The sequence below is a fragment of the Nipponia nippon genome, unplaced genomic scaffold (assembly GCF_047370975.1).
Source record: "Nipponia nippon isolate SJK-2023a ecotype South Korea unplaced genomic scaffold, ASM4737097v1 scaffold_1, whole genome shotgun sequence".
NCBI lineage: Eukaryota > Metazoa > Chordata > Aves > Pelecaniformes > Threskiornithidae > Nipponia > Nipponia nippon.
In genome coordinates, this window is record NW_028262290.1 from 167,533,741 (window position 1) to 167,792,675 (window position 258,935).

The following is a 258,935-nucleotide window of genomic DNA, read 5'->3' on the forward strand; positions in this document are numbered from 1 at the left end:
CCGCTCCGGCACAGCCCCGCGCGGGGAGCGCGGCGCCGGCACCAGGCACCCCCTCACCAGGCTCGGGGGGCTCCTTCGCCCCGCGCCCCTCCAGCCTCGGCTTCCCACCGGGTCGGGGCTTGTCCTCAGCACTCTGCAAATTCTACTGTGGCCTTGCCAGGCCAGCGGCCATCTCCTGCGCTTAAATAAACCATTGGCCAATCGTTAGCACAGCAAGGGGAAATGCCGCGTCTCTCCCGTAAGGCGCTATGCAGGCCTCGGTGTGAAACAGCTTCACACACCGAACTATGTATTCTGGATTTGCAACTTGCCTGCTGCCCGACAGCCATGCCTTGCAGAGACGCGGATGGGATTAATACGTGCGGTTACCTCTTAGCTCCAGAGTCAGATTAAAGAGCTGCAGCTATTCTGGGGAAAAGCTCTCGGCCTGATCCCCAGCCAAAGAGGACAGTTACTGTGACGCGGTGACATCTCCTTATTCAGCACCTCCCTCCCCACCAAGCTACTGCCGCTAACTGCCTGCTTTGTAGCAGCAGCCACAGCAGAGGAAAGTCCTGATGGCTCTGGGAAAAGGAGCTGCAAACCCTACAGGGTGGGCGAGGAGGAGAGGGCAGCCTGAGCCTGCCCAGGGCTGTGGCCGCGGGGAGGGGACGAGGTTTCCTGCTCCCGCTCTGGCTCCTGGAAAGCCGAGCGGCGTCTCCCAGCTGTGCCCCGTGCGAGCCGGCTCTCCCGGACGGAGACATCCCCGCAGAAAGGAAGCACCAGTTTTGAACAGCAAGTGTGATTGAGCACCCAAGTGCGCCGAGAAGCCTTAAAGCCCTGATGAGCCCACCGGGGACCCTCTGCCCACGGGGCCAGGACACCCGTTTAAGCTCAGCCCTGGGCCTTAGCCCTCAGCTCTGTTGTGGGGGTGCTGCTCTCCAGCCCTGCGTCCCGGGCGGACCCTGGGGGCCTGCTGCCAGCGGCTTCTCCCCAGCCCTGTCTCCTTTTGCTCTGGCCTGGACCCCTGGCGGGGCCCCGCACCGCCCCATCCCCTCGCCCACCCCCTCCTGCCTGCGGTGCGGGCTGCTGCCCCTCGGGGCTGGAAAAGGGCTCTGCCGTGCCTGCTGCGCGGGGAGCCATGGCTGTCTTCCGCTTCACCCCCAGGCTGCCAGGGGCCTCCCGGCACGCCAGATCTGGCACCTTCCCCGCTGCCAGCCGGGTTCGGAAGAGAGCAGCGAGTGCCCCGCTCCCGTCCCTCCTGGACCGATGCTCTCCGGGAGCTCTGGGGCGGCGGGGACCCCCCCGCTGCCCCACGCAGGCTGCGGCACCGGCTGGTGTCCATGGAGGTCTGGTGTCCATGGAGGGCCCGTGGCCGCGGCCCCACGGCGCAGGGGGCAGGCGGGCTGGCGCCCTCCCCGCTCGGGGAGCAGCCATGTGGCAACCCGGGTCCGGTGCTGGCCAAGCTGACGCTGACCCTTTCCTTCTGCCGGGGCAGCTTCCAGCTGGTTTGGTCCGTGGCCGCCGAGGCGCCGGAGCGGCTGGTCTGGGGGTGGGAGCGGCGGGAGGAGGAGGAGGCATCGCTCTTCTTGGCAGTGGCGACAGTTTGAGGCACTTGCGAACGGCAGCATCAGATGGAAGTGCTGCAGATGGAGAGCGCCTCTGAGCTGAGAAAGTTGGGGTTCTGAGCATGGAATTCACCCTAAAAAATGGTTTCCATTTCCCCGGGGCCGCTGTCCACAGAAGGCGTCCATCCGACCCACCTTGAGTGCATTTTTATTCCAGAAAGCCCTGGGCTTCTCTCCCCCGCGAGCTCTCGCCTTCCTCCCCCACTTCCCCTGTTCTGAAGTCATGCGATGCGGCCTCTCGGTACATTTAAGTTCTCTCATGATTTTTTTTCTTCCTTATCTGTGATAAGTACCAGCTCCATCTGTTTGCCTGCAATTAATGTGGGCTCCTCTCTCCCTGATCTCACTTTGGCTCTGCAGTAAGTTTGGGCTCTGATTGTCCAGTGCCGGCAGCACTGTGGGAACCGGTGCCGTAGCTGCCCTGACTGCACCGCGGCCCGGGGCGGTGGGGGGGTCCCGCTCCGCAGCGGCTGCCGGCGGCGGGGTCCCCTCGACCCCCGCGCAGGCTTGGGCCGGGGGATGCTCCCTCCCCGCGGCCGCCCGTGCCTCGTCCCGGCCCCGCGCCCCGCGGCCTGCCTGGGACCCGCCGGGCGTGGGAGGCGGTGGGGACGCACGGGACCCCCGGCGCTGGGGGATGCTGGAGGCCCGAAGGGGAAGCAGCCGCGGAGCTGCCCCGTGGTGGTGGCGGTTTCCCGCTCGCTTCTGCGGCTCGTGGCACCTTCGAGACGTCGTCTTGTGGTGGCCTGCAGACGCCTGCACAGGGGGCGAGCGGCCAGGGCTGCCGGGCAGGGAGCGTCCCATGGTTGGGACCGTGCAGGTCAGCCCAGCCTCCTCTCCGGAAAATGGCTTCATAAATAACCAAGAAACTTTCTGTGAGTGTGTGGAAAGCAAGGCGGTGCGAGTAGCAGGTAACGTGGGGGCAGTCAATGCCCGTTTTTCAGAAGAATCACAGAATGGTTTGGGTTGGAAGGGACCTTAAAGGCCACCCAGCGCCACCCCCGCCACGGGTGGGGACATCTGCAACCGGATCGGGGTGCTCAGAGCCCCGTCCAGCCCGGCCGTGAGCGCGTCCAGGGATGGGGCATCGACCACCTCTCTGGGCAACCTGGGCCAGTGTCTCACCACCCTCATCGTGAAAAATTTTTTCCTTGTTTTTAGTCTGAATCTCCCCTTCTTTAGTTTAAAACCATTCCCTCTTGTCCTGTCGCAGCAGACCTTGCTAAAAAGACTATCCCCATCTTTCTGGTAGGCTGCAATCAGGTCTCCCCGCAGCCTCCTCCTCTCCAGGCTGAACCCCCCCAGCTCTCAGCCTGTCCTCCCAGCAGAGCTGGGCCACCCTCGGAGCATTTCGGTGGCCTCCCCTGGCCCCGCTCCAACAGCTCCATCTCCTTCCCGTGCTGAGGACCCCCGAGCTGGACGCGGGGCTCCAGGGGGGTCTCCCCAGAGCGGGGCAGAGGGGCAGAATCCCCTCCCTCGCCCCGCTGCCCACGCTGCGGGGGATGCAGCCCAGGAGACGCTTGGCTTGCTGGGCTGCGAGAGCACATCGCCGGCTCGTGGGCAGCTTTTCATCCCCCAGCACCCCCAAGCCCTTCTCGGCAGGGCTGCTCTCCACCCCTCCATCCCCCAGCCTGTGCTGTCTGCAGACTTGCTGAGGGTGCACATCAAACCATCTCTGCTGGCTTCTTGGCCAGGCGAGGGGGTGAAGGAGGCATGAAGGATCCCGTCACTTGCCGGGGGTAAATCCCGACGCTGCCTCAGCAGCCCCCGGCGGGTGCTGGTGCAGGGGCTGTGCCGAGGGTGCAGGGAAGGGCCGGGTGCTGCCTGCAAGGAGGGTGCCGGGCCCAGCCGCCAGCCTGGGTGCGTGCACCGAGGGAGCCGAGCCTGCCGCGTCGGCGCAGAGCCCGGCCGGGTCCTGCTGAGCCTTTCCCGCGTGGCTCGGGTGGGGGCGAGGACACCCGTGCCGGGACGGCGGGGAAGGTGATGCCGCAGAGCAGGGCTGCGAGCACCTGGGATGGCAGTACGCTAGAAGGGTCTGAAATGGAGGCAATTCATAAACGTTTACAGGCAAACGCCTGGTGGAGCTCAGCAGCGGGATGAGCGGGGCCGAGCCAGAGCTGCCTGCAAGGCAGCGATGGGGTGTTGGGGGCTGAACCACTGCGTAAGCAGGAGCCTCGTCGGCGAAGTCCGGCGGCACAACGAAGGCTTCACCGGGAGAGCGGGGGCCCTGCGTGGCAAGGAAGATCTGGAGAGATTGGAGAGCATCCATATGAGATCAGCCGAACTGGGCAGAGGCCACGAGCAACTGGTTCATGAGAAAAGCTCGAAAGCTTGGGCTTGTTTCATCTGGGAAAGGAGACGATTGCAATGACTTTGCATGTACTGAGATATGGAGAAAACTGATGAAAAGAGGGAGGGGATACTTTAGAAAGGAAAAGGAATCATCTGCTGAAGCTCCAGAAAGGGAGCTCTAAGTTTGATAATTTTCTAAGAATAACCGAGCGCCAGAATAGAGCAAAAGTTGTCAGGTCTCCGTCACTGGCGGGTTGCGAACGCAGGCTAAATACTCCCAGGAACCGGTCAGGCAACAGAGCCTGGCCTGCGACAAGGGGATGAAGGGAAACGGCCTTCTGCAGCCCTTCCCAGCACCGCTGTCCAGTTCCTTCTTTTTCATTCTTTTACGAAAAGTAAAGTATTTTACTAGTTTATTTTTAAAAGTAGCGTGTGTCTGCAAATCTGTTTATCTTGGCCAAGGCAGGATAGAGAAGGTGGGAGACAAGCGGGGTGAGTTCAGTGACAGCCACGGGCTGAGCTGTTGATGTTGTGCAACTCCTGCGCGTTTTTATGTGCGCTTTTTAGATCAGCCCCGGGCAAAGCTGCTCGGGGAGCCGTTGGGGGGAAAGCTTGGTTTCACAAAAATGGTGTATTGCAGCCGTAACGCTGGCCCGTGACGCTCTTCTTCTGTTACAGGGCCTGGATAGAGGCCACTCGTCCTGGGTGACGCCCTTGACCTTGTCCCGGGATGCCGCAGAGGGTGGCAAAGCAGGAGGGAGAGGAGGGGTCTGGTGCGCTGAGGAGGGGCAGTGTCCTGGGCAGAGAGGAGCTCCCTGGCCACGGGAAGGTGGCGAAACGTTGGAGTCGCATGGAGTCGGGGCCTGGGTAGCACTGCCAGCGTCCCTTCTTGCGCTGACATGAGACGCTAATTGTTGCTCACCCAAATCTTGCCTTCCAGAAAAGCTCCGTTCGGATTTATGCGCGTTGAGGATGTTCTGATAACAAACCTTCCTAAACCACCACCAAAACCGCGTCTTGCTTCTTATTTGTGTTCGCACCGTTTCCACAGCAGCCAGCAGTCGTTGTTACTCTTCTGAAAGGAGGAACCCTTAGATCTCGGTATTTTCTCCCCTGAATGTGCTTGTCTGCCATAATTGCCACTTCTTGAACCTTTCTGACAAGCTACGCAGGCACAGATTTTTTCAGTCACGAGCTGAAAATCCTTTTCCAGCTCCGCGGTGCAGCTTTTCCCTTCTGTGCAGCCTCTCCCCCTTCAGAGCGTCTCCGCCAGCGCTGGAGGAGTCGTGCTGCTGCAGAGGGAAGATCCACCGTCGGCGCCGGCGCCTCCTCAGCCACCCTCCTTGCAGCCCTCGGCGGCTGCGCTGGCCCCTCTCGGGGCAGTTTTGCACAGTCTCCGGTTACTGCGCGACCCCCGAATCCTTCTGGGATGTCCTCCTTCCTAGAGCAAAGACCTTGTTTCTTCGGCTGGGGGCTACAGTTTTTATTACCAGGGAGATGATTATCTATGACTATTTAAATATATGTTATTTGAGTGGGACCAGCTTGCCAAGCTAGAGGGATCTCTCTGTGTGTCTGCTCTATAGTTGCTGTTTGTCCTTCCACTCCTTTTTTGCGGAGTCTACTAATTTTATCAGCAGTGATTTCATGATCACTCCCAGATCTGGGGAGATTCCGACTGGACACTAGAGGAAAATTTTTCACAGTGAGAACAATCAGCCGTTGGAATAATCTCCCCAGGGAAGCGGTGGATTCCCCAACGTTGGACACTTTTAAGATCCAGCTGGGGAAGGTGCTGGGCCATCTTGTCTAGACCATGCTTTTGCCTAGAAAGGCTGGACCAGATGATCCTTGAGGTCCCTTCCAACCTGGTACTCTGTGATTCTGTGATCCTGTGATCCTACGATGATGTCTTACCAGACAAGATTTAAAAGATGAATGGGAATCAGCTCTCATCTCGTGTGCTAAGGGTAAAAACACGCTCTGCAATAATGGAAACGGAGGAGCAGCAGGCAAGAGCACGGGGATCTGGATACGCCTTGGTAGCGGTGCTGCCCCGGTTGCCGTCACCAGCGCCGGGGCTCCTGCGGGGACCGCTGTGTGTGGGCGTCCCGTGCCAGACGCTGCTCCAGGCCGGGGCGGGTGCCCTCCGCTCAGGAGGGCGACGGGTGCCCCCCACTCCCCTTCACCTCCCGCCCTGGGGGCCGGGTGCTCGGTGGCTGCCTGCCGCGGCGGGGCCGGTGCCCCCTCCCTGCCCTGGGTGGGGGCTGCAGCAGCCTCCCAAGGTGGGGTCGGTCCTGCCCCGTGCTGAGCTCCCGCAGCGGGTCCCTTCTCAGCCTTTGCTGCCCTGACTTGGTTTTGCATCACGAGCGTTGGCCGACGCCAGCTTCTCCCTCAGGGCTGTCGCGCTCGGCGTGAGGTTCGCCCCGTCTCCGCCGCCGCACCGACTCACCCTCTGCCAGTGGTGGAGGAGGCACCGCCACTGCAATCATCTCCTCTGCAGGCACCCACGGCTGGGTGATGAGATGAGTCCACTTCATCCTCCGCTCTGAATCCCTGCCTTCACGTCCTCCCACCTTGCTGTCTGGTGCCTTGGTCTTTGGCTCTGGCCTCAGCCGTCAAGGTCTCTCGGTTCAGCGTTATCTCTACCTGCAGATCTCTGCCATGGGAATGCTGGTTAGACTGGCTCTCCTGCGCTCGCTTCGCAGGCAGGGCAGTGGTCCTGCTCAGGAGTCCAGTGAACGCATCTCGGCACACAGCTCCTATTTGGGCCAGGGCTCACGTTCAGCTGCTGTGTCCTAGGCCGCTTTATTAAAAAAAAGCAGAAGGCACCAACAGAAAGTTGGAAGTTTAACTAGTTTTCTAAGTTGCAGTCACAGCCTCGAAATAGTCAGGGACTGGTGAAGGACAGGTGACGCAGGCCCCCAGCGCACCGGGCACTGCTCTGCGGTGCAGGGACAAGTGTGAATGGTCTCGGGGGGAACAGCATCTTCCCAGTCTGCTGCTTCTGCCGTTGGGGTGCAGGCAAGCACCCGCGGGGCAGCTTTCCCTGCAGGCAGTCCCCCTCGTCGCCCGGCCTGGGACCGGGGTGGGAAGCACAGCCAGCGCGGTGGGAAGCACATCCCCAGCGCCGCCGAGGTCTCGCTCAGTCCTGGCTCCAGCTGCCGCCCCGTGCCGCAGGCGTGATGGCCAAGCGCAGGCACGGCACCAAGGGTAGCCTGGACCCTCACAGGGAAACCCTCTTGTCTAACGGATTGGCGGTCCCCCTGCATGCTGTGACAAAGCTTTCGGCATCCGGGGCCTGTGGCATCGCTGGGGGAAACGCTTCAGCTACGGCAGACGATGGTGTTGGAGTGAAGTTTGGTTCTGCCGTTCAGTGACCCCCCCCCCGCACGCCCAGCGAGAGGCCATGGGGGACAACCCAAATAACACCCCCCGTCCAGCAGCCACAGCCCGGCCCATCTCCACCCACCCAGGGGAGCACAGGGGCGCGACGGCAGGCGGGGACCTGGATCGGGGACCCCCTGTCCGGGCCCCCCCGGGCCGTCCCAGGGAGCCGCAGCCCCCGGCCGGAGGTGACACCCATCAGGAGGGGACACCGGGAGCAGAGCTGGGGATGGAGGGGTCACTGCCGGCGTGCGGGGTACGCTTGCAGGGTGACACATCCCCGTTGGCTGTAGCTCTCATAACATGGGGGGGTTTTATCAATCATAATCATGAGTCACAGCTGCTCACGACAGGTCGCGACAGGCTGGTCCCTGCCAGGGCTCTCCTCCCCGCCGGCCCGGGATGATCCAGCCGCCTTCTGCTGAGCAACGCCGCCTTCTACTTAGCCCGTTCCTTCGAGTGTAAACGCTCTTTTTGCCAGTCCCATCGCTTTCAGGGTTGTTGCGAGATGTTAGAAATAAAAGAGCTTAAACACTAACTACGTGAAAGGTTTCTCGATGTCACGTGAATCCGCTCTGAGCATAAGGACGTGGAAAACGGTGTATAAGTACAAATGAAAATGGCTGTACAGGGGTGACGCTGGCACCTGCCACGTTAGCTGTTTCGGCACACGCCAGCACTCTTCGTGCCGCCCCGGCTGTGCTGGTCTCGGCATGGCTCACGGTCCCGGGGCTGCACCTCCCTGGGCTTGGTGGGACGCTGCTGGGGGCCGGAGAGCTGCCCTGCGCTCACCGTGGCTGGGGTGATGAGCTGCTCGTGGCTCGAGCTGCTCGTGGCTCGAGCTGTTCCTCTCCCATCTCCTGCTGCTGGGGCCGCAGCCACGCGTGGGGTCAGACCGGGGGGCCGCGGGCTGCGCTCCGTGCCGCAGGGGGGTCAGTCGAGCTGCCCCGGGCCGGGCACCGGGATGCGGGCAGCAACGCACGGGGTCCATACGGGGGGAAGGTGGGGAGCCCGTTTCAGCTGCTCGTGTGTCAGGGATCGGGGGGGTGAGCAGAGGGGTTAACAATTCACAGTCACAGCTGTGGAATGCTGCGAGTGGTGGCAGTGAAACTGGCTGATTTCCATGGCCAGGAAGGTAGCGTGGCTGTTCGTGGCCTGCTGGAGAGGGCTCCCCAGATAAAAGTGCAGGATGTAGGCATCCGTGCTAAAGATATCCCTGCTTCCTCTGAGGGTGCCGATAACATAAATTACAAGATCTGGAAGGCGTGCGCTGGTGAGCAGTTGCACAAGACCAGGATGTTGTTGTTGGCTGGATCAGGCCCGAGGACAGGTGGCGGCACTTCCCCGGCACCGCTGTGCCGAGCACCTGTCTCCACGCACGCCGGCACCGCAACGGTGACCGCAGACCGCTGCGGCTGCCCTCGCTGTGCCGGCGGAGCGGAGAGGTCTGCTCTTCCCCGGCTCTGCAGCCGACGCGCCAGGGGTTCCCCATGGCCCCGGGCTGACGGGATGCTGTGAGCGAGGGTCCAGGGCTGCTCTCCTTGCGGCACGTCCCTCCGTGGCCCTCGCCGCCCCCGCTGGCGGTTTGCCCTGTGTTGGATTAACATGTGAAATGGGGGAATCTCCCAGTTTTATTGTCTTCACCTGCTGGCCGGGACACTCAGCCCCTCGCAGCCGGCCCCAGTCCAGCTGAGCTGGGGGCCATGGGCAGTGCCTGCCTGTCCCGCGGGGTCGATCTCCCGTTCGCACTCCTGCAGCGAGTGTGGCCTCACGGGTATTTTCCAGCACCTCAAGACCTCAGGTTCCGTACGTGCCCGCAGGGGCCCTGCCCGTCTCGCGCAGTCAGACCCCACTGGCGGGACCAGCAGGGACACCGCATTCCCACAGGGTACCACGCTGTGCCCGTGCCTGAGCCCCCCTCACTGGTGGCATCAGTGTGACTGAAGGAAGACGACCAAGACCGTTCCCTCAACAGATGACTTCAGCCATGGTTACGGTGTCACTGGGAAATGTTTTCCTCGGTTAGGTTGCAAGTTTGAGCATCGAACCGTACTCAAAGTGCTCAGACAGATGCAGGTGGTGGATTTCTGCCTGCAGGTTTTAGGAAAGCCTGCGGTCCCTCACCCTCAGAAAGTCAGCTGGCACAAAACGTGCTGTAGGGGCGCCTCCGGGTGCTGCCGGGATGGATGTCCACGCAGCCGCCGTGCCAGAGGCGGTGGAGGAGAGGCTGCCTGCCATCCCTGGGTTTCCCTGCTGACAGCCCATGGCTCGGGATGTATTTGGTGTTGGACTGACAAAATGCTTCCTTTGACGAGGAAGTCCAGCGGGTTTGGGGCATCCTGAATTCCCCTTCCAAGAGAAGTTCTGCCTTGCTCAGTTTTCTCCCATTCTCGGTCTCCTCGTTTACCCTGCAGCCAGCACAAGGGACGGGGAAGCGCAACTCCATTTTCCCCGCGTTTCCCCCCAGCTCAGCACTTTTTCTGGGCAGACGTTGAATGGTCTCTGGGCTTTGCTGTCTGCAAGTGCCACAAGCAGGTGGTGCACGTCACGCTCCAGGCTTCCCCACTCCCTCCTTGCGAGCACTTGCCTGCAGAAGAGCCATCAGCATTTCTGAAAGAAGGAGCGATGCAAGGCACAAGGAAGAGAAACCCGAGCTTTGCACCAGTAACTGGGAAGGGGCTGACCCGTTTTAAACTGTGTCTGAATTCCTCTACCTGGAAACCTGGATTTAGCCCGGCAGTGAGGTGTCGGGGGTCGGTGCTCCAGCTCACATCTCCTGACCTGGGAGGCACAAGGCGTAGGACAAGCAGAGCTGGGCCAGGCGTACCTGCCCCCCGCCGGGTCTCCAGCAGCGGGGCAGCCGTGCCTGTGGATGTGCATGAGAAGGTGGCACGTGTGCAGTGACGCTGTCCTACAGCAGGGTCCCCTGCCCAAAGGCCGGTGGCACGGCGGCTTGCCGGGCACCGGGGGGTGCCCCTGCGGCTGGCAGCCCTCTGCGGGGACTTGTCCTTTCACATCCTGAACCCAGGCAAACTCTTCGCATCCCCGCCACCTGAGACAGCGCCCAGCATCCCGACGCTGATGTCTGTGCCCCTCGTGGCGCCAGTGTCGAAGCCTTTGCACTTTGCAGGGGGTAAGGATTAGTGCTGGGCCAGAGCCCTCCTCTGGGGATCTCCAGATTTTGCAAAAAGCCCTTCCAGCCATCACCCATTGCAGGGATCCCCGTTGGATGCTTGGCCGACGAAGCATGCGCCACCCCGGCAGCCACCAAAACTGACCGAGCTTGTCCCTGCCTCGGGGCGTCTGACCTGCGTCTGCCGGCCCCCGGGAACCGACCCTCCAGAGCCGCTGCCCCGCAAAGCGGGGTGACTCTCACCCCGCCGCAGCGATCGCAGCCCTCTGAGTGCTGCGTCCCCACCGCGAGAACGATGGCCCCCTCTTCGTGCCCTGAACCTGGGCATCCCTGAACTCCAGCGCCTTCCCTGAGAGGCCCCCTAACCTTCAAGAGTTTCTCCTTACGAGCTCGTGTTTTCCTTATGCTGATTTTAACTCCGTGGTCAGGAAATCTCACTTACGCATTTTCTCTGACTTGTCTTTTACCCAAAGGGCTTTTCAGCCGGGATGGGGCACTGCTGGTCCTGCTGGCCCGGGCGTGCTCCGGGCAGCACCGATGGCAGGGCTTCCAGTGCCCTGAGGCACAAACTCCTGCCACCTCTGCAGGTTCCCTTTCGGTGGCTTCGGATAAAATCTGTCACCCCGGGACCAGCTGCCCGTGCTGCGTACACCGGAGACGGGGACCGTCCTGAAAGCGTAAGGCAGTTGCTTTGCTCTGCGGGACGTCTGGTGCGATGCAGAAGGCGATCTGCCGAAGGGCTGTGAGGCTTTGAGCTGGAGCAGAGTCCCCCGAGGCCCCGTCAGCCCCCCGACACTGCCTGGGCCCGCAGCATCCAGCCTGGTGGCGGCTCCTCTGCTTCCTTCTGCCGTGGAAGTGCGAGATTTCTTCCTGCCGTTAAATAAAGCAACGACAAAAAGCCAGGTCTCTCTTTTAGCTTGGTTAAAGTCCACTTGTTGGGTATTTTGGATTTACACCTTCTTAAAGAAGGACTTTGGGCTTTCCATCAGGTTGTAAAAAGGTTTCTGAAGCAATCCGCTGTCTTCAGCCTTGGTAGGACCTTGTTCTTCGGTGGAGCCTAAGTTTGGCACTAACAGAGCCGCAGGAGGATCCGGCCCCTGCGGAGGAGCCGCACAGGTGAAGCCGCTGCGTGAGCTCCCCCAAACGCGCGTTGGAGGCTCATTAGAGCTTCGTTAGAGGCAGTTGCTTGGATAATCCCCACTGCAGTATCTGTAACTTGTTTCCTTAGGAACTCAGGACACAAAGCAACGCGTAATGAATGGAGCTAATAGGAAACAGAAATCACGGTAAATGACAATTTCTGATAAGCGGAAAAAGATAAGGGAAGCGAGAGGCATCAGGAAGAAATCGGGGTCAGGTCCCGCCAAGGGCAGCGGGGAGAAGATGTACGAATGCGTTAGGAGCAGAGCTGTCAACGGCAGCGCGCCTGCCCGGCCCCGCGCTGATGCTGGCAGCGACGCTGTGCAGCGGGAGAGGAGTCTGATGTTTCTCCTCGGCGCTGGAAGGTGGCAGGGTGATGGACTCACTCGCCACACAGCGGATGACGTGCCCGCTGACGCCGCAGCTCCCGGGAAGCAGGAGGAGCAGCGCGGGAGCCGCAGGGTAACCGTGCCGATCCACGCCGTTTCTTCTAGAGTGGCTGCCTCGCTGGCAGAGGGCTGCTGCCGGGCACGTTAGCGCCTGCGAGGCTGGCTGCTTCCCCCGGCCCAGGGCAGCCCCCGGCCTGCTCGCGGGGCCGACGATGATGACGAGGTGCCGTGAACGGCTGCAGCTGTTGAGCGGTGGGGAAGAGGGGCAGCTGGATGAAGCACTGTAAATTCCCAGGCCATTTTCTGTGTTATTCATGGTTTGCAGTTTCCAGGAAGAGCCGGGGACGGTTCAGGTGACAGAGCTGTGCCATCGGCATCACCGCTGGCTTGCAGAATATTGCAGCAGGCTGGAAAACAGGGTGGCCAGCGGGAAGGGTGCCTAAGCCAGAGGGAGCGCGCAGGTGCAAGAGCCACCAGCAGCCCGTGTCGGGAGCAGCGCGGCTGGAAGGGGCAGGGAACGGGGCAGGGGCAGGGGATGGGGCAGGGGCAAGGGACGGGGCTGGGGCAGGGGACAGGGCAGGGGCAGGGGCAGGGGCAGGGGACAGGGCAGGGAAAGGGGCTTGGGGGGGGGCAGGGGACGGGGCAGGGGCAGGGGCAGGGGCAGGGGACAGGGCAGGGAAAGGGGCTTGGGCAGGGGCAGGGGCAGGGGCAGGGGACGGGGCAGGGGCAGGGGCAGGGGCAGGGGACAGGGCAGGGGCAGGGGCAGGGGAAGGGGCAGGGTCCTGCTCACTCTTCTCCATTGAGCAACTGTGTGAAGTCCAGCACAAAGGCAGCGCTGGGGGAACGAGGCAGAAGGGGGTCCCAGCAAGTCCCGAGCAGCCCTGGCAGCTCGAGGCTGGGACCCTAAGCCAGGCTTTCCCTCGCGCTTACCGTGGGGCAGCCGGCAGCAGCCTTGGCCACGGCCAGGCTACTTCCCATGGCACAACGGTGCCCCGGGACGGGGAGAGGGCTTTGGTGCCCAGGACCCTTGGTGACTGCATTGGATTAATTCATTTTCCTCTTTTGGTAATTCCGTTTCCAATTTGCAATCAGGACCACCCCATTTTGCTTTGCAGGAACAATTCCATCTGCTTTCCTCTGAGCGCTCACCCGCTGGGAGCGTCCTCTCAAACAACCCCGTCTTCAGTTTTTGAAGCCTGTGCTGAGAAGGGAAGTGCAGATGCAACACGCTTTGCGTTGGTAAGAAAATTGGCTTAGTGGCGTGGGACATTTTGAGTTAAAAGCTTAGCAGTGTACGATGCTAATAAAAACTACTAAATGACTCTAAAAGGCTAACTGATGAATTTAAAACGTGTTCATCAACAGGAACTTTTTTTTTGGCGGAGTGTGGTCCTAGAAAGGTCCCTAAAAGACCTCTGCTGGCGCTGGCGGCATTCAGCGTCTTCCTCAGTGGTCTAAAAGCAGCAAGAAAACACGCGTGTGGAAAACATGGGGGCGACCTACGGTTAAATCAGAGACGGGGGCTCACGGATGAGCAGGGATCCCCCCCAGAGGCGGGGGCGAGGCGGAGGCGGGGGGACGCCGGGGCAGCACAGAAGCGGCGCTGCGGCACTCGGCGGGGGCGAGACCAGCACTGGAAAATGGCATCCAGAGTTTTGCATTTTGGAAAGTTATTAAGACATCTGAGAGGATTCAGAAAAGAAACACGAAAATTATCTGAAGTTTGGAGAAAATGCCTCACTTTGACCTTTCTAAGCCTCACAATCGCACCAGAGCAGAGGCTGGGTGGTGATTTGATTACAGGGCCCAAACGCCTTTCTAGGGAGAGCGGGCGGCTGGGGTGCCCGCACGGGGACGGAGGCGCAACGCTGCTGGCGGACCGCTCTCCGAGATAACTTACGGAACCGCACCAGCAACGGGCGGTGAGGTTCCCCCTCACCTGATGTCTCAGAAGAGCTGGGAAATTAGTTCTACCTGGTATTTTTTCTGGCAACAAGTGCAACATCCACAGCAAGAGGTTCCCAAGAGCAAGAGAAGGAAGAGCAATGTGGGATTACGGACACCATCACTACAGCGAAGGATCCGGGTGGGCAGCAGGGGGGAGCTGACGCATGTGCTAATGAAGTCACTTGCAAAAAGAACAAACGCCAATTTGGGGATATATTCACAGGACACTGAAGAATTTAAAATCAGTTAAAAATGTTTATTAGAATTAGCTTACATCCCTTTCATCCCCTGAGCTCACTAGCTGGCGTACCGACGGTTCTGTCTAACACCAACCCTTACGGCTCTACGGCCAGAGCCCGTGGGGCATCGGCGCCGCGGGGTTCGGGCAGAGCGCGAGGCAGGGAATGGGGAGGGAGCGCCCCTTCCCCTGGGCCAGCTGGGACGGCTGGGAGAAGGCTGACGAGACGTCAGCCCCCCCTTCCCGTGCTTTACTAAAGACACGGCCGAGCGCACCACACGCACCAGAGCAGCACGCTTCTGCAGCTGGGCTGCTCTCTGCCTCCCGATGCCTGCGGGTCTCGGCCAGGCACCTCCAGGGCATTCCTGCCTTAGCCAAACATTGTCTGTACTTTGTCAAAAGAAGTTACTGGTCTCACCACAGAGGTCACGGGGTGAGATTTTACAGCTGGTGAAGCCCAGAACGGGATCCCGCAGTGCCTCCCAGCCCTCGGGTCGGCGCGGCCCGCAGCTCTGTGGAGAAGGGGACGCTGGCGCCGGGTACGGGGCAGCTGTTGTTCGGGTGAAAGTGGCACCTGACCGATGCCGTGCTCAGAGCCCGTGGGTGTTATCATCTACACTTAAATTTAATTGGGGAAATGATGGAGCAAAGCTGGAAGAAAATAAACTTGATGTGACACCGTGTCTTGGGCAGGAGATGTTCTGCTGACCTCGGCGATCCGGCTGTGCCAGAACAGCCCCCATCTCCCCTGTGACGAGCAGAGGGAAACGTTGCCTGAAACCAGCCCATCGCACGATACAGCCCAAAATGAGTCTTCTGATGCCAGTCCTTTCAGGATGGATTTTCAAATCTGTCCCTTTTTCTTGGTCATCCAGGAAATTGTGCTTGGGGTTTGCATTTAAATTCGTATTTTTTAGTCTAATCTTTTCTTTTCAGTGATTGTACTTGACTTTCCTCCGTTCAAGGAAATTAAGCCTTTGGAAGCACTACCTAACCATGTTGTTGGCTGGGATTATCACCTATTTGTCCGGATCGGTCGCAATCCCATTACGATCGCTAATTGCAGGAGAACCACTCACGGATGGTACCAGCACCCGGCCATTTCAGAGCATCAGACCCCAGGGTTCACTCAGGACCCTGGCCTCAAAAGCCAAGTGCAACCCGAGGGGCAGTGCGGGACCGACAGCCCTAACGCGCCTTGGGGCTCTGCATCCGACGGCAGCAGTCCCAGGCTCAGCAGCTCCCCGTAGGCTTGAGGAGGCGCCTGCTTCTTACCTCGAGCCCTTGGTGGCTGCGGGCTGCAGGACCAATGCGGCTGCTTGGGTTCATCTTTTCAGGCTTCATTTCTCACCCAGCTTTGGATAACGTTCACCTTCAGTGCTCTGCTGGTGCATAAAGATAAGGAGAAAAGCAGAAAGCAATGGATTTTTTTCTTCTTTTCCTCTTGTTCCTTCTCCAAGAAAGAAAGGGAAAATATTGAAACGTGTGTGTGTATGTATGTACGTATATTTATTAAAAAAAAGACGAATCCTGCTGCCTGGGCTCCACAGACCTCACAGAAATACGGGAATCTCCCCGTGGACCTCTGGAAATGCCCCAGGCTGCAACAGCTCACGCGTTCCAGGTGTTGACCCAAGGAGAACGCAGCCGCGTGCCCAGGAGCCCTCACGGGGTGCCGGTGCAGAGCCACGCGCGCTTCGGAAACGCCCCGGCCCTGCAGCCTTCTGCCGGCCCTCCCCTCCGAGGAGGCAGGAGACCGAGGAAGGCCCTGGGCCAGGTGCTTTGGGCAGACAAACCATCAAGGTGGTTTTCTCATTCAGAGATGATGAAATAAATGTTCTTAACGGTAGAGGAACTGGGAGATACCCGCAGATGCCAGATTGCTCTTTCTTTTCATACATAGATAGACGGGGAAACTCTCGGCACATGATACCAAAGGAGCTTTCTGAAGAAACGAACCCAAACCGCTTTGGTGGCACCGGGCACGAAGCTGTTTTATACGGTCAATGCACCCAGGGAAACTCTCAGACTGAAGGGCCAGGGGGAGAGGAGAGGGAAAACAGACCCATTGCTCGGGGACAGGCTCGCGGGGGCAGGGGCACCCACCCAGCGCCTCCAGGGGGATTTGGACAGGGGACCCTCGGGCTGCTCGGTGTCGTCTGCAGGCAGCCGGTTCCGTTAGCTGCCGCGAACGAGAACAGAAAGACACAAATAAAAAACCAGTCTTCAAAGAAGGCTGCGGGCATGGCCTGGGCCCTGCAGAGCTGGGTGCGCAACTCGTGCGCCCACGACACCAGCAGAGGCTGTAGCGCAGAACAGATGCGGACGCGGTTACGTCTGACACGTCGGGGAAGAGCCAGCCCGGCTTTCGTACAGCAAGCTTACGACGCACAAATGCCTTAAGAGGTCTTGGGCAGCACCAAGGAAGGTGCAGGTGAGGTTGATCCAGGCGCTGTAACAGGCGTGGATTTTCTAAAAGCTTTCGACAAAACCGTCACAGAAGCTTTTTTCCTACCAGAACCCTTCTCATGGTGCGGGCTGCAGGGCCGGCGCTCTCGAGGAATCCTGGCAGGCCAAAAGAGGGAGACAAAGAGGGCAGGGATGTGCTGCTGCCTCCCGCGCTCCCCCAGCGCCCCGCTGCCTGCACCCCGGAGGGCTCCTGTGCCCGGCGAGGCCTTTCGGGTTAGAAACCCCCAGAGATCTCTCCTCCTCCTCCTCCTCCAGCCCTCCCCACCATCACCGCTGCGGAGGGCGGTGGGTGGGAGCCAGCCCCCAGCACAGCCCAGGCCCGAGCCCCCCGGCATCGGGGCATCGCCGCCCCACGGGGCCTTGGTCCCGGCGGGACCCAGCGCGAAATTCGTTGGGGTCTTGATTCCCTCAGCTCGACGTTTTTTGGTTCTGTCTTCCTCTCCCTAATGATACTCTCTCATTTAGCCTGCCAGGGCTTATGAGCCCGTTTCCTTCGTTTCTCAGCTTTTTGGAAGATGCTCCCTCGTTTCCATCGATCCCCGGCTCAGCTGGCTCTCGCGCTGCCTGCGGGGCGCACGTGCCGGTGGTGCTGGCAGCGCAGCGCCCTGCCGGAGCCTTTCCGTTCTCCGGTTCACCCCTCGCAGGCCGTTTTTAGGGGTGAGCCCAGCCGGGGTGGGCTTTACCGGCCCCTGCCCGACCGGAGCGATGGGGCTGGCAGCACGGGGGCCGCGACCGCGGAGAGCCCGATCGGCGCGACCGCCTGCGGCGGTGCTGGGTGGGCCCCCCAACCGCTCGTGTCCTGCCCGCGGCGGCCCCACGGTCTCCGAGCATCCTCCCGCGACAGATCCCCGCCGTGGAGCCGTCACCGCGCCGGCCTTCGCCGCAGCAGCCCGTACCGGGCGCGTCGAGCGGCAGCGGCAGGGCCCGGTGGGCAGGGGGTGACCGAGAGGGGACCCGCTGCGGCGGGGCGGCGGTTGGCGATCGTCCGGTGACCGCTTGGGACCAGCCGCGCTCCACAGCCTCACTGACGACCCCGGCACGATCAGCCTGACGACGAAGCTGCCCCCGAAACGGCCGGGGGGCAGCGCTGGCAGCGGGCAGGGTCCGGCGGCCGGGCCGGGGGCATCGGCCCGGCGTCCGCGGGGGCCGAGGGGCCGGGGGGGCGCGGGGAGGGGAGGCGGCACGACCGCCCGGGGGCGGCGGGGGCGGCGGGGGCGGCCCTGCGAGCGGGGCCGGGCGCGATGGCGAGGGGGTGGGGGGCCGCGTCCCCCCCGGCCCGACCGGGCCCGCGCCGCGGCGAGGGGCGGGCAGCGTGGGAGCGGGCGGGGGCGGCGGGCCGCTGCGGCGCCCGGGACGCCGGGCCGGGGGCCGGGCGGGGGGCGGACGCGGCGCCCCGCGGGCAGAGCCGGGGCGGGGGCGCGGCCCGGGGCCGTGCGGAGCGGCGCAGCCCCCCCCCCCCCCCCCGCCCCGCCCCGCCCCGCCCCGCCCCGGGGCCGGTCCCGCTCCGGGCCGCCGTGACGCGGGCGCGGGCGGGGCGGGGGCGGCGCGTGACGCGGGGCGCGCGGCCGGCGGCGCGGGGCGGGGGCGGCAGAGCCCGCAGAGCGGCGGAGCCCGCAGAGCGCGGCCATGCAGCGGCTGCCGGCGGCCCCGCGCCGCTGACCGCCGGCCCCGCCGCCGCCGCCATGAACTTCCAGGGCGGGCCCGGGCAGAGCCCGCAGCAGCAGAGCCTGGCGGCGCCGGGCGGGCCGGTGCCGGTGCCGGTGCCCGGCCCCTCGGGCCCGCAGCCCGGCGGGCCGCCGCCGCCCCAGTTCGGGCTCTCCAACTCGGCGGCGATCCGGGCCGAGATCGGGCGCTTCGAGTCGGTGCACCCCAACATCTACGCCATCTACGACCTCATCGAGCGCGTGGAGGACCTGGCGCTGCAGAGCCAGATCCGCGAGCACGTCATCTCCATCGAGGGTAAGGCGGGAGCCGAACCGGGGCGGCCGGGCCGAACCGAACCGAACCGAACCGAACCGAACCGGGCCGGGCGGCGCCGGGCCGCGCCGGGCTCAGCGGGGCCGCGCCGGCCCCGACCGCGCCGAACCGAACCGAACCGAACCGGGCCGGGCCGGGCCGGGCCGGGCCATCGCCGCTGCCCTTTGTCCCCGCCGGCCGCTGCACCTGCTCCCGGTGCCCGCCGGGGGCGGCGGCCTCGCCCGCTGCCTGCCCGCGGGGCCCGGCTGGAGCCCTGCCCGCCCCGCCGCTCCGCGCCGCTCGCCGGGGCCGGCACCGGCCGCGCTGCCCGGCGGGCCCCGCCGCAGCGGCCGGAGGCGGCAGCCCCGGCCCGCGGGGGCGGCCGGAGGCGCGGCGGGGCCGGGCCGCGGCCTGCGCCGGGGCGGGCCGGGGCCCGCGGGGCGCGGCGCCCCCCGCTGCCGGGAGCCGTGCCGGGGGGGCCGGGGCCCCGCTGGGCTCCGGCCCGGGGGCCGCAGGCGCCGGTCGGGAGAGCGGGGGGGGGGGGGGGGGGGGGGCGCCCGCCGCCGCCCCTGCCCCGGGGGTCCCGGCCCGGCGCCGCGGCCTGCAGCGCCGGTGGTCGCGGGCCGCAGCCTGCGCCGGGCGGGAGGACGCTGGCCTTCGTCCTGCCCGCCGGGGCCGTGCAGCCTGGGGCGCCGAGCCCCGGCTGCGGGGGTCCGTCCCTGGGGTGACGGGCAGCCGGACCCGGTGGGGTACGTGATGTGCCGAAGCCTGTTAAAATTAAAAATGCGGAAAACCGCGGTGTCGGCCCGCGGCACTCGCAAGGGAAAGGCTGAGACGGAGCCGAGCGAAGGGGTGGACGCGGGGAAGGGGAGGGTTCGCAGCTCTGTGCTGAGGCTGCTGCTGGGCCGGGAGGCGGCTCGCAGCAGCCCAGCCGAAGCGTCCCCGGCTGGCTTTGGTGACATTAAACCTTCAGATTTCTGCAGCAAGGCTTTGCCCTTCAGCAAGGAAAGCCTCGGGTGCCGTTTGGTCGTGTGAGGAATCCTGATGTGGTTTGGTGGCTCGTTGAGCGTTGCCGTTTCCCCGCCGTGGTTTTTGTTGTCTCCGCTCGATTTCGGCAGCGTGCTCGGGTCTGCTCCCGCTAACTCACGCCAGAAATGTCGCTGCAGGTGGCACCCAGGACCGGTTTTGGAGAGCGGCGGCCCCGCTGTAGCGGGTGCGGGCGGGGAGCGGCGCGGTACCGGCCGCCGCGGCGGTTGACGCTGCGCGGGGGCGGCAGTCTGGGCCGGGCGGCTTCCCTGGAGCCTTCTCGTGATGCCTGCATCCCACTGCAGCCTTCAGGATGGTTTCTTTGGAAAGAAGAAAAGTAAGAGGGACCGTAACAAGAGTCTAAAAGATTGCATGGTCGAGGGAACGTAAATTCAAGGATTTGTTTCATCTGTCTTGCGGTGCAAGGACAAAGGACACTCAGTGGGGTCAGAACGGGGCAAATGTAAAACCAATAAAGGGGAGGGGTTTTTTTCCACCTCTGTGACTGCTCCGTGAGGTCTCGTGCCACAGAAAGCCGTTGAATTAATGGAATTTTATGAGGTGAAGCGGGGAGGGATTTGTAGTGGAGATCAGTGGGAGCGCATGGGGCTGGCACAGGCCACGGCCATGCCCCGGCCCTGCGCCTTGGGGCTCCAGCCGGTCTCCAGCTGGGGAGGTCAGGATGGTCCTGGTGGGGGAAGACGGTCTCCCGTCTGTTCCCGTGGGGTTCCTGCAGCTCTTCCTTGTTTGTGCCTCCGATGCCGGCTGCAGTGGAAGACCCGAGGGACCGGTAACCGTGATGAAGTGGTCTGGTCCTGCTTGTGATTCCTGTGTTGTGGGACAGGGAAGCTACCGACTGAAATCCTGCTGCACGGCACCCGGGCGTTACTGCCGAGACGCTCGCGGGGCCCCCTCCGCAGGCAGAGCGCGGGTGGCCAGCCCCCACGGGCTCCCTGCGTCCCTGCCCCTCGCGCCGCTCCGGCGGCTCCCCTGGGCGTGGGGGGTGTGTGTGTCCCTCCCCAGCCGCTGTCTGTCCTCGCCTGCCGCTGCCCACCTGCGCCATCTGAACATGTGTAAGCTGATGGCAAGCACGTTGGCGTTTAGGTGCGTCTCTTAGCAACTTCCCTTGCCGTGAGCGTTTTCTCCTGCTGCTCAAAGGAAGGTGTGAAAACAAAACGCTTTCGCAGGCAGCTGCAAACGGTCAGGGCTTCCCGAAGCTGGACGGCAGCTGTCTCGTTTAACCCGAAGAAGATGAGGCGTGAAGAGGGACCAGCACAGTAGCAGGCGGCCATGGCGCGGCTTGCTCGGCGTCACGCAGGGCTGCGTGACGGTGCTGGAGGCCAGGTGTCCTCCGGGGCTTTGCCTGCTCCGACCGCAGACCCATCCGGTCTCTTCTGGTCCTTCCCTGCCTCCTCCCTCCTTTCTTTCCAGCTGCGGATTTGGCGGGGCAGGAATCCCACCGATTTCCTTACCTTGGCTGCATTCCCCGCTTACCTGCTAGGCACTGGGTTAAATCGTGGTCCTGGTGAAAAGCGTGCCGTGATTATGCAGTTACATGCAATACGTTACCAAGTGTATGTGAGAGACTGAACTAACGGTGAGGGTAATTAACCACTGGAAGAGTTTTGCTGGAGATGTTATCATTTCTTGAAGTGCCTGGAAGGGAATATCCTTTTACACTGCATGTTTTGGGCTTGATACAGAAGTTGCTGGAAGAGGGGTTTTGTTGTTTGGTTTGTTTATGTTCTTGATCCAAGGGTCAGATTCTGTGACCATAACAACTGCTTCTGGTCCTAAAATCTGTTATGGAAGTTGCCAGTGAAATCCCCAATTCAAGTTCCTAACACTGAGTGCTGGATATTGCAAGACTTGCTCACGTCCTCTTACCAGATTCTTTTTCTGCAGGCAATCCCTTCATTTTTGAAAGGGGAAAAGGCAGGGGCCAGCTCTTCTCTGCGGCGGTAGCGGTGTGCCCGAGCTGTCCACCCTCCGTCCGGAGCCGGGGTTGCCGTTGCTTCGGTGCAGGGTGTCACCTTCAGAGCGGCGTTGGCGGGTGGGAGGGGGAGGCCTTAGCGGAAGGTGTGTTGTACAGAAACCTTGTGGTTTTGTGGCTCGTGCTGCGGGCGGCACTGAGGGAGATAAGGCGGGCGTCGGGTAGGCTGCTGCGGCCGGGAGCCCTGGTAGCCCTGCCGGGTCAGGGGGAAGCAACCTTTTCCCGAGGAGGAACGAGAGGAGTTTGGAGTCAACGACGGGGTGAAAACCGCGTGCGGACGGAGCCGGTCAGCCTCCCCTTGGGCCCAAACGGAGGTGGTGTTCAGAGTGTCGCTGCGGGAGGAGAGGGACATCGGCTTTATTTCGGTGGTCTCCTCCTAGCGGGAGCTTCGCTTAGAGGCTGTGGCAGGAGAGAGGGCTGTTGGGCACCCAGGGCTGGGGAAGGCGGTGGGTTTGGCTGGCCGCCAGCGTCAGCTGAATCACAGGCAGGACCCGGTGGTTTTCAGTAGTTTCTAACTGCCAAATTTGGACAGATTTTCAGGGGGCTAGCAAAAAGCGTTTCCCTCATCCCAGACTTGTTTCTTTGCCAAATTTCAGAGACTGCTGCAAGCTGCTGAGCTCTAGAAGAGATTTTATATATGCATAAATCAAAATGATAGGCAACTTTAGTTCTGAGGTTGGTACAACCCCTGCTTGTAATAAATGTGACCTCTAACTATGTTACTCTGGAACAGACTATAGGCAGAATGATATTAATAGAACTTGTAATTAGAACAGTAATTACAGAGCACTTAATTTCTTTCATAGAAGTGAATTTTCAGAAGTGGCCAAAATGCAGGTTCTAGGCAGGGAGAGCGATGGCGACGGTGCGGGGAGTTCCCGGAGGGACGCGCAGGACGGGGACTGCGAGTTGCGTGGGGCAGCAGGAGCCAGCGCGGATGCACTGAGGCACGGGAGGGAGCGAGCCAGGACGATGGAGGTGGGGAAGGAGGATCACGGCGAGGGGCTGAGAAGATGGTTACCAGAGGTCTTCTGGGTGCGTGAAGTAATGGAGGCCAGGAGGGAGGAGGTAGAAGACAGATGAGGAGAAGCAGGTGAGATCCCTCAACAGAGCTTTTGCCAAATGATAGGATTTTTTCCTGACGTTAGCTGTTGTGTGTGTGTCTTGCAGCCCACCTAAAGGCTCAGCTCTCGGGGAAAAGCTTGGAGAAGGTTGTTGGCCATGGTGAGAGGACTTGGTGGCCAGGTAGCAGGAGGAAGAATCTCTCTGTTTGAACGAGAGTAGTCAGAGTTTTCCCCGGAGTCTGTGTTTTTCCCTTTATCGTCCTTTCACACCCCTCCAACACACTTCTAAACTTGTTTTAGTTCCTTTCTGCATTTTGAGAAGCGAGATTAGTTTGGAAAAGCTTTCCTCTACATTTTTCAGCTGTTGCTTCTCTGGCAGAGGCACAGGATGAAAAAAGCCCTGGAGAATGATCTGCTGATAGCAGACTGGCGGCTAACTGTGGCTCTGCAAAGGGCTTTTGCTGGGTAGGAATTACCTTTGAGTATCGGCTTTGCGTTGCTGCAGGTCCCAGCTGTTTTGCTGGGTTTAAGACCAGAATGGACTGTTGGGTCGCTTGCTATGAACGCTTTCGTCCCAGGATTTTAGCCTTTTCCCAATCGGCTAAATACAAGGCATCTGGTAAAGGCATATCTTTGAGATACTGGTACAGTCTAGGGGCTTGCTACCTTAGGAGTTTTTCTCCATTATTAGCCGTCTCACTGTTAATAATTACCGTAATTTTTTTCAATAGGCATCTTCAACATCCTGGATATTTTTTTTTCGCATTTCTCTCTAAGAGTAAGTAGTCCTTAAAGCCGCTTGTACCAATTAATGAGGTCGCTTTTCTGTCTCTTTTTCTGATGAGTGAAACTGGCTGAACCTTGTCATTTTATTCGGTTCCAGCCTAAGTTCTGCAGCTCTGTTCTGCGTCCTTTTCCAACGTCTTTTGAAACTGGCTCCTGATGCTCTGATTCACAAAGCAAAATCTGAGGCAGGAGTTGCCATTGATGCAGTATCTTCCCGAGGAAGATAAGAACGAAGCTCACTGGAGTCCTCCCAGCGTCCTGCCTCGGTTCTGGGGAGCCCTGTGCTGCCAGGCTGCGTGCAGGGTTTGCTGGCATGTCCTTGCTCAGCTGAATCAGCCTCAAGTAAATTACACCCTTTGGGGAAGGAGAGTGTTCTGCTTAGCTAGCTTTTTCCTGCTAATTCCATGACCTCTGCAGAATTGCCCTGTTTATGTGTGCCTGTAAGATCCTGAAGGCTTGGAAACCACAGGGAATGGTGGCGGGGTGCGGTGGGAGGAGCTGTGCTCCCTCTCCTCCAAGAGCAGCAAAGTTCAGAGCCGTCAGCACATCTCTGCTCCCGGGGCTGGAGCCGGGCATCCCGGCCGCCTGCGTGTCTCTGCCGTGCTGCCCTTCTGCGTGCTGGATCGGGCAGGACTCCTCTGTCGCCGTAGTCTCGAGCTTTGCTGGAAATTAAGTGCAAAAGTGGTTAAAAGAACACAAAAATGAGAGATCGGGCAATCTGTGTTCTGATCACACGCTCTGTTTTGTTTGGATGGGGGTGCTGGGGTCTCTGGGCAAAGACTCCCAGGAGAGACTCCTGAGGGTACTTGGAAGTGCTTCTCGAGCTGCCTAACGTGCTGGCAAGGAAAAGCCCTGGGTCCTCTAACGCAGCGTGTGTCCCTGCCTGGCAGAGGAGTTGGCGGGGCCGACGCTGCTCACCATCTCCCGGAGCCGATGCCTGGCGTGAGTGGCGCAAGCAGAAAGATCAGTGTGGGGAGAGTCCCGAAGCAGGTCCTGGTGCGAGGGGAGACCTTGGCCCTGTGGGAGTGATGGGCAGAGCAGAAACACGGCTGGAGGAGGCCTGGAGCACGTTTGGACAAATACATCCGCTATTTTTATGAAGTTTTATATTGCGGCCCCAGTCATCTGGAGCCACTTTTGCCAGATGCAGTTCTTGCAGAGCTTACAACTCAAGAACAAGGTCTCATGGAAGAGTCAGAAAATCAGAAGAAGAAATTGCTTGATGCAATTGTGTGATCGACAGGAGTTGGGAGAGATGATGAAGCTGGAGCAGGAAGACTGGAGGATGATCTTGATAGCTGAAGACTGAGTAGGATGAAGTTGCAGGTGCCGTGGTGAGGGAAGAGAAGGTTTCTGGCGCTGCGGGGGCAACAACTCTGACGTTGTGGCTAAAGAGGGGAAAAGATGGGAACGTGGAGGTGCGCCGCAGGGAAAGAATGGGATTTGGCTGTGGCCTCAGTGAAGAGGCTTGGAGATTTCTGTGGCTGCGGTTTCACGGTTACCTTCATCCAGCGCAACTGTGGTTGCGGCTAGAAGGGACAATGCGGCTCTTCCCACCTGGCAGCTCCTTGCCTGCCCTCCCTTTTGCCAGCGCTGGTTGCTGCCCGGTGAGCTGGATCAGGGAGCTGCTCTGTTAGAAACCGAGCTTTGCGTTGGGGTTCGGGTGGATCAGTTTTCAGTTGCTCACCGGGCTGACGGTGCGACCGCATGAATGTGAGCGTGGGCACAGGCGAGGAGGTGGCAATGCATAGGCAGGGCTGGGGGGGAAGGCAAAATGGACCCCTATGTCGCCGATTCTAAGCTTGTGTGAGACAGCTTACTAAATATCGTGACCACGATGGCAGGATGTTTAAGGGATTAGCCTGTTAAAGGGATGCTTTCTCCGAGTGTTTTGCCAGGTGTCGGCAGGTCTTCCTGAGCTCAGGATGGTTTCTGTGTGCGGTTCAGTCCTTGTCTCTCCCCTCGGCTTGGTCGGTCTCCCTTGGCCCAACCAACGTCAGCTTGTAGCTCTCACGATTTCTCCCAGCAGGGAGTTTCCCAGCTTGGTTGCACAGTGTCTTTTGCTTGTTTAGGGACGGTTCTGCACCTGACAGGCGCTCCAAGCAGCGACATCCCGCTGACCGGCTGCTGCCTGGGCCTCTGTCGGAGTAGGGACGGCTGTGGCAACCGTCCCCGGGGGCTGCCTCCGCGTTCGGTGCGGGGCAAGGCCTCGGTTTGTGGCTGGAACTGTTGCTTGCGCTTTCCTTCCGTGCTTGGGCTGGAGCGGCTGGGGCTTTGCCTGGTGAGGACCCAGTAGGAGAAATCCGAGTGTGGTTAGTTTCTGGCAGCTGGTCTGTGGATAGGTGATCTTGCCATCCGCTTTCACGAGGTTTCCTAGAGCTCCCGACGGAGCGTGTCCGCTTTCTGTGCAGAGACGTTTGGGTCTTGGGCAGCGCTGGCCTCTCGCCTCCTCTGGAGTTTCACCAAGATGAGCGTTAAAGGCGTTTGTGCATCCAGGCTGGCTGTTCAAAGCTGGTGATGGGACTTTTGGTTAATTTGGGTGGCCAAACTAGATTTAAATTATGTCTGATCTGGACCTTAAACTGTGTCTCCAGATGGGCTGGCTGACGTGAAATGGGTCCCACCTTCTCTCCTCGCCAGCAGCAGACCCTGGGGAAGACGGGGTGTTGCTGGTGCCCCTGGGCGATGGGGTGGCAGCCCTTGAGCTGCAGTCCCAGTCAGACGCTGAGCTGGCGGTTGAACACGAGAGGGGTGTGGGCAATGGCCGTGGGTTCCCGAGACGCTGCCATGGCTGAAGGGCTGGTACAAAAGCCGAACTACTGGAAACTGAGGGGTACAAGAGCTGCCCCAGCAACGTGCCTCTGATCAGAGCTTTTCACCTTGACGAGCGCCTCAGTAATACCGTCGTGCTTCTGTTGCATCCCTCACTGGGCAGGAGGAGTCCTTCTCTCTTTGTGATCCCGCCTTCCTACTTTGGCATCGGATTTTTTGACATCCTCCTCCAGGGCTTTCTGCGAGTCAGAGCCTCCTGCATAGCAGCTGCACGGGGCGAACGAACCACGTCCGCTTTACTTCTGCCTGCAGTGCCCTGCGTGAAAAAGGCAACTGCGGTCTTGTTCCCTTCTGCCTCCTGCGATGCGCTGGGCATCGCTAGCAGCACTGAAGCGGGGGTGTGCCTATTCAGGTGGATTTTCTGAAGTGCTGTAGCGAGACCAAGGAGTCTTCTGAGGCAGGAAGGCTATAAATCAAGATAATTTTAGCCTGCTTCCCTATTGAAAGGAGGTTTGTATGATTAAGACCTGTTTTTCTGTGTCCGCTTGCCTCTCCTGCCCCAGTAATTTTCAGACCTGCTGTCCAGTTTCAACCAAACCTGGCAAACCCCCTGCTGTTTCTGAATTCCTGCAAATCCCAAGAAGACAGATACCCAGACAGAGCAGAGCGACCCAGCTCGTGCCACGTGGAGGGAAAGGGACGTTTGCGTCTGTCCTCAGCGGCTCGCTGCCGTGGGGCTGCATCTCGGCACTGGAACCTCTGGCTTGCGTGAGTCACTCTGGAAGCTCTTGCCCGGGGTTATGTGTGAGATCTTGTTCTTTCCATGTGATCTGCACGGTGATGAAATCCGCTCAGTCATCGAGGGCGCTGTGCCTCGGTTACAGCTAACTGGTTGCCGGCTGCTGCGTCCGAAATCCTGGTCTTGTCGTGCTGATGCTGTGGTCCTGGAGGGTTGGGAGCCACCGGCTTCGGGTTCGTCACCTCATGTCTCAACTTGCTGCAATGGATAACGTGGGCTGTCAGCCCCTGACGCTTGCGCCCTGTAGCGTGTTTGTTGCTCGCTTGCCTCCTGCTGTTGTTTTTTGGACAGCTTTGGATATTTAGCCCAGCAGTGACTCCCGGGCTTAGAGAAAAGGGTTTGACCTTCAGATCAGCCGCTATCGAGTGCATGTCCCTTCCCCCGTCTGCAGATGAATGAAGGGAGGTGAATGGAGCACAAATCCCTGAAGGAAGCAGCGCTGCTGGCCGGTGGGCGGGTGGCCGAGGCTGGTGCTGTCCCCGGCGGGTGATGGGTGCTGCAGGGTTGAAAGCACTATGGCACTTCTGTTTGGGACGGTTAGGTGTGCGTCTGCTGCTTCTGTTACTGTTTTTTCCATTACAGTCACACCTTGGAGCCTTATCTGATGGGGTTCCTCCCGCAGAAGATGCTGTGAAAACACAGGACAGAGAGCCTTGCTGCAGAGCTCTTGCAGTTTATCTGAAAATGAGAGGCAGGTGCCGATGAGCAAGTGGGGAGCGCGCAGAGACAGTGGGACAGCGTGGGCTGCATCGTGGACGTGGACTTAACATGGCAGTCATCTAACCTGTGTTGTTTTTGATGTTTCTGGTGAGTACAGAGGCACAGGAGAGCTTTAAGGAGCAATTTGAGAGAGGATAATAAAACAGATTTCAGGTTGTTTACAGAGAGCTCTTTTCAAACATGAAGTACAAATGGGAGAAAATAGAGAGGTGTTTGCTTGAAATTTAGCAGCTGGGAAGTGGAGATTGCTGTCAGAGTTTGGGAGGGGGAAGAGTCAGCTCTTCGGCAGCAAAGGAAGGATAGTTGTTAACGTATGAGTAGTTTGGGAGGGTGAAGACAAGCAGCTTGCAGTTGACGTGACAGAAGAGGAGGACCCGGAGGGGGATTCAAAGGGAGGGTTGGCCTGCTTAAGAAAGAGAGGTTAGGAAAGTAATTTTAGCAGCAGCATTCTGACTGAATACAGATGAGGCACGATTTCATGCGTTACAGACAGTTTGGGGGGGAAGGGTGCAGTAGTGATTGATGCAGAGTGGAAGCCTGTGGTCTTTGGTGGTGTGGCCAGGGGATGAAGGCTGTATTTCAGGGACTGTAACTTGTGTGGCTCTGTAGGGGTTTAGGGACAACCAGGATATGGAGAGGAGCGTTAGGTCCGTGAACTCTGTTCCCTGTCTGAATTGCGTCCTTAACTCACAGACAGGATCTAAGTGATGTCCCCAGGCATCGAGCAGCAAGGGCTTGGGGGAAGAGGGGACAAGGCTGGGATTAGTAACAGCTGTCTTTAATCATGCTGAGCTTGGGCTTGTGGGTACACACTTGAAATGCTGGAGGGGAAAATAAGCTGAGACTTCATTTTGGACAGGAGACGGTCCAGGAATAGAAAGGCAGAACTATGAATCATCAACATAGAGCTGAGAGATGGTATTAAATTAAAACATAAGGCTAGCTAGGAGCAGCATGAAGGGAGAAAAGAAGGTGCTATGGGCAGAGCCATGAGAGACACCTGAAAAACATAGCAAAAGGGAAGGTGGGGGGTGAGGACGATCTTCTTGAGGCTGGTGAAAGAAGCAGTAGAGAACTAGCAGGAGAACCAAGAAAATAAAAGAATTGCTGGGACCAACGAGGACAGTGTCATGGCCAGTTACTCCTGAAGGAGTAGCTGGCAGGGTCCAGAAGAGCCCAGAATCTGCATGTGAGGCAGGAACAACCTTGTGCAATCCCCCGGTGAGATGGGAAGGGGCAATGGGAGATCACGTACCCACCTTCCTGCCTAGGGAATGTCTGTCCTTCCTGAGAAATGTTTGTCTAGCCAGCTTCTAAGAGCCTGTCAGTGACAGTACATCTGAAGCCTTCCCAGGAGACTGGAGAGAGATGGATTTGATGGGAGGACTATCAGACGGGTAAGGAATTGGCTGGATGACCGCATCCAAAGAGTTACAGTCAATGGCTCAATGTCCAAATGGAAGCCAGTAACGAGTGGTCCGTCCAGCTGTGGTGTCCACAGTGCAAGGCAGGCATGGAGCTGTTGGAGCGGGGCCAGAGGAGGCCACGAAAATGAACCGGGGGCTGGAACAGCTCTGCTGTGAGGACAGGCTGAGAGCTGGGGGGGTTCAGCCTGGAGAGGAGGAGGCTGTGGGGACACCTCATTGCGGCCTTGCCGTGCTTAAAGGGGGCCGATAAGAAAGATGGGGACAGACTTTTTACCAGGGCCTGTAGCGACAGGACAAGGGGCAACAGTTTTAAACTGAGAGAGGATAGGTTTAGATTGGACATAAGGAAGAAATGTTGTACGATGAGGGTGGTGAGCCACTGGAACGGGTTGCCCAGAGAAGCTGTGGATGCCCCATCCCTGGAAGTGTTCAAGGCCAGGTTGGATGGGGCTGTGAGCAACCTGATCCAGTGAAAGATGTCCCTGCCCACGCAGGGGGGTTGGACTGGATGATCTTCGAAGGTCCCTTCCAACCCAGACCATTCTAGGATTCTGTGAAATATCTTCCAATGTTTAACTGTCCTTTTCCTTAGAAAGTTTAACCTGAATCTTTTTTGCTCACGATTTCAGCCACTTACCGAGAACAAAGGGAACAGATTGTTCCCTTCCTTTTTGCAGCAGCCTCTTTCCATACCCGAAAACGGTAGCAGAATCCTCTTCTTTCGGCTTGATAACTTCAGGTCTTTGTCTGTGACATTTTCTGGTCCTCTGTTGGTGCTCCTCTGGACTCTCTCTCCTTGGTCACGTCCCCCTTGAAAAGTGGTACCCAGGGCTGGATGCAGCACTCGGCCAGTGCTGGAAAAAGCACAAAGTGGGGCTTCTTCTGCAGGCTTGTCCTGTTCATATGATTAAACACGGTGGTTGCCTTTCCTCAGAAATACGGTATTGCTGCCTTCTGTTGGTCTGTGATCCCCTTTGACCCCCGGATCCTTTTCTGAAGAGTTGCTAGCTCTCTGTCCTGTTCTTGGGCAAATGATTAATGCTACGTTAGTGCAGACCCTCGCAACTGTCCCTTTGGAATTTAATCCTTTTTAGACAATTTCTCCAATTTGATAAAGCCATTTAGGATTCTAATCCTTGCAGTCACTCTTAGTTTCATGCCACCTGCAGTTGTAATAAGCATACCTTTCTTCCATCATCTGGTTGGTTAATAATAATATTGAAGAGAGCTAAACCTAGGAGAGACCTTGCCCAATCCAAGTTGATACTGATTTCAATTTGTATGTATTCTCAGAATAGTTATCAAATCGGTATTGTTCTGAGCCTACAGTAGGTTTATCCTTCCTTAAATGAATTTTGAAAATACCATGTGAAACAGTCAGAAACATTACGTAATGCATGATGCTTAGCATCTGCTTCTCTGCTGCGCTGAAGGTCTGTCACCCCATTGCAGAAGGAACTGCCGTTGGTGAGACACCGTTTGTTCCTAATAAGTCCGTATGTACTAATGCTTGCCGCCTTGTCTTCCAGGGACTTACAGGTTGTCGCTTTTTAAAATATTTTGAATCAGAGTGACCTGTGAGTTCCTAGCGTCTCTATTTGTTCGTTTCTAGAGGTGGGCGCTACTCTTGCCTTTTTCAGCGCAGTTGCCTTCCATCAGCCGAGCGCTCTCAGGGCTTGAGCTCTTCTGAGGTCGCTCCAGACAATTAAGCATTCCAGGGTCAAGTTAATCAAAATCTGACATTGCATTTTTTTACGGAAATCTTAAGTGTGTTCTTTGGCCGCTACTTTTTGTGCTAGACACCTCTTTGCTGTTTATAGTGAAGACTCATGCAAAAAGGCATAAAACATTGTCCTCGGTGTCACTTCTCAATTGCTTTTTCTGTCCACTACCAGACCAATTTTTTTCATGTTACGTTGATTACTAATGTACATGAGAATTGCTTCTTGTCTTTGCTGTTGGTTGCTAGTCACCTCTTACTCTTTGCGTAGCTGCTTTGAGTTCAGCCTGTGGTGCTGATGCCACTCGTTTGTATTTATCCTTATTAATCTGACCTGATTTCCACTTTCCACATGCATGCCTTCCTGTGCCCGAGACCAATAAGGAGCTCATGTGAGCTAGCCAAGTTCGTCTCCTACCACATTTGTTATTCCTTTGCACTGGGATAATTTCTGTTTGTGCCATTAGCACCACTGCTTTGAGGGCCTGCCAGCTCTCTGTAATCTCTCCTTTCCTTTTTTTCCGTTGTGGATTCGCCTCCAATAAGATCTTGCCTGTGGAGTTTAGTAACGCCTGCCTTGGTGGAGTCTCTTGTCTGTAGTTTGCTGTCCTTACTCTGATACATCATAAGAAGTTGTGGACAGTCTTTTTTCTGCCCTGCCTCCTCCTGATAGCTTTCTTCAGCGCATTTGGTGAAGGATGCATTGGTAGACTGTAAGACGTGGAAATTAAGTTGGAGACAGTCTAAGATAAAATTGGAGGACAAAATGGCACGTGGCCTGGTGCAAATAAAAAATGGGTGTGGGAGAAGCTGCCCAACCCCTTCTTGGGAGCCCAGGCTTGAAAGTGGGTTGTTGGAGAGAGGAGCGCACAACGCAATGAGACGTTCGGTGAGCTCGTGATGGAAGGGCACGAGGAAATTGTGATGGTGAGAGGCGATGGTGAGAGGGGTGAGGCTAAAGTGTATTCCTCTTGCGAGGAGAAAATGCTTAAAAGTATGATGCACTCAGTCAACTGGGTTTTGTGGGTTTTGCTTTTTAAACACTGAATTTGCTACTGGAGTGTCTGTTCAATTATTTTGCCGTGTATTGTGAACTAATAAAACTCATGTTATTACCCCACTAGTTAGCTTAATAAATTGTTTAGCTGAAGCATTTCCTGGACAACTGTGTAGGTCAGACTGAAAAACATCAAGAGGTGGAGAACAGCAGAACCGTCCCTGTTGGGAGAGACCTTGGGAGGTCTCTAGTGCGACGTCCCACTCGATGCGAGGTCAGCATTGCCATCCGAGCGGGTTGCAAAGGGCTTTGTCCAGCTGAAAAGGTCTTGGAAACCTCCAGGGATGCGAGTTCCACACCCTCCCTGGGCAGCACGTTGCAGTGGTGCCCCATCCACCGTTCCCTTCGGTTGGTTGTTCCCGTTGTTAATTGCTCTAGCTACTAATAGTTAGCATTTAATTCCTAATTTGCATTCATCTAGTTTCAAGTTCCATTTTTTCTTTTACTTCTTTCTTCAGATGGGACTAAATAAAACTTTGTACCTGAACATTATTCTCTGAAAAGTTTAGTTTTACTTTATAATCAATTATATCTTGATGCTCTTTTTGGACAGTTAATAGCATAACGCTCGTTAAATGTCTCTTTGTGAGTTCATTTATTGTGGCCTTCAAAGAATTTTTATGGGCCTTCGTTACCCAGTGTTCTTAAAATAAAAAAAATCAGACTATAGGCAGCATGCTGTTATTTGACTCAGCCACAGTTCCATTTACTGTAAATCCGTCTCCTTTTTCTATTGACTGTTCTTTTTAAGTATCTGAGGATCGTTTAGCTCTTTTGCTTTAGCATTGCATTGAGACTAATGATGAACTGCTCATCTGCTCGGACCTTTGAACCTTTCCCAGGATCTGAGCCCCCATCCTACGGGGACGGCTGGTAACCCTTGGTCAAAACACCTTGCACTGGGCAGTACAAAAAGGGGCTTTAGCTGAACGGGCCCAGCTTGCAAAGTGATTCAGAGCACTCAGTCATGCCCCAGGGCTAGATTCTCCAAGTTACAGCATCAACCAAATGTTTTTCAACTGTGATCTTACTTTTACTTGCATTATTGCATCGCATAGATGCCAGGTACCAGGTCTGGTACCGATTCGTTCATACCATCAGAGAAGTGGTGGTTGGATCTCTGGAGATCTCCGGTCCAGCCTACTCAAAGTCAGACTCACCAACACTAGATCGGGTTGGCTGTGGCTTTCTTTGGCTGAGTCTTGAAAACTCTTCAGAATGGAAATTATACCATGTCTCTGGAGGTGCTACTTCCTTAGTGGGTAATTTTTTTCTAATACTCGGTCTCTGTGCTCAGAGCCATGACACGTGGCTCTTGTCCCTTGTTGCGCTGTCTGCTGTTGCTGGGAAGGGTTCAACTCCGTCTTTCACGCAGCTGAAGGCCACTATTCGATTGCCCCTTTGCCTCCTCTTTGCCAGACAGAGGAAGCCCTTCTCCTCAGTGTCACCGTGTAGATCAAGCTCCTCACTGCTTGGTAGCCGTCTGTTGGACCCTCACCAGTTTTTCATCATCCCTCTTGAACCGGGGAGCCCCAAACTGGTGCAGCCTCACCAGTGTTGAGTAGAGAGACATGATAGACTCCCTCAATCTGCTGACCGTGCTTCTCCTGACATGACCCACAATGCAGTCTGCCTTCCTCGCTGTGAGCACGTGCTGTTGGCTCGTACTCAACCTGGCATGTGCCTTGACCCCAGGGTCTTCTCTGGCAGGCTGCTGTCAGCCAGCAGCTTCCCAGCCGGCACCACCGCACGGGAGTCCTGCCCCAAACACAGACATCTGCATGTCTCCGTACTGAGCTTCATGGGGTTTCCCATCACCCGGTCCAAGTTCATCATGGTACTTGTGCATTAGAGCTCTGTTGTTCAGCATATCCACTGCCCCCCTCCTGCGTTAGCGTTGTTTGCGGATTGCCGGGGGTGCACTCTGTCATTACATGGGTGGTCGATGAAGGTATGGCATGGTATCGGCCCAGTATTGACCCACGGGCTGCTCTGCTCGTTACTGGCTGACAGCTGGTTATTGAGCCATCGATTGCTGCCCTCAGCCTGGTGGTGCAGACAGTTTCTGCCCCTCCTTACTCTGGTTGTCCAGCCCACGGTTCCCCAGCCCAGCCATTTCGCGAGGCAGTTGGGTTGACCGTGGATGATCTGCCATGGTAAATCCATACCAACAGTTCCTGGCTACCCACTCGTTCCTCACGTGTTTGGAAATGGCCTCCAAAAGGACGTGCTCCGTGGCCCTTGCCAGGGCTGGGGTGGAGCTGGCTGTCCTGGCGTTTCTGGCATTTGCCACCTTGCGTGGCTCGGAGACGGGCACAGCAAGAGCATCTTCCCAGTTGTGTGGAGCTTCCTCTCGTCGCTAGGATGGCTCCAAAGAGTCGCTAGATATCCTCTTACCCGTTGGCGTGAAGTGTCTCTGGCTGTTTTCCGAGACTAGTCATTTATCCAGTTCTTACTGCATTTATCATTAATGACTTTGCAAAGTGTTAGTCTATAATAGGAATATTGTATGGTAGTAGGTCACAGCTCCGTGAAAATATAGACAGAATTGTCTTTATCAGCAACACTTTAAACACCTGGAAGAGTGAAATCAGATCTATAACTTCTGTTTTAAAACAAATGGGTTCCATTTCATCCTTCCCCTTACTTTGTAGGGGATTGATGTCAAGCCAGATAGCTGAGGGTTACCTGGGGCAGTCTGTGGGTTCTTTTCTGGATACTGAGGTACCTTCACTCTGGTTTGGTCATTCCTGAGCATCTCCATTATTTCAAAATTTATTAAAAATCAGCATAAGCAGGAAAGTGATCCTTTCTGTGAACTTGCTCTTTCTAAGACCATGACGTTCAGGTTGTTTTAATTTAAAATTATATTATTTTAAAGACTTTTAAAAAAATTTTTTTTTTGCTAATGGTTTTGAAATTATGCCTTTGTCTTTGTGTTTACTCTCTATGGGTATTTCACTCTGCTCCTTTAATGACATCGGTGTGAGGACTGACGGGCCACTTCTGCTCTCTGGTATCTGCTGCAGTGATACTTTGCGGAGCGGAGCCGCAGGAGCTGTGTGGAGGTACGCTATTGTGCAAAGCTGCTTCCTGTTGTACTTAGCATTGTTGAAAACCTTTTTTTCCTGAAGTCTTCAGCTTCCTACACCAATTTTTGATACTTCCTGTGTTCAATCTTATGGACATCTGTTTCCTCCTCTTTTTTCTCATTTCTTACCCTTTTTTGGGTATTTTGGATGTTACTAGCCTCTAAGCTAACTCAGGTCTTTTAGCCAAATTGTCGTCTTTATTTTTTAATAGAATATTGGCTTTTTGGCTATCTGATAAATTATCATGAAAATGTAAAAAACCTAAACAACAACAAAAACCCAAACAAGTAAAAGACTAAATAAAGCCACGCAGCCCTTCAGACCCAGAATGCCAAACCCCCTTCTCTCAGTGTAAAGTTTTCCCACGAGTACTTTCATTCTCCAAGATGACCAGAAAGCAGCAGGCGCTTGCTTGCTGCAGGAGGTGCCCACGCTGCTGCCGAGCTGTGGCCGGTGGAGGTGGCCGCGGTGCGAGCAGGGACCCCCGAGCACCCGCGGGTTCCCGGCTCGGTGAAGGCGTCTCTCCACGAAGAGCGCTGCGCTCAGGCGCTGCCCGGCCTCGCGCTGGAAGGCAGCCGCGGTTGGAGCACCGATGTCAGGTGTGTTGCCCAGACAGAGGTGCCTCTAGAGCGGAGGAGCAGCTCCCGCCTGTCTTGGTCGGTGGGGTGGTCTGGAAGAGACCCCGGCCGGGCTCTGGCTTTGGCAGCCCGTGCGAAGGTCCAGCAGGCTCAGAGTTTGCAGCTGTGAACTGTGCTGGAGCTGAAACTGCGGGCTGTGGGCTCCGGTTCTGCCGGCCCCTCAGTCCTGGGCAGCGCCCAGCAGTCTCTAGAGGGCCAGTTGCATCTGCTGCTGCATTCTGTCCTCTGGGTTAAAGGAGAAGAAGCTGCGCTTGTGCCCACAGCCCTGGTCCCACCACCGGTGACGGGGTGTAGGAAGGGGTCGTCTCCATCCCCCTTCCTCCTTCACGCGGTTTGGCTGGGGCCATGTCAGTGAGTGAAGCCCCTACCGCTGCACCCTGCTTTCCTTCCGAGTGGTGGGTCGTGCTGCTCCTCTCCCCGTTGCCTCGGGCTGTCTGTGTGCCTGGGGTCATCCCACTGCCGGCGGTGCCGGGTCTGCCGGGCTCCTTGGCAGTGCTGACCCCAGCCCCGCGTCCCCTCCTCTCCTTGAGCTAATTCTGCCGGTCCCAAACCGCAGCGGCGGGTGCCGGATTTAGGTGGCACACTAAAATAAATGCACAGTTAATGAGATTTTGGGTTACTTTATTGCTGAAGTGGATGGTGTGCAGTTTCCTCCAGCTGAAGAGGGCGGCAGCGGTCAGAGGCACTGGGCAGGAGAGGTCCCCTCGGTCCCCCTGCCCCGAGGGGCACGGCCCCGTGCCCCGGCGCTGCCAGCCGCCCCGGGCTGGGGAGGGTGCGTGGACAGGCTGCGCTCCTGGCACAGCCTGGCTGTCGGGCTGCCCTGTGCCCTGGGCAGGGGGTGTTGGAGGCCGAGGAGCGGGTGGGCGGCGGGCAGGCCTGTGGGGCACGGGGTGGGAGCGGCGCTGGGAGCCAGCGGCGGGGCGGCTGAGGTGGGTCAGGCCGAGGGCTCGTCCCACCCACGGCTTCGTTCCTGGAGGTGGGGGCAGCCGATGGGCACTGCAGCAGGGACACTGGCGCCTGTCTGGGAACAGGCACCGTGCCCCTGGCCAGTGGTCCCTGAAGCACCGCTGGTGGCCGGGAGACCTCCTGCCCACGTCAGTGGCGGGTGGGCGCTCTGCCCGGCGCCGGGGCCCTTGGGGAACCGCTGGCAGCAGAATGGCACAGTGCAGCGCGGCGGGGAGCAAACCTGCACCTGGAGCTGCTGCGGCAGCGTCTGCCGGCCAGCCGGCATCCATCCCTCCATCCGCCCCGCAGCGCTGTGTCCGAGGGTGAGTCAGCCCGTCTCTGCGCCGAGTGACTCAGCCGGCAGACTCCCACGTGCTGCGCTGCCTGCGCCTGACTCACTGCCGCTGCCAGGCAGAGGCACCCGCCGCCCGCTCCCCTCTGCCAACCGAGAGGGTGTCAGCCCTGGCCGGCAAGACGAGGGGGGGAGAGGGGGCTGGAGAAGGGGACGGGCAGGCTGCAGGCAGGAGAGCAAAGTGGCAGGAGAGGCAAGGACCGAGCGAGGAGCCGTAGGTGACTGGCTTGGCTGCTGAAGCCTTGGGGTGGGGAGGAGCCAGCGTACACACCGGGGGGAGCCCCAGGAGTAGATATGATCTTGCCGAGTGTCCTGACAGCATGCCTCCTCCACATCAGCGCCCTAGTCCCGCGCGGGGTGGCTTTATGGAGAAGCAGGCTGGGCCTCCCATACGACATGATGAGCACGGGTGACTGCAGGATTCAGGATGTTCAAGGGGTGTGGGGAGCAGCAGGCAGGGACTAGAGGTCAGAGAGGCTCTTCCCTGCCTGTACTTGTCCTTACAGGTAGCCTGGGGCTGGCAGGCGTGTGTAACTGTACCCCGGGGGATCTCTCCAGAGGCTGAAGGGGGGTCTGGCCTAAAGCACTCCCAGCTCTCATGGTAGATCAGCTGTAGATGTAGCTTTCAGCCACGCTTGTGTGTCTTGATACGGAGCTTTGCCAGCACGAGGGTGGAGATGGCTCCACGTGAGCTCTCGCTGGAGCAGGGGGGCCTTGCTGTGTCCCACAGACTCTGCTGTACAAGATGACTTCCCTCCATCTTCTCCAGTTCTGAGCGCTCTCTCTCGGAGCAGGGTTAGGATTTCTGTGGATGAGAAGTTGCTCTCCTAGAGGCAGGGGCCTTGCTGCCCTGACCCGGCAGGAAGGGCTTACGGAGTGTGGTTATAATCATGGCAGGAATTTGGCTCATGGCCAGGTTTCCAGTGCCTTCCAGGCATGGACAAGGCAGCAGATAGCATGTGCTATGGCAAATTTCCTCACCATTAGCATCTGTTACCCACCGTCTGTCTGTCTGTCTTTGTGGCAGCATGTAGTCAGAGCTGGACTGAGCAATTTTGGTCCTCGGACTAGGGCGTAATGGCCAAGAGGAGAGAGGCTCATGGTGCAAGACTCCCTGGGCCCGTTAGGTAATGCTCATGCTGACCACAGCCATGCTAAGGCATCAGAGCGCCAAGAGGGGACTTTTGTGCGGTGATGCCTTGAAGTGGACCCGTGGCTGGGCAGAGGACAGACGGGCAGCTCTTCTCCTCTCTCATGGGAGATGCCTGTCTGCTACCCGAGCGCTTCCAGGGTGCAGGTAGCTCCCCTGACCTAGCTCAACAGCCTTAATGATGCTACCAGTGTCATCGCTTACGCTGTGTTTTGCAAACCCAAAATACTTGTTTCAAAAGACTTGTGGTGCTGCTTGGGTCCTTCTCAGCTTTGTTTTCAAGAAAAGGCTTGTGGCTGCAAGATGGAGTGACAACAGTAGGGTTGGACAGGGTAACCCTCTGCTAGCGATAGTAATTAGCACCTTGGCTCCGCACCGCTCTTTCTTCGGGTTGACCATAACAATTGTAGTGCACTGCTGTGTCAGGTGAAGGAGGAGGCCTTGGCCTCTTCTTGTGCCGGCTGATACTCGTGTTCGTGCCTGAAGCCATCCAGTAACTCGCTGAATGACTCACAAGTACAGAAAGCCTTTTCCTACTGCTGAAGCATCAGGGAAGCCTTGGTCAGCAGGATTGCTGTACGTCGTCCAAAATCAGTTGCCGATACACAAGCAAGCACTGGATTCAACCGCCATCAGTCAGGAACTTCCATCTCCTAATGCACTGATGCAGGGTAAGCTCTCTGGAAGCCTAACTGACCGTAAGTGAAGCAAGAGTAAATACCGATGGGACTGTCCTGCCCTTCGTGGAGCTGCCTGAGCGTGGCCAGATGCAGCAGCAGGGCTGGAGAGCGGTGCGGCCACGCTGCCGCTGCGCAGCCTTCGGCAGGGCTACAGCGGGGCAGTGGTGCGGGGAAGCGCTGTCTCCTCTCCTGGCGCTGGAGATGGGAGTGCTGACAGATTTAACAGCTAAATACCCGATGTTGGTAATTGTCTTTAAACTGAAGTCTCTAATTCTGCTGTTTCCATGGAAATAGAGCAATCTTGTGATTAAGACGTAAGGCTGGGGTGGCAGGCACTCCAGTCCTTTGGAGCTGCAGGCCCTTGCTTCATTCCGACGATTGCTGCTCCGAGGTACGGTGTGTCGGTCTGCCTGGACTGCGAGGGGAGACGCAGACCTGTCCTTACGCAGAAATATGGATACCTGCTTTCAGAAAGGTGGTCCAGAAAACCTGCCTAGTCCCTAGGGTCCTGACAGAAACATAAATTCATAGAATGGTTTGCACTGGAAGGGACCTTTCAAGGCCATCCAGTCCAACCCCCCTGCAATGAGCAGGGATATCTTTAACTGGACCAGGTTGCTCAGAGCCCCGTCCGACCTCACCTTGAATGTTTCCAGGGATGGGGCATCTCCCACCCCTCTGGGCAACCTGGGCCAGTGTTCTTCACTTCAGGTGCCTCAAGGGATGGCATTGCTCACGCCGTGTCGGTTGAGCAGGCTGTCATCGAAGGGAGCTGGGGGATCCAGAAGTTGGGGGAGTCATCTAGCTCAGCGTTAGGTGGCTGTGATGGAGGTGACACCACTTGAGTCAGTTCCCTCAGGCTCCTCTGTAGTCAATCTCCGGCTGAAGTAGGAGTGCAAAGTAGGTTGGATGACTTGTGCACTAAAAGTGCTTATTTTTCTCCGTTGACTGTAGGAGAGCTGAGGGTGACTAGGTCAGATGTACATATCCAAAACACAGATGGCTTTGAGTTCAGTTTGAAAAGAGGAGGAGGAAAAGATGTGATGGGACCCACTTTTTTTATGATAGCCTCCTGAGCAGGGTGTTAGTGGAGACGGGGCACTCTGGGGCTGGCGGGGTTCAGCAGAGCATCCCCCTGCAGAGCTGCCCCATGGAAACCAGCATCTCCAAAGCAGATCCATTCTCAGGTGGCTTGGAGAGCTGGCACCTTCAGCCCACCTCTTCCCGGTCCTCCGGCTGCCTTGCCTTGCCAAGTGCTCTGGCCTTGGCATTTCTCCTGTTTCCCTGTCTAAGGTAATGCTTTGGGCTGACCTGGAGTGAAATCTCGCAGCCACCGTGGTCTCCTGTGGGTGGAGGTGGATTCAGTCCCATGAAATACGAATCACAGAAAGTCTGCTGGTCTGTTTGCTTTCGTGAGAGAGCTTTACTGCTCTTGCAGACTGTGATTATGGCTTGCAGATCAAGCCACAGCATCTTGCTGACTTTGGAAAACCATGTCGTGGTGGAAGGTCAGAAGGGAAGAAGAGGGGTCGGTTCCTTCCCGGGACTTGCTCCTTTGTCTTTTGGGCACCGAGACGTCACGCAAGTGTAAGAAGGGCAACGTCTGTGTAAACCCTCCGGTGTAAACTCTCAGTTCCTTAATGAGTTTGTATGGGTTTCTGCCTCTACTGGCTTTCCTGTGAGCCACAGCAGTTTTAAAGCTGGCACGATATTTTATGCATCATATAATGTAAGAAAGTTATTAACCAAGTACCTCAGCTCATCCCAGGCATTACCTACAATGCTAGATCATTTATAGTCCAGTAGAAGATGCATTTAGTTTGGCCGCATTTAGGTGGTGCAACATCCCAATCGTTGCCTTGGTTTGGGAGAAAGCCTCTGTGGGCCCCTGCTACGCGGGCATCGGGCGCGAGTTGGAACTTGTCTCACGCACGTGGAAGGGAGGGCCAACGTCTTTGTGGCTTTGACAAGACCATCACCGGGTACTATATGTAATTTTGATGTCTGTATTTTTTTAATTGTTTAAAAAAATGTGAATAATTACAAAAAGAGCCATAAAATCATTTAAAGCCTGGGGAAAATGTCTGATAGTATAGTACGGGGCTTGAAAGGTCAATTTAGAAGCTGAGGACAGAATGTGATCTGCCGGGCAGAGCCCAAAGCTGCACGGATTCGGCTTCAGAGTACTCATTTTTGTCAACCAGTATCCAACCACTGGAATAACTTTCCTAGAGACGCAGTAAATACTTGCAAGGCCTCAAATCGAAGCCTGGTGTTTCTTTGCAGATAAAAGTCTGCGCTAGCTCAGATACAAGAGATGATTTTGATGGTGAATTTATTGAGTGGGTTTTTCTAACCTGTGCTGTGCAGCAAGTGCAACTAAATGGCACAGGGATGATCTCTGCTGTCTTTGTTATCAGTGACAAAATATACAGGATTCAATAGGAGTCCTCAATCTCGGCTGAAAAGGCTGACTGCATATGTAATACAACTGATTGCATTCAAATAAACTTAAGCAACAGTGATAAAATTATAACTCAAGCACTCCAAAATTAAGAAGCGCTAAAATCAAAAGTGCCTTTGTATTTCTGCGTGTTTTTAAATTCTTTTTTTTAGGCTGTCAGCAAGGAAGCCATCTAGCAGATGAAGACAGAAGCTGTTCTGCTGCAGCCTGTATCTCGGTGTAGCCCAGCCTGAAGCTCAGGTGGCTGTGCATCTTCAGCTTGAGCTGTTGACGTGTGGAAGCCGAAGGCTGAGTTGCCTCCCTGGCGTGTCTGCTCATTCGGTGTTAGTTTGGATTAAGAGCAAGGGGTCTCTTTCGCATGCGCCAGCATAAACCGAGGAGCGTGACTCTGACGAGCTGGTTCCCCCCGCCAGGTTTGGATGCACATCTACAGACAGCAAAAGTCATCTCCTTGAACGAAGGATGACCCCGAGCCAGCCTCTGAGCTACGGAGGTCTGTTAGCTCGTCAGATAACTCAGTCAAAGCTGGAAAAATGTACAACTTTGGCAAAGCTACCTTAGTTTTCCCTAACCTCATTTTTGGAAATGTCTAAATTGCTTTTGCTGAAACTTTTCTAAAAATACCAGCCTAATGCAGAGAGCAAGCATGGAAAATTTCAGCTTGAATAGTTAGTTTGGCAAAGTTTTGGGGCCCCGATTCTCGGCTGCTGCAGTGACTATTTGACAACCTAAACCACAGACGCTGCCAGCAGCTCTGCCTGCAGACGCAGAGGCCCCCAGGGGAGGCGCGAGGCGAGTCTGCTCTTCATGCCGTCGCGAAAGCGGCTCCGTGGCTCTTCAGCCCATCGCCCTGGCCTCTGCTGCTGCCCGGCCTGTGCCCAGGGGCCGGGACGCACAAACCGGGCTGCGGGACGTTCGTTCTCCCAGCGTCGAACCATTTGTCGGTCACGGATTTCCCAAGCCCAAAGCAGTGTCTCCGTGTTTCCGTAGCCCTGCACGGAGCTTTTGTCCTTGAATTTGCCTGATCATCTTCGAAGTGCGTGTTAGCTCGGCATCCACCGCGTCCCTTGACAAGGCATCGTACAGCTTAGCAGTGTTTTATATGAAGAGATCTCCTTCTGTTTTGAACCTGCCTCCTGATTAATTGGATTTGACGTCCCCTAGTTTGTGTTTTGGAAGAAACAGTGAACAAATTGTTCCCTGGTGGCCTTCTTTCTTTTCCTGACATGGAAGACTTCATTCCCCCTCTGCCGTCTTCCTTTTCAGGCTCCTTGTACAGAAGCTGTTCCGTCCTTTTGATCATCTCCTGCCCGTCTCAGTACCTTTTCTAGTTCCCTTCTATCTGGTTTTGTGATCTGGGTCGGAGGCGCCGGGGAGGGCGAGGAACGGCGCTCGAGCGGTGCGCAGCCTTCAGCCGCAGGCGCGCCGTGGATCGGGGCGAGGGTGTTGTGATGTTCCCTGCTTTGTGCTTCATCCTTTTCCTAGAAATTGCTGGTACTCTGCTTGCTCTTTCACTGCTGCTGAGCAGCGAGCTGATGTTTTCATAGAGTTATTTAGAATAACCTCAAGATTTCATTTGAGCGGTAACAAGAAGTTGGAGCTCATTATTGTAGATGTAAAATGAGAATTACTTTTCTCTGAGCATGCCACTTTACACTGATCATCTACTATTCTGTCACCCAGTTACTCAGGATTTTAAGGTCCTTTCACAATGCTTTGTCTTTGTTTCTGCTATCCTGACTAATGCTTTGGAGCTGATCTGACTTTTTGTTGTTGTTCTTTTTGTGCTTGCCTGCAAACACTGCGCTTGTTCCAGCACTTTCCTCCTCCTGAAGCTCTGGTGCTGCCACAGCCTGAGCTGCAGCAGAATGAGGATGTGCTGCCTGCCGGGAGACTCGCTCTGTCCGTCCGGCTGAGCAAAGGTTTCTCTGTGAACCAGTCTTTTGTCTGAGCCTGATCTAATTTATTCCTTTTCTGAAGTTCCTTTCAACCAGCTGGCCGTTCCTCTCAGCATCCGAGGCCCGGGCAGGTTTCCTGTTTGCTGCCCTTCCGGCAGCGCGCCGTGCCGTGCCGTGGGACCCGCAGCTGGCTCCCGCTGCGGGCTGGACCCCAACCCTGGGAGATGCCGCCGCCGCTGCGGTTCCTTTCCAGCCGCTTTTATGTTTCCTCTGCAAGAGCTGCGCAGCTGCCTCCTTTAGTGCAGATTTCTCCCAAGGAGGGAAGCCGTGGTCCTGGGGAGCATGCCGTGGTCTGCGGCACCACCATTCCCCGACGCCAGCGGCACAGCAAGGTTTCGGTGGCAGAGGCAAGGGGAGAGCTGAGCAGTGCTGGCACGCGGCTCCCTGCAGCAAATCTCTCCTGCTTTAAGGACTTCCCAGCCTGCACCAGAGCCTGCGGTGCAGCTCACTGGCTCAGGGAGGATTTGTGGTTTGGCCAGGGAGACCATGGATGTCAAAGATGTTTAAAGATGGAGTGAATGTTGCAGTTGTGTGTGTTTGCTCTGACGACTTCAGTACAGGGGAAAGGGGGTTACGAGCATGGGGATCCAGACCTGCCTTCCTAAGTGCTTCAGTACCTGGAGCTCCCGAATTTTGCAGAAAGCTCTGCAGGCAGCAGAGAGCCGGTGTGCACACTCAGACATCGCCCGGAGCACTGGAAAGCTGGAAAGTAGCTACGGGCAGGTGCAGATGGTGGAGGGGACTCAGCTCTTGAAGCACAGCTCACTGTGGCCCTTGGGCAGCCCAGCAATATTTAGTGCGATGCCAGTCCTTCCTAGATGCTTACGTTAGTCTGACTGCACACTCAAAGAAGGGTCAGGGCTCGGTCCGCCTCGAGGGCCCCAGTAGGTGATGGGGGGCTGCTTTCAGCTCCCCCAGAGACCAGCTCTTCTCCGGGCTGAGCAAGCCCCATTCCCTTGGCCTCTCCACCGGGGCGAGCGTCCCAGCCCTGGGCATCCTCGGTCCCTCCACGAGACCTCCCCGCGCGCTGTCCAGAAGTGTTTTGTTCGGGGGGTGGTGGTTGCACTCGCTCCCTGGTAGCGCTCTCCCTCCAGCCTCGATGGCTCAGTGCTGTTCATTCCCACCTTGTCCCCAGCACAGCACGAAACAAACCGCGTCAAAAGAGGTATAAGGAGATCAGGTGGAGGTGTGAACTGCCATTGCATCTGCTTGGTGCTCCTGCCAGACAATATTCCGGGGCTCTGATCGTACCGCGATTTTAGATGTGAGCAGTGTCGCACAGTGAGTGCCAAGGTTATCAGGTCTGGTGTCGTGGCGTTACCAGTGGTACCAGTCTGGTGCCAGCCTTGGGCATCCCTGGGGAGGTTCCCAGCAGGGTTTCCTGCTACGCCTCCACCAAAGCGAATCTCTCGGGAACCATCCCAGCCCCTTCCTCGGTACCGGATCATCCGCGGATGGGGAGAGGAGGGCAGGACGTTCCCCTTCCCCCGACAGCCCTCCCTAACTCCCGGACTCTTTCTTGCAGCAGGGTTCAGCAGTGGTGTGATGCTCTTTCTGGTGGCGGTGTTTGTGTGCCACTCACCCGTTACTATTTGTTTTAGAAGGGTTGATGCCACAAAGCCAAAAAAAAAAAAAAAAAAAAAAGAGCCGGAGTATTTAGGAGAAAGAACATAAATAGAAAATGCAAGCAATAATTATGCATTTCTAAAGAATGTCGTGTTTGTGCCCAAAACGCCCAAGCCCCACAATTAATGAAGAAGGCTGCACTACTTCAAAATTCAGCCTGGCATACAAGAGAGGTGGCACATCTGAACAATAAGGCTGTCATATAATTAATCGTTAACAGAGAAAAGGCTGATATTGCTGAACATAAGCCAAGACTGAAAGTGAGCAAACTGAAGGAATAAGACAGAAGTAGCAGCTTCGTTAGTGGCAATAAGGAATTATGAGGTTTATCAGGAACAGGGACTTTTTTTAGCTGCGGCGTTGGTCCGTGGCTGGGTAAAATGAATGGGTTGTCGGTAGCCGTGCGGTAGAAGCATTTCCATCCCGTGCCTGGGGAGATGCAATGCTTTCCCTCGAATGGTTGCGCAGTGTTGAGCAGCAGTTACCAAAATCAGGTATTTTAAGATTCCCAGCGTTGGGTAGCTTGCAGCCGGGAGCCGTGGGGGAGCTGGCTGCGGAGCTGACTGATCCCTGGCCCCGTGGTGGCCCCCGAACGAGAGGGTGACTGGGACTGGAGCGGGCTGATGCTGTGCCAGCCTTTAACAGGATAAATGGGATGACTCAGGTTGTTTGTGACACAGTTAGCCTGATATCGATCCCTGGGAAAGCAGCGGAGTGGCTGACATAATCTGAATTAATGAAGAATTAAAGGAGGGGAAACGAGTGCCAAGTAACATAGTTTGATGGGATCTGTTTTCTGTAACGCTGATGATGACTCCTGAGTGGAGTGATTCGGTACAGGTGTTAATGATTAAATAATGTGTTCAGACTTCTTTATGATGTTTGGTTTAGGATAGAGTGGCCTTCTGGTGAAGAAACGAGAAGAGTCTATGGTCAACATGAAACGTGAAAAACGGATTAAGGATTAGAACCCCAATATATAGCTGTAAATTAAAATTGTATTGGAGCAGCTAGGTTTGTGGTGGGTTTTGTGGGATCTGTTCTTCACCTTGTAGCATTTAGCATTTGTATCAGTTACTGGAAAAAAAATAATCAAGAATCGTGACTGAATGAATAAAGATCCTGTGAGGTGACAAAACCGGGAGGAATCCAAGCAGCGAGGCGGGCGAGCCTCTGATGGAGGAGAGTGAGGGACTGGGCCCGGAGAGCCGGGGACTGGGAAGACTGGAGGGACTATACCCTTTTATCAGTGGAAAATGAGTTTCCAGTGCAGTGCTGAGGAGAGAAGGGGTAGTGTGGATTCTGTGTGCGTGTGTGGTTATCCGTAGGGAACGTGGTGGGAGAGAAGGAGGTTTGGCACCGGGATGGTCCCTGCTGTGTCTATACCAGAAGAAAAGCATTGGGAAATCAGGGAGGGTTCAGCAGGACTCGTGAACTGATGGAGGGACTGCGGGGCGTACCCAGAGAAGGGGACTTGAGTAGCCCTGCTGTATCACAGAGACTGGTGAGAGGTTGTTTGATCAGACTTACAAATATCTGTAGGGCAGCAGGATTTTGATAATGGTCCCTTCGTTTTGCAGACAAAAGGGTGATTAGAGGCTGAAGCTGAAAGACGCCATATGTAAATAAGGCACGTTTTGAAGAGGTGACAGCAGTAATTCAGGGGCAAGGTGGGCACCCGAAGGTCATCTCTTCTCGCCAGTCCCCGGAGCGGGGCAGTGGGAGGTGAACGGGCAGAGGGTGTCCCGTGTGCCGCTTGTGGCAGGGTGTTTCGGGTGGCCAGGCACCAGCAGCACAGGGTGCGTGGATGAAGAGGGATCTCAAATGGGATTTTCTAAATAAGCCAGCAGGATTTGGCTGGGGTGGCTGGGAGGCCCTGTGGTCTCGGGGCAGGCACTGGTCTGGAGAAGGGGATTTGGGCACAGGGGTCTCTCGGAAGGCGTGTGTATTAGTGGGAGCTTGAGAGGCTGGCTCTGGAGAGAGCGTAAAGGAATGCTCCTTTCAGTGTCGTTTGCAGGATGGCGGTCCGTGACGAAGCCACCATTCCCGCTCCTTTGCCGAGCCGTGGGGCGACGCTCCCCCATGCTCAGCCTGGCCGAGGGAGCGGGAGCTGTTGGCAGCCGGAGCCGCTCGCCTGGCGCGGCTGGAAGGAGGTGCCAGGGAGCATCTGGCGCCGCTGGGCTGTGTGAGGGGCTGCACGGGGTGGCAGAGCTGGCCAGGGCAGAGGCTTGTGGGGGTTCAACCTTTCCTGAACAGCCTTGTGCCGCTGCGGGGGCAGCGGCTGCCTGCTGCGGGCCCCAGCTCCAGGTTGCCAGGGCGCTCGGAGGGAGATAATGCCGATCCCTCTCTGCCGCTGCCCCTTGGCTGGGCTGCAGGCAGGGTCTTCGCTGTGCCCGAGCAGCAGTTACATTGCAGCTACAGGACAGGGTTTGCACAGCCCGGCACTGCTGGGAAGGTTGGAGGGGAGATGCCCTCCTCCCTTGCAGGCGGGTGCCCTCTCTGCCCGCCCTTGCTGGTGGAGCACCACGGTTCTGGGCTGAGGAGAAGCAACCCTTCAACTTTGGTGTGAAGGACGGATGGATGGATGGACGGACAGACGCCCTTCTGTCCTGTACCGGCAGGCAGCCCGTCAGTCACCAGCTGCTCTGCAGCGAATGAGGGAAACCTCCTCACGCGCGTCTGTGTGCTAGGGGACAGACTGGTGATGGGTGTTCTTATAAAGGTCTTCTCGCTGGCCCCAAGTATGGTTCGGCAAGGTTGGTTATCCCTGCGCCCCCCGGCTTCCCCGGCAGCTCAGCTCTGAAGACGCCTGCCTTGTCCTCCCAGCTGAAGAGCAGCCGGTTTCGGGGCGGTGAGAGGCGCCCAAAGCTGTCACCTCCTGCCCCGACCGCACGGGAAGTTCATATCGGTGCCGGTGTGGTTGAAGTCTTCCTCTGCACGCCTCTGCGGTCAGGCTCCGCTGGGACTTCGCGTCGGCGGGGAGATGCTGAGAGCAGCGAGGGTCAGCGTGGCAGAGGGGGTGGGACGGGGCAGGGCGACGCGGAGGCTGCTCCCTCCCAGGGGACTGGCGGGTGGGATGCAGCAGAAGCTCCCTCTTGGGAGGATGAGCCATCCGCAGGCTGAGGCGTCTGTGGTTGCAGCAGGAGCCTCTGGGGGACTGTGAGAACGCAGGTGGGAGGCCAGCACCTTCTGCTGTGTGTGGCTTCGGTTTGTTTTTTATTTTTATTTTTTTCCTCCGTCGCCTGTGGTTGATGGTTTGGTCTTTGTGCAGAGGCCTCGGGGAGAAACCTGAAATGCCTGTGTTTGACAGAGCTCTTCTTGCCTGGGTGCCGGTGTGTGGAACAGCGTGCATGGACGGAGGCAGGCTGCTCGATGGGTCTGCCTTCCCGCGGCGTCCTGCCCGCCGAGCATGCAGCCCGGTCCCCGGCGCTGCGGAGCCTCCCCTGCCCCGGGAGCGCAGGCTGCGATGCCCCGCGTCGGGCGGGAGCGGTGCTGCTGCAGAGCAGGGGTGCAGGCAGTGCAGTAAAGGCGCTCGGGTGGAATCCGTCCAGGACAGCCTCGCGTGCTGGGGCCGGTGTGTGTGCGGGGGAATAAAGAAGACCACGCTAGCCTGTGGGCTCTGGCTCTTTTTTCTGGGTCGCAATCCTCATCTGATGACTAGCACACAGATCTGCAGCTCAGCTGGTAGCAGCTGTACCACGGTACCACGGTTTTGTAGTTCGAGCTCTCCAGATTATGTGAAATGGGTTGGTACCATTAGATAAAACTTTATTTTTTTACATAAAAAGAAGAGTCATATGAAATGGCTCACAAGAAAACTGCACTAAAACCAAAATAAGCATTATTTTGGTTCCGAAAGCCAACCTTGTGAAAATTTACATTTGCCTTTGCATCCTAATTTGAGCTCTTTTGCATATGAGTTTTGATGCAACCTTTAATTACGTGCTTGTATATTGTCCACAAAGCATTGCCTTACTCAGGATGAAAATGCGCACACGCAGGCCTGAGGTAACGTCGTGTGGGCCGCGGCAGGGCTGGCGCCGCTGGCTCTCGAGTGCTTCCCCTTGAGTCTAAATTGTCTTCCGATGCACTTGCTTAGACTGTACCAGAAATGAGCTGGTGTGAAGGGAGCTCGCCTCTGTGGACTGGAGGGCCCTCGGTACCCCCTTTTGGTCCTTCAGGAGGAGTTTCTTCAGGGCGTCCCTCTTCACCACTCTTAACTCCTGGGATGTGGGGCTCGACCACCCAAATAAGCCCCTTCTCCCCCTCCGGAGGGCTGCTTGCGGTAGCCCCTCGTTCGTCCACTGGCGACGGCACCCGGATCCCAAGCACTCTGTCAGCGTAAGGATACAGAGCTCCTCTCTTGCTGCTGCCTTACAGCCTGCAGGTGATTAAGGATTATCGTGAACTCAGAACAAAACCGTGGATGGCCCCGCTCAGCCCATCTGGGACAGCGTCTGCAGGGTCCCCTCCTGCCGGCCCCGCGGCTCTGGCCAGCCCCACGGCGGTTATTGGCAGCTCGGTGCTGTGCCGTGCCAGGGTGGGAAGGGGCTCTGGGGCTGGTGGGGAGGGCTGCGCCCCTTTCCTTGCCTCACGGCTGTCTGCTTTTGGGCTGTTAGATCATCCTTTTCATTTGGGTGACACAGCAGCCCCTTAGGACAAGGGTGGGTTTGCAGACTGGCTGGCGAACAGGCAGGTGAGCGTTGAGTACTATTCCTTGTGTCCCAGCTCTCTTCTTGGTCTCTGGCGATTTCCACCCTCGCCAGCCCCATCGGTGGGTGGGGGTCCCAGCAGCTGGTGGCACCGCTCTGTGTGGGTAAGTCGGGTTCCTCGTGGGGCTGGTCCCAGCTGGGGCAGCGATGCCCGGCCCTGCTGAGCCCACCTCTCCCCCTGCCCATCATGGTGGGCACTGGCAGGGGCCCTGCAGGAGACCCTTCCTGCTGAGACATGGGGCAGCTTCTCTCTCCCTCTCTCTGACAGCAGGGCTGGTTTTCAGGACCCCGCGGGAGGGTCGGCAGCCGGGGCAGGGTCAAGGGAGCCCTGTCTGTTACGGGGGGCTTGCCCCGGCGCCTGATGGCTGCTGACGGTGCGCGGGGTCTCGCAGCCCTTGGTCTGCAGCGCTGCAGGGTGTCACAGGGTGAGCACATCTGCTCAGAGCTGGTCTCCGAGGCATTCATGTTTGCAGCTCTCCCAGCCATTGTGGGAGCTTCTTGGCTGTCAGTTCGGGGCAGAGAAGAGAGCAAAGCGCCGGGCTGGGAGGCTGCTCGTCCTCCTGAGCCGCTTGCTGTCCATTACAGACCTGCGCCGTGCCGCTCCTCAGCAGCCTCTGCCCCGCTGGCGTGTCCCGTCTGTCCCCGCTGAGGCCCCAGGGAAGCGCAGGGAGGCCCCAGCAGCGTCCTGGCGCTCGGTGGTCTCTGAAGCATGGCTTATAGCTTTGGGGTGAGACTCATGCTGGATGCTTTCTTGCTTTGGGCTTGCTGGTGGTGGTTTTGCTGTATTTGTTTAGTTGGCTGTGGAGAGAGCTGCTTTAGGGCTGGAAACCATTGAGCAGTGAGGAAAATGCATGAAAGGCTGGGCTAGTTGCCCTTGCAGAAGAAGGCTTAATTAACAAGCTAGAATTTGGCCAGAAAGCAGGGTTATTCTTCTCATTCTTAGAGCAATGGCACAGGATCTAGAACAGTTTGAGTCGTTACTGGTCATTCCCCAGCAGTTGATCTGCAAAATAATTGTTAGCTCTTGAGTGCTGTCAGTGTCCGTTCACAAACTGACAGTATAAACATTTTAATTAAAAACAGTGATTGTGATTACAGTAAAAGTGGGATTAAAAAATAAAGTATAGTTAAATAAGTGTTTAGTCCCGTGTTTATCACCTCGTCTCACTGCCAGCCACCGAACAGCAGCAGGGTGCCGGGTCACCGCTGGCATCCTTTGGAAAGCCGCCGTGGTCTCGCTGTTACAAGGCTCGTAGGGCGCTGCTTTTGGGGTCCGGGGCTCGCTGGGCTCCACTGGCACAGGGCACCCGGCCCGCGTCCGTGGGAGAGCCCAGCTGCCGCGGAGCCGGGGCTTCCCCGGTCCTTCCCCAGGGGGTCGCGGGATTTCGGCAGCCCGGCCTCACTCAGGTGCAGGGGAGGACCCTGCCCAGAAACCACCGCTCGGCTTCTGGATTTCAGGTCTCCCTGACTTTCCCATCCTGGGTGACAGATGAGTGCGACGCTGGGAGATGCTTGTGGGTGGAGCGGTCTCAGGGTGGCTGGGACCCCCGTCTGCTGGAGGGGGCCCTGGGCCACGTGGGTGCAGGTGGTCCCCCCGCCAGGCGCCAGCAGGACAGCAGTGCGGGAGCTCCTCGGCCGGCCAGAGGGATCCCCAGGGCCAGAGGGATCCGAGGAGCTCGTTATCTGGAAGCTGCTGGGCCTGAGGCTCCCAGGCTTACGGACAAAGTGTGCTTAGAGCTCCAGGTTAATAAATTGCAGTGGGAATTTTGGCTTATTTGGTATTGTTTTCCCTTGAAGTTGTGCTGCACTGTTCGCTCTGAAGTCATAGCCTGGGTTGGTTTACGCCGTGGGATTTCTTGGAGCAATAGACTTACACGGGAGTACATCTACAGTGGCACGTCCATCAGAACGGCAAGTGCGGCCCTACGCTACCTAGGGAGAATACGTGACATGAAAACAGCGGTGTCCCTGTATAAGGCATGGCTGAGATTTCCTCCAGGAGGCTTTGTCCGATGCCTGTTGCAGGGAAGACGTCTTTGATGGAAACGGGAGCAGAAATGGGTTACGAGGGTGGTCAGAGGAACCAAGGGTCTGTCTGAGGAAGGTTGTGCTGATGCAGACCAAAGTGCCGTTTAGTCCAGTGTCCTCTTAGAAGATGGCTGAAAGCAAATGCCTCGGGAATCGGACGAAACCAAGAGGAACGTGCAGTCATCTTTCCCTGGTTGACCCAGCATCCAGCGGTGCGTGGCTGAGGGACTCCTGTGCCGGTGGTAGTGTCTTCACATTTAATGGTGCTGGTTAGATTTTCTTCTGTGATCTCATTTAATTGCTTTTGAACTGGGTGAACTTTGGGTATCCACAGTCTCCTGCGGCAAGGAGCCTGCAGCCTGACAGCACGGCATGGCAAGAAGCGCCTCCCTTTGTTTTGAAACTCGCCAGGTTAATTTGCCTTTCCCCAGCTCTGCTGTTGGAAGGTGCTGTTTGTTACTTACCTGTGCAGAGCTCTGGAGGCCAGGTCATCGACTGGGAGCCTCACCCTCCTCGGCTGCCTCCTCCCTAGGCTGACAGATCCTTCTCTGTTCATTTCATGAAAGCTCTTTGTGTCCCTTCGGAGTCGGGGACCAAAACACGGCATTCAGGGTGAGGGTAAAGCATGGATTTTATACAGTGCCGTAACGATGCTCTCTTGTCTCGTTCCCTGTTCTTCCTCCTCCGTGCTGTTTCACATGTCTGACCATGGCCAGGCTGCCTGTCGCAGCCGAGGGCTCCGTGCCTGGGCAGCAATAGCCAGCCCAGCACCCACGTTGTGCTTGTGAAGCCAGGGTCCTCATCTTGATGGACGTGGCTGTCCTTGAATCCCAGCACCTCTCCGTGGCCCGGCTGCTCACCCTGGGAGGCTGGGCGGCTCTGTCCCGCCGGCGCCCAGGACTGATGCCCTCGGCAGCGTAGTGCTTCCTGCTAAAGCTGTCGCCCCACCGCTCGCCCCCCACCCCGACCAGGCCTGGGTGTCTGGGGGAGCACAGCTCCCAGCACCAGCTTCTTGGCGCTGCTTTGGTGACCATCACAGAATCACAGAATCGTTTAGGCTGGAAAAGACCTTTAAGATCATCAAGTCCAACCGTTAACCCAGCACTGCCAAGGCCACCACTAAACCATGTCCCCAAGCACCACATCTCCCTGGCTTTTGAACACCTCCAGGGATGGGGACTCAGCCCCTGCCCTGGGCAGCCTGGGCCAGGGCCCGACTGCCCTTCCCGTGAAGGAATTTTCCTGATACCCAACCTAACCCTGCCCTGGCGCAGCTTGAGGCCGTTCCCTCTCGTCCCATCGCTTGTTCCTGGGGAGAAGAGACCGACCCCCCCGGCTCCAGCCTCCTTTCAGGCGGTTGCAGAGAGCGATGAGGGCTCCCCTCAGCCTCCTCCTCTCCAGGCTGAGCCCCCCCAGCTCCCCCAGCCGCTCCTCCCCAGCCTTGGGCTCCAGCCCCTGCCCCAGCCTCGCTGCCCTGCTCTGGCCACGCTCCAGCCCCTCCATGGCCGCCTTGGGGTGAGGGGCCCAGCGCTGAGCACAGCACTCGAGGGGCGGCCTCCCCAGTGCCCAGCACAGGGGGACGATCCCTGCCCTGCTCCTGCTGGCCACACTGTTCCTGATACAAGCCAGGATGCTGTTGGCCCTCTTGGCCACCTGGGCACCCTGCTGGCTCATGTTCAGCGGCTGTCGACCACCCCCCCCAGGCCCTTTCCCACCGGGCAGCTCCCAGCCGCTCCTCCCCACGCCTGCAGCGGTGCCTGGGGTTGCTGTGCCCCCAGTGCAGGACCCGGCCCTGAGCCTTGCTGACCCTCACCCCGTGGCCTGGGCCCATGGCTCCAGCCTGGCCAGGGCCCTCTGCAGAGCCTCCCTGCCCTCCGGCAGATCGACGCTCCCCCCCAGCTTGGTGTCACCTGCAAACTTATTGAGGGTGCACTCGATCCCCCCATCCAGATCATTGATAAAGATATTAAACAGAACTGAACACTGAGACAGTGGCCTTCTGGTGGCCCCTTTCCCCTTTTAACCAGCTGTTTATCCACCCAAGGGCTCCCCTTCTCCTTCCAGAGAAACTTGAGAGCGCTCGGTGGAGGGACCTGGTCAGGCTGTTGCTGGATGTCCACAGTGCAGCTGGACCAGCTGCATCTCCCCAGTTCAGACCGTTTTGTTCACCTTTCAAAAGGAGGTGACATCTTTCTGCGAGGTGTGACTGCCGCCGGCAAAACCCGTACTGATTCTTTTCCAGAATGTTGCATCTATCTACATTTCTGCTTGCTCTGTTCATCGTTTTCACCGATTTTCCCGTTACGGATGTTAGCTGGCTGCTCCAGGGTTCCCGGGATTCCCCCAACCTGCTGCACACCACCAGTGTTGCATTTGCCACCCCCCTCGTCCTGGCCACGGAGGCAGTTTCGGGTCACAGCCTGCACGCTGCAGTGAAGAGTCCAGCTGTTTTCTCGCATACAAGCAACCGGAGGTGCTGGGAGTTCGGTGTTGGCAGGCCCATGCCCTGAAAGCGCTTGGTCTATTTAATCTGCAGATGAAAACTTGACAGTTGTTTCACTAATATTCGCCTTTCTCACATTAACTATTTTTTCCCCTTTTCACTGTATGAAATGTTTTGTGGAAGTTCATTTTCTGTAAATGCCTTATATAGTTTTCTGTCAGCTGAGGCTGATGACTGCGTGGCTTGGTGGCTGTTTGGGTAGCCACCTAAAGTTAAGTTGGGTAATGGGCAATCAGGTAATGAAAATAAAAGTGAACTTGACCGTTAGCATGGACGGATCGTCAAAGGGAGCTGCCCTGTGCCCCTGCAAGCGAGCCACGCGTCCGCGGGGAGGGTGGTGGGAGGAGACGCTGTCCTGCCTGCAGAGACCTGTGCAGGGATTCCCTCTCCCGGCTCCCGGTGTCAGAGCCGGGGACCCTTGTACCTCGGCGGCAGCAGGAGCAGGAGGAGACAGCTAGCCCTCATCCAGCCTGGAGCAGGGGCTCTGGCTCGGCCCCTGCTGCAGGATGCCGCTGCGCTGCGGGCTGGAGGCTGGCCCTGGCGTGCTCCGAGGTCCTTGTTGCACCCCCTGATGATGGGAACGGGTTTATGAAATGCGTGTTCTCACCAATACCATTTTGTTGTAAATGTTAGGTTCATTTGCTAGATGACATCTACGTTTTTTAACATCCTACGAGTTATTTCCTTTTCTAAAACAATTGCTGATGAGAGTTTAAGCTAAAACGTGGGGTCTGTGGCCTGTTTCGCAGGGAGGAAGCTGGTTTGGCTTTTCTAGAGAATTTTGTTGCTGGCTAGAGTGCTGTAATTACCCTGCACCGGGTGGGATGCGCAAGAGTTTACTAATGCTGCTCTCACCACTGACTCTCCTGTTGTTTGTGGGAAAACAACCTCTGCCGTGGTGTGCTGATGCTGTTAGTCACCGAGCTGTTCCTTGGGAGGATGACGAGGTAGAAGCACTGGGTAAAATGGCATTTGAAGGCATTTGTTGGGGCGCTTAGTTCCATGTGAACATCTTACGTTGTCATGTGTGGCTTTTTAGCTTGTTTTTTGAAATTACTTCCTTTACCTCCTCTCTTGTTCTTGAGCCGGTGCCTGGAGGGAACAGGGAAGAAGGACGGGACCTTTTCATGGCTCCTTACAGTGTAATTGTTTTGCATGTTCCCCAGGGAGATCTGATCTCAGATAGCTTTGGGAAGCTCCGTTGGGAGCATCCCGCTTGGGGTTCTGGGCTCCTCTCCTTGTCGTAGAGCTGAATGCCTTTCCAGTCCTACCTTCTGCTGGTGTCTGCTGTTCCCATAATTCCTGTGCCTTTCGTTGGTGGTGTCTGAGCGATGCCGCGTGCAACAGCACGAGAAGGACCTGAGGATGGGTGGTCTGTCTGGTCAGTGCAGACCTGGCTTGGGGGACCCAGGCTCCGTCCTCTGCCAGGGCGGGGGCTGTTCATATGGGTGTAGCAATGTCCCCTATCCGCTGGGCGTACGAACGTGACAACGGCGCAGTCACGTGTAAAAGACAGCTCAGCTGGAAGGAGAAGTGGGGCAGAGAGGCCGTACTTGTGCACTGCTGCACAACGCTGCGCTGCATCGTGGCCGTGTGGCCTTCCAGCCTCAGCCCCTGTCCGTCCTGGGTGGGACGAGCACTGCCAGCCTCACAGGCACAGGGCAGGGGTGGCAGGGCGTTTCGAGGGCAGTGACAGGGTCCGCACAGACATCTCCTTCAGCATCAGTGTTCAGCACAGCTGGTTTCCCCCAGTTGTGGTGCAGGACCGTTTCATTTTTGAGCTTCTCTGGACCCGAGAAGGGTTTTGTTTCCTCCCCGCCGCACGCAGCGCTTTGCTTGGGTGTGCTGCTGGTGCAGCCCGGCCGGCGAGGCCAGGGAGCACTGCCCCGAGCCGGACGCCTGATGGGGAAGCAGCAAGAGGGGCTGCTCCCCCCTGCAGCTGCCTGCTTAGGAGACTTCTTGGCTTCGATCCTGGGCAAGCTCCCTAGCCTTTCTGTGAGGGCTGGCCTTGGGCTGGGAAGGTCTGGAGGTCTCCTCTGCCCTCCTGATCCACCGAGGAGCTGGCTCCGCGGCCGTCGTTGGTAGGCTGCTGCAGGATCTCTGCCTTTCTGTCGAGGCAGGGGGGAGTTATTCAGCCTCTTCCATCTCCTGGCCAGGAGGCTGTTCTCCTCCTGACCTCCAGATCTATTTACCTGTCCTCTGAGTCTTATCTCTGCACTGTCCATCTCTTAGTTTCACCCCTTTGGTATTTTTCTATTTATTGCTCCTTTCCTCCTCTGCTTTTGGAATAAGCTAGAGGATTTTCACTGTTGTAAATGATGGTTATGGGATTTTAAAGCCAGGGCAAGGGCTGGGCTTGGGGACCTGAAGAGGTCTCCTTTAGGCCTCTTCCCAAATTTTCACATGGGCTTTTGTCTTTGGATTTCAAAATATTGAGGAGATTTCACAATGTCTAGCCTAATCACGCCGAGTCTGCTCATACCTGCAGCCACGGCTCGAGCATCTCCTGCGCGTAAATACAGGCCGGGAACAGCCTGGTGCCTACGCTGGCATTACAGCGAGTCTGCCCCGTGGCTTGGAGCAGAGGTACCAGGCTAAGGGCAGCTAGGCAGAGACCGAGATTTAGTCAGGACACTGGTATTAACATCCCTGCTTGCAGAAGCGCCCGGGGGCTGGTTTAATGAGCAGAAGCGATCGCTGCCTTGATCTCATATTACGCCCAGGAGATAACATCTCAAAGCATTATGTTCCAGGGCTTCCCTGTGGCACTGGGGTCTGGACCGGCTTAGGAAGCGCTGCCTCTGCATCTGTCCTGCAGCATGTCGGTGCAGGGTCTGCAGCGTGGCTGCCCTCGCCGGAGGGCTGGCGGGGACTTGGGCTCAGCTCCTTGTCGTCCTGGGCAAGAGGTGCCCGCGCCCTGCGCGCGTGGCGCTGATGGGGTGGTGCGGGGCGGTTTGGGTGACATGGGCATGACCTCACAGCGTGTAGGAAGGGGGTGGTTTGCTTCAGCGCTGTGAATCCCAGGGGGGAGAAAGCGGTAATTTCCTCGTCAGCGGTGGCGAGGTTTGCAGGCAGGACCCGAGCTGGGGTGCGCAGAGCGTGTGGGAGGAGGGAGCCAGCTGATGCTGAAGTCAGGCTCTTGTGTGCCTTTTCTGTTTACTTCCTGGCTTTTGTTAACTGTTTGCTGGCAGGGCCTGTTCCTCTTTTCTCCATGGAAACTGCAGGTAACAGCCTGCTCTGAGGGATCTCTCACTTCAAGAGGACGTGGAAAGTCAGGCCTGCAGGAGCCAAACCCACGGCTCCGGGGCTGCGAAGGGGGCGAGGGCAGGGGAAGGGGCACGGGCAGGGCACAGGGCTCCCCTTGGCAGGCAGGGCAGCGAGGGGCTCTGCCGGAGCTCAGACCTGGAGCAGTGCCTCATTTCTCCAGTCCGAGACCCTGGGGATTTGCAGGGGGCTGCTGGGCTGGTGGATGTTTTGTCGGTGGAGAGGGTGGGGATGTCGTCTATTGTGAATGGGTTGGTTGGGGTGACCAGAAAGGGTTATCACGGCAGAGCTGGTGCGATTTGCAGTCTCTGGCTGCGCTGGATGCTCAAGCCCAGAGCCTGGCTGTGGCTGAACTCAGCTGTGAACAGCGTCCCTCCGCTCGGGGCTGGGGGAAACAGCTCCGTCTCCTTTGCTCTCCTCCCGGTGGGGCGGAGGACGGCTCTGTCCCTGCCCCGTGGGTCCAGCAGGCATGGCCTTGCCCTGCTGCCGCCTCCCCAAGTGACGGCTGTGCGCGCTGCCTGCGGCTGACGTGCTGGCAGCCGGGCTGGGCGCTGCGTGCGGCAGCGTGGGCTGTGACGTGGGGCTGCGGGGGCTGCGGTGCTGCGCACCCCATGGCCGGGCAGCGGAGGCTGCGCCCCCGGACGCTCCCTGTTTGGGCAGAGCCTCATCAGTATTCCTGGTGCGCGGCCGAGCCGGCTGGAGCTGGTCTGCAGAGCCTGGCAGCTCCGGCGCAGTCCTGGCACGGCGCTCGGGGTCCTGCAGCCGCGCGCAGGCTCGGCTGCCGCTCTGGCCTCGCACCATTCGTGTGGGTTGGGCTGGAGAGCGTGTGCCGGGGGTCCTGCGCATTCCTCAGCCTGGCCCAAGTGTGGTGGTGTCACCGCGCCCTGTCCTGTCTCTGTCCCCTGGCAGCGCTGCCTGGTCAGTGGTACTGAGCCTGGTCTCCTGCCCACAGTCCCACCGCCGGCACGGTCTGCGTGGGGCTGCCGGCCTCAGGCACTCTGCAGCCCCGCTGGCACGTAGGTCCCGGGGCTGGCTGAGGTCTCTTCTCTCCTGTCCACCTGGTCTGCTGCTGGCATCTGCCTGCTGCCAGGGCGCTGAAAACTTATGGCTCTGTCCGTGCTGGGAACCTCATCCCTCCACCCCCAGCTGCCGAGGCGTTCTTAGACGCCGCAGTGCCGGTCCCTCGTCCACGCTGGACGTGCGGCTCGCTGCAGTGGGTCTCCCAGAGTTGGGCCCCTCTGCAGAGCGACAGCACCTTCAAACCCAGGTGGGACGGTGAATGCAGCCGTCCCGTCCTCCAGGCTGAATGCCCCCTTGCAGCCAACCCTTTGCATCGGCAGGCAGCTGGAGCAGGAATACCAGCGCCGGTTAGGTCTGGCGGAGCGGAGCATTTGACCAGTCACGGTTCAGACTTTTCTGTTTCAGGGTTCCACCCTGAACTTCACACTGGGGACCAGCCAGCAGTGGAAAGTTCCCTGACTTTCCGCCTGTCTTCCGTGCAGCTGTTGTTGAGCCTCTCATGGCTTTTTGTTAATTTAAGCCAGATGTTCATTGCCATGATATTTGTAACATGAGCGTGACTCATAGAAGTACTAGTAAGAGACTAACTTGCTTCTGTCCCCAGGCACCTGCACTGGGTCAGGATTACAAAAGCACGACGTCCCTGGTACATCCCAGCTCTCGGAGCTCATCTGCTTCGGAGACTCACGTGGCACGGGGGGCTCCAGCAGCAGCCCCTTCCCGCCGGGCGGGTGAATTCGGACGTGTAACCTCTCATTTGCATTAGATACACACACAGCACCAGTCAAACCCAGTATGGTCATGGAGTAAACCACCTACGAAGAGACAGTGGAAGGTGTGTGGGGCATATTTCAGTGGTGGCTGTCTCTAAACACGGGTGGCTTCTGGTTCCCTGCTCTCCTTCTCAGAACAGTTCCTCCATCAGTCGCCGTTTCAGCTGTGGTAGCTGAAGAGGCAGCCAGAGTCCACGCGCTGTCGAGATCTGGTGGGGTTTGAGCCCTTCCTTGCGCTCAAGAGCCCTGCAGCCCTCTGCCACCAGAAGCTGTAGCTGAGGCTCTGTTTTATTCTATTTTATTTTAGATGTCTTTTGTTCTTTCTGTTGTAGGAGTAATGCCAAGGGGATCATATCAATGTATATAGCGTGTGGAAACCTTTGCCTCTTAACAGGCTAATTAGGTAAAAATACCGTTATGTTGTTACTGTAGGCAGACCGGTGTCTTCTCGGGATGCAGCAACATGGCTGGCGTATGTCTGTTTCTTCTCGGGGCTGCTGGAGGCCTCAGCTGGATATTGTGCCCAGGTTCTGGCAATGCATTTAAACACAGGTGGTGGAAAAACGGCAGAGAATTGAAGGGAATGCATTAAAAGCACTAATAGCTTTAAAAATACGATCCTCGGTGGGACAGTGAAGGAGACGTTGTCAGTTGAGGGGAGCGCTCTGTGTTTCTCGGTACGTTTAAGGTTGTAGGGAAGAATGCAGTCTGTTATCTCTCACAGCCGATAACGGTATGGCAGAAGTAATTGGCTTTACGTGCAGGCAAGGGGATTTGGACAAGATGGTGGGAGGAGGAAGAATGGGAGCAGCGAGGACGGTGCCGTACTGCAGCGGGCTTAGGGAGGTCGGTAGGATGGGTCAGACGGACGCCTGTCGGGGTGATCCACGCGTGCCTGGTCCCGCCTCGGCAGGGGAGTGCGTGGTACAGCATCTTCTGGAGTCCTTTCCAGCAGATACTTCTGTGATTCAGGGATACCTTAAATCCTAGAACTTGCCAGAATATTTTAAAAAGATGAGATTCACATAGAAGGTGTACCATCTGGCATCGTTACGGTAGAAGTTAAGCCCAGGATTTTGGGAAGGGATGAATATAGGTGGCCCCGCTTCATTACAGCAACAACTTCCAGTCCCTGGGCGCGAGGAGCAGTGCAAAGCGCAGTTGGGAAGGAGCTCGCGAGGTTACCGGTCTGGTTCCCTGCCCAAAGGCTGGTTACCTGTGTCTGAATTGCTCCTGACAGGCGTCTGTGCAATCGGTTCCGACATCTCCGGTGACGGAGACGCCACGGCCCCCGCAGCCAGCCTTGTCTGGCGTTCAGCGCTCTTGGGAAGATGTTCCCTCGTAATTGCTTTCTGCAGAATTCCTCGCTCCTCACTGCAGTGCGGCGGCTCCGGGGAGACAGGACACCAGATGATGTGGATGAGGGTCGGATCCAGTCTGGCGGCTCGCGTGTTCCTGTGACCTTGGCACAGATGGCAGAGCTGTAGCTTTGGCGGATTGTCAGGCGCCTTCTGCTCGGTTTCAGACATCGGTGCCCGTTGGCTTGGGAGGGAGGGGAGCTGGATGCGCCCTATCTTCTGCCCCGGCAGCGCTCCCATGGTGTGCTGATCCTCGCTGTAGGTAGCTGCTCCGTGTGTTCAGCACGGCGTGGCTGGGAGGGTGTACTGCTGAATTAGATTTTACTGTCTGAAAGGTGCAAAAAAGTTGAGGGAAGAGAAGGACCTGCAGCAAAGGGAGGAGGCTGCTGGGCGATGGCCCTGCTTGTGCAGCGTGGTGATGGTGGTCTGTGTCACTCACGGGCTGAGGGGGAGGCGGATGGTGGAGCCTGGGGGCTTAGGAAAGGATGGAGAAGGAAGAGGAAGGGGCTTGGCTGAGGTGGTGTCTGTGCCGTGGGGAGGGGAGAGGCTGAACCTGGTGGTGCCTCACGGCGAGGTGGGATTTAGCTGCGTCCTGGGGCTGCGGGCAGTGACCGGGGCTGGGTGCATCCGTGGAGAACGGGAGAGGAGATGGGGTGTTCAAGAAAACCATGCTGTGAAGGAGGATGAGGGACTGAAGAGAGGGCCGAGTCCGAAAAGCCGGTGGGATTTTAGAAGAGTCAAGTCAGCGGAGTCAAAGGACTCCCTGGATAAGGGGGGGGAAAGGAGGTGCTGATACCAAGATGTTCCCTGGAGGGGCTCTGAGAGGCAGGAGAGGACCTGGGCTGGTTTAGCAGACAGAGCTTTCGGAAAGGTGAAAATAATTTTAAGGGGCTGTCAAGCATCTTTTTTTTTTTTTCTCCTTTCCTTCCCCCAGAGGGAGAGCAGATCATGCTTGCACTGAGCAGGAGGAAAGCCAGGGAGAGGGCAATTCATTAGGAAAAAGAGAGGAGGGGGGTCCTTGGGGCGATGCTGGGGACAGGGACTGCGCTGCAGGCAGCAAAGGTGAGGGGTGCTAGGGAGGAGGTGGGGGAGGTGCTGCACTGGGGCACTCCGGGAGGACCGGCGTGGGAGGAGGGCCGGAGCCTCACGATGATGCGTTTGATCAAGGAAAAACACTTTTCTCTGGAACAAGACAGGAGCGGAGGCCTGGCTGAGGTGGTGATGCTCGTCCTGCTGCCCTGGGCCCCTCGCCGCAGTCAGCTGTGGGTCAGAAGGGCTCCTGGATGTTGGTGCTGAGGCCGTTCAAGAGCTTCTGAGCACAGCGCTGCGCTTTAACGTCGTCGTCCGTGGTGCAGAAGGAGCCCCGTGGCCGCTGCTGAGGGTGCTGGCTGGCGAGCCACCGGTTTGGGAAGGGGGAGCGGGCAGCGAGAGGGCGGTGAGGCGGTGGCTGGATCCCGGGGCAGCGGGGCCGTGGCGGGAGGGACGATGTGGCGGGGCCAGGGGTCTGGGCGACGGGAGCGGAGGGCACCGGCGGGGCGCAGAGCGGCGTGCGCTCCCGCGGAGTGGGGTCGGCTGGGCTCGGTGGCCTCGGAGGCCCTCTCTTAACGAGTCTGTGATGCCGTGATTCCTGCGCCTCCCGCGCAGCCTGGGCTGGGGGATGCGCGGTGCGACCGCGGCCTGGGAAGCGCAGCTCGGCGGCGAGCGGAGGCCGGGCGGGGAGAGCCGCCGGGGCGGTGGGGCAGCCGCGGGGGGGCCGGGGGCGGCTGCCGGGCCCGGGGCGGGGGGGTGTGTGTGTCCCCCGGTGCCGGCCCCGCCGGGGCCCCCGGTGCTCCCGGTGCCGCGCGAGGCCGCCCGGCGGCGGCGCTGCGCTCCCTGGCGGGCACCGCCGGCCCCGCGCCGCGACCGGGGGGCCCCGGCCCGACCCCGACCCCGACCCCGACCCCGACCCCGACCCCAGCCCCGAGCGGGCGGTGCGGGCGGCCCGGGCCGGCCCTGCGCGGCGCTCGGTGCTGCCCTGGCGGGGCCCGGGCCGGGCCGGGCGGCGAGCGCCGCGGCGTGGCGGGTGCGGGCCGGGCGGGCAGCACCGCCGCTCCCCGGGTGCAGTTGCCGCTGCGGGCGCCCAGGGCGGCGGGGCGGTGGCAGGGCCCTGCCCCGGGGCCGCAGCCGAACGCCGCGGGGGAGGCGTGAGCGCGGCCCCTGCCCGCGGCCGCTGCGCGGGGCCCGGGGCCCGGGGCGGGCGGCGGCCGAGGGAGGGCGGCGGCCGGGCGGGCGCGGCCCCGGCCCCGGCCCCGGCCCCGGCCCCGGCCCCGGCCCCGGCCCCGGCCCCGTTCCGGGGCGGGCCCAGCCCCGCGCTGGCGGCGCGCCGGAGCGCGGCCCGGGCATGCCGGCGCGGCGTGGGAGCCGGCAGGCAGCGGGCGGCGTGCGGGGTCCCGCTGCGCCGCCTCCCCGGGGCCGGCCGCCCGCGCCGGCAGCGGCCCAGAGCGGCGGGCAGCCCGGGGCCATGGGGCAGCCCCGCAGCTGACGATGGCGGAGGGCTGGCGCTGGAGCGAGGCGGGCCGGGGCCCCCCGCGGCCGAGCCCCCGCCGCGCCGTCAGCGTCTGCGAGTCGCTGGACCTGCAGGGCGTCCCCGCCGTCCAGGCCGCCCTCAAGGCCGCCCAGCAGCAGAGGCGGCGGCCCAAGAGCTTCTGCGCGGCGGGGAACGGGCTGGCGGCCGGGGCCCTGCTGCCCCCGCCGCCCCCGGCCCGGGCCCGCGGCAGCCTGCTGGACTTCTTCAGGCTGCGCTCGCCCCGCAAGCAGGGGCCGGCGGGCGAGGGCGAGGACGGCGCGGCGTCTCTGCTGGCCGGGGCCGACGGGGCGCAGCGCCCGCGCCCCAGCAGCCTGACTTTCCTGCCCTCGGCCCGGCAGCCGCACCCCGCCGAGAGCCCCGGCTTCCTCCGGGGGGGCTCCCTGTGGGGCAGCCGCCGCTGGAACCTCTTCGGGGGCAGCGGCCGGAGCAGCCCTGGCCCCAGGAAGAACTTCAGCTCCCTGCGCAAAAGCTTCAGCTTCCGCCTGCGCCGGGGCCACGAGCTGCGGCGCTCGGAGTCCGGGGGGCTCCTGCGCCCCACGCGTCTCCGCACCAAGAGCGAGGGGGACGCCAGCTCCCTGCACACCTGCCCCAGCAAGCGGGACCTGCTCTACCCGGAGCTGGCCAGGGTCGGGGGCAGGCTGCACACCGACCCCGGGCAGGCGGGGGGACTCTGGAGACTCCTCACGAGCCGCTTCCGAAGGCGAGAGCGTGGCAGCGCCAGCAGCACGTGCCCCAAGGACCCCCATGGTGGTGCTGAGCCCGTCCTCCTGGGCAGCGGTCCGCTGCGAGCACTGGGTAAGTGAGCGCAGAAGCGGTGCTGGCCTGGCGAGAGCCCCCCCGCGCCCCTGGGGTCTGCGGGGACGGGCAGCCATGTCTGTCCCAGCCGAGGTCCTGGGCTGGGCACAGGCACCCGATTGCGTCCCGGTGCTCTGCAGGGTTTGCGCTCAGGAAGGCTCGGCCGTAGCGAGGTAGGGTGAGCGTTCATGGGGCTGTTTCACACTCCAGCGCCCGGTGGCCATGGGCACTGCCATTGTCGTCGGTGCTGAAGGAGCCGCAGCATGGCTAGCTGGGAGGAGATGCTGGGGTCCGGCTTCCCTTTCCGGCCAGGCACCTGGGAGCCGAGCGCGTGTGTCCCACGTCCTTCTTGGCCCGGTGGTGTCCCAGCAAGGCTAGGGAGAGCTGAGCCTCGTGCAGCGGTGTCGGGGGAGCAGAGGGAACTGAAACTCCATGGGAGGGGGAGAAGGGTCTTGTTAGTGGGCTCTCAAGCAAGTGCTGAACTATTTGGGAGATTGCCGGAGCAGCACGAGGGGGCTGGGGAGCAAAGAAACGCGCTTGCACCTCCCTCTCGTAAGCAGCTACCTGGTGCCAGGCTCTGTCTGGGCGATGCTCTGCCGGGGTCTTCCCTGGGGCCGTGCGTTGAGGAGCCTGGTGGTGCTCACCGAGCGCAGGGCAGCCTGCGGAGAGCGGCGGTGGCATCCCGAGTGACGTGGAAGAGGGACTGTCTGGGGAGGGGGGACAGGACCCCCGTGGGGACTGGGCACGTGATGGGGACTGGCAACTGAAGCAGCCATTAGGTGCTGGACTAGCTGGTGTTTGGCCTCGCTGCCGTGGGCTGTTCTCCCGTGCTGGGGCTGCCCAGGCGCCTGGGGGCCCTGGCCGCGCGGTGTGCCCGGCCCGGCCCTGCAGAAGCGAACGTGCGGGTGAGCCCTGCCGCCTGGCAGGGGCTGGGAGGCGAGAACAGCATCCACAGGCTTTTTAAGGCATTGAACGCACAGAGCTGGGGCCTGGGCTGGGCCAGGACTGCTGCTTTCTGGCGCCTGCAAGCCTCTCCGTGTTTCCATCGCTCTGCTCCGGAGTCCAGGCATTGTGGAGGCAGTTCCCCGGCTTGGCTCACGTGCCAGAGGGACGGATTGGGGCTGGCGGGCTCCCCGAGGAATCCGAACACTCCTAAGGCAGCGGCTGCCCAGAGGAGCTTTGTGCCCAGGACGCTTTCCAGGAGGACTGGCCCCCAGGGACCAGCGCAGGAGCAGCACTGCTGGCAGCCTGAACTTTGCTGCCGCGCAGGTGCCGTGCAGGGAGCTCAAGGGTCTTGTTCCTGCCAGTCCCCCTTGTCCCTGGGGCTCGCCGTGTTCCAGGGGAAGGTCCTGGAGGCTGCGGGTGGGCGGCGCAGGCTGCCTTTGCGCACTGCGAGGCAAAGGGACGGGATACTGCTGCTGTGCTCCTCTGCGGTGCGCTCCCCCGGGGGTCCGTGCTGCTGGCAGGGGTGCCCGGGGCTGGGTGCTGGCTGAGTGGCAGGAGGTTCCCAGGCGAGGGGAGGCTGCGCTCATGGCTGGGGAATGTGGGTGTATCCGGGCAGGGAGGGCCGGGCCCTGCCTGTGCAGCGGGGGGCCTGTTCCTGCTTGCCAGCGGCTTCCAGCAGGAGCTGCGCCAGCAGCAGCCAGCCTGGTGGCCTCGTTCCCAGGGGAGCAGCTGAGGTTGAGCTTGTGTGTTGGTGTCCTCGCCCCTCACCTGGCTGCTCTGCTGGGACAGGTAGGGGCTCCCTTGGGTCCATCTGCTGGAGAGCCGTCTGAGGCTTCGCTGAGGAGCAGCGGAGAGGGCTTGGAGCCCTCTCTAGCAGTGACCAGCCCGCTAATGGGAGACCGCTGCTTGTCAGGGTGGTTAGCATTTGCCACCATGGCTTGTACTGGAGGCACAAGCTCGGGGATGACCTTTCCGGACTGCCTCTGGGACTGTGGCTCGTTGCGGCAGAGCAAGCCCTGCTTGCTGGAGCTGCAAAGTTCACACTTCGGTTTGGTCTTTGCTTAGAACACCATTTTTGCCATTGTCTGCTGGGTACCCAGTACGGGCAGCGCAGGCTCCTGCACCCAGCTGAGCTATGTCCTCCTGGGGTCAATGAGACGTGAAGAAGCAGCAGTGAAGTCTGCAGACCAAAGCTGCTGTTGCTTGTCCCGTCTTGCGTCCTGTCTCCTGATCGTCTCTCCACTCGGCGTGCTGGGCTGTGGGCTCTGGCTCGCTCCAGTGGGAGCTGTGGGCCTCTAAGCCAGGACACCGTAGATGGGAGGTGCACAGCCTTAATACTACTCCAACACGGACTTGCTGGATGTGGCAGCTCAGGAGATCTCTGCCCTGTTCCTATTTCAGATTTGCAGGCCGACAGTGTTTCTAACACCCTCTCAACATTTCAAAAACTTTGATGCTTTATGCTAGTGCTGCCCACCTTAGCCCTAGGAAAGGTGCTGATACCGTCCCAACACGCCCTCCCGAGGGGGTGCAGCTGCAGTTGTGGTTATCAGCTCCTTGGAAAAGCTGGATATAGGAGTCCAGGCAGAGATCCAAGCCAACACTGCTACCCTGTTCCTAGTACCCGGAGTATTTTGTTTGTAGCAAGCTGAGGTACCCATCCAGCGCTGCGCTCTGCTGCGTAGACGTACCCAAGGGCCGAAACGCCCGGCTCACCAGAGAGCCAGACCGGTCTCAGTGCTGCTGCCCCAGCCCTGCCGAGACCTCCTTTGGACTGCGTGGGTAGCATTCGCTCCCTGCTGATGGAGGGGTTCAGCCTGGACCAAGCACAGGGAGGGGTGCTCGGGGGAATGCAGAGTTTCTTACCCGAAAAAGACTTAAAGAGCTGATGTTTGTGCAGCAGGGTGAAGGCTGACGGGGGTACGATTTTCCGTTAATGCACCCAGGGAGGGCAAGAGCCCTTGGAGCTAGAGAGCAAAGTCAGCACGGAGTCTGCCCAGCTTGGACTGCCCACAAATAAGCGTGGCCAGCAGTTCAGAGGAGCGTTTCTGGGTATCGAGGTATCGGCTAGCGCCGTTCTGAAGAAGCCCTCTGATAGGCACAGGCCTGGAAAAATTGGACTGGTTTGGGACTGGAGTTTTCCCTCTGCAGGGAGGGATCACACGATAGGTGCTGCATCTCCGACAGCAGGATCTGGACTCCACAGCTCAGGAAGCGTTTCTCGCAATCATGTTCCCCTCTCCCAGAAAGATGCCCTGCTTTTTAAGGTGCTTTAAGGTAACTCCCTTTTACTCTCCTGTTTGGTGTTTGGCCACACAGAGGACTAACATGTAGGGCACATGTGAGAGGAGACTACTGGGAGAAGAGGGGGGTGTTTTTACATTAATGAGGTGAAGTTTGCATAGTGAATTGAGTAGATAATGATGATATGTATCATCTCCTGTTGGTGCCTGCCTGAGCTTAGCTGGGAGCGTTGGTGAGGAGCAGAGGTGGCACGATGGCTTTAGAGACCATGCCTCGGATGCCGAATCCAGTCTGGTGTCCAGACTTCAGAAAAACTTAAGAAGTCTGGAAGGTATGAAGGAAGGAGTCGTTGGGACAGGGATCTGAAAGGCCCAAGTCTCAGGATGAGATCGGAGGAGTTGTGTGCAGTAGGTGTGGAGGTGTTCTGATTACAGTCTGCAGGCATCCGTAGGAAGAGGGAACTTCAAAAACCAGCGCCTTTTTAATCTTAACCTGCCTTTGCTTGTGGGGTTAAACAGCTAGAGCTGAGGTCAGACAAATCTGGAACGGGTTTTTACCGGCGAGGTGGGTCCCCACAGAGCACTTGTGCTGGGGAAGCGGTGGGTTACCTGTCTCTCCGCGCCACTAGCTCTGCTGGCTTGTCCCTTTCAGCAGACCCTTTCTAGCTGTCAGAGCAGAGAGAATTGGGTACGGTTCTTTGGTCTGCGTGTATTCGGACGTGGACTGGGAAGTACGAGGTGCTGAGAGGCCTAAAACGTATGGCTCTTCTGAAGTCCGTGCGCTGCACAGCATGCGTAGTGCGACGGCACCAGATGCTGCCGCGTGCGGTGTAGCTGAGGAGCAAGGGTAGCAGTTCGTAATCACGCCCTTTTTTCCCAGAGATACGCAAGACCTTTCACTGCTGCAAAGTAAAGCTCTGGTGAGCCAGCCCTTGCCAAGATCCTGTCCTACACAGGGTATCTGCGTTGGGTAAGCTTTCTGACGGGAACGCTAGCCTTGCCCGTGTTGGTCCTTGACCTGGAGAAATCTCTCTTCTTGCAGCCTTGCCAGGGTTGAGTCTTTATCAAGCCTGGCCTGGAAGAGGTGGCTCTGCCCAGGCACGTCGCACTCTGCTGCCCTTTCATCTGCGTGTGCGGGCAGATGGGTACTTTGGAACATGGTTTGTGTGGGCACTGCTCTGTTTGCTCAGCCTCTGACCCGGTTTCAAGGCTGGTTTTAGTGTCCTGGGTTTCAGTGTCCAAGTTAGTTCCACAGCGGCTTGGATAATGAGTTGGTTAATTATTAGTTGCTGTGTGTGGAGACCAAATGCATCTGGCAGTAGCGCTTCTGAAGCACAAGGTAGATGAACCTGCTGCACTTCATCCTATGAAAGGAGCAGCCTGGGTGAGGAGTCAGTTTTGCCCGGCCGGCCCCTTCCTCCTCCCAGCTCATGCAGGCAGCAGCGGGGGGATGCAGGCAGCAGCGGGGGGATGCAGGCAGCAGCAGGGGGATGCAGGCAGCAGCAGGCCCGTAGGACGCTGGGCCGCGCTAGGGCTCTTGGTGTGCAAGTGGTGCTGCGAGTCCACTGTTTCTGCTTTTGAGGTCAGATGCGCCCAGGGAAGGTATTCAACCGCAGCGCTGGCAGTCTGGTCTCCTCTGCATTATTAAATAACAAAGAGCAGAAGGAGGAAGAGTGAGTGGGTGTGTTTTAATGTGAAAGACCAAGTGATACAGCTAGTCCAGCAGTGAAGCTAATCAAGTAAATCGCTGCTCCCCAGTGCCTACATGAACCCTAGTGATGAGGGAGATGGCAGTTCATTAAGGCGTGACCCCAGCTGGAGGCAATCTCTGCTAAACCAGCTCCTACCAAGGCTCTGGCACTGCGTGGAAGGTGCTAACGCTGACCTGCCTGCCGGGATTTCGCTTAGTGCCTTAGATCAGGTCAGGTCACCGGTGCTTCCACGTGGTTGCTCTTTCTCCCTGGGAGAAGACGGGGATCTCCTGCCTCTCCCAGTGGGGAGCGGTGCCCGAGCGGCTGGCGTCACCCCCTGCGCCTCCCGCGGCTCGGCACAGCCGGCTGGGCGGCGGAAGGACCGCGGATGGGGAGGGTCTGGCAGCCCCAGAGGGGAACGGTGTTGTCAGAGGGGGGACTCCCACACCCACATCAGCCTCCTGCAGCTATGGACTTGGATCTTCCTTACGCTGATTTGGGTGTGTAGCAGCCGCACAGGTACAGTGTGTGGTATCATACTAATAGAATTTGTACTGACGAAGTGCAGGAAATCTCCATGTGCTGCATTTTAGTAGCAAACGATCAACACTTGGGATGGCCGAAGCTGACATCAGCGAGCTGTGTCAGCGTTTTTCGGCAGCCAGGTACTTGGCCTATGGCTGTTTTGGGTGGTTGAGAAACTGCTCTTGAGGTGCCTTTCTGACAGCTCCGTGGGTGTCATCCGCGCCCGCCCGCACACGGCTGCTGCGCTCGCTTCTGCAGCAGAAGCGGTAGAGGAGGAAAGCAAGTGCAAGAAAATGGGGGGGGGCCTCTGTGCTGGGGAATGATCTGAAAACCATCCTCTTGCGTGATGAGGGAAGGGCGATCGGCGTGCCCTGGGAGCCAGGGCCGAGGGCCAGTTACAGTGACGGATTTGAAAGGCTCAGCTGTGGCATGGACCCCAGCCTGATGTGCGAACGTGGGTTGTGCTCCATCCTCAGGCCTTCCTGGATTAGCTGGTGGTCTTGAGTACCTTGCCTAGGTGGTAGGTGGGAATGGTGTAAGTCAAGGCTTCATGTTTGGCAATGGCGATTCTTCGGGTGCTGCAGGAACTGCCACATCTTCTGGACCCTGCTCTTTGGGGCCCTTGGGGCAGGAGGGGATGCATGCTGAAGGCATTTGTTTTTCCTCCATTTGGCAGCCAGAGCCAAGCTTCTCCCCATGGTCTGCAGGGAGTGCTACAAGTGTATGCGTGGGAATGCTGCTTTATTAACGGAGTAATGTGGGGAAGCTGATACAAACGCCTCCTGGTTTTGAGGAGTTCCAGCTTTCAGGCACCGTTAAAGAAAGCCCCCAGACTCTCTGCAAGAAGCCCGTACGAAGCCAGAACTGAAGACTGGCCGGTTGGTGCCAGCAGTCAGGCGTGCAGGGGAGCTTGGTCCGAGTGCTCTTCCTGAGTAGCCACCTTCTTCTGCGCAAGGCTGACTCGCTGTGGAGCGAGCTGGGTGTTTTGGGAAGTGGCGTTGGAGGGTGTGCTGCAGGACACCGTGACGCTCCTCCTGCGCTCTTGCAGGAGCTGGGAAGCTTCCCAGGCGTGCCGCAAGGTGCAGGCAGAGGACACGTGCCTACCTCGGTGCGCGGGCAGGCGCGGCCTCCTCGCCTCGCTTCTCTGCTTTGCCCAGGCGCTGCCTTGCTTCATCCCTGATCTGTGCAGTAGAAAACCCCTCAGGCAGCTCCATCCCCTCGGCTAATGGGGAAGAACAGAGGGCGAGTGGGTCGGTGCGAGGAGTGGTGCTCCGTCCGGGCAGTTGGAAGTCAGGGTGGGATGTCTTCCTGAGCAAGAGGCGCTTTTTTTTCACGTAGGAGTTCATTAGCGGAAGGGTTTGTGTGTACGGGTATGGCCTGGGATGGCAGGTGGACACGAGGGTCTTCTGATCCTGACACCTGTGACCTTGGCTCTGGAGGGGACCACCGAGGGAGCTGGTCCCTCCAAGATCTGTGTCTCAGTAACTTCTCCAGGTGCTTATGAAGGAATCCCGTGGCTGTCTTCAGTTCAAGGCCACTTCCACCTTAGTCGCTCTTCCTTTGGTCACATAGTCTGTAAGCACTTGCTTTTACCCTCCTGGGTACTGGAATAAGAGTGGGTTCATCCATACCTCTGTGAGCACTTACGCTGGGGGTACCTCAGCCCCAAAACGCTGCAGGTAGAGTGCCTTATCGTTACGGTGGGCTCTCCTGCAGCGAAGCGGCTGGGCGGTCTGGCAGGGTCAGTTGCTGGAGCCACGTGGGACCTCCTGGTACAGCTAAACAGGAGGTACTGGAGGAGGACAGCAGAGAGGGTACTGGAGGAGGACAGCAGAGAGGGTGGAAGGTGCACAACATCTTCTGCATGAGGAGCGACCCAACAGCTGGGACTCCGCAGTGTGGGAAAGAGGGGTTGCAGTGAAAGCTGGGGCGGTGCTGGTCAGGCTGGCTGGGGATGTTAGCTCACCGCCTCTGCTCAGCTGGGGCTCCGGGCTGGCGGCATCCAATGAAGTCAAGCCTAAAACAGAAGAAAGAGGGTTTTCAAGGAACGGATATTTATACTGCTGAAAATCCTTGCTGAAGAACGATGCGGAAGTGTAATTTCATACGGTTTTAAAAGGAGACAGAACAATTACTCAAAGGAGAGTTTTTTTGAGGTTTACTAAGTAGACAAACCACAGGAGATCCCTGAGCTGAAGGAGTCAGCAGCCGCAAACACCTGTGGGGTCAGTATCCTGTACTCTCACCATGTTCCTAACTCTTCCTGAGGTCCCACGTGCAAACTGGTGCTGGGGGTGGCGTACTGGGCTGGGCAGACCCTGGGTCCGGATCCAGGTGGCCGTTCTTGGGTAACGATGTTGGGCAGCCTCCTGTCTCTCTGTCCTGCCCTCAGCAGAAGCTGCTGCTGGGGTGAAGCAGCCCCCACAGCCCCTGGGGAGGGGAAGCAGCCCCTCGGCAGGGGCAGGAGAACACCCTGCTCCCGGTGGTGGCGGAGCAGAGACCTGGTGCCGAGCAGCCTCTCTGTCCAGCTGCAGTCACGAGTGGGTTTCCCAGCAGCAGCGGTGCGAGCTGCAGGTGACTGCCCACCTCGGGGTGCCAGGCAGTGCCCGCCGCGAGCCCTGTCCTGCGCTCGGGCGAGCCCTGCTCCCTGCCCCGGAGGAGGGACAGCCCCGTAGCCCTCCTGCAACCCAGGAGCAGCTGCTGTCTGGGGGCGGTGAGCTGGACCGGACAGGAAGGGCCTCACTCCGTTTAGCCCAGCGTTGAAGCCAGACTGCAGCATGCGAGCTCCTGGGTGATGGCTGCTGCAAGCCGGGGCACAGCACGGCTTGCAGAGGTCTGTGCGGGTGAGTCAGCAGGTGCCGGCCGCGTCCTCCCTGCTGCTGCGCGGGGCAGGCATGAGCGGTGACAGCGAGAGCGTCGCTGCCGGTGTTTCCATCCCACTCCTTCGCGCCAGCGGGGCTGTCACTTGGGCACGGGGATTTGCGGCGGCAGGAGCTGCGGCTGCACCATGCAGAGAGGTGCCAGCGCCCTGGCGTGCGCTGCTGAGCAGAGATGGCGCGGGTGCAGCCGGTGTGCTGGCCTGCTCCAGGACCTGCGGGCTGACGATGCCGTGGCTGGGACGTGCCGGGCCGATCGCCAGGGCCGGCCGGTGGCCTGGGCTAGAGTTCAGACTTGGCACACGTTGGGAGCTGGTTGACAAACAGAGGTGCACAGGTTGTACGTCGCTGTTTTGGGTTAAGCATGCTAATGATAGTTAATAATTTACTGTGTTGTATGGCTGAATGTTTTTAAATTGGCATTGTGTCGCAGTTATTTATTTATGTTAAGATTTATTCGGAGGCCTTCACAGCAAGTCAAAAATCAAACTGTTGCTAACGAACTCCTGAACCTTGGTTAAAAAACAAAGATCTGTTAGAATAATTAGCAAAGGAGGCAACTAGCAAAAATCTGGACGGTTTCTCTAGCCTGAGCATCCAAGAACAGAAAAAGAGCCGAGAATAGCCTGCCCTCTCCAGGCCTCTCTCTCCCTCTTTCCTTTCTTAAGGCCAGGTCGGTGAGTGCGTTTGACTTGTGCTCCACTCAGAACCCCTCGAAAAATGTGCTTGGTTTTCGCCAGTTTTTCGTAGCTCAAGAACAGGGTGTATATATAGTGAAACAGTGCCAGTATGCTACCTTCTCTAATCTGGAGGGAGGGAATGCCGGTAAAGGAGAGCGTAGCAATGGTGCTTTAACCACCGCAGTTAACCGACAAAGGGACTAAGCAGAGCAAAAGTTACAGGTGGAGGTGACAGCTTTTTTTAGGCCAAGTAATGCAGTCAGATTTACAGGTGTGCTGGTACCTTTTTGAAAGGGCTCAAGAACTTATAATTTTCCTCCTAACTTATTAGTTGTTTTAATAAAGATTTTACCTCTGCCTAAAAAAATGGAAGAAGAGGTGAAAGACAGAGACCTTGACGAAACGATTCCTCTTAAGAACGTTCATGATGGTTATAAATAATCTTGTGTTACTGCTTGCGTTTTATTTGTCTGTAGCTTCTGAAAAAGAAGTGTTAATAAATTAATATATGAATGGTAAACTCTAGGTATGAGCACCATATTCTTGCCTTTTTTTGACGTGATGGAAAAACGCACTGTGGCCTACGGGTGCTGGTGGCTGCACAAGTGCCATGATAAAGGCACAGCGGCGGGTCATCTTTTTTCCCCTCGTGCACGCCGAGCAGCGGTGGACCAGTGCGCGGGCTGCAGGCACGAAGGGCAGGGCCCCCTGCAAGCCCCCCGGCCGCGAGCAGCGGAGCAGACTCCTCCCCACGCAGCTTTGGGCTGCGCGTCTCCCACCGGTTCCCCGGGTGAGGTAGGGGGAGAGGAGGCAAGGCACTAGTCCGGAGGTAGAGGGTTGCAGCCGTTGTGTGTCCAAGCTCCCCTTGGGAGTTACGAGGGCAGGAACATAAACTGGAGGGAAGATAGTCATTGACTGGCTTGTGGCAGGGCTGAAGAGCCTGGCATTGCCCTCTGATCCTGCCTGGGTCTGGCAGCATCTCCTGCGGTGCCCCGGTTTCAGCCTGCGGTGCTCGGCACAGCCCAGGATGAAACACCTACTCGGCAGAGACCTGCGGCCGCCAGCTTGCCCAGCCGGTTTGGGCAGTGCCGTGCAGACGCCGAGAGCTGGGACTTGCACCGCGAGTGCGGTGGTGGTGGGGTCGGGGCTGCCGGGAGCAGGGCAGGCAGGGAGCCCCCGCCGGGGCGGGGAAGGGCAGCTCGCAGCTCCTGCGCCGGCAGCCGCTGCGGGGACGGGGCAGCGGGGCAGGTCTAGAGCCATCCTCCCCTTTGGCCTGGTGTCCTGCTGCGGCCTCGGGCGACGTCTGAGCAATGGCAGCGCCCAGGCTGTCATGTTTAATCGCTGCCCACAGTTGGGTCTCGTGGATTCGCCTCTTCCCTTTTTGAACTCATCTGAGATTTCCATTTCTGCAGTAGTCTGTGGCAGCGAATTTGGCAGGTTTATTACAGGTTCTTGAAGAAGCAATGCTCCCACAGGTTTCCGGTCTCCAGAAATCCTTTATTATTTTTACGCTATTAACATACAGCAAGTGCTGCTCTTTCGTTTCGGCCCCCCGCCCCTGGGTGGAGGACGTGCTTGCCTGTACTTTGCCTTGTCCAAGGCAAATGAAGGGCTCCAGTTTTGCTAGGAGTGGCTGCTGGCTACTTCTGATGTTCAAGGTGTTCTCCAGGCTCTTGCTCCTCCTCCGGTGAGTCTGGTTTTATTTGGGAAGTCTGTTGTTTGACCAGCTCCTGGAGATTGTTTGGATGTAAATGAAGCATTTGTGATTTCTGTGGCAGGAGAGAGGGTGTTTCCTGCGCCACTCAAAGCCCTGCCTGATTGTTATACCCTTCTTAAGCCTATTACAATGTTCTGCAAATTACATAACATACACGTAATTAATTGTGTTTGCTTTCAATCTCGAACATAGATTACAGCGTGCCTTCAGCTCTTTATCTGCAGTGCATACGACACTGGTATTGTAGCCCGAGTGAGTGCTCAGGGCACTGCTTTCGCCGTTACGCGCCCTCGGTTCTGGGGTCCTTCGCAGCATGTGCCCCCCGAAAAGGCGTCTAGTCTCTGGTGCTTCCCTCGTCCTGTATTCCTCGAGGAAAGGGAAGCTGTAGGACTTTCTGTGCTCTCGCAGGGCAGGAGGGAGGGTCCCCAGCCTGTGGTGCGTGCGCTCTGCGCTGCCTTCTGGCCCTCAGCTCGGCCGCTCCTTCCCGTCCGAAGCTCCGGCTGCAGAGCCTCCCGGGCACGGGCAGCGTCAGGACCTCACGCAGCTTCGTGTCTCTAGGTGAGGTGGCCTGGAGGGAGCAGCGAGAGCGTGGCAGGATCCTTGTTAGGATCTCGAGGGAGGCCGCAGTGACCTGATGATTTCTCCTCTCTGTTCTGCAGATTCATTTGTGAACAGCCAGGAATGGACCCTGAGTCGCTCGGTGCCTGAGCTGAAGGTGGTGAGTATTTGCGGCTCGTGCCTCAGATGCCCCTGGTTCTCTGATGAGTCTCCAAATCCCCAAGAAAAAGAGGTGTTTTAATGTGGAAATCTATAGGGGCTTCAGCCTCGCAGAGGGGAGAGAGGAGCTGGGGCTGCTGCCATGCTGGGGGAGGGCAAGATCTTGGTGGCTCACGCTTGTAAGGGAGAGGGTGTGGGTCTGGGAGAGCACTCAGATGTGGGGGTCGAAAGGCGATATTTGAGAACGTCACCCTTCCTGCTGGCCATAGCAGAGTCGTAATTCCCGACCGGGTACTGCTGCACAGGCCAGACCTTCTGGCATAGCAGAAGCAGGGGCAGATCCTGAGCGGTGGTAGAGGCATGCATCCACGGTCGTCACCCTCAGAGCAGTGGTCCAAGCGTGGGAGTTAGTTACCCGCATGGGAGGTGTCACCTCTCCGTTTGAGCCTCGTTGACTTCAGCTCTGCGGTGGTGCTTCCCTGGCCTCTGCTGTCCACCTCCCAGACACGACTGCTCCGTGGTGTCCCTGCTGTGGAGGGATGCTGGTGGGATGAAACTGTCACCTCTGGTGCTTTGTTCTGCCAAACAGAGGGGATGAAGCTCCTCCGGTTTGTCAGCGCGGGGCAGGTTTCCCAGGGCACGCCGTTACCAGGCTTCATCACCTACGTGTGGGATACGGTCTCTGCTGGGGGGCTGCCTCTGCCCCTAACACAGCCCCTTTCATGCGGGACAGGGTCGCGAGGGAGGGGGCCTGGTCTCGGGACCTCTGAGGCAGGAGATGTCTCCCATGGCCTGCCATCGCTGATGGCTGCGCGCCGGCTTGCCAGGGTCATCTGTGAGCCGGCACAGGTCGGCAGTGCAGGAGGACACCGACGGTGTTCTACTCCAGCTGGCTGGCAAGCACGAGAGGCAGAAACTGTGCCTGGGGCAAGGGACGAAGTGGGACCTCCTTGCCGGTGGCTCTGAGCTCGTGGGCTGCTTCAGGCGTTCACCGAAAGGCACCCTCGGCAGCCGTGCTGGGAGCACTGGAGTAGTGCTGGAAGGGACGTCGGGGCGGGCAGGACGCCGCAGGCGCTCCCGAGTGTCGGCTGGCTGTTCTTGGGGACCTCGGCAATCTGTTCCACCACTCTGCTCTTCTCGCGCTCTCCGTGGCAGCCCTTAACTCCCTTTGAAGACTGTTGGCATGTCTCCCTTCAGCCCTTTCAAGATTAATTTTTTTCGATCTTAATCCAAGAAACAAGAAGCCTTTTTGCAAAACATACCAGCACCATGCTGCCACATTTTTCTTATCTGCAGTTAAGTAAAAATTAAAACAAACTTTGAATATTCATTTGTTAGTTTGGCTTGTAAAATGTGTGTCTGTTCAAAAATATTCTTGCAGCCATTCTGTGTATTGCCTTCTGACATTTTAACATTCTGCAGGCTGCAAAACAGTGCTGCAAGCTAAACAAACCTAAAGCTTTTAGCTCTTCCTCAATTAACACCATCTTTTTCCCGTGTTTTCCATGACCTCTGAGGACCTCTGTGGCTCCGGGGTTTCATCTGGCCGATGCAGCTCTTCTAAAGCCTGGAGGCCTTTCAGGGTCCTGGTTCAGCCCCGGCCTTGCGGGGCTGAAGCCCCTTCTGTCGTGTCTGGGGTTAGGCTGCGGCAGCCGGCTGCGGCGGGGGACCCTGTGCTTGGGCGGGCAGACCTTGGGCACCCTCACCTCGGGCGGTGGGGTGGTCGTCCGGGATTCCTTCTTTCCGCAGCTGCAAAGGGAAGGATGTCACGTAGCAGCAGAGCTGCTCCTGCCTGGGTCTGGGATGGCGGTCAGCCAGTGGGGACGAGGAAAGCCAGGCAGGTCCTGAGCTTTCGGGCGAGCGTCTGAGGGGTCTGTTTGGCACCGCGCTGCTCCAGCCCTGGCTGCCCCGTGGATGCGCCAGCGCTATGGTGCCTCTCTTCCTCGGCTCCCGTCTCGCCCATCCCAGTAGTGCGGCCGTCCCCGTCCCTCGCAGCACCCAGCTCTTCTCCCCAGGTCTCTGCAGACAGATTGGTCTTGGAGCGAGCGTCCCGAGTTACCACCAGGTTACGGTGGTACGGAAGGGGTCCCCGCATGGCACCTATCGCGGGGTCCGTACAGGAATCACTAAATGGCTGACACTTGGCAAGAAACGTTCCCAGGCTTTGCTCCCTTCCAGTTTTCAAGCAACTCTCCCCTCGGCTCCCGCCTCAGCCTCACTGGCCCTGTCCTCAGAGGCGCGCTCGACGCAGGGAGGTGCTCCGGGTGGAGCAAGGTCTTGCCTGCGCAGCTGACCCGAGGCTCGTCGCGGATCTCAGCAGTGCTGCAGGAGCGGCTCCCGCGGCGGAGCCACCCCGTCCTCGGTCCTGCCCGTGTGATGCTTCACTGAGTGCACCACGTGCCCCTGTGAAAAATGTGTCTGAAACCAAAAGACGCTGTAGTGCAGGGCAAACGCGGGGTCTTTTGATAAATGGCATGGCACGCTGTTCTGATGGGAGAGGCTTGCAATAAGCACCCGCGCTGTCTCTGATCTGCCAGTCCTTATCCCCAGGGGAGGCCTACACTGAGCCTATGAACCAAGATTCATAATTCTGTGAGTATGGGAAACCATGGACTCATTGGGGGCTTCTGTTTCATGGCACATAAAGCATTGACCACAGCCCACATCCCTCCCGCGGGAATGAACTGTTTCCTTTACCTCTCCTGCAGGAGGTGAGGATCTTGCTGCTTTCTTCCCTGCTTGGGTTCCCATTTGCACCACAAGTGGTCAGTGTGCTTTCTCTAACGTTTTTAATAGCGTGATGTATTTAAGTTATGCTCAGCAGTTTTTCCCACCTCAGTTTTATCCTGAAGCTTCCTCCATCTGCTGCAGGCTGAGAGGAGTCTGTGTCTGAGAGAAGGCAGCGATTCCTGCCAACCTTGCCTTCCCTCTGGGAAAGGCACAAGTGATGCCTGTTGGCGGGGACTCGTCCCCCCGTCCCGATACTGGGCAATATCAGCCCTTCGCTGACCAGCACAGAGGCAGGCTGCGTTCCCCCCTTCTTCCAAAATGTCTTGATACAGAGGTTTCCATGGTGCTTACACACCACATTTTACTTCAGTTCGCTGCCTCTAAGGGCTTATGTTCCTCAAGACTGTCAGTTCTGTTTGAGCTTGTCTGTAACGCCAGATGAAGATAAGACAAAGCAGAAGTGTATTTCACCAAGATGTAGGTCAGGATTTTGGTTATAAGCAAACAGAGTGTAAATGCAGTCTCCATCCAAGTTTTAGAGAGCTAAATATTGTTGGAGTGTTTAATCTCTGATGGTGCGTGGAGTCCTAGCTGCCAGGCAGCCTCGGGGAGCCGCTCTGTTTTGCAAAGGTCTCCTCGGGGACTGGAGCTCTGCGCAATGGTCTCCGCAGTTTCTTCTCTGCTTCCACCGCTTTATATCTCAGACTGCTCATGCTGCCATCGAAGTGCCATCGGCAGCGGCTGGGAGGGCTCGGCCAGAGGAAGGGGTGTCACCTTTGTTCCTAACACGGGCTACGATGTTCGTGTAGCCCTTATGTCCCTGCAGATCGCTTGGCGCCAGAAGCACGTGTGCGTTACCTGTGAGGTTTGCAGTCTGGTACGTGTTCTCATCTGTCTAAACGCGCTGTGCATTATCTGTAATTACCGTTGCGGGTGACAGACCTGGCAGCGATGCGTTCAGCCCGGGCATGCCCGTGGGAGCGCGTTGATCTTCACTTCCTAGTCCCGGGCTCCTGGCACCCCGGTCCCGCCGCTCACTGGCTCCGTGCGGCGTGGGCACGAGAGGCACCGGCAAACCGGACGGTTCCCTGCGCTCCTGTAGCGCGGTCTGCCGCCGGCTGAGTGCCCGCCGCTGCGGGGCTGGTATGTCTTCGCCTCTCACCAGGAGCGTGCGGGTAGCCCGGGGCAGGACCTGGTGCAGCAGGAGCTTTCGAGCACCTGGCTGAAAGCTGGAGAACCTGCCTGGTGGTGACTCACTCGCCAAGCTCATCCCTGTGCCCGGAAAAGGTCAGCCATAAACTTCTCTTTGGTGGCAGAGGCAGCTTTAATGTTCCCAGCCACTCCTCTCTCCTCACCCCCCACTTCTTTTGGTGCTGGTGGGGCTGTACTGCAGACCTGCTCCGGCAACTGGGCAGCTTTGGAAATAGCATTGCCAATGAGTGCTGGGCCGGACTGCTTGTCCTTCGTTCCTTTTGCTCCGCAGTCGCACGGACCATGTCAGTGGCGCAGCCAGGGACGTAATGCAGGATGGGTGCAGGTGTGGGGTGCAACGGGGACGGTCCCTGCAGGCAGGCGGCATGGAGTGGCGCGTTGTGCTACTGCAGTTAGGCCGCTTCTGGCAGCACGGTGTGTCTGCCCTGTGCCGCAGCCTGCCACCAGAGCGTCACCACAGGTTGTGTCTGTGAGACCTGCCTGCAGTCCCCAAGTACCGAGATGGGGAGTGGATCTTGGCAAGCAGGGAAGAGCCAGTGGCCAGAGCTTAAATCGCCGTGGCCCACACTTGGACATCATGAGGAAGCGTTACCAGAGCGTGCTGTGGGGCTCTGGAGGCCCTGCCCAGACAGCACAGCTCTTGGTCCCATCCCCTGGCACGGGTGGGCTGCGCTGGGGCTGCCTAGGGCCAGCCGACCCCTTCCCCGGCCCTGGGAGTGCAGGAGTGGGCACAGCGGGTCTCTTGGGGCGACGTGTCCCCTGCTGGGCTGGGTCTGGGCTGACCGTGCGGCGGGTTTTGTTCCTGGCGCTCGGAGGGGCCGGGCTCAGGCGGGGCTGTGGAACGGGGCGAGGGCACGGCGTGCAGCACCCGCTCGGGAAGGAGCTGGTCCTTGCTCAGCTGCGCGGGCTCTTCCCCGAGTCGGCCGGCGGTGCCATGTCCGTGTTTCCAGGAGTCGAGGCTCGCTGGAGCTGGGGAGGAGGGTTCTCCCGTGACAGCAGACAAGTGGAGAGCTCTGACACCGCCAGGCCTTGTGCCAGTTTCCGATACCCAGGTGACACTTGGAGACAAGTGATGGGACTTGGGATTTTGATTTTGTCTGCCGTACAGGTAAGGGTATGTGCTGTTTTTACTAATGCTGTCAGCTTTTCAGTGCTGTGTGCCTGCTTGAAATTTTCATCATAAAGGTACTGTACTTATGGCTGGGATTTGGTGCGCAGAAATACACCCACTGGGTCTGTGCAGCACATCTGCGGAGGCTCTGGTATTTCCAGCAAATGCAGGCACTCTGCACATGCCCAGTGAATCTCGTGGCCTGGTCCAGTAGTGGGTTTAGGAAGGGTGCAAGGTCAGCGGTGCACTACCAGGCGCTTTAGTGTCACTGTGCGTTTGCTGGGAAGCAGCTGTGGACACGCAGGGGGTGTTGGATTTTCCAGAAGCACAGCAGCCCTGCTGGGAGGTCTGCACGGGGATGTCTGTGGTGGCTTCTGTCCGGTAGATGTGCCAGACATCTCAAATGCCAGTGAAACAGCAAGTCCCCACAATCCATGCTAACTAATCTTGGGGACAGAGAAGGAGGATGCCTACAAAAGCATTTGGGTGGATGGTATGCTGGGTAACAACAACAAAAAGTTGATGGGACAAAGTGTAAACCTTCACTAGTGGAGAAACCCGCAGGCTGCGGGTTTTGCGGGGCAGTACAGGCAGGTGCTCCCAATGGCCATGTTGGTGTGTCGGACACCCACCCCGAGGTTGTCTTCGTGTGAGCACTGGGAGCATGATTGAGACACAGGAGGAGGTGTAGGGCGCCCTGAAGCAGGAGTCAGTTACGTATGAGAAGATCCATGGTAAGGTCAGACTGTCCAAAGCCAAAGGTAGGTTAGGTGCTTTTTGGGAAGCTGTGTGGAAAAGGAGTGGGAGCTCACTTTGCCCAGATACGGAGAGCTGAGGCCCTGGCTCGGCTGGGACAGCGTCCTGGGCTCTGCACGATGAACAGCTGGTAGGAGCTTGCCTGCCTTCTTCACCAGCCAGGGTGTCGAGGTGCACAGGCCTGTGTAAGAAGTGAGTTGAGAAGGGCTCTTCTGGCTCCTGGCCGAGAGCGCCTCTCCACAGGCCTGGGGCATCGGGAGGAGGTAGAAGAGCACGGGCGAGTGGCGCCTCTGCACCGCCCTGGCGTTTCTGCTCCAGCTCCATCAGAGCAACGGTGCAGCTGAGGCTAGAGGAGCACGAGATGGGATGCTCAGTAAAGCAAGAGCTCGCTCCGTGAGCTGCGTTGTCCCTGTGGATGTGGGGAATAGCTGTGGGATATAAGCTGACCAGCTGGAACTAGATTTTTTGCAAGGATGGCAGAAGATGCCCCTTTCCCCCAGGACTGCTCTCCCATCAGCAGGCAAGCACACTTGCAAGCCCTTAGGCACTAGAGGTTTTTTAAATCATTGGGAAAATGCTGACATTAGGAAGAACTGGGTTGTCTGGCTGACCCATCCTGGGACAGCTACCTTCATTTTGTAGCAAATTTGTAGGGTAATCTGGACTGACAGACCCCCAGCCTAGTGTGTTTCAACCCAGTTAAAAATCAGCGCTAGGTATCTTTGTTTTTCAGCTCGGTTAAAAATTGGTGCTGGGTGTCTTTCTGTGTAGGCAGCACGCCAGCTCCACCGGGAAACATGCGCTCTGCTACAGCAGCATCACTGCCGCAGCGAGGAGCAAGCGCTATGCCTTGCTGCTGGTATCGGAAGCAGCAGCTGTACCGAACGCGTGGCCAGGCTCTGCTCTTGTTCCCCTCCTGGCAGGTGCTGCCAAGAGCTGTAATGCCCCAGAATTTGGGATGTGTGGGCTGGGAGAAGAGGGTTTTTTTTCTTTCAGAGTTGACTGTGGCTTGGGAGGGCAAGCGTCCCCCCGAGGAGCTGGAGGGCTGTGGGAAGAGCTAACGTGGCACTGACGAGGCTGCGCCTGTTTGGGGGAGGATGAGGGTCCTCACCTCCCTCCGTCTGGGTGGCTGCGCCCCAGTACCTGCTGCTCTCTGCCCAACTGAGACCAGTTAATGCCCCCAGGCTTCTTGCCAAGTACCAGCTGGGTTGTGCCGTCCCCTGTGCCCTCTCATGACTGTCTCTGCCCATCATCAGCACACGCCCGGTTACTGGTGGTCTTGCTTCACAGGGGTGGCCTTGTTTAACGGGAGGTGTGCTGGGCATGCGGGCGGTGGGTGACGCGCGCCTCTGTTTCAGGGCATCGTGGGGAACCTGTCCAGCGGCAAGTCGGCCCTCGTGCACCGCTACCTGACCGGCACCTACGTGCAGGAGGAGTCTCCCGAGGGTAAGGTCTGGTTTCCAGGGTGCCTGGGGGGGTGCTGTGAGTCCTCACTCCTCTCCCTGGCTCTAAAGGGGACCCCCGTCTCTGTGCCCCATCTGCTGCTGCCGCAGGGCTCTGCAGCCGCCCCTGGCCTTTGTTAGGGGTTTCCCTCTGCTTGCTTCCCCCCCTCACTCCACCTGCTCTTTGCTCTCTTCCCAAGGTGGCCGATTTAAGAAGGAGATCGTAGTGGACGGTCAGAGTTACTTGCTGCTAATTCGAGATGAAGGGGGCCCCCCCGAACTCCAGGTAGGAGACCGGTACCTCCTGCGGTCCCTTCCCACCCCGTCCTGCCGGAGGGATTGCAGGGCTCCTGGGGAGGGTCCTACCTGGCTGCCTCTTGGGAGCCCAGTTGTGGGAGAACACGAGGACTGCGAGGCCTGAGGAGGGGCTACCCCTGTGGTGACTGTTGACCCCAGGGCCTCCCTGCGGTGCCGGGGAGCTTCTGCCGCAGGGCCTGAGGCGTGCGCTCGGCTGAGCCCGGCCGCAGCGCCCCACGTACCTGCCGTGTGGCTGCCCTTGCTGGCAGCTCTGGGCACGGGGCTCCGGGACGCTTGTCTGGGCTGTAACAGCAGGTCTGTCTCCCTCAGTTTGCTGCCTGGGTCGATGCTGTGGTGTTTGTCTTCAGCCTGGAGGACGAGATCAGCTTCCAGACAGTCTACAACTACTACCTGCGGCTCTGCAGCTACCGGAACACAGCGGAGGTGCCGATGGTGCTGGTGGGCACGCAGGGTGAGAGCGGGGCAGCCGGGTTTCCGCCCCACATCCTCCCTGCCTCGGTCAGGAGCACTGGTGACGCGTCTGCTCTGGCAAGAGAGCGCGGGGTGCTAGCCCTGCGAGTGCGTCGGGAGATCCCGGTCTGTAAGCTGTACGCAGGACAGTTACTCTTAGGCCCCTGCAGGAGCTGAGTAATTCCTTCTCAGACCGTCTCAGCTTTCCTGCAGAGAGCTGCCTTCCTTCATGGAGCCACTTTCCTCTTCGAAATGCCCAAACCTGCTGGTGTTGCCTGCCTTCCTCGGTTCTGCCTGCAGCAGCTGGGCCCAGGCAGGAGTCAGGGCCCAGGCAGGGTTTTCTGCTGGTGCATTGCCCTTCGTCCTCCGGGACGAGCTGCAGCAGGGAAGGTTTGGGGGGATGGCAGCTTGCTTTCAGCACCCCAAGAAGAGGCCTGAGCTGTGGAGCACGGTCATCCCTGAGGTGCTGCCAGCACACGTGGATGTGGGGAAGAGCAGTAGCAGCCCAGAACTGCCCTCCCCCTCCTCTTCCCCCCCCAGGGCTGGGGACTGGAGCCAGCTGGGACTGGGACGGAGGCCGTAAGGGAACTGTCACGAAACCGCAGCTGAGGCTGCCAGAGGAGCCAGGAGACACAGCGCCTGGAGCCCCAGCTGGGCACCCCGGACGTGTCTGGGCAAGGAGCTGCTGATGGAGAGGGGCTGCCGGGAGAGAGGGCAGCCCTTGACCGGCATTCTGCCTTGCGCGGCGTGCGTCAGAGGCAGCCTGGCCTCCAAAAGGCTTGCTGCAGGTGCCCAGGAGGCAGGGAGGGGCAGCAACGAGGGCATTGCTGCAGGTGTCTGAGCTCCGTCCGCTCTTCCAAAATGAGCGTCTGTCCTGCCTGTATATGGTAAAGCACAGGCAGGAGGGAGCCTGGGGCTGCCGAAGTTGTCTGGATGTAAGGGTGAGAGCAGGGAGCGCGAGCAGGGGACGGAGGATGCGAGGGAAAAAGGTCTTGGCAGGAGCCGGTTCCTGAGCAGTCTGACCCATTCTGGCAAAGAAGAACCTGAGGCTGGGAAGGCAGGCAGTGACAGCGGGAGGGGAGGTGCAGGGGTGTCTGCTCTGGACCCCAGATTAAGCACAGAACAAAGTTATTAAACTTTCGATATTTAAAGATTGTGGAATTAATGTTCGGACTGAGTGATCTTGGTTCGGGACTGGGCTGGGGTTGCAGGCATGTGCTGCAGAGGCTTAGGAGAGGGGAAGAGTGCTATGGCAGAGGGGTCGGTGGTCATTTCTGTCCCAGCCTTAGAGCCAGGTGAGGTCGCAGCCGTGGTACAGTCACACTGAGCAACCCAGTGGAGAGTTCAGGGGCGGCTTCTTTGCAACGCGAGTCTCGGTACTCCTTCGACTCCTCCTGAGAGGCTTCGTTTGCAGCCCTGCTTGTCCCTGGCATGTCTTCAAGGAATTGGATTCCTCTTGGGAAGGCAGTTTTTCCAAAACATGCGAGCACTTAGCAGCCATCTGGGATACAAATTAGGCCTGGTTTTTAGTGTTGTCCACCAAAGCCTCGACTGTGAGTGCATCCTAGCAGGTCTGTCTTTCCCAGTTAACTGAGGATGATTTTTCCCTTCTGATTCTTTAATCTGTAGGGTATGGCGGTGAGACCTAAAATGATCGAGACTGGCAAATCCATTTTACTCTGCAACTGAGGTGGACTTGCCGATGAGTGCACTCGTGCGTTACAGCAGCCGTGACCAGTGACACATTGACAAATGGCAGCGCTAGTAATTTCTGATGCATGTAAACACCGTCCGTCCTCATGTAGATGAGGCTGCGTTGGACCCAAGGTCAGGCTGTTTACAACTTTGCCCCCAGCGCTCTGTCTGCTGTCGCTGAGTGTCCTCTTGTCTCAACAGCTGCACTGTTCACAACACGGTTGTGTGAAGTTGTGGTGGTGTGTCCCGTTCCTAACACGCAGGCTGCCTTGCCTTGCCAGCCACACCTCCCACTGGTTTCTGCCCTCTGTCTTCAGAAACATCGGTGGCTGGATGGTTAGGAGAGTTGAATAAGGTTCATTTAAAAAATGGTTCATTTAAAAAGGTTCATTTAACACATCCATTTTTCTACAAACGTCGGACCGTAATCTAAGGCATTTATAGTACTATGAAGGTGGGTATCTCAGTGTGTGAAGGGAGGGAGGGAGGTCAGGAGTGTGCCCTGGGACCTGTGGATAGATGGGACACAGGCACTTGCTTTCTAACCTCCTCTCCCTTTGGTTTCCAGATGCCATCAGCGCCACGAACCCCCGGGTCATTGATGATTCTCGGGCGCGGAAGCTTTCCAATGATTTGAAGCGCTGCACGTACTACGAGACCTGTGCCACCTATGGACTGAACGTGGAGAGAGTCTTCCAGGATGGTAACTGCAGCTGGCGGAGGGTGTCTGGGCGAGACAGGGCAGCAATGCTGTCCCAGAGAGGGGGCTTGCACCACCTAGACCACCGGCTCTCGGTTAGAACGGCGTGCTGCCGTGAGGCCAAGGGAGTTAGGCACATGTTGGTGTGCAGTGCCGTTGCTCTATGCACGCAGACCGGGTCGAAGGAGCGGGACGTGCTCTGTGTGTGGAAGGATTCCTCTGTGTGTGGCACGCAGGTGAACGGCACGTGGTTGGGCACGAGGGACCGTAGAGCGGGGCTGGGCAGCGCCCTTCTCCTGCCTTTCTTGCAGGGGCTGTCCTCTGGGTAGCCGCTCATTCCAGAGAGCAGAGAGGCTGCAGGGGACGGTTGTGTCCCTGCGGGGGCCGGTGCGGCACAGCAGTCTGTATGTGCCTGCAGAGGACTTGTAAGGCTGCAGAGAGGGTTTTGATGCCATAGGTGGAAGAGGGAACCTACACCACGTCCTAGGAGTTTGCAGTCCGCTTAAACAAACTGGGGCCCTGCTCTATAATGGGACTGCGTATTCCCCTGTGCCCTTTCTCTGCCTTCTCTTCTGGAGTGCTGGGGATCTGTGTGCAATGTGTGAGGCAGGGTCCGTGCAGAGCTGAGTGGCTGGGCAGGACAGAGTTGCTTTTGGAAAGGAGGAGAGCTGTGCTGTTAGTGTTTGCAACAGGCACATGGAAGGAAGTTTGGAAATAATAGTGCAGCAGGACTGCCTGAAGGCAAGAATCCAGCTTGGTTCATTGCAGCACAGCAAGGTAGGCTGAGGGCAGGGCGTAGGACTGAGCCTGTCGTCGGCTTCAGGTGCCTCCTTCATCCTCTGAGCTGGAGCTGGTGATCCTCCTTCCCCTACATAAGTCTGTGACCTTCCAGTAATCTCCTGTTGCGGGGCTGAGGATCATAGTCACCATGCTGCTTTTCTTATGCAGAAGCATGTAGAGATGTTCCCCTCTCCCGCCGCTGAGATGGTCTGAGAAGTCAGCCCAGAGAGCGGCCTTTCAGGCTGTCCCACCTGCCCCGGGCAGGGAACCCCCCGGCATCCAGCAGCCCCTGCACTGGTTTGGTGCTCCTGGGGAAGCTGGGGCGACCCCGTTGGGCAGGTTGCTTGTAAGTCTCCCCTTCTCCCTCCTCATGATTAACGGAGGAATGGTGGGAGGGAACAGCTGGGAATAGCTGAGGATCGTGAATACTGCAGCAGACCTGGAAGGGGAGGATCTGCTAAACCAACTCGGCGGTTTGTAGAGCAAGTCTGGAGGCAGAAAGAGGAGGTGGGCTGTGTGCACAGCTGATCCCGGCTTCTGGAAAGCGTTTGGCACTGCGTGTCACCAAACTTGGTCAGCTTATTCCTTTAAATTGGTTCTGTTGTGCCCCTTCTCTGAAGGACAGTACAGTGAGGGATAGCAGCCGGTGGGTTTGGGGAGGGCACTGCAGGATTAGGTGCTGCTGTTCGTTAGCCTGCTTCTCATCCTGTTTTATCTCAAGATGGAATGAACTGTGCTCTGGGATTATTTTTTCTCTTTGTTGACCCTGGGAGCATAGACAACACAACTTTAAGCAGCGCGATGTGCGAGATGAAAGCTCTCAGGTGAGACCGGGCGACTCAGCTTGTCCTGCGACAGCTTCTAGCGCCAGCGCTGCTTAGCAAGCTTGGTGGCAGACCTTGAGCTGCTGCTTGAGGCTCAGGAGGGAGCGCCTGCAAAGTGCTGTGCTTCATCTTTTGCCTGGGTTTATTCATGGCCTGTCCATGTGGTGGGAAGGAGGCAAGCGAGTGGGTTTGTCCACATGAGGAGCAGTGAGACTGAGGTGCGTGGTAATGGGAGACTGCTCATACAAACCCGATGTCAGTCTGGGCAGATGCTGATGCTGTACGGAACAAGGAGCGTGGGCCGCCCTGCCGGGAGGGCTGAGCCTCTCCCAGGGGAGCACCCAGTCTTGCCTTCGTACAGGGCAGCAGGAGGACCGTTGCTGGAGCGTGGTCAACTCGGGTGTCAGCACTTCAAAAGGACACAGAGAAACTGAGAAGATTAAAAAAAAAAAAAAAAAAGCTACAAAAATTAATCAAAGGCTGGAAAAAATACCTGATAGTGAGACACTAAAAGAGATTATCCATTGAACAAATCAAAAAGAAGAGTGAGAGGTGACTCGGTTACAATATAAGAGTAACTACGTACCTGTCTACATGGGGAGAAGATCACAGATACTAAGACTCCGCAGGCTAGAGAGAGTTAATGCTAGAAGCCAAAGCCAATCAAATTCAAATTTTAAAGAATCCTCGCTTTTTTTATTAATAGCCCTCTTTTCATTAACTGTTGGAAAAATGCATAGGGAAGTGCTGTATTCTACATCTCTTGACTTGCTCCAAATTCTGACCAAGTCCCTCTGTGGAAGAGACTCGCCGTAAGCCCAGATGACTGGTGCAGTGCAGGCTGGGTGAAGTTTAATGGTATACAAAGGTCAGCCTGAAGAATGGAGAGATCCTTCTGGCCTTTGAGTCTGCGTATGCAGGATCTGCCTGCGTTGCCGCGGTTCCCTGTGCCATGCTGTGCTTCCTGCAGCAGGCTGCCTCTGCCTGCCGCGCCGTGCTGCACGCCTGCCGGTGTCGGTGCCCTTGCCGAGTGCGCTGCTCAGAGCTCTGGAGAATCAGTGTGATAATTGGGATTTGCAGATGGAGCAGAGGGACCCACCGTCTCATGGGAGATCTGGAGTAAATCTCAGGTACTCTGCTCTCGCCTGCCTGCTCAGCTGCAGGACCACGCAGACGCTGCTGAGCACAGCTGTGGGGAGGGAAGGAACAGGGCAGGAGGTGCTGGCGAGGAGCTGAGGAGAGCTGAGCCCAGCGCATTGGCCCCAGACGTCACTGGCATCTGAGAACTATTCAGGGACTTCCAGGACCCAGTTTCAGATGAAGGTGACTTGATGGGATGAGGTGTTTTCGGAGTGGGTAAGCAGCTTTTCCTAATGAGCGCTGGTGGGTCCTGATGCGTCTGTTTTGGAATCTGGTGGAGTGCTGGCAGTTGTGGATTGTGTGAGGAGCTTGCCCCACGTGGCGATACAGTTACCAGCCAGACCTCCTCTTTATATGGTTTCTCCAACACAAGTTGCTCAGCCCGGGTCGTGGTAGGCCTGCCCCGTGCAAGCAGGGGAAGATGTCGATTTTCCACAGCAGAAACAGGAGGCCTTCTGTAAGCGGTGGTCTTTGCTTTCACTGCAAAGGTTTGCTTGCTGGTCCATGCTGTGCAGAGTGTGTGCTGTACCTCTGCTCCCAGAGAGCCCTTCCATGCCACTGTCTTGTCTAACAACAAGCAAGCGCTGACCTTTTTGGACAGCAGGTTAATGTGCTGGTCTAGCGTGACGGCTTGAGGGAGCGACCATCCTACCTCTCAGTATTCAGTTGAAGGCAGAGGCTAGCACTCTTCCTTCCCAAGCTGCTGTCTCTGCAAATGCCCCATGGTCTGCACGTGGTGCTGCTGAGCATGGGGGAAGCTCCAAGAAGGAGAACCTCGGATCTCCACATTCACCAGCTGTTCAGAGGTTCTGCAAGAACGGGGTGGCTCCAGCTGTTGTGGTGCCCTCTTTCCTGCTCAGGCAGGGCAGCAGAGCCCCTTCCTCCATGCCTGGAGCAGTTCCTGGGTGTTGGGTCTGAAGCTAAGTTCGTGGTTGTGTTGTGCAGGGATCTAGTCCACGTACGTTACAGCGTGTGCCACTGCAGTTGTGTTGAACCTTTTGGAGCGGTGAAAGCTTTGTCCAGGCAGTCAGGCTTCTGAAGGTCACTGTGAAAAGGATGCATGGCATGCAGAAAGGGGGTAGCTTTCTCCTTGCTGGTTTCTCAAGTGTGGTCTGGCCAAAGTCCCCCTGGAAACGCTGTTCGCTGTGCGGGAACTGCACTTCTCTCATCCTTTCCAAGTCGCTTCCAGCACCAGATGTTGTCACAGTTACTGCTTCTGTGAAAAGACAGGACAGTCTGCTTGTAGCTTCAAATACTGCGAGGAGACGACCCTGGCCCGAGCAGGAAGAGTGACACAGGCTGGGCTGTGTGCTGCAGTGCCCAGCAGGCACCGGCTGCGGTTTCAGAGCCTCCCCAGGGGTGAGCCTGCCCCGGGGGTGGGTCGGTGCGGTCCCCTCACTCGCAGCAGAGCCCCCGCTGAGGTGGGAGGCTGGTACTGAACACACCTCTGACTTCTTGGCTCTGGAGAGGTACTGTTAAAGAGCTTTCTTCTGAAAATTGCCTTCACAGAGCTCCTGTATGCAGAAATCTCCTACAGTTTAGAGGATGCCAGGACAAAAACAAGAAGCCATCAGTGTGGGAGTGCCTCAGCTCTTGGGCTTCATTTTAAGAATATTTCTGTACCAAGCAACGGTTAGCGACCAACATGTTGAGAGCCCCTTGGCAGTGATTACCTCAGTGTTGTTCCTGAAGAGGAAGAGTGACCCAGGCCCAACCCTGGAAGGGCACGGAGGGACAGCAGCCATGCTGCCCGCTGCTGCGGGTGGCTTCTCTAGCTTCACCTCTGCGGCAAGTCCAGGGTGAGCGCTTCTCTCCTCCCACTGGCCATGAGCATCGGAGAGGACAGGCGGCGGTGCGAGGCAGCCTTCTCTGTGGCCCGCCAGAACCTGCTGCTGACGTGCCGGCGGCATTGCTGCTCTCTGTTGGTCCTCCTCGGCTGCAGGGCTGCAGGCTTGGACTTCAGCTTGAAAGCCCAAGGGTGGTTCTGGCTCTCCTGCCTAGAGGGTTGTTTGGGTTTCTGCATCCTGAGTGTGACCGCTCCTTCTGCTCGGGTGTGAGTTCGTTTGTTCCTGGCCCTCGGGGTGATTGACAGCATTGCCATGTCTTCCAGGGCAGTGAGTGACGCTTCTGAGGAACGGTTTGGCAGGAGCATTTCAATGGAGAGGCCAAGAGTTTCTGCACAGGGGAGTGTGCACGGCCCTGTGAATCCATAAGGTGCCACCCCACCCCGAGGTGTTTTCTGTAGGGTCCTTGGTGCGTCACCGGGGACCTTCACATGCACCTCCTCTCTGTCCAGGTACTCCCCCGAGAGCTGACCGTTCCTGGCAGTGTCTGTAGAGGGATTTCTCCGAACGTCTAGGACAGAGTACTGTGGTATGCTTTAAAATACCACGTGATGCTCAAGTGCTAGTACGCACCGGAGTCACCGTACGTGACGTTTGGCAAACAAATGCCAAGCAATGTATCTGGACAGCGGTTCTGTGGCCAGGGCAGGGCTCGTTGGTTATACAGCACAGAGCTGCCCATAGCAACCAAAGCAATTGTGATAGGCAAATGATCCCAGATGCTGGCTTAGAGGGTGACAGAAATCATCCTTGAAAAAGTCTGACTGATGTGGAGGAGTCTGGAAGAAGTGGAGGAACCTCTGCCTGGCAAGCAGAAACATGAAGGCCACCTCAAGATGCCTCAGTTAAGAGTTGGTGAGATTTTATCGTGCCCAGTGTGGTCTTGCTGCCCTCATGATTAATTCCTTTGTTACCACTAATGCGTGAGTGACAAGGCAGAGCCTTTGCCAGGCTCTTTGCCCAGGACAGCGATTGCCGACAAGTTTTTCTGAATCTTTTCTGGCCTCCTCTCGTTTTCCCACTGGTGGTCTTCTCAACCTCCCTGTTTCAGGAGACGATTCTCACCTTGCCTCTTCCTCTGAAATTGGACCTACTTGTATTCTGGATATTGAGAAACCTCCTGCCTTGAATCTGCCTTCTCCAGTGAAGCTCGGGAGGCTGTCCTGAATGGCATAAAGTCCTCTGCCCCGGAAGGCGAAAGGGCTTTCCCTGTGGCCATGCAGGACTTCCCCTCTCCTGCCATGTCCGATCTAGTTTGGACTGTCTGACTTACCAGATACCGTCATGTGAAGTGGCTTTCTGCCTGTCGCGGCGTCCCTGAAAACGCTTCCTAGGTACTGCGTGTCCTGTCCTGGGAATTCTGCTTTGCGCTGATGAACTCGCCCTCTGAGCCCGTGGGGATGTGGCTGGTCCTGTTGGGAAGGCTGTCCGCTGCTGTACGTGGGCGCTGCTCTCCCGAAGGCAGTGCTTCCACGGAGCCGGGGAAGCTGTCTGGTCCGGGGTCTGGCCCGGTAGTTTTCGTTATCACTTTAGCAGCACAAAGAATGACCCCCGCAGGCTTGCGTGGTAGCATAGGTCTTACCTGTCTTATTCTCTGCTGGGTAGTTTCTGAGTTCTGCCTTCCCTGACCGCTCCGCTGATGCGGGTGTTTTGACGTTTTCCACGTCTCCTCCCAGGCTGTCTTCTCCGTGGAGACAGCCGAACACCACGCGGTGCGTCAGCCGGACTGTGTTTTGACCTGCCTAGGTTAAAGCCGCTGTGTACCAGAGCCTGCGGGGTCCTGGGGGGGTTAGCAGAGGACGTGTCCCATCCCTGTAGCATTGCCAGTCCCTCGTATTGCCTTTCCCGGGCAGCCCACACGTGGGGCTCAGGGGTGCAGAGCAGGGGTGCCTGAGCTCGCAATGTGCCTGGCCAGTGTTTGAAGCAGAGATAGTTTATGCAGTGGACAGTGGATGAAGCTGGCCAGAGGAGAGGATGGAGGGGAGGAGAGCAGGAAAAACAGCAGGTTAATGTGGTCTGTTTGGTGGTGTAGGAGGGGTTCCTGCTATTTATGGGACTAATATTTAGCTTGGGAGTCTGGACAGGCTCCTAGCTTTATCAGACGAGCAAGTAGCAGCGGTGGCCCCATAGGCCTTCGTCTGTCTCTGTACAGGACACGGCACTGCAGCTGCGAGGTGGCAGGATTTTGCAGTTGCTGTCGGCATCTGCCTTTTCCAAATAGGTTCAGTCACACCGCATGTATGGTGCGGCGTCTTCTGTCTTCCTGGAAGGAGAATGTGGCAGCTCCTTTATTGCAAGGGTGCGTGCCGGGTTGGACGTGTGGCATTCCCAATGCCTTCAGTCGCGTTCATCTGAAAGGTTCCTCTTTCTGTGGTGGTGGGGGTACCCAGCCAGTGTGCAAGAGAAAACGAGGAATGGTGATGTGCTCTCCTGAACTCCCCAACAGCCCAGCTTGTTCACTGTCGTGCTCTTTGGTCAAGACGTTTATTTCCAGAAAAGGTAGGAGATTGGGAAGGTTGAAATGCAATTTTGGGCTATTGGCATTAGGCAGTGAGGTCACAGGAACTGGGAGAGTTGTTCCTCAGGTTAATTTTTTGAACATCTGGAGACCGTGAGGGCCCAGGCTGATGGAGGTGGCATTGCCCAGGCTGCTCAGTTCGGTAACTGGCTCCTGTAGCTGCTGTGAGGGGGTGACCAAGAAGTGACTCTGGCTGCCGAAGGGATCTTCTGCAGCAGCCCAGGGTTCTGGGTGGCTCCGTGGTGTCCACATCAAGTCACTGCTCTGTGTGAGACCCAAGAGAGCAGGTGGCCTTCGAGGACTCAGCAGGACCAGCGTGGGAAGCCTGCCCTGCTGCCTGCTGGAACAGCCACGGGCAAACGCTGTCCCTTGCAGCTGGGTTGTGTGGCAGCAGCAGGCGATGGGGATTGCGAGGTTGGGTGTTCTGCAGAAATTCTCCTTGTTAATACAGGGTGGCACAGTTTGAGCCCCAGACGCTGGCATCAGTCAGATGAAGGGTTTGGGTGTCACTGAAGCCCTCCAGAAATCCACGGGTGGAGAAAGTTGCTTTCTGGACTCTGACCCTGTCCCTTTCTCCCTTCTTCCAGTGGCTCAGAAGGTGGTGGCTCTACGGAAGAAACAGCAGCTTTCCATCGGTCCCTGCAAGTCCCTGCCCAATTCACCCAGCCATTCGTCTGTCTCTGCGGCCTCCATTCCTTCTGTTCACATCAACCAGGTGGGAAACGGGAACAGGGAAAGCCAGGGACCCCACATGCTTCTCCACACCCCCTCGGGTCACTCACTACTCAGAGCGTTTAGCCTAGCTTTAGACTCGCACTACAGCCCTGGAGCAGCTTTTGGAAAGAGCAGAGTCGTTGTCCCCCTGGAGCTTCTGTCCGTAGCCCAGAACAGCTTGATGCTTGTCCTGAGGTCAAGCCTTGTGTCTAAACCATCAGGTCTGTCTCACAGTCTCCAGAGGTGTGCTTCCACGGACGCTGGCGGCAGAGCCGTGAGCCGTCTGCAGGGAAGCTCCTGGGCAGAGCAGAAGGTCTGCGAAAGGGGCCGCAGCCTGGCTGCGCTGGCCACGCAGGCCAGCCTGGGTGGACTCGGCTGCCCACGGTCCTGCTCCCCCTGGAAGCGGGAAGCTGATGGTCTTCCACGCAGATACAGGTGGGCTTCTTAGGGGATGTATTTGTGGAGGGGCAAATTTGGTGGCGAATTGAAGGAGTAGCACAGAGGAGGAGGAGGTTCTCCTCCCCTCTGCCAGAGGAAGGGCTCTGTGCTGCTGTTCTGGCACAGCGTTAGCTTGCCGGGGACTGCCAAGGTCTCTGTGCCGGCAGGATGGGGAAGCCGGAGGTGTTTGTTCTGTGACTCTGGAGAAGCAGAACTGATGCAGGAGGGGCAGGTCAGAAACCAAAGCAGGCTGCCATGGTGAGTGGCTGGAGGAGGAGATCCTTTGGGCAGCCGCCTGACTGCATTAGGGCTTTGCTGCAGTTTCCAGCACCCACACAAACGCCGAGCTGGCTCTCTGATGAGGCAGGTGAGATACTGGGCTCTGCTGCTCCTCAGGGGCAGTCGAGCCAACAGATTCCTGCTCTGAAGCACCCGGCGTGTGAAATCGCAGGATCTGTAGCAAGGACTTCAGGAAATCTGTCTGGCGTGGTGCTGTCAGGCCGAGGAACGGCAGGTGTAGCCGTTGGGTTTATGGAAGAGGGGAGACGACGCAGCCAGAGGAGCTGCGAACCCGTCAGTTGCCTCAGCAGTGAGCAGTGCTTGAAACGTTTTTTGAGAAAAAGAGTAGCTAAGGACTGAAAGGAGCATGTAAAACTGAAGAAAATGCAAAGCAAGTTTAGCAAAACAAATTCTGCCAGACTGACACTTCTTTCATAAGGGGGTTGACTTTCAACCTTAGGGTGTATCGGAGCCTGGGCGGACTTCTGGTACACCACCACAGGGGAGACTGTTCCTGTACAAGCCTGAGTGCTGTCTGCAGCCACTGGTCGGACCCTTACGTAATTTTTAAATACCCACGTGGAGTTTATACCTGATGGTATAGGCTTCTAAAGCTGGGCTACGAGTAGGTATGTACAGATTTTTGCAGAGACCTGTGCCAGCTGCCTGGTGCTCCATGTCACCCGGGCACGGGCAAGCCCAGATGAAGTCTCTGTGTGCTAGCGAAGAGGCTAAGCCCTGCTGACAGCCAGAGCTCCCTGGTGCAGCTACGTCGTAGCTTTCTGATCGCAGCTGGTTTGTGTCCAGCGGGCCTGGGAAGCAGGCAGAGTGAGCACAGCTGCTTGCAAAACGTACAGAGCCATACCCTGCCCTGCAGAGTGTCTGGATATGGGCGCTTTTTGCAAAGTTTAATAGGAGGCATCCAAGGCGGAAAGCAAAGTCCAGGGAAAATGCAGATCCGAGTGTATCTGGTAATTTGAGGGTTTTATTAGCAGACAAATTGTAAACAGTCAAAGACTGGTTGGGAAGGAGAGGCAGTCTGTACTGAAAGGGGGAGTGGGGTGGAAGATGGCCAAGGGCAGCGTTTCTCAGGGAGGAACCGAACACTTGTTTAATATTTTCTTCCATGTCCGAAGTATGAGAAAAGGGTCCTAACAAACACGTACTAATGGCGCTTGCTGTGCCGGGCAACGTGTTTGTAGTGAAGATAAAACCGTGTTTCTTGTGTGAGGAGTGTGGGATACCTCCTCAGTCTGATTCCGGTTGCTCATGTAAGTATGCAGTGAAACTGGTGTAGGAACAGCCAAAAGCGAGTGGGGGGAAGAGAGACCCTGATGCAAGAGGAGGTTAAGCACTTGGCTTGTTTAGCTTAGGGGAGCGAAGGCTGATGGCCCAACCCTGACCTCTGCCATACACAGCTGTGGAAGGAAGGAACCTTCCAAGAGAAGAAGGTGCCAGGACAAAAGGGGTGGATTTAAGACTGGCTACGGGGAAGCAAAGTTTGGGTGTCGGAAGAGGTTTGTAACTGCATGTCATGAGCTTTGCTAGAGGTTTTTGATCAGAAACCTCCCTACTTTCCTTTCCGTCCTGCAGAGTACCTTCCAGCCCAGTTTGCAGACGACGTCTGCGTGGAGGTGGATGCTGGCTCCTTGGCTCGGAGACAGGGCCTTTACTCTCAGTGCCTTGCTGTGCTTCTGGGGCTTTGCCGGAGGGACCTAGTGGTTCTGGTGGGAAACCGGAGCTGTTAAAGGGAGTAGCACAGCATGCAGCTAACAGGAAACCGCAGCGAACTGTGAGGCCGTTCTACACAGGACATATTTATTGATTGCCTGGGTTGTAGCAGTGTCAGCGGTAATGATAGGCCATGTCCTTCCTCCCTCTGTCCTCCTTCCCCCGTACATTCTCTGTGCCTGTCTAACGCTGTGCTCCTCCTGCGCTCGGCAAACCTGGATGCCACAGTGAGGATCAAAGTTAATTTCTGTTCCCTGGGTCTTCTGTGGCGCAACCAGAAACCCTTTTGGTTCCCAGTGACCTGCTGCAGTAATCTGTGCCATGGTGTTCACACATCCCTTCCATTACAGAAAGCACTTCTCCTAAAAATAGAGCATATAGTAATGGAACTGGTGAGTGATCCTAAAATGCTGTCACGTATTTCCCCGTTCTCGCTTGGGCTCAGGAATGAGGTTCTGGGACTGCTTCCCGCTGTCCTCAGAGGAAATCCAACCGGCTTTGAGAAACACAGGTTCACTGATTCCTGACGTTTCTAACATGGACCTGGGCAGAGCAGCCCACACGCTCTGGTGCATATGGGCTTGCTGCCCCTGCGGGAGGACGCACATCCAGGAGTGAGCACAGTGACCAGGCAGTTATCGCAGCCGGGATGCAAAAGAGCCCGGAATCGCTGCTCGGGGTGCGCTGATGGTGGTGACACACCAAAGGGTATGGTCTCCAGCACGAGCTGGAGCAGCTGTCCCTAACAGAGGAGCCAGCTGGGTGCAGGCAGCTCCAGAGTCCTGCTGGGTGCTGCTCTCCGGGTCTGGGCTGCAGAAGTGCTGGAGCCTCTCGTGGGGCTCGGTGATGGTGGCCTCGCTCCTGGGAGGTGTCCTCTGCTCCTGGCACTGAGATACCCCGTGGGTCAGCTCTGGGAGGAGGCAGACAGACTGTACCCTGTCAGGAAGGATGAACAAGAGAGTGACAAGGTTTTTGCAGAGTAGTGCCGTGTTCTGTCTTTTCCCACCTGAGGGTATGGGGCTCTCGCCAAGGTTTCTTACTTGCCTTTGCAAGTAAGAGAGCAGGAACTGGCACAGGGAAGAGGATCTCAAGAAGGGGTTTGGGAACACAGGATTTAACAATGGAAAGAAGCCAGATAAAGAATACAGTTAGGAGCTTTTGTTTGCCTTGTACCGCAGCTAGGTATTGGTGTACACAGGCAAGACACACATGCTGGGACAGAAGGGTCTCTTTTTCTTCTGAGTACCGCTTGCGGGAACAGCGTCCCGCTGTTTTTTGCATCTTGAGTGCTTGGCCAGGAGGAGCCCCTGGGAGCCCGTACACTGCTCTGTCCTTGCAGGGCCTGGTTTTGGATGTCGAGATGTTGCCTGCAGCTGCTGGCCGTGTGTGGTGGCAGCGTTGCTCTGTCCCTTCCAGGCAGCTGGGCACCTTGGGCAGCATTGCGTTCCCCTTAGCCAGCTGCCTTTCTGAGGGCTGTTAGCAACAGCATTCCCTTCCCCCTGGATCCCTCTTCCCTTCTGCCAGTAGCTACGGTTGAGGCCTGCTTCCCTTCCTATCTTAGTGCCCAGAGAGACAGTGGTGCTGCCTGAGAGGAGAAGGATGTTCTGCTCGGTGCCTGGTCCCCTGGCCCGTGTGGGCAGGGACAGCTCTGTCTTCTGGAGCTGTCAGTGAAGAAGGCACTTGTCTTCTGGAAAGGGGAACAAGTTGGTCCCTGCAAAGGGTTGCTTACGGCAGGCAGGAGCTGGGATCCAGCCCTGTCTCTTGTCCTAGTTCTGGGGACATCTTTTCTGGAAGTAGTTTGATGCTACTAGTTGAGCCAAACTAACCTTTTTGGAAATGGCCATTGCTTGTCTGGTCTCCTGACAATCTGGCCAGTCCATTGCAATTACTGGTAGAGGAGAGACCCCAGAGGACCCTGGTGATTTTGTCACCCACCTGTCTGGAGGACTTTCTGCACCGGGTGTGAGGTGGTGGCTGGTTTCCAAACCTTCCTGATTGTGCCAGGTTCCCAAATTGGCAGGGCTCTGTGGCAGCGGTGCTGTGTGAGGTGTTTTGGTGTCCTTGCACAGTGGATGATCCTCTTTATGAAACTGTTCCTGAACCAGCCAAAGGCCCTGGTTTCATTTCTGTCTTTGGGAGTTTTGAGGTTTTTTGCTTTTACTCTGCAGCAGTGCCTGGTGCCTCAGAGGACACTGCTCCCGTCAAGGCAGAGCAGACGGGAGCTGTAGTAACAGGCCGGCTGTGGTCAGGGTTTTCCACCAGCACTCACGAGTGTGCCAGACACGCTCATCAGGTCTGTGACCCTGAGTACCATGTTCAGCATCTTCCTGGTCCTATGGCGTGGCAGGAGCCAGGGCCAGCCCCCGGGGTCCTGCACGCTCCCTCGGGGACACCAGCTCTGTCCCTTGGGCACTCCCAGCGGCTTGTGCGCTGCAAATCTGCACCCGTTTGAACAGACACTTTGGATCCCCAAGGGCCCTGCAGCCCCCAAGGAAAGCTCTTGCTTGCCTGCTGGTTCCGGCTCTCCTCTCCTGTGTCCTGCCCGCACCCGTCACTGGGCGAGCAGGTTAGATGGGTTTGGGAGCCCTGTTTCTTGGCTTGGCCTTGACTTCCACCCTGCTCCCTTCTGGCAGCTGTCTGTCCCTTGCCTGCAGGGTGTGGGTGGGAGTTTCTCAGGCCAGTGGATGCCTGCAGTACTCGCAGAGTTATTCCACCTGATTTCCTTACTATTGCTACCCCTTTCTCCATCTTTCTTCAGGGACTCAGAGATGCCTTTAGGAGCACCCCAGGCTGTGGGGTGAGTCACCGTTGCCTGTTTGCTGTGGGATGGAAGTTTGTCTTTCTGCCAGGGAACTCGTTCCCAGCAGCTGGCAGGAGGTAACACAGGCACCCCACGCTGAGCTTTGCAGGCTGGTGGAGTGAACTGCGTAGTCCCCCGAGCCTTGGGAGCCGCTGCGCGGCCCCCCCCGCCGCGCTGCCTGGGTGCCCGGCCGTGCCCAGCCCTGCTCAGCTGCCCTCCTCGTGCGGGGCTGCCAGTGTCACAGCTTTGCTCTGATGGCCTTGGTCTGCGGTCCTGCACGGGCTCTGTGGTGACACCAGGAAGTGCATTTACCGAGACTCTACTAAGAAACCAGATGAAAGGACTGGAAACTTAAAGTTTGCAAGTGAAATGAAACACAAACTGCAGCTCACCTCTGCTCGGTAATGAGCTGCCTGTCACAGCGCATTTCAGCAGGGTTCAGTCAGCGCGTGTGTCTCGGCAGCTGAAGCGACGGCTGTTTGCATCTCCTCGTGGAAGCCCTTGTCCCATAGCCCGCTCAGCTCGCGATGCCCTCCATTTCATGGTCTGTACGCTCCTCTGGCTTCTTCCCTGTTCCTGTGCAGACGCTGAGTCAGTGGCTGCTGTTCCTTTGCACTCTTCCGTTCAGAGCCCTTCCCAAATTTCACTCCTTGTTCTGCCTCGCACCTTGTTATGCCCAGAGTTTACTACATCTTAGCTTCAGCTGAGTTCTTGCTCAGGCACCCTATGGCACTATCGATATTCTTTGACGTTCACGATACCCACCCGTCACACACTAACGGGAAGGGTTTGTCCCGCCTGTGTTTTACTAAGTTTTCAGCTTCCACTGCGTTCTTAGATTTCGATAGCGACCACAGGTGGTTGTTCAGGTGGATCAGCAAAATAGCTGCCAGGAGCAAAAATGAGGTATTTGCCCAGACCTGTCATCTTGTCAGGGTTCTCCCACGTCCCTGTGATTTGTTCTGGGTTCCTGGATCCCTGCTGAAGTCTTGGGGCAGCCTGCTTCAGTTGAGCGGTGCGGTGGCTCAGGATTGCCTGTGTAGCCAGAGGCTGCGCTGCTGTCTGCCTTTGGGGGAATTCCTCCTCTGCCCCCAAACTCACGGGATGGTACCAGCCCTCACGCTGGCCTTTGTAGCTTGGTACGAGACATCTCTCAGCCCCAGTACCTTTCCTGAGGTTTGGGTGTCTATGGGACACCGGCAGGCTCAAATGCTTGTGTCCTTTGTCACTCAAGGACAGTAACCTTGACTTGTCTCCAACACTAGGCAAACTTATGGGCTAAGGAAAATTATTCTGGCCAGGCAGAAATTACAAACGAGGTTACAGGGAGTGTGTAAAATATAAACCACAATTAGCAAGATTCCTTCCTAGGCGCTTTAGCGTCCATCACCTAACATCCGTAGGGTTTGTCCCAGCTGCTATGGCAGGAGCTCAAACTCTACAGCCTCTTCTGAACTGAATCGTTCCCTCAGTTGTAGCTTCATAAATGTGCTGACGAGGTTACTGAAATACCCGGAGCTTAGCCTCAGAGTGGTTTCTGGACTCCTGGCAGCCTTGCCTGGCTCACCCTCCTGGGTAGCAGCTTTTCTGTGTTGCAGCATCGGCCATCTCTTCCCTCACACTTTGAATCTTTTTCTTTTTTTGACATGGGTCACACATTATGCATAATTAAATACTGGTTGTACAGGCGTTGTTATGCCTGATCCTAAACTTGAGCTGTCTCAGCAAATTCTTTTCGACTCGGTAGCCCTAGCTTTCTGCATCTGTGCCTTCATCACAGCATTTGCAGAACACTTCTTCATGCAGTGTTGAATCCGCGGTTTGCAGGAGCTGTCTCTGGTAATGGTTCAGAAGGCACTGGCAGGGTGGCACGTTGCTTTGCTTCCCCGTGTCCCTGGTGGTCCCCCCTCCCCTGGGACATGACAGCAGAACTCCCTCGTTCATCCCAGGGTTCATCAGCTGGACAGCCTCTGGAGAAGCTCCCTGGCAACGTTCACTTCTCCAAACAGAGTGCCTGGCCTCTTCTACACGCAGAGAAGTACAAGCAGACCAAGTTCCCCTCATTCCGCATTTCAGGGTGCCAGAAGCTTTCCTGTCTCTGGACAGGCTTGGGACAGTCCAAGTCCCGTACTTGCCGGGAGGCCACCTGCTCACAGCGAGGCTTTCCTGAAAGCCACAGAGCAGCCGCGTGGCCTCCAGCTCCTCGGTTTGAGCCACACGTGCTGCCAGGCTGGCAGCAGGTAGGAGCTCAGCCCGATGAGTCCCATCCGGTGCGAGGCTCCCTTTCCCTGCGGAGCCGTCAGAGAGCTGGGCAAGCTGCAGAGGGTCTGTCACTTGGTGCTGCCCTGTCTCCAGCGTGGGGTTAGGGTCTTCCAGACCCGTCCAGAGGCGGTGGCCTTCAAGGACGTTTTGTCAGGGCAGTGTGCCTCCCCATGGCCTTCACCTCCCTGCTGTGGAAGGGTGTTTTGCTCTGACGTCAGGCAGCAGATACCATGCTGCAGGCAGGCTCCTGTGGCGCTGCTCCGGAGCCCGGTGTAGCCCTGGCAGGTAGGGGCACTGTAACATCCTAGAAGCGGCTGTCCGCTGCCCGAATGCAGCCGTGAAGGAGGTCCATCTCAGGATCCTTCCGGAGCAGGATTTCCCTGCGGCACACGTAGCTGCCCTCAGTGAGAAGGCCCTTGCTCTGCCTCAGAGACGAAGAAGCTGGGCTGATTCTTGGACGGCTCTTTCCTCTCCTAAAAGAAGTTCTCTCTTGTGTGTCTTCTCCCCTCTCTCATCAAGAGATGAGACAGTCCATAGCTTGAGTGAAAGTTGCACCCTTTCTAAGAGACTGGGGTGTGGGTGGCGGTTGCTGCTCTGCCGGCACAGCCCCTTGTCATGCTTCTGACGGTTCTTAACTGCTTGTCTCGGAATAAGGCTCAGATCCCGCCGGGCACGGCGTGTGCACAGGGGTGTTTTCTCACTGAGCACCTCTGCAGATCCTCATCCCGCCCGTGCTTGCACTTTCTGTTCTAAGCAGTAGGTGGGAGTGGAGGAAGTCCCAGGGCTGTCGACGCCACTGCTCCGTGAGCATGTGAACTGGGAGGAGGCAGGCTGCTCCCTGCAAGGGGTGCCGGAGCTCTCCTAGCCTCCTAGGGGCAGCTTCTTCAATGTATTTTTGAAATACTGTTCAAAGATCAGCAGAACTGCCAAAGAGAGCTCGGGCTGCCACGTGCCTTGTCGCAGGAAGACATCCCGGGCTGCAGATGTGAAATGCTTCTGTGCAGGTGTTGCTCCTTGGGACCTCTTGTAAGCTCACGTCCAGGTCGTTGCCCGCAGAGGTTGCGTGAGCAGAATGGGAGTGAGCAGCTACTTGTCTGAAAGGAAGGCATCACCGAGATGGCCGCACAAACTGCATGGTGATCTTCCCCTCTCCCTGAAGGCGAGCGAGTTGTTAGTGAAGACACAGCGCGTTGTCCCACATGTTCCCAGATGTGGGCCACTGCAGCCAAGGCCACGGTGGTCCACAGGCACGAGAGGTGTGTGCCATCCTTGGGGTCTGCTTGGGTAAACCTCAAACCAGTGGTGTTTTACATAGAGCGTGAGCTTGGCTTGTGGCACCCCGTGCTTCAGGACACTGGAAAGGCGAGGGCTTGAGTCACAGGGACCGCCCCCCCCCATATGTTGGTATCGTAGCTGTTGTCGTGAGACAGGGAAGGGACCAAGTGGGACTTGGAGCCAGGCAGGCTCTGGGCTGTCTCGCAGCTTCATGTCCGACGGCCTCTGCGGAGAGGAGGGTTCTCACCAGCAGAGTGTCTAAGGGATAGCTGCGCTGGTCCCCTGTTTTGGAGAGGGAGCACACTGAAGTATCCCCAGCCATGCCCCTCTGAGAAGAGAGCCAGCTGCTGCTGTTCAGGGCTGCGTGGTTCATTGCTGCCTCTGTGCTTTTGCTCCAGACCTTTGTCTGGAAGGGCTTCCCTGGGCCAACAGCCAGCAGTCAGGTGTCTGTCCGTTTGCTGCTCTTCACTGTCCATTTCAGAATTGTAACATTTTACCAGTGGAAAAACTAAAGCAGAAGGAAGGGAAACAGCTTTTCCAAGATCCCCCGCTGGGCGGGAGCAGTGCATGGCGTAGGATGTCTCCCCTGTCCCAGTCCCGTGCTGCGCTTCCTTGCCCCCAGGGCGCGAGGCTGCGTAGGTGGAAGGCGAAGGCGCAGTCGTGCCCCCGGGCAGCTGCCTGTCTCTCTCTGACTGTCCCATCTCGTTCTGCCCTAGGCCACCAATGGTGGAGGAGCGTTCAGTGACTATTCCTCCTCTGTGCCCTCCACACCTAGCATCAGTCAGCGGGAGCTGCGGATTGAGACCATTGCTGCCTCCAACACACCCACCCCCATCCGCAAGCAGTCGAAGCGGCGCTCCAACATATTCACGGTAAGTGACACTGGGGTCAGAGGAGCTTCGGGATGAGTTTCCGAGGGTCAGGCGAGGAGAGGGGAAGGGAGCGGATCAGCAGCAGTCTCGCCCCACAAGCTTTTGTGCACTAGTCTCTAGGTGAACCTTGCTGTGCTGGCCAGGGAGGGGCGGGTGGCAGGGGATGCAGAGCGGGTGCGTGGGGGTCTCCCCGCAGGAGTGTGCGTGTGCAGCGGGGAGGGAGGGAGCCGTCTGCGTGCGTAGGGACCGTGGTGCTGAGAGCTGCTTCTGGTGGGGGTGTGCGTGCATGGGGGAGCGCCTGAGAGCAAGCTATTCCTTGCACACGTAGGAGTGTGCATGGGGTACGCTCGTGTGTGTGTGTGTGTAGTGTGTGCGTGCGTGAGCAGAGCTCCCTGATCTTTACTGGGGAGAGCTGCGCTTTGTGTGCGCACAGCACCAGTGACCTCTGCTGCTCCTCTCCTTGGGGCCCTGTTCCCCGAGCATGGCACGAAGGCCCTGGCGACTGGGCCTCCTGTTTGGTGCCAGCTGTGCTGTGCCAGGTGGTGCTGTGCAGAGCCCAGTGCGTGGCACTGGGCCCCACTCGCTCCAGTACCCAAACCCCGCAGCTGTGTGACTTGAGCAGTGCGCCTGGGAACTGCTGTGGGGCCTGGAGGGAGGGGAGGCATTAGGGAGCCAGCAAAGCCGTGGGCCCCAGGTGGTGCAGGGTACGTTTGCAGCTGTTATCTCTGCTGAATTGCAGCCTGCCTCCGGCACACTCTCACACCACGCACACACCAGTCTGTGCAGCGTGCACACAGTCCTGCCCACACACTGACCCTCACTGTTAGCGCAGCCCACGAGTTTCCCCTTGCCGTTAGTGCACACATACTCCTAGTCCCCGTGTCTAGTGTAGATAGCCTGTGTTCCCATGTAAATGTGCTTCTCTCCCCCTGGTGCCCCTGTAAATGTGCTGGGCTCAGGCCTCTCTCCTCCCCCCCATTTAAATGTGCTTTCCAGCCACCATTGCTCAGTACACCCGTGTCTGCTGTCTGTGGAACTGGCCACCACAAAGTCCTTTTACGTGTTGCACCGTGTTACCCTGTGTGAACAGCCGCCATTGCTCTGGACCCAGACCACATAAATTCACCATGTCCCATGCCCCGTCCCTCACACTGCACTGTTGGCATCCCAGATTCCTCCAGCTCCTTGTGCTGGGAGTGCACCCATCTCCCCCAGCTTCTGACATCCTGGAAGCATCTGCTCTGATGTCCTGAATGCTCCGTGCGCTCCCCACCGTTCGCATCTCATACACCTCCCATATGCACGTGTTCCCAGCCCCCCCCAGCGCACGAGCTCGCCCCCGCTCCCCGTGCTGCCTGGCAGGTAGGCTGTCCCCCGCCAACCTCCTCCCAGCCCACACCGCCCTTTGCAGCGGATCCACCGCTCCTGACGCATCGTTATTTCCTCACTAGCCCTCCCCTCCTCTGTGTGCTCACGCCTCCCTGAAGATACCCTGTAGGTCTCCTGTTGTCGGTGGTCATGCTTACTGTTGCACTTCAGTGCTGATGGATGCTTTTCCTCCCTCCCCGCCGTTTCTCTTGCTCATGCTTGCTGCTGTGCACCAGTGCACGTGGGCGCTCATGCACTGCCACCCATCCTTCTGCTCGCCTGCGCGCCGACGGGTTCTGGACTCGCCGTCAGCTCATGTTCACGCTCTTTCACTCCTCCTGGAGCCCCATGTTCAGCTCACTCGGTGTGGGCACACGCTCATGGGGGGAGGAGGAGGGCAGCTTGCTGTGGGGCTTACGCTTATTTGCTGTGGATGTCATCATCCGTCTAGGGCTCTCACTTGCTCGCTCATTCTGGGCTCAAGCTTGCTCACTCTCGCTGTGGGGCTCACCTGTGCTCATCCAGGCTCGTGCTCACTCGCCGTGGTGCTGGGGCTCACGCTCACCTGCTTGCTCTTGTGCTGGTGCACATACGTGGCTCACATTGAAGTCTTCACCCCATTTGGTCGTGGCAGCAGCAGCAGCAGCTCCCGACACCTCCTCCCACAGTGGGACAGGGCCAGGAAGAGTAGAGAAGGGAAGGGAAGGCTGGTTTTCTGCTGCTAGCTTCTGCCAGGCAGGCAGCGTAGGTGTAGCCAGCAGCCCCCATCCTCGCGGGGTCCCCCAGGTGGGCACGGGCCTCTCCAAGGTCCAGCGCTGGGCAGGACGGTGCCCTGCTCAGCTCCGGGAGCAGCTGCAGCCCCACTCCCGAGCTGCGCCTGGCTCCTTGCGTCCAGTCCTCCTCCTCCTCTCCTCTTCCTCCTCCTCTCCTCCTCCTCCTCCTCCTCCTCCTCCTCTCCTGCTCTCGCTCCCCTCCTGCTCCCCTCCTGCTCCCCACACCGGGTCGCACCCCGCCGCCGCAGAGGCAGGGGTCTGTGTGCCGGAGACCACCAGGTGGAGACAGACTCTGCCCGAGAGGCGCCCACCCCGTGCCCGCTAGCTGGAGCCCAAACCCTGACTGCTGCTGCCGCCGGCGCCTCGCTCCGTGGCCTGTCTGTCTGCCTGTCCGCTGGCGCCCATCGCTGACAGACTCGTGTCCGTGTTCTGAGTATAACTTGCCAAACTCTTTATTCTTTCGATATTTGCAGATATGTGCCACTGTTTCCAACTTTTCATCAACAAAAAGGCCTTTCCAACTCCTTCCAAATTAGAAGATCCAGGTGGTTACACACGGCACCTCTGTACAAATTCTCTCACTTTTCATTGCCTCTCCAGGGCCGGATAAGGGATGGGCACTGGGATTGATCTAAGATTAGAGGCTCGCCCGCCCTCCAGCCAGCATGGGTCCCCCCCTCGGAGACACGCAGGAGCCTTTTAAATCCCCCCAATGTAAAGTCTAGGAAGCGCTGAGACGGCCTGCGCCTGCACTTTAAGCTGGGACATTTCTGGGCCTGCTGGATGCTGTCTAGGCACTTTCCATGCTCGGGGATGCCAGGCGGACGACCCTCATGGGATGGGAAGACCTGCAGACCCGCCGGGACCGGGCGACAGCAGCGAGTGGAGCTGGATGGGCCAAAAGACGCTTTGCTGCTGCCTGCGGGAGCTGCTGTTAGCGCCTGCCGCTAGCACTCAGCTCCTTCCTCCCTACTGCACCTCCTGCAGCCTGCATGGACTCCTGCTCCTCCTCCTCTTCCTCCTCGCAGCAGAGCAGCCATCTATGTCTCTTTAGTTTTCTTCTCTTTCAATCTCTTTGTTTTGTTCTGGGCCCAAAAGCAAGTGAATCGGTGTCCCAGGCGCGTGGGGCTCGTGTCCCTTTCTGATCCAAAGCACATGGGGCGCTCCCGGACTGAGGGGGTGTGTAGGACGCTCCAGAGAGACGCTGCCGCTGCCCTTCTGCCATTGTTGTGATTCTGAATGTATTGATTGTGCTCCATGCCGTGTATGACTTGATATTTTCCTCTGTCCTAAGCACTTTGAATGAGTTCTGCTCAACAGACTGTATATTTCATATTGTATTTATTGGAGTTTGCTCTCACCGCAGCCGCCCTCGGGGGCTGGCAGGTTTTGCTCTCAACTCTCTAGACGTGTGGTAGATATTTATTGTCCATGCTCTTTTGTAAGGGGCTGGTATCTCTGCCCGGTGACCTGTGCTACTTTGTATGGTGCAAGTGTGTTAACAGAATAAATCTGTTGGATTAGTAGAGGTGTGAGTTCCTTCACTGCCTTAGCCTCTCCTGCTTCCATCCATGCTCCACCTGCATCCCATGCCATTTCTGTCTGTCACCATGTCCTGTGTGCCCCCGCGGGAGGGGGGTCAGAGGTAGCCCCGTTCTGCTAGGAGGACAGCTCTGCTTGCAGTTGTGGGGGGAGAGGACAGCTTGCCAGGGGACAGGCGGTGGGGAGGCTGGGTCGAGAGTGTCCCTAGAGGGGACGGGCGAGACACTGGCTGCTCCATGCGCTGGGAGACCTGGCCTGGGGGAGAGTGGTCTGGTCTGGTCTGGTCTGGCAGCCTGCTGGGGACGGTGGGGCCGTGCGTTTCTGTCTCCTGTGCCCCTGTCTCTAACAGACCTGTGTCTCTTCTCTTCCAGTCTCGAAAGGGCGCGGACCCAGAGCGGGAGAAGAAGGTGCCGGAGTGTAAAGCGGACAGTATCGGCAGCGGGCGGGCCATTCCCATGAAGCAGGTTCGATCCTCCTCCCTTCATCCCCATGCCAGAGCAGGCTCCCTGGGGAGATGCCGCAGGGCTTTACGGTGTGGACTGGGGTGCCTTCACTCGGCACGAGGCACGGGAGAGCGCGGAGGAGCCGGGTGTCCCTCGGCCTGGCCAGCCAGGCGCCCTGGGGGCCGCACGCCTGCCCGGACCCGAGGGGCGCTGTGCCGGGGTGCTGGCGTGGACCCTGCGCCGTGTGCGGGTGCTGGGCGCGGAGCGGGGGCTGCTCCGGCCGGCTGGCGGAGCGGTTCCAGCAGAGGGCATCCGCGCCCCGCGCCCGCTCTCCCACCCCCGGCTGCAGCCCCCCGCTGCAGCGTTCCTCTCCGCTCCTGCTCCTGCTCCTACTCCTGCTTCTGCTCCATGCCGGCCCAGCTGCCCTCTGGCAGGACAGGGAGGCTCTCCTCATCCTCGGCGATGGCAAAAAGCAGCGAGCACAGTGCTTGCACTGTTAGCCGTCATGAATCAGAGGGAGGCAGCCACTTGCCCTGGCAGCAGGGTGTTCGGCTCCTGCCTCCTGGCTTCCAGGGAAGCTGGAGCTGCCTGGAACTGACCCTGAGCATTGCCTGCCCCCCTGTCCGTCGGCTGGAAAGCAGCACCGGGTAATGTCTGAGTGAGCCAAATGGTATGGATTGGCTGGATGGTGTTTCTACCAGGATTTCCTTGCACTACTGGCAAGGCTCATCCATACGCTGCTTTGCAGCACCTAGCTGTGCCTCTGCCTTGCACCCTGTGCCCCCTGTTGTGAATCGATGTTTCTTCCCATGGCCCCAGCTGGCCTCTCCCTGCCCCGTCTGGCTGCAGACTGCCAGAGCTGAGCTGCTGTGCACGTGGGGCTGGTTACGTCTCTGCGTCGTAGGAGCGTTGGTCGGTGGGGCGGGAGGGTACAGTCTGCATCCTGACCAGGTACTGTCTGCCTGGTACCATTTCATGCTGAGTATTCACTGGAGAAAGAGATCCCCGGGAAGGACTCAGTGAGGCCAGGCTGACTGAGGAGTGGGGTGGCGGGTCAAAAGAGAGAGACCCTGCTTGCTGCTGGAGCTCCCAAAGCTTCCTTTCCCGTTCCAGTCCACGTAACAATACTGTGACAGGTTTGCGAAGGGCTGTTGTCAGTGCCACTGCCGGGAGCGCAGTGGAGCGGCGCTGGAAGGAGGGCTGTGTTTGGGAGGGCAGCGTGCTGAAGGTCGGCTCTGGGGCCGGAGGGGAGCAGTGGCAGGAGAAGCAATGCTGGGCTCCGGGGCGGGGGCTGTGGGGTCTCGCACGTGGGGGCTCTGCTTCCCGAGTGCCGAAGGTTTGCACAGCCCCAGCAGGACGGGGCTGTGAGCCGCATGCCAGGTCATGCTCCTTCTTCTCTCTCTGTGGCAAAGGACCTTGATCTCCTGATTGGAGCAGGGATCAAGGCTCCTTTAACTGTTTCTTCCACTGCTTCTGCTGCTGGGGTGCTTGCCCCTCTGTCCACACTGCTCCTCTCATTTCCAGGCAGAGCTGGCTGCCTCTGCGCACCCTCTGGTAGGGTCCGTGTGCTGGAGCCGATGGGCGTGCCTGCTCCGGCAGCACCTAGCGCTGACCTGGCGGGCTGTGGGGCGCGCAGTCCAAGCCCTGCCTCCTGCCATGCTGCTGCCTTTTGGCTGCCAGTCAGCACGGTGGGTAGTTGGTGGCGGCGGCAGTGCCTGTGGTTTTGGGTCAGCCCAGCACGGCAGGCGGGGGAAGCAGTGGGCAGTTGTTCTGCAGTGAGGAAGGGGAGGCTGAGAGCAGAGCAGCTGGAGCCTCGAGCTAGACCTGACTCGGCTCCCAAAGCAGTCCCACTGCCGACTGCAGGTCTGGTCGTGGGAGCATTTCCATGGCCTTTGGTTTCGGGACCTTTGGGTTCCTTTTTCCAGGGTTTCCCTTCACTCAGCAGGGCAAGATGCTTTCTTTACCTGCTCCTGCGTCTCTCTGTGTTGCTAACTGGGCCTGGCCCAGTCCGCTGGAGAGTGCAGTGGTTTAGTGTAATTATTGTCGTTCCTTGCTGTAGGCAGAGCAGTGCTGTTGCCGTGTTGAACAGGTGGAGAACTGAGACAGACAAAGGCCTAGGTCTGCAAAACAAAGCTTGCTCATCATTCCTGTGCTTTGCAAGAAGTAGGTGCCAAACTACTTGCCTGGTTCAGGACCTAAGTGAAGTGACCAGTTTGCACAGCAGCAGCTCGCCAGGAGAGCCCGGAGCAGAACGTTACCTTGTGAGATCCGGGTCTGTGCCCAGGCTCAGGACTGGCACCTCCCGTAGCCAAAGCTGCAGGAGGTGATTTCGCAGAGGAGATCCTGGCAGTCTTTTTACAGGAACATGTACTGACACTGGGGGAAGCGGTGTCTCGTTGGAAAGGTAGACACCAGTTTATGCAAATGGCTCTCCCTCCCTGGGCTCTGACTGACTCTGTGACACTGTACTGGAGCTGCTGGGCCTGGGGCAGTGCTCAGGCCACGGAGCACTGCTGCGACCTGTCTCTTGAGATACTGTGGCACTCTGAAATTGCTGCCCTCCCACTGCTTGAATTAAACAGTTGTGCTACAGCATCTTAGGAAGGCACAGAGCTTTGTTCCTAAAGGAGAAAACAGGCCAATATCCACGTGCAGGTTATGGGGGATGCAGTGCAGTAAATCCAGAGTAACATCAGAGTGCTGCAGGTCTGCACCATCCCTGCTGTGGCCCTTCGCCGGGTCATCCCTCCACGAGGAAGGATGGCTTGGTACCACCAGTGTGAAAAGGAGCAAAGCCTCTCAGGAGTTGTAGCTCTGCATCACAAAGATTCGGGATAGGTGATGATTGCTCTGCTCCCCGATATGGACCTGCCCTTCTGGAAGACTGTGGAGATCTCGTTGCTTGCCGTCTCTTTGAAGGGCAGTGAAAGAGCAGGGCCTTTAGCTAGTTTTAGTCTCACACGGTCTGGTGGTCCTGCCCAGGCATAAAAGAGCAAAGCCGCCAGTCGTTTTGAGGGCTGTAGAGTGGCAAACATGCAGGATCTTCTGCCTGGGTGCTTGGCCGGTTTCAGGCTGCTTCGCTTCCCTCAGCATGTGCGCTGCTGGGCTGATGGCAACGAGTGCTGTGTTTGGGGTGCCGTGCCCACTGGTAGATAACCTTGGGAGCAGTTTGATTCTTCTACTTGGAAGAACAAGACTGGTGCATGCTTAAATTACCTAAAGATAGTTGAAGTCAGTGGGTGATGGGAGGCAGCAGTAGGGGTAGTTGCCCTGCAGACTCCTTCTGTGATACCTGTGGCTGCGATCACTGTGGCTGGTGCACGATCTCTTCCTGGCCTCTGCGGGAAGAGCACTAGCACTAGGGACTGCTGGCCACCTGGTCTGGCACGCAGTGCTTTGGGTTTCTGCACGGAGCCAAGTCTGATGGCTGGCAAAGCTGACCATGAAGTGGGAGGCTGGGTTGGGTGTTGGAGAAGGGAGAAGCATTGGGTGGAGGCTTTGCTTGGCTGAGAAGGGACGTACACTGCCACGGAGGTGTGGTGGCTGGCTGTCACTTGTCACCGCCTTGTCCAGCACAACTGAGAACAACGTGCCTGGGTGACCTGCTCTGTCTCCCTTATGCCCCACGCACGCCTAGAGAAGATGGAAATCCCCAATGGGACAGGTGAGACCATGGATGTTGGGGCCCCTCTATGCCGAGGACAGCACCTCCTCTCCCTCCAGGCTGCGGAGGCAGCCACTGCCTCTGCTGGGGCTGCGCTGCACCGTGGGCTCGGGATCCCTTTGCTGCAGTGTCCGCTCGGTGATACGTAGGTTCGGATGGTCTTGCAAGGTCAGAAGAGCTTCTTCATAGCTGGACGCTTGTCTCTGAGAAGTGGGTTAATTAGGCCGGGAGACTAAGCTTCCCCAGCTGTTCGTTACTGGAATGAACTCCTAATTGCACATCTACCAGATTCTTTCTGGGAAGGCTGTACTGAATGCACAGGCAGCCCAGGGGTCCCCAGGTCCCTGGCCCGGCTCGGTTTGGGCCACGCACTCCAGTAGGGCCCAAGGCGGGTGACTCCTCCTCCTTGGGAGCTGGGATCATGCTGGGAGCTTAGATTACATTTAAATTGCCATTTGCATTTTCCAATCAATACGCGACTTTACAATTAAGTTTGGTGTTAAAATTCTTAGCAAAAAGTGAGTGGAAGGGAGATTTGTGGAGTAAACGAGTCCTTTGGGGGCCATCGCTGCTCCCTGCTTCATTACGCTGCATATTGCTGCTGCTGCTTTTACTGTGCACCACCACAATCCAAACACAACACAGAGGCACTTGCGCTGGCCGACAAAATGCCGGGGAAGAAAGGAAAAGTGGGGAGAAGAGGAGGGCTGGGCTCTCTTGCCTTTCGTTTCTGGCAGCTTCTTCCCTTCACGCATGACTTGAATGCTCAGGAAGAAACTTGTGGAAGAGTTATTTCTTCTAAAACTTTCCACGAAAAGCAGAGGGAACGTGAGGTGTGGCGACACGCGGCGGCGCGGGGGCTCTCAGCAGACCCGGGGAGCCCAGCCGGGAGGCACGCTGGGGTGCGCGCGCAGGAGCACGCCGAGGACGTGCATGGAGGGAATGAGTTCAGCTGTGGGGATGCGCCTGCCGCTGGCCCGTTCTGCGTTTCACTTGGCTTTGTCCTCCTTGCCACTTCTCTCCGAGCTGCTGTAGGGGCTTTCCTCCAGGAAAACCAGAGTTCCCTGGATGCTGCTAGGCCAAACCTCTACATTCTGCCATCAAAAAAGAAGTTGGGCTACAGAGTTGTAGCCTTGATGCAGTCAGCACAGCAACACCGTTAAAACCTGGAATCCTCTTGGCTCCTGTCCCCTGCCCCTCCATCCCCAATACAGCAGCGAACAAGTCTAACTGAGCACTATCCCTCGATTCAGCTGTTTCTTGCAAATGTTTGGCCTTAAGGGCCCCTTCCCCTCCCCCCATTTTATTAGATGTTTACTTAGACTGTGTAGTTGCTCCCAGTTTGGACTCTTGTGCCTTCTGGCTTGAAAAAATGGGCTGCCAGTGCTCGATTCTCTGTTTCCAGGTCTGGTTTTGCTTGTGTTTCAATTTGCGAAGTTCCAGATTCGTAGCTGAACTAACTGCAGCTGAACTCTCCTCTGCAGACCATGCATTTCTGGGGCTTGACAGAAGATGCAGCAGCCTGAAAGTGTTGAAGTAGGTGTTTTGTAGCACCGAGGTGTATCAAGTCAAAGACACATCGAGGAGAGGATAGGCAGCCGGAGTTGTTGCTTTGCAGTATGTATTGGCAGGTCAGGCTGTAGAACTGAGCCGGGTTTAAGGCCAGAAGGGATCATTATGCCCAGAAGCCAGAGAATTTCACCCAGTGACTTTGAGCCAAATTTGTAACTTCAGCCTGGTCTGGAGCAGATTCGTTTGAAAGATATCAAACAAATGTTCTCAAATACAGCGAATGCACCATTTATCTAGATTGGCTGGTGTAACTGCCTTTATACATGAGGAGGAATAATCATTTTCACACACCGTGTGGGAAACGCGCGGCCCAGCAGTTTGAGGATTGAGAAGACGATTTTGTGTAGGTCAGAACCAGAGCAGAGCCAGCCGTGTCCTGGCGTTGAGAAAGCACAGGTACCACTCGCTGCGTGCGAGAGGATGGCTTACGAGACCCGAGAAGCAGTCTTGCCTCTGGCACGGTAGGGCCGCAGGTGGGCTGCCGTGTCCTGGGCAGGACACTGCCCTTCGGGCTCTCGGAGAGCCGGAGACTCCCCGGGGCGAGCGGGTTAATGCTCTCAGAGCACGTTCTGCAACGCGGGAGTGACAGATTTGGGACTGCGAGTCCAGAGGAGAGAAGAGTGCACGGAGATGTAATCACAGTCTTCAGGTAACGTTAAGGGCTGCTGCAGAGGGCACGGGGACGCTCTGGGCGGTCACCACGACAGGAGAAGTGCTGCCGTTTCATCGTGGAGGTGCAGGAAACATCGGGGTCTGATCTCTGGCAGGGAGCAGCGCGGTCTCCATCACTGGTGGTCTTTATGAAGAGGCTGGAGTGACGTGGGTACACCTGAGCCTGCCCTGGGGAGGGATGTGACGAGGTGCCTTCCGAACGCTCTTCCAGCTCTGCTTTGCTATGATAATATCACACCTGGAGGTAATACCATCTGCCTTGTCCGACCTGATAGTCCGCTGCTCCTCCGCTGCCCGGTTGAGGTACCTTCCTGACTAAGCTCAGAGAGCTCAGGGACCGCTTGGCGACGGCGCTCTCCGGCCCGGCGAGCCCACCCTGCAGGGTACTCTGGCAGCCTGCTCCCAGGATCCACGCTGTTCTCAGGAGCCCAGTTTGCCAAGTGATCTGAGGCAATTTGTGTCAATGACCAGTCACTGCAGTGATTTACACTGTGCAGTTTCTACGTTACCTTCAACTTTCCTGGTTTTGTGTTTTCTTTGAGCTCATTTGGGGAAGACATTGATTAAATAGTATGCATCAAAAGCAGATCGGCTGGATCTCTGTACAAGCACCTCTGTTGGACATGGATTTGCCATTTATGATTACACTTCTTCTCATTTATGATTACTTTTTGAGACCTTTCACTTGACCAGTTTTTACTCCATACATTAATGACTTTATGGGTTTTGTACAGTTGGTTTTTAATGGTGTGTGCTGCTCAGTTAAAATCCTTACAGAAAAGTAAAAATGCTGTGTCAGCAGTTACGGTTGTCATCAGATACCGTGATCTTACCAAAAGTAGCATCAAACTTCTCTGATGACCTGTTTCCGCGTTGGTCGGCGTTAGTTACACTGCTGTCCTCTCATTCCTTGCTGATCGCTTCTTGCGGTGGCTTTTCCACAGTTTTGCCCAGTGTAAGTGTCTGGCTAAGTGGCCGTAATTACAAGGGTCATTGCTTTTCCCCTTGCAGATCTTGGCAAAGCGTGAGCTCCAAGGCATGTTAAAATCAGCACCTTTTAACCGCTGCTGAGTGAGCTCTTCGGATAATTCTCTCGGAGCTCTTGAAGGCAAGGGATCAGATCCTGCCACCAACACAGCTTAGCTTTTGCCGCTCTGTTTTAACTTTCTCTCCCTTGCACGAGTAGGAGGCGTTTACTTTTCACACTGTTCGCTTCCCAAGTACTGAACATAAGCGGTCTTGGAGCACTTCTGCCTTTTCTGCATCATTTATTGCTGATTTCATGGTCATGTCTGGCAGCGTTGTTACCCCAGCATGGGCCAAACCCTACAACTTTTTGTTGTGTTTTTCCATCATGCAGGCGCAGCAGCCTCAGTCTCTAGGCAGTGGGATGGGGCCGCCAAATATGCCGAGGCTGGCAGGACAGAGACTTTCTGTCCAGGTTTTTGAGGAGGTGCTGGCCTGGGGCCCAGATTTTTGCCACGTTAGGAACAGCCAGTCTGGATGTCTGTCCAGACAGTGCTTTCAGAGGGACTGGCCCCGCCAGTTGGTAGATCCAGTTTTTTCCCAGACTCTGTTATTCATCTGTACTTTTGTCCCCCCGGGCTGTCCTTTCCTCCCTGCCGGCAGCATACTTGATGTTCTCTCCCCGGTCCCTCTTCCCCAGCCCCTACGCCTGGCTTCCTGCCCTGTCTTTCCTCTCCCTCTCCACCTCTGGTCTTACCTGGTGCCTGGTGAATTGTGGCTAGAAGCAGATTTCCTGGGGAGGCAGAACTGGATGGGGGGAGGGTGAGGAGGTCCCCAGCTCTGAGTGTGGGTTCAGATCAATGGAAGTTAGTTCTGGGTTAGTTCTGCGTTGGGCTGCTGGGAGGAGGGAGCTTCAGGGCACGTGAGCACAATCCTTTTCAGGCCCCAGTAGTGTGCTGTGCCTTGAAGACCACAGGATGGGTCTCATGTAAAATCCTGATGTGGAAAGGGGGTGAACCGAGCCCTCAACTGCCCAGGACCTGCTCTGCCTCCTGAAATGCGTCCCTAGCTCCATTCGTTTGACATCTCTAAGGAAGAATTCCAGGCAGGCAAGGGAATATGCATCCCTTGTGAGACCTGTATCTTGGAGCGTTGTTACCCTGATCGGCACCTGCCTGTTCCAAATTGTCCTTGCCTTGACCATCCCTCTGGCTGTGCTTTTGGTGATGGACGAAGGTCTGGGAGCACTGTGGTAACACAGCAAGCAGTGCCGGTTGGTGGTGAGGTTGGCTTCTGCCTTGTGTCGGCACCGTCCTTCAGCACAAGGAAAAGTGCCCAGAGGGAGTGATTTGGGACAGCAGAGTATGTGATAAGTCCCTCAGAGGATCTGGGCACCAGCACTGATGTGTGGAGACCCTCATCTTTGAGACTGGGGCGGGGAGGGGGCTGTCTGTGGAGACATGCTGGGGTTGGTGAGGAACCAGGCCCAGGGAAAATGCTGTTGGGAAGGCCAAGCTGGAAGATGTTTTCTTGAGTCCTCATCTTTGTGTCTCTTCAAAGACTGGTCTCCTACAGGGGGCAATGCTGGAGCTGACCGGGAGGTGCCTGGGCCGAACAAGGTCTGAGACTGTTGACACTTCTCTTTTAGGGCATTCTCCTCAAACGCAGTGGCAAGTCTCTCAACAAGGAGTGGAAGAAGAAGTATGTGACGCTGTGTGACAACGGAGTCCTCACCTACCACCCCAGCCTGCATGTAAGTACTGTGCTGGGTTGGGTAGAGGAGCAGAGTGGGACAGAGCGGTGTCATCCTTCATGCTATGGCTGCTGCTGCAGGTCCTCTTGCAGATACCACAGTCGCAGAGAGCTGTTTGGGAAGAGTTTGGCGGCAGATTAAAGCTCGTCTCTGCCTGCAGCAGGGCCCTGCGTGGGGGCGTCAGCACTGGCCCTCGACAGGGCAGGCGTATTCAGCAGAGCTGGTTTTTATGAGGGTCTGGAGAAAACCTCTTCCTTCTCATGAAGGCTGTCTCTGCAGTGCCAGGCTGGGTGGGAAGAGCTGATAGAAACATGCTCTGCACAGAATGATGCTAAGTAAATGCATCTTTCTTTTCTCCGTTTCCCTTGCTCAGTCCATTAAAGCAGGGGTTGCTGCCTCCCTGCATCTGGGGTGAGGAGCAGGCAGAGAATTCCTTGCAGCCACGGCTGATGGTGCCATTTGGGTGTGGAATAATTTTCCTGGCTGCTAGGTATTGGGTAATGGAGATGAGGTGCCTGTGCAGAGCCTGCCGAGCTGAGCTGTCACTCGATGCATCTCTGATCCTCTTCACTGCTTGGCTCAGGCGCACAGCTGCCTCCCCATCCATCTCTGTCGCCTCCCCACTGTGGGGCTAATGACTTCTTCCCCATTCCCTCTTGAGCACAGTTTGCTGCTGAGACAGTGAGCCACGGACAGACACACCTGTGACACTGAGGCCACAGCACCCTCTGCAGAGAGGACGTGCTGCAGCAGGACAGACGGACAGCGGCTGGGGAGCGCGGGGTAGAGCTTGGGCGGAGGGCGGTTTGGGGGGTGCTGGAGCGCTCGGCAGGGCTGAAGGGAGAAGAGCAAGGTGTTGCAGCTCCTGTGCTTCCTGAATGCTCCCGGGCCCTCCATTTGTCCCCGATCTCCTCAGACACACGGGTGGTGGAGTGCCCTGAGCCTCAGAGCCTTTCCCCTCATTTCTAACCCTGCGTCTCTAACTCACGGGCTCGCAATGCTCCTGAGCCACTGAGCCTTCTAACCCTCCCATCCTTACACGGGAAAGGCAGTCATTGCATTTCCTTTCCTTAATTTGTGGGAGCTTTGAGAACAGATTTTTTTTCTTTTAGTCTTTGATCCCTGTACCATACTGTGGTTCTGCAGTTCCCTGACTTTGTAACCCCACTTTTTGGTCTTTGTAGAACCAAACTGGGAGGGAATGGCTGCTGCTGCTACCTGCTCTGCGTGTGTGCTCACACGCGTGTGTGGGTTTATCACATTTCCGTCGGAGACATCATAGGCCATTATTACAATCAGCTGTAGAGGCAGAGTTATTTCTGGGAAGTTGTTTAACCGCTCTCAGATGCTGCTGGTACACACTAGGTTTCTCTCCTGTTTAAACCACTTCTTCCTCAGGGGGTGATCTAGATTGGTGTCACTTGCTTTCCTTACTGCACTTCTTCACCGTTTCGTTTCATTACTACGTTGCCCCAAGCAAAATCTGGTTCGCTTCCACCTGGTGCTACTGGTGATCCACAGCCCGTTGCTAAGAAAGGTACAGGATGGGCCTCTCCTCCCCTAGGTTTCACTGAAAGCTTTGAACCTTGCACCCAAGATAGGTGGTGTATTGCCCTATGTATTGCCCTATGTGTTTACCTAGAGCAAGGACTAATTATTTGTGGGCCACAAAATGCAGAGCTGCTTGCTGCCCAGCTCTGACTTCTGCAAGGATGGGGGGGTCTGCATGCTCCCTCCGTGGCATGGCCTCCCTGAGAACTGGGGAAGAGAGCCATAACACCTACCATCGTGTTACGTTTTTTACTGCGATGCTGACGTAGGCTTTGGTGAGCAGCGTGCTGTTCTGATCAGCAAAGGCCCCTCTGCCTTGCCTTGCCTTCTCTCCGGATATCTGGTTTGCAGCCTGCTTGGAGGGGACAGATGTGGGAAGGAAGCCTGGAGGAAGAGGTGGTCTAGAAGCCAGTGTCCCATTATAGCCTCTCCTCCCCATCTTCTAGAGTGAATCGGGAGATGCTGCCGTGCTTTTGTCACCAGGTTCGTGTCCTGTGGCATGAAGCAAGTTCCCGTGTCCTTCACAGGATGACACAAGAGACCACGTTAGGGCTGAACAGCCTGGGTCACTAATGAAACCTGCGTTCCTGAGGAAGGGCACGTGCTTCTTTCTCACGGCCATTTGTGGCAGCGGCTCTCAGGGCAGCAGGCACGCGGTGAGGTAGGCTGCGGGCAGGAACAAGTATGCAGGATCCTCGGTCAAGGAGGCACTCGGCATCTTGAAGTTCCCTCCTTGAGCTGTGAAGTCCCAGCTTCTCCCCTGCCTCGCTCAGGGTGAGCCTGTACTGCCACGTGTCTGGGGGATGGCAGAATTCAGGGTGCAGCAGAGGGGTCCCCGAGGGCATGGCTGAGCACTGTGGGAAGAGGCTCTTTCCCAGCCCCTGTCAGGATGTTCAAGCCCCGGAGCATTTTTGTGTTCCCAGTGGCTTTTCCTTGGCATGATTCAGGGCAATTCCTGCCTGGACTTCTCTTCTCTTGCATCTGTTATGTTCTCTCCCTGTCCCTCTTGGGATGGGTGTAGGTACCCCAGGGATCAGCAGCCCTGCCTTTCTTCTTTTTCCTCCAGTAGACATATCTGCTCCAGCTGTGTCTGTGCCCTATCGGATGAAAATTACTGCATGGCTCTGGCTGGGTCATACTTCTGATTTTACCAACCAAAAGCTTCCTGGTGGGGCTATTCATCAGCTTTTGGGTGTCTATCACTGGACCTGTTTCTGGATCTGTATTTTGGCACCTCCAGCCCCAGTTTGAAGTTTCCTCACTGGGAGTTGGGCTTAAACCGTGGGTTTGCAGCCACAGGTTGACAGAGAGCACTCAGGTGAGCTGGGTCCAGCCCTGAGATCAAGTGTTCTGTGACTCCTTGATGGAAGCGTATCAGCTTGGACCTGTGCTTGGGTCCTACGGAGCTGTGCGTTCCTGCCCTCAGGTGCCGCCTCCGCCTCCTCTCTGGAACAGTCAGCAGTGCCGGAGACGTTGCAAGCAGGACGCCTGGAGTTGGGCAGCAGCTCTTGCTGAAGGCAGGAGCGCTTGGGGGTCTGATCCCTGGATTCAGCACAGCTCTCCTCGTTGCATCTGTACTTTTCTTACCTTTCTGTGAGTGTGTTCAGTGACAGGAAAAGAACAAGTTCTGTGAAGAGGCTGGTGGGGTTTCCTATCACTTTCTCAAAGCCTTGGAGAGTAAATGCTTCTGCTCATGAGGAAGGCGTATGTGGTTCAGCCCAGCTTCGCTGGCCAGGCTGTGCTGTGCTGCGCAGAGCTAGAGAGAAAGCATCTCCCATTTTGCAGCCAGTGGAGCCATTCACACAATCACCTTCTGTTAATTCTATCTGCAACATCAATTAAATTGTTTGTAGAAACTAATTGAATGTGGCTTAATCACACATCTTAATAGCTTTCCACGCTTTGAACTCGTTGTTAATTCCAGTAATAAAATGAAATGAGAGAACTGGCTGGGTAATTAGCGAGGAGGCTTGGGAAGAAATTGCTGTTTTATAGCATGTAATAAAAGCAGTGCGCTGGTGACCGCTCTCTCCGGCAGGCAGCCGGCTACCGCAGCAATTGTGCTGAGTTAGGGAAAATCCTCCAGCCCCTCTGAGATTCCCTGCCCAGGGGTGCCACGGGGCTCCCGCCCAACCGGGAACGGCTTGGAGCGACGTTTGGTTGGGCTGGTTATCTAGGAATTGCCCGGGCACCAAAGGGTGCGTGCGTGTCATTTGAGGTCAAGTCACCCAGAAGCTGGAAGCACAGAAGGGTGTGCTGCCGCGCTGCCCCATCGCTTGGGTTTGCTCTGAGGACTGCATGCCTGCACAGGGATCTGTGGAAAAAGAGTTCAAACCAAGGTGTTGAGGTGCTGCTGAAAGTTTGTAACCCTTGCAGGTAGTCACCTGAGACCACAGAGCATTGCCCATACCACCCCCATTCACCCGCTTCTTGGAGCCAAGGAATGGGAGAACGGTTGGTCTTAGACTAATCTCGTTCATGTCTTTATCTTCTTGGATTTGGAAGCAGACAGGAACCAGCTCTGAGTTAAATCTTTTTGGTGACCTCCTTGAGAACTGGAGCAAGCCCAAGCCTCCCTGCAGCAGCCGCAGTCTCACCCTGGGTGGTTGTTGCCTGTCCTCTCCCAGTTGCAGTGCCATCCCCAGCGCAGAGCCAGGGAGGATGCGCCCGTGTCGCGGTTCCTCCCAGAGTCTCTAGTTCAGCTTCCAGTCCCTGCTCCCTTGAGGTCTGCCCAAGAGCAGGGCAGGGTAGTCCCCTCTGTGCATCTCTCTGGAGATCACACTGGTCAGGTCTTCTTGGGGCACGAGCCCAGGAAAGAGCCAGCCGTATCGGAGAGGGTCAGGGGAGAGCTGCAGTGCCCTGTGGAGCAGGGAAGGGCTGGAAGACGTGGAACAGGACACAGCTGTCAGGAGAGGCTAGAGGTCTGCAGCCTTATTTTGACCAAAAGATGAGATGCTATTAGGAGGCAGTGCAGAATGATATTAACAGTCTGCACGTGGAGTTTTTGGTCGTACCATAAATAGTCTCCCAGAAGAAATGGTGGAAGCACCAACTTTTGAATAACGCGAAGCTATGCAGATGAACGTACAAGGGAGTTACCCTGAGTTGTGTTGTTTTGGGCTTAAATTATGCTAGCTGTGACCCAACAGGGAATTTCCAGGTATCCCATTACTTACACCATACTATATTATATTATTAGCTGTTATAGCTGAGTGCTGTGATTAAAAAGACAACGGATGTCAGGGAAGAAGAACTGCCTGCCACCTACGTGCTCTTTTGCTCTATCTAATCTCTGATCCCCAGCCAGGCTTTCACAAATGAGCTTGTCATGGCATCTGACTGCCCGTGGCAACATCCCAACGTTATTCATATCAGAGCTGACTAGCTCTGGGCACTGGAAGTGAGACCTGGCACTTCTCCGCTGCCAGTTCCAATGCACCAGCTAATCATGGGAAGAAGGCAGGTCAGAGTCAAGGCTTTGCATCCGTGTTGGCAGAAGACAGCTGGCTGTGGACCCTCGGGAGGTCGTAGGGTCTTTTACCTCTAACCCGCCTGACTTGAGACTTCAGTATAGTGCAAGAGAAACCAGCGTGTGATGAGCTCCCAGATCACCCCCGAGTTGCTGGCTCACCGTCTGTTAACCAGTTACCATGTGGATGAATGGATCCAGGTTTTAGTTTTGAGTATGTGAATGAGGGGGGAGCTGAGAGCAGTGGGCCAGGGCAGGGCTGATCCTGAACCGTTCTGCCTCTCTGCTGTAGGATTACATGCAGAACGTCCATGGGAAGGAGATCGACCTGCTGAGAACGACAGTGAAGGTACCAGGCAAACGGCTACCCAGGGCAACAACGGCAGCAGCACCCAGCGCTAGCCCCAAAGCCAACGGGCTTGCGAAGGAGAGGAGCAGCACACAGCTGACGGGAGGCACAGGTAAGAGTTGGTGTGGGTGCCGCAGAGCTGGCGGCCAGCCTTCCCTCCGGTGCATCAGCAGTGCCTTGCTTTGCTGAGCCCGAAGCAAAAACGCTGTTCTGGGGTTTCTTGCTTTCACCACTCTTCGCAAGTGCCTTCGGTGGGTGTTGGTGTTTGTGTGGGTCTCAGGTAAGCTCCTGTTGGGATTTTATGCTGGTTAGTGTCCGGGACAGAAGAGAGTACAAGGGCTTAACTCTTGGCGTGAACTCCCTGAGAGGAAACATTGAGTCTGATGCATTGCTGGGGGGGGAAGCTGTTGCTGCCTAAAACAAATCTCAACCAGGGATGTCTCTTGATCCCTGGCAACTTCTTCTGTTTCTTTCCTTTTTTCTGGCCCCTTTTTTCCTCCTCACTTTCCCTCGGAGAAATCGTAACGTGAGGGGCTTGTTTTGTAATTAGTCTTCTGCGTGCACATTCGAGAAGCGCAGCTGCCACAGGGAGCGGCGAGAGGAGGTGAGGCTGGGAGGCTCTCTGGTTTCTCACGGCGTTCGTCCCACGCTGCTTACTGCTGCTCCTGCCGCAGGAAGTCTCTCGCCCTGCCCAGGGCAGCTGTTGAACTTAGGGCTTTCCTGCCCGAGTTTCCCCGGGCGTTGACATGCCGTTACTTTGTCCTCCGGGTTGGTATCCTTGGCCAGGATGGACAGTTTGCACACGCTGTTGGCAGCAGTCTAGTACAGCAGGGTACGGGTACCTCTCCACTCTTCGGCGTAACAAGGGAGTGCTGATAATGCTGCTGAAAACAGAAATCCTTCATAATCTGGTACTGCACGCTGTGCCACCGAGAGTGAACTTGGGTGACCACGTCCTCGTTTCTGTTCAGTCCTGCTCTACAATCCATCTCTGCCTGGTTGCGTCCTGTGGTCAGGGTGTTGTCGGTACTGTGCTTCACCTCTTTCTGGAGCTGAGGACTCATGAGATGGGGTGCAGCTGGAGCGAATGCCAGGGCACGGCTGGGGTCCTCAGCATCACCCACAACATAGGGAATGGGGCATGCTAACATCGCTGTGTTCGCGTGGTGCCGAGTGTGAAGTAATAAGCCCTTCTGAACCCCAACTGCTGTTTCTGTAGAGTCAGAATTGGTCTGCAGACCAGATAAAGTGCCAGTGAGTGATGGCAATTACTGTCTTTTTTGACCAAGGATGTGCAACTCTGCCTGTTTTCTGCCACGGCTCTCCACCGTATGCTCCCATTTCTTCACCGCCACTGCACGCCCTCAGCATGCCCGAATGTGGTAACCATTCCTGCCTCCGTACAGAGGCACTTCTCAGGCATGCATTTCTAGGTTGCTTTGTCTGAGCTCCTACTTCAAGAAGGTTATCGGGGCTGTAGGAAGCATTCAAAGACAAACCACAGAAAAGCTTACGGTGATGTCAAACCAAATGCCCACGTAACCCTGTATTCTGCTTTCAACAGCCAACTCAGTCCTGTTGGGCTCACAAGAGCAGATTGAGGTGTGACTTGATTACTGATTACTGCTGCTTGGAAAACCAGCGCCTCGAAGTCAGCGCTGTGCGAGGCCTTTCAGTCTGGTTGACAAACCTTGAGGAGACGCAGTGCGTGGAGGCTGAAGTTAGAGCAATTTAAACTTGAGACGAGATGTAGTTTCCTAGCAGGGAGGGTAATTAAATGTTGGAATAGTTTATCTGGAGAGCTGGTGGACTTAGCGCTGCTTGAAGCCTTTAAAATGAGATTAGTTATCTTTCTACAAGATATGCTTTAATCCAGCTCATGTGTGAGTCGCTGCGTGCATGTGTGCAGGGGATCAAACTGGATGGATACAGCGGTCTTTTCTCACGTAGAAATCTGTGAATCTGAGGTCCCCTGTTCACTGTCCTCTCTCTGGGCCCCTGAGCAGAACAGTGCTACTGTGCTACCCAGAGCACATGCATCAGCACGGGGCTCAGCATTAAGACAGCAACCTTAATCAGATTTTATGTGTCTTGGCTTTGGGTGGTTGTCTGCATTGGTCAGAAAGGTTTTTTTCTCCTGGTACACAAATGGTAAGATGTTTTCTGAGGAATTTTTTCAACTCACTCTGATGCCTCCAAGACTGATTGCAGCTGACGATGCAGTCGCCACGGTAAGTGCACTGACATGATAAAAATCCTCTGAGGTGACTTGCTCATATCCCTGTGTAATGCCGAGTACTGGATTTGGGGTCGGTAAAGAATCGGCCCTGCGTCAAATTGGCAGGGACTTTGCAGTTTTGCCGCCTTTGGGGCTAGGGATGGGACTGCTACTGGGGTCCACTGGGCATCTCTCATCTAATACATGCTTTGGGCAGCTGGAGAGGGAGCACCTAAAAATCTGCAGTTCTCTGCCAGTGCACAAGTTAATCGTCAGAGGACATGAGCTTTGGAGACCTGAATGATTTGCTGTCTTATACCAGGAGTGTCTGGGTAGAACCAAATGGCCTGTGTTTAGAGTTCGAAGCAGGTGGTCCGTGGTTTCCTTGCGACCTGAGCTCCGCCAGGGTAAGTGAGCGTGCTAATTAATGTCCGCTAGATGCACAGTCCTTACCCAGGGGCAAGAAAAGGAGAAGTGGATAAAGGGAAGGAAAAGAAAAAAAAGATAAAATATCTCACACTGCCCTCTATGTGGATAAAATACACATATGCAGCGCTCTGGTGATGATTCAATAGAACCTCCAAAGTAGGTACAGACAGTACAACTTGGAGCTAAATAGAGTAAGAATCAGGAAGGAGCTTGTAGTTGTGAAGTCCATGGGACTCTGAGCTCAATGGATGATTGTACCCTGGTACTTAAACCATTAAAGAAGGCAACTTTACAGTAGTCAGAGTTGGTTTTATTTTAGGTTGCATGTGTTCCCATTGTAAACCCTGTTTTCAGAGGCACGGAATGTTATCATCAGACTTTGCATCTGCCTTCTGTCCACCTAAGGCTTACTTTTTGTGGAGCATGTATGCAAACGTGGTGTCGTATGTGCCCGGGGAGGTTGTGCAGTCTCCGTCCTCAGAGATAGTCACAAACTGTCCAGACCCGGTCCAGGGCAGCTGGCTCTGGGTGGCCCTGCTTCATGGGGGTTGGACAAGACGACTTCCAGAGGTCCCTTCCAGCCTCAGCCATTCTGTGATTCTGTATTCGTTTTGTCAGTATTAAATTTTTTTCTCCAAGAGCTGTAAATCTTCAGAGATTTGGTGCAAAGATTGCCCAGAAGCAGAAGTTTTGTCCTCAATTAGAAACGTTTTTTTTTTCCTTTGTCCCCTGGAAAATATACTGGGATTTGATCAAAGTTTTGGAAGCTGGTTACTGGAAGCTCTAGAGCACTTAATCTCCTCCTGGGCTGTCAAGAGCTCCTGGCAGAATGGTCTCTGCTTTTCTGTGCTATTTTTTCTTCACTTGCCAACTGTAATCTCCTAACTTTTATTCTTGTATGAAATTTTACTGGTAAAGAGACTATCCAGAGGTAGAATAGTAGTTGAGATCAAGCACAGGGTCTGTTAACAGGCGTAGAGCTAACTAAATGCAATAACCAGCATTGGTACAACCTTTGCAGCTGAGCCCTAAATCAAGACCTTCAACATCAGGAAATCCTAAAGCCCAGGCGACGGGCCCATGTCACCTCTGCCAGCCTGCGCTCCTTGCCTGCTGTGTTGCAGGCAGTGCTGTGCGCAGAGTTAGCCCTGACCAAGCAGACCAGCCTGGGAAGCAAAGCCCCACGCCTGCACCTCCATGGACTCGAGCGGCGTGTTCTTCATCTGTGTCTCGACGCAGGATTTGCTGTTTGTGCGTCGTGCTCGCTGTCTCCCCGGTTATGTCGTGGAAGACCAAGAGGACACCTGGGAAGCGCCAGCCAAGGGTAGCTCGCCTGAGAACATTTTGGATATGCCTTCCAGAAGCATCTGTTGTATGCCCAGATATTTCCGTGGCACTTCCCTGCACCTTCTTGTCCCCTAGGTTTTCTTTGGAGACTTGTTGTCGTCTACCATTGAGCCGCTTGGTCCTCTGACACTATGGCTCAGCCATGCCGGCTGCTGAGCCGCTGGGTGTTCCTGGCACAGTTCTGGCTTACGGCAAAGACTCTTCTGGGCAACACCGTAGGGAGCAGTGCAGGCTGGCACACAGATTGGGCACAGCTTTTGGGGAGAGAGAGTTACCGTGTGTAGGCAAAAGCTTAGTTGTGCCATGGGGTGTCCGGACCGAGGGACGGTTGTTAGTGTGCACGTCTGCAGCGGGACCTCTCCTGGGGCTGGGCAGGTGGCCAGGCCGCTGCTGCAGGCCGACCTTCCCGAGGCGGAGCAGCACCTGGGCTGCTTTGTGCGAGCAGCGCAGCCCCGCGGCTGGCACGGGTGGGGGTCGGACGCACGCCAGGCAAGCCAGGAGAGCAGTCCGCCCCGGTGCGCGCTGCTGTCCCGCTCAGTACCCCACACTGACACAGGTCTTTAACCAAGGGCCCCGATGGCTCGTGTTCCACTATAAAAAGAATCCCTGTAGTGGCACAGATGTGGCCAGGGACAGCGATGAAATCATTTGTCTGTTCGAGCCATCCCTCCGTTGCCTAGGGTGGGAGGGTGTTGCATGTACGTGCTCCATCTTCCGCAGTCGCAATCACAAGACTTCTTTGGGCCAAGCATATTATGTCAGGAAAATGAGTGGCCTTATCCTGGGAGACAGGCGGGGAAGAAGGGGAATGTAACACCGGATTCCTGGAAAGCCGCAAGGGGCTGGGGGGGCAGAGCTCGCCTTCATGAGCTCTCCTCAACAAAACATCTCATCACTTAGGTGAGAATATATTGTGACTGATGGGCATGAAGGCTAAGAATATGTTAAAGGTATAAGTGATACATGGATATAGATACAAAGAGAGTAAATGCTGCTTATGATTTGTAAAGTGTTACTCAATACAAAAACAGGCCAAGAAGTGCTTTGAGTAGCAAAGGCACAGGTGCCTCAATAAGCCATCTGTAGTGCATTGGCATGGAATGGGAGCACAGGCAGGCCTTGGCAGAAAGAGGGGTACACCACAGACAGCATAAGCTTACACGGGGAACCGCACCACGGCAGAGATGAGGCTGGTTGTCGGCTTCCATGTCGGCTTCAGTGTTTGGATCGGTGAGCGCTCCGACGGAGGGGGTGGTCACGTGGACGCTGAACCCCAGCTTTTGGAGCTAGGTAGGGATGCCGACGTGAAGTGGTCTTGCTGATGGACGCTAAGACAGCGTTACGTGTTTTTACTCTTTGTAACAATTTCTTTCTGAACTTGGAGTGAGAAGTCAGATGTTTAAGCATCGCTTAGTGGATCTTTATTTTACAGTTAAGTCTTCCTTCTTGTTGAGGCAAGATGAACTAGGTTGGAAAATTCAGGGTGCATTGCCCTGGTGTTTGTGGCCAGCTGCACCCTGAGACGTGAGGAGGGAACCCCAGAGCAGGCAGCCAGTTCCTGGCACGGTCTAAAGGCCCTTTGTAAAATGGGCATTCTCCGGTGTCCATCTGGGGAGAAATCCTCCTTAGCGGGCACCGGTCAGCACCTTCCAAATGCACCTGAAGCCTAAGGACACCCATGCTTGCAGGTGCTGGTGGGGTTCAGCAGTAGGAGCCCTGCCACGGCCCCGTCCTGCACAGCTCTGCCCCTGCTCCCAGCACAGCCGAGCTCCTCTGTCCCTCCCCTGTGTCTGTGCCACAGCCGGGGCTGTTCTGCGCAGTCCCGGCCCAGCCGTGGTGGGCTGTGGGCTTTCCCGTCCCTGCTGCCGGCAGCACCCCCTGGTCCCCGCCAGCGGGGCAGGGACTCCTGCCCACCCTTGCGGGAGGACGGTGCGGGACGCGGCGGTGCTGCCAGGCCTGTGGTGTCTCCTGGGAAGGATCAACACCATCAGCCATCACCAGGGCTCGGCCCCCCCACCTCAGCACCGGCTACACATCCAAACCACTTGCGCTTCTCCAGTGCCAGCTGGAGCTTTTAGGGACAGTTTTGGCGTCGGTGCGGCCCTGGTGCCGCAGCTGGCTGTCAGGCACCTGTGCCAGCGCTGCAGAGGCTGGAGGGGACCGCAGGGCGCACCGGGCCGCGGGCGCTTGGGAGGGTGCCGCTGTGCGAGGGGCGCGTGGCAGAGACTCGGCCTCCCCCAGGCTGCAGAGTACTCGCCCACGTCCCCATCCCGCCAGCTCCTTCCCTCCTCCTCCCCGGCCTGGGCGGGCCGTCCTGCCCCCACGGCGCTTTGCCCGGGGGGTGCCCTGCCTGGCTGGTGCTGGGTGTCCGGAACGCGGCACCCCCTTGGTCTGCATTACAGTGTGTATGCACGCAGCTCACGCTACAGTTGTCCTGACGGACTCCATCTTGACGTTTTCCAACTTGTAGTATCTTAACTTTGTAATAAAGGTGGGTTTTTTCCCTTTGTAATACATTTCTGTAATACAGCTAAAAGACCCATCCTTTTCTGAAGAGCAGACCTTCTGCTCTTTGTCTCATCAGCAGATTTATGCCCTCGATCTGGTGAAGGACTGGGCCAGCTGAACACCGTTACTCTCTGAGCGAGCCTCCTGTGTCAGGAGGTGGGAGGCACCGTTCCTGGGCACTTGGGGCGTGCTGGGATGTAGGGACAAGGTGCTTGCTCCAACAGCCGGTGGACGTGGCTCCTTTATTCCTGACCTCTCTTCTCCCTGTGCTCTTCTCCTCTGCTCTCTTCTTCCCGCCCCCAGCCATTCCTGCCTGCCTCTCCCACCAGCAGCTCCATCCCCTGCTCACTTTTCCTCCTCGGTGCTGCCGGGCAGCTGGTGATGGGCAGCGTGAGCACAGAAGAGGCGTCCTGGTGCTCTGATTCCCCAGACCTAATACTGCTTCAGCACCAGGTGCCAGGAGAAGCAATTGCTCATGTTGCAACTCAGGCTGCATAGAAATAGTCACATACACTTATCCTGTTCATGTCAGAGACTCCCAGAGACTTAGAAGGATCCATCTGTGCTTCTCCGTTTGTCTAAATTTCCACAGCTAGAAATGAGACCACCAGAAGCACTAGGTTAGTCAGAGCATCCCTGCATCTGGGTTTCAGAGTCAGATGTGTCCTAAAAGGACGGTGGTACTTGCTAAAGGACTTTTTTGAAACACCTAGTAGAAGCTCTCCACAAGCAGTGGGAACCGTGGAGACTCCTACAGTCTCAAAGGAAGAGCACAATTGGGTTCTTGCCTTTGGAGAAAGCTGAGAAAGAGTTCTTGGCAATTACTGCTCAGTCTTGTAAATCACCGGTCAGGTGAGATAGTGCTGGCTGGTGATGGAAACACCTGTGTTATTCTGGGTTTCTGGATTGGAGCAGTACTGGGCCAGATGCTGGGCGCGCCGAGCGTGGGCAGCTTCCGTCGGCCGCACCTGGAGCAGACGGTGCCCAGCAGTGCCCCAGGTGAGCTCTGGGCACGCAGCTTCACGCGGTGATGTGGGCACCTCGCCAGCCAGAGCGTGCGCAGCACCTCGCAGCGTCTCCTGTGCCAGGCAAACCCAAGTGGTGTTTGGGTTGGAGAGGGCAGGAAAGGGATGTGCAGATCTCGCTGCCAGAGCTTAAGTTTGCTGTGTTCTGGGTATAAATTGGCTCTGAGTATGGAGCCTGGCAGCGTGTATTCACTGCACGTGTGGCAGTGCTGGTTCAGGTGTCTCCTTCAGATCCCCGCGGGTCCTCTTCCCACTGCAATATTGCTTCTCTTCCACTCTCCTTCAGGGATCCCCAGATGTATCTTTGCTGTAGTTCAGCAAGCTCACCCTTCCTGCTTCTTTGCCCCATCTGTATCTCATTCAGTGTGTGTTTCTGGCTTGAAGAATGAGGGCAGCTCCTACTCAAAGTGCAGACTGGATGAAAAGGAATTTTTTAGTGGGGAAGGACAGATGGTAGCACAAGAAAAGTATGGAGACAATGTCAATCAGCAGGAGAGACTGGTCTCAGCGCAGCTGCAGCCCTGAATTCTTGCTTTGCAGAGGTTTGTAGGGACCTACTCCAAAGCAGTCAACGCAGGGGAAAAGGGTGTGAAGCATACTGCCTGAAAACGTGGTACGCGATGCCTGCGCACGTACTTACACGCACGCTTAACGTGGGCAGGCACAGAGCACATGAGCCTGTTCCTTGACACTGCATTGCAGCTGAGCAACGTAGAAGGAAGCCAAGCAGCTGAACACTGGAAAACCTGCCTTGAAATGAGAAGTTCAAGTGTAAGGAGAAGTCAGCAGAGATTGCTGAGATTGTTGTGGTTGCAAGCAGCTACATGGAGGCACAGTTTCCGACAGCAGAAGGCTGTCTGATCTCCAGGCAGAAGCAGTGCAGATGCTGTGCCTCAGCCAGAGATGCTGAGCTAACGCAGCAGCCCCAAGTGAGATTTTCTGGCCGGCATTGCGCAGGCAGCCGGCTGGGCGGCTTGGAGATGGGACTAAAGCAAATAAAGCGTGGGGGAGCCAGAGCATGGTGTTAGGGGCGGAGGCTAAAGGAGAAAGCTCTGTCTGTTCCTGCAGTGGCTCAGTGTGGGGCTCTCCCGCTCGCTGAGGACCAGGAGCCTCCCATGGGATTTGCCGCCAAGTGGTGCGGGAGAGCAAAGATTGCACCAGTGTCTGTGGCGCAGAGGAGGCCAAGTGGAATGAGCTGAGTTGGTCTCAGTGCAGGGGTGCGAGCTTAAGCATTGGAGTCTTTTCCGTGGGGAAGGAGTGGGAAGGGGCTGATGCTGCTTGGTCGCCTTCGCCCTGAGGAACAGTCTGCATGGTTTGACGTGTGTCAGGGCAGGCTGCATGCGAGCCCTTCTCCTCCTGCTGCAGCATTGCTTTTCTGTAGCTGAGGGAGAGCATTTTCTTAAGCGTGTCTGTGGTGGTAGAGGCACTGCTTGGGGTGCAGTGTCTTGGCTGATGCTCGTGTTTGCTCTGAAGTGACGAGGGTCCAGCTGTCCCCTGGCTGAGTTATGAGTGCTTGCATTGATTCACAGCTCCACGGGCCGGAGCCAGCCGGCCAGGCTCCTCAGGAACATGCAGGACAGCCCTCGGTGCGCTGCACATGGGTAGCTTGCCTCTCCCCTTGGCTGTTGTGCCAGATGGGGTGATGGAGAGCCTGGGCTGGTCTCAGCCGCTCAGCGAAGCGCCTGGGAGCCCAGCCTGGGCTGGAGATGGTGCTGGGTTTCCAAGCAGCCGCAGGATTTTTGCCAGGTTCATGCTGACGCCTAGCAGCCCGCTTCGTTGTTGCTTCCAGAGCAGATAGCCCGGGAGCATGTTTGCACAAGGCAGGCGGGAGGAGAGCACCTTGCCCTTGCCGGTGCCTGCCTGGCCGCTGGTGCTGGGGGAGCGTGGCGGCAGCGGGTGCCCCCCTCCGCCAGGCCTGGTGCGTGTGCGCTGCCCCCCGATGCTCTGCCTCTGCAGAGTGAGGGATTGGCTCCCCCAGGCCGGGGTTGCTGAGCCTGCTGTGATCATGTCACGTCGGGCTCCGTCGATGTTAACATCTCATTATCTTTGTTACTGTAATTACATTATCCGCTGCTTTATGCAGAATTATTCTCCGAGGACTAATTGATGGATCCATGTTTAATTCATTAATCATTAGCATCAAATTCGACAATTACAGTGCACACTGATTGTGGAATTTCAAATGTAATGAGGGAAGAATTAACAAAGAAAAGGGAAAACCTGTTTCCCTGGCATACCGCTGCTCGCCATGGGGGACAATGACATTGAGGGAAGAAGAGGCAGCAGAGAGCAGGGTGGCGCAGGTCATGGCAGACGGGAGGCTGGTGGGATCATCTTGTGCCTTTCTCCTGGTTGTGGCTGCACAATATATTCTTTCAGGTCAGAGCAGGGTCATTAATCTCCTACAAAAGAATGGGTATTTGGGTACCGAGGAGGAAAAGCTTTAGCTCTCACTTCTGGAACAAAGTTGCCTTCTCCACCCTGCAAATAGTCCATGGGTGCAGGAGCAGCACACCTCCCCCAGCCGTGGCAGGTTTCCGGGGACACCAAGAGCATCCCCAGTGCACACGTGTGCTCGCACACTTCGCAGGGAAAGCCAGCTCGTCAAGGTCTGGTGTCTTCAAAATGAGCTTACTGCCCCCATGATTTGCCCCTAATCCCGTGGCTGGTGTGTTACCTGCACGGTGCATAGGACCTGCTCTTAAAATCTATGGCTCCCTCTCGTCGTTCAGTATTTCCTGCTCTGAGGCAGGAATCCTGTAACGCTGCTCTCTTTATTTTGCTGCCCGTGAACTAGTTAGCAGAAAGCAAGCCAGAGCAGTGTTCCCAGTCCTGCCCCATCAGCCAGTGGATCTGCTCGTCTCAAGGACCAGGGTTGGTGAAAGAGCCCTACACAGCTGTTTCAGTACCAGATGTGGATACACTCCTTCCCTCCCTCTAGACGTGCTACCGCAGGGTCTCCTTGCTTATGGAAACGGGCAGCTTCTGCTTCGTATTTCAGTGGTCCTTGCCACTTCACTGAGTCTGAGGATGCAGACAGGCCTTCCCTGGCACATCGTGGTGAGTCGGTTAAATAGCCGGGGATGCTCGGTTTTGTGTTGTCACCCTTGACTGAGATGTTGGAACTGGCTGCCAGCTTGTGCCCAGTCTGCTTCAGTGCAGAGCAGAACAGTTCGATTTAGGTGGAGGTTTCCAGCTTCGTTTGCCGGGGTACCGCAGCTGCAGTCGGAGCGAGCAGCTCCGCGGACAGACACTTGCCAGACTGGCCCGGGCCGATGCTGCCTGCAGGAGCGAGGTGGGGTGTGCTTCTCTGAGCAGGGCCATGTGCTGCTGACCGCGAGCCTGGTGTTAAACCGCGGCTGGACGTGATTTCAGCTAGCTCGCTTTGCTTTCTGTTGAGTCCCACTGGAAAAGTTCAGCGTCAGTTACTGTTGTTCAGCCAAGGGCCAAGAACTTGGACGTGGGGACACCAAAGCTGAAAGGAAGAGGGTGAAAGTCTGTCTGTGGTGTTTGTCGCTGTGGGACCTTTATCCTTCCCAATAATGTGTTAAAGGGTTGTTTGTAGTCTGAAGATGAAGCAGAGATCAGAGATTTAGTAAAATCTATCTGTAATTAATACTTTGCATCATGAATCATGTATAAAATACTGCAAACTCATATGTATATTATGAATATTATAAATTCACTATAACATTCATACGGTAACATCTTGCGAATGTTTATCTGGCTGCCTGAAGTAGGAGGATGAATCCAAATGTGAGGTTGGAGCCATTGCATTCAATGCTTTGCCTTGAGCAGAAGCGAGAAGTTGTTGGGACTTCCTGGGGAGAGGCGGAGTGCGTCAGGGGCACGAAGGGATGACACGAGGCCGGGCAGTTCCAGCAAACCTTGGTGCCCGGTTCCTGTGGCGGACAGAAGCCTGAAGGACCGAGATGTGCTGGATCAGCTTGAGGTGGTATTTGCTAGGCGTATGCTAGAGTTACTATGAATTTCATGTTTCCAAGCGTTCTAACTCTGTTCTCTCAGCTACTGTTCTTTCTTTCTATAGAAGGAAAACTGAGGCAAAGAGGAGATAAAGCCAAAATCGTCAAAAGCATCCACTAACTATGTGCCCCCAGTTTAGAGCCTAAGAATTGCTTTTTCTTTCCCAAGAAGTTAGCCTTTTTTTAGCCCTTTAAAGTGTAGCTGTGAGCAGTGAGCTCCTGTTTATCAGTCCTCAGAGTCTCCACCTGGGCACTCAGAAAAGGAGGAGCATGTTATTGGTGGCTGGTTTTGATAAGTGTTGGTATAAGTGACTTGAACGGCAGTTCTGGGAATGTTGCAGCAGTGTATGGATTAGATCCCAGGGCCTCAAAGGAAACATTCAGCTCCTTAGCCTTGGGCTGCCCCTGCTTTCCCTGCTGCCTTCTGCGTTGTTCTTTTGCGCACCTTGATTCTGTGAGAAATCTTTCAGAAGTCCCAAAGATAACAGACCACCTCACCATCATCATCATCCCCATCATCCTCAGGTGCGTGCTGTCCCCAGGTCTGCCAGTTCATCTCCGGCCCACTGTCCTTCAGGTGGGCAGGAGATGTGCAAGCACCGGCCTGTGCAGCGACCGCCTTTGTGCCTGGACGAGGTGGCACCACCCTACTGTGCTGAGCTGTTTCCACTGTAGACCAAGGGGATGGGATTTTTCGAGCAGCGGTGGGTGAAGACGTGCAGCTGCACTGTACCCGTTGCCAGGGGTGCAGGGAGCGTGCTGCAGTCCAGTTCCAGCCTGGTCCAGGGAACTGGACATCCTGCAGGGGTTGGAGCATATTTGGTGCAGTGCTGCAGCAGGTGTTCTTGTTTAATTTCATCCAGTTTGTGTGCTCAGGGACTGCTCAGCCACATGAACCAAAGGCGCCGGCCTGGCCTAAGCTAAACGTCGGTGCGGACTGGACTCGGAGGCTGCGCTGCCTGGCCATCGCTGCCTGGCCATCGCTGCCTGGGCTGTGTGACGAGGCAGAGCGCAAACGGCACTGTCCGCTTGATCCAAGCCCTTTCTGCACCCCCAAATCACTCGTGCGCCCATTCTGAGTGCAGGACCTCTCCCAGTGACTCCCGTGGCAGGGTAGTCAGTTGGCTAATGTAGGGTTAACCCCTTGGTTTGGAGGAGTTTACCTGTGGCTGTGGGTTAGTCACCGTTGGCTGTTCCTGCACAACCTCGAAGTGGGAAACTCGATTTTGGGATGAGCGTCCTCTCCCTGCTCAAGGGACTCAGTTACCTGCAACATCTTCGGGGGTTTACAGTATTCCATACTCCATAAAAGTGTTAATTTTCTGTATGTTTCAGATAACCCATGAACTTTGTCCCATCCCCAGCTTTCGATAAAGGCCACACGGTCTCTCTGGACGTGCGAGTAGATACCAGACCCAGGAGCGAGGTGCTCGCCAGCCATGTCTCCGCAGGCTGGCCATCCTACTGCCACCTCACCAGCTGTCAGGCTCCAGGGTTGTGCAGGTCCGTTGCAGTTGGGAGACTCAGGTTGTCTCTTTGCTTTTACCAGGGACTCCTGGGGTGACTGGCAAACTGCTGCCCGTGGTCTCTCAGTTTTCCCATCTGTACAACAGGAATAGCTATGCAGAGCATTCCTGCTTCCCAGAGGGACGTTGCAGCACTGGCACTGTGACGTGCTTCCGTGTCCTCCCCACAGATCCCAGGGACAAAGTACAGCACTGTGTCACGCTTCCTAAACTGCAGAGCAAGGCCACTGTCACAGGGTGTTATTGGGATGTGCCATGTCACAGTGGCAGCAGTATTTATGGTATTGCAACATATTGCATCCTTAGGTTTTATCGCAGTTTTGTCTCCCTTTAGGTGGCCGGCTGACTCGCTCTAGCCTGTAGGTAGGCAGTGGAATGATTTTTCCAGAATGAGTTTGCACTTGTGGGAGGAAGGAAACGCTTTCTACCAGGGATGAAATCAGATACGCTAAGGTGTTTGGGGTTTATCTGGAGTGGCAAAGGTGTATACCAGCACTGCAGGTCTGAATTGGGGCATGCTGTGGCACATCAGCTGAAACTGCTGATCCGTTGGTTGTAAAGTGGCAAGGCACACTGAGCTGCTCCGCTGAGATATCCTGGACTCTGCGTGAATATGCGAAGTTGTTACTGAGTTGGGCAAATTGGATTGTGTTTGCACCGGCCAAGAGAGGAGAGGCGTGGGGGTATCTGTGAGGCAGAGCAGCAAGGAGCAACTCGGATGAAATCCCTTACAAAAACCCACAGTCTGTATACAGTCTATAGCAGCTCCTTGCTACATCTGCCTTCCTCCAGAGCCTGTCCTTATTACATCTGAAGACCATTTTATCTGCGCTTGAGCTATTATGTGAAAATACTGGTGGCCTATTCAGTCATACAGAAAAACTATTACTGTTGTATCATTTTCCAGCTTTACTGGTGACTCTGCAGATGTTTGCAAAGATGCTGCCATTCTCAGAGGTGATGACCCAACTTCCTTGAGCGTATTAAGTAGCTTCATCTACCGCTTCGTTTCCAGAAGGGCCTCATGCTCCCCTTGTCAGAGCATGACTCCCCTCTGGAGCCGATGAGCCAGGAGTCGTGCCTGGGAGCCGCGCTGCCTGCTCCCACCGTTCCTGGGAGCCATAGGAGCTGTCGCCCAGCCATGAAAATGAGGTTTCGGCTCCTGCCATGTGGCCGGGGTTCCGTACAAGCATGGGGAGAAAGGCAGCACCTTCTTGCTTCAGACCCGATCTTCTTCTTGCGGGCTTCCTTTGCCAGACATCTGGCTGCTGTTCTCCATTTTGACCTGCCAGTTGCCCGAGGTTTCTGTCCAGAACTTGTTCTGTCTTTGCCCATCTTTTAGAGAGCTGCGCACCCGTCTCTCTACTTTGTATGTCTGCACCCAGAGCCTTGCTGCTTGGGAGGTGCGAGCACTCAGCTCGCTAGACTCATAGGCTGGGCATCACAGACACGCTGTATTGTGAGTTTTCTCAAAAGGCAGCTTCTCTGGTGTGTGACCAGCTTCTCTTCCAGTTTTCACCCTCATCCACAGCTGCCTTCCAGTATATCCAGCCCTTCTACTTTTTACCCTTGCAACCACAGCAATGGTGTGGCTCACACGTGCTCAGCAGTCACGTTCTCCAAGAGTATGCAGGATAGGCGTGCTGGGGTACAACCTGTACCTGCGACCGCGGGCTTCGCTCAGACTGCAGAGCATCGCTCAGGTGGGCTGCCCTCGCCTGACGAACCCTGTGCCCAGAGGACGTGTGGAACCTTCTCGGGTCTCTGCTCCATGCTGCCCTCCGGGGAGCCCAGCCTCTGCGGCTCCGGCACCCCACGCTGCATCTAGACACAGGGCACGAGCCCCAGTGTCCCCACGAGAGCGACCTGCAGGTGCAGCCCTGGTCTGTGGAGGTGGCCACTAGCGTTGTGAGAGCATCCAGCCACGCTGGGCCCAGCGATGCCGTCGCAGCCCTGGCTTTGCTGTGCATCCCTGGGGTGGGCTGCCCTGCCCCTTGTCCAGACCAGCGAGGATGTGCCCTGGCTGCCATCGCTCAAACCCATCTCCCCCGCACAGAGCTCCTGGTCCTCGGGGTGAGCAGCACCATGAGCCGTGTGGGCAGGGAGAAGCTCGCAGGAGGAATCGGAGCACAGGAGGGAGCTGCCAGTGCCGGCTCCCCTCCCCACCCCGACTCTCTCTGCCCTCCCCGATGGGAAACCAGAGATTGATTTTCTCCAACCCAACAGTATAATCACTAACCCTAATTAGAGATAATTACTGGGACTTGATACACTTATTACTTGCTAGAACACTAAAGGACCTGTGCATTGCAGGGCTGAGCAAGGAAAAAGGCCTCAGAGAAAGTGAGGAGGAGAGGAACAGAGAGGAGAGAAGAACAAGGCAGACAAAACGCTGTGATGATCGGAGCCCTTACCGGGAAGTGCCGAGGAAAGCCAGATGGGCACGCAGCTTCGTCGCACAGGGGCAGCAAGCCAGACCCATCGGCTGCAGTTGTAGTTATAAGCATCCTGCATTTCTGAACATCTGGCTCTGGGTGCCTTGCACAGGGCACCTGGAAAAATGAAGAGGGTATAATTAGTAGCCACCTGTGAAAATCTCAGGATAAATAACTTGCCCCACATTGCCAAGGAAGACTGGGGCGACAGGGTAGCTGGTATTCTCCTGGGGCGGACTGAGGAGCTTTTCCAGAAAACCATGCTTTCGCTTCCCTACAGACCGCGCTTGTGCCGCAAAAGGAGAGGGGCAGGGGAGCAACCTTTTACAGGCAACAAACTCACGCCCTTTCTGCTGCCACCCCGTCTTCCTGCTGGCGCACCCCTTCTTGAGTGCAGGCTGCCACTCCTGGTCTGAGTCCCCCTTCCTGGCCTCGCGGCTGCTCTGCGCTACGGGCACGCGGTTCGGCGGCTGGGGTCTTCATTCTGTTGCTGGACAGTGAGGTGTCCCAGAGGAAGGTGCAAAAGCCCATTGCTAGCAGAGGAGGGATAGAGTCACCCTGTTACAGGCTTGCTCCAAATAGAGTTTTTCATATGACTGAATCTTCTTGTTGTTCAGGACCTGCCCAGAGCCACGGGGAGTATTTTGGCTGTTTGTTCCTGGCAGGAGCAGTGCTTGCTCTGTCCCCTCCTAGGGGACCTCTGCAGAACTTCAAGCCGACCCGCGGTCTCGCCTGGTATTGTGCGCGCTGGGTGGCTGTGTTGCTGTGTGCCAGGCGGCCTCTGTAGACAAAGCGAGCAGGGGTGGATAAAACATGTTGGGAGTGATTAGCTTTAGAAACGGAAGTTATGTAAGAAAATATAATACAATTCTAGCGTAAGCTGAATGGCCTTTTCAGTTGCTAGCGTTCGTGAGCTGTGTGCAAATGCTGGGTTTTCATCATTCGCTGCAATACTTGTCCAGGTCCGTACTTCTGCAGCAAACCCAGTGTCCTGGTTTCAGCTGGGGTAGAGTTAATTAAGAGGGTTAAACCACAACACCCAGAAAGTCCTGGGTCTGCTTCCTTCCTTCCTGCAATTTTGTATTATATATATACACTCGGCTTCCTCCTTCTGACTGTAAGTGCAAATGGCGATTCCTATCGTTGCAACCCGTCGTGAGCGTCTGTCTCCCACCACCGTCTTGGTGATCTCTTTCGGACTTTTCAGCTGCACAGTTTCTTTTCTGGTTTGTATTTTAAACAGTATTACATGTACATTTTCTGCAGCTTACGATTTCAGTTTTTACAGCGACTGTAAGTGACACCTCTGGTCGCGTTAACAGACCAGGAGAGAGATCTGAAACAAGGACCATTTTTCCTTCATCCACTCCCCACCGCTCATTCCCAGCACTTCGGTCGGTGTGTCTCGGAAACAGTTTCTGAAGTATTTCACGATAACATGTTGGAGAGTAAATTACTTTATCATGGTGATACTCACTGGAGGACTTAGCCAAGTGACAACAAAGCTTCCTTACACTTTCTGAATCCTACTGGGTCAAAGAAGCAATGCAGCCCCCATGGAGAATGCCATAGTTACCCTCATCTAAGCAGATGGGGAGAACGAATCACAGAAGTAAAATTTAGTAGTGGCTTAGGCAAAAGTAACCTTGACTTCATTGTGCTGGTGTTCAGGCGGAGTAAAATTCAAGTCAGAAATAGAGAGTATTAAACACACACACGCACAGACACACGCACACAAAAATATCTATATCCAAGCCAATTTCACAAAGCTGAAAGCAATTATGAGCCAGATCATTTGGGAGAAAGAACTTAAACAGGAAAAAAAAAGTGAAGCATAATTAGGAGTTTTTAAAGAACATTTTACTGGATACCAAAAAGTTAAAATGAAAAGGAAGATTGCACTGCTTAAAAATGTATTAATCTGGGTTAAGAGGAGATGTAAACTGTTCATTCTCTCCCAATCCAGATAGCAAAGAATGCACAGGAACAAAAGAAAGTGGAGGGGAGCAAGCTGTATTGTGCTAACGTATTTTGTACATCTGTGTATCTGTATCTGTATGTATATAAAAAGCAGTAAAAATAGCGGCCACATAATAAAATAATCAGTAAGTATTGCGCAGAAGTTGAAAGCTCCAGTAGGTAGATAGTGGTCCTGCACAGCCAGCTGGAGCCATGGGTAGAGGCTCTCTCTGCTATTTAGCCCTTTGCCAGAGCTCTGCAGACTAACATCCGCCGTGAGTGATTAATTATGAGCAGCCCTCAAAGTGACCCTTTTGGCTTTGTGGGCAGCATTCCAGCTCCTGACGTTCCCAGACTTGCTCTAGTTACAGCTGCACAAAGGGTTTGTTCCGCTGTTTTATCTGGGTTCATTGCTCGCGGAGAAGTCGTGCACCTTGTGCCTGCCCAGCTTCCCCAGACCATGCTTAGCACCAGTCAAATTTAGGGAAGAAGATAACTACGTTTAGCAAATTATGCTGTTGATTAAGAACTTAGAAACAAAGTCGCCAATGAGATAAGAAAACGAGCACACCGCAGCTGCTGAGTGCGCCGCCTTTCTCCATAGGGACATCGGTGCCTCGGCTGATGGGACGACCGACACTGCCTGCCACATCTGAGAGCTTCCTAGTTTGCGGACTTCTGCCCAAGTCTGTCATCTCTGCTGCCCTTCTGCTAGAGGGAAACCTCTCTTTCCTCCTCTTTCATAGCTGCTTTACTTGCAAAAAAAAGACAAATCTTTCATCTCGGTTCCTCCTCCAACACAGATCCAGATGTTGAGCTCGAAGCAGCTCCTGTGTCGTCCCCGGTGCTTTTTTCTGTTCTGGTCTCAGTGGTGCAGTGTGGAAATGCAGCAGGGTCTCCTTTACCGCCGCTCGATGTGTCTTGACTTTACACTCCTCTTGTGCCTCGTACTTGGTGAGCTTCTGCTGAAGTGGCTGCCTTGTCCACAGCATCTTGATCCCTGTAACACAGTATTTTTAGCCTGTGAATCATGAGAATAGTCACTGTTCAGACATCTTGCCAAGTTCCTAATCTTCAACTTTTACATGTTCCATGCAGAGTCTACATAACATACAAATAAAAGTGATGGATTTCGTATCTGAAGCTCGTTTCCCAGCTCACCTTCCCCCCTCTTGGCTCGTTTCAGCAGCCTACATTACCATGGGTGTTCAAGGGGATACAGAAAAAGTAACCAGCAGAGGTAGAGACAGTGAAAAGGTTTTTTTCAAGTTTATTAGGTACTAATGAATCCTAAACCCAGCGTTCATTCATTACTGTAAGGAAATAGTAGAATGGTTAATAAAGAAAAAAAAAAGAAGTGTTCCGTGAACACTTCTGTTTGGTGTCTGGGAAGAGGTAAGATGATGTGTCTTATCATAGAATGATGAATTCTTCATATTCCAGCTGTAATTAGGAAGCATATTAAACAGCAGGTAGGAGACTGAGACATGTTTGAATCAGCAAGTCTGAATTATTTAATTCAGGAATTCTAGAAGATGTGGTCAAGGTCTTTGTGAAGTGTTGATGGTGACTGTCAGTTTTGGGATGGAGAGGGCTGAAGGTCATGGATTTCATGTGTCCACAGCACGAGAATGAAGCCAATGGAATGGGAAGGGCTCAGAGAGTAGTTGTAAAAACAATGAAATGCTTGCAAAATGCACCTCGTAGTGAAAGAGTCAAGGAGCTCTATTTGTTTAGTTTATCGGCGAAGGGGTTAAGAGATTATTTCAACACCATCTGTAAATACCTATATAGGAGCAAAAATTTGGTAATAGAGAGCTCTTTATCAGATAAAAATATACCAAGATTCAATGACTGGTAGCTGAAGCAAGACAATTCAGACTAGAAATAAGGTGCAGATTTCAACAGTGAGGGTAATTAACCGCTGGAACTACTTATCAAGAGTTGCTGTGATTTCTCTGTCACTGACAATATTCTAATCAAGATTAGAAGATTTTCTAAAAGATACGTTGTAGTTCAGACAGGAGTAAATTAGTGGAAGACCTATGGTGTAATTTTATACTATGCAGAAAAGATCAGACAATCAGAGGGCTCCTTCTGGCTGCTTCTGACCCCCTGTCCAGGTGTGCCGTCACTTGCTCTCCTGGCAGATTTGCCTCTTCCCCACGCAGCTCTGGCCACCCTTCCGCGGCGGTGAAGCTGGATGGTGAGCAGACAAGGCGTGCTCCAGCAGGCTCCACGAGCTCTGCGTGGGTGCTTGGTTCGGGCAGAGCTCAGGCTGGAGAAGCACTGAGGAGCTGCGGCTGCCTGCGGCTCCCAGGCTGTTGGCGTGCTCTTGGTGCCCGAGGGTTTTGTGGGGCAGACGTCGCTGCAGTACCTGTTCGCAGGCTCCTCCGCTTTGCTGGGAGCCTGCTAACTGTATGTAGGCAGCCACCACCTGAACCAGAGATGAGTCTGGTGTGGTGTGTCAGCTTGACTTTCCTTGGTTTATCTCCTGTGCCCCTGAGTTTTGGTTGGGAGATGGGAGTATAAAATGGTAACCGTGTCATGGTCAGCTCTTCCCGTCCTGCTGCAGGCAGCTTGTGTTGTTGGTCCTCCCAGAGATGTCTGGACTACGCAGAGCTGTTTCTCCTGGCGGTTCGTACCCACCGCAGATTAGCGTTGGTAGGAGCTAGGGTGTTACATAGTCACTCACCACGTGCATATGTCCAAAAATGTGCTCTCCAAATGCAGTGCTAAGAAAGTAGGGAGAATTCCCTGTGTCAGAGCATCTGTGAGGCCCAGTGAAAGGCAATGGTTCCCACTGTGTGCAAGCTGGCAGATCCTGACGGCCTTGCTAAGAAGCAGGGCTGGGAAACCTCAGTCGCCTGTGGTTTGGATCAGTGATTTCACACAGACATTCGCTGTTGGCAGAGCTAGGAAGGACATCTGTTGTCCCAGAACATGGCCCGCCATGCTTGTGGGGCTGTATTGGTGCTCGGCGTTGTTGCCATCTCCCAAGGAGAATTTGGGAGTTGATGTCTTTCAAATGACACGTCTCCATCCTGGTGCTTCTGGTTGATAAGAGCTAGCCTGTGTTTTTTGGCCTCGTTACTGGTAGGGATTGTTCAAGAGGAAGGAACTGAGTGTGTCCAGCAAAACGGCATGGAGTGCTTGGTTCAGAAACCCAACCTGACAGAGAGTCTTCTGGCCCTGGACCTGCGCCGGGGGTAGGGGCAGCTCTGGGAAAGGCAGCCGCAGGGTGCTCCCAGGACGGCTGCATTCCTGCGTACACGGCAGCTGACCGCCCATTGATGGAGAGTGGTGAATTACGTCTTTACCAGCAAGGATTTCACAGGCAGTCAGCTTAACCGGGCTCATTGGCTCTCACCTCCCCTCAAGAACCAGTTGGTTTCTCAGAACTGAGGAGTTTCCCACCAGCTGGAGGTGGGTACCCGTCCAGCCCGCTCCACGCAACACAGGAGCAGCGTCTTGGGGTCCAGAGCAGCCGCGGCTGCCCCCCACGCACGGCTTTTGGGGAGGCTTTGAGACGTGCTCTGGCTGCATACACCAACAGAGTACTTGAGACTCAGTACGCTAAGGTGACTTGCAGTAATTCGAATTTTTATTTGGAATAAATGATGATCAGTTGACAGCAAATACCTTAAAGTTTTGGTTCATGGATAGTGGTAACTGACGACTCTCTGGGACACGGTTTGGCAGATAGTGAATAGCATTAATCTGCAGTGTGCTACTGGCCCACTGCAGTACGAGAGAAAATAGGGTTTCCTTCATGCCAGGGTGTCCTCACTGGGGATCCTGGGCTGACCCCCATCACCATCTCATGCCATATGGCCGGCAGTCTCTGCTGCAACGTAGTGTGGAGGCAGCGTCCCTCTTCCTCTGCTGGAGCAGGGCCTGGCACTTCAGAGAAAAGACCTGTGCTGTCCTTGGCCATAAAACAAGGGGGAATTCCCAAACTGCTGTCCAGCTTGTGCCTCTTTAAAACTCGGCATACCCCTGTTCCCCCAAACAAACCCTGTTTCTTCCACGTTGCAAGGGCCTGGTAGCAGCCACCCATCTGCCCCAGGAGAGCAGTGCCGAGGTAGGGACGGACAGTCAGTGACTCCTCGCAAAAACGTGACTGCAGGCAATCGTCTGTCCCTTCCCTTAGCTCTGCACGGCCTCGAGGAAGTCACGGGGTACAGATGGTCGGGGATCTGTCCCTTCACGTTTCTCGGGGGCAGGAGAACATACAAGCAGTCTTAGCTGAGATGAGGTATCCAGCCAGTGTCCTGTCTTCTCTAAAAACACTTGCCACCACTGCCTCAGCCTGTGCTAGTGGTGGCTTCATACACGGATAAAGAGCGTGTTGGGATAGTCCAGCTGAGAAACGATGGGAGCCTGAAGAAGTGAGGCCAAGCTGTATCCACAGGATGAGGCCCAGTCTCCTGCTCAGGCAAAAATGATGACCCCATCCATGAGTAATTAGGCTGTGCCAGAACATAGCTCCAACGAAGGAACCGAGAGTGAAGCTCACTCCAGACAGCAGCGACTGGTTCAGAAGTCTGCGTCTTCAGTTTTCATGGGAGCTGCAAACTTCTCAAAGTGTTTCCTCTGCTACCAGCTCCCTTTGCTGTGCACAGCTTCTGATCATCACGTCCAACCAAGCCATCCTGACTGCAGTAGTGTAGTTGGTGTGCAGAAGCACAGGCAGAGCAGAATTTAGCTGCCATCTGACCATTCTCCTGTTGGCCACGTTTTAATGTTGAATAAATACAGCAAGAGACAGCTCTTCCTTTGAGTTATCACCAGGCAGGGGTCTGAGGCTGTGAAGACATTTTTGTGTTGCAGTCTGTTGTGTGCATTGGCCAAAGGAGGATGAGCCTTCAGGACCCTGTCCCCTTTCTCGGGTTGAAACGGCAGTATTCCTGGGCTGACGGCATCAAACGCAGCAGAGGGATTAGCCCAGGACCATAATCACTGGTATCTGTCCTTTGTCTGCTGGTGCACAGAGCGTGTCCATCCATTCCGCTGAAGCCGTCTCTGCCATGCCCTGGCCAGACTGCAGACACTCAGCACCCAGGACGTGCATCAAGGAGACATCTGGCTTCACCGGGAGCTTGCTCAGAAGTGGGTGTCGGATGCTGGTGGTAGGAGGTAGAGCTGATGTGTCACAGCTTGGTTTCTTCACTGCTGGTCAGGTTATTGGATGTTCAGACAAGAGAAGGAGGTAGTCCTTTCCTGAATGAAGTTGTCAAGGATGTCGGTATTTCTACTGTACTCCCATTAAAAAAGCATGTGACTTCGCATGTCCATACACTTTGTGTTGCTATTACTGGCAGTCTGCAGTAGCTCAGGTGGCAGGCTGTAGGATGTGGGCAGGTAGGCTAATAGGATTAGTAGGAGTGGAAAGTCACCTTTGTTTTCTGTACCCGTTCCACCTTGAATTAGTTTTTTGCAAGGTAGGTTGTGCATGAGGATCTAGGTGAGGTTTCATACCAGCTTTGTGCAGAAAGTGTGCATGCTTCCCAGTAATGCAAGACATACCTCATCTTGCACACGTGGGATCACATTTGACTTAACCTCATCGTGCACACATGGGATCGCATCGACTTTCCGGCCTTACTGGCGGTGTGGTTTGGCGATGCTGTGACGAGGCAATACTTGGCAGAATTCTGCCTCCTCTGGTGTTCCCAGTTAGGAGCCCCAGCCTAGTGCAGACATTCTTGTCATTGGGGTGAGATCCAAATCCCATGGAAAACAGTAGGTACTTTCCCAGGATTTTCTGAATCAGGCTCATTAATTCCATAGTACATGTCTTTGCATTTTGTGCTAAATAAATTGTGTTGTGGTTTTGTTAGCTCACTTCTCAGAACCATCTAGTCCTGCATGGCATCTTCATCGCCAAAATACTGGCAGTGCTTCGAACTTAATATCACCAGGAAATTTCACCAGAACCCATGTATTATTTTGCCAAATCGCTGTTGAAAATATTAAATTTGTCCAAAGATTCATCCAAAGATCTTTGAGTGACTCCACAAATGATCTCCTTCCCAACTGGTGGTACCTGGTTTTGCTAACTCACCTTCATCCAGTTCTCTGTGCATCCGCACCATAAGGAAGAATTTCCAGTTTGCTTTGATTCAAGTGTTTTACTGCAGTGGCCAGGCTGCCACACTCCACGCCTAGAAAAATGATGTTCTGTTTTTAGGTCATTTTCCATTTACTGCCATGTCACCGTTTAGGCTTTACTTAAAAAGGCATCACAAACCCTTGCCTGCTGGTGAGATCACACTAACATGTCTACATGAATCTCTTTTTTTTGGGTCTTGAGGAAATAGTGATTGGGAGAGCTTTGCTTGAGGGAGTGTAGGCAGGGTCAGGGAGAGTTCAGTTCCTGGAGGCTTTGGCTCAGAGAGGCAGTTAGCATTTTACGTGTAGCCTTTTATTCACCTTTCACTTTGCTTGCCTAATTTAAAGGGAACATATCCAGCAGCTGGCAGTGGTGTCACTTCCAAAGGGCTCTAGCCTTGTTGGGACCACCCTGCAGATCCCTGGGACAAGCTGGAGTTGTGTAGCGGAGAGGTCCGTGAGCCAAGCGCGCGGCTGGGCTGTGAAGACATTTCTCTGCGGCTGGGTGACTCCAGGCAGCTGGTGTAAAGTGCAGAGAGACTGCGGAGGCTGATAGAAGCTGTTCCTGGAAGTCATAGCAGCACTGTTTCATTTCAAAATTAAATTGTCGAATTAGTACCGCTTCTTCATGGCACGCGCTGCTGGCAAGGCAGGTGCCGGATTCACGAGGCTTGTGCCGGGCGCCTGTGCGGGGTCGGATGGTCGCCGTGGGTGTGCCGTGTAGGCTCTGAGCGCGTCGGCGGCTTTCCCAAGCGTGTCTCCTTCTGCACGTGCTTGACGTCCTGCAGGCCCGGTGCAGGTCACACCACGGCTGTGGCCACCTGCCCTGGCAGTGTGGCGTGCTCCCAGGGTGGCCGCCGGCAAGCCAAGCAGGGCTGTGGGGCAGGCTCTCAAGACACCTGGGGTTGCTGCTCTGCGAGTCTGACCGCAGCAGCCCCCCTTTCCTGCTGCCAGCGCTCATTGCAGCTGCTCAGCCTCACTCACCACACGGTGCCACAAAACCGAGGAGGTCCATCACTGGGGGCGGGTTTGGAGGGTGCCTTGGCCACGGCAGAGCGGCATGTCCCTGGCTCTGGTCAGGGCTGGGGCACTTGGGCGTTTGTGGCAGCCCATGCAAGGGGCATGTGCCTGCAGGCTGGGGCTCCCAGTGTGGCTGGGGTGGAGGTGCAAGGGGCAAGTCTGGGCACCCTGCGGCTCTGCAGGACTTTCCCCTCTGCTGGAGGAGCTTCTCCCAGGCATGCTGCACTCCTGCTGTTCGCCTCCCTCTCCTCCATGGCGGTGGTGATAGACACGTGCTGTGTGCGCAGCCTGGCATGGGGCCAGCAGGCACTGCCTGAGCTCCGGGGGCAGCCCGTCCTGTCCCATCCCATCCCGTTCTGTCCTGTCCTGTCCCATCCCGTCCCCTCCCGTCCTGTCCTGTCCCAGCCCGGCAGCGCGGTTCCCAGGACCAAGCTCTTCCCGGTCCTGGGAGAGCAGCGTTGTCCCTGCTCCAGTGGCAGCAGGCTCCCTCCCACGAGGAGGCGAGAGGAGATGGATGCGGCAGTCAGGAGCGGAGCGCCAGCTAATTACCCTTCCGAGTGTGTCTTGTAAATTAAGGGCTAATTAGAGGCAAAGTCAGTGTCATGGTTTTACACGTGTTTCTGTGGCGCTGAACAAGGGGAGGGAGGGGGAGCGTGCGGCAGCCGGGCTGGAGGCAGACGAGCCGGCATCTCTGCCACTCCTGCCCCGCGGGCAGGGGCCCTGGCGGCTCGGGGTTACAGGGCACCGCGGCCCTGTGAGCTCTGCGTGGGCGCTGCCGGGGCAGGCAGGATCTGCAGGCAAGGCTTACGGATAGTCCCTGTGCAGTGCAGCAGAGAAAGGGGATTTTTGCTGCAGAGTGGGTACACAGAAGAGGAGGGTGGGAGGCACCTGCCATGCTGGCAGTGAATGAAAGGTGCTCGTGGATGGCAGGCATACCTGGTGCGCACGCCTTGGATCCACCTTTTGTAGGGCGAGGATTTGGGCTTCTTGAGCTGTCGTTTCAGACACTCTGCAGCCTCAGGCAGTGCTCAGGCACCGGTGACATTCAAATCACATTTCTTAGGCTTTCGTGGAAACAGCAGGGACAGAAATGTAACTTTATGCACAAAATCTGGGGCTCCCCATGGGATTTTACAGGGCTCTGCTCTTTGTGGAGGGTGGCTGAGCACTGGAATAGGTTGCCCAGCAAGGCTGTGCAGTCTCCCTCCGTAGAGATACTCAAAAACCATCCAGACACATTCTGGGGCAGCTGCCTCTGGGTGGCCCTGCTTGAGCGGGGGTTGGACAGGACGACCTCCAGAGGTCCCTTCCAGCCTCAGCCATGCTGGGATTCTGCGAGAGCAAAATGAGGCTGGTTTCACACAGCAAAGACACAGTCAGGTGAGCTGTCCTGGCTGTAGCAGATCCAGCTGGGGACCTGCTCCTGCAAGTGTCCATCTGCTCTCCAGCCTGCTTCTGTGAAAGGATCCCACTTACATACCAGTCCTGTGAAACAACTTGCTCGGTTTCTCTTAGCCCAGCTCCTTGCGTGCCCGCAGGGTGGTCGGCTCTGGTGGGGCTGGGGCAAGCAGATGGGTCAGGCTGTGGATGCACATCTCCTCGGCTGGGCGCACTGCGGCCGGAGGCATTCAATGGGCCCTGCCCTCATCCATGGCCAGAAGGGCTGGTGTGGGAGTCCCAGCTCAGCATCTGTGCCTCCGGGTGTGGAAGGAGGAAAGGTGGCTTCAGAGTAGGGAAAGGGACCCTTTGCTCGCCCTCAAGCTCCCAGAGCACTTGCTCTACGGTGGCTGGAGCTGAATGCCCTAAGGGAAGGCATAGGAAAGTGCTTGTAGTGGGCAGGTGTAGGGTAATCCCTCTAGGGCAGCATCATCCTCCTTAACAGATTGCCTGCAGCCTTGAACAGCAAGATTTTTGCTCCCTGTCAGAGCTCCTCTGTTTACTATTCTGGAAATTTTGGATATTCTTGTAATCCAGAAACACTTGACCCATTTTGAATCTCTGACTGATCTTATCTTCTATGACGGCCTCTAGTCCCAAAACCACTCCTTTCCTGGGGGGGTTCAAGGTCTGGGCTCAGCTCAGGGGGTTGCCAGCTAGTGGGAAGAGGCTTTTCCACGCACGATCCCCACCTTACAGACATCTGTTCCTCCAGTCGTCCCTTTGACATCCTCCATGTGATTTTCCATTCACTCCTCGTGCCTCCAGCATGGCTGTGTTTCCTGCTAGGGACACACAAGGAGTGAAGTGAGGGAGTGAGGATGGGCCCACTGGCTGTGGGGCGGGTTCGTGTTTGCCCAGGTGCCTGAGGCTATAGTGAAGACTGTGAGCAGACCGTGAACTCCAGCTGCAAAATCTGGCTGGAGGGGGAAGCCGTGTGCCAGGATGCCTAGCTATACATCCTGGGGTGCTGCGTTGAAACGCGTCAAGCTGGGTGTCCCTCTGAGAAGCGGTGTGTGCTGGGCAGTGCTCTTTTCTCAGCACCTTTGGGGGTGATGCACTGGCACTGCCTATCCTCACGCAGGACCACCTGGGGGCATGTCGCATCAGGTACAGGACGGCTTTTCCTTCTTTCACCGTGCTTCAGAGCAGCAGTTGGTCTGTGCTAAATTCGTGTCTCTCTTGCAGGTGCTCCCCACTCAACCAGCAGTACCTCCCTGCACTCAGAGCGCTCCATCAGCGGCATCAACCTGGTGGGCTTCAGCTCAAAGCCAGACGGCATGCACCAGCGCTCCTACTCCGTCTCCAGCGCGGACCAGTGGAACGAGGCTGTGGCTATCCCTGGCAGCTGCCCTAACCCCTGTAAGTAGCACTTCCGACCCCGCTCCCCTCAGCTGCAGCAGGTGGGGAGGTTTATTTTGGTGATGGAGCAGCCCTGAGCGCTGTCCTGTGGCTGCGAGCCCAGAGTTTGGTCATAGGTGTCAGACACAGCCTTTGGGGCCTTGTTGGGACTGTCCACCTTCGTGAGGGTGGACTGGCAGTGTCCAAACCGGGGGGAGAAGCTCTCCTGCCAGGCACGGTAAAGCAGTCTCCCTCCAGCCAAGGGATCCCGCTCCACAGCAGGACTGTTCTGACCTCGCTCCTCCGCCTGCCCCACTCTTGGCTCACCGTGCAAGGAGGAACCATTGCTTTCCCCCATCTCTGCTCCTCGTCGGCACCCCCAGCTCCCAGATTTTGGGGCAGTTGAACGAATAGGAGTAATTCCTGTCTCTGGAGCACACACTGAGCGCAGCCCGCCCCCTCCCCCCACGCTCACTCGCTCTCTGTGATGTTTCAGGACAGTTGAGTGAATTAAAATAATTCATACATTTCCCAACGTAGCCACTTTGCCGAATTGGAAAATAAATGCTTTTGTGCTGCATTCATCACTCCTTCGTTCCTGGCTCTGCCGCCGCACTAAAAAAGCAGTTAAATGCACATCAAGAGTGGAGGAGCCATTTCCATGCCTGCTCGCCCCTTGTAGTTCTCATTAGCGCAGCAGCCGCCCCCCCGCTCGGTCCCAGGGGCTTTTGCAGTTTAAAGAGAGCCTCTTTATGATCATTACCGGAGTCCGACTGTGCGGGCGCCATTTGCAGCTGAGGAGGCTCCTCATTTGTAACTGTGAAAAACTATCAATTTCAGCGCGCCTGATGCAGCGGCTCCATCATTGGCCCCATCAGCTCCCTGCTGGAAGCGAATTAATCAGACTGTTACTGCTGATGGGGCAGCGCAGGCGATGGGAGCGGAAGGGCGCAGCTCTGAGCATTAATGTGCCGGCAGCCCCCCCGCCCCTCGCCTCGGACATGGGGTGCAGCAGGGCAGCCTCCGCTCCTCCAGTGCCGGAGGAAACAGGGTGCAAGGGGGGGCCGCCGCTCCGCACACCGCTTTGGACACGGGCACATCTGCTGGGATGCTGCAGGGCCGGTGCCCTGCACCGGGAGAGGGGTGCCCCCACCACAGGCAGCACCTTGCCCAGCCCAAGGGAGCCATGCACGCAGGCAGCAGGAGCCTCCCGTGCTGACTGCCGAGCGTGCCCTTGTGCGCGCAGCAGTGAGGTCTGCGCACGCTCGTGCAGGCAGGCAGGCAGGCAGCACTGTGGTCGGCACACACGTTGCCTTTGCACGGGTGAATTTTGTGTCGCAGCCCTTCTGGACAGCAGCTGTCTGCCTGGATGGCCTCCTGCCCCAGGGACCATCGTGGCAGGTCTCGTCCTCCTCCCAGCAGCCCCGCTACGGAGGCGAGGCGCCTGGCGTGGCTGCGCTGTGCATCTGGCCTGCCCTGGCTCTGGCCTGAGTGTCACGGGACAGCAAGCTGGCCTCTGCTCCCTGTCCACGGGAGGAGCCTGCTGCACTTGCGGCCACCCGAAGCAACCTACCTCTTTCATGCAAAGTAACCTGGAGACTGACACAAACAGGAGCTGAGATGCTGCTGCTTCTCCCCGTGACATGGAGGGGTGAGATGTCGACTCAGTGCTAATTGTGTGTCTCGAGGGCTGATGGCTGCTCCTCTGCTCTGCCCGGGTCCCACTGCACTGTGCTGGACCCCAAGCCCTGTGGGTCAGTCCTGCCTTGCTCTGCCCTGCCCTGCCCTGTGCTAGTGGTCCAGAGACATGTCACTGGGCCAGCTGGGCTGAAGGGTCCGCGGCGTATGAGGGGCAACCAGCCTGGCTGTCCTGGGGCCCTCCTGGAGCAACCTCACAGTCCGTCGCCCAGCTCACAGCTCGTGGCGCCGTCACCGCTGCACTGGCAGGGAAAGCTGTGATTTCTTACCTCCCAGCATCTGTCTCCCATCGCAGAACCACTCGGGGCTGTCGAGAAAGGGCTGGGGCAGGCGGAGCCCCTGGAGCAAACCCCTGGCCCTAGGCGGGTGGCGAGCAGCGCCCTGGGCTCCTGTCCCTGTTGGCTGGAGCAGCCCCGGGCTGTGCACACGCCAGGCTGGCGGCTCTCCGGGCTGTGTACTTGCACGGTGTACAGTGGGTTCTCAGTGTCAGGAGGGAGAGGGCTTTTGGGGAGGCAGGCAGTGCTTCCCCTGTGGCATGGCGTGCCAAGCTGAGCAGCACGTCTGCCCCTCCGCTGCAGGGCTGAGCTAAGCCGAAGCAGGAATGCCTCTCACCCGCGCCTCCACCGCGGCTGTGCCACTGTGTCTGTGCAGCCCAGGTCTGAGTTCTTCACTGTGTTTCCAGCTCTACACAGCGGGGCAGGGTGGGCAATATTTCCCTGCTCAGAGCAGACTTGCAGACACGTGCAGAGGGTGCAGGCTGCCTTCACAGCTCCTAGGGACAGGCTGCCTCCTCCAGCTGTGCCCTGGAGAGCACATGGAAGAGGGGTGGGACAGGCTGTACAGGTCGTGTAAACGTGCTCCAGCACATTTTGTGTTTGTCCTTTATGGGAGGACCTCTGCGGCCGACCCGAGGGGACTCAGGGGCTGCCCATAAGGCCAGCTGGTTTGGAAGGAGGAACCGGGAGGTCCCACGTGTGCCTGCAGAAGGGTTCCCATGGTGAGATGGGGACCTGAAAGTCCTTGGGTGGGTCAGAGGAGCTCACTTCTGCCCTGCTGGGGGAAGAGAGGGAGAGCAAGCAATACCTGATCTTGTAGAGGGAGCGTGTTTCACTTTCTGCCCCCGCCCCATTGCAGTCCCATCCCCATCCCACTGGGGGCCCTGGAAGCCCCCAGCTCTGTGGCTTTAGCTGCTGGGCAGTAAGAAGAGCAGGGCCCTGGACGGTCTCTGCTCCGCAGAGCAGGAGGTGTCAGGCTCACTGCAGCCTGCGGGCACGTTGGTGGGAGCTGCAGAAGGGCACGAACCCTCATGCTGAACCTGGAGGGGGGCAGGATGCGATGCCGGCGGTGCGTGGTTCGGCCCGGGGGGATGTCCTGGTGAGCAGGTGGGCAGCAGGGGTAGGCTGGATGCGCCACGTGCAGCCTCAGATGAGAAAGTTCAGGTCCCCTGCGACAGCCAGGCTGGGAGATGAAGGTGCCTCACACCTGTTCTAAACATAGTCCTGTTGAACGGTATCAGTAATTTATATTTATAAAAATGGAATCTGAATTTATTAGATTTATCTCTCTTAATTGTCAAGGGTGAACTATTTCCCTGTGGATAAATAGCAGTAGAAACACCCTATTAGTGCGTGTCAAATGTTGCAGAAACCAGAGACGGAATTGCTCTGATGCCGCATCTTCTCCCAGCCTTGTGATAGGGGGACAGGCTACACGCTGGACCTCTGCATGGGGCAGCTCCTGGCCGCTGCCTGTAGCCCTCTCCGTCCCACTGCTGGGTGTTTGCCTTGCCCCAGAGAGCCAGTCTGACTGAAGCGGGCTGAAAAGGGAGAGTAGAGGCTAGGCTGGAGCAGGAGAAGGGCTTGCCAAGTCACAGGCGGTCCCCACTGCTGGAGGGTGCTGCCCTTGTTAGACGCTGTGATTGCTTTCTTAATTTCAGGTGCCATGAAACATGGAAATTGGAGTTTGGGACTTGATGGGAGACATTGGGTTGTTGCAAAGCGGACGGCGAGCTGCCCAGGACAGAAGCGGGCTGGGAGCAGAGCTGCCATACGTGCCCGGTGGGTGGGTGGACACTGGAGAGGCAGGAGTGCATTTCGGAGAGGGTTAACAGTGCAGCGAGGGCTCCTGCGCCTCGTTGCCTTCCCCGGAGTCTGCATTTTTATGCTGATTGGAAGCCTGCGCTGTGTGTGCTGCTGAAATTGAATGTCAGGCTTTTGATTTTGTTGCTGGTCTCTAATGAAATTTGACATTTAATGGTGAGTGCAGCGGCAGCGTGTGTGTGTGTGATCGGAGCTTGATTAGCGCGCTCTAATTGACAGTAATTAGGCAGCTCCCTGATTGTTTCTAATTCTGCTATTAATTGTAAGGAACAGTATGATTGAGGATAAATTTGGTGCGTTGCTGCTGGGGATGCAGCTTCTTCAGCTCCGTATCGGAAGCCTATTGAGACCATCATGCCTAGGTTCCTAAGTGTGGCAACCCCAGTCACCTCGTCTGGCAGAGCGGTGCCGCGGGGGATCAATGCTTCTGCAGCGGCAGTGCAGATCCTGGGACCTGGATCTGCACCTGGGGGACCTGAGAGCACCTCCTGGGACTGGCCCTTCCCAAAACGCACACATCGCCCTGTGAGGATGCTGCCGCTAAGCAGTACACACAGGGACATGCGCTGAGGGGTTGGCGTGTCGGGCTGCCCCCAGTGATGCCACTGTGCTTGTCCCGGCCACGTAGATGCCAGCCCTGTCTCTGTGTGATCATCCCAGATGAATCCCAGTGCAGAGCACGTCCAGCCTGACCCTGCCTAAGGAGCCTGAGCTGGAGCGGGTGTCAGAGCTGCCCCGCGCAATGGGGCTGAGGGCGGGTACTGTCCTGTCTCGTGGGGCTGTGCGTTTTGAGCCAGGCAGAGCACCCCAGGGCTGTCTCCAGGATGCTTGGTTGTCTCTACAAAGAGCAGGCTGTCACAGTCTTGCTGTACATTACTTTCTTTATCTTTGTTCCCAGCTAACGGTACTGCCGATTCTCTCAGCTCCAGCCCGAACATTTCCAGTGCTGCCAGCCCGAAGCTGGAGCCGCCTCCATCACCACATGCAAACAGGAAGAAGCATCGCAGGAAAAAGAGCACAGGGACGACTCGCCCTGACGGCCCCAGCACGGCAGCAGAAGGTAGGAAAGGTCTGCTGCCTGGGGGGCAGCTCCGCCGGCTGAGAGCACCAGGCACCCAGGAGTCCTGCCAGGGCTCGCCGGGGACCGGGGGCTTGGAGTGCTCCTCGTTCCAGCCGGCTTGTGCTTAGGCAGAAAGGAGCAACCCACCCCTCTTGCTCTGCTCTTGATTTCTCACCTGCAGTGGAAGCAGGACTGCCATCATGCCCGTGACTGCACATACTATTAGTGGTAATAATAATTACTAACTGTATTAGCAGCGCTGAGAGCACACCACATACTTAAGGCATGCTTAACTATGCTTAAGGTGTGCAGACACTTTCTGCCACAAGAAAGAACCTATTTCTGTTGGCTTGTAAATTTGCCAGACTTTCATCATTTAAAAGACCTATGCTAGCCATCCACCTCAGACTTTTGGAAAAGTTTGCCTACTTCAGGAAACCAGCTGAAGATGTATACATTACTTTGCCTGTGCTAAAAGTACTGATGGTTTTTCTGTTGAGAAGCTTTGGTGTCTCTGTGGTTTCTGAAGAGGGACCCAAAGCTTGGCAGGGAGCCTGCAAGGCATAGGGAGGTGCATTTTGCTGTGAAATGCCGTCCAGATTTGTCCAGGTAGAGATTAGCTTGGCAACCATGTTCTCCACAGCCTGCATCTGTGGTTAGCATCTGCGGGAAAAATGATCCTCAGTCTTTGAGCTTTGTCTTTATCCTAGGTTATCCTGTCCCACAGCACTCAATAAGCTTTTGTAGTAAACCAAATATAGATTATAGATAGTAAACCAAAATAAAGATTTGATTCAGGTGTCTAAAGGCAGGGGGAGAGGAGTTTAGTACAAGTTTGAAACTAATGGCTCCTGTAAAACAAACCAGAAGATGTTAGCCTGTACATTTGTTAGCCTGTACCTCACAAAGCGTGCTGCGGCTGTCCTGGCATCTTGCTCCAAATCACAGGTCAGCCTGGAGACCAGCAGCCCAGGTTTTTCATGGCAGAACGACCCTTCTTAGGTTCTCTCTCTTAGGAACACTGTGGTGATGATCTGCACAGGAGGTTGGTGGTTCTGTTGTTCACCCTTTTCTGTTGTAGTGTTATCTTCATCTGAAAACCACTGAGTTTAGGGAAGACTTCCGCTTTGCGGTGGCTGACTCAGGCATCTTGAGCATCATTTGAGTCTATAATGTAAACTGGGTGTCTCATGGAAAGCAAAAAGTATTATCTGTATTTACATTTTGTTAAACAACTGATGGGTTTCTAGCTACGGGTATATGTTGACTCTTCAGACATGTTACTGCCCTTCCCCGCATCAGCTCTTGGTTTGCAGTTCTCAGTCCAGTGCTTTGGCAAAAAGAGAGACGTATTCTTCATATGTCTGAAAAGGGGGATACCAAAGAGTAGAACGACTTTGCACCTAGATGTGAGACTAAGAAAGCGCGTGCTAAAGTCCTGTGTCCCATCCTGTAAATAACACGCCAAGAGAGTGTGGAAATACTGGAGAGAGTTGTAAAGAAAGTCCCAAAACTGACTTGGGTCTGATGAACGTATTTACGATGTGGCCATTAAGGTGTTCAGCTTACTAGAATGGAGACTGAGAAGCAAAGGACTGATGTTTTCAGTACTTACAGAGAAAGACGTCTGGTCCTGCAAGACTGTTCAACATAGCTGACGGGGGCACGAGAAGGTGCAGAGGCTGGGATCTCAAGTTACACAAAACTAAATACAGTTTCTTACTGGAAAAGGTAATTAAATGTGGGAACACTTCTATGAAGCAGTAATGATGTGGAGTAACCACTGCTCCAAGTCTTAAAATGAAATAAGTTACTTTTCCACAAGATGTGTGTGATCCGGCCCCTGGCAGAATTCCCTGCCCTCTGCATCCAGGTGGGCAGACCGGATGATTGTCATCCTCCTCCTTGGATGCCCAGTCCATGACTCTGAGCCATCCCAGTTTTTTCTGTCGTTTCTTAGGGAGGTTTTTTCAGACACATGCTCACTCTTGCTGTCTTTCCCTGTTCGGCAGTATCCTTGGAAGGCGGAGTGACCGAGGCTGCACATAGTGATGATGTGGTGCCCTGTGATGTGTATGACAGCATCAGAATATTTTCTGATATTCCCTGCCCTGGTCCTTGGCCATGGCGGTGTGCTGGGCAGAGGTCTTGTGCTATCTGCAGTGATATCCAGGCCCTGTCTTGGGTTGATACAGTTAATTTAGAGCCCTGTCAGGTGTTGGAGTAATGTGATTTTTTCCTACAATGTGCATTACTTCGCATTTATCAACATGGAACTCCATTTGCCAGTGAAGTGTCAGTTACCAAACTTCATTTGTCACTGCACAGACCTTGCACGCAGTTGCTCCTCCCGCTGCCAGAAGCCTCTGGCACCAGAACCGGGAGCAGGAAAAATACCTCCCCAGTGATCCGCAGTACTGCCGCTGCTGGGACACGTGGCAGCGGGCTGCTTAGCTGCTCCAGTGCGGCAGCGGGAAGGGAGCAGTGAGGAGACCACCGTGAGGAGTTAGGAGGGCCTGGCAGAGGCAGGAGGGGCACGGCAGAGCGGAGGGGGCATCGGTGATCTGCAGTCACACGAGCAATCCGACCTCTGTGTCTCCAGATTGAATCCAGTCTTTCCAAGTCCCTGTGTCCTTCCTCAGTCGGTAGATGCCTGCAGCATCCACTGGCTCAACACTGTTGTCGGGCAGAGAGGACAAGAGCTGGGCACCCACTGGGTCAGAACATCTTCCACATGGGGTATTGTGCGGTGGGTTTTCTGGCTTTTTGGTTGGCTTTTCAAAAACTTACCTTGTATTTGTGTTTTATGTAATCTACTGCATTAGAAAACTGTCCTGATTGCAAAATTGGGCTTCCAAAGGCCGGGCCAGTTCTGTCATCCTCACGGGTCACCCTGCATCAGCACCTCCTGGGGAGGCCAGGCTGTGCGTGCTGCGGGTCCGGAGGGGCTACGGGCAGCACCCATGCCAGCGGCACCATGCTCCATGTCCGCAGGAGCCGGCCTCTGCTGCTGTGTGGAGGCAACACGCACTTAGAGGTTCACAGCTTGGTCCTGCTGTAGACAGTCCAATGTTTCAGTAGCAAACAGCTGTACACCCTGTTTTGGGGAGAGGGGGGCGTTTCTGTCTGGAAAGGGTCCTTGCACATCCCTGTGCTCAGTACAAACTGCGGAGCTGAATCACACGCTCCTTTTCAGGCAGACGATCCCCTGCCTGCCGTATGTCTGATTGGCACTGGATCTCCCTGCCTGTGGCACCCTCCCTGGGCGACTCGTTTGTCTCTGTCCTGCCCCCAGCACTAGCACTGCTCCCTAGAGCTGATGCGGCTCGGGGTGCTGCGGCGGCTCGTCACCAGGACCGGGCAGCCCAGCGCAGATGCAGAGGAGTGACTCTGGGACTGTCTGCTTCCTAGGCACTCAGGGCGAGCACTAGACTGGAGTCACACCCAGGTCACTGTCCCGCCTGGCAGCCTGCATTAGAGGTGGAAACTGGCAGCAAGCAAATAAGAGATAATGAGCCTCTACGTGAGGTCCCATCCTGATGCCTTAATGGTCAGCGATTGGTTCCAGCTGTGAACCCAGGGCTGAGCATTGCCCCACATCATGGGCATGACTGATGACTTATGTCATGGCTTGGTGTCCATAAGTATGTCTGATTCTTCCTTGAATCTTTTTTAGCTGCTTTTGAACAGTTACAGCAGTTCTTTTCACAGCAGGATAATCTGAGCTTTTTGCTTTCACATAGTCAACGTGGTGGAAGTGTAAAAATCACTGTGCAGACAGCAGGGCTGCCGTGCTCTGTAGTAGAGCTGCCATCCCTCGTGGTGCTCATCCCGCTATGGAGGGTGCACCGTCCTCGGAGGAGTTTGGGGGACAGCCCAGCGGCCGGCTGTGCTCTCCATGAGCTCACGCCGGCGTGGCCGCGCTGGTGTGGAGAGCACTGCTGCTGGGACCCCGCAAGCCTCCTGCCAGGAGACCTCAGCAGCCGCGTCGGGCCAGGCACGGAGTCGGGCTCAGCTCTCCGTTGCAGCGTCTCCCAGGCACGAGCAGCAGCAGGGGAGTGCGGAGGAGCAGGCGGCTTGGGCTGCGGCCAGGCTGCCTTCGGATGCGCCCAGCCCAACGCCTGCGTGTGCAGGGCACGGGTGTCTCAGGTTAGCATCCTGGGAAAGTTGGTGAGGTCTGGGGATAAATTGCCATCAGTTTATCTCATTTAGGAGGTAATCAGAGCCAGGGACGTGCGGAGCAATTGAATCTTAGTTGTTCTGAAGTATCATAAATCAAACGAGCTGTTGCTTTTTTACATGGTCGCATGTTAAAGAGAGCGCAGTGTCAGGTTGCTAGGGAGCATCAGCAAACTATGGCAAGCGTGGTATTGGGCTGCCGGGGATGTCACCAAACCGGAGAGTGTGGCTCAGGCTGTCAGGGAGCACCCACCGGCTGGCAAACGTGGTGTCAGGCTGTCAGGGGGCTTCGCGGCAGCCTGGGGAAGAGCTCGTTACCACGGTGGGGTTGCAGCGTCAGTCTGCAGGGACCATCGGGAAAGTCTGCTCGAGATCAAAGCCCAGCAAAGTGCTGTGGGCAGGAGCACTCCGTCCTGCAGCAGACAAGCCCAGGGACCTCTGTCTGTCTGTGCTTGGGACCTCTGTCTCCTGTTTCGGGCAGCCGGGAGGGCCCCAGGGAGCCACCAGGCATGTCTGATGGCAGGAGCACCTTCGCGACGCTCCCTACGCCAGCATCCCCATGGCTGCCAGAGCTCCGGGGATAATGAACTTCTCATGTGCTTAAAGAGTGATGCAGGGTGCATGGCGAGAAGCTGACAGCCCCTTAATGTGCTTCTCAGTGGCGGCCAAACGACGCGGTTTTGTCTTTGTTTTTTAGTTTTAAAACCCACGGGAAATTGATGGCCAGTAAAGAGTTGTGTTGGGGCGATGTGCGTGATTAATACCAACTGTCAGGGGCTGTCGGAGGCTGATCTTGGCGAGCTGGGAGCGCAGGGCTGAGCTGCGCTTACCAGATTGCAGGGGATTCCAGCTGCTATTGCTCAGCTCCTGCCTGCCCCACGCAGCTTGTGTCACCCGTGCGCTCCCTTCCACCAAGCCTCTTAATTCAGTGCTAACAAGTCACTCCTGCTCATTACAGACCCCGCGAGCGCCCTGCTCCCTCCTGGCGGGAGGAAAGCAGCCTGTGCCTGGGCATCGCCATGCAGTGGCCAATCCCCCGTCTCCATCAGCTCCGCGCCCTCCTTGTTCTGTGGTTCCTGGAGGGACCTTGTACATCTCTGTGTTGCCCCTCTGAGAGACTCCTGTGTGCACATCCATAACCCCGCCAGTGCGTCTTGCAGCAAGCCTCCAAACGCACCACGAAGCCCGTGCTGTCCATGCCCTCCCCCACGCCCACGGCGTGACTCCCCCACCCCCAGTGCGCGCACGCACCCCGCTGGCCCTTCTGCTGCCTCCCAGCCCCACTGCGCTGTGTGCACACACTGCACCCCATATGGACCCCCCCCACATACACAGAAACGACACTCCTGGTCCCTTGCAGTGACCCCCTCTGCACATCCCAGCGTACCCTCCGGTGTCCCTCAGGAGCACCTTCTCTTCCTGACACGCCGGCTCAACTGCCTTTGCTGTCCTTCCCCCCACGTGCATGCACGCGTATGTGCACGCACCCCTTTGGTGCCCCACAGCATGCCCTCTGTTGTACAGTGGAGTGTGCCCATCTCTGCTGGCGTCGCTGCGCCAAGCCCTCCCCACCCCTACCCCTCCCGGCGCAGCATGGCCCCGTGGGCAGGGCAGGCAGCACGGGGGCGGTGGGAACGTGCCAGCTCAGCTTGGTGCGCTCTGGGGTCTGGGGGCACTGGGACAGAAGTCGCTGTGGGGTCTCCATAGCAATGTTCTTGCTGCGGTTCTCCTGGCGGCTTGTCACTGTGGAGGGGGCCTGTCCCTGTTGCACTAATACAGGTTAGGAATATTGGGTTTAATGATCTGCAAAATGAGGAGGCAGCGAGCTGACATTTACGAATGGTGCTGCATCCTTCTCTTCCCAGACGCCTGCTAATTTGTTGATATCCCAAACACCTCATAATGATGTGGTACAGTGGCAGCTTGCAAACAAGCATCCCAAGGCTGGGGGGCCTGCTGGCTGCCCTGCTCCTGGACACTCTGCATGGACTTGGCAGCAAGAGAGCGGAGCTGTGGGCCAGGGACTCCCCACACCAAAGGCAGGACCAGCCCTTGGTTCCTGCTATGCGCCCCACACGCTGGAAGTGTCCCCCCGTCTCCTCCCTGTGTGACCACCCACTCGCCAGGGCATCCGGAGGCACCTCTGCTACGCCATCTCAAAGTGGGAGGAAGGATGGGAGTAGAAGGGCAGTGCGAAGGAAAAGACTGGATGTGACTGGGAGCCGGGGAGAGCAGAGGTGAAAGGGGAGCCTTCTGCTTCAAGAGCAGGGCATGGCTCAGCGTGAGCTCTGCTTCTCGTTTTGCTGATGTTGACTGGGATCCTGCTCCTCCTTCCTGGACCTGCTGGGATGCAGGGGGAGGCATCCCGCACCGTCCTGCATGCAGGGCAGGGGCTGCATCCCTTCTGCTCAGGGAAGGAGCCAGCTGGGGAGCCAGCTGGCATGGAGGGCTCTCCATGCCTGGTGTGCTGGCGTGGAAGTGCTCCCGCCCGTCCCCTGTGCTGAGCTCCCTCCTGTCCAGCCCGACGGGGTGGGAAGTGCTGCCCTGTGTCTCGAGGGCTGGTGTGCGGGAGCTCTATCCAGTGCCTTGTACGGGGAGAGAATTGCAGCTCTGCAATCCCGAGTGCTGGGAGGAGCACAATCCTGCCGCGCTGGGTGAGGAGCATCGCGCCACATCCCCCACTGTGACTACAGGGGCATTGCTCCATCTTCTGTGTCTGCCCTGCAGAGCTGCTTTGTGTCCTGATGCTGAGGGATAGGGGAGTAGCACGCCCCGTATTGCTGCTTGTGCTCTGGGGGTGCTGCCCCAACCCTGGGGGGGGGCACCTTGGGTACGTGTGCGTGATGTGGCCAGCCGGTCCCACTGCAGCTCCCTGGGGAGGCACACTGGCCTGGGGTTTCATCCCGCACGCCAGGGAGAAGCAGGGTGTCCGTGGGGAAGGAGGTGGGAAGTGCCACTCCCTTGACTCCACGTCGAGGTCCCTGCAGTGGGGTCTCTGGGCTGGGCTCTTCTGCATTGCTGCGGTGTGTAGTCTGAGCCTTCGCAGAGCAGGACAGATCCCTGCGCCCAGCCGGGTGCTGAAGCTAAGGTGTTTTTAGCCACCCAGATGTACCACTTCTGCTCAAAGCTGTGCTTCCTCCCATTGAGAGCGGAGAGAAGGGCCTTGGCATGAGCTGTAAGGGCGACACGCCCGGGACGCCACTGCTTCCCTTTCTCCCCGTGCTGCTTCTCTTCCCCAACATCCCCGCTGCTTCCACAGGTGACAGGGACATATCCACCGGTCTGCTGGGCATCGGAGCTCTAGGGCTCCTTTGGGCAGCAGAGCTCTGTCCCACTCTGGCTTCTTGGTGGGGCTCTTCCCTTACCCTCTTCCTTTCACTTTGCGCAGGTTCCTGGCAGGGCGTGCAGGATGCCTCCGTTTCCCCATTTCTTCCCAGTCCTGTGGAGCTCATTTGCTGACCCTGAGGAGATGCTTCCTCCTAAGGCTGGCTTGTTGGCGGCGGGGGCTGCTGGCTTCCCCCCTCTCTAGCACAGGCTGGTGAAGGGTAACTCCATGAGCGCTGATCACCTCGCTGCAGTTGCTACAGAAGTCCTCAAGCCCACTCAGCTGGTGACTCAGTTGCTGGTCGGGTCTGAGAGCTGCATGGCCCTGGCCCGTCCTGGCCACTGTGCGGTGCCCTCCCTAATTTTGCTCTCATTTGGAGCACTCATTGCTGGGCGGCGTTGGAGCTGGGTCATGGGGTTAACGCCCATTAGTAGAGCCGGCTCGCACCGAACTCTGCTCAGCAACTCTTCACGGAGCTCAGTCTTTAAAACATCATCAAAAAATCATCAAGAGAGGGAGAGACAAGCTCATTCATTTCCACTGCCCACTAATTCTAATGGAGCTGGCGTAATGGACTCCCACCAGCATGCCTGCAGGCAGCCGCAGCGCCAGGGAGACAGACTCTGCCTTCTGGCCCTGGGATAGCCCCTCTACCCTGAGGCAGCTGGAAAGGGCTCCCCAGTCCTGTAGGAGCAGCTTCCTCTGGGACCTTAGCCCTGTCGAGTCTGAACAGGCAAGATCTGGGGCTCTTCTGGCCACACTGGCCACTGGGAAGGAGCCTGTGCCCTGTGCATGGTGCAGGGAAAGGCATTCTGCCAACTCTGTGTCAACCGAGGTAGTCCGAATCCTTCTGCCTGTTTCATCTGGCCAGAAATGCCTCTGCCACATCAGAAATCAGTGCCTCTCCCCAGAAAAATCTGAGAAGACCCCATACTTTCCCTAAAGCTATGACTTGAGTCTGATTCAACTTGTACGGGCCCCCCAGGGAGCTCAGGAACTCATCCCAAACCATCCAACAAACTGAGTCTGCGCACCGTTTGAAGCTGTTCTGAGTCCTCGAGTCCCTTCCCAGGTCTGCCAAACCCTACGTGCGTATCCGAGGGTGTGATCCCGCAGCTCCCCGCTTTCCTGCCACAGCCATGCTCAAGCCTCCAAAGAGGTCTGGCCCTGCAGTGCCGTCCTGCGTTGCTGCAAGGAAGGAGAGGTAGTGATTTTGCTTGCAAAAGAAGCCTTAGTGTGGAAGAAAAGCTGTCGTCCTTTGTTAGCTCTTCCCAGGCTCTGCCGAGAGCAACAGGCCCTTTGTTCGGAGTGAAGCTGGAATCCGTGAGGCACAAAGGAGGAAGGGGAATGGAGGTCCTGCAGCTTGCGAAGCCGATGCTGGGGCTTTGGTCTGACTGGGACCGCTGCCAGGGCTGGGACCGGGCAGCTCCAGGGCTCTGGGACGCCCCTGAGCTGTGGTGGTAGGAAAGTCTGTCCGAGTGGGGTTGGAGGCCCAGAACTCTCGCTGTTTGCCCATGGTCGGGTGTGGGCAGGCCAGCAGGGACCCCAGCAGCAGGGAGCCGCCTGCCCCTCCTCCGTGAGCATCCTGAGCAGAGGACTGGGAGACACACGGCACCCCCGCCCCAGTGCAGCGCCTGAGGCAGAGGGGCCGTGCCTCGGAGGAGCAGCAGTGAGCCCCACGTGGGAGCCTTGGGGCGGGCAGGCACGGCAGGGCGGGCGTTTGCTGCCTCATCTCTGCTGGGAAGCGTATTGGCACAGGAGGGCTTGGACTGGGATTTCTGCCTGCGTGTTTGGTGGGGTGGTACTGAGCAAGCGAGAGAAAGGAACAGGGATGATGGAGTCACGTCAGCCTGTGGCAGGAATCCTCATCATGTCCCGGGGACTCTACCGATCTGCTTGCTGCTGTTTCAGTGGCAGCAGAAGCAGCAGGGAGCACTTGAAGTGCATCCAGTACTTCCCAGGTCCAAGCGGCTGGCCTGGGCTCTGCAGCACTGACAGCAGCCACAGGTGGCTCACACCAAGGATGGGAGAGATGTAAGGAGAATCGGGCCCATTCTGATAAATCGGGGTGCCGCAGGAGTGGCTGTGTTGGTCGCTGCTCCAATAGTGGGGCCCGATCTGAGATCTGGGAACTGCAAACGGTCCCTCCAGAGCCTGGGCAGCCACTCGTTCCTTCCTGGCTATCAGTGTGTCACCCTGGGCAGCAATCGCTCCTGCAGCTGTCAGGGGCCTGATCCTTGCTCTCTTGTAGCCTCCTGCAGAGGCAGAAGGACCTGTCTCTAAGAACAGCTGGAGCGCTCAAGTCCCTGGATGCAGATCCCAGTCACAGGTTGGGACAGTGGAAGAGATGGGAGCAGCTGCTGGCTCACGAGTGGGCTGGAGCTGAGCGGGGACTGGGAAGATCCAGCCGAGCGCAGTGGCAGTAGGTTCCTGTATTGCCTGACTGCTGGCTGCCATCAGTGGTTGGGTGCTCCCTGCCCGTGCCCATGGTGTGGCAGCGCTCACAAAGAGGATGGTGCTAGCTAGCCAAGGAGGCAGTGGCTATTAGCCTGGCTGTTGTCTGGTTATTTCTTCTCCCCAGTATTCAGAAGTTACCAGGTGTATATTTTCCAAGATTCTTGTTTTTGAGCTGGCATTTGGTGTCCTTGGAGCCTCCACAGCAAACATCCTTAGGGTAGGAGGCACGTTGCCTGCAGGGAGCTCCCCAGAGCAGGGACTGTGGGGTCTCTTCTGTGGCTGAGAGCTGGAGGAAGGGGCAAAGTGCGGGACAAGCTTGATGTCCCGATTGGGCACGTGCATCACAGCGAGGGGAAGAGTCCAGCAGCGTGACTGACTGCCAGCACCCTGCAGTCTTGTCCTCCTCCTGATGCCCCAGAGTTTCTCATTCCTAGCAGGAGAAAGGCAGTTGCAGACGTCCTTCCCCAGAGGAAGAGTCCCAAGCTGATTCTAGAGTGAAATGAGTGAAACAGCCTCCCCTTCCTATCTGGGAAAGGCAAGCCAGTTGGCACTTCACCTGGAGAGCCCTTCATCCTGGAGTCATTCGATCCTCTCGAGGGTCTGCTGGTGTGGAGACCAAGCCTTGCATTCCTGCACCAGCCCACGTCATCGGCGCTGATAATCTCCAAGCCCCCATGGCTGCTGCTGGGATCTATGCAGGACGCACCACGGAGTGCTCTCAGCAATGGCAAAGGGCAGGCATCTTTCCAACCAGCTGTCACTCACACTTTTAACACCCATGAAATGCAAGATCCTGAGCCTGCTGTGTGCGTAGCATGACACTCTCCACCATGGCACAGTAGCAGGAGTGGCATTTTACCCTCAGGTTCTTCTGGGGTAAGCAGCTGTGCGTGATGGAAAGAGAGAGAAAGTTGGGTGCTGTGCCCGGTGCTTGTCGATGCAGGTGGTGGTGCCTCCGAAGGAAGCAAGAGCCTGGAAAGAGCACTTGCAAGAGAGGAAGGGCTGTGCTCTCCTGCCACCACCAGCAGAGCTGTCTTTCCTCAAGGAGACTTCCCGTGGCTGCACCCATTTTCTGAGAGTGTTTGTGGACACAGCCTTGCTCAGCCGGTGCCAGGCGGCCCAGCAGCAGCTGAGGTTGGCCGTGCCCTTGGTGGGACCTGGCTGGTGGCCTCTGCTGGGCTGCTGTGGGCTGCAGCAGGTTCCTCAGTCATTGCCCTCCTGCTGCTTCCCTCCGCAGTAAGAGACTCCTCTGGCCGCAGCTTTTGGGGGGCAGTCGGGCAGAGGAGAGGGTCTCCTCCAGACCCCCTCCGCTCGCCTCCCCACGTCTGCCGCGGCAGGCACAGACCCTGCCAGGCTGGAGGCCAGCACAGCTCTGCCTTGCTGTGGACCAGGCTGGGCCCCTCGGCCTCCTTGCTGTCTCTGGAGCTGTGCAGTTGACTCCCTGCTTTTAATAGAGAGCTGGGAAGGCACATTATGGAGATGAGGGTGTTATTTGCATAACGCTAATTAGGTAATTACAAATCATTTTGCTATGAGCTGAAGCGTGTGCTGTGACATAACGTTTATTAGTCATTCCATTCAGGCCCCGCTTAGTTAAGTCATTTACTGCACTAACTACTGAAGTTGGCAATAAAAGGTAAATGCTGGTGCTTGGGTGCAAAGCTGAGACAGGGCACCCCATGTAAATCTGAGGCTGTGCGCCCACTCGGCGCAGCCCGTGGCATGGGCTGGCTGGGCAGAGCCCAGCCCCAGCAGCCCAGACCGGGAGGGTCAAAGCAGTAGCCGGAGGGGGAGACCACATTTTAAGCCTTGCTTTTCGGCAGTGTCTTAGTTGGTTTGGGGCCGTTTTCGTAGGCCCGGGGGGCTGAGGTGCTTTCACACATTTTCACTGTCCCCCACCTCTCTGCTGCCGGCTCTGTCACCCAGCACAGAGGTGCCTATGCTCCAACTCCCTCCCTGGAAACCCACCAGGCAGCCTGCATTTGTAGGGATGCTAACGCTTCAGTTTGTACCCGGCGCCTAAATGCCTGGTGGTCTGAGTGACCCTTGGGGCGCACCAGAACTATCTTCCCAGAAGATGGAAAGTCAGGAATCTGTCCCCATCTGTTCCACAGCCAGAGAAGTGCTTTAATATTGAGGCTGTATCTTCTGGGGTTGCTTGCCGGGCGCAGATGCCGGTGCTGTGCAGAGGAGCAGCTGAGGCACCTGAGGAGCAGGTCGCCTGGCCCTGCCCTCTGGGGCACTTTGCCCTGCGCACGTCCCTGCTGCCCTCCCTGCTGCCGTCCACGTGCCTCATGGAAGCAGCTCCGCTTGGCCAGCTTCCAGGGACCCCCGTGGCCACCAGCCTCCAAGGTTTGGGAGCCGGATGCCGCCTGCCCGGCAGGGCACTGACAGGTGCCAGAGCCGAGAATGGCATCACTCTTGCCTCTTCATAGCTCCTGCCCTGGTATCTGTGACTTAGTGCTTCCCTGCGGGAAAACAGCAGCTGTGCCCTGTTGTGTGGGTCCATGGAGCACCCAGGCACTGAGGGCTTCCCGAGCGGGACCCCCACTCTGCTGTGCTCCTCAGCTGGCGATGATGGCCCTTCTCGATGCACAGGACTGTGAAGAACTGCCTTTGAGCCCAGTGCAAGGGCCTTCCTTGCATCTCCCGATTCAGTGGACAGGGCTCTGTCGCTCCAAAGCCACGCATCGGCAGGCACCAAGCGCTCTGTGGGACCCTGGGGGGTGATGGGGCTGTTCGAGGGCACCAGCTCTGCGGAGGAGCTGATCCCACTGCTCCAGAGGTCAGCAGCTTTCTCCGAGGGTGGGACATGCAGGGCATGGAGACCAGGGTGCAAGCAGTTTCCAGGAGTCCGGTGCCGCAGCCTGCTGGGTTTCCTGGCCCGGGATGGCTGGGGAGCGAGGCTGTGGATGTGTGTGTGTGGAAGGAAGGGCAAGCCCACGCTAGTGGAGCTGGCAGGCAGGGAGCTGTGTGAGCAGCAGGAGGGACGGGCTGGCGCAGAGCTCTGGTTCCTCCCTGCAGGCACCCTCTGCCTGCGCTTCCCTGTCCCAGTCTCCTGGGGACCACTGCTGCCAGCGATCCTGCCCGTGCGCGGGCACAGCGGTGGCCCGCAGGGATCTGTCTGTGTGCTCATGCCCTGCGAGGCAGGCAGACCCCCTCCTTCCCTGACCCATGTCATGGCATACCTTTCTTTTCCAGAACCAGATGAGCCATTTGAGTTCATTATCGTGTCCCTGACGGGCCAGACGTGGCTCTTTGAGGCCTCAACGTCAGAGGAGCGAGAGCTTTGGGTCCAGGCCATCGAGAGCCAGATCCTGGCCAGCCTGCAGGGCTGTGAGAGCAGCAAAAATAAGGTAAGCGGCCTCAGCTGAGTTCTGCTTTGTTCCCTTCTCTCTGGCGTCTGCTTTGCTGCATCTGTCCCTGTCCCAGGCTTCCCGCTCTCTCCAGGCTGGATCCCATACTGATCCCTCTGCTCCCAGTCAGGGTTGAATCCTGTCCCTGGGACTGTGCCGCTTCCCACTGCGTCACCTCTCTGAGCTCCCTGTTCTCTCCCCAGCCTGGCTCCGGCTCCACGGAGCTCTCTGCATCCCGCCAGGGCTGGGTCCTGTGCTGCCCACTCCCTCCCTGACAGCTCTGCCTTTTTGCTCCCCCAGCACACACCCGGCTACGAAATCGGTGTTCCCTCCGGACTCTGTTCTGTGAGCCCCCACACTGGACACCCCTCCTGCAGCAGAGCCTGTGGGGTGCCCGCTGGAGTGAGGTGCTGGCGGCTCCCCGATGGGCTCTTGGGGTGGTGATGAGAGGACATGTGGCGGGGCAGTTGGCCTTGACTAAACGGGGTTCCCGTGCATTCTGTTTCAGGCTCGGCTGGGCAGCCAGAGCGATGCTCAGGCCATGCAGGCCGTCCGCACCGCACGTGGGAACAGCTTCTGCGTGGACTGCGATGCACCGAGTAAGACATGCTGCACTGGGAGGTGGGGCCGCTCACCCAGGGAGGGCAGAGGAACTCCACCCCAGCCACCTCCTCTCTTACCCCAAAGAGACCTGCTCTGTGGGGCTGTCTGGTCCTCTCCTGCAGTGGACCTGTTCTTGAGGGATGGGGGGCTGACCCACCTCCACACTGGTCCATGACCACTTACTGACCAGCCTGGGGTCCTTGCCTCTGTGCTGCTGGAGCACTGGGCTTGGCAGGGATCTGGTAGGCAGGTGCCTGAAAATATGGGTCTCCTGGGTCATAGGAGACAGGCTGGTGAGTCCATGCTGGTATTAACTCTTCCCCACTGATCTTGCTGCCCTCAGATCCGGACTGGGCAAGTCTGAACCTGGGCTCCCTCATGTGCATTGAGTGCTCCGGCATCCATCGCAACCTCGGCACGCACCTGTCCCGTGTGCGCTCCTTGGACCTGGATGACTGGCCTAGCGAGCTTCTCATGGTCATGACGGCCATCGGCAATGCCCTGGCCAACGCTGTCTGGGAAGGAGCGGTGGAAGGCTACCCCAAGCCCACTCCTGAGAGCAGTCGGTAAGGGAGATGGGGAACTGCAGAGGTGCTTCTTGGAGAACCACACCAGGAGGCTTGAGGGCACCACAGGAGGTTGGGAGCAGCCAGCCAGGGAGGTGGGCAGGAATCCTTGAGGTACTCCAGTCTCTGGAGTCCTGCCTGCTCTTCAGGCACCGGAGGCCCTCTCCCACTGTCCTGGTGGGCCAGCAGGGCTTCACGGCTGGCCATGGCCATGCAGTGACTGGTGGAGCCATGGCTGGCTGCAAAGCAGAAGGGGTTAACAGAGACGGCTTGGCAGCGTTGTTCAGGTCTCAAGGGTGCGTCCCTTTCAGGCCCTTGTCTGTCCCTATCGGAGCGACTCTCCTGTCACTCATCCCAACAAGAGCCCATTCTGCAGCTTATCAACGGATAAGAGCGGGTCAGGGGGCGGCGGGAGTGAGCATGCTCCACGCGGGGCATTGATGGCCGCCCGCCAGATGCAGATGGATAGAATGGCAGCAGATAGCGGCGGCACAGCACACATCGATCCACCCGGCTCCGCAGCCCCAGGCGGGATGGACGCTGCCGCAGCCTTTGTTTGCACCAGGCGAGACGGCAGCAGTGATAACGTGCCTCCCATGGCACTGGGCTGTCGTGTGCAGCAGCTAACCTTTTCTTGCCGCTGGCCGTGGCCCACACACAAGCACGGGACAGAGACGGTCCCTGCACTGCCACATAATGGGCATGCAGGAGAGTGTGCAGGGGCACTCGCATGGAGGTGCGGGTGTCCCTTTGCACGCTGACAGGTGTGGGGTCTGGGTGTGGGACACTGCTGCTGTACATGCACGGACGTAAGCGCACAATGTACGTAGGGAGCTATAAGGAGGCGCGGTGAGACAAGCGTGTGTCGGATGTGTGTCCAGAGCAGTGTGACAGAGCCCCAGTGACAGCCATGTGTGCGGGGGGGGGCACAGCAGGGGCTACGTGAGGTGTGCCTGTGTGTGACAAACGTGCACTGCTAATGCGGGGTGCATTCAGGGTGGCAGCACTGGTACGCGTGCGCATGGGGTCCAGGCAGGTTGGCTCACCTGTGACAGTGACAGTGTCCCATCCGACAGGGAGGAGAAGGAGCGCTGGATCAGGGCCAAGTATGAGCAGAAGCTCTTCCTGGCTCCGCTGCCCCAATCGGACATCCCACTGGGGCAGCAGCTGCTGCGGGCTGTGGTAGAGGATGACCTGCGCCTGGTGGTGACGCTCCTGGCCCATGGCACCAAGGAGGAAGTGAATGAGACCTACGGGGATGGAGATGGGCGCACAGCACTGCATCTCTCCTGTGCCATGGCCAACGTAGTCTTCACGCAGCTGCTCATCTGGGTAAGGCAGGACCCCACAGCCTCCACCACGGTGCTTTTGACCCTGTCCTGGTGCTTCCCCACTGCAGCACCTCCCCGATCCCAGGTCTTGGGATACCCCTTGTCCATCCTTCTCCCAGGGGTTCCCCCACATACCCGCTCGCGCTACTCTGCCCACCTTCCAGTCTCCCTCTCCCTGCCCGCCCCAGTGCCACAGAGCCCCTCTGCCTCTGCTGGTGCTCTTGCTGCACCAGCCCCGTGCCCACAGGCCTTATGGTGCCTGGGTGCCACTGACCAGCTGCTTTCTCTCCTGCACAGTACGGGGTGGACGTGAAGAGTCGGGATGCTCGGGGCCTGACCCCGCTGGCCTACGCCCGGCGAGCTGGCAGCCAGGAGTGCATCGACATCCTGCTACAGCATGGATGCCCCAGTGACAGTGCTGTCACCACGCTGACCCCCAGCCTGCCCCGCCGCAACACCAACGCCAACAACAACGCCTGCACCATGGTGCCAGCTGAGCTTGGCTCCAGCCCCAGCGCTGTCTAGCTCCTCACGGGCCCTCCGCTCACCACACGACCAACTTGCAGCCCCGCCAGGGGACCAGGGCCACAGGAGCGGGTCTGAGAGCAGCACAGCCGGGCCACCCGCTGTGCTCGTCCTCCACCGGGACCCCTGTTCTGGCCAGGAGGAGGCCAGAGAGCCAGCAGCCTGCTCCTCTGCGCCCGTTCCTGTGGACTCTCCCCATGCAGCTGGGGCGGGGGGCTGTGCAGACCCAGCGCTGTCAGCTTGTGGAGGGGATCCCTCATAGTCACTAGGATGGGGGGCTCCAGTACACCCTGTTCTGATGACTGGTACGGGGGGAGGAGAGGAAGGAAGCTTCTCTGTGCCTGCACAGCCAGTACTGGGGAGGGCGATTGCCGCACCTGCTCTCCCAAGCAGTAGGGCAGTTTGGGCACTTCCCACCTGCCCTCCCTCCCGTGTCGGCCTCGCTATGCTCCCCTGGTGCAGTGGAGAGGTGGGGGGCAGCGGGAGGTGCATGTTTCTCCACTGCACCCCTGTGCTCCTCTCTGCTTCTGTCTGGTGCAGGGAGGGTTCCCCTTACTGGTACCGCTCCCCACGTGCTGATGCAAAGGGAGCTGCTCTCCCTCCAGCCTCCCTGGTGACCTAGAGGGGGAAGAGGATGGTCACCCTGGGATCCCCAGCTCTGTCTGTCTGTCTGTCGAGTCACTGTCCTTCCAGGTTCAAGCCCCAAAGCCATACACAGTGTCTCCATCAGAGCATCCCCGCTGGCTCCCGCTGCTGCCCAGGCGGGGCTGGTCTCCGGCTGAGCAAGAGGAGAGAGGAGATGAGTGTCTCCCTTTGGTTTTGGGCCGAGCCTGCAGCTGAGCGCTGGAACCCCAAGGCTTTGGACGCTGCTGTGGAATGTCTCTGTCACTTGTGTATAAAATGTACATTGGAAATATTTATATGGACACTCTGTATATACTGTTTCTTTGCCATGAGTTGCCCTGTGTGTGTTACCTGCAGCCAAGGAGATAAAGGCCAATAAAGCAACCCACCTCCTGCCAGCCCAGCTTTTCTGTGTGCTGCCTTTTGGGCCTCCAGTGCAGCCTCCGGTTCGCTTGCCCACCCTGCGGGGTCTGGTGGGTTTCCCTCCCAGACTGACAAACGTTCGGCTCTTTTTCCTCCATCTCGTGAGTTGGTAACAACAGTCCTGCACTAAACTGGGCCCCTTGGTGGACGTGGCAGAGTGCTGGGATGGGGAGGGGAGATGTGTCAACCCGGGCGCTGTGGGACACTGCAGGGACACGGCCCCAGAGGGATGCGTGGCTCTGGTGGGATCAGAGACGGGCACAGCAGAGGGGTGCACTGGGCAGGGGACATGCTGGGTCAGAAGTGCTGGGGCCAGCTGGTCCCTGTGCGCAATAGAGTGAGTTTGAAGCCGGGGGAGAAGGCAGAGATGGGCAGGGAATGGTGGGCTGTCCTGGCGAGCAAGGACCCTGGGTGGTTTGCTGCGACAAAAAGATCGCTGCAGAAGATGGGAGGTCATCTGGCCCTAAGGTCTGGACAGCCCCCCGGGCAGTGAAGGGAGCCATGGGTCTCTGCTTTACCATCCCTGGCCCCACATGCTTCCCTCAGCTTTTGGCAGAGCAAGGCCCCAGTGCTGCTGGTTCTCCACTGGCTGCACCCAAGGCCACGCCGCAAGTGATGATTTGGGGCTCCAGCATCCACCCTGGCACTGCACTGGGGCTGGGCACAGGTCTGGGTCCCCAAGCCTGAGTGGTGGTGCTGTAAGAAAGAGAGTCGCCAAGATGCCCCGCTCTCCCCCCAGCACCCCACCTGCCACAGGTGCCCCTCAGCCGTCCCCTTCAGACCCCTGTTGCCTCCTCCCCGTGCCCCTCCCATGGCAGAGGGCTACCACACTGGTGGCTGCAGATGGTGGCCCCAGCCCCTCATCTCCGTGCCAGCTGCGTGTGCCAGTATTGTGGAACCCGTCCCGGTTCTGGTCCTGGTCCCAGCCCTCCCTGCCTGCGCCTGTGTCTGCCCCTCGCTCCCCATCCCCTCTCCTGCACGGTGCACGTCAGCGCCCCTGCACCGGCCCCGGCCCCAGCCCAGTGCTGGGTTTGGTTAATTTCCTGGCGACTGCATTAGCAGGAATGGAAGCCGAGGGACGGCAGCTCCTCTGGGGCCCATTAATCATCCCCCTCAGACAAGCTGCCTTGATTACAAGTGGCAAGAAATTCATTAGGGCTGCGGCTCTGACAACTTTTATCTGCGCGGCTGGATCTGACTCATTAGGCAGCCAAATTAAAGCCATGATGGGCCCTGATGAAATTCACTGCTTGTTTATCTTGTGCGATCTGATACATCTGCCCATACATCATCTCCCGCGCGGGATCCCACCCGGCCCAGCCCAGGTGCCTCCCTTCCCATCCCAGCCCTGCCCTGACCCGCCGGGGCACCCCTGGCCTGCTGCACAGCCTGGGCCCAGCTCCGGAGCCAGCCCTGGGCCAGGGTCTCCAGCCAAACCCCTCACCTGCCCCCGCACTCTGGCTTCGGGGTCCGCCCCGGGGTCGGGGCTGGGAGCCGCGGCCATGCCCATAGGAGCTGCGTGAGGACAGCGCTGGGGCCACGCGGCCCTGAGCAGCCCCTCCTGGGGCACACGGTGCCTGTGGGGCACGCAGCCCCCTCGGGGCACCCACAGACCTGGCCAGGTCCTGCTGGTGGTGGCGCCACTGCCAGCGCACAGCCCTGTAGAGGCAGGCCTAGTGCCCTGCTGTTGCCCACATCTTGCAGAGGGGTGCAGGGGATCCAGGGGCTGCCCCTCCGCTTGCGCCCAGAGGAAGCGAGCGCCAGCAGCTTCCCTGCGTGCTCTGACATGGTCCTGAAGAGCCAAGACAAAAGCCCTTTTCTCCAGCTCATGAGCAGGCAGGCAAGGCCATCCTGGGCTGCTGGCACCTCAGTGGCCCTGGTTTCCTTAAGGGAGGCCACACTGCCACCACATACCAGCGTGCTGCCCCAGTGCAAGGGCCTGTGCTTGCCATGGGCAGCCTCTGGGCTGCGGCACCCTGTTCCTGTCCCAGCAGGAAGGGGTTTGTGCTGAACAAGTGTCCCTGTTAAGAAAACCAGCATGCCCCCATTCGGCAGCGGGGCCAGGCCCGAGCAGCAGCACTCTGGTCCTCCCCAGCCCAGCGTTACCCCACTGTTCTAGCACATCTCAGCGCCAAGGTGGCCCGCATGGCTTCACGTGGTCCCGGGCCCAGACAGGCTGAGGCGGGAGCTGCTGTGTCCACGTTTAGGGGCAGGAGCTGCTGTGTCCGTGTTTAGGCTGGCGCCAGGGAGGGCACAGGCAGACCCTCCACTCTGCTCTGTACGCCGCAGGAGCGTGCCCGTGCCAGGGCAGCAGCACAGTGGGGCTGTCCCTGCGCAATGCAGCCCCCAGCGATGACCACAGCAGCTCCTTGGCAGCACCATAAGGACCCTGCCACAGCTGGCTGGTACCACTGAGCTGAATCAGTGGCTGCAGCAGGGCGTGGGTGCTGCAGGGCAGGAGCAATGGATGCAGGCTCGTGCCATCAGCACATCCAGGGTGTGCAGCCCCAGGCTGGAAACCAGCCACGCCACGATGCTTCCCAGAGAGCCTGGGCACAGCAGACCCCACCAGGACAAGCCCCACGGGGCACAACTCACAAACAAAGCCCCATGGGCCCTCTCGCAGCCCTAGCTGAGCTGGCACAGCCTCCTGGGGGGGTGCGCGGGTGGGCAGCAGCCATGGCAAGGGGCAGTACCACCCAGCCCTGAGGCAGCTGGGGCCACGCACTGGATATGCACAGAGGTTCTTTTACAAGAGATGGCCAGAGCATAGATCATGCTGTTGCTCTGCACTTTGGTGTTTCCAATCAGCCCTGCCTCTTTGAAAGAGGGGGCAGAGGTGCGACACAATGTCCCAGCTCCCTTGGCCTGTGCTTACCAAGACACATCACCAATATGCTCCACTACAGCACCTGCACCCTATGCCCATTCATGTCTCGCTATCTGGCCTGCCTGTGGGTGCAGAAGTGCAGCACGGGTCCTCGCAAAGCCCTCTGGAGGAGGCTTCAGCCTGGCAGCTGAGGACACTGGCATGAGCTGGTAGGCTGTGCAAGGTCCAGCATAGGCAGGTGAGCGGGACCTCCTGCTTGGGAAGGGTTTCAGCAGCCCTGGCATCAAGCACTGCAGTCTCGTGAAGTGCTTCATAACTCGCCCAGCACCTGAGCGAGCAGCAGCAGAGCAGAGTGTGGCTACAGTCTCTCTCTCCTCCCAGCCCCCAGTTCCAGCATGCCCTTGACAACTTCTTTCAAGTCTTGGGTCACTGTCTGTGACAGTGAAGATGCATCCACCAGGAGTTTTCACTCTCCTGCTGAGGCCATCGTGACCGGACTAGCTACTGAATCCCCTCTGCAGCTGCACCCTGAACTCTGTGTGCTGCTGTGGAGCTGGCTGTAGAGGAACTGGCGGTGGTCGGAGGCAGCTCCTGACCCTTCCCAGGTGCCAGGTCGGTGAGAAGGGAGATTGTTGCTCTCCTGCCCATGTGCAGTCAGAGCCAATTTCTCCGCACCGGGCTAGAGGTTCATTGCGTTGCAGGATTCCTGCAGTGATGACACCCATGTTGCAGAGTACAGTTTGCCTAAAAGGGTGTGCTCCCTTGAGCACTGCCCCTCACACAGGGCTGTGCACCCTTGTGTCAGGGTGGGCACGTGCGGTGCCAGCCGTGTCCCCAGGAGGCCAGGAGTATGGTGAGCTGCTCCCTAAAGACAACCCGCAGCAGCACCCATTCCCCCGCAGGGCAGCACCGCGCAGTGCAGCGGTCCTCTGCCCTGCCTCGGTCTGCTCGAACCGGGGCCAGGGGCCCCATCACAGCCCCCGCTGCACACCAGCTTTGGGAAGAAAAGCCCGGTGTGACCTGCTGGAGAACTGCTCTGTGAGCCACCAGCAGATCAGCTAAGCATCCGAGCGAGTCCTGGGGAGGCTGGCTAATGAACACCAGTAGCACCAGCACCATGTTGTGGCCCAGCAGATCTTCATACAAGCCCAGTGTTAGAGAAGGCTATGGACCAGCTCTGTTGCACTGAAAACCTTTTCCTGAGAGGGGACCACTGGGTGAATAAACACCCTGTGGGATGCAACCGCTACTCCTTTCCTAGTTCTTTAAGAACCATTTCCCAGGTAAATGAGTGGGCAGGTCTGGGTAGAGAGAATTCCCTTGTAAATGATGAAACCGTCTTCATGAGGGCAAAATAAGTCTTGTTTGTATGTATCTGTGTATATATGTGTAAACACATATGTATAAATAAATGCATGTCCGTGTATACACGTATCTCTATGTGTCTACAGCTGTATCTACCTTTTTCTCTGCGTGTGTGTGCACACGTGCACAAGTGTGTGCGCTTGGCTATCCACATAAGAGTCCCTCCCCTCCCGCCCAGTTCCTGCTCCAGGACACAAGACAACAAACAGAAGGTGGTACATGGGAAATTCCAAATAGATAAAAGGAAAAAAAATACTGGGAGGGCGGTCAGACACTGGAACAGGGGTCCAAAGAGGTGGAATCGGCATCCTTGGAGATACTTGACATCAGCTGGACAAGTTCCTCAGCATCCTGATCTAATGGGGCCAGCTTTGAGCAGGTGTTGGACCAGAGACCTCCTGAGGGCCCTTCCCATCTGCATGGCGCTGCCATGCCAAGCTCTGTCTTTGCTGCCCAGTTTTTCATTGTCGCTCTCCTCCCACCCACCCCAATCTAAATGATGCAGCACCTATAGCTCCAGCTTGTGGGGCATGCTGCACCCTCTGCCCCAGCAGCTCTCCTGGTTGGGAAGGTGCTGTAGCCACTTTGTGCGGTGCAGGCAGTGCCATTCACTGCATGCACTGCTGTGTTGCAGCGCTTTGCTCGATGCTGTGCAGGAGGCATCAGATTCACTGCAATGCACGAGGTTCGCAGGGCAGCTCTGTTCTGCGCAGCACAATGAGCACTCTGCTATTCTGCAGCTCTCTCCAACACCCCTGGTGACAGCAGTGAGTCTGTCACCTCCATCAGCACCAGGCTGAGCTGCACCTCTGCAGCGCTTGCAGTTAGATCGACACGACTGTTTGCGGGGTTGCATTGTGTACTGGCTCTGGGACTGACCTAACTCAACAACAAAAAAAGCCCCAACCCAAATAACTTCTAAGCAGCTGAAAGCTCCAGTTCTCCAATCCAGGCTACAGGCAGTCGATGAACAAGTGTGCAGCCAGAGTGGGGGTGCTTTGCACAGAGTTCGGGTTGGCAACGGCATGCACAGCGGGGGAGGGGGCGGGTGGTGGGTTAAGAACACAATAAAGTGATGCTGTCACTGGGGCAGGACATATCAAACCACAGTGTCAGCTAGAAATGCCACGTGAGAATAAGGGGGTTCTTGGACCCTAAAATAAAATTCAACTCTTTTCAGTGTCACTGCCCCAAGCCTGGAGCTGTGGATGTACTTGCTTTGCTTGTACTGCTGTGCCATGCTAGGTTGCAGTGGCACAGACCCCTCATGTGGACACATTTATAGTGACAGAGCGCTGCTTACTGCTGCACAAGGACTTTGGGGGGGGCACCCTGCCCCCCCGCGCTCCCCCCAGCCGGCCCAGATGTACGTGCAACAGTTCACGTGCAGGAGCTATTGCAATTACTGCAAATGGCACGTTATCCCCTTCTGCAGCCGTGTAGCGTAGATAAGTTACCATTCGCTATCTCAGACCAGCCCAGACCCAAGGCGAGCGAAGCGGGGAATACCTGAGCTGTGGTTCTCAGGTGCAGGCAGCTCTGCCACTCTATGCTGAAGGGAACGGCCAGCTCCCGAGGGCAGGGCAGCGGGGTCAGCTGCTAGAGGACATTTGCGTCCCCTGATGCAGAGTGAATGCCAGCAAATGTTGCTACCTGAGCAGGCCAAGCCCGTGCTGGGGATGCTGTGAGCGACACCAGGGCAGGCAGTTCCTGAGGATGCTTTCTGCTTTCTAGGTTGTGGTGCAGGGGATAGAGGCAGAAACTGTCCTGCCATGGCTGCAGGAAGCCAGCTGTGCTCTGCTGCCCCAGCAGGTGCTGAGAAATCCAGGTCGTGAAAGGATCCTGCAGACCTGTCTTGGGACCTGCAACAAACATCTCCATGGAAAGAAGCACCCACCTGGGACATCCAGGAGCACAGCTTTGCCCTAACGGTTGCTCTGCTCTGAGCTGTGGCTGTCCCCACGTAGGCCAGCCAGAGCCAGCAGCCAGAGGGCAGGGAGAGCCACCCACCAGCGCGCTGAGGCTACAGGGCTCTGCAGGAGGAGTCGGCTGTGCAGGCTGAGCACGGGGCCCACGCTCCAGATTAAGAGAATGCACCTGCCAAAGAGGGAAGGGCCATGGGGAGGGAGCACTCCCCCGCCAGCCATCCTGGAGCTGGGCAGCCCTTGCTGTGGCATCAGGGAGGGCACCCAGGCAGGTGACGTTGGCTCTGGCTGTCAGGCATGCTGCCCGCTCTTACAAGCTGTGTCTCCCAGGGAAGGGTGCCAATGGCTAACTGGACCCTGTGTGACCCAAACTCCATATCAAACCGAAGAGCAATTGGTGTCCCAGCAGCACCATGTCCCACACCCTTGAAGAGAGCCTTGTCCCTGTCCGGGAGCCTCTGGTGGGATTGCAGTGGGTGTTGCTACCACAGCACCCTTGCCCCATGGGCTGGGCTGGCTGATGTTCGTCAAACCAGCCACAGAGGCTTTCATGGCTGGACACCTCAGTAGCGCTGGAATCACATGGTCCTCTGCACTGTTGACTCAGGACCGTGCATGCAGCTGTGCCCTGTGCAAAACTGGATCTTCCTCAGGTTCCGGGGTTGGGCTCAGCCATCTGAGGTACCACCTGGCTTCAGAAGCAGCATCTCATGCGACAGCTCTCAAGAGCAGACCGTTCCCGTCTGGCTGGCCTAGCTGTGAGACCCCCTGCTCAGGAAGTCTGGAACTCCTCTCCTGCACCAGTGCAGTGAGACCCGGCAGCTGCTCCAGGCTGGGGCAAGGAGACACAGTGTCGGCGCCAGCAGTGCCTGGTCCGCCCTGGCCATGCTCGCTGCTGCGGAGCCTCAGCAACACGGGAAGAAAAGCAGCAGCTGGTACTGGTGAAACAGGCTGAGATTCCCAAGGAAAGGCAAGACCCTTACCTTCTCCTCAGCCCAGCCGCGGGACACGCAGCCCTGGCAGCCAGCATTGCCCCAGGATTCAGTGGCAGCAAGGCACCTGAGCTGCAGGGGGATTTCCCCATCCATTCCCCATGGGCTGGGGTGTGCTCCTCGGGGCTGAGGAAGGAGGAACGGCTTCAAGGCAGGGCTCTTCTAGCAGGCAGCACAGCCCTGAAAAGCCGGAGGGCTTTGCATCGCTGGGCCTCTGATGTGTTGGTGGCATGGGGGGCTGAGCGCGCGTAGAGCTGGCACAGGGCGCTGGGGCAGCCCTGGGAACAGCAGGCAGGCATCCTGCCTGCATCGGGCAGGGTCCAAGGGGGCTGCGGGCACGGACTTCTCCTCACCGCACGGCTAGCAAAGGCCAGGTCCTGGCACGAAGCGCATGGGACGGGCAGGGCTTTGCCACCAGGGAGGGTGGCATCTGCCACCGTGCAGAGCGGATCTCGGGGGAGGGCCGCTCCTGCCCAGGGCCCGGGGCACCGGGGATGCCGCCTGTGCCGGGCAGGGCAGGGGACGCAGCCGTGTCGGGAGCCCGGGGCGCCACGTCCCTCCCGCCCGGGGGAGCGCTGCTGGCCGCGGGCAGGCTGCGGCGGGGGCGCGGGGGCGCGGACGGACGGCCCCGGGCCCAGACTCGGCCCCGGCCCCGGCCCGCGCCCCCCCCGGGCCCGGGGATGCTCCCGGGCGCTTCCCAGCCCCTCCCCTTCTCTACCGCCTCCCGTGTCTCAGCACCGGCACAGGACCGGGTCCGATGGGGCCCGCGGGCCCCGGTACCGGCACCGGCCGAGGGGCGGGCGAGCCCCGGAGCCTCCCGCCGTCCCCGGCCGCACGCCCTCCCCGGCCTCCGCGGCCGCCCCTCGGGGTCGGCGCCGCCGCCCGCCGCCCCTGCCCCTGCCCCTGGCCCTGCCCCAGTCGCTGCCCCTGCCCCTGTCGCTGCCCCTGCCCCTGCCCCTGTCGCTGCCCCTGCCCCTGCCCCTGTCCCTGCCCCTGTCCCTGCCCCTGTCGCTGCCCCTGCCCCTGTCGCTGCCCCTGCCCCTGCCCCTGTCCCTGCCCCTGTCGCTGCCCCTGCCCCTGTCGCTGCCCCTGCCCCTGCCCCTGTCCCTGCCCCTGTCGCTGCCCCTGCCCCTGTCGCTGCCCCTGCCCCTGTCGCTGTCGCTGCCGCTGCCGGGCCGGGGGCCGGGGGCCGGGGGCCGCTGCTGGCCGCGGCCGCCCGTCCCTGCAGCGCGGCCGGGCGGGCAGCACCGCGGAAAAAACGTCGCCTCGCTCCATAGAAAATAATTTATTGAAATCACAGCTATACATGGGCGGGCGCCCGCGGGCAGCGCGGCCCCGGCCCGGCGCGGCTGGCGGACGGGGCCCGCGGGGGCCAGGCGGCCCGCGCTCCCCGCGGCACGGACAGACGGACAGGCTGCCGTATGTACAGAGTTTACACGGAATAAATAAGGGACATGTACAGAGGAGTGCGAGCAGGCGCCCGGGCCGCGCCCCCGCCGCGCCGGGCCCCCCCGCTGCCGGCGGCCCGCCCGCCCCAGGGTCCGAGAGCCCCGACGGCGCTCAGGGCCGGGCGCCCTGCTCGATCTGCTGGTGCTGGCTGCGCACGGCGAAGCGGTTGACGTGCACCGGGATGGGCACCACGATCTTGGGGTTGCGGACGGGCTCGCCCGAGCGGTTGCTCACGTTGCCCGCCTTGATGCGTTTCCACTTGGCGCGGCGGTTCTGGAACCAGATCTTCACCTGCACCTCGCTCAGCTTCAGGGCGTGCGCGATCTGCGAGCGCTCCGTCAGGCTCAGGTACTTCTTGCAGTGGAACTCCTTCTCCAGCTCCAGAAGCTGCTCGCTGGTGAAGGCCGTGCGCCGCCGGCGGCTCTTGCCGGCCCCGGAGCCCGGCGGGGCCTGCTCGGCCGCGGGGCCGCCCTTGCCCTTGCCCTTGGCGCCCAGCGCGGCGGCGGCCGCCCCGTCCAGGAAGGGCTCCTCCTCGCTGTCGCCCGCCGAGCTCTCCTCCTCCCGCTCGCTGCACGGCGTCGCCGCCGACTTCACCTCCAGCTTCTCCTCGTCCGAGCTGTACGCCTTCCCGTCTGCGGGGCACACAGCGTCAGCGCCCGCCGACGCGGCCCGCCGCCCCCCGCCCCGCCGCGCCCCCCCAGCGCCCCCCCAGCGCCCCCCGCGCCCGCGGAGCCCCCGGAACCGCGGCCTCGGCGCCCCGCGGGGCTCCCCCGCTCCCCCCGGCGGCGGCGGGGCTCTCGGCGGGAGGCTGCAGCTCCTCCCGGCGGCCCTGCCACCGCCGCCTCCCCGGGGCCGCCCGCGCTGCCTCCCGCAGGAGAAGCGGCTTCCCCGGCCCCAGCTGCGCACCCGGCCCCGCTGAAGGCAGCGGGCGCCCCGACGGCTGGCAGGGCCGGCTGCTGCTGTCCCAGACCCCAGCGCGGTCTGCTCCGCGCTGCCCGCAGCCTGGCCGGCTCTGTGGGGCAGCACCCACAAACCCGGCGCACCCGCAGACACCCTGGGGTACGAGCCACCGCAGACAGCAGCTGCCACCATCCCCATCCCGCAGCCCGGCCGTAGCAGCCGCACCGCCTTATCCCAGCAGAGCACACTGCAGCCCTTCCAGGGCTTGTCCAGACCTCTGCATCCGGAAAGGAAGTCTGTACCTTGCCCCTCAGCTCAGCCCTCCCTCTGTTGCATCCCACTGCATCAGACGTCGATGCTGTTCTCCCAGGAAGAAGCCAGCCAAGAGGAGCTGAAGGACTGTCCTGGAAACAGCAGCCTGAGCCAGTTCCAGCCCAGCAAACCTCTATACAGGGCTCTACAGGACATGGGGGTCCTACTGCCAGCTCTCCCTCCCTAACCCCAGGATGCACTACAGCAGAGTTGCGCAGCCAGGGAAGACGGTGCTTGGGCAGCTGATGCCCAAGGCTTAGCTCCCCCCACCGGCCTGTGCAGAGGGGCAGGCCAGAGGCTGCCAACATCACTCAACAGGCAGGACATCATCCCAGGCCACCCAGACAGGAGGCAGCACTTGGACCAGTGCAGACACCGCAGTTAGGTTGCCTGCAAGGATACTGATAGGGTATAGGGGTATGAAGCTTCTTGCCAGCTTCTTGTGTCCCGAACTGCTGCCTGAATGATTAAACAGCCATGGAGCAAGGGAGGACGTGGGTGGGAGACAGCGGGGAGGAAAGAGCCCTGGAAGGCACTCACTTCCCTGGTAGAAGGTCTCAAACGAAGGCCTCACAGGAGATCGAGCGAGAAGATGCTCCCAGCCATAGCCAGGGGTCATGGAGGGAGAGGACCCACAGCTATGCACAACCAGATGAAGAAGCTTTTCTGTCATGCTGAGACCAGCAAACTCTCCAAGTCTGACCCACCAGCAGGAATCGCTGCTGGAAGGAGCTGGTCCTGAAGCACTGCACACACTCAATATAATCCTACATGCAGAAGAAGAAGCAACAGCTCTCCAAGCCTCTAAGCAGTGCCCAGGCACTGGCACGTGCACCCTGGGCCACTGGATCTCCGGACAGCTCACCTCACCTCAGTGGGAAAGGCAGAACAGCCCTCAGACGCCTGAAGGGGCAGGGTTGCAAATACACAAGCAGCAACTGCAAGAACCTGCTTGAGCCCAAGAGGCGTTCTTAGGAGGCTGGCTGCTGCGGAGCCCCCACATCCCTTGCCGGTCCTGCAGCAAGTCTGTGGCTTCCTGAGAGTGGGTGGGTGGCTTTGGAGGTCTGGCATCCTCTCTCTGCTCTGCCTGCTTCATACAGTGGGAAAGAAACACCTTCATCTCTATTCTGCTGCAGAAGAATAGACAGTAACCTTTTTCTTCTTGAGGGGCAGGGGGAGAAATCTCCCATATGCCCAGGGGGTATAGTAAAGACGCAGAGAATTTGTGCTTGTGGGGCTGAGGATTAGCAGCAGGTGGCCTGGAGCACTTTGGCTGCCAACGCAGAGTCTCATGCAAGCGCTTTGCTGAAGAAAAGGAGAGCTTTCATGTCTGTGTACCACCTCTGTCCGTTGGAGCACAAGGCCTGACAAGACAAGAGAGCCCTTACAAGGATGTCAGCGTCTTCACCAAGAGTACTCGTAGGTCCGGCCCTGGCTGCCCTTCCTCAGCAATGGAGGACGGCATCCCAGCAGCCCCACTACCAAAGAGCGCTGATCTGGCAGTTTGCTCTTGTAGGCCCAGACTGCGCCCCAGGAGACGAGAAGGCGGCTGAGCTGCCGGCTGCAACACGTCACTTTGTAAAAGAGGTATTATCTCTGGATACACTCTGCTTAACCAGACCCCCCCCACTTTAAATGGTCTCTACCAGACTAACATGTCTCATTTGTGTCTTGTAAAAGGGCTGGGTTTTCAGTAAGGAACTCAGAACTCCGATAGAGTCTAAACCAGAGGTTTTCACCAAGAAAATTGGTGTATCGGTCTGTCAGTCACCTAGTATGTCCCCATCGAGGAAGTAATGGACGCAGGGGAACCCACCGGTTTGGTGGGAGGGTATACAGAGACTTCAGAGGCCTTTGAAGAGAAGTGAAGCTGTTACGAAGCAAAGTATTGTGACTTCAAAAAATCAACAAGAAGGCAGTAGCCGAAGAATAGGATTGACCCATTGCTTTGCTCTTCACAAAGTCCCAGCTGTTCATTGATCTTATTATGGACGTGGTAAGCATGGTGAGGAGAGTTGGGTGTCACGGGTGACGAAGTTATTCAAGCGGGATCAGGGTTCCTGGCTCAAGACTGGGTGTTGTGGCAGCCAGAAGAGCCCTGTGTTGGGAAGCACGCAAGAGCTCTTCATTATCTCCATAGGGAACACCACGAAACCTCACCCTGTCCCTGACTGAATGTGCAGTTACTACATCAACCCAAGAGAGCGTCTCAGACCACTGCCTGGATCTCGGTGGGTACCTCTATGTCTCAGAAACAAACGTGCTCTCAGGAGAGGTGTGGAGAGCTGGGGGTGTTGAGTACCTTTATGCTGGGGGTCATACCCTTTGTTGCAGCTGTAGTAACAAACCAAACTCCAAGCTTTGCTGCTTCTTGCCACCAGTTTCCCTACATGCCTCTCCCCTCTCAAGAAGTGTGACAACAGCTGGAAGCAAGTTTGAAACACAGTAGATGCAGAGAGAGGCCCTAAAATAGAGCATTAACTCCTTTGGCTGATCCAGCAAGCAACCGGATTGTCTCCATAGACACCTGCACGATGGAGATACTAATGGAGCCCAGGGACAGAAATGGTCACTTTAGGGTATAATTCACTTGGTGTCAGCAAAACAGACAAAAGGAGGCATTTCTTCTTCACATGGTTCTGCTAAAAATAAGAGATCTGAGGAACACCTTGCCCCAAGATGGGGCTGATGCCAAGTCTCTCTTTCCTTTCTGGTGGACTCCAGAGGCGACTGGGTAAGGTCACAGAAGAGGAATTGGTCAAAGGTTACTAAATATACAGAAACAACACCTGGCTGAGGAAGCCCCTGAAGTGCAGGTGGTTGGATGCTAGAGAAGTGTCATTTTGGAAGGTATTGCACAGGTTGTGCTCCCTTACTCTTCTCTGGACAATTTCTTTTGGCCAGGGCCACGGACAGGGTGCTAGTGCAGACTGCGTTATAGATGGTTTGTGACGCTTCCTGTTGACATGAATCATTCTCTTCCTTAATTGGGGAAAAAGCCCACAGCAGCCATTCTGACTTTCATCTGAGATGGCTGGCAAAACAAACGCTGTTGTCCGTCTCCAAGGGCCTTGGCTGGTACAGTCAAGAGAAACATTAGGTAAAGGCGAAGGTGGGCACATTCGGCCTGACAAATCCTCTTGGACCTGGGCAGAGCAGCCCCCAGAGTCAGGTCCACATGGGCACATGCTTACGCAGAAGGACAAGCATCCTTCATGGCTCCAGAGCAAGCACAGTGCTAAAAGGCAGCAGCGAATGAACAGCGGTAGCAAGACATATTTCCTTCCATCATATGAGCCAGTCACAACAGGGCAAGTCTCGGAGATACGATTTCTCGATATCAGAAATGGCCACTGTCTGGAACAGTTCATCTGAGTCCCTCAGGAGGAGAGGCCATGTTGGGCTTAGCTATGGAGCAGCCGCGGAGGGAGAACAGGCACAATGCAGTTCGTTTCCCCAGAGACTGGGAAGAGGTGGTCATACAGACAGCTGGCTTTGGCCAGGGCAGTTCTGTCCCCAAGGAGACTTTCACAACAAAAGTGAGATCGCACTGGCCTTTTGAGTCAGCACAGAGACCTGGGAGCACCAAAGCCCCAATAACCCACAAAGGCAGTGGGGAGGCAAAATGCCCTGGTTGCCCTGCCGAGGGACGAGGTTCAAGGGGTACCTGGGTGAGGGAAACAGTCTTCTGAGGGAAGAACAAGGCAGGGCAAGGATAAGACCCGGGTTTACCCAGGAGAGGCTAAAGGGAGGATGGAGAACAAACAGCCAAGCACTGCAAGAAGCAGCAGAGACTTCTCAGCGCGCGCCCATGCCAGGAAGCCTGTGAGACAAAGGTGGATCTCACGGGTGACCAGGGGAGGCAGCTCTCAGGACAGGCCATGCCGGAGAAAGCCAGCAGTTGGTTTGCCTCAGCCTCGCTGCAGAAGGGACACCTCAAGAGCCGGAGCTGGCTGAGAAATACGGAGCAACAAGTCACCGAGGCTGATGCCGGCACGCTCCGGGGAGCGGCCGCAGCTCACAAAGGCGAGGGCTCATGGCCCCGCCACGGCAGCGGGAGCCGCCCCGGCCAGCACCGAGCGGCGTCCTGGGAGCGGAGCCGCCGCCTGCCCGCGCCGTCGGGCAAAGCCGGTGCCGAGCGAAGCCGGTGCCGAGGCCGCGGGCGCAGCAGCGGGGCGGCGGGCCGAGATGAAGGGGAGCGGGGCTCCGGGCGGCGCGGGGAGCGGGGCGGCCGCCTGGGCTCGGGAGGGGCTCGGAGCGCCGGTAGCCGTAGCACGACGCCGCCGGGAGGGCGGCGGAGCCCGGCCCGGGGCGGGCTGCGGGCGAGCGAGGGAGTCCCCAGCCCCGCGGTCCGCCCGGGACGCGGCATCGTGCCGGGGACAAGGCGCAGCCCCTTGCCGCAGCTGCACCGACCGCGCCCGGGACCGGGACCGGGACGGGAGGGGAGGGGAGGGCTGCGCGCAGTCCGGCGGCCGGGGACGGCGCGGTGCCCCGCTGCCCAGCGCCTCGCTCGCCGCGGGCCGGGTGCCAGGACCTCGGAGAGCTCCGCGCCGCCGGGCCGGCCTCGGCTCCGGGGCCCGCGCCGCTCCGGTCCCGCCGGGCGGTCCGTGCCCCGCCGGGGCGGCCGCCCCGACCCGCGGCTCTCGCGGCTCTCCCGCCCCGGGGCCCGGGCGCGGCGAGCGGAGTTTGCCTCCCACCCGCGAAAGTTGCGGGCGCTGCGGAGCCGGGCCGGAACGGAGGGGAACCGGCCCGGTCCTCCCGGCTCGGCCCGACGGGACGGAGCGGGAGCCCAGCCGCGGGCAGGTCCCGCCGCCACGGCCCACAGCGGCCCCGCCGTCCTGCCCGCCGCGCCCCGGTCCCCAGCGCCCCCGGCTCCGCGGCTCCCGTCCTGGCGAGCGCGGGGCCCGCGGTGCCGCCCGCCCGCAGCCGCCGCCGGGGCGGCGGGGAGAGCCGGGACAGGGCCCGGGCGGGCGGCGCTGCCCGCCGCGGGGCCCCTGGGGGCTGCGGGAGTCCCGGGCGAGGCGGGCCGGCGCTCGCCGCAGACGAGTCGCTCTCCGCCGGGCCGGGCTGGCCCGCGCCGCTCTTACCTGCCAGGCCGGGGAAGGGGTCCGGGAAGTGCAGCGGCGGCTCGGGCGGCCCCTTGTCGCGGCCCGGGGGCAGCTCCTCCGCCTCCAGGCCCTCGGCGCCCCGTCGGCAGCCGGCGTCGGGGTTGGCGCGCGGCGGGGGCAGCTCCTGCGGCGGATAGAAGCCGTCGGGGGGCTCGGAGAAGCTGGGCAGGGCCGTGGTCAGCGCCACCATGGAGGGCACGGCCTGGCCCAGGCTGGCGCAGAAGGTGTTGGTGAGGCGGCCGGCGAAGGAGGCCAGCGGCGCCAGCGGCGGCAGCCCCGACTGCAGGGGCGCGTGGGACAGCGCCTGCGGCAGCACCAGCGGCCGGTACGGCATGAACATGGGGTACCCGGTGTAGAGCAGGTGCCCGGAGCGCGGCGGCGGCGTCCCGATGAGCGAGTCGATGGAGAAGGCGGTCCCCTGGCCGCTGGGTCTCTGCATGGCGAGCGGGCGCCGCCGGCTCAGCCGGCACCAACTTTCCGGCGAGCTCGGGCCGCCGCCAACTCGCCGCGCCGCCGCCGCCGCCGCCGCCGCCGGGCCCCGCCGCTGCCGCGGCCCCGGCCCCGGCCCGCGCCCGCCGCCTCCCGTGGGCTCCGGCGCCCGGCGAGAGCTGCCGCCCGCCCGCCCGCTCGCTGGCTCGGCGCGGCGGAGTGGAGGCGCGCTCGGAGCCGCCCGCCCGCCCGCCCCGCCGCGGGGGGGCCGGGCCGGGCCGCGGAGGGGAGGGAGGGGAGGCGGGCGGGGGTGTCGCCCTCTGCTCTCATCCATCTTCCGCACATCACGGTCGAGTTCCTCCTTCAGCGCCCGCTCCGGCGGGGCAAGGCTCCCCCCGGCGCGGCCGGCCCCTGGGAAGGCGCCTCCCCCTCCCGCCTCATCAGCTGTTATTAATGGTGATTGATGATTAGCAATTACGGGGCCAGCACAAGGGCGCTTTTGTGGGGACGGGACGGGGCCGCGCCGCTCGGCACATCCTTCCTCGGGCTGCCCCGGGGCCCGGGCCAGCGGACGGGGCGAGCCGGGCTCGCTCCGCCCCGGCCCGGCCCGGCCCGGCCTCGCCGTCTCCCGGAGCCGGCCGGGGCCGATGCTCCTGACGGCCGAGCCCGGCGGGGAGCGGCGCGGGGCCGCCGGCGCCGGGCGGGCTGGAGCGCCCCGACGGACCGGCCCTCGCCGGGCACCGACCGGGCCCGGCAGCCGGGCGCGGCCCCGCCGCTCCGGGGCCACCGTGCTGTGCCGGAGGGCCGCCCGCCTCCGTCCCGGGCGCGGGGGGCGGCCGCCGCGCAGGGGCCGGCCTGCCCCCTTCCAGGCCCCGCAGCCGGCGCCCCGGAGCCCCGGCGGCGGGCTCGGAGCGAGGTCTCCGTGGGGCGGGCGGGCGGGCGAGGGCGGCGCGGGGCCGGGGGAGGGCGCGGGGCCGCCCGGAGACGCGCTCGGGCCGGAGTGGGAACGGGCGGCTGGAGCCCGAGCGGGGAATGAGGCTTCCCCGGCCCCCCCTTGCTGCCGCCCCGCGGCCCCGGCGCCGAGCATCGCGGGGGGGCTGCCGGTGCCCGGCTCCGTCGGGGCAGGGCCAGGCAGGCGGTGCGGAGCCTCGGCTGGGGGGCGCCGGGGGAGCGCCTGCCCGGGGGGCCGCAGCCTGCCCGGCCCTGTCGGCCACCGGGGCGTCCCACGGCCGGCCGCGGCCCGCGTTGCCGGCCCGCCCGCGCTGCGCTGCGGCTGCACAAAGCCCCTGGGCGCTGCCCCTCCCTCCCGCGCCCCCGCCGTGTCTCAGACGGGAGCCCCGGCTGGCTGCCGAGCGGCCCCTCCGCACATCGCTCGGTCTACAGAGCAAGCGAGACCGGTGCAAGCCGAATGCTCCTCAGCTGCGGCGAGAGCGCCGCAGCTCTGCCTTGCCCTGCTGCGTGTCCTGGCCCCGTGTGGGGAGTCCCCGCGCTAAAATGGAGTGTTTCTCTCGCTTACGTTATGCCCCTGCCTACAGGGAGATGCTCACCGGGCCTGTAATATGCTGAACATCGAGCAAAATAAAGCCCTGCTTCAGAAGAGCATCAGGATTACCACGTAAAGCACTCAGAAGCTGAGAAATGCCGGAGCTGAAGTTGTGTCTAAACTCACTCTGCCTGTGTTTTCAGTGGCACGGCTACACGCCAGACCTCCAGCTCTCACCTAGGGGTAGTCCTCCACTCGGGACCCCTGCGTGTTCCTGCCTGCGCTCACCCTTTGATCAGGGATGCAGTACCTCTGGCTGCTTAGCTACCCAGGCTCCCCGGTGGCATCGATATCTATGTGAATACGCGGATTTCTCCACCACCGCCCTCTCCTACTCTGTCTCCATGGGGCACCGCTTTGCTGCAGCCTTGAATCATGTGTTTTGTGTGGGACGTGACAGTCCAGGCATGGAGCTGGACACTTGAATCCTGTGTGGAACATGTAAATGAGGCCAAATGGGTCCACCAGGCTGACAGTGTGGTACGCAGCCTTCCGCCACCAAACAGACACAACCTGAATCCCCGGGGTCCAGCTGCAACACCAGTACCAAGGGCCTGCACAGAGCCTCCTCTTCCTTCTGTGTCTTTTGTGCCTTTCTCTATGGCACATCCTTGCAGTCTCAAGGAAATATCCCTCCATGGCGAGAGCTGCCCTACCGCCAGCCAGGGAAACAGAGGTGTGGAGAAGTCAATGTTAAAATAATCATCCGGACTCAAATTCTGAATCGTAAAACTGAGGCCCGGCGAGAGGGGTCCCTCTCACCACTTTGATGCAGATACCCCCCACTAACCGATGGCCCTTGGATCACTGAGCAAGAGATGCGTGTGTTTGTAGGGCGTAGGCCATTTGGCCGCTAGCCTAGGGTGAGGGCCCAGATTTCAGGCTGGGAAGGAGGCTGGCAGCAACCAGCATTTGGATGAATCCCACCTTAGGAATCAGTTGTGACATGATAAGGGACACGCTCAAGGTCTGCAGGTCAGCATCCATGTTCCGTCTGTCCTTGGCCCAGCTCTCCTGGCTCATCCACCAAATGTCTCTGTGGGAGAGGAACCTTTGCGTTGGAGTGGAGTCATCTTCACGCACACAGTTTGGGTTCATTCCACTGCTATCAAAGCACATTAGACCATGGAGAAAATGAAAGCATAGCCATCCGTAAGTTACTGGATCTCAAGACCTGTACTCAAAGGGTCCAAAACAAGGCTGTGCAAGCACCTTCCTAACTCCTGGGCAACAGCAATTTGATCAGTTGTTCAATGAAGCTTTTATATGTAACCTTCAACCCACCCCTCACACCCTCGTGTAAGTTAGCAAGATACCTGAGAGCAACAGGACACTGCCATCTTCAGTGACCTTGCTGGGGAAACGGAGGAAGCTGGGGAATGAACTACAGCTCCCATAAGGAAGGATGCCTGCCTGTGCCCAAAGCAGCAGGTCCTTCCTGAAGCCAGTAACATAAGCTCCCATACCGACCTCTGCAAATCAATAGCTTACACCCTGCAAGTCCCTACGTATGTCTCCAAGATTAAGGTTCTGCTTACCTGATCATACACTTGCGTTACCTGCAGCCCCTGTCTCTCTTCAAGCACTGAATCTCAGTGCGATGCCCGGAGCAGCAAGGGCAGGCTGCCCCAACAGGGAAGGGAAGCAAGAGTTGCAGCGAGGCGGGCAGGGCAGCGGCTTGGCTGACAAGGGTGCAGTCCCACAGGACTCAAGGAAGGTGAGCAGAGCAGACCTGGTGACAGTAACCAGGGTCACCAATAGTCCAGTGATTACCCAGAAAGTCCCACTCTCCAAGTGGTGAGGCAGGTCCAAGGCCAAGCCAGAAAGTCAAATCAGTGGGTCGGGATCATTGTCAGCATCAGGGAGGTACAAGATCAGGTGTACGCCCAGCTCAGGTCAGGCAGAGATTAAGGGGGAGAGCCTGAGCTTAAAAGCAGCTCCTCAGCCAAAGAGGGGCAGGCTCTTGCGGAGGCTCCCCAAGGACAGAGAGCTGCATCATCAAAGTTGGCCCTGACCCCGGAGAGCCAAACCCCCAGGAGGAGGGGAATGTACTCAGGGCCCTAACAACTTACTCCACTCTGGTTTATTTTGTCTCATGAGACTTTGCAGTAAAGTAAGGTAGAAATTAATTTGCCAAATTGTAAAGCAAAGATCCAGAGAAGAAAAGGTTGAAGGACTGGGAAAAAAAAAAAAAAGGGTTCCAAGCAAACTAAAGCAAATATTGTACTATTGTACTCTAGTGTGTAGATTGAACAAGACACTGATTGAGAGGAGGTCCCACGTCCACCATCCTTGCCGGGGGAGCCAAACTGGAAGGGTGAGGGTCCCGGTGGCACATGATAACTCTACCACCCCTTAGACCTTCAGGGGCTTTCCCAGTTTCTGTATCCTGTATCTAATCTTCCACAGTTTCTCACTGTCTGGTGGAAATGCAGTTTTCATGGCTTCCACTTGAGGCTCAGACCTCCGCTGTTCAGTACGCTCCCTGGGCGTTTCTGCCTCCCCACACGCCTTCTCTGCGGGGAGCCACTCTATTCCATTTTATCAGGCTCCATCCCCCACTCGCAAGTAGCTGGTATGTTCCCTTAACGTGCCTGAAGATACAGCGACCAACACACCGCGTACATGAGAAATCTTAATTGCATGTGCAATTTGTAAAGCCCCTGGTCTCATTGAGCTCTCAGCTGTTGACAGAGACCTCTCAGGACCTTGCTGGATACGTTAGCAGACACTGAGCTAAAAAAGAGTCTCAGGAGGAGACCTGCTCTCTCCCTTCTGTTTTGGGGTTGCTGGGTCACAGCTCCGTGTTTATCAGCCTCAGCCCTTGGCCCCGAGTCTCACCCGGCTGGGCCCCGAGTACTGAATACAAGTTGAATGTCTGCAAGCAGTGCCCTTAAGCAACTACAGACCAGCCTGTCCCATCTCCTCCAGCATGTCACGGCCCGAGCTGGCCCTCCTTCCTCAGTCTGCCTTTGCTTCCCACCCCTCTTCTTGTCTGTTTTCTGCATTAGAATTGCTGAAGCTTCTTCCTCCTCCTCTTCTCTGTTCCTCGCTGCAGACATGCGAGCCTGGAAAAGTCAGTTTTCCTGCATTTCTGGAGCCAGTAGGCAAGACTGGAAAGTGTCCTGCTCCATAGTTGACACTGGGCACGGTGTCTACGCTGAAGATGATACATGACCTGTCAGGTCAGCCCAGAGGATCCGGCATAACTTCAAACTGCTCAGCATAGGCAGGGGCTTCCTGGGAGAAAACTATCAGCCTCTAAAAATGTCCGTGCTTGGTATGGCTTGGTATCCCCAAAATGGGATCCTCAGAGGCTGGTAATTTAGGAAAAGTTGATCCCGAGCTACTGGGCAGAAGAAGAAACATCCAGGGCAGCTCTCCTTCCTGCACTGTAAGCTGCTGCTCCAAGGGGGGGAGTCTGGAGCGTGTTCCTGGTACACAGGCTGTTGGCTAAGCAGAGGCCAATTAATTTTTGCTGTAGCTGTAACGGGAAAAGTTCAGTCTGAGACAAGCACACAGCATGGCAAACCACAACTGCAACAGTTAAAGTTTAATAACTGACTGGCAAATGAAAGCAGGTCTTTCTAATGGAAACTGCTATGCAACCTTAACTTTATGCCTCCACCTGCTCCACTTACAATCTCTACGCAGAATCTAGCACAACAGGACTAAATCTAGTCACGGCCTCTAGGCATTCCTGCAATATAGCTACTACACATATTAAAAGCAAGGGTAATGTTGCAAAATTATTTACTCAAAGTTGGGAAAGTCTAGAGAATGGGCCGGCTGTGATGTTATGTTAACAGAAGCTAGGCTGATACCAGGCACATACTCTACTATTGCACTATACCCATGAAGTGGTCCAGATGAAACAAACCTGGCTTGAGCCATCAGGCTTTGTAGGCACCCACAGCCTGGCAGGTAACAGCTAATGTGGAGGTCCTGCCCCAGCAGGCAACCTGGATGCAAGGAGCACCCGGGTGGTTCCTGCTGGCCTCTGCAAATGGAGTCTCACAGGCTTTCACCCCACGGTCGAGTTGCCCCACGTGATTCTGTTTTCAGCTTTCTACAGCAAAACCTGCCTGCAGCAGCTGAGGAGACACCCTCTCTTGCCTGGGGAACATATTTTAGAACTAGCCCTGGCAGAGCCGTAGCTGGAGCAATAAGAATCCAGAATCCTCATTAACAGTAGAAAGAGCATTCCCACGTGCAGAGTTTTGCTGCTGACAAGAGCAGAAAAAGGCTGCTTCCAAGGGCCTGTCCCAAGCTGGGGTTTCCAAAATGGGGAAAGACTATAACTTAAAGAGAGGAAAACTCAGAGTGGTCCATCTTAGGATGTAAGGGGAGAACTAGCATTCTAGAGCAACACCACATACCTGTCTTTTTGATAAGCCTTGCACAAAGCCGGCAGTGACAGTGGCCTGTCTTGCGTACCAACCTCCGTGACCTCTGTGGTTCAGCAGAGTGCCTAGAAGCAGCCCCCAAACTGGGTCTTTCTGATCCAAAAACTGTTCGTTTTTCCAGACTGACAAGCGAAGGCTTTCTTCCCAGCCACAAAGGCCTCCCAGCAGGACCTACAGTGGCTCAGCTCCCAGTTGCGCACTGGGCACACACATGGCACAGGAGCACAGCTCCTGCATGGTGTTAGCAAAGGAATACTTTCTGAGAGCTGGTGATTCAAGGCTGTTGAGTTTGCTAAGGGCACACAGGCCAGCTGAGACACCAACCAGCTCTTTCAGCAGCCAAGATGACAGCAGCCGAGGCAGGCACCTCTGCACCATCTCCCCTTACCCTTTAGCCCCAGGCCCCACCCACAGGTGAGGCAGAAACCACAGGCAATGCATGTGTGAAGCACCCTCACCAGCCAGCAGGTCTCTCTAGCAAGAAGCACACCATACTCCAGACCTTGTCCCAGAGCGGAGCACAGCCGTACCTGGGGGAGCTCAACCTTTCCTGGCATCTCTCCTGACTTCTGCACCCAACGCTGCACCCACATCTTGGGCAGACGGATTTCCTGCACAGAGCACTTTAAAATGGTCTTAGAGCACATTAGCAACAGCACTGACACGATGGAGCTGGCTCAGCCCCCTGTGACTCTCAGTTCCCTGGGATCCTTTGCACGCCACCTCGCCTCCCTGGCTGCCTTTCAGCATAAGTTCAGAGTCATCCGCAATGGGCCACAGCCTATCCAGCCCAAAGCAAGCCAGCCACGCTGGCCTTTGCCAGGCATGTCCCTGAGCAGCTCAAACTGAGGCAGGACCCAGGACGAATTTGAGCAGATTCTGTGGGCAGTGTGGCTGTCCGCTACTGGGCTCCCCTAGGACAGGGACAAAGACACAGTGCTGGGAGCTGGGAGCTTCACCACCTAAACCTGATATGAGACATGGCCCCAGCAAATGTCGCTGCTCTCCCAGACCCATTGGCAGGTCCCTGAGACCCCGTGCCCTGCAGGAACAGGCTGCTCAGCAGACACAGAGCCATGAGCATGGGGATGCAGGCAAATTGCTAAGGTAGGGGGATCTGCAGGCAAGCTGCTGGCAGTGATTGTAGTGATTACACATCCCAGGTAATGTGTTGCACTTGTCCTGCTCCAGCCTGCCTGAGGAGCAGCAACGCACAAACAGAGTAAGTACAGAGAGGTCCGCTTGATGGGACCGTCACAGGCACCACTTCAGCTGGAAGCTGGGTTGAGCCCTTCAACCCACTCACAATACAGATGATAGTTCAACCTGGAAGATGGCACTGTTACCTGACTTGTCTGCACCTGGCAAGTGTCTCTCATTTTCATTTCTTTACTCCTGGATAAGGTAGGAGCCTTTCACACATCTCTTTGAGGATTGTTCTGTTTAGGAGAGCTAACACCTCCTTCACTCCTGGGTTTTGATCCTGCTTATTTATTAGCCAAACACTTCAGATAATTCACTGGGTTCCTAAGGCACAGGGCTGGCTTATATTGGCACCGTTATGGTACTGTCTCATTTCCATTCTGGCACCAGGTGTTGCTGAAAGTTCTTGGTTTCTTTTGGCTTGTGTTTGTACAGCAGACCAAGGCTGGGCATTCTTGACAACATTCCCAAAGCGATGTCCACACTTGGGCTACAAAGCTCTCTTCAGTTCCTATCTGGATAAGGTCTCCTAGGAGCATGAACATGTCCACTCCATCTAGCTCCTCACCTGCAGCATGGCTGTTCCCCATGCTGATCAGAGACATTGTTCAGGAAGCGTAACTGGCATCAGACAGAAAGAGAAAGAGCAAGAAAGGGGAGAAGAGAGAGAGAGAAGGACGGAAAGAGAGAAAAAGCCAAAAAAGCGTGAGATCTCCAGAGGGAAACCATCACCAGAAAGTCATCAGCTTCATAAAAGAAAACTACTCAGGCAGTGCAGGGTCCTCAGCAGGCAAGATGGGACCCAGTTTGTAAGATGGCCTACCTGGCAGATTGTCAGCCCCTGGCTGCAAGGAAGGGGCGAGGGGACAGGAGCATCACTGCCAGATGTGCCCTTTGGAGGTTACCAAGGAAGCTTTGCAAGGGAGCAATGCCAGAGGACAGGTACGCCCAAGCACTATGGTTGTGCACGTTGCCTTCAGCCAGCATAGGCGTATCCAGCCCGTGAGCAGATGGCCTCTCCCAGGACCCAGGCCTGATACTTCTGGCATTTTCAGTGCAGAAGCAGCTCTCTCCAAGCGCACTGCTCTGCCCCAGCAGTTATGTGAGCATGGCACTCTGGATGCTTTCATTCAGATGACATCTGTCTTCTGCAGGTCACTATATGAACATGGGTTTCATGACTATCTGACAGAAGCAGAGTCTATAAGAAAAGGTCATGTTCTCAGAGTGCAGGATGCAGGACTCAGAGCAAAATGGGTTATGCAACCCAATCCACAATAGAGGCTGGTACAGGAATAACGCTGATACGCCTGTCTTCAGCTGGCAATAGGGTACTGGCTTATCACAGGATGCAGTGGCCCTAATTTCTACACCACCATCATCCAGTGTGGACTCAGTGTATGAGAACAGTCCTGCTAGTCCTGGGTCCTGCGTTATGAAGAAGAGGGCTCTCTTCACTCAGTCACAGCGTTACAGAATCACAGACTGGTGGAGGCTGGAAGGGACCTCTGGAGGTCATCTTGTCCAACCCCCCTGCTCAAGCAGGGTCATCTACAGCCGGTTGCCCAGGACCACGTCCAGGCAGCTTTTGAATATCTCCAAGGAGGGAGATTCAACAAACTCTCTGGGCAACATGTGCCAGTGCGCAGCCTCCCTCACAGTGAAAACATGTTTCCTGATGTTCAGACGGATTCTTCTGTGTTTTTGTGCCCATTACCTCTGGTCCTGTCACTGGGCACCACTGAAAACAGCCTGGCTCCATCTTCTTTGCGCCCTCCCTTCAGGTATTTATATACGCTGATGAGATCCCCTTGAGCCTTCTCTGCTCCAGGCTGAACAGTCCCAGCTCTCTGTCTTTCCTCATAGGACAGATGCTCAGGTAATTTTTCCATGTTTAGATATCATTATTTTGTCACCACTCAAGTTTTCTCTTCTTTGGAATATACAGCTCCAGGTCCTTGACGCTCTTTTTGATGATCATTTCCTTGTCTTCTTACCATTCTTGATGTCCTCTGCTCCCACTGCAGCCCACCCACTACGCTATGGTCACCGCACCTCCAGAAGAGAAGATCAATGAAGCACTTCTTTACAGACCGGACTCTGATCTGTGCATGCCATTACAGCCATGCCTTTTCTGTGCAGCACGTGGCTGGTCATGGGCAGTACATGGCATGTTTGTTCCTGCACATCTCAGCTTGCACCATCTCTGTCAGGTCAGGCCCTACTAAGGCTTTTGCAGCTGGGCTCCACTGATTCTAGGGGAGAACTTGGTATTTGTCCTGCTGGCCTTAGCTGCAGCTGGGGCCACAACCCCAACCAGCATAGTGTCTTCTGCAGATTAAATGTATCTAATGTCTATTCTTTCATGCAAGTTGTCGTGGTTTAACCCCAGCCAGCGACTAAGCACCACCCAGCCGCTCACTCACGGCCCCCCGGTGGGATGGGGGAGAGAACTGGAAGAGTAAAAGTGAGAAAACTCATGGGTTGAGATAAAGGCAGTTTAATAGGCAAAGCAAAAGCCGCACACACAAGCAAAGCAAAACAAGGAATTCATTCACTGCTTCCCATGGGCAGGCAGGTGTTCAGCCATCCCCAGGAAAGCAGGGCTCCATCATGCGTAACGGTGACGTGGGAAGAGAAACGCCATCGCTCCGAACGTCCCCCCTTCCTCCTTCTTCCCCCAGCTTTATGTGCTGAGCATGACGTCACATGGTGTGGAACATCCCTTTGGTCACTGGGGTCAGCTGTCCCAGCCATGTCCCCTCCCAAATTCTTGTGCACCCCCAGCCTCCGCGCTGGTGGGGTGGGTGAGGAGCAGAAGAGGCCTTGACTCTGTGTGAGCACTGCTCAGCACTAACGAAAACATCCCTGTGTTATCAACACTGTTCCCAGCACAAATCCAGAACATAACCCCATACTAGCTACTATGAAGAAAATTAACTCTATCCCAGCCAAAACCAGCACATAAGTCTTTAATAACTCTAGAAGAAAGCCAGATTCAGGACAGACCTCCAGGTAACACCCTCTATGTACCACTGCAGTTTGACTACTGATAACTAACTCTGAACAGGGTTTTCTGACTAGTCATGCTCTCACCTAATAGTAGTTCACTCTGTATTGTCTTTTCTTAATTTCTTTCTGAGAATCTCATCTGAAAGAGCATGAAATTAAGACATTTAAGACATACAACATCTGCTCCTTCTGTCCCTTTCCCACAGGCCCTTTGGCCTGACACAGAAGGAAGCAGGATTGGTCTGACCAACTTTGCATGTGTCCAGGCACTTACAAATTCATAGAATCATAGAATAGTTTGGGTTGGAAGGGACCCTTCTAGGCCAGTCCCCCCTGCAGTGAGCAGGGACATCTTTCACTAGATCAGGGTGCTCAGAGCCCTGTCCAACCTGACCTTGAATGTGTCCAGGGATGGGGCATCTCCCACCTCTCTGGGCAACCTGGGCCAGTGTCTCACCACCATCATTGTAAAAAATGCCTTCCTTATATCTAGTCTAAATCTACCCTCTTTTAGTTTAAAACCATTACCTCTTGTCCTATCTCTACAGGCCCTGTTTAAAAGTTTGTCCCTGTCTTTTCTATAGGCCCCCTTTAAGTACTGAAAGGCTGCAATAGGGTGTCCCCAGAGCCTTCTCTTCTCCAGGCTGAACAACCCCAACTCTCCCAGCCTTACTTGCTGTAGTATTTTCCAGGAATCGAAGTAAGGCTGGCCAGGCATAGGGCCAAATTTAAGAACTCACAGGCTACTATCAAACATGTGCTTGCCTTTGGCCTAAGCCCATGTGGCCCAGAAGCCCGAGGGACAGCCTTGCAGCGAGGAGTGCAGTGCTTGGAGGTGGGTGGGACGGCGCGGATGTGAGCAGCATTGCTGACATCTGGTGATGAGCCGGAGGAACAGAGCAGGGGCGGACAGGCCCTGGAGAGTGCCTTTGTACAAAAGGGATGAGTTCCTCCAGGTTTCACCTGCAAAGCATGGTACCTCAGGAGCATCAGCATCTGCTGCAGAGTGTCTGGATGGAAACAGAAATGCAGGAAGCATTTGGAGTCGTGCTCCTAATGGTGAAGTACCAGAAGCACTCGGCACTGGGAGAGCTGCTGTAGGGCCATATCAGCCACTGGAGTGAGTCCAGCAGAGTTCTGCATGGGGCTGCTCGAAGAGGGTCTGTGGTGCTGTGTGGGGTTGCAGCTCAGGGCAAATACTGAGGGTCCTACTGCTGTGAGTCAGAGATCTGATCTGAGTTCCTCCTCAGGTGGGATCACTGCTACACCACTTAGACACACCCAAGACTATGGGGTCTGGATGGGATCCACCCACGGGCACTGAGGGAGCTGGCAGAAGTGTTCACTGAGCCACTTTCAATCATTTATCAGCAGTCCTGGTTAACCGGGGAGGTCCCAGTGGACTGGAGGTTAGCAAATGTGACGCCCATCTACAAGAAGGGCTGGAAGGAGGATCCGGGGAACTACAGGCCTGTCAGCCTGACCTCGGTGCTGGGGAAGGTCATGGAGCAGATCACCCTGAGTGCCATCACGCGGCATGTACGGGACAACCAGTCAGCATGGGTTCATGAAAGGCAGGTCCTGCTTGACTGACCTGGTCTCCTTCTATGACAAGGTGACCGCTTAGTGGGTGAGGGAGAGGCTGTGGGTGTTGTCTACCTGAACTTCAGTAAAGCCTTTGACACCGTTTCCCACAGCATTCTCCTGGAGAAGCTGGCTGCTCATGGCTTGGACGGGCGTACGCTTCGCTGGGTAAAAAACTGTCTGGATGGCTGGGCCCAAAGAGTTGTGGTGAATGGAGTTAAATCCAGTTGGCGGTCGGTCACAAGTGGTGTCCCCAGGGCTCAGTAGTGGGGCCAGTTCTGATTAATATCTTTATTAATGGTCTGGACGAGGGGATCGAGTGCACCCTCAGTAAGCCTGCAAATGACACCAAGCTGGGGGGGAGCGTCGATCTGCCGGAGGGCAGGGAGGCTCTGCAGAGGGCCCTGGCCAGGCTGGAGCCATGGGCCCAGGCCACGGGGTGAGGGTCAGCAAGGCTCAGGGCCGGGTCCTGCACTGGGGGCACAGCAACCCCAGGCACCGCTGCAGGCGTGGGGAGGAGCGGCTGGGAGCTGCCCGGCGGGAAAGGGCCTGGGGCTGCTGGTCGACAGCCGCTGAACACGAGCCAGCAGGGTGCCCAGGTGGCCAAGGGGGCCAACGGCATCCTGGCTTGTATCAGGACCAGTGTGGCCAGCAGGAGCAGGGCAGGGATCGTCCCCCTGTGCTGGGCACTGGGGAGGCCGCCCCTCGAATGCTGTGCTCAGCGCTGGGCCCCTCACCCCAAGGCGGCCATGGAGGGGCTGGAGCGTGGCCAGAGCAGGGCAGCGAGGCTGGGGCAGGGGCTGGAGCCCAAGGCTGGGGAGGAGCGGCTGGGGGAGCTGGGGGGGCTCAGCCTGGAGAAGAGGAGGCTGAGGGGAGCCCTCATCGCTCTCTGCAACGGCCTGAAAGGAGGCTGGAGCCGGGGGGGTCGGTCTCTTCTCCCCAGGAACAAGTGATGGGACGAGAGGGAACGGCCTCAAGCTGCGCCAGGGCAGGTTTAAGTTGGATATTAGGAAAAACTTCTTCCCCGAAAGGGCTGTCAGGCCCTGGCCCAGGCTGCCCAGGGAGGTGGTGGAGTCCCCATCCCTGGAGGTATTTAAAAGCCAGGGAGATGTGGTGCTTGGGGACATGGTTTAGTGGTGGCCTTGGCAGCACTGGGTTAATGATGGGACTGAGGGACCTTAAAGGTCTTTCCAACCTAAACAGTTCTATGGTTCTAAGTGTCATGGGGCAGCCCTCTGAGGTCCTCATGTGCTGTCAGACTGGTGAGAGGAGGGAGTTTGCCTTTGTGTGTGTCACATCCAGCTCTGAGGTCCTTTGGCAACCCATAAACACTGCCCGGTCCCACTGGGTGAAACATGCCAGTGCTTCCAAATGCCTGAAGTCTCAAAGCTAAATCTTGTGAGAGAAATTGAATAAGAGCAAATATTTAAATAAAATTATAAACTGGCATCACCCTTTATTTCAGAATGTCTTTTTCAGAAACCAGCGCAGGCAGCAAATTCAGAGCAAGGAAGCTGATAGAGCCAGTACAAACCAGTAGTTAGAAAAAAGCAGGTAACTAAGGGGAAGGCAGAGACACGAACGAAGTATCGGTGAAGTGAGCAGCACCAAGGGAAACACGAAACTGTTTCATTACCCTGGGGCCAAACACAGTCCCAGCGGTGGCAGAGGCCAGTGACGGACCAGTACGGAAGAGTGACAAGCCTCTGGCTCATAGATCTGTAATTAAGCGGTCTGATCTCTTTGGGACTTGGGCTGAGCACCATGCAGGATGAATTCTGGTCTGGGCTAGGGCAGATCTTCTGGTGATTTTTAAAAAAGCCAGAAATGAGAAATCTATATCCACCATGATAAGCTATTCTAAGATGCAATTAACTAGTAGATTAATTACCCTTACTATTAAAAATGTGTCTCATTTCTAATACGTGTTTGCCCAGCTTCAATTTCCAGCCACTGGATCCAGTTTTCCCTCTAAGTGCCAGTCAGAAGAACTGGCAATGCTGAATAAACTCTGCAGCCTGTCCCTCAGAAAGTTCGGTGAGGCGCGGTTGAGGACCAGCAGTGGATGCCAGCGCGGCGACGGAGGGTGTGCTTAGCCTGTGTGCCCACAGTGCTTCGTGGAAGACTGCTGCTAATCCTTCCTGCCCTGTAAATCTGGGACTGAAGGACAGGCGCCTACAGCTGCACGCAGGATTCCAAAGATTGACCGTGGTGTGTCCAGCCACCACCTCTCCGAAATTCCCACTGCCAGGAATCACTGGCAATCCATAACTCACTTATGGCTCTTCTCTGAACCCTCTCCAATTTATCAGTTTTTTGAAACGTTAACCCCAAAGCAGGATGCCCCAGAAGCAGAGAATCCAAAGAATTGCAGTTGCTGGGCACCTGCCCCAGGTTTCTGTGTGTAAACATACGTTCTGCACAATGAAAACCAAGAACTCAATAAATATTTCTGCTCTGTATTTGAAACGACAATAGATAATATTCGTATTTTACAGTGGTAATGAAATACTTTCTATTCCATTAGTAATTAAGGAAGATGCTAAAGAGAAACTGTTTAAGTAACAATTTTTATAATCTGCAGGAGGATAACATGTCCAAGAGTATTTATTTGGCTAATGAGTTCACTGAACCATTGATTTTTTTCTTTATAACAAATCATGGCACGCTGGGGAACTTAAGATAACTGGGTGAAAAAAAAAATCCAATGTCTTACCAGTATTTAAATGTGTTCACACAGATATCCAAGGAACTACAGAGCAGTTAGTTCAACATACATCCCAAGCAATTGCAGACAAGCAGCCAAAGGATGTCCTGGGTGAATCAATAAAAGCTAGAACCCAAATTACTGTCATTCAAATCAATGTCGTTTGAAAGAGGTACTTTCAACTAATTTTATGTAACGTTTGTAAGCCTACAAGTTTGATAGAGCTAACTAGATAGATACGGCACGCTTAGACTCCTGTAAGTCATTTGACTTAGTACTGCGTGACATTCTAATATGAAAAATTAGCTGTATGCTACAGTCAGTGTGATCGGTATTAACAGATTTGAAAGACTTGGGTAACTGAGAAGACATTCTATGTAGTCATTTGACAGATATATTTCTAATTGTATTCTATTCGCATATCAATGCTATATGTTATTAGCAATCAGGGAGAAAATAAAAAACAGTTGCTGGTAAAATTATTGGGGTAGATAAAAATGAATTGTTGGGATGGTAAAAGTAACAGGTGGCACTCGCCCAGGACAACCTAATCTGGATTGCTCGAAACACCGGGTTCATGAAAAAAATGTTTTGTTACGTCTAAGTATAAGGTGCAACATATAGGAAAGAAGAGTGTGAGCTTCATTTTAAAACAGGGACAGCAATCCTGGACAGTAATGAGTCTGAAACACATTTAGAGGCTGCAATATGTGCCATCTGAACACAAAACCTGCTGAATGGGAAGGCATCGCTGCCAAGGCCGTCCTCCTCCTGGACTGCGTAAATAATCAAGTAATGTCAAACATGAATCTAAGGTTCCTGAGGCATTTGTGTAGATTTCACAGCCACGCAGCTAAGAATAACTCTTACACAATCATAGCGCAACCACATTTTAAATGTTGTGTGCAGTTCTTGTCCCTTCATCTCAAAGAGATGCACTAGAATCAGTAAAGGGACAGGGAAAGCCTGTGCTTATGATTCAGGGTTGGGTGACAGCTTCCATACAGGGAATGACACAGCTGAATAGAATTCCAGCCTGAGTACAGAGAGAAATTACAGGGATCTATATAGTTTTGAATAATGTGATGAAGAGGAACAGACCATAGTTGCCCACATATTCTTAGAATACAAGAGTTAAAGGGCATCAAATGAAACAAGAAGGTGACAACGTAAAGACAAATAAAAGGAGGTGATCAACACAATCTGCAATTAAGTTATCCTTGCCACAAGGATATCAGAATGCTCAAACATACATGGGTCCAAAAAGTGACTGGTCAAATTTATGGAAGAAAAAAAAATATCTGTATGACTGCTAAATACAAAGATGCCCTTTTGACTCAAAAGTGCCTGAAATGCAATTTACAGAGCTCAGGGGTGGGGATGGGCTTTTTTCTTCTCCCCAGTAACAAGCGATGGGACGAGAGGGAACGGCCTCAAGCTGCGCCAGGGGAGGTTTAGGTTGGACGTTAGGAAAAACTTCTTCCCCGAAAGGGCTGTCAGGCCCTGGCCCAGGCTGCCCAGGGCAGGGGCTGAGTCCCCATCCCTGGAGGGATTGAAAAGAAGGGTAGATGTGGTGCTCAAGGACATGGTTTAGTGGTGGCCTTGGCAGCGCTGGGTTAACGGTTGGACGCGATGATCTTAAGGGTCTTTTCCAACCTTAATTATTCTATGATTCTATGATTCTATACTTGCTTTGTCCTTGTACCCTTCTATACATACCATTATGGCTTACTAGTCCACCCGTTATGGCATGTCATGCTCTTTACTGAGGAACAGGAAAGGTCAAGTAAGAGTCAAGCAGATATTCGAGGCTGGGAACCCTACAGGATGATACTGATGGAGTTGATCTTTCAGTTAAAAGAAGGGGATACTAGGAATAGGCAATGCTTTGACTGCACAGAGAGGGTCAGGGTAAGACCCGGTGGCTGCAGCTAGGATGGAAACTTCTGTCTAGAAATGGGATGCATTTTTCTTTCCCTGAGCACATCGCTCCCACTTGGACAGCCGCACTGAGAACGTGGCAGTGGACTCACATTACTTCAGCCAGTCACGAGGGTGTCTCTTCCTGACTGCTCTGCCCAAAAACCCAGGTGGATGCTGAAGGAGAAACAACAGCACATGCCCAAGAGACATTCCTGGTGAACCTGGGACACAGTAGCAATCAGCAGCTGCCTGTGCCTGTGGCAGTTGGCAAAAACACATCAGAACCACATACCCCTGTGCTAATAATGTCACATGCTTGCCATCCTCTGTTGAGATCATAGCCCTCACGCTCAGGACAGCTAAATCTCCCTGGCATAACTCCTGTCCCAGCAAATACATTCACTGCTGCATTAGAAATTTCCCCTTTAGAAACCTGAGAAAAAGTAGCACATCTTGTTATATTGCCAAAATGTGCGCTGGGACATCAAACCTTCTTAATTCTGTTCTTGTAAATGTTTTTTTTTAAAAATCAATTGCTAATCAGTTAGCATAACTGAGTTAAACGCAGAGCATTTGTTCTCAGCCTGCACTTAGCTTGAACTTTTCTGATAGTTTCAGTTCTGAAAAAGGGCTTGAGTGCCCAAAAGCTTTTCTGGTGTGGTGGGTTTTTTTGCTGGTTTGGTTTGGTTTTTCCCTCCAGTTAAATCAGTCATTCTGTAAAAGGTACTCCCCTTTTCCTACTAGCCTCGCATTGCTTGAAAATGGTTACTCAGTGGTATTCTTACACACGGTGACATCATGCCTTTTAATTTCAGTGGGAACACAGATGAAATCTAGTCTATGAAGACTTGTGCCCAGGGACGGCTTGCCCCTCTCAGCCACCTGCCTGACCTCAGCCCTCCCGCTTATGCTGGGATCCCCTGCCTGCAAACCTGCTAGCTCTGAAAGGAATGCTGGGATTTCGCCTGCAGCCCCAGCACGGGTCCCTCATTACAGCAGGTGCCTGTCTACGCCAAGACGCCTCTGTCCAAAGAGGAACCGCAGTGCCAGGAGCTGGCCTGCCCATGTATGCAGTGGCCCTGCATGCTCCTGTGTTTGCAGAAACGGACACTGCAGGTTCGCCTCTTTCAGCCTGAGCTGCCCTCACCACCCAAATGCAGAGCAGACTTCAGAACCAACAAACGTAATCAGCGAGACTCGAGGCGCGGCTTTAAGTCTTAGAGCTGCAAGAAACAATTACAAAATAAAGCAAACCATTAAATTCAATCCTTCCCTGTCCTTAAGGTGATATTATCTTAGTGGCTGAGTACACATTACTGAACATACATTATTGCAGATATATGGACAGTGCCAGAAAGAAGAAGGACCAGTAAACGAGCCCCACGTACTGCTCTGCAGACTGCCTTCATACCGAAGATATCCATTCAGGCTAAGCAATTCCAGACTGTGCTGCCACCAAAAGGGACAGACCCTCCTTTTTCAGCTCCTCCTCCCAGTCACAGACATGATCTGGCTAAAAATGAACACTATAAAGTGGTGATTAGAACTGGGGAATAAGACTATGGGACCTGCTCCCATAAACAGATCACCCTGAACAGACCTGCGAGCGCAGCCAGCAGAAGATGGTGACTTCAGGCTGGGCTCCTGCGCTGGTCCAAGGGAAATGCACTGCTGATGCCTGGTAAGAGTGGGGGCCATTATCCAGGTATTTTAAAAGCTTTGACTCTCCTGCTCCCTTCATCCTTGTTCTGCAGATAGTTTTGGTACATCACCTGGAGCCAACACCTCACCTCTCTGCCCATGGATGTTATAAAGCGCATCATTGTTAAACCTTTTTGAGTTGTACCATCTCTACGCTGCTATAGTAGTACTGGCACACACAGGCTGCCACAACTGGTTTCCAACACCTTTTGTAAGCCTGTAACACGTGAACGCATTCCTGTTGTATCCCGTTAGCATTCATGCTGTGATGCATCACTGGTGTGAGTGTATTAGGAACGGCACGCTGAACCTCACATAGTTCTTTCAAGCTTGCTGCTTCAGAGCAGCATGGTCTAGTTGTGTAAGGCGGTGATGATTAGAGGAGCAGAGCTACACCCTGTGTCCTGACAGAGGCAGAAAAAGACAGAAGCATTGGGTCTGCTTAGCCTTCAGATCTGTGTGCTCCAGTGTCCTGGTGCTGATGTGGACGTTAACAGAGGCCTTGAAAGACCAGTGCACCAAGAGGAGCAAAAACTGCGGCGCTGCCCTAGCGTGCCTTCTGCCAGCCAGCAGCACTTCCAGCACTCCTTGAGTCAGAAGCAGGAATGGGGTTACAGCAAATCTTTAAAGGATGGTTAGTGCTTTGATTTGTTTCCAACTGTGTATTTAAATCGCAGAAACGAATGTTACCCTTTACCTTGTCCAGAGCGTGGTGCGGCCCAGGCAGCAGTGTGTGGACCTGTACTGCGCTCTGGTAGATGCTGGCTGGGCTGTCACAGGGGCTGGCTGCTCTGTACCCAGGGGACCTGCATTCTCAGGGCATGCTTGCTCCTCGCCCCACATCAAAGTCCTCATTGCTGGCACAAGCACCACTGTCCTGCCCCAAGCTGCAAAGCCAGGCAACCCCAGACATCCTACCTGCATGGGAAGCGGTTGTCTGGGAGGCCTCAGCCCCACACCTACCACACATTTCCCCCATGTCCTTTGAGAAACAGAGGGATGCATACGCCTGAGAGTGCACATGCCACTATGCACGGCACGTCGCACGGATGAGCAGGACAGTCTTCAAGGCAAGGCAGAAGTTGTACTCTGGTAGGTATAGCGAAAGACTGGGGTTTATTCCAAACACCTTTGGGTAAAAACTGTAAACAACTTGACTGAAGACAGGATCCCAGCAAACGCCTAGGGCACCAGAGCTGCCTGGTTCAGGTTAGAGTTTGTAGATTTGGGATAGGGACACTGGTATCCTACAACCACAACTCTGATCAATGCAGCGTATTTGCTCCTTGTCCCACAAAATGCCCTAATCCCCATCTCGTGCTTTTTTTAGTGAGTCTTGAGATTGTCCTGATTAGTACAGGCAAACAGAATGCTCCAAAATAGGTGCGTGAGGCCGAGCACAAGGCTGGCTGGGGCAGGGACGCAGTGACAGGTTTGGCAGAGGGGGCTGACGTGGCCTGGCAGGAGGTGTGCAAGGGGACGGGGTTAGCTAGGAAGGCACAGACTGCGCCAGCAAGGGTGGAACATCTGCACAGAAAGGCACAGTAGGACTGGAACCGCAGCCCTTAGTAGAGGACGTCCTCAAAGCTGAGCAGCAGGAAACGGTGCAAGGCACTTGGCAGGTGCAGCTGAGACAGGACCAGAAGCAACCGGCCCTCCAGGAAGGTCCTGAGTGTGTAGCGAGCCAGGTGCTGCAAGGAGCGAGGTCTTTGCTCCAGGGAGAAAAGCGACTGGTAGAAATGTGGGTATTTCTACAGAGAGAGAAGAGAGGACCAGAGGCAGATAAAGCTGGAGATGCCACCCTGGGAGCAGAGGTAGAACCAGACACACCTTTACGTTATTCACTATGGTGCATCCTCCCTATCCCCCAACACCACCTCCCCTGTGCCCTGCAAATCTCCACCCAGCCCCAAACCCCCCTCAGCCCCAAGCCTCCCTGGCACCCTGCCATGGTAGCCCGGCTGCATGTTCTCTAGCCAACAGCATTCATTCCCTTACCTGTACAACCTCTACTGGAACGGCTTCCACCCAGTCCTCGGAGACACGCACGTGATCATAGCTGTTCATCAGGGCCTCGATGACTCGCGGGCAGGTATGGCAGTACCGCAGCACCTGCGCCAGGGAGGGAGCAGGTGAACACAGCCTTTGGACAGGGTCCTGCAAGCCCCACCTTCACCTCTAAAAAGCTGCACATGCTCAAAACTAGCGCTGGTGAACCTAGGGAACTCATGTCCTTCCCTCATGCTGCCCCAGGAGATCAAACCCACTGATGGTGGGAAATGCCAGAGCACCATTCCTGCAAAGAGGGTGACTGAGCCAACATCCAACATGCACAGCACAGTTGCATTCAGCACAACCCACAGCCTCTCCTCAGACGCAGGGACTAATGGATATGGCTGGGATGCAGATCTCCTTCATCTGCCTCACTGCTGCAAGTAGCTCACAAGCAACCAACACTCTGCTTTACGCCAGGCACCTTTCCTCACATTTTTCTAGTTAGAGCATGAAGCATTCTGAGGCAAGGACTGACACCCATTTTGTGTGCAGCAAGCCTAAGGCACGCCATGCCTCTGCAGCAGGCTACGCAGTGGTGTCAGGGATGTATTGTGCCTGTTCGGCGTGGGGCTGCAGAGTCATCCTGTATCTGTGCTGTGTGCAACGGGCGTCCTAAGAAGTACGGTGCCCACGTCAGCCGCCACACAGAGCCCCAGGAAGGCATCATACATATTTTGTGCAACACATCTCTGGGGCGTACCATGCCCATGTTTTAACAGCACATGTAGGTGCAAACACCACACTGGTGCTATGTATCTTGCCCCACCGGCGTGGCCTTGGGAGCACACCCCACCCATGCATAGCTGCACAGAGGCAGATCCCCCCCGGCTCTTGGCTCCCACTCCCTATGGCCCAGGCCAGCAGTAGCTGTCAGAGTCTATTCCGGCTGTACGAGTGATTCTCATTATCTGGCGTTAATAGGAGATTAATTAGTGTTAATTGTTGATTTTCCTGTATTTTCCCAAAGGGGAGAGCAATCTGCTGATCTCCGGGCTGGGTAATTATTGCACTGCTCAGGAATTAAGACAGGAAATTAACCCTTTGTTTGCTGGTGTCTTGCAGAGACAGTAGGAGCTGGAGGGTATGCCCCAAAGAGGAAACTCCTCCCCTGAGAGGAGAAGGGCCAACAGTTTCTGGGGCAAGTGATTATGGAGACTGGGTAAGTACTGTCCACACAGTTTAGCAGACAGAAGCAGGCGAGTCCTACAGGAGAACATACCCCAGGAGAAAACTTCAGGGAATTCCTTACCAGGAATCCCAATTCCCCCTCCCCCAGCCCCTGGGAAGAGATAGGCAGGACAGCAAGCAGGCTGGCACAGAACAAGCCCTGCTGTGACAGAAACATCCTTGCTCTCACTGGGGCCCTGATGTTCACAGCCTTCCCTTCCCACCATGCTCGCAGCACAGCTGTGAGCCCCGCACCTTGAGGAGGGAGCCAGGCCAGATGCGGATGGCACCGTAGTTGAGCAGGGCTTGCACCACAAGCTCTGGGTGGTGCTCTAGCTTGTAGGCAGTTGCTTGCAGGATATTGTGCAGTGCCGTGTTGCCGCTGTAGTTCATGACGTTGACGTTTGCACCCCGGGCCAGCAGTAACTCTGCTACTTGAGCATTGGCGTTCTTGCAGGCCAGGTGAAGAGGGTGCTGGCGGTCCCTGTCTGCAGCATTGATGCTAGCACCACTCTCCACCAGCAGCTGGCAGACCCGGTAGTAGCGGTCCATGTCCTGGGGTTGATGGGGCTGAGCACAGGCAGCATTCAGTGGCGTCTGCCCCTCCTCATTCTTTGCCTCCAGCTCTGCCCCAGAGCGCAGAAGCAGCTGGACGTGGTCTACTAGGCCATGCCGTGCTGCTACATGCAGTGCTGTGTCGTCTTCCTCCTCTGTCTGACTGTTCACACTGGCGCCATGCTGCAGCAGCTGCTGGACACACCTATGTGGGCCAAGACGACTCAGTGACAGGCTCTCCTCTCCAGCTCCTATCCTACCTCCAACCCCCCCACCTCCCATGTCTGTACCATCCCAGGGCTTTCACTTTTCCCAAGAGTCCAAAACTCCCTGCTCCTCATGCCCTGGAGTAGTGGTTTTAAGCCAGGCTGACTGCTGAGCACAGATACTGTCATCCTAGTTCTAGCTAACTCTCCACAAGTGGCATCACACCCAGAGTCTGCTCCCACACCCACGGAGGCCTGTCTGCATAGCGCATGCCCTGAGCTTCGCAATGCGGCCCATCGGCTCTGCGCTGCTGGTGGGTAGCAAGACAATGGCACCAAGCTCAGTTGTGTCAGCTGAGGACTGAGCTTGCAGCCATCTGCTGGACTTCAGAGGTGGTCCTGGTCCAGGAACAGGCAGTAAGGCTACCCCATTCAGCAGCTATTGCTGCAACCACCAGCCCACCTGCAGGGGTGAGTAGGGACCCCTTCTACACAGGATGAGGCTCGAGGGGCAGGGAGGCCCCCTATGCCCCCTGGGTAGAACTCACTCGATAGAGTCTGGGCTCTTGCAGAGATGCAGGGGCTTGTAGCCATCCTCAGAGACAGCCTCAGGGTCAGCACCAAAGCCGAGCAGCAGGCGCACGCAGTCTGTCCTGGCTGCCGCACAAGCCTCATGCAGGGCAGTCTTACCCCCTGGTGCAAAGTTGACGGCAGCACCCCGGAGCAGCAGGAGCCGCAGGCAGTCTGTGTAGCCCCGGCTGGCCGTGATGTGCAGCGGCGTGGTGAGCTCCTGCTCGTAGCTCAGAGACCACAGTCCTGCAGGGAAAGAGAGGTCAGGGAGCCACGTCCAGCCACAGTGCACAACAGCACTGGGCCCAGACCTGCCCCTTCCCCCAGGGTACCTGATGTACATCCCCTCTTGAGAGACTCGGGTTTCCCCTCAAAAGACTGCCTCTTCTTGCCAGTCCCTGCTCTGCAAGGTCCCTGCCTTTGGACTGGCCTGCCAAAGATCTGGGGATGAGTCTTAGACTCCACAGCCATGCTGACAGGGAGCTCAAAGGAGCAGGAGCCTTGGGGCAGAGGCTGTTCCCAGAAAGTCTGCTTTTCACCTGCAGCTCAGTCATGCAGCACAGGGTTTCTGTTGACGGGAGTACAGCGGATGAAGGGCCTAGGGGCACAGGCAGGGCTGAAAGCAGCAAGGTGGCTGGAAAGAGCACATGCATGAAGCACCACAGTAAAACAGAGAGGTGCTGGAGCAGGCTGCCATGCACACAGGAGATTCAGACAAATCCTGAGCATGGCGCAGACAAGCAAGCTTCAGCAGCGATGGACATCTAGGGCCTGGGAGAGAGCAAGGGGATGAAACCTGCCAACTGTCAAAGATGCTGACCCAGCTGGAACCATTGCTGAGCTGGTGCGGTCTGCTGGCAAGCAGCCTGCAGCTGTTAAGAGGAAAAGGGCTTGTTAAGTCATGCTTCTTGCTGCCCTTCCAGGCTGGGCTGAAGGACCGTGTCCCAGACTGCGTATGTTCAACACTGCATCCCTCTCACCACTTTCTCACAGAAGCAGCATGCGGTCAACTGTGTTTCCCAGGGCCAGGTTCAGACTGAACCATCTTGAGGACCTAACGCAGGGCTGTGACAATTTCTTGCCCAGCACAACCCACAGAGAGAACCAGCAGTCCAGCACAGGCTGCACACAGACAGAGCCAGGCTCCAGGGCCGGTCACAGAAGGAGCACAACCTGGACCTTGAATCTCCTTTGCGCTGTGGGGGAACCCAGGCCGTTTCCAAGCACCTGCACAAACCCCTGCTAGAAGAGCCGGGTACCGCAGACACACCTCACACTCCCAGACACATGCACGCTCTCCCACAAGCAGCACAGCGCAACCCAACCACATCCCAGGGCTCTCACTCCCACCCCCGTGCCTCTGTAACCCAAGCGGCACCCATAACACACAATCCCAGCAACAGTAATGCCCTGCAGCATAAGCAAAAGGCTCTGAGCCCCTGTTCCGCTGGGCCACGCCGCCTGCCCGCTGCCCCCCTGCGTACTCAGCCGGCGGAAGTTGAAGCGGTAGTTTTTCCACTCTTCCAGGTCACTGGTGTCAAACACAGCATTGGGACTCAGGTTGTTCTGAGGGTTGCTGAGGATCTCGGCCACAGTCCCCTGATCCCCAGTCAGCAGGGCCTGCCAGTAGACCTGGGCAAGGCCATCCACCTTCCGCGTGCAAATGGGCTCCTGACTCTTGTCTCCTCTGCCCGTGATGCTACCCATGATGCAGTACCCAGAACCTCTGCAGAAACCACGGCAGGACCTTCTGCTGCCTCACTGGCCAGGCTTTGAGCCTGTGTGTACAACCCCACCAGTGCCCTGTACTCCGGCTGACGGACTGCCTGTCTGCCCTGGGGTGCTCCGCAGGGAGGACATGTCACATCACTGCTGGCCCAGGCTGGGCACAGCTCAGGTCTCAGCTGTTCTATTCTGGGAAACCTTGTGACCAAATGTTTGGGCCAAGAGGCTGATAAGGACACTCCTCCCAGGCAGCAGGATCTCTGCAGTCACTGGCTGTGAAGGGAAAGCCCCTAGGCAGGGCAGGGTAGCAGAGTAGCCTGAAGGGTAGAAACGGAGACCCGACATCACTAAGAAAGCAGAGAGGGGAGCAGTCTCAGGCCCAGCTGGCCTGCTGTCACCCAGCTGCTGCCCAGACCACAGCAGCACAACCCAGCTGCCTCCATACACCACCAGCACACCTTTGTCCAGCCCTTGGCTCCTTGCACATCTCCAGCACTGCACCTCCGTTTGCTAGTTCCACCCGAGCCCTTGGCACTAAACAGGTTTTTAAAGGAGCCACAGGAAAGTTCTTTTTAATCAAAGCTTAAAGCCAAAGGACAGGTAGAAACAGGCACAAGGATGGGAAACAGTGCATTACAAGTGAAGTAAAAACATGGAAGTTAATTATCCTTTAGACCCCTGCCTACTTTTCCTTGAAATTCAGCCTTGCAGAGAATTCCCGCATGGTTTCAGTAGTCTCTTTCCCATCCTCTGACAGTCCCCTCACTCGGGGTTCCTCACTGCTGGCCTTTCGCTTGAGATGGCATTTTCCCCTGTCCCCACTTAGTTGTATAAACCCACCTTACCCCTACTTTGGTTACAGAACAGTGCACTTTGCTGTGTCAGCATTGTGTGCATTTTGTTCAGACCATGTGTTCTAAAGACCACATCAAACTGCGTGGAAGACTAGCAGTGGCTAGTTTAATTTTGTGTCATGGAACTATTCCGCTCACGCAGCTAAAAACAAGTTAAGTGACCCCAACAGACCACCAAGCAACAATTACCTGGGGGACCAGAGAAAAGTGTAAGATAGGGAACTTTACCCTTCTCAGTAATGAAAATAAACGACCGCATTCTATACTGACAGTCTCCAACATCCTCTGTCTGCAGACTTCACCACCTTGTCTAGCTACAATGTAGTGCATGAAAGGGTAAAAAAAGGGCAGACTTTCTCACCTGATGGGATCCTCTGTTTCCCCAAAGATATAAGCAGGTATCCCATGAGAGCCTGAGGTTCCCAATCACAAAAGCATCGCCAGGGAGGCAAAAGGCTGTGTGAGTTGGTGTCAATAACACCACACAATTTACACTTCCTCTAGGCTTCTTAAAATATCAGTATGGGTGACTTGGGAAAGACCAGGTCACTCGAATCTGCTTTTAAGATTGTCGGCTGGGTAAGTTTTAAGAAACTGTCCCTGCAGGCCAGTGAGATACATAACCATACAAATCCTTAGGTAGCACGAAGATTAGCTTTGGGTTTTGTTCTATACCCTTACTGACAAATTTGGCAGTACATTTTCGGTCTGTGCTTGATGAATTATCTTCTTTGGTTGGGTTTTCACATCTTGAAATTTTGGTGATGAGAGCATCTTCTGTGTGAAGTTGTTTTACATCAGCTGTTCTGTTTTCTTTGGGGCACTAATCTTTACAAGCAGACTGACTTGCTGTCAAGTGTCTGTCAGCCCAGCATAAGACAGGAGTTAAAATGTGCAATTAATATTTTTCTGATAAGTGGTCCCAGTTACACAAAAGGTAATACCTAAGTAGACTGTAACGATTCAAAACCTGGGTTGTACAAATCTTGGAACTCAGTAAATAATATTCACCACCCACAAGCAGCATCACTTGCATCTGCAAGCCCATCCTATCTGTGCCTCTTGCTAGTGTGAATCCCCACAGAACACTCAGTCATGGTCGAGCTTTACCAGTGTGCTCCATAGCTTTGTAATGGGACACTTGAAAAGACCCCACACCGCTGGGAAAGTGGCCTTCATCAAGAGCTCTTCCATTCTGGAACAGGGGGGCTTTTGCCACCAACCTTCTATGGAAAAGAGTGGTGCAATTATGGCCCCTTCACACCTGACGCTCCCCATCTTAAATTCTGGGAGTCTGCCTGCACCGCACTACTAGCAGAGAGCCGCAAGGACGTGCACTGCCAGATTGCTAAGCACGTCTCTCCCTTTAACGTATCGGCTATGCTGCTTACTGAAAGGCTCATAGATGACATGGATGAGAAGGGAAGCAAAAGGGACCAGAGAGCGTGGAAGCATGTGCGGTAGCCACAAGATGTATCTGGGCGAGGTACAGCGAGGTGAACAGATGGGAGGAAACACCAAGGGTGACCTTCTACACCTTCTACCTCCTGTCACTCAGCACAAGCTTGCTTCCACCATCTATGATCTCTCTGGTAGACTAGATTTCCGCTCCCCTTGCCCAATCCATCTCACAGAATGTAACAGCTTGCAGGGTGCAAACCCCACATGTCAAAGAAAGCAAAACAGCAAATGCTTTTGTTCTGGAGCAAAGCCCCCCTCCAGCTGATCACTGGTAGTCCTCCCACATCAAGCCCCCTGCAGCTCCGCAGTGTTTGGAGCAGGCATCGCAATGGCTCTGCTTCACACCTGGATTTCACCACAGCAGCAGGAACAGGTGGGTATGGAGCAATTGTGGCTTGGTCCCCAAGCAGCTGCCGACAAGGCTGAAGCACAGCCATGGCTCTGCCTCAGGATATGGGCTAAGCCCTGCCCGAAGGGCACTGCTAGGACCCCCTGCTGTTCCCAAAGCATGTCACAGCCTCCAGTTTTTAACGAACTGAAGTAACAGACCCAGCTTAAGAGATAAGGCAGGAAAAGCATTCTTATGCCACCTGATGCCTTCTTACCCAAGCACTCTCTCCACCTCACACATATTTCACATCTACCCCAGCAATCTCTAACAGGACTGTCCTGATGTTTTTTCCTTTCCAGCAGCCCTTCCAAGGGCACGATTCTCACCGCTTCCCAGTAGATCTGCCTCTGAGCACCTTCAACAAGCCTGCTACCATTTGTTCTACAGCCCTGGAATCCTCCTTCCTCATCCAAAAGCCTTTCTTCCCAAGTCCTTCTTCCACCACCCTGTTTCCACCACTGGGGATTCCTCTCAACACTTTTCTCAGGTGTCTGTGCTCTTTCTCTGGTCCCCATCCTGGGCACTTCCCATACCCCCACGTCCCAGCCCTGCACACCCACCAAATTTTCTGCTAGTCCAGCGCAGCTCATCCCCCTTGGTCTCAATGATGAGATTGATGGCTGCGCTCTTGGTGAAGTACTTCCGCAGCATCTCCAGGTCCCCAGTGAAGAGCGCATTCTGGACCAGCAGATCCCGGCACTCCAGTGGCTCCAAGCGACTGTTCTGGCATCCCTGGCCAACTGGGTTCAGGCTGTGCTCACTGTGGTGGTACTGGGGCCTTACACGCCGAGAGTACTTCCACTGATCCAGCTGTTCCTCGTCCAGCTGCAGCAAGCGTTGTGTGGCAGAGCTGAAGGGAAAGGCGCAGTCCATCACGAGGAAAAAACAGGACAAGTCTGAACCTTACAGTAAACAAGCTGCTACAGGCAAAGAGCCTCTTATCCAAGGCTATGTCCTTTGCAGGTTGCCCTTGGGTTCCAGCTCCCCAGCATCTGGCTGGATTCAGGCACAGGCCTGACTCATCCAGTATAAATAGTCCTGCTTGGCAGCTCCCCTTCACCACCTCCCCTCCTTCCAAGAGCTTATTTTCAGCTGCTGGATGCAATCACCAGCACAGATTAGGCACAGGAGAGGGGGTAGCAGGCAGCCTTGAAACACTCTCTGTGTACTTGCTTGTTTGCTCTTCAAAGTCCCTGCTCTGCCCTGTGCTCCCACCTGGAAAGAAACGGAGCAAGGCAGGGGCAATCGCAGCGCGGGGTAGCTAGGGAAAGGCCTGCAGCAGAAGCGGTGTCAGAAGTCATAAGGGACTGAGTACAGAGGCCTTCCCCACAGGGACAAAAAAAACCCTCACAAGCCCCCCCCACAGCTCTTGGGAACCCAGCATCTGCCCTAGGGCAGCAAGGCTGGCTGGCTGCCTAGAGATGGCCGAGCAGCACAGAGGAGGGCACGTAGGCAAGCTCTGTGAAAAGCAGCTTGTATGACATGAACCAAGTTCCCTGGCAATAAGGAAGACAGTCTCCCATGCAAACCTCAAGAGGTTCACAGGTGTCTTCAGGCTTCTGAGGGGGGTATCGCCATCCACTCCTCCAGCCACAGTGGGTCACACCTGGAGGGGTGAAAGATGCTGAAGTGCCCTGCCCTGCCCCAGTTATCACAGCTCACTCTGCAGGACATTAGCTAAGATGTTGTGGTAGCTTGACATAGGTTTGGGACCTGTTGAACTTTGTTTACCCTCAAATTACTCTCCTGTAACTAACCTGTTAATTGCTGTGTCCCTGCCAACGTGAGAACCTTCCAGCGGGCAGGCTGTGAGCACCAGCAATGACAACAGGGACTCAGTAGCTGCTGGGGGAATTTCAGCCAGTCTTCTCTACCCAATCCTATAACTGAGAGTGTCTGGGGTTGCTGGAGCGATGCAGCAGAGACCCACAAGAGTGCCCGAGGGCTAATGAGGGCGGCCGTGCACCCAGACCACGTACCTCTACCTGGAACTGCTACGCTGACCCACTGACTCTCTCCTGGACCATGCTGTCCCACTAGACAATGAGGTTTTGTTAGAAGCCATGGCACTGGCCCACCTGACTTATCTCCTGGACCACACCATCCATCCTGCAAAACAGGCAAGTTGTGTCACTTGTTATATATTTTATATATATATATCTCTAGAAGGTTTTTTGGGGTTTGGGTGTTTTATCTTTGATTTTGGGGCTGGTTTTTGGGGGAGGGGGTGTTGTTATTTTTGCTTTTTTCTTTGTTTGGGGGGGAAGTTCTTTGGTTGTTGTTGTTTGGCCTTTTTTTTAAAAAAAAAAAAAAAAAAAAACAAAACAAAAAACCAAAACCTGAGCCCATTTATTCTTTACCCTGTCAACTTGGTTCCAAACTGTGACAGAGTTGTTTCTGGTGGGGACAGACAGGGAGCTAGGCTTTGCTTGTGTTCCTTTCGGTAGCTGTTTCCAGTGTGGAGAAAAGGACTACATAAGAACCGGGAAGCCCAAAAGGGTCCATGAACCAGTCCCAGGTCTGCTGCCTGCCTTCAAGAGCTGCCAGGCACATTCCCCATTGCCACCGCATGGATACTCTATGCCCAGGAGCAGTTTGCAGTGTCTCACCGGTGCAGCACCGGGGTCACCAGCACACTTGTTCTCCAGAAGGATGCAGCGGCCATTTCTCCAGCCCCACTTTGGAATCCACATTCAAGCTTAACAAAGTGAACGGCCAGGCACAGGTATGACAGGAGGGCACATCTAGAGCCGGCTGGCCAGAAGGATCTGCTGGTCCTCAGAAGGGCTCAGGGCCTGCCCCAGCCCCTCAGTTGCTGCAGGATCTGCCGAGGAGTCAGGCAGAAGAGGCACTCGGTGGTTCTTCCCCATGCTCCACTTCCCCGTGCCGTTTGTACAGCAAGACCAGCAAAGGGCTGACAGGTCCAAGAGCTCCCAGGCTGATGTAGGCACTAAGATTGGCAGTAGATGCCTGTCGTGGTTTAACCCCAGCCAGCAACGAAGCACAACACAGCTGCTCACTCACTCCCCCTCCCCGGTGGGATGGGGGAGAGAATCAGAAGAGTAAAAGTGAGAAAACTCATGGGTTGAGATAAGAACAGTTCAATAATTGAAATAAAGTAAAATAATAATAAATAATAATAACAACACACAAAGCAAGCGATGCACAATGCAAATGCTCACCACCCGCTGACCGATGCCCATCCCATCCGTGAGCAGCAGTCCCCGCCTCCCGGCCAACTCCCCCAAGCTTATATACTGGGCATGACGCCACAGGGTATGGCATAGCCCTGCGGCCGGCCCGGGTCGGCTGTCCTGGCTGTGCCCCCTCCCAGCTTCTGGTGCACCGGGCAGACTGGTGTAAGCACAACTTAGCAACAACTAAAACATCAGTGTGTTATCAACATTATTCTCATCCTAAATCCAAACCACAGCACGATACCAGCTACTAGGAAGAAAATTAACTGTATCCCAGCCAAAACCAGGACAATGCCACTACTGTAAGGATTTTCATATAAGCTCTGGCTCTCCCTCCAGACACAGCCACAGTCCAAACGCACCTACAGAGACCTCCCCACCCTCACTCGCATGTGGTGAGCTTCACCACACCACAGAACCCCATCACAAGTATATCTGTACACACATGCTCAGTGGCCTTGTTTTTCTTCTGTACACACCCCCCTCCCAAACCCTCGCCCCCCTCAGTGGTTTGTCCCCCTTCTTCACACTGACAGGGGCCAAAACTGACAAACAGCTGTCCTGTCCCAAGACAGCATGTGCAGAGCTCATCAGAACTATTCATTATTTCTTTTGTTTGGTTGGTTTTTATTTTTATTGTCTTTCCCTTGCGCCTCCTTTCCTTCACTTCTGCTTCTCTTGCACTGCCTGGAGCCACATTTTACCCAGGGCTGTCTTCATTTACCAGTCCTGCAGAGAGAGCAAGTATGCAGGGAGTAAAAAAGGCTGCAAAGGAGGGTCACAGCACGGAAGATAGAAGTGGGCTTGGGGCAGGAGGAAAGGCTGGCCATTTGTCCAAAGCACAAAGGAAATGAGACAATCAGACTGAAACTATCTGGAGAGGAACAGTCAAGCAGGAGAAGGCAGAGGGGACAGGTTGAATTACCTGCAGACTCCGCCAGGCTCCCCTCCCTGCAGATAGGACACACCTTGCTCAGCAGCTGCAGGAGCTCGCACACTTGCACTACGTGCTTCTTGGCCAGCTGCAGGATGCGACACTACCAGCACCAATGCTCACAGCCTGCACTGTGTGGCCTTGGCTGTAGCCTCTGACACCTTGACCAGGGCACTGATGCCCAGCCTGCTGGTAAGAACATCCCACTTGCTTTTGGATCAGTCACCGCCAGGTCTCTGAACAAAGCAGAGCGCGCATGAGAGGACACCATGGCAGGAAGGGTGGAGAGAGAGCACGACAAATAGCCAGTCTCCTCTGGCCAGATAAGGGGCTCAGTGCCACAGCCCCAACTTGGAAACTTGGAGTACAGAGAAGGCTGGATTCTCTTAGAGACGAGGAAAAGGAGAAACTAAGGAGAACTCTCAGTTTCTCTCCAACCTGTCTTTCCACCTCCTGCTGCTCCTGCCACTGGAACCAATGGCATCATGCTTCCCCCAGCCGTGGGCTTGGGCACAGAATCCAAACCTAGGCCTTCACATACGGTACCATTCACGCACCCTACAACCATCCAGGAAAGGCATCCAGGAGGAAGAGGTCTCAGCCATCGCACCCAGAATGCTGGCAGAGGGCAGGCAGTGCTTTCGCACTCAGGCAGGTTCACAGACCTTGGGCTAAGTGGGTGTGCAGTTCTGCCTTTGCACCAGCTACCCTGGAGATTTCCTCCTGTTCCCATGACTAACAACATCAACCACCAAAAACACCCCACCACAAAAAAACCCACACAAACACCAAAAAAACCCCACCAAACAACAAAACAAAACACACACCAAAAAACAAAACCCACAAAACACAACCAACTACACACACACATGTACACACCCCCCCTGCTCCCAGTACAGCCTTTCCTTCGTGTCTGACAGGGCTCTGGCATCTGCCCTGGCCCCACAGCAAAAGAGGTCCTTTGCTTGCTCTGCCCAACAGGTCACAGGAGGGAGGGCAGGACCATCTGTCCCCTCGGCACTCTCATCTGGCAGGAGTCGTCCAGCTACTGGCATGAGGCTTTACCTTCAAATCCAGTTTACTGACCCCACTCGCTGCACACCCCCTAGTCCGAGTGGGGAATAAAAGCAGGCTCCTCCTCAATGGTTTTGCATAATACCTTCATATCAGGGACACGGCCTGTCTGATGCACGGATCAGCAGCGCCCAGGCCTCTGGCCCCAGTGATTTCAGGGCCTTTAGCAAGTCCTTCCTCAGATGCTTTGGATCTGTCTGTGAGGAAGAGGAGGGTCCTCAAAGGTCAGAGTGAAGGGGATCACGTGCAAACCCACGACCCAAGGCTGACCAGAGTGAGGAGGATGCACATCCTTGAAAAAAAAATAAGTGTTGCAATTTTTTTCCCAGTGATCTGTCCACTTCTAAACATCGTTGCTCTTGTTGCAAGAGATTTGTTTTCTCTCTTACTAAATCATCTATTTGTTTTATGATTATGCCTGCCTTGTGTCAGGGGCCAAGATGAACAGAGTGGAATCAGAAAGGTTACAGCACATTTCTTGTATAACAGAGCATGAGAGACATGGAATCTCTAGCCCAACAGTAATGCAGGTGTGTCCGTTTACACATACTCATGTGCATGACAAAGCGTGTCTGCCCCCAAAAGACAGATTTAGGGAGAGTACCTTGTTACTGGCAAAGTCATTGTGTAAGCTACAAGCCTAAAGATGTAGCATGTGGCCCTATCAGGTCAGAGGCTACCCAGGAAACCATGATTTCATGCAGATATTAGCTGGTCATATACACTAACACGAGATATTAAATGGTGCCACCTTCAAAAGGTCCCGATGACACATAGTAAGCTACTGGAGCCCATACTGTTTTCAAGTCTTGAACTATTAGCTCTTAATTTTCTACTTTAAGCATTAATAAACCCTGGTTTTGTTTTACTGTTAAAGCTGCTGGGTATACAGAAGCCACTGTACTGGCTTGAAGCCAAACGCAAAGCACACACCTCTACAATACAGTAGATGAAAGGAAAGAGGGATCCAAAAGAACTTGCACCTTGAGCCTAAGAAGGGGGACCAGCAGCTAGATCCTGCTAGTCTACAAAAGGTTAATGCAATAACTGCGTTAGCCAGCTGCTGCTGTTTTAGGAAAGCCTTTACTGCAGCAAGCGCAGAGAGTCCCTCCTGTAAGCAGAGGCAGCAGAGAGAGACCTCACAGAGCTTCAGACCAGGCTCCAAGGACAGAATAAGTAGAACATGTCTGATCCTCAAGACAACATTGCTGAGCTGAAGCCCTCATTCACAAGTATGGCCGTGAGACGTGGGGACCAGGTTAGAGACCCTCTTGTGGGTAGAGGAGGTTGTCCTTCAAACACTTGTCAGGACTGCTCCTGCACAGCAGCACGTGGGCTGGGGCAGTAGCCACCCTCAGTAATACCTTCTCTGCTGCTCAGGAGCAACTTGCTATGGCAGAAAGTCATTCAGAAGAGCTTTCCAGGCTCACTTACGTCTGACACAGGCAAGCCAGCTTCTCATGGAAGAGGCCCTGACAAGGGGTTGTGAATTGCGTTATTAGAAATTGTGGGTTTCTAACCCAGCTGGAAGGGAAGTTTGACTATACAAGCTGACAGCCCACCTATCTCTCTCACCTCCTTCTCCCCAGGTTTCTTATAATTTTCTTCATTCCCAACCCGGATTACTGACAGCTACAGCAACTTTGCTAGCTGCAGTGTCCGAAGCAGGTGAGAGAGGCCTTAACCAGAGCTAGAGTACAGGAGTCTGAGTGGGGAACACCAGCAGAGACTTAGCCCAAAGAGGCAATCTCAGGTGAGCCAGCCCTAGCTCCACCCACAGCCTTGCTCAATTACGAGTTCACTAGCTATGCATTCCTACCCATGGGGCCTGGAACACTGGGCTCTTTTCCTGACCTTACTGCCGCCTTTGCCTTGTGTGGCTTCTCATCTTCTTGGTCCGTTGCCACATTCAGTATCTGTGGCTTCTCTCTCAACGGCTCATCATGAACCTGGAGAAAAGACGACCTCAACATAGCACCTAGCAGAGGTGAACCAGGAGTCTTATGGCCCACTTGTCTTCAGGTCTAACCAGGAACACCATCCCTAGAGGCCACAGCACACGTTAGCCATTCCCAGCCTAACTCCCTCCTGCACATGGACACAGGCTGCACAGAGCAGTGATAAACTGAGCTTTCTCCAGGAAGAAACAGCCATTAACACTTTCCGAAGCCGGAGAGTTCTGTTCTCCAACCCCATGAATCACAAAAGCCCTTCCATTTCCCTTCAGCATCTCCAAGCAAAACACCCACAGTTGCCAAGTAGGAAGGTCCACAGGGCACATTCAAGACAACGAGGGCCCATTCCCCTCACCTGCAGGCAGATCTCTTTTTCCACCTCTTTTCCCTTCTGTGTCTTGATCAGCTTCAGGTCATAGTGCTGGACTTGGTCTGCAAAGATGGGGCAGCTGAACTTCACCAGATTCCCTCTTCCAGCTCCATTTTATCCCACCTCCCAAAGGCACAGTGCCTTTTACCTTAGGCCTCCCTGTCTCCACACCACATCTGTCAGGAGAATATCTCATCACATCTCTCATCCCCTCGTTCATTCTCATGTCACACCCTCCCTGCTTGTGTTTCAGCCCACTGCCACCATCAGGGAAGAACTGCTGTCTTCCCCCGAGCAGAGCCCACCCTACAGATGGGTGCTCCCTACAGCACCTCTGAGCCACCCCCCGGGAAGGCAGCTGCACAGGCAGCTGAGAGACACGCGACACAGCTTGGCTTGGATGAGCTGAACCACAATGCACATGAAAAATAAAGCTTGGCAGACAGAGCAGCCAGGTTCTCCCCACCTCCAACACACCAGACAACACTCAGGGGCTCAGCAAGGCAAGCCAAGCCAAGCATCCCATGCATGTGCAACCGAAATGCCTGCATTTGGCATTGCCCACCATCCACACCAAGATGTGCTAATAAGCAAGCAACTGGAAACTCAAGATGGGCTCATGCCTCTTGCACCACAGCTGTAGCCACAAGAAGCAGCAAGTGGAGAGCAGACACCCAAAGCCCTATGTGTAGAAGATGAAATGTAGTGTCCTGAAGGACAAACCCACCACAGACAGTCCTGTTCTCTGAAAGCAAGGTTAAGGTTTCAGCTGGAGCCTTACTACTCACAGGCACATGCAGAGGGAGGCAACAATCAGGGCAATACACCATCTACAAACAAACATATGCATATAAACCGTTCAAAGTTCCAGCCATTAAGTATCAGCTTCTGGTTTCTTGATCTATGTTGCATTTACAGCAGCTCCAGTCCCCTCCTAAACACAGCATGCAGCCCTATTACTTGGACAGTACATTGTGAATGCTCCATTGATTGCTGGCAGCAACATGGATGAAGGCAGCACATCCAGGCTCATTGCAAAGCACTTCCTTGCCCCAGATTACATCAGTTAGCACCCCTTCAGCATAAGGCTGTGGGACCCAATCCCTCCATCCCGAGACCATCCCACCACATACATTTGCCAAACACACTGGAAATTCAGACTCATCAGCCCGGGGCGGGATGGGGGAGAATTCCACCTCCTGAGAAAGTCTGCTGCCTCAACCACAGATAGGCCCCCACGTTTTATACCTTGCCCTTCCTCCTCTGATTTGACAGCCTCTGCCCCTACTCCAGCTTTGCTTCTGCCCAGTGGTCTTTTCTGACAAAAGGATGCTAGCGCCAACCATTTACTATTCAGGAAAGCAGCCAGCAAGGCCACTGTGCAAGGGACATAGACGTCAGAACCCAGCATGCTCTTAAGTATCCCTGGGGGCTTGATCCTCGCCCCACTAACGTTTGGTCACAAGGTGGGACCAAGAAAAACCACAGCTGGGACCCTGGCTAGAAGGGGCTGAACATGATCAGGAGGGAGGGGACGAGGGGAGAAGACTGAATATTGCTCATGCCACCAAGGCCAACCGGACAAGGATAGGGCGGTACCAGGAGCCTTGCACTACAACATAGGATTTCTGTTTTGCACAGCTTGGGAGGACAGTGGAGGGTGCCCATGCAGCAGTCGGAGAGGAACAGGGATAGAGGGACAGCAGCAAGGCCACCCTCCCATCCAGCCACTAACCAGCACTCAGGGAACCACTGCTGAAGCTGCTGCTCCACCTGCTCCCTCATGCCTAGTCCCTCCAGCTCACGCAGCTTCCCGTGGACATTCAAGAGCACGTGCTGGTACTCAACTTCATAGTCAGCCTGGTGCAGGTGCTGCAGCTTTCTCCCAGCTGTGCCCAGAGCACAGCAGCTAAAAGCCTTGGGGCTGCAGGGTCTGGAGCCTGCAACAACACCAGTTCAAGGGATTGTCAGAAAGTAAGCACAGTTCTGCATTGAGCATGGAGCACAGGTGAAGGAGAGGACACCCGAGAGACAGTCCCATCACCAAGCATGCCCCACATATCCCCATTCCAAAGGCCAGCACCAACTGCCACGGCCATGCCCCTTAATCCTCCTGCTGCAGAGGACACCAGGCCTGCCTTACCAAGTAAATTTTTCCCTAGTGCCAAGCAGAAGCAGCCATGGCGGGGAAAAAACATTAGGAGCATCAGAAAGAGGTGGTGTGAGGAGTGAGCAGCATGCGTGTAAACGAGCCTGTAACGAGTTTGTAATATGCATGTGTGGCGCGGCCTGCGCAGCGTCATCACAATGGCACAGGCACTTTCCCGCCTCATTGCCTCCCAAATGGATTTTAAATATCATTCCGAGGACACAATTATTTAAAACGCTGAACTAAACACTCGCTAATGGGAAAACGGCGTGTGGCCTGCAGCAGCCATTCCTCATGGGGCCACTCTGCCCATGTCATCCTCTTCTCCAGCCCCACACCCTGCACGGGGCCTCATGGAAGCATCCTCCTCCCACTTGGAGACCATGTAGGGTACCACTAGGTAACTGTCCTGAGCCCAGCCCAATACACACTGCTTATGTGAGAACACACTTTTTGCCCCCGTCCCATTTCTGTCGACAGTCCCAGAGAAGCACTCTGCCCTCTCCCAAGCTTCTCAGCACCCGGGGCACTGCAAGTCAGTCGCTGGGGCTCCGACAGTCCCCGTCTGCAGCTCCAGACACAGGCATCGGCAAGTACCTCGCCAGACAGCAGGTCTTTCAGTCTCCCCCCGTGTTTGGCAGCAGGTAATACAGGGCTATACAAGGAGAGGACATTAGAACAAGGATGCCTTCTGACTCCCATTGTTATAAGGCCCTGGAAATTACGGATCTCAAATAAGACTTACTTTTTCACATAATTAACTTATGAATACCTCCCCCACCCCTACTGCACAATCCCGAGCAGGGAAGAGGAAGGAAGGCTGTTATTGCTGGCTACATCCAGAACTCCAGAGTGAACTGAGTACGAAGAGAGAGAACAGACGAGGAAAAAAAACATTTGCAACAATCCTTGCTGGGGAGAACATAGATGGAGAACAGCTCCAAGGACACCACAGACCCTCGGTCCCATTACAGGGCCGGCAGCATCAGGGATAACAGCGCCTCAGACAGCAACGCGTGGGCTCGTTGAGGAGTGCCTGTCTGACCTTTGATCATCACTCATCTCCCTTTCTCCAGGCAGGGATTCTGGGCCGCCACGAGTTACGGACTCGGAGTTACCATTACTCAGAGACAACAGCCTACCTCAGGCCAAACCAGAAAAGGGAAGGGACATAGACCGGCACTGTCCCCACACACCAGCAGCTGAGCACAGAGAGGACGAGAGTCCCTTGCTGGAACCCTGGCTGCACTTCAGAGGTTCATATTTTAACAGCTTTGGCATCACCAGAGCTATCCATCACCAGCTCATTTTCCTCCGAGTGCTGAACCGTTCCTGCCTATGCTATTTGGAGCAGCGTCTAATGATGCACCAGAGCAGCCACCTGGCAGCACTGCTGCCGAGGGACACAACAACACGGGAAGAGAAACGCGCACAGGTCTGCACACTGGTGCCAGCCTCCATTGCCCAAAAAGCTCCCTCCCCTCAAACCTGCACCACTCATCACAGAGCAGAGACACGCTCTGCCTCACGGTCCCCCACCCGTCAGAGGAAAGAGCACATACTCTTAAGTCATGGTTCTCTTACAAAAAGGAAAGCAGAGAACAGAGGCATTACTGATATTATGATGAACACTTTGATTCAGTTTGTCACACTATAGCGTTCTTTTTGAGGGGTTTGAAGAATGGACCAAGCATGGACCATGCTTCTAGCTCATGAACACATATAGCTTGGTAAGAACAAATCAGATGGACATAGACATGGGCTCAGGGACACGCAACATGACAGTGCACTAAGAACTCGCTGGGAGAATTGCAAGGACACAGGCAGACCTGGAAAAAAGACAGATTTACACAGACCAAGGCAGTCCTAAGACACTTTGGAAGGCTGCCTGCATGGGCTCTGAGTTAAGGTTTGCTTTTTATTGTAATCTGAGTGCTTCTGGGTCATTTTCGCAGTGACCTTTTTATTGTGAGTCCCTGCTGGTTGGCACAGTCTACCCCCTCCTCCCAAAGCAACTTCATTCAGATCTCACCTGATCCACTAGATCATCATGGCACAAACAGGGCACGCAGCCACAAGTCCAGTCTGGAAGAAGCTGAGGTGTGGAGCAGTCATCACAAAAGCTAATCCATGCTAAGCATGCAGAGTGATCCCTCGGGAAAGGACGACTGTGTTTGACACCCTGTGCAGCTGTATCAGGGCAGCTCCCTGGGGAGGTACTGTGGGGAAACAAGCAGCAAGACTCCTGCACAGTGAAAGATGAACCCGCCCCCACATGGGAAACGCAAGAGAGACAATCTGGGCAGGTTCAGCGCAGAACTCGCCATTCCAAGAGCAACCATCTCCTTCTGCCTCTCACGCCTGGTGCATCTGCACTGCAGGCTGCCCTTCCAGATCTGTGAGGAAACACAGGGATGTAGTGAGAGGGATACGAGGCCAATCACCAACTCCATCTTTCCAGCCTTTCGGGGGGGGGGGGGGGGGGGGGGGGGGGGGAGCAGGATGCACAAATTGCAGTATTGGAGAATCAAGCACCTGCACCACTAAAGCCTTCCTCCTCGTGGGCTCACCCCGTGCTAAATGCTCTAGCAGACACTTCCAGTAAGCAGCCGCTCATCTCCCCATAAATCAGCACCTTGCCCAGACAGCGGCCAGTTATCTGCTAAGCGGGCCAGGGTACCACAGAGGGAAGTGGCACGGCGCACAGGCAGCACCGGGCTCCGGCCCACGCCGCAGAAACGCCTTTGACATCGGGTGGTCAGAGAGAACCACCCCCAGGGCAGGAGCAGAACTGCAGTCCCCAGTTACTCACGAACACTCTGCATCCCACGCAAAGCACACGACTGCACATCGTAGGGCTAGCGAAACGGGAGCGCTGCTGGAAAGGGGAGTAAACAGACACTGTGGCCTAGGGAGCAACGGAACAGACTGGGCAAGGAGATGGGCTGCTCGCCTTCCAGATGCAAACGGCAGCCTGCTCATAAGCCCGCTCTTGGGCTGGACTCGCCCAGGCCTGCTTCCGATGCCCTGCCGCCGGCCGAGTCTCCCCCATGAAGCTGGCTCACCGGCAGCCCTGCCAGAGCCTCTCCGACACCCGCACCAGCTGCACAGCCTCTCCCCACAGCAGGACCCGCCACAAGCGCTAGAGGAAACAAAAGCAGCATAGCCCTGTTGGGCAAGATGCTGCTCCAACACCTGTGCCCAGGACCAGTTCCAGCTTGCAGGCAGGGCACTATGAAGGAAAGAGCACTCTTCAATGCTGCCCTACAGTCAAAAGGAAACAGAGCACCCAGTACAACCTCTTCCCTCCCTCCTCCAGCCAGACCCACACCACAGCAGGAGGGCTGGGACTGAAAGCGATACGCTCAGTCCCAGTTCTGCCACCTCTTGTACGCCCTCTAGGAGCATCACGTACATCTTGTCTGGCCCGCGCTGCTGAGCCAGACTGACTCAGATCAGAGACAAGCACCTGTCACAGCTCCATAGCCCGCGAGACTCAGCGTCACCTCACAAGCCTTGCGAAGTCCAGGATTGCCCCACATACTGTCACCTGGGACCTACCACAGCTCTGGTTCCTCCCGACACTCCTACCTCAATTTTTGCTGCCACCAGAAGACCTCAGAACCAGGCATCCAGTCCCACCATGCAGCTGGCAGAGGACCTCCACCACGTCTCCACCCAGAACACAGCCCACATCCTTCCATCACTCTACCACAGACCCTGAGGCAGCACCTCCGTGCAGGAACCCGGGGACAGCCCTGCACAGCCCGAGAAGGTGCTGCACTCGCGGGGCAGTCAGGCTGTCCCGCCACGGCCCAGGAGGTCGCACCCTCCGCCATCGCTCCGGACCCAGCACGCACTCAGCCCGGGGGCTGCCCAGGTTCTGTGCAGCCCGCTGTCTCCGACAGCGCCTGCTAACGCTCCCTTCAGGGCCCTGGCTCACTCCGGCGGGAAGCACCCGGGGATATGAACTTCCCAGGCAGCCTGGGGAAAAACAGACAGGGCCAGTCATTAACAAGATGGTCCAAGGCAGAATGCAGGAGGCTCAGTCCTAGCCCAGTTTGTAACCCTGCAGGATAAAGTTGTCTCTTCAAAGGCACTGGAAGCAAGAAGAGATGGGGTCCACGAGTCCTAGAAAGAAAATACCTTTTGTTTCTCCTGTCAGTCCAGCTCCTTTTGCACTGTTTCTTCTTCCCCTACCTGGAAGGGAGACATTTTTCACTGCAAGGAAAAAAACCCAAACAAACCAACCAACCAACCCACAACCCACCAGAAAACCCAAAACCCCTTTGAAAACATTTTATAAACATGAGAAAAACCCTCTACCCACTGCTAACTGTGCCCCACTGACACAGAGGGATTTTAGCAATCAGGAACCTGAAAACTGAAATAAGGAGTTTGGAGAACTGGGGAAGAACCCACCCTGCTTCCCAGAACGACCCTGGCTTTCCACAAGCACGCCCTGTAGTCTCTGCTTCTGGTTGTATTTGGTTGTTTTCACGCAGCAGCTGTTCATCCAGCCCTACCAAACAATCCAGATGGCCACCGCTCAAACTGCCTCGCAATTTATGATGCAAAGATTAAAGACATGATCTGTGGTTTTCTGCGTTTATTTGCAGAAAGCCAACAGGAGGCTTTCCTTTTTTAGTTGCATAAGACTGCATACCGGCTCCTGCAGGACTACGCAAGAAGGAAAGTCTCCATTTGTTGTCCCTGTTAACAACTTGCTGAATAGCTCAGAGAAATCGGCCTGCTACTGGGTGCTCTGTAGTTGAGATATAGAGCTCATTACAGCCAGAGTCAGTCCTTCTAAAAACTGTAAGTGACAAGTCTGTGACATTATCAATCAAGCCTGTGACTTGGTAAAAAAAAAAGATATACTTACATAAACCACTTCAATTACTTATGTTCCAACCCCTTAATTTATGATCAAGCAGGTCTTAGAGCAGGCTTCCCTTATTTTGCCTGGAATTAAGTCTAGGCTAACTGACCCACACCTAACCCTGCTATCCTCCTTTCCCAGAGTGACACGTTTCCTCCCTGATCCTTCACTTAGAATTTCCTGCTACTCCAGTATTTTTTTTGTTTGTTTTTTTTTAATACACACCAGCAGACCAGAGAACTCCAGCCTGTTTTTTTCAAAACTCAGGTACAAGTTACAGACATACTGACCTTGAAGCAGTTGTCCCATCTAGCTGCTATTTAACAGCTTTTTTTTTTTTACCTACAAACGAACAAGGAAGTAGCTTTTTTAATAACTTTTTTTAATCAAATAAAAGTCCATTAGAAGCAGATGGTATTTCTGTACTTACTGCGTACTTTTTCATTCCAAGGGTTTTTTGTTTTTGTTGTTCTTTATATGTAGAATCTTTTATTCATTTCTCTACTACCTACAGATGCTTCTAACCTCCTTTATGCCTACAGTCAGCAAGTATTTTCCACTTACCATTTACGCTACGTTTCTGTTACACCACTCTCCAACCCCTCAGTTGCAGCTTTCTGTGAATCAGGTTTGATTTTCAGTCCAACTTTGAGCCCCCTTGATCGACAGGCCCCACTCTACAAACATCTGAAGAGGTTTTAGAAAACTTAACATTTTATCTTGCCCCCCCCATTCTTGAAACTAATTTGACAGAAGACTTTACTTACAGTTTTCCTCCTTTGAGATGCGACGTCGTTAACACAAACGTTTTCCACCTGCTCATCATGCTTACGATGAGGACAAGACCTTAATAGCAACCAGCTTCCAAGTCCAGTGGCTAGTTCATCCTTACTCATTGTAAAGGGGCAAGACTGCACATTAACTCATTCGAGCTGCAAAAGGTTGTACTGGAAAAACGCAGAACAGTCGGGCACCGCAGCAACTTCACCGGTTTGGACCACGCTTCCAACCCGCGCTCCCCACACCGAGCTTCCCCTGTAGCTTCCCTGAAGCGGAGCACACGGAGGCAATTCAACCAGCGCCCTGATCAGCTGTGACAGACCCGTGCTCAGTCCCCTTTCTGGATGGCTAGTTAAGACCGGTGCAACACACCCGCGGGCGGGCTAGCTCCCAGGCTGAAAGCCCTTGCAGCGGCCGGCAGCACGCCGAGCGCCCGCTTCGCCTTTTCTGGGCACTTGCGCCCTTCCTGCCCGGGCTCGGCCGAGCGACTCGCACACTCCCCCCGCGGGAAACACCCCACCAGTTCCCGAAGACCGGGCACGCCGCTTCCTCCCCCCGATGAGGGCCCCCGTCCCCTCCCGCCCCTCGCCCAGGCCGCACCGCCGCAGGCCCCCGCGGGGAGCGGCGCGCCCCATCCTCCCCCCGCCCCGGCAGCGGCCGCCAGGGCCCCCCCCCGGCCGCTCCGCACCGAGTCAGCGGCGGCAGAGGGCCACGGGCGGGACGGGAGCAAGAGCCTCTCCGCGCCTCCCGCCGGGCCCGAGAGCTCCGGCCCAGCCCCGCCGGCACCCGCTCCCCGCGGGGCGCCGCAGCCGCCGACCGGCCCCCGCCGCGAAGGAACGGCTCGGGGAAGCGGCGCCCGCTCCCGCGGAGGCCTGGCGCGACCTCGTCCCAGAAGCCGAGCGCCCGCCCGCGGCGGAGACGGCCGGTCACCTCCCCCGGGTCCCGGGCCGTGCCGCAGGCGGCCACCCCGGGCGGAGAGGCCCCGGCGCTCGGCTGAGGAGCGCTCCCCGGCACCCGCCGGGTCGAAGCGTAGCCCCGCAGGGCCGCCCCCGGCCGGGGCCCCGCGCCGCCGAACGGCCGCGGCTTCCGCGCGTGCCAGGGCGTGCCCGTCGCCAGGGCAACCGCGCCGTCCCCATGGCGACGGCGAACGCCCCCCCGCCCCCCCGGCGGCGCCATGACAGACGGGGCGCGGTCAGCGCAGCAGGACTTTATTGGGGCCCGGGCCGGTCACTTGCTGCTGGTGTACTTGGTGACGGCCTTGGTGCCCTCGGAAACGGCGTGCTTGGCCAGCTCGCCGGGCAGCAGGAGCCTCACGGCCGTCTGCACCTCGCGGCTGGTGATGGTGGAGCGGTGGTTGTACTGGGCCAGGCGCGAGGCCTCCAAGGCCAGCCGCTCGAAGATATCGTTGACGAAGGAGTTCATGATGCTCATGGCCTTAGAGGAGATGCCGGTGTCTGGGTGCACCTGCCAGATGGTAATCAAGCACCGTCTCACACACCGATCACCCTGGGGAGAGCGGGGGCCCCAGCGCCCCAGAAAAACGGGCCCCCCTTCCCACCCCAGACAGGACGCCCTAACCCCGAAGGGACCCGCAGTTGCCACCCTGAGGGTCTTGAGTTGCGTGCCACTTGCATTAGACTGAGGAGAGGCCCCCCGGACACTGCGGTGGCTTTGGGACTGCGCCGGCAGGAGCCCCTGCACAACCCCCCGTGGAAAACAAGCCTCTAAGGGGTGGAAATGCCCGCACGCTCCAAGCCCTGCCTGCAGGCTCCTGCAGATGACCGAGGCCTAGACAACTCATGGCCACCTCTCAAAATTCTTTTTCTCATCTCCCCAACAGCAGTTACCAGAAAGAAAGATTTTAATACTTACTCACAGGGCCGACAGCAGCTGTCCTTGCCCTGTGGAGGTCTACTCAATTGTTTCTTTAGGCAGAGCCATGCACTAGAGCTTATTCTCTCTAGGAAACCCTTTCTGATCTAGGCCCATCTCTTGCCTCCTACCCCAAGGACCCTCACACACACTTTTGAGACTCAGCTGGGGCTCTCCTGTACTCACTCACTCTTTTTTTCATCTCACTAAAAAAGCAGATTTTCCTTCCTTCCCCTTTATAAGGTTATCATGCAACGGGCAGAAGTAACATTACATATGAAGCGGTTTCTAGCAGAAAAGAAGCATTTACTCACCTGCTTCAGTACTTTGTAGATATAGACCGAGTAGGTTTCCTTCCTCTTAGGCTTCCTCTTAGGCTTCCTGTCCCCGGAGGTGGGAGCATGACCACGCTTCTTCCCGGCTTCTGCGCTCATCTCGGCCCCCAACAGAGCAGGCAGCACGTGTGATGGGGCTGGTTATATAGCAAAGGCAGCAGCACCTCAGCTACCTCAGGTGCAGCCCCCGAGCAGCAGGACAAATACACATCTGTGGCTGATGATTCCACTTTGCACCAAGGGCAGCTGGCCTGAGAGGATCTTGGAAGTAACTGATTCAATTAAACTTTCAGACCTGAGAAAAAGTTTGAGGGCAACATGGGCAACAAGGTGGGCAAGAGCAGTAGCACCTCACTGACGTGGGGCAGAAGCGCCAGAGAAGAGCTAGTCCGTCCAGGGTTTTGGTGACAGGAGGGTTCCTGCTTCGGCGGAAGGGTGTAAATCAGAGTACTCAAGGTATTGCTTCCAGAATCAAACGGGTGGAACCACTTCCGTGCTACGGAACAGGTAATGCAGTCAGCAGGGACTCAGTAACTTTCTCTCAGCAGGCACCACAACAGGTATTTCGTAACAGGGTAACGCTGGTATGTACCTGTGGGGAGGGGATGCTGGTATCTCCGTGCGGCCGTGCACACCGTCTCCTGCTCAGGGGCACACGTTCTACTGGCATATCCTTAGCAACTCACGTCTTCCAAGGACTGAGTTTGGGAGACCTCATCAGTCACTCGGCCAGCGCTTGTACAGCCAATAGCGTTTCACTGAACTTAGTTTTATTCTAGGCCTGTCCTCACGGGGAGGCACCTGATCTCCCACCCCTAGTGCAAATAAACACCACAGCGGCAAACGGGGTCTAAGTATCACAGAAGGCCGTCGGGTGGGACAGGCTGGAATGGTCACGTCGGCACATTGGCGAAGGGGAACGGGCTTGGGCATTGAAGGTAGGGGGTAGTGGGTCCTTCTGGGAGTGCCGTATTCTGTGATATTGAGCAGCATCAGGAGATAGTGGTGGATGACGCGTACTGGGAGTGAGGAGCAGGCAACATCACCGCTTCCGTTTTGTAAGAGGCCATGAATTGATAAGGAAGAACCCAGGGCTCTCCCCTCCGATGCACGTTCCACCCACTCGCCGATTTACAGAGCTGTCAATAGCTGAGATCTTTGCGCTGGGGGAGGCTGTCCACTGCGGCCGGAGCTGTTTTACCTTTTCCACCGGTCATAGCACACACAGGCGCTCTCATGCTAAAGGAGCTGTTAGCCGTTGTCTCTCCACAGCTGCAGCTGTGCCTGGCACGGGCAGTTATACACACACAGCTTGTTTTTCTGACAAAATGTTTAGTTAGAAGGAAGCCCTTTGGTGGACAAGGAGCAGTGCCTGGTCACTCAGCATTAAGCACAGGGAGCCATTCTATAGCAAGGGTGGAGGCTCATGCGCTGAGCAGCATAGTCAAATGCGAACTCCCAGATTTGGGGAATTACCATCCGCTTCCCTAGATCGCATGGGCTAGAGGCTGGCTGTTCTGGAAGCCGTGTGCTGGCCTTGACTCATCCTTGTGCTATTTTTGTAGCGTATGGAGCAACTCACAACACAAAGACAAGGGAATCCCACAGCCCTGCGCTTGATGTAGTATCTGCCACTTCTGGCTGTAGCTGTGTTAGAGCCAACCTCACTTGTAGACCGCAAGCAAGAGTAACGGCACAGAGGCTCTAGGCCGCTTCTTTCACAGAAATCACCATCCTAGCAACTAAGGAGCAATTATCATAATTCACCTAGATGTAGTTTTGCTTTTGTGCATGACAAGAAAAGCCCTAGTTGAAACAGTTCAAAATGCCACTGTCCCAGCTAGGGGCTGTCTCTCTCACAGAAACCCGTACTCCAGGACATATGCCTGCCACAGCTGCTTCAGTGCAGTCCAACAAACTGTCACCACAGAACAGGTTTAAACCAAGGCTGAAATACCAGACTGATAAAGCATGTATATATATTCCATTTTACAAGTCCTGGCCTACTAACTGTGGCCCCTGGCGCAGTTACAGCTGCTTTTGCTTTGAACGTGTACCCGTGGTCCTTGTTTGCTGTACCAGAGACCTGTCTGCAACCGAGCTCTCGTTCTGCAGCAGCAGCCAGCTGACACAGCTCTCCTCTTTGCTACATCAGCTACAACAATTCTCCAACTACTCTCCGCCCCAGTGTTCCCATTCCCTTCTGAGGATTTACCATTCCCAAAGAACTCGGCATAAGATCATATCCTGCATTTATTATTGCCACCATGGCTCTCAACTACACAGATCTGAAACGTAGTGGTAAGAGTTGCTGCCAAATCTTTGCTGAGAATAAGGAAGAGCAGGATGAACAGCTCTAGCCTCAGGCAGCACTTCTTGACCTCGTCATTCTCCTATCTACTTTGCAACCCTTTCCAACTCACCAACACCTTTTTAAAACCTAGAGAGCGGAACAAAGACATGCATTCATCTGTCCTTGTTTCAGCTTTCGTGACACCAATCAGCCTTTACACTAATTACTTATCTGTGGGTTGCTTTTACTCCGTTACTGTCTGTCTGTTCTGAGTACTACACTGTGAGATATTCATTTAAATGACTTTTCAATGCAACCTAGACTTTTCTGCAGAACTTGAACAGCATTCATACTAACCTGCATTATTTTCTCAGAAAAGACTTTCCCCCCCCGCCTCCCCCAGGTCATTGCTAGAAACACTGAAAACCTGAATGTTCTGCACTGTCTCCTGGAAGCAGCTCCCATCATTGTGACATTTGTCCTATGGATGACTGATACACAGAGCTTCTACAGCAGCAGTCACAACTTGGATGGCTCCTTTGGAAAAAACCAAGGAACGACTCTACTCAGAAGGTGCGAGCCACAGGCAGTCGGCCTCTGAGAAGGCACTCCAAGAGAGTACAACTACTACGTACTCGTCCTATCCTTCAGCTTCCCTGTCAGCAGGTCCTGTTGGAACAGGTTACTGGGCTACAGGAACCTTGAACATGAACAGTGCAGCCATTCTCATGTGTCAGGAGTAACTGAAGTGGTAACTCATGATCATAAGAAGTTATTTGGTTTGACTTGCTACCTTTTTCTTTAGTACCTTTTAATTGTTTTAAAAATACAGGAAAATTGTGTTTTATTCAAGCTTCTGTGGCACAGGGTGAGGTTTAAACACCAACTTTTCTAAGAATTTGTTAAGAACAAAAATAAAGGTTAAACTAACTTTAGTTGATTAATCTTGTTTAGTTAAACCTGCAAGGAACAAATAACTAATTCATAGTCCAAAAATCCTAAATTATTGAGTCTCACTGTTAGACCCATAAAATTCAAGGTGAAGGAAAAAGCATACAGCTAAGCCGCTCTGTTGTAGAGAACACCCCCTGGTATTTTATAGACCTACGTTCTGTCTCTAGCTTCCAGTCTTCAGAACCCTGTCAAGTTCTGTCTGTCAACAGCAACAACAAAAAAGCCTGCGTGGCTTGCTCCCCCTTCTGTCACTAACGGGAAAACCCAGTGTTCACTCTGGATTAGCAGAGGTTTCCCAGGTGCGAGGATCCCACTCACGGCTCTGTGCTGCCAGATCTCGGTGCTCACCGCTTCCTGCATCCCACAAGTTCTGGTCATAACTTTGGTAGTACTGAAGAACCGAACCTTCACCCCCGAAGACAGGGCTCTGCATCCTCACTCAAAGCTCAGCACTAGTTGCTTTACCCCAGCATGCCCCAATAACTACTACAGCTCACAAGACAAGACTGTTCTTCCCTCTTTATTGACTGATGGATTCTCAGGCAGATCTGTTTATTACACTGTTAAATAATAGTTAAAAACAAACCAAGGCCAGAGGAGTTTGAAGTGAAGTATCTAAACTGAAGCAGAAATTGGGAAGGAAGAGGCGGGAGAAGCTGGGCTGGGGTCTCCACTTCTGTATCACTGCAGCTCAGACACCCTAATTGCCACTGCCAGGACCCCAGACCATTAGATTCCAAGGCCTGGCTCAGATGGGACATCATCTAAATACGGAAACGGTTGCCCAAACGTAGCCAGGTCAGGAGAGAAGAGATCTGTCCAGATACAGAGGTGCAAGGCAAGTCAAGGGGAAGCAGTATTGCAGCAATCCTAGAACACAGCCACAGAGATAGCAGCAGAGTCCCATTCCAGTCGGCAGATGGGTGAGTCACATTGGCCACTGTCAGTCTCCATAGAGAGCACCCGACCGACTGCTCTAGAGCTCACACATTGTGGGTCTTCTTGGTGAGCTGCGGATCCTCATCCACCAGCTTTGACTTGAGATGTTCCTTGTAGGCGAGGATGTCGCCTTGCCACTTTGTGATTGTCTGCTTCTCACAGACCCAAATCTCCTGTGCAACCTGAAAGCAAGCACACAAGGAGGAGGAGAGGGTGACAGTACAGCATTTTATAACTTTACCAAAATTATAAAAGCAGCCAAAATCTACTCTCTGAAGTCTGGTAAGAAGAGTCTAATAACTTTCACACTCCAACTACCGAAGAAAAATATTGGCAGTGAAGTATCTTACCTGCTGTTTTCTGCATAATTTATACAAGATTTTAGGACGAAAAATCCTTGACCCCTCAACATTTCTTTTTTTGTACAGGGACTAAGAAGGAAAGCCTTTCCTGCTAAATTGGGAATTGAAAAAAGTAGTTCTTGACCTGAACTACTTGGATATAATGCACTGAAAAAGAAAATTATACCTGAGCTTGCAGACAAAGGCATAGCTGCTAAATCAGCACTTGACATTTGTGTGTACGTGGTGCAATTTCCTTTGCTTGTGCAGACTGAGTCATAAAAATCTGTGCTAGAACTACTCCGGTTATCATTTAAAAAAATCTAGTTAAGGCCTCCACAGTGTGTCACGATTTCCATTTAACTTATTCTTCACTTCTAGGGGTTTTTTTTGTTTGTTTTTCTTTTTTTCTTTCATGTACGTAACGTTCTCCTAGGCTAGCTCAGTAATTGTTTCACATGACCATGGCAAGGGAATCATGTCCAGTGGTTTTTTTCACTCACGCATCTTTTTGGGATGAGTAAGAGACAGTCAGTTAAAACCACCTTGATTTAATGACTTAAAGTGTCAGAAAGGTGCTCTGACAAAATTCACTGCTTTTCTTACCTGTTGGATGAGTCTGAAGTCATGGCTGACGAGCATCATTCCTCCTTCAAATTCATTGATAGCATCTGCCAGAGCATCTATTGTTTCTATGTCCAAGTGGTTGGTGGGCTCATCCAGGAAAAGCATGTGAGGATTCTGCCAGGCCAGCCACGCAAAGCACACACGGCACTTCTGCCCATCAGAGAGGTTCCTAATGGGACTCACCTGACAAACACAGACACTGTTTGCAGCTCTGCAGGGAAACTTACGGACTGTCACCCTGACCACAAAATATTCAGATCTCACACTGTGTTTCCAGCAGCTACATGACACAAGAGAACAAAGTTTAGTCAGTCTTATACCTCGACTGAGCTTCTCTCACCAGCGGAGCAAGGGAATTCCAGGGGCTTCTGAAGAAGGAGTGTCCATAGCAAGACCCAGCTTGTGTTAAAGGTTAACTGAGGTCTGACTAGCGTTCACTGCATCCTGACACAACCATAAAGCCACTCAACTTCTGGAGTGACAAATGGGGAAGAACAACGTAAAAATCAACATTGAACTGCAGTGGTGAGGACAACTCCTGTCATACGTGTGACGTATGATGTACAGGAGCATGTCATGTTTAGACAGCACCACTGGTGATCCTACCCTCTTGTTTGAACCAAGTGGTCCCCGCTCCCAGTTGAGAATGTGTTCTAGCATTTCTGCTTGGTATTCATCTCAGAAATAAGAGATAAGCAAGCTAGTTCAAGTTACAATTGAAATAAGCTCGAATCTAGCACTATGCCACAACTTGTCTTCTCTTCACCCAGATTCTGGGGAGGTCCACCCATTCCAACCCACATATTGCTGCAATGCAAAGAAAGTTCCTATGAGCCAGAAGTTATTTTTTTCTCCAATTTCAAAGGCAGAGATGGAAGAAGCATTTTGGTGCTGTGGTGTGCCATGCTGCACACTGCATCACACTGTCAGACATCAGCAGAGCAACAGAAAATGCAGCAGTTCTACTTCCCTAATGAGCAAAAAGCAGACCTCAACAGCTCATACTCACCTGCTGCTTCCCTGTCAGACCGTATCTGCCAATGATTTTTCTCATCTCCTCCTTCTCCTTGATCTCTGGGTAGCATTTCAGCATGTACTCCAGGGGTGAGAGGTCTAAGTCCAACTGCTCTTGCAAGTGCTGACAGAGAAGAAAAGTCAGCTTCAGGCTGTGCAGGCCACCCACTTTGTGGCCAAAGGTACTTCCCCCCCCTTACACCCCTCTGGTACCAGCTGAGCAGCAGAACACAAGAGCCAATAACCCCACTCACAGTATATCCACCGAACTATTATGGAAGGAGTCTCCATTTCAGGAGCAGGAGTGCTGCTTCATAATAGCAGGCTTGTCTACCACCAAGCACAAGGCAACCATCTCTCCCATAAAAGGTGAGAGGCTAAACAGAAAGGACCACAGCAAGCCTCTTTTCAGGGTAAGAACATTTGCTGGAGCCCCTTCAGCCAACGGAACAGTCCCTTCCCCCATCTCCATGCACAGCAGGCAGCAGAAATAGAAGGGCAAGATTCCTCATTCCTGACAGCTTCTTCCTCAGCATTTCACGTCCCAGCGGCTGCTGTAAGGAGTACCTGGTGGTATCTACCGATCTTCACATGCGAGTGCTTGCGAATCATCCCATCTGTGGGCAGCAGCTACAAAGGGAAGATAAAAGCATTTCACCAGGAAATCCCTCCTTTTGCTGTATGCCAGAAATACGGAATCCAGCCATCTCCGCTCTGGCACAGAGGAGGCAGCCTGAACAGATAACATGAGAGAAAAAGCCCTATATTGCAGCAAGACCTTAGGATTTCCAAGGCCTGATTGGGGAGCTCTGGCAAATAAGTGCAGCTTCCTTGAAGACTACCCCAAGAACAAAGGTCCAGAGCAGGGCAGACAGTGTAGGAAGCATACCTCTCCTGTGAGCAGTTTCAGCAGTGTTGACTTTCCGGCTCCATTGGGTCCAACAAGAGCTACACGGGTATCCAGGTCAATCCCAAACTCCAGGTTATTATAGATCCATGGCTGCAAACCACAAAAATCATGACACATATTATGCCTTTCCACTACTACCCAGAACCTCCATGCTGCACCTGTAATGCTCTCTCCTCAGCAGACTCAGCATTAACACTGCTAAGAAGTTTGATCCACTAGTCATATGCTGCAGCCTGATCAGAAAGCTTAGCCAAGAGCCTCACGCTCCCAAACAAGGCAGGGATACAAGTAATCTCCATACAACCCATGCACACTCCCTCTACTTACCCCATCCTTGGTGTATTTGAAGCTGACATTCTGCACCATGATGACAGGAGGGGGGATTTTCCCACAGGGTGGGAAATAAAATGACAAAGTCTGTTAACACAGAATATCCACTTGTTAGATACCCTGGAGCACAAGACAACCCAATTATTCTGTATAACCATGCCTCACCACAAACATCATCTGCAGACCAAGGCATCAGACTGTGACTTTTTATGAGCCCCTCTAGCAACTCACTCACAGATTTATTCTGATCAGTTGCTTGCAAGCTCATCTGCTGGCTAATGAGTCCCTGCTTCTTTCCCCTTGAAGCAAATGTGGGCTCATACTTTTCAAGCAAGTAGGAGTTGCTCTGAGCATCCTCCCCCATCTTCTCCAACCCATAGACATTCATTTCTGATTTCTGTGTCTGCAAAAAAGCCTTATCGATATGACAAATCCCCTCCTCTACCCTAGAAAATCACTCCTCCTCTTTGCACTCTTCGTCATTCCACTATCTTCAGTACAGTCATTCCTGGCATCAGGAAGGGTATACCATTCTTCCTCCCAGCTGTCAGCCATTCCTGCTGTCAGCTAAAGATCATTCTACTTATCTAGCCCATGTTTCCAATACTCATCTCTAGATGCAATCCCGTGTCTGATCCTACCTTATCATTCACAACTCTCTCCGTCAAGCCAGAAGCCATCATTTTTTGAAGGGTCTTCTCCTTGCTCTGAGCTTGCCTGGCCAGTTTTGCACTACCATGACCAAATCGTGCAATGTAATTCTGCAACAAAACACAGAGTTAGCTGAAAGCCACAATAACAAGGTTGAGGAGGTGCAGGGATGCCCACCTGCATGGGCAGAAAGATGTTCGTGCAGCTACGCAGATACCTTCATATGGGCAATCTGATCTTGCTCCCAGTGGAATCGCTTCATTTGATTTTCTTCTAGTTCCAAGCGAGTCTTTACATACTGATCATAATTTCCCTGGAAAGAGACCACAGAACATCAGACATACCCCAGAGAACAGCTCCTCTGTTTTTGCTGGTTGCGCAGGGCACCATTTACTCACCGTGTAGTACTTCAGTTTGCGGTTGTGCATGTGGATTATGTTGGTGCAGACACCATTCAAGAAGTCCTGGGAGTGGGATATCAGCACAAGGATCCGCTTGAACCTGTGGCACCACATAAGTTATTAGAGACTAAGCTAGGAAAAGAATTCGTGCTCGTTGGCCTTGATGGTGACAAAGGATTTACATGCACCAAATCTCTCTTGCCTACAACCAGATTAAGAACAAAAAGATAAGAGCTTTGGAGGTGCTTCGGGAAATTTGGAGTAAAGCAGCTACAACCAACTGCAGTAAGCAAGTACTGCAAACACTTTTCATTGTGTTAAAACACACTTCACCATAAGACAAGCTTCACCCGTCTTCACAAAGAGTCAAGAGCTGGCTACGCAGCTAGTAGATGACTAGTGCTACTGACGCAACAGACTCCACCGGCATTGCACTTCTAAGAAGTTTCAACCTTTGCTGCTTACTTTCACCTTGGTACAGACTACCATCTGTTAGGTAGACTATGCCTGGCTCCGCTCCAAATCTGTAAAATGACTGGTTAAAGCCTCCCAAAAAGAGAAAGGTTCAAATTACTTTCCTAAAACACGACTTCTGAAGCAGCACGCAAAAGGTTCAACTGACAAAGCTGATGGAAAAAACCTCTGCAAATGAAAAGCCCTTCTGACAATACAGTCCTTTAAATGCACAACCCAGACAACCTAAGCTTCATAGCTATTGCTAAGCTTTTTGCCTTAAGCCTTAACATTTTACCTTTGTTTACAAAAACCAGTCACCGGACATACTAGAACAAGATGAAACTGACACACTCAGATATTACTGCTCTGTGAAAAGAGAGGAACAATACGCGGAGGATGAGCTGGAAGCCGGGTCTGGAAAGCTCATGCTACTGGTACAGCACATGGTGCTGGTACACAGGCCGCCAGGGCTGCCCCTGGCTTTCAAGGAAGTAGCTTTAACCAGGGAGCACAAACCAGCATTTCTCATTTCTTCAGTGAGGGAGAGACGGGGCCTTGTCCTGAATTCATTACCCTTGCATCAAGAACCCTTCTGCAGACACATGTAGCAGCAAGCACAAGGTGTCACGGGTACTGCAATACAGTTATGTAGCCACAAGAACTACAGACAGTTATTCCTGTAGCACTTGCTCACATGCTGACAAGATGTTCCAGCAGAAAAGCACAACCCACAGAAGCAGCAAACTCCTTCATGCTTACGTTTTCAGCTCTTCCTCCAACCACACACAGGCATCCAGGTCAAGGTGGTTTGTGGGCTCATCTAGCAGCAGCATGAAAGGCCGAATGAAGAGGGCTCTGAAAGGAGAGGGGAGATGACAGCACAGGGTAAATGCAGGTAACCCAAAGCCTCTCAGCTCTGCTCTGAGTTCTTAGAACTGTGTATGTGGCTCTGCAGAGTCAGGAGCAGGCAGGCACTCTCCCAGGAGGCAGCAGGCAGTATACCACTCACCTAGCAAGAGCCACCCTCATTCGCCAGCCACCACTAAAGTCCTTCAGCTTCTTCCTCTGCATGGCTGGTGTGAACCCCAAGCCGTGAAGGATACGCGAGGCCCGTGCTTCTGCCTTGTCAGCGTCCAGCTCCTCCAGACGTTCATATAACTCCAAGAGTTTCTCACACTCCGCTGAAAGAGAGCCTGCCTGTCAGCACTTCTACCAATAAAGGGCTCTCAGCTGCACCTCTATACAGCTGGGAAAGCTCATAGTCCATCTGCTTTACCACTATTCAGCCCCCTCCATTCCCAAGCCTGAGACACTTCTTAAGAAGCTGCATGGAATAATTTCATCCAAACAAGTGTAATCCCACAGGACTTTTCAACTAGTACAGGACAGCGGGGGGAAACAGGTACTGTAACATGTAAAATCTCTGCCAAGGAACACAAATAAGACCTTTTCTTCGGTGGGGAGGGAAATGGAGGAAACGTCCCTTGTCCACAGGGACTCCGAGAAGCTTTACCATCTTCATGAGCCAGACGTTCCGCCTCTCGTTCTAACATGGCCCTCTCTGTATCCACCTCCATCACACACTGCAGAGGGGTCTTGTCACTGGGAGGCATCTCTCGGGTCAGGTGATAGATGTCAATATGCTCTGGGATGGGCACTTCTCGTTTCCCAATAGCTGACAAAAGCATGGATTTCCCTGTGTGCAGACAGACACTCCACAGTTAATTGTTGGATTCAAGGAGATACAATGTCACAGAGAAGCAGATGAGATGCAGTCAGATCCCACTGATTCCCTCCCTTTCCAACCCCAGAAAATCCTTGGGAGTTTCTTGCCCAAGAGGCCAGAAAAATTAGAGACACAACGGAGCCTACTGCCTCACTGCGACAGGCTGCCCTTCCAGCTAAGGCTCACCACCCCAAGGACAGGACTGAGACATGAAGAAGCTCTTTGGAAACCACTGCAGTTCAGCCCTTGCCTGGATTTAGGGAACTTTATCTCTGCTGTATACTTCCTGCTGTCTAATCAGGTCTGACATCTGTCATGAGGACCCCAGACTCTAAAGACTTCTAACACAGAGGAAAGTAATGCACTCATCACTAGGGAACTTAAGTGTTTTCCTGAAAGTTAAACCAGCTGGTCACTCTTACTAGCTCTTCTCCAATTACACCCATATTCTGTATCTCTCCATGTAAAGAGAGCGTTGCCTTCTCCAGGGATTGTACAGTTGTTTTCCCACTCAGGCCAAACCACACACTCCCTGCTCCTCCATACTGTGCAAGTTCTTTGACCAACAGCATCAGCATTGGGTTTATTGACGTTGCTAAACAAATCCTGCAAACGGGAATCGGACAGATTCACAAATCCCAGACATCTCACCAGCTCTCCACAGAAACCAGTTCAAATGCACGGTCCAAAGCTGGAATGCAACCTTATACTTCTACCAGCAATCTTAGCAATTCCTCTTCCTGGGTGGGGAGATGGGAGAACGGACATTGCCGTGTCCCAGCCATGTCTGTCTATCAGCTTTCTTTCCGGGTTCCAGCATTTACCACCTGCATCTGTCCAGCTTCTCAGCAGCACAGAATCTTCTCTGAACTCCAAGAAGCCCACCTCACCGTGCCCCACAGCTTACCAATCCCATTGAGTCCAATCAGGCCGTAACGCCTCCCGGAGTTCAGCTCAAGTTTTGTATCACTCAGCAGCTCCTGGCCGTGGAAGGTCAGCGAGAGGTTAATGATGTGCACATCGGTGCTGTTGGGATGGGAGGCCAGCACTCCTGTCACAGCACGGGCAGCAGCTTTCTTTAATTCAAAGTCCTCCAACTCCTTTGTAAGAGCATCCACCTCTGTATGCAGAGACAGACCAGAAGTGTTACTGATTTACAAAGCAAGCCATAAGCCCCTGTACCAATAGGCCCAGGACCACAAAAACAACTCTCATGTCCCCATTTCTACAGAAATGTTGAGGAGGCCCAGATGCAATGAGCTTTTCAGCTTAGCGGATGGATATATATGGTCTAACAAGAACTTCCACCTACTCTCTAAATAAAATCTGACCATTAGAACTAAGTGAGCAGCCAGAACAGCTAGCCTGTTATCCAAGTATGATGGGACTAACCCTCGCTGCAGGAAGGACTGGGGTGGGAAGAGAATTTACGAAGTATTGTTTGCAAGCTTAAGGAAAGGGCTGGCCAAAAGAGAACTTGACTAGAAAATAAACGAAGGGAAGGCCGGGAGGAGGAAAGAAGCAGCAGCATTGGAATAGGCCCTACCAATTTTTTGAGAAGCTAATATGCCCATATGCATGCCCCCCTCTTTCTTTCCTCCTACAGTATAAGCAGATCTTTCCTGTCATGCTGATCTTCTGTTGCAGCCCTGAGTTACAGTCCAGGTTTCACTCCTTGGTGAGACATCGCCATTTGAGGAAGAAAACGGCACTGAGGATCTCAGCAATACTCCAGCTGCTCAGAGCAGAGACCTGATGTTCAGACTGTTTGTGGTCGGGCCAGTGAGGGATAGCACCCTGGCTGTCAACATCTAGCACTCCTGGCAAAATCACCATTATCACCAAGGCAAATGTGCCTTAGCCAAGAAGGAGCAAAAAAAGTCAACCGCACTGACACAGGACCCCCTTTGAAAGCATGGGCAGTGCATGTAGACCAGTTACATAAATAAGCAAATCAGATGAGTGAAAAGAGGGGCAAGGCAGTTTTATCCTTTACATGCAATTATTTCACAGCAAATTGCCAATAAGAATATGCACGTACCGACGCACGTAACCTACCCTCTGATGTTTGCACTGGTTTACCAGCCTCCCCTTGACTCCCAGCGCCTGCTGACCACCTCTGCTCTTCAGCAACCTGAGGCACTGGTGCCTGCCCTGCCTGCATTACCCTTCAGCAGTGCCGCTCACAGCTGCAGGCAGAGCGCTCCCACCCAGAACAGCCTGTTCCTGGAGGAGACTGGATGGGGAATGCTGAGAACCCAGGACCCGGCCCCGCCACAGCTCCCCAGGCTGGAAGGCAGGGAAGCTCTGCAGAGGGCCCTGGCCAGGCTGGAGCCATGGGCCCAGGCCACGGGGTGAGGGTCAGCAAGGCTCAGGGCCGGGTCCTGCACTGGGGGCACAGCAACCCCAGGCACCGCTGCAGGCGTGGGGAGGAGCGGCTGGGAGCTGCCCGGCGGGAAAGGGCCTGGGGCTGCTGGTCGACAGCCGCTGAACACGAGCCAGCAGGGTGCCCAGGTGGCCAAGGGGGCCAGTGGCATCCTGGCTTGTGTCAGGAATGGTGTGGCCAGCAGGAGCAGGGCAGGGATCGTCCCCCTGTGCTGGGCACTGGGGAGGCCGCCCCTCGAAGGCTGTGCTCAGCGCTGGGCCCCTCACCCCAAGAAGGCCATGGAGGGGCTGGAGCGTGGCCAGAGCAGGGCAGCGAGGCTGGGGCGGGGGCTGGAGCCCAAGGCTGGGGAGGAGCGGCTGGGGGAGCTGGGGGGGCTCAGCCTGGAGAGGAGGAGGCTGAGGGGAGCCCTCATCGCTCTCTGCAACCGCCTGAAAGGAGGCTGGAGCCGGGGGGGTCGGTCTCTTCTCCCCAGGGACAAGCGATGGGACGAGAGGGAACGGCCTCAAGCTGCGCCAGGGCAGGGTTAGGTTGGATGTTAGGAAAAATTCCTTCATGGGAAGGGCAGCGGGGCCCTGGCCCAGGCTGCCCGCGGAGGTGGAGGAGCCCCCACCCCAGGGGCGCTCCGGCGCCGGCGGATGGGGCCCGGGGACGCGGCTCAGCGGCGGCCTTGGCAGCGCGGGGCTCGCGCCGGACTCGAGGACCTCGAGGAGCCGCCGGTTCACCAATAGGAGGGCGGTATGCAAATGTGCCACGGGAGCGGGCGGCGATTGGCCGGCTCGGGCCGGGCGGGCGCCGAGTCCCCGCCCGCAGCCGGCGGCGCGGCGCGGGCCGGGGCCCAGGGCGGCCCCGCGGCGGGGACGCTCGCGCCGCGCTCGGGCATCGGCGGGGCCCTGCCTGCGGCCGCGGGGCCCCGGCAAAAAGCGGGGCCCCCCGAGACCGGCCCCTCCGCCTTGCCCTCCTCACCCCGAGCCGCGGCACACACGCAGTGACTCCGAAAACGAGGCGCCGTGGGCTGAGCCTGGAAAAAAACTCGTGTGCCCGACAGCCTGCGCGTCACCAGGTGGGCGAAAGTAAGGACAAAAAATAAACTCTCCCTCCGTAGGCTTTACCTTGCCTACTGCCGTTAGGGAGGGCACCAGCTCTTTGCTAAGGAAAGAGACTTTGTCAAGGTAGCCAGGCTCTTAGTTTCTGCAGAGCAGATATGTCGCAGAGAAACAGATGAACAGAGTCATAGCAAGATCAGTGAGAACAGTAAGAATTCAGACACTACGGTGGTCCCTGCAGCAGGAAAAACAAAAAGCAGCGGAAAACAACACACAGGTCTGGGCATCAAACACCAGAAGACTGGGCAAGTACCTGACAGGGAACAGACACCCTCTGTCTCTACCCTGCAGGACTCAAGAGGGGGCCTGGGAACCCTTCCCCTGCCCTTTGTGGGAGCCACCGCAAATTGCTGTAGGGGGCCTGCTGGCCCGAAGGCGCGAGAGCGGCCCCAACGGTACCCGCTGCAGCCGGCCCAGTTCAGCACAAGCCCGCGGCCCCCAGGCACTTCATCTGAAGAGGAACAAACGTCCCGGTTCACCAAGCCGCGGGCACAACCGAATGCGTACGGTCCTGTCCGTGAACAGGCCCTGGCCGGACACTGCCTGCACCGGCGCGCACGGGGCCGCCCGGCCGAGCCCCACCGAGGGCACCCTGCCGGGGCGCGGGGCGCCGTCCCCCGCGGGGCGCAGGGACGCAGACACGCACCCGCCGCCGCGGCGGGACCGGCGCTACCGCGGGCCGTCTCTCACCTGGCAGCGACGTTCCGTTGGCCTCCGGGGGCCGGACCTCCTGCGGCTCCGTCCCGGCATCGCCGTTCTCCTCCGGGGCCCGGCGCGGCCGCTGTCGGGCCTTGGCCGCCTCCTTCTTCTTGGCCGCCTTTTTCTTGGCCAGGTCCGAGGGCATGGCGCGGCGGAGGGGCTGCGGCGGAGGTGCGACAGGCGCCGTTAGGCCGCGCCGATCCGGCCCGCACCGGGTCGCCCCGCCCCAGTTCCCCGCCTCGGCGGCCCAGCGCCGCCCGCCCCGGCCCGGAGCACGCGGCGCCGCCGGGCCCGGCCGAGGGCTGCCCGCCCGCCCGCTAAGCTGCCCGCGCCGCGCCGCGCTGCCCAACCCGGCCCGGCCCCCTCCGCCGCCTGCCGCCCCGCCGCCCGCCCGGCCCGGCCCGGCCCGGCCCGCACCGGCTGCTCCGCGCTTTCCTTCTGTCGCAACAGGACAGCTGCTACCGCGTGCGCAGGCCCCACCCCCCCGGCACAGCGGCCAATCGGAGCGCGCAGCGTCACCCGCGCCGGGCTGTCGCGCGGCTCTGGGAAGCGGGGTCCGCGCCCCCTCCGCCGGCTCCCGGGCGCTGCGCCTCCCGGCGTGCACCGCGCCGCTCGCGCCAGGACCGGCCCCAGGCCCCGCCCCCGGCGCACCCGCCGCAGGCGCGGGGGGCGGTAGCTCGCGGTACCATAGAGGCGCCGGCGCCGGCAGGTAGAGCGGCCGCCGGGACGCCATAGCAAAAGGGGAAGCGGAAGCGCAGGAGGGTCGCGATGTGGCGGCTGAGGTGGCAGCGGCGGGAGCGCGGCCGGGCGGGAGCCGCTGTCTCCCCCCGCGCCCCCGGCACGGAGCTCCGCGCCGCCGCCGGCCTGCGCGCGGAAGGGCCGCCCTGCCTGCAGGTGAGAGAGCCGCGGGGCCGCTGACCCTCGGGGGCCGGTGCGCGGCCCCGCGGGGGCTGCCGCCTTTTCGCCGTCCCGCAGGGCCCCCCGCTGCCCGCCCCGCCCGAGTGCCCCGCGCCGGCGATGTCCCCGAGCGCCGGAGCGGCCCCGTGAGCCCGCCCCGGACGTAGCGGGCCTGCGGCCGCCCCCGCCCGCCCGGAGCGGAGCGGAGCAGAGCGGAGCGCCCCGCGGCTGGACGTCGCCCCGCCGGGACCCCGCTGCCCCCAGCGCCGCCATGCGCCTGGCTGCGCTGCTGGCTGCGCTGCGGCCCGTGCTGCCGCTCGTCCTGGGCCTCTCCCTTGGCTGCAGCCTGAGCCTGCTGCGGGCCTCCTGGAGCCGGAGCGGAGGCGAGGACCAGTGCCTGGGGGCGGCGGGCCGGCCCGGGCCCCTCGCCGGCGGAGCGCGTCTGGAGGCAGCGGATGCAAGGCCCGGGCCGGGCCACGAGGACTTCAGGCCTAGGATTGTCCCGTACTACAGAGACCCCAGCAAGCCTTACAAAAAAGTGCTCAGGTAAAATCTGTTCTTTCGGTCAGGCTTTCCTTCAAGGGAAATAATCACGTGTGGGTGGTATTGGGGTTCTAAATCTTCCGGTGAGTTAACGGGTTCGGGGTGGAATGTGCTATTTGAAATACCTTGTGTAGTAACAGCACAATGCAACAAGGCAATGGCTAAGATTGTCACCTTAAAGGGGTGCAAGAGAAGTGTCTAAGAAGTTAATTTAAAAAAAAAAAAGGCAACAAAAACACCTGAGAAGATTTCTTCTTTTATTACTCGTGTCTAATAGAACACATTATTAAAAACTTTTTTAACCAGTCTATTCATTAGGAAAACTTTGAGCAATTAATAATAATGTATGTAACTTGTAAATGGTTAGCTCTGTATTTCTTTTTCTAACTTACACTAGCACGGTTTCCTAGCTCGAATAAATGTGTGAGATTGTAATTTCCTTGAAGGAAGCAAATGTTTTTACAAAATTTTTACTAGTGAGTCTTCTCTTAAGACTCTACTTTTAGGCTTAACCAGTTTCACCATTGGTAGACTCCAGCAGATAAAGACTTATCCCAAGTTACCGCAATACTTTGATTTTTGTCATCCAGCTGTTTGTCACGTAGGTATGTCTGTTAAGGGAACAGCAGCTGCCCGAGCATTCACACACCGTTTGGGGAGTCGCACCTGCACCACCTGAGACTTTAACTGCTCGGAGCGGAGTCCCTTCGCAGCAGGCAGCTCCACTGAGCTGATCGGTGCCCCTTTTCGACTCCTTGCTCACACGCGCACACACACATGCTCACCCTCGGGCGTTTTCTCTCCCCTCAGGCTCGACCCCAGGTCTCCCCGAAGCACAGTCTCTGACACGACGTACGCCAGGGGAATTTGTCGAGTGGTACAGTGGTGAAGAGCAGCTCGACCTGGGTGCCTCCGGAGAGGGACCCCAAACAAAGAAAGCCCTGGGCAATGACACCCTCGCAGTTTAAGTTCCCCTCCCCTCGTGCAACGGTTCGGTCCAACAGCAGTATTTGGGTCTGGGATCTTCTTGTTCCTTATTGGATCCTTTCCCGGTCTCCAGGCAGGACGTTCCTTTTCTTATCTTGAACAGCTGCAGCTTCTGCTGATGGTTTCGGCTACCTTATCTTCCTGGTTTGCACCGGTTTCAGGGCCTTCCTTCATGTAGCTAAATAACAGTTCAGCATATGGTCAGCGTATCTAGGTGAAAGTTCACAGCTTGTAGTCTAAGGCTTCAACAGGTCTGTGGATCCTTATTTGAGCTCAAGAATGACTGCCACAACATGTCCTTCCTTTACAGAACTCGCTACATCCAGACAGAATTGGGATTCCATGAAAGACTGTTTGTGGCTGTGCTGACCTCCAAGGCTACCCTGAATACGTTGGCAGTGGCAGTGAACAAGACGGTAGCCCATCACTTCCCACGCCTGCTCTACTTTACAGGGTTGCGCAGTGCCAAGGTGCCTCATGGCATGGTGCTGGTGGCCCATGGGGATGAGCGTCCCATTTGGCTCATGTATGAGACCATGCACTATATCCATCAGCATTTTGGTTCTGACTATGACTGGTTCTACGTCATGCAGGATGACACCTATGCCCAGGCTGAACAGGTCAAGGCTCTGGTGACACACCTAAGTATTAACCAAGATGTCTACCTGGGACGAGCGGAGGAGTTTATCGGGGGAGACGAGCAGGCCCGCTATTGTCATGGTGGCTTTGGCTACTTGATCTCCCGCAGCCTGCTGCTGAAGCTCCATCCGCACCTGGACAGCTGTCGCAATGAGATCCTTAGTGTGCGGCCAGATGAGTGGCTGGGACGTTGCATCATCGATTTCCTTGGCATCACTTGCGTTTCGCAGCTCCAGGTACTACCTCCCTTCTCCGGGTTTTGTGTTAGCTGAGCCTGACAGAACTCTTACTAGCTCCCTGCTGCATAACAAAAGGGCTTTTCTGTGAGCCTCTGCTGTGAGGCGCAGGGAAGGAAAGGGCTGTGTGATGTGGCAGGACTGGGGAGAGGCCCATAATCAAAGCTGAGGCGCTGAGGATGAGAGCACATGCAGTATTTAATTTTCAGCCTACCAGCAGATGCTGATCCACAGGTTTTTGGAGGTCGGATAAAGGGCACATTGGTACCAAGAAGCAAGCAGGCAGGTAGTATGGGGAGTGGGGTGGGTGGGGACAACTCTTCTATTTTTGTCTTTGGGTACTGCAGTCAGCATGGAAAGAGGGGCAAATGCATGTCTGGGGTGAGGGAAGGCTTCTCTGTGAACTCGAGTTCCATGCCAGTCTTTCTGGCTCTTGTCCACTTCAGGGCCAGCATTATCACACCTATGAATTGGCCAAAAATACTGAGCCAGAGAAGGAGGAAGAAGAGGAGTTCCAAGCAGCTCTTGCTGTGCACCCTGTTTCCGACATGACCCTGATGTACCGGCTGCACAAGCGCTTCAGCAGGATCCAGCTGGACAGAGCCTACCAGGAGATCCAGGACCTCCAGGTATGTGGTGAGGGATCTCTGCAAAGCCTCCTCAACCAAACGGGTTTCCTTTTCTTTCAACACAGTGAAGGAAGATTATTGCTTCTCTTTGTAGGTGCCCTTCAGCCAGACACAGGATATAGTCCTGCGTCTCAGAAATAGCACTTCTGACACCATGTTATCCAAAACTGCTGGTGTGATACTACCAAGATAGGGTTCTAGGTGGTGAGGCAGGCCTGGGTGGGAGATGGACTGGACCTCTTTGAGAAAGTAGTAGGGATCAGTATGCATTCTCTCTTTGCACAGATGCAGATCAGGAACCTGACGTCATTGACCCCAGCAGGTGAGGCAGGCTTGACGTGGCCTGTGGGCATTAATGCCCCGTTTCTTCCAAAGTCGCGTTTTGAGGTAATCAGCTGGGACTACTTCACTGAGCAGCACCTCTTCTCCTGTCCTGATGGCTCCCCCAAGTGTGAGCTCTCGGGAGCCAGCAAAGCAGATGTCAGTGAAATCATTGAGTCAGCACTTGAGCAACTTAACAGTCGCTACCAGCCTCTGCTCCGCTTCAGCAAGCGGCAGTTGCTGAACGGCTATCGGCGTTTTGACCCCACGCGGGGCATGGAATATACCCTGGACCTGCTGCTGGAGGCAGTGACCCAAAAGGGCCACAGTCATGTTCTGGCCAAACGAGTGAGCTTGGTGCGGCCTTTAAGTAAGGTGGAAATTATTCCCATGCCATATGTGACGGAGGCCACACGGGTGCAACTGGTGCTTCCCTTGACAGTGCAGGACCTGGATTTTGTGGCAAACTTCCTGGATATGTTTGCTATGAACACGCTGGACACACATGATAATGCCTTGCTGACTTTGCTTTTCATCTACCACCCGTATGATGCCCAGCGAGTCAGTCAGGTGGATGTTTTTGCTGGAGTCAAAGCCATGGTAGGAGAGCTGGAGAAACGCTATGCAGAAGTTAAAATCCCCTGGATTAGTGTTAAAACTGAGGTACCGTCGCAAGTGAAACTCATGGATATAGTTTCAAAGAAGCACCCTGTGGATACACTATTTTTCTTGGCCAGTGTCTGGACAGAAATCAACATGGAGTTCCTGAACCGCTGCCGCATGAATACCATCAGCAATTGGCAGGTCTTTTTCCCAGTGCATTTCCAAGAGTTCAACCCTGCATTGGTGTACCGCGGCGAGCAGACTGCTTCCTCCAGCACTGACTTCCTGAGGGATGGGCATTTTGACAGACATTCCTTTGCTGAGGCCTGCTTTTATAACTCTGACTATATGACAGCCCGTACCAAGCTAGCAGCTGATATCCTAGACCGAGATGAGGTGCTGGAGAGCATGGAGGTATTTGATGTCTTCCTCCACTATTCTGGTCTGCATCTATTTAGGGCTGTGGAGCCAGGGTTGGTGCAGAAGTATGCACTGAGGAGCTGCAATCCCCGGCTTAGTGAGGAGTTATACCACCGCTGCGTGCTTAGTAACTTGGAAGGACTTGCATCCCGCTCACATTTAGCCATGGCGCTCTTCGAGCAGGAACAGGCCAACAGCACTTGAGAGACTAGAAACATCAAGAGCTTCTCAGCACCTTAACACTTGGCACTTTCCATCCCCTTCCCAGCCTTGCCATGGGTGAAGGGCACGTGAGGTGAAGGGAGGAGGAAGACTTTCCCAGCCCTGCACTGAGGCACAGGTATGGGCTATGGAGAGAGGCTGTTTTTGTGGGGGTGTTTTTGTTTGTTTTTTAAATAAATAAAAGTTTCTTTCCAGGCAGACTCATGTGGTTGGTTGTGAACTTTATAGCATCGGGGATGAGGGATGTAAAACACGCCGTAGAGTCAACCTCACTTTAAGCCACGCAATTCTGAGCAGTGCAGAGAGAGAGTGAATATGAGCTATGTACTGGAACAAAGTTACCTTGACTACCCAACCTTCAGTAGCTGTCGTTGCACCCTCCTGTGTGTTTGTGTCTTCATGCGTTCATTTTTCAAGGAGGCATAAACACAGCTTGTCTAGTTTGCTGCTGGACGAAGCTATTTAATGCACTTTCACTTTGCTGTGTTTGGCTCCTCTGCAACTGCAGAACATTAATTTTCTTGTGTAATCTGGGAAGGTGAAGGAATGGAAAATTCCCTTTGACATGCACCAAGCTTGCTTCAGTTGGGCCAAGCACCGTGGTATGACACGAGGTTGCTACATGCCCTAGAGAGGAACCGGGAACTGTCTGAAGGTCCTCAACAGCTACCTCTCGGTTCTGCAGACTGAGCCAAGTATCATCCCTGAAAATAACAGATACGTCACTTCCTATCACAGATGGGCAGATGGCATGGCTAGCAGATTTAACAGTTCCGCTTCAATTTGATTACCGGGTAAGTCCTGCACCTGTTAACACAGTGAGCCTGGGCGACTGTTGTAAGGGACAGAAAATTCCTCGGCTACACCATACTTTTTGATTGTGCTCCTGGCTTTACACAACTTCAAGGCACACAGTTTTAGGACCTGGTTTCCATCAGGTATACCCACCTGCTTGTCGCATGCGTCTTAGTGGAAGCAGGCAACTGTTTGCTTATTCTCAAGGGCTGTTATTCTCAACTGATGTCCATGTTTTCATTAATGTAATCTATTAAATGGATGAAAAGCTGTCTTTTAATGACCAGATATGGATTTTCAGTGTGCTTCTACAGGAATAGGTTTTTGGCTACATGTCGCTCGTTATATTTGATTATTTGAGGGGAAAAATGTTGGTAAAAGTTTGCAGATAACAAAGGCGAACTAGATGGAAGAAAATGAGGACAAGTCTGTTACACAGAATGATTCAGGTATAAGATTTACTTGTACATAAGACAGGTAATTGCAAAATCATTTATCTAGAAACTGAACGGGTCACGTTTTAGATTCCCCTATTCTGTATCACAGAGAAGGGACCTCTGGAGTTCATCTAGTTCAACCCCCCCCTGCAAAAAGGGTCAGCTAGAGCAGGTTGCTCAGGACTGTGTCCAGTTGCATTTTCAATACCTCCAGGGATGGAGACTCTACAATCTCTCCTGGCAATCTGTTCCAGTATGTAATAACTTTTACAGTTAAAAGTTCTTTCTCGTGTTTAAATGGAATTTCTTGCATTTCAGTTTGTGCCCATTGCCTCTTGTCATGTCACTGGACACCGCTGAGAAGCGTCTGTTTCTGTCTTCCTTATGCTCTCCCATCAATGACTTCTAGACATGGACAGGAGCCACGCTGAGCCTGTTCTTGCCCAGGCTCAACAATCCCAGTCCTCACAGCCTCACCTGTCGTTACGACAGGCACTCTAATTACTTAACCATCCTTACAGCCCTTTGCTGGACTCGCTCCAGTATGTCCATGCCTGACTCGTACTGGGGAGCCCAGAACGGGACACAGCGCTCTGGATGTGTCTCACCAGTGCTGAGCAGAGGAGATGGATCACTGCCCTTGACCTAACGCTCCTCCTAATGCAGCCCAGGATGCTGTTGGCCTCCTCTGCTCCAAGCGAACACTGCTGGCTCGTGTTTAACTTGTTATCCATCAGGACCCCACCAATCTTTTTACTGCAAAGCTTTCAGCTTTCCAGCTTCTTCCTTCCAGCCAGTATCCTAGCAATCAAAGGCCAAAGCTCTGATGTGAACTTGCAAATTTCAGCGTGATGAGCCGGTGAGCGGGACTAACCCCATTCACGGCTGCCTAAGCGCTGTTTAAGGAAAGAGATTGTATTTGCTATACTCGTGAGCAGTGTGAGGTGGAAGTCTGGTGTCAGCATCAAAAGGGATGCCGAAAGATTAGAAAAGCTTCAAAAGAAGTATTCAAACTCTGGAACGTTGCTTCGAATTGGACAGGAATCTCAGATTTGTTTATTTAAAAAGTGAGAGATGTCTTGATTACATTTACATGGGAAGAAGTCAGATCTCTGCTGAATGTCTTCCTGGGATGTTTGTTGCTGTGCAAACCTTCAAAGAGTGAGAACGAGAGAAGCTAACTGGGAAACTTTTTCTTGTTATGGGTGGTGGTTTTGCATGAGGAGGTGCTGATCCGTTATGATCCCAGCAGGAAAGGCACTCAGACTGCGTAAGGTATCGTTTAAAACATGATGTATTAGAGCTAACTATAAAGATAGAATAGTGTAAATAATCTTACGTGCTTTAGATGCGGGGAACCCCAAGTGGTGTAGCATTGAATGGGCCTCTGATCCACACACAGCACGCCACGCAGACCCTGTTGGTAGAGGAGATTCTCTCATTTTGGCCATTAGAGCTATTATAGGATTACAAGAAAACAACTCCACTCGTCATTTCTACTGTCGGACAGAAAGGATGGTTGCATGAGAATTCCTTGCCTCACTTTTAGACAAAGGCAAGGCCACGCAGGTGGCGTAATCACCGCTACGGACTGAGAGCTGCTGCGGGCTCCTCTGTTACAACGAGGTGGTCCTGCGGGCAAGGGATTTGTGCAGCGAACACAGGCCTGAATGTCACGCTGTGCCAGCAGCACAGCGCAGCACAGGCCTGTGCGCGCTCAGGTTAACGGCTACGTGGGTCATCGACTCCCTGATGTACAGCGGCTGTCTTCCAGTCAGGATCACTACAGCAGCAAAGACGGATGGTGTGAGAACCCCTGCTGCGGCTTGCCTTGGTGATGGTGTGTTTGTTTTCTTGAAGACAAAAGAGATTCTGATGCATAAAATACAAGATGCATAGCTTGTAAATGCGAGTTTCGATATGGTGTAATATCCAAGGAGAATTCACGTTTGCAAGGACTGGCAATGGGCGTTGAACGCTGTAGAGAGCTACGTAAGCAAAGCAAGCAGTCTGATAGGATGCATGGGGGTAAAACAGGTGTCATGCAACCAAATTGAAAGAGTAAACATTGCAAAAGATGCAGTAAGTTAACTGTCAGGAAATCTCTGTGATAATGAAATTGAAAGCTATAGGGCACGTAGCAGTTGGGGATATCTGTGATGTAACCCACGCTGCTGCAGCGAAGGTTTTGAAATGACATAGGGCAAGGTAGAATTATTAGTGGGTCCTCATTAGAGAAGAAAGAATCATGGGAAACAGGATAGTGAGATTTGACGGACTGTCATTTAAACAAAACGAAGACGTAAACCAAAAAATTGGAGTGGATCATTGTTTGGTAAGTCACTGCCCGTGGCAGTGTATATAAGACAATGATGCAATATTATACAGAACTAAAAACTCTTAAGAGCATCCAGGATCTTGGGAGAAAACTGAGGGAAGCTGGAAGCTAATTTTTTTTTTTTTTAAAATCCAGCTCTGTGGGAAAGGAAAGGCAGGAAATACTGCCAGCAAACTCCCGAGTCCATAAACTAAAGATTCTGGTTTACTGATCAAAACTCTGCGTTCCAAGGTGAGATTAGGCTATGTGAAAGGAACAACTGGCGTCTTACAGGCAGACAGGTTAACTTTCAGGGTTACGCTCTAGCTGGAATGGCTGGGGATAGTAAACTAAAAATGCAGTAAGGCAAATGCTGTAAAGAGGAAAGAAAAAAATCAGATTAAATGTTGAACGAATTAGTCCAGTGTTACACCAAACAAGAAAAATGTTAATCGCTCTTTACAGATACCTAACATTAGTCTATAAGGAATTGAAACCAGAAATGCTAACTGATAAGGAATCTGGTGTAGATGGCAGTACTCTATAACTAATACTAGTCAAGGTTGTTGTACAGCAAGTAAGACTTGGCAAACGACTTAAGCCTTTGAAGTTATATGTTGAGTTAAAGATGATCAGCCAGCCATTACAGACCTGAAAATCCATTTGATTTAATGCAGTGCTTTAACTATTAAACAGAAAGTTACACAGCAGCAAACAAATCATGTGAGTTAAGAACTGGTTGGCATATCAAATAGGAGGCAGTTGTTGGATTTGGGCACTTCTGCTTAGGCCCTAGGGGGACAGTTCTCCAGACAGTGTCGTTAGACACTTAGCTGATGATTTGGAAGCAAATGCAAGACCTCTACTGATAAAATCTGCAGATGATGTAAAAAATGAGTACTGCAAAAAACGGTCATAAAGATAGGATAACAACAGAGAAGAGTGTGTAGCAGGCTATTCAAATAGATTTTGCCTCAAAGCAGTCCAGGGCAAACTTACCAGCTTGGGGAAAATGAAGGTGTGTTACTCCTCCAGAGAGGACTGTATCAAAAAAAAAAAAAAAAAAAAAGGTACTTCTGGAAAGAAATTGACTGTATTAATGTGCGAGCAGCTTAATTTGACCAGGACCCACTATTTTAGACAGTAAAATACAGAGCTATCCCAGCCCTGTAAAGTTTTACAATTTAAGATTAAAGCATGGTATAACGGATCTGTACAGGCAGACAATCTGGGGGAAACAGGTGCTGTTGATGTGAGACAGCAGTAAGGCCCCTGGTGGCATAGCCCTTTTTTTTAAGGTTTGAAGGGAAGAAAAAACAGAATGTACAAGATGTTCACAAAACTTATCTGAAGATTGGAAGAAATATTTTACAATGAGAGATGCAAAGCTCCTGTAGCGATAAGACAAGGGGTAATGGCTTTAAACTGGTTTTAATGGTTTTAAACTAAAAGAGGGCAGATTCAGACTAGATATAAGGAAGGTGTTTTTTATGCTGAGGGTGGTGAGACAGTGGCCCAGGTTGCCCAGAGAGGTGGTGGATGCCCCATCCCTGGACACATCCAAGGCCAGGCTGGACGGGGCCCTGAGCACCCTGATCTGGTTGTAGATGTCCCTGCCCATGGCGGGGGTGGGACTGGATGGCCTGGAAAGGGCCCTTCCATCCCAAATCATCCTGTGATTCTATGAACTCCAATTACTTGGAAGGTTGCGAGGTGATCTGATTAGAGTGTATAAGTACATTTACTAAGTAAAAATGCTGGATGCTAAAGAGGTTTTTAATTGTCTAGGGGTAAGGCACAACAACAGCAACACCAAACTAACAGCTTTAAACTGCAACAGATAATGCCAGCTGAAAATAGGCAGATGCTTTTAGTGATGAAAGTGATTAGCTAGCAAAACTAAAGAATGGTAGGTTTTCCGGTATCTTACAATTTACTTGGTTTGCGTAACAGAGATCATTGGAGGCCCATGTGAAATTACTTGTCATATGTAACTGGGCAGAATTAATCATCCTTCATGGCCTTAAATTTCATGACTGTGAATATAAAGTGGATGAAAGTTGCAAAAGAGAAATCCATCGAAGGCTATTAAACACAAAGCCAACACCTCTGTCACAGCAGGTCTCTGAATCACAAATCTCTACGAGCGAGGAGAGCATTCAGGGAGGTATCGCTGTATGTCTACCCTATTTTTATGATCTTTTCCAGGCATTCAGTGCTGGCCGCTGTCAGGAGCAGGGTAAATGAGTCAGGTGCACTTATGATTTGACTCTGTACCACCATTTTTGTGTCATTATCTGCAAAAAAGGACTAGGTCTTTTTCAAGGACACACTTCAGTTCAGCCAGGAATGATAACCTGTGTGAGGATCATGATACAGAATTCATGGACTGCAGTGGGGTCATGGATTGGCCAGGAAGACAAATGACCATGATTGTCATCTTTGACCTTGTAAAATGCCTTCCCCCAGTAGGTGCCTGCTGTGGCTCCAGCTGTGCTTACCCTGCTCCAGGTGTGTGTGCTTTTGTGTGTACTTCACTTTCTTTGGATATTTTTCTTCCTCTTCCTCAGTTGTGGTATGGGTAACTTGCTCCATCGGATGTCCTAGGCAGGCTTACTTATCCTGTTGGAAGAGTCTTGGCTGATCCCAGAGAAAAATGTTCGGTGTATGTTACAAACACAGGAAGCTTTTGTCCCAGGTGCATTTTTAACTCCAAGAAACAGGTGAAAACAGACTCACCATCTTCTCACCTATGAAGGAGCTGCCTCTCTATCCCTGCCTGAAAGGTATACTTTTTAGAAAAAATAAAAACACAGATGTGAACTCAGATATTGTATCTGATCATGGTGTCCAGCAATCTTCTCCAAGAGTGGAATATAAATGATGTGACTCCCGTGACAGGGGGACGTGCAGCCTGTCTCATCTGGACAGCCTGCACGGGGCGGCCTCCCCCTCCCGCCCCAGCGCTAAGCCGTCCCGTTGTGTCTGTGCTGTCCTAGGACGGCTGCGCTTGCCTCCCTCGCAGCTGACGGGATGCTGAACTTTCTCACTCCAAAGTGGTTCGCAGCCGATTGCTAACGCTCTGGAGAGTGCAAGCCAGTCACTTGCAGATGGTCTAGGCTGTTCCACAGAGAAGTTTTGGAGCTGCTGCTAGCCAGATCAGATGACCAGATACAGAGGATGATAGTGTCTCATCAACAGGTGCGTATTTCCCCAGCAAAAGCGGGGTATTCTTGCTCAGCAGACGCCTCCGTTCTTAACGCCAGCATGAAGACTTCTTTTCTGAGGAGCTTGCTCTTCTATTTGGCCTTCAGCAATTACCTTGTCGCACATCCGTCATGAAACGTGCTTCACAGGGCTGCAAGACGCGCGCGGGCTGCTAGCGCAGTCTCCTGCCAGGAGTCCTAGTCGGAGCCACTACACGAGGCGCTTTCTTGCAACGCTGCCTCAGGGCGTGACCCTCAGGAGCCACGTGCCTTAGCCGAGGCGGTCGCCCTCTCGCATTCCTCTTTCGGATTGTCTTTCCTGGATATGCCTAGCGCTCACATTATCTTCCCAACATGCACGCTGAACCATTTCTTCCAGGATGCTCAAAAGTGGCCGTTTGCGGATTACAGGTAACACAAAACCTCGTTTTCCATTTACAACAGTTTTTCTAGTGTAAATAGCTGTGGCAAGAAACGCTTGAGAATGTGACAACATGAAAAATGCAGACTGGAAAAGCTGAAGGCACAGAAATATATAGCCTCTGTTTAAAAATAGCCAGTGAGACAACGATCCACCTCATAATCTTTACAAGATTTTATTTCAGCTTTAAGACTTACGCCCTTTTTGAACACTTGGAGTTGGCAGAAGCGGTTGGCTTCTGCTCGTCGGATACGCCTTTTAAACAGCGCCGTTTCCTTTCACCCCTTTCTCGCAGCACCTTGGAGCATCACTCAAAATTACCCACTTCCAGCGCTCAGCGTAGGCACGCTCCCCACCCCCACCCCCACCGTGTGCGGTGCTGCTCCGGCTGAAGTCGGACTCTTCCAGCGCTTCTTCAGATTGTTCTTTGAAAGTGTTCGTCCTAAGTGTCTTCCACTGGATGTTCACGAAACGGTTTTTCTTTTCCCGCGACAACTGGCACAGCGTAACAGACCCGTGGTCTCCCCATCCTCCCAGGAGTTACCAGCTCCCTAAGAGAGGAGCGTGCGAAGCCGCGTCCAGCTACGGGACAGCCACTCCCGCTGCGGGCCCGCTTTGAGTGCGACATGCCGCGCGCGCTTGGAAGCTGCGTTCCCGCGCCTTCGCTCCCGGC

At 55.9% G+C, this 258,935-nt stretch overlaps 6 protein-coding genes and 1 long non-coding RNA gene across 14 annotated transcripts; 2 read left to right on the plus strand and 5 right to left on the minus strand.

Moving 5' to 3' along the window:
* Positions 1-18,266: 18,266 nt before the first annotated feature.
* Positions 18,267-170,818, plus strand: AGAP3 (ArfGAP with GTPase domain, ankyrin repeat and PH domain 3). Of its 3 annotated transcripts, none has more exons than XM_087732846.1 (18): positions 18,267-18,558; positions 75,180-75,238; positions 82,405-82,492; positions 82,689-82,774; positions 83,116-83,257; positions 85,520-85,654; positions 93,345-93,472; positions 102,973-103,128; positions 107,183-107,275; positions 115,777-115,881; positions 121,194-121,362; positions 148,440-148,613; positions 153,288-153,449; positions 166,612-166,766; positions 167,275-167,365; positions 167,713-167,935; positions 169,012-169,267; positions 169,564-170,818. In XM_087732846.1, the coding sequence occupies exons 1-18, from the start codon at positions 18,282-18,284 to the stop codon at positions 169,789-169,791; spliced, it is 2,727 nt and encodes a 908-aa protein (XP_087588972.1). In that variant the 5' UTR covers positions 18,267-18,281; the 3' UTR covers positions 169,792-170,818. The 3 variants fall into 3 exon arrangements, with proteins under 3 accessions (XP_087588972.1, XP_087588980.1, XP_087588962.1); XM_087732836.1 differs by lacking the exon at positions 18,267-18,558 and adding an exon at positions 62,991-63,843; XM_087732854.1 differs by lacking the exons at positions 107,183-107,275; positions 115,777-115,881; positions 121,194-121,362; ... (5 more) ...; positions 169,012-169,267; positions 169,564-170,818 and adding an exon at positions 105,743-106,797.
* Positions 131,081-137,362, minus strand: LOC148057734 (uncharacterized). Of its 2 annotated transcripts, none has more exons than XR_015699035.1 (3): positions 137,065-137,362; positions 136,701-136,838; positions 131,081-131,179 (listed from the first exon to the last, which is right to left on the minus strand). It is a non-coding gene; the product is annotated as an uncharacterized LOC148057734 (long non-coding RNA). The 2 variants fall into 2 exon arrangements; XR_015699033.1 differs by lacking the exon at positions 131,081-131,179 and adding an exon at positions 131,713-132,343.
* Positions 170,819-179,510: 8,692 nt separating the features above from the next.
* On the minus strand, positions 179,511-186,181 carry GBX1 (gastrulation brain homeobox 1). The gene is made up of 2 exons (XM_087733520.1): positions 185,699-186,181; positions 179,511-180,031 (listed from the first exon to the last, which is right to left on the minus strand). Exons 1-2 carry the CDS (start codon positions 186,156-186,158, stop codon positions 179,511-179,513), a joined length of 981 nt encoding a protein of 326 aa, XP_087589646.1. The 5' UTR covers positions 186,159-186,181.
* A 1,484-nt stretch (positions 186,182-187,665) lies between these two features.
* ASB10 (ankyrin repeat and SOCS box containing 10) lies at positions 187,666-227,119 on the minus strand. Of its 4 annotated transcripts, XM_087733487.1 has the most exons (7): positions 227,037-227,119; positions 215,191-215,320; positions 213,772-214,817; positions 208,759-209,026; positions 207,705-208,209; positions 206,226-206,339; positions 200,336-205,978 (listed from the first exon to the last, which is right to left on the minus strand). In XM_087733487.1, the coding sequence occupies exons 3-7, from the start codon at positions 214,082-214,084 to the stop codon at positions 205,793-205,795; spliced, it is 1,386 nt and encodes a 461-aa protein (XP_087589613.1). In that variant the 5' UTR covers positions 214,085-214,817; positions 215,191-215,320; positions 227,037-227,119; the 3' UTR covers positions 200,336-205,792. The 4 variants fall into 4 exon arrangements, 3 of the variants coding, with proteins under 3 accessions (XP_087589636.1, XP_087589613.1, XP_087589627.1); XR_015699053.1 differs by lacking the exons at positions 200,336-205,978; positions 213,772-214,817; positions 215,191-215,320; positions 227,037-227,119 and adding exons at positions 187,666-188,796; positions 189,230-191,144; positions 210,265-210,608; XM_087733510.1 differs by lacking the exons at positions 200,336-205,978; positions 215,191-215,320; positions 227,037-227,119 and adding an exon at positions 195,659-196,153 and having other exon boundaries at positions 213,772-214,807.
* A 2,625-nt stretch (positions 227,120-229,744) lies between these two features.
* On the minus strand, positions 229,745-234,373 carry H2BK1 (H2B.K variant histone 1). Its single transcript, XM_009463793.2, has 2 exons — positions 230,739-234,373; positions 229,745-230,016 (listed from the first exon to the last, which is right to left on the minus strand). The coding sequence occupies exons 1-2, from the start codon at positions 230,856-230,858 to the stop codon at positions 229,780-229,782; spliced, it is 357 nt and encodes a 118-aa protein (XP_009462068.1). The 5' UTR covers positions 230,859-234,373; the 3' UTR covers positions 229,745-229,779.
* Positions 234,374-234,510: 137 nt separating this feature from the next.
* ABCF2 (ATP binding cassette subfamily F member 2) lies at positions 234,511-246,190 on the minus strand. The gene is made up of 15 exons (XM_087733468.1): positions 246,007-246,190; positions 245,581-245,749; positions 242,309-242,521; positions 241,189-241,371; positions 240,685-240,856; positions 240,435-240,530; positions 239,217-239,319; positions 239,036-239,131; positions 238,809-238,928; positions 238,165-238,254; positions 237,817-237,927; positions 237,495-237,557; positions 236,923-237,051; positions 235,893-236,096; positions 234,511-235,127 (listed from the first exon to the last, which is right to left on the minus strand). Exons 2-15 carry the CDS (start codon positions 245,732-245,734, stop codon positions 234,990-234,992), a joined length of 1,872 nt encoding a protein of 623 aa, XP_087589594.1. The 5' UTR covers positions 245,735-245,749; positions 246,007-246,190; the 3' UTR covers positions 234,511-234,989.
* Positions 246,191-246,625: 435 nt separating this feature from the next.
* Positions 246,626-251,573, plus strand: CHPF2 (chondroitin polymerizing factor 2). 2 transcript variants are annotated; one of them, XR_015699047.1, is made up of 5 exons: positions 246,626-247,032; positions 248,327-248,891; positions 249,338-249,520; positions 249,806-251,204; positions 251,282-251,573. XR_015699047.1 is itself a non-coding variant. In XM_009463794.2 (4 exons), exons 1-4 carry the CDS (start codon positions 246,758-246,760, stop codon positions 251,066-251,068), a joined length of 2,286 nt encoding a protein of 761 aa, XP_009462069.2. In that variant the 5' UTR covers positions 246,626-246,757; the 3' UTR covers positions 251,069-251,286. The 2 variants fall into 2 exon arrangements, 1 of the variants encoding a protein (XP_009462069.2); XM_009463794.2 differs by having other exon boundaries at positions 249,806-251,286.
* Positions 251,574-258,935: the final 7,362 nt, after the last annotated feature.

What these genes read in the sequence shown, in the direction of transcription:
- ASB10 (XM_087733487.1), bottom strand. Translation starts at nt 214,084, where the DNA reads ATGGACTGCGCCTTTCCCTTCAGCTCTGCCACACAACGCTTGCTGCAG. An exon ending in AAGAGCCCAGACTCTATCGA is followed by an intron (nt 208,210 to 208,758) that starts GTGAGTTCTACC and finishes TGGCCCACATAG; the next exon opens with GTGTGTCCAGCAGCTGCTGC. An exon ending in GGCCTGGCTCCCTCCTCAAG is followed by an intron (nt 206,340 to 207,704) that starts GTGCGGGGCTCA and finishes TCCCTGGCGCAG; the next exon opens with GTGCTGCGGTACTGCCATAC.
- ABCF2 (XM_087733468.1), bottom strand. Translation starts at nt 245,734, where the DNA reads ATGCCCTCGGACCTGGCCAAGAAAAAGGCGGCCAAGAAGAAGGAGGCG. An exon ending in ACGTCTGGCTCATGAAGATG is followed by an intron (nt 240,857 to 241,188) that starts GTAAAGCTTCTC and finishes GCTCTCTTTCAG; the next exon opens with CGGAGTGTGAGAAACTCTTG. An exon ending in GTCTGACAGGGAAGCAGCAG is followed by an intron (nt 236,097 to 236,922) that starts GTGAGTATGAGC and finishes TGTGTTTGTCAG; the next exon opens with GTGAGTCCCATTAGGAACCT.
- GBX1 (XM_087733520.1), bottom strand. Translation starts at nt 186,158, where the DNA reads ATGCAGAGACCCAGCGGCCAGGGGACCGCCTTCTCCATCGACTCGCTC. An exon ending in CCCCTTCCCCGGCCTGGCAG is followed by an intron (nt 180,032 to 185,698) that starts GTAAGAGCGGCG and finishes TGTGCCCCGCAG; the next exon opens with ACGGGAAGGCGTACAGCTCG.
- AGAP3 (XM_087732836.1), top strand. Translation starts at nt 63,006, where the DNA reads ATGGCGGAGGGCTGGCGCTGGAGCGAGGCGGGCCGGGGCCCCCCGCGG. An exon ending in GGTGCTGGTGGGCACGCAGG is followed by an intron (nt 83,258 to 85,519) that starts GTGAGAGCGGGG and finishes TTTGGTTTCCAG; the next exon opens with ATGCCATCAGCGCCACGAAC. An exon ending in ACAGCTGACGGGAGGCACAG is followed by an intron (nt 121,363 to 148,439) that starts GTAAGAGTTGGT and finishes TCTCTCTTGCAG; the next exon opens with GTGCTCCCCACTCAACCAGC.
- CHPF2 (XM_009463794.2), top strand. Translation starts at nt 246,758, where the DNA reads ATGCGCCTGGCTGCGCTGCTGGCTGCGCTGCGGCCCGTGCTGCCGCTC. An exon ending in CTTGCGTTTCGCAGCTCCAG is followed by an intron (nt 248,892 to 249,337) that starts GTACTACCTCCC and finishes TGTCCACTTCAG; the next exon opens with GGCCAGCATTATCACACCTA. An exon ending in AGGAGATCCAGGACCTCCAG is followed by an intron (nt 249,521 to 249,805) that starts GTATGTGGTGAG and finishes CTCTTTGCACAG; the next exon opens with ATGCAGATCAGGAACCTGAC.
- H2BK1 (XM_009463793.2), bottom strand. Translation starts at nt 230,858, where the DNA reads ATGAGCGCAGAAGCCGGGAAGAAGCGTGGTCATGCTCCCACCTCCGGG. An exon ending in TCTACAAAGTACTGAAGCAG is followed by an intron (nt 230,017 to 230,738) that starts GTGAGTAAATGC and finishes ACCATCTGGCAG; the next exon opens with GTGCACCCAGACACCGGCAT.